Genomic DNA, 288358 nt, shown 5'->3' with positions numbered 1-288358 from the left:
TGTCATATTTACCCCCTTAATGTCTAGTATTTTATACTTATTTGGTGCCTAAATGTACTCATTATTATTTTATTTTGATTTATGATGCAGATGGAGGCGTTAAATGCAAAACGGAACTAAATAGGTCAATTCGGACAGTTTCGACATTGCTTCGTAATTTGGGAATAACTCTCTCATCCGAGCTCCTATTGAGATGATTTAAAATTGTGTGGAACTAGAAGCAATAGATCTACAACTTTCATGTTTTGAGTTTGGAGAGATACTCGCTGCATCAAGGTTTTAATCGGGCTTGAAATTGACGTATCTGCACTGGACGTTATGGAACATTCTACCTTGTCATGCAAGTCAAATAGGCAGTTTATTATTGGAAGTTTTGAAGGCCTGGTCCACGAGAGTTACAGCTGGAACACCACTTTCCTATTTTATATTAGGACTTTATTTTGTTTTCAATTACTCAGATTTGGATAAATGTTATTTTAGGATATTAGAATATTTTTAGGATAAATATTGTTTTAGGATATTAGAATATTTTTAGGAGATTTAGTGGATTTGAATTGGATATTTTAAATAGGGCAAAGAGATCAGATTAGGGAGAACACACACGCCTCTCTTTCTTCTCCTACAATTTTTCTCTTTTGAGTTTTGATTATGGCCATGAGCGACTAAAACTTTCATAACTTGGTCGAAGGAAACGGAGGCCTTGGAATCAATAAAAATGTGAGATCTATATGTTTTTAGTGTTCAATATATGCTTTGAGTATTGGATGTTCTTCTATAATTTTCATGATTGTTTTATTTAATTACTAGGAGGCCTACTAGTTTATTATTTGTTGCAATCTACTGCTAAGTTAGATATCAAATCCATAATTGTTTGATCCCTTTAACTTGTGAGTAATTAAGGTTTAAGAGTTTGCTGCGTTAGGAATTATTAAATCTTAAGAAGAACATTCAACTAAATTAAATACAACCACTTGTGTTTGTGTTGTTAAGCTTCACCGATCTCTCTAGTTCTTAAGGCTGCCACGAGATTAAACCTTTAGCGTTTGTCTAGGGTTGTTTAGTAGTAAGATTAATTGGATCACTTGTTTCCTAATTAACTACAACTAAGGAGAGATAGAAAATAGTTCCAACGGTGAATACTCAAAATATGAATTGATATATAGTTGCATTGATGATCAGTTGTAAAATTCCGATGGTGCATGTTGACTTAGACCAAGGTTTGTTTTGACTGATTTCGATAATTTAATTTGAATTGTCCCCCCCCCCCCCCCCCCCCCCCCCCCCCCCCCCCCCCCTTTCTTAATCCTTGTTCACATGACATAAAACTCGGCTAGACACTCTTCATGGGAACGATCATTACTCACACTACTACGTGTATGTTTAGGGCTTTAATTCTGGGTGCCTACGATAGCACACCACGTAGTAGATCATAACAGGCTTTTTATTCACCTGTTGGCCAAGGAATGCACCAATGGCATAGTCCGACGTGTCACACATCACTTCAAAAGGTAGGTTCCAATCAGGAGGTTGCATGATGGGTGTTGTGGTCAACGCTTCCTTCAAAATAGTAAAGGTAATCATATAATTTGTTAAAATTCTGGATGAAACACCTATAAAATCCTACATGGCCTAGGAAAGATCTAATTTGTTTGATCGATGAAGGTGGTGGCAGTTGAGAAATCAACTCCACCTTTGCCTTATCCACTGCTATCCCCTTCTTAGAAACTACATGACTTAAGACAATTCCCTCTTGAACCATGAAATGACTCTTTCCCCAACTAAGAACAAGATTTGTCTCTTTACATCGTTTCAACACCAACTCAAGTTTTTCGAGACAATCATCAAAAGATGTACCAAACACAGAAAAATCATCCATGAAGACTTCAAGGAATTGACCCACCATATCAGAAAATATCGATAACATGCACCTTTGAAACGGTGCCGACGCATTGCATAACCCAAACGGCATGCGACGAAAGGCAAACGTACCAAAAGGACATGTGAACGTGGTCTTTTCCTGGTCTTCAGGGGCAACTGGTACTTGGTTATATCCAGAATAGCCATCTTGAAAACAATAGAAAGCCTGTCTTGCAAGTTTTTCTAAGATTTGGTCAATAAATAGGAGCGAGAAATGATCCTTCCTAGTGGCTAGGTTGAGCTTCCTATAGTCAATGCAAACTCTCCATCTTGTGAGAGTATGGGTAGGAATTCGCTCACCTTTTTCATTTTCAACAACGGTGAGGCCACTCTTCTTAGGTACAACATGGGTCGAACTCACCCATTGGTTGTCGGATATAGGGTAGATGATACTCACATCAAGCCATTTGGTCACCTCTTTCTTACTACCTCCTTCATGTTTGGGTTTAACCTTCTTTGAGTTTCATGCATCGGTTTAGCATTCTCTTCACAAAATATACGATGCATGCACAAAGAAGGGCTAATCCCTCGTGAATCGGCTACCGACCAACCGATTGCTTTCTTATGTGCTGTCAAGACCGCTACTAATCTTTCCTCTTGCTCACTATCTAAGTTGGCAGCAATGATCATGGGTAAGGTCTTGTTGGGTCCTAGGAAAACATACTTTAGAGTATCAGGCAAGGCCTTCAACTCTAAGACTAGTGGAGACTCAATTGACCTCGGTTGTGTCATCTTAGGCAAATGTGGTAAGGGTTCATACTTGATGTTCCAAGGTCGATGCTCTAGAGTGGGCGACCTAGCCATATACGCACTAACCTCCTAAATCTCAAACACGACACTCAAGCTACATATCTCCTCAACAAACAGATTCATAAGAGTGTAAATTGCATCATCACATAACATTTGTGGGGCGTGAGCCTCCAGTGGACTATCAATAGCATCAACCATGAAACACTCGTTATCATCCTCACGCATCGGTCCTAAACCAGTATTAAACACATTAAGCCTTAGTTTCCTATTCCCAAAAGACACTTCCATCTTTCCTGATCTACAGTTAATGCAAACATTTGTCGTTGCTAGAAAAGGTCTTCCTAAAATAATCGGTGGCATACTTCCATTGCTCGTATACTCCATGTCTAAGACAAGAAAATCCACCGGAAAATATAGTTCCTCAACCTTAACTAACACGTCCTCAATTAGGCTCCTAGGCATTTTGACCGATTGGTCAGCTAACTGTAGGATGACTTCAGTAGACTTGAGTTCACCTAAGTTAAACTGTTCATACACAGAAGTGGGTAATAAGTTCACGCTCGCCCTTAAGTCTAAGAGTGCTCTATCAATCGTGACATTACCTATCACGCAAGAAATAATAGGAGCTTCAGGATCCTTTAACTTCGGGGGAAGGCGGTTTGAGATAACCGCACTTACATTTTTCGATAAATGTACAGTCTTGGATGTGTGAGATTTCATTCGTCTCTTTTGCGTGCACAAGTCTTTGAGGAATTTGGCATAAGCAGGTACTTGCTTAATGGCATCTAAGAGTGGAATGTTAATTTGCACCTGCTTAAACAACTCAATCATTTCCTCCATCCTAGCGCTTTTCCTAGTAGTGGGAACATTTAGAGACTCTAAGCATTGAGGAGAGGGTGTTCTCGATATGTACGATGTAGGGGATGGTTCATTCTCCCCAACTGTCTCCTTACTCGGTCTCTGAACACTTGACTCTACAAGTGGCTCACTCTCACTCTCTTTGGCTTGGTCCCTACCTAGACTTTCCTCTTCTCTACCTTGGACTTTTACTTCCCTCTCGAGCCTAATTAGCTCTCGACCGCACCAAAGAGTCATCACGACCTTAGCTTGTTCGAAAAACCCTCTTTGCTGAGAAGAACCACTAAGGTTACCTATGACTTGACTAGGTAATTAGCCTTGTTCCCTCCTAGTGACTGCTTTGGCTATTTGACCAATTTGGGTCTTTAGCTTACTAATAGATTGGGAATGAGAATGTAGAAGTTGGGTATTCTGCTCTAAATCTTGGAACCTAGCATTCATGTTGCCTTTTTGTTCCTGCATGGTTTGGAGCATTTGAGCCATCATTAATTCTAGGGAACTAGGCACTAGAGTGGGCTGCTGAACGGGAGATGGGATCCTGGGTTGGATGGGTGGTTGGATGGAAGGTTGCTCCCTATAATTACCTTGCTGATTGGAATGATTGTTCCTATATGGCATATTATTGGGAACATTTTGAGGTGGTTGTGGCTTCCATGAAAAATTAGGGTGGTTACGCCACCCAGGATTGCATGTGTTCGAGTACGGATCGTTCCGTCTCTGGAAGCCTTGTGCAACCTGCACTTGCTCCTCAAAAGGGTCAGGGGCAAGTTCCTCAATTGGATAGTCAAAAGTGGAGTGCATGGCAAAAATATCCTGGTTCGCCTTCTGAGATGATTGTGCGGAGGGTTGCCCTTGTATAGATACAAACTAGTCAAATCGGTGGGCCAACACCTCTAGCTTGGAACTAATGTCATCTAACTGTGACACCTTATACAAACCACGCTTATTGGATGGCTGCCCTGAGATAGGCATTCTAGACACAGAAATGTGGTGCATTGAATTTTCACTTAAGGTCTCGAAGAGTTTCCATAACTCATTCTCGTCCTTGTGCATAAATGTTCCTCCACAAGAGGCGTCTACCATATTCCTATGCCTCTCGGTCATTCCTTCATAAAAGTTACGAACTAGTTGCCACCTAGGGACTGCGTGATGGGGACACTTCCTAAACATTTCCTTCAAACATTCCTAACTCTCATAAAATTCCTCGCCATCAAGTTGAGCGAAACTAGTGATGGCTCGTCTTATGCTATTGGTTTTACCAATGGGATAATACTTTTTGAGGAATCCTTGTTGCATTTGGGCCCAAGAGATAATGGACCCTGCTGCCAAAGAATTGAGCCACTGTTTGGCTCGATCCTTAAGTGAGAATGGGAATAAAATTAAGAGCACGACATCTTCATTCACATTTTGAAGTCTAACTGTGGAGCAAACCTCTAAAAATTCATCTAAGTGTTTGTATGGCTCCTCATTTAAATTCCTATAATAAATTGGCAGCAATTGGATAACACTTGTTTTGATCTCATAGTGTTGTGTCTGGACATTGGGGATATAGATACATGAGGTTGAAGTGTAGGTGGTGGGTGCGAAATGTTGGCTAAGAGGCACATGTGCGGGTGCATCCTGGTCAGCCATCCTACATGCTTGTTTTCTATTCCTCTTACAAGTGCATTCAATTTCAAGATTCAAAGATAATAACTCTTCGTTACAAGACCTTCTATTTTGCATTCATCAATCAAACACACAAAAGGCTCAACAAGCAACTTAACAACAATCTCAAAGAAAATTAGCTAAATGCAAATCCTACGAAACAAATTTTAATAAGCACATGAAACAAATTTTAATAAGCACACAAAACAAAACCAAAACAAATCTAAAATCTAATAAAACTATACCCAACAAAATTTCACACAACAAATACGCTTAATCAAAACTAAAGCTATCAATGCAACCTAAAATAAATTAATACTAAGAACAAAAACCAAATCCTAGGAATAAAAACAAATTATGCAAAATAAGGCAAAAGCTATTACTAATTAATCAAAATGACTAAAAAATAAAAGGTCAAGAGAATTTCATAATCGGGTCATGCTAGATCTTTAATGCTCACGACACGCTGCAACGTTTTCCCAATTGCAATTTTCCTGCAAAACAAAAACAAACACAAATGAAACTATTCCAATGAAAATGAAATGAAACTGAAAAAAAACAGAGTAAAATGAAATTATGCAAACCTAAAAAGAAAATAATTAACCAAAAATGCAACGAGACAAACAAAAAGGAACACAAAAATTAAACAGTTCACCCACACAAATAATCACAAACAAAATAACACAAACAAAAACAACAACTAAAATAAACCTAGAATAAAAAACTAATGACTACCCAAACACACAAAGTTGAAAGCACGTTGCTCCCCGGCAACGGCGCCAAAATTTTGTCGAACCGGTCGTCACAGCCACAAAATTAAACCCAAATACCGTAGTTAGCGGTAAGCAGGGTTCAATCCACAAAGAACAAGACTAACAACTTAATGTATATTTAAGTAGCAGAAATGAAATTGGCAATTTGATTAATTAAACTAAACAAACTAAATGCAAATAATAAAAGCGTGAAATTAAAACTAATGAAGACTTTATAATAAAAACGTTGCTGTTACGATTTTGGTTCGACACGAGACCAACTCACACAATTCTCCTCCACCCTCTACGATCCCCTAAGCCTACAAGGCAGGGTAAATCAATGAAATAGCTTGCCGGCATTCTAGGTATAATCTATCATGTCTCACCCGATCACTCAAGTTTGATTGGTTAAAGACTATCATTGACGGCCACAAACACTGTAAGACAATACCACTAGTTGGTACGTGATTAACAAATACAATTTGTCAACACGTATCATCCAATCAACCCACTTCACAATAAACGCAACAAAAGTAGAAATGAAATTAAATCCGAACACAACTCAATTACAATCGATGCGAAGTAATGAAAAGAAATATTCATCATTTAATTATCTCAAACCAACGTTTATCATTCAGCCAGTTCTATGAAAACATTAAATCACAATGGACAACAATATTCATCACAAATTATGCTCAAACCATATTAAAGTATCGAAATCAAACATGAAACAAAAACAAATATAATTTGAAACACAATACTACCAAATGTCCTACAATCGGGCTCATCCAACTAGTCGAGAGCTGATGAGGAGAGCAGTGGAGTCAATCTTGATCTCGCCTACGTCATAACAGACAACCGAGAACTCAGCTGCCTATGGTGGTGTCGATGGAGGCTGAAGCGGTGGAAACGAAGCTGATCATGGTGGAGAGGAAGTAACAGACAGCGATATGATGCGAAGAAGGAGCAAAAACAACCAATGGATAGCCCAAAATACGAACAATCGCACTTGTCGGAATACATTAGTTTTCCAGCGGGTCTTCTAGCAAATGTTGGCAGAATGAGATCCGAAGGCACTAATGGAAAGCTCAGGTGATGGGGAGTTCAGATCAGGTCCTGGGGAGATGAAAGGTCGTCGAAAATGGGAGAGATCGTGGTTGGAAGTTGAAGAGGTGCGACGGCAATGATGGTGGATTCTGAAGTTTTTTGCGGCAGCTGAAGCTTGGAATGGATAGATCTGGTTGTGGGGAAGCTAGGTTGACCACTAGGGGAGTGCAACGTCATCGGAGGTCACCGAAAAATGGTAAAATCACGACTAGAATATGAAACATCGCTACGACGGAATGCGTGATCGCGGTGGTGATACAGGACGATGATGATCAGTGCAAAGGGAGCCCAACCGTCGTCGAAGGTCGCCAGAAATGGGAGAGGAAGAATCGCCATAAAAAACTATAGATGGGTGAACGGTGCTCCTGTTTTTTGACCCCTCGTGTTCTTTTTATACATAAAATGGAAAATATCACTTTGGTCCCTACATGATTGAAAAATGACAAAATCAACTCCTACAAATATGACAGTTTACCCCCTAAACAACATAAATAAGACAAAATCACCCCTAATCCATAAACCACAACCTAATATCAACTCATACAATTTCCAAACATGTTAAATACATAAGAAAAATATTATGATGTGATTTTCATGAATAAATTCATAAATTCTTTAATTATCTCAATATGATTTCATTTTAATCACACATAGGGTCTTTTTATCACCAAAATAGAGTACTTTCATGACTCTAACAGGCTGCTTCGTCGCTAAAGCAGCCAATGTCTTCTTGGCAATCATCAAAGTTGTTGCCTTATTTTTAAGGCCTTTGGGCTTTAAGGTCCACATTTATGCAAAAAAGAGAAGCAAACAGAAGCGACCTATCCACGCGAAAAAATAAGCACGAGCAAATGATAACTTGAACCTTTTTTAAGAATGGTGAGAAACCTGGTGTCGTCTTGACAGAAGTTGTATGCCCTCAATTAAGGAAGCGTGATGATCTTGTTAATGTTACACTGTCCGTCGGGAAAGTCACTAAAACGCTGGAGTCTTCGCAAGTTCGCGGCAAGGAGATAGTTTTACTCAATGTTAATTGCAAAGCAAAACAACTCAAAGTTTAGAAGTGGTCCTCGCACGTACGGGAAGTCGAAATCTTACTTGCTTCCAAAGCGAAAACACCGGTCTCCCGAGCTTTGTTGAAGAAAAATTGGGAGTCCCAATGCGGGACCTTCTTTGAGACATCGACCAACCCGTTGAAACGTACCTTTCTCGCCTTGGAAAGGTAGTATGTCTGGTCTTACCCTTTTTTGAGCCTATACAAATGGACAAGCTCCTTGACGGATGGCTCGCCCAATTCAGTGATCATGTACACTATGTACAAACCTATGATTATGGCATATGAGTTTGCTGACAATTGGAGAGGAATGATGTTGAACTGTTTCAAAACACTATCAATAAAATAATGAGGGGGAACAGATACCCTGCATCTCAAGAGGGTCTCAGAGATTGCCACCCATCTAGGCAGGGGATTCTTTCGAGAAAAGTCCCCCGAAACCATCAAATTAAGCTACGACGTATAAACCTCTCTTATGCACTTCAGATCCTCGACATTAATCTAGGATCGTGGTTCCCTTTGCAACCTATAAACTGGAGACCACTTGGATTGAGCCAACTGTACTAAGGCACGATTGGAGGAGCTCACCGCATCAGGGTCAGAGCTTCGCGCGACGATTTCCTTGGAGACCTCGAGGGTTATATCCCCAAGGACTGTCGAGCCCGCAGGTGAGTCAAACATGCGATCAATCGTGTGGCTGCTAGAAGAAGACATAATTATAGCTCACTTCTAAGTACTTGAAACAAAAGCAAACATGTGTCAGAGCTCGAAAAACTCGGTGACCTATTCATACTTGCATTCAGTTCAGGCACCCAAGATAGCTCATGCCACACGACGAGAGCACGCGACCTACCCAGATTTTCGACGGCCACCGCGATGAACCCTTCTTAAACCCAAGACCACCAAAGACACACCAAAAAACCATACTAAAGCCCTAGAAAACTCAATGTGGCCACAGCAATGGCCACCCTTGGACGCGAAAATTAGAAAAACAAATAAAGAGAAGGAAAAAAAGCCTTACCGGAACAAGAGAAGTACAAGAACTCATTATAAAGAGCACAGTAATGACAATGAAATAGCAACAGAGTGAACAAAGATGTCAAAAGATTTTCATAGGTTGAATGAGTTTTTGACAACTTTGCCAGCTTTTATAGTGGTTTACATGGGAGATGAATAGGCGGGGTTCAATTGTGACCGTTGATCTACACTGAATCTCGACCCTTCGTTCGTTGAGCAATCTCAGCCCTTGAACATGGCCATGCACGTGTCATCCATCTGTGAGGGGCGACAAACCATCAGACTGCTATAATCATAACCGTCGCCGCACGTCGCCTCGACTCTGCGCGTAGACAGCTATAGTGACCCATGCATGACGAAACGTGACTGCCAAAGGCTGCCGCATTTAATACGACATGACTGCATGGAATTTACATAACTACCCTAACTTTTTGTATTCTAAGTTTGTCAGGTATCACATAAGATAAAAATCCAAGTGTGAAGTATGTCAACCAGGCATGAGGTCGACCCTTAGAGCTCAACTGAACCTGCATCCAGTGACATGCTGATAGTGTCGAGCTTTATATGAAATCGAGCAATATTCTTCGAAGCCGGAAATGAGCATCGAACACTAGGGGGCAGATGTTGTGTGTGATTTTTCCATCAAGTTCGAGCTACCGCAAAGATGTAGCTCGACCCAGAATCGATCCGACTCTACTGATTGTCTGACCTAGCATAAGCTCGTCGATATATAGCTCGACCTAGCACAAGCTAGTCGTGAACAATCCGAATGATCATTCAACCAATTCCCAGATAACTTTAGATCCCAGATATCTCGAGATTGATCAGATTGACAACAATCTTTGCGCAATCACAGTACCTAATCGCGAGAATATCGGAGTTGCATTTCAAATCAATTGTAATCCCTTTATTTTCACTCTTTCCTTTGTACGAACATTGTATATAAACTCCTTCAAATGGTGAAAAATGGGTTAGAAAATTCTGATAGAACTTAGACTATAAGCTCTCACAACAAATACAAGAACAGTGGACATATGCTGAAGAGTTTATCTTGCTGAACCACTTTAAAAGTCTAATTGTCATTTACTTTTGACATTCATCACTTGCTCATCGCTGATTATCCGTAATCATGCACACATTAGTTTCGATCCCGCCAAGGTCGATCAGATCACTCTAGTTGATGCAGATTTATGTATTAACAAATTTATATAAAAGCTTATAAGTAAGTGTTGTTGTAATTTATTATGCGACTGTAATTAACATTACCAATCAAATAATATGATATATAATTTTAAATTTCTTAACATGTGACACAAATATGTCACTACTATATGGTATAATGAATTGATATAATTTTTAATTTAAACAATACATAAAATTTTATTTATATTTTTAAAATAATTTGATATAGTAACATGTGACCGGGGTAGTTTGTAGATTTTCTTTTTGTAACCAAACCAAGGTGTCCGGGGTTACGTGTGGACTTTATTCTAACTTTCTGAGTAAACGACATTACATGGATCATGGATACGGTGCTAGGGAGTTAAGTGGAGACTTTATCCTAAACATTTACAAAGCTAAGTGGAGACTTTATTCTTAATATTTACGGAGCCATGTGGAGACTTTATTCTTACTTTATGACATGGAGTGGTGTAGTTAAGTGTTAATGGTTAATATAAGTGTGGACTTTATGACATGGCGTGGTGTGAACCGCGTGATCAGCCAAACCAAACTCTTCTCTTATCCTTTAGTAAGTTTCCTTACTATAGTTTTTGTACATTAAACCTTCGTGTTTTCGTGATTAGTCAGTGTTTTGTTCAGTCTCCAGAACTAGAATTTGGAAGAAGATATGGCAGCACAGATTTCATTTATAAGAGAACGTTTTGCAAACTTCTGTAATGAAATCTTGGCGTCTAAAAACTTGCCTCCTCCTTTGAGGAATATATTTGACCCACTGGAGGGGACTCCCTACAACTGGACTTCAGTTTGGCTGTCCATAATATCAACCCTGTTGGATCCCATGTTCTTCTACATTTTTCAGGTCAATGATCACAAAAAAAGCCTTCGGTTGGACACGAACTTGATGATTGCAGTATGTCTTATTCGGCATCTTGTTGATTCGTGTCATATAATCTTCATCTTCTATCACGAAAGACGAAGGCCAATAATTTTTATTGTCTTAGATGTCCTCTGACGCAGCCAGTTAACGTGATAAACGAGATTAACATATAACTACACCTTTAGAACTGATAACACAAGTTTCAATCCAGAAACTTAAACCGCAAAATCTAAAATAAAAACGAAATAATTTATTGGATATTCTATATCCCCCAAAACAAATAATATGTTTATATAAAGTGGTTACAATCAATCCTAATAAAACTCTAATTAAATAAGGAAATAAAATCCTATTAAACACAAAAACTAATTAAAACAAGACTAATTATAAAATAAGAAAGTAAGATTTAACTAAATTAAAACTTCCTAAATCAACTAAATTCCTAATTAAAATAAAAAAACTACTTGAATTCCTAATATAAAACCATAAATAAATAAGAAAATCAAATAAAGAAAGGAAAACAAAATTAAATCCTAATTGAACACTATTTTCCCTACATCATCCTCTGCATTCTTCCTCTCCCACAGGTAATTAAGATGTAGTATAATTTATGAATTTATATTTGTATCTAGCAAATTTATATTACAATTTATGCCCATACTATTTTTCTCTCTGATCATTTTTTCTAAGCATTCATAATCATGAAAGTACAATATCTTCATTTATAAATATTAACATTGTCGCGTATATATTGAATTTAAACTTCGAAGTTCGATGCATGTGCTGTGTCCAGGTGGTGACTTTGATCATAAAAAGGGCAAGAGGCTGGGAATTTATTGATGCAGTGAAGTGGCTAAAATATACCATCATTGCGCAATACTTGCTAAAGCTTGTTCGTATCTGCAAGTTATATATAAAAGCTGAAAGAGCCATACTTGTTGAGATTATAAAACGGCTCAACGTTGCCTTCTGTTTCATTATTTACCTGCTTCCAGGTCATGTAAGTTCATGTTATAATACAAAATGTATCTAGATATATAGTATTTAGAAACATTTTAAGCTAATGTAGTATCATTGAGGCACTTGTATTGATATAATTTTAACAAAAAAAAGTCACTGATCTCTTTTTAGGTATTTGGAGGCTTATGGTATTTGATGGCTATAGAAAGAAGCCTGTTTATATGGTTTCGGGATATTCCAAGATGCTCTTGAATCTGGTATTGTGGAGGAGACAAAATTTATGCCCAAGCTCTTCTACTGTTTAAGACGGGGATTGCTAACTACAAGGTTTGTTATCTATGTATATAAATGTATAAAATCTCATTTGAAAATTAAAGAGATGGTTATCTGCATTATTAAACATCTGCATTAACACATATAAATGCTTTGCTTTGGTTTGAGTTCTGCTAGTTCTAACCAATTGAACTGTTTTTATCATCTAATTAATTGAATTGGCCGGAGTCTTTAGTGTTGGAAGTGGCTCATCAGTTGTCCACTAATTTGAATTTAATTCAAATGTTCGCAATTACTAATTGTTTTAAATTTGTGGGTTACATGTGTAATAATTTTTTATTAGTTACATGTGTAAACAAATTTGACTGGTACATGTGGTTATTGAATAAAGAATCTTAGCCATTAGATGGATACTTGATGGACGTATCAGATTAATTGTTGCTCTCTATATATAAACTAGTCCTCCCTCTACCCATAAGAGTTCACATATTTTTCCCATCAATTTTAGCGTTATTTGTAAAAGGGTTAAGAGAGAAAAAATCAATTTTTATCTCAAAAGTTTATTATCATCGCTTCAGGATCAGGTATGTTTTCTCACAATAATTGTTTAATTATTGTGTTTGCGAAAATCATGAAGCTCTAAAATCTATGTTTATTTGATTGTTTATGTTTACAATATTTAAGTAATTACTAACATATGGTATCAGAGCATGGTTTTGGAATTCATGATTTTCCTTTATGATTATTGTTTCTATGAATTTCTTATGCACCCTAGAATTTAAAATTGAAGATTTTGATATTTCACTGCACTTAACCTTGAACATTATAAGTTACCAAATCAAAGATTTTCTTTCATTAATGGGTATTACGTAAGGTATTTTGAATTGTTTGCTTTGGAAATTGTCTTTGTTTATATATGAATTATGTTTTAGCTTTATTAGTGGCCTTATTGTTAAAAGAATTAACTTCCACCATCTGTTATTCTTGTTGCACTTGGAAAGTGACAAATTGGTTGCAGATTTTTATTGTGAAATAAAATTCTGTATTTTATTGTACTGGCTTATGCTTGAATTCATGGGTAATTGAGATGTAATATCACATATTAGTTGTTGTTCTAATCATGTTAGGCTTGCTTTGGTATTTATTTATTTATTTTTATCAATGCATGTTCCTTGTATTATTTTAATTGCAATGAATTCATGAAGTTTGGATCCCGTGACACCTTAGCCTTTGATGGTTTAACTTAGGTTTTAGCCTTTAATGGGTTAATTTAGGTTTTACATGTTTATTACAGCTTTAAGTGAATTTATGTATTCTGTTAAATTCAAATGCTCTTTGGTCTAGAGAATTTTACTAAAGAATCCTATATGTATTTAAAGCATAATAGTGCAATTTCATATTGCAATAAAGGATGAATTTAATTTTCTCTATTTTGGTTTCATGGGTGTTATAAAATACTTATTAATATTTTATCACAACCATGAGTGAAAGAACAATGATGATTTATTAATAATATTTAACTCTACAGAATATTATAGATAATTTATTCTAATGTTTAATAAATTATTCAAGTAAATATTCTAATTATGAGAGTTGATATATATAAGCTTATGTTTGATATTATGATAGTTTGTAAGTCACCAAAGTGGCCAAACTAGTACGTTGTTAAATTTGAAATATGAAAATTTTCAAGTTGTCCTTTTGATGCCTAGAATTTTTAAGATTCCTTGTCCATAAGAATTTAGCCATACCCAAAGGTAAGTCAGTTTCTATGCATAAGGAATATAAAGAGGTGAGTTGATATTTTTCATTGATTTTATTTACATATCCACAAATAGTATATATAATTAATTAAAAATATATGTAATCACCTATAAAGAAAAATAGGCATGTTGAATGATGATATATCCTTACATCTACCCAAAGGAGAACTTGGATATATCTTACTATTATATTTTCTGGATCTGTTTTTATTTAAGCTAATGGTGAGTATTTAATTGCAGTTCCAGTTCCTTTTTCTTTAAATTCTCAAGCATCATCTGTGGTCATGTTTAATGGATTGAATTTCTTAGAATGGAAGGAGCAAGTTCATTTCAATTTGGGAGTTTTAGATTTGGACATGGCTCTCGATGAATAGAAACCTGCTGATATTACTGATACCAGCATTGATGAAGAGAAATTCTATCACAAATCATGGTATAAGGCAAATCAACTTTGTCTAAAGTTTATGCAGATGACAATAGCTGGCAACATTAAAGACAGTCTTCCTCAAACTGACAATGCTAAAAATGTCTTAGCTTTGTGGAAGATAGATTTCGTTCTGCAAATAAATCTTTGTCTACAACGCTGATGTCTTCTTTGACAGCCATGAAGTATGATGACTCTCGAAGTATGCACGATCATCTCATTGAAATAATGAACATAGCGACAAAATTAAGGAGGTTAGGTATGGCCGTTGATGATGATTTTTTAATTCACTTTATTCTTCTCTAGTTGCCTCTTGAGTATGGGATATTTCAAGTAAACTACAACACTATTAAAGATAAGTGAGTTTAAATGAATTGTCCAGTAAGTTAGTACATGAGGAATTAAGGTTGAAGAATCAAGGAGGTCATTCACTTAACCTTGTGAAGCATGAAGCTGGTAAAAAGAAGACAAAAAGAATCAGGAAGAAGGGATCGAAAAAGGACGAGTTTAAGGATGATTCTAAAAATCAAAAGAAGGAATGCAAGGCCGATAGATTCCATTTTTGCAAGAAACTTGGGCACTATCAGAAAGATTGCCATAAACGCAAGGCTTGGTTCGAAAAGAAAGGTAAGCCAAGTGCTTTAGTATGTTTCGAATCAAATTTGACTGAAATTCCTTATAAGTAATACTTGGTGGCTTGATTTTGGTGCTACCACTCATATTTGTAATACAATGTAGGGATTCCTTACTATCCAGACCACAAGTCCAAATGAGAACTTTGTGTTTATTGGGAATCGAATGAAGGCTTTGGTCGAAGGAATAGGGACTTATCGCTTGATCTTGGATACCGGCCATCACCTGGATCTATTAGAAATCCTTTATGTTCCTTCTATTTCTCATAATTTAGTTTCTCTTTCAAAATTGGACATTTCTGGTTTTATTGTTAGGTTTGGAGAACGTTGTTTTAGTTTGTATAAGAATACTATTTTTATTGGATCTAGTATTCTTAGTGATGGTTTATATAAACTAGATCTTGATCGTATTTTTATTGAATCCCTATTTATAGTACATCGTAATTGTGGAATTAAGCGTGGTAGGTTAAATGAAAATTCATCTTTCTTGTGGCATAGACGTTTGGGTCACATATCCAAAGAACGAATAGAAAGACTAGTAAAGAATGAGATTCTTCCAAATCTAGATTTTATTGATCTTGGAACGTGTGTGGATTGCATTAAGGGAAAGCAAACCAGACACAATAAGAAATGAGCCACAAGAAGTTCACAGCTTCTTGAAATTGTACACACCGATATATGTGGACCTTTTGAAGCTCCAACCTTTAGTGGAGAAAAGTATTTCATCACATTTATTGATGATTTTTCACGTTATTGTTATCTTTACTTGTTGCATGAAAAGTCTCAAGCAGTTAATGCCCTTGAGATATATATTAATAAGGTTGAAAGGCAACAAGATAGAAAGGTGAAAATCATACGTTCTGATAAAGGTGGTGAATACTATAGGAAGTATAATGAATTAGGACAATGTCCAGGACCATTTGCAAGATTTCTTGAAAAGCGGAGCATATGTGCACCATACACTATGCCAAATATGTAACGCCCACATCGCGGTACGTAGCTTTACGTATTCCCTAATACACTTAGTTGAATTTTGTTAAAGTTATCTTGAACAAGTGTGAAGAAAATGCCCTAAAATTTCATTAGGGGTAAAATGGTCTTTTCACTCATAATTAGTTGAAAAAGTGGGGAGTAAAAAGAGATAGAATTTCATGGAGAAGCTAATAAAAATGAGGATATTATTGTAATTGACTAAGAGACATAAATGGAACTTCATAGAAAGTGCAAGGGCAAAAGGGGAAAGTAGAAGTAATAAATGAGATACTTTGAGTTCATTCTTGAAAACCCTATCATTCTCTACTCCCTCACATGCCACTTTCATCTCCAAATTCTCTCATTTTCTTCATCAAATTTCCAAGGCAATTAGAGGATTTTTGGTTGGATTTTGGTAGATATTCAATCCTAAGCATCCAAAGGTAAGAGTTCTTGTAATATGATGTGAGATTAATTTTTAAAGTGTTGAATTCTTATAGTTATATGCTTAGGGTTTAAGAAGAAGAGGATATTTACCCAAAGAGAGAGTTTCTAGTGTGGAACTACCCAAGATCAAGGCAAGTAAATCCAACCCTAAGTTTGATTTGTGTAAGGTTGTAGAGATTTGTACATGTATGTATGTGCTTATGTTTTTGAGAAGTTTTAATGAGATTGATACTTGATGATAATTAAAATTCAGCCATGAGAATGTAGACTTTGCCTATATGGTGATTGATGGAAGTTTGGTTGAATTTAGAAAGAGTTTGAGTAGACTTTATGGAGTGTAGCTTCTTGGTCAGGTTTAGTGTTGATTTAATGGAGTTTTGCTCCAAATATTGGTGGCTTGAGAAAGAAGTAGAAGTGTAGCCAAATAGAGTTTGAGTATGCATGCAATTTGTTTGATGAAAATCCTACGAGAAAACATGTTACCATGGTTGCCATGTTATAGCTGTGACTTTCTAAGTTATTTTTGGGCATCGTACCGATTGAACTAGGTTAAGACCTAAACATAAAGGTTGTAGCCCTATCCCTAAGCTTTAAAACGAGACTAAGATCGTAGCAATCCAATATGTATAACTTGAGATATGCCTTCTTGAATATGACCTGTGCAGAATGACTACCTCAAAATATTTTTTAGTCTAATAATCTATGATTGATTTCAAGTATGAGAATGTTGTTAGTAGAAAATACTAGTTTTCTAATGATATTTTTATATGCCATAATGCATTCTCACATTCTCACATTTGCATTTAGAAAGAATAGCAAAGAATGAGCATAGTTCCATGCACATACACATGGATGAGAATAGTAAAGAATAAAGAAAAAGAAAGAAAAGAATTAATTGTAAAAAGATAAGAGAAGAGAAAGCTGTTGCGATGGGGAACTCATGAGTGACAGAGAAGAATAGTCCCACATACATGCCGCTTTCAGTGAACGGCCTCAGAATTAGAAAGAAGTAAGTGTACCGTTCGTTAGAAATGTATGTGGATGAGAACTGTACCAACAGAATTTACCTACATGCACGCCACCTTTAGTGAGTGGCCTCAGCATCAGAAAGAAGAGTTGTACAGTCCAATAGAAGTGCAAGTAGATGAGGACTGTACCCACTCACATGGCCAAGGTTCCAAATCCATGCCTCAACCGAATCCGATCGACATAGAAAGAAAGAAAAGAAAGAAAGAATAGAAAGAAAGAAAAGAAAAGAATAGAAAGAAAGAAAGAAAGAAAGAAAAGAAAGAAAGAAAGAAAGAAAGAATAGAAAGAAAGAAAAGAAAGAAAGAATAGAACACGGAAAGAATGAAAGAATAGAACACAGAGAGAAAGAGCAGAAAAAGAATAGAATAGAAAAGAACAGAGAAGAAGAGAGAAGTGTGATGTAAGGAAAGAATTCAGAATATGAGCAATGGAGATAGAAGGGTAGCATATCGGGTTTACTTACTAAGCAATTAGTGCTCACCCCGTTGTTTTCAATGTTTTTGCAGGTAGTAGATGAGATGCGGTTGCTTGGAATGTCAAGATGCGGAAGGGTCAGGCAACACTGTTGAGCTTCTTTAGAAATTTATTTACACTATGTATAGTTTTTTATATATAAAGAAAAATTGGGCCCATTACTCTATACTCATCTACATGTATATTTTTGTAATATATATATATATATATATATAGTGAGTTTTACTATTTATTTTACGAGTATACTAGCTAGAGAGAGAGTCATTACATTTTTGATATCAGAGCAAAGATTTTGGGATTTGACAGTGTGCCTTTCCCGCCGCATTGATGTTCCGTAGCTGACCACTATAAGTTATTTCTTTCCTTACACGTAGTAGATGAGTTAATTGAGTTGACTAAAAGTTTTAGAGAACTCGAGTAGGCAGTAAGAAGGCAATGAGTACGGGTGAACCTTCCCACCCGTCAGAATTTACTTCCCTTGTCCTCGATGAAGCAAGGATCCGTAATTATACAGTAAGTCTTGGTAGAGACTGGGGGAGGCTCGATACTGGAGAGAGTTGAGACCCCATTTATTGTACCGACCCCTAAAAAGGAAAGAGAGAGGCCGGTACCCCTGATAGTGCAGAATCATATTAAGTCGATATATGGGTTGCTTAGTCAACATCAGTCGTCAGCATTCAAGGGTACGATGGACTCTATAGTGGCAAAAAAATGGTTTAGGTCTGTGGAGTGTACTACATCACTGTTAAAGCTGATGCCCCCAATAATAGAGAGGTGAAAAATAAGAAAAGATTTCAATCCAAGAAGAACATATGGGTTTGGCAGAATAAAAGGTCGAGAACTATTCCATTAAGAAAGAGTTACTAGATGGTGTTAGTGTGGTAACTAAGGAGATGCTTTCAGGGGAGTCCGTGGTGATCCATGGAAGGGAGTTTCCAGTGGATTTGGTAGTGTTTGATATGCCTGATTTTGATGTTATTTTGGGCATGGATTTCCTGGGGAGATTTGGAGTAGATATTGATTGTCGAAATAAGAAAGAAAGATTTAATCTTGATGATGGTGATAAGTTTAATTTCGGCGTGGGCCACCAACTTAGTATGTTGATTAGCAGTGTAAAGGCTAGAAGGATGCTAAGAAAAAAGTGTTCAAGGTATATTGCTCATGTAGGGCACAGTAGTGATGTTCCATAACCAGAGATTCAAATTGTGCCAGTAGTCCGGGAGTTTTTAGATGTATTTTTGGAAGTTTTGCTGGGTTTACCTCTGGAAAGAGAAGTAGAATTCAGCATTGAACTGACACCAGGGACAACACCAATTTCTAAAACCCCTTACTAGATGGCCCCAGCTGAGCTTCAGGAATTGAAAAAGCAACTTCAAGAACTCTTTGACAAGGGTTTTATTTGCCCTAGTACCTACTCACATGGCCAGATTTTTGAATCCATGCCTCAACCGAGTCCGATCGGCATAGAAAGAAAGAAAAGAAAGAAAGAATAGAACACAGAATGAAAGAACATAACAGAAAGAAAGAAAGAATAGAACACAACGAGAAAGAATAGAGAAAGAACAGAAAAAGAATAGAGAGATAGAACAGAGAGATAGAACAGAAAAAGAATAGAGAAAGAATAGAAAAGAACAAAGAAGAAGAGAGAAGTGTGATGTAAGGAAAGAATTCAGAATATGAGCAACGGAGATAGAAGGGTAGCATAGCGGGTTTACTTACTGAGCAATTAGTGCTCACCTAGTTGTTTTCAATGTTTTTGCAGGTAGTAGATGAGATGTGGTCGCTTGGAATGTCAAGATGCGGAAGGGTCGAGTAACACTGTCGAGCTTCTTAAGAAATTTATTTACACTATGTATAGTTTTGTATATATAAAGAAAAATTGGGCCCATTATTTTATACTCATCTACATTTATATTTTCTTAATATATATACTTAGTGAGTTTTACTGTTTATTTTACAAGTATACTAGCTAGAGAGAGGGTCATTACAAAATACACCTCAACAAAATGGTGTAGCAGAAAGGCGTAATAGAACACTAATGGATATGGTTAGAAGTATGATGAGTAACTTCTCATTACCCTTATCATTGTGGATGCATGCTCTAAAAATTGTCGTGTACTTATTGAATAGGGTTCCTAGTAAAGTAGTTCCCAAAACTCATTTTGAGTTGTGGACTAGAAGGAAACCTAGTTTAAGGCACTTGCATGTTTGGGGTTGCCCAATGGAAGTAAGAATCTATAACCCACATGAAAAGAAATTGGATTCTTGAACAATTAGTGGATACTTTATTGGTTATCCAGAGAAATCCAAAGGCTATAGGTTTTACTGTCCTAACCATAGTTGTAGAATTGTGGAAACTAGCAATGCAAAACTTCTTGAAAATGATGAGATTAGTGGGAGTGATGAACAACGGAGGATAGATATCAAAGAGACAAGGGTGGAAACTCCCTTACCTAAATCTACTCTAGATGTTGTTCCTATTGTAGAATGTTTCAACAATAACAAACAACAATTGAATCAAGAATCATTCCATGAAGAACCTAATTCATTAAGGTCTAACGAAGAAGTATCACAAGAATCATCATTAAGAAGGTCTCAAAGACAAAGAAGACCTGCAATTTCAGATGATTATGTGATTTACTTACAAGATTCAGACTTTGACATTGGAATTAATAAGGATCCGGTTTCATTCTCACAAGCCATAAATTGTAATGAGCTGATAAGTGGATTGATGTTATGAATGAAGAGTTGAAATCCATGAAACAAAATAAAGTTTGGGATCTCGTTGAGTTGCCTGGAGGTTCAAAAAGTGTTGGTTGTAAATGGGTTTTTAAGACCAAACGTGATTCAAATGGCAACATAGAACGGTATAAAGGACTTTTTTCCCCAGTTTCTAAAAAGGACTCTTTAAGAATTATTATGGCGTTGGTGGCTCATTATGATTTAGAGTTACACCAAATGGATGTGAAAACAACCTTTCTTAATGGAAATCTTGAGGAGGAAGTTTAGATAGACCAACCTGAAGGCTTATCAGTTGAAGGAAAATGTCATATGGTGTGTAAGCTTAACAAGTCAATATCTGGACTTAAACAAGCTTCTTAACAATGGTATCTTAAGTTTAATGATACCATAACTTCTTTTGGATTTAAAGAAAACACAGTTGATAGGTGTATATACCATTAGTGGGAGCAAGTTTGTATTTTTAGTCTTATATGTTGACGATATTTTGCTCGCTGCGAATGATTTGGGCATATTATATGAAACCAAGAATTTTCTCTCAAAGAATTTTGAAATGAAAGACATGGGAGAGACATCCTATGTGATAGGAATTGAAATATTCTGAGATAGATCACAAGGATTGTTAGGGTTATCTCAAAAAGGATATATTGAGAGAATTTTAGAGAGATTTCACATGGAATCATGTTCAGCAAGCATTGTCCCTATACAAAAAAAGAATAAATTCAGTCTCATGCAATGCCCAAAGAACAATATAGAACAAAAGAAAATGGAATCAATTCCTTATGCTTTGGTTGTTGGCAGTTTGATGTATGCCCAAACCTGTACTAGACCAGACATCAGTTTTGTTGTTGGTATGTTAGGTAGGTATCAAAGTAATCCGGGAATTGATCATTGGAAAGTTGGGAAGAAAGTTTTGAGATGTCTGCAAGGAACGAAGGATTATATGCTCACATATAGAAGATCTGATTGTTTAGAAATAATCAGATATTCAGATTCGGATTTTGTTGAATGCCTTGACAGCAGAAAATCTACTTTTGGTTATCTGTTCCTATTAGTTGGAGGAGTAGTCTCATGCAAAAGTGCTAAGCAGATTGTCATCGCTTCATCAACTATGGAAGCAGAGTTTGTGGCATGTTTTGAGGCTACAATTCATGCATTATGGTTGAGTAATTTTATTTCAAGACTTAAGGTTGTCGACACCATTATCAAGCCATTGAAAATTTACTATGATAATTCCGCAACAGTTTTCTTCTCCAAGAACGACAAATACTCAAGAGGTGCTAAACATATGGAATTAAAGTATTTTTCCGTTAAGGAGGAGGTTCAGAAACAACAAGTGTCTATTGAACATATTAGGACAGATCTCATGATTACAGATCCCTTAACTAAAGGATTGCAACCAAAGACATTTAAAGAACATGTAGATAGAATGAGTCTTGGTTATAATAATTGATGCATTGACACTCTAAGCTCAATAATTTGTGTTTTTGAGATATATATATATATCCTATTTCTTGTATTGATATATACATAATTGACAAAGAAATGGATAGTTTTTTTAAGACATTTAAGACATAATCGTGGACCATTATGTTTATATAACTTATAGACCGAGTATGATGAACGACTATTTGTAGTGGTGCATGGAAGGAAATATGTTACATAAATAACATACAACCGCTATTACTCACATTTAGTAGTTTGTTGTGCCAAGGTGATTTTGATGGGCATAATGAAAGGTTTCATTGTTATTGCATGCTTGATGTTATATCATTAACCACTTATGTTGGTTTATCGGATGAGCCAAGTGGGAGACTATTGGAAGTGGCTCATCAGTTATCCACTAATTTGAATTTAATTCAAATGTTGGCAGTTTCTAATTGTTTTAAATTTGTCGATTACATGTGTAATAATTTTTTATCAGTTACATGTGGAAATAAATTTGACTAGTACATGTGCTTATTGAATAATGAATCCTAGCCATTGGATAGATACTTGATGAACATATCAGATTAATTGTTATTCTCTATATATAAACTGGTCCTCCCTCTACCTATAAGAGTTAATGTATTTTTTCCATCAATTTTAGCATTATTTGTAAAAGGGTTAAGAGATGAGAAATCAGTTTTTATTTCAAAAGTTTATTATCATGGCTTCAGGATCGGGTATGTTTTCTCACGATAATTATTTTATTATTGTGTTTGTGAAAATCATGACATTCTAAGAGCTATGTTTATTTGATTGTTTATATTTACAAGCTTTAAATAATTACTAACATTTAGCCGTGTGCATGTCATGTCCAATGCCCAAGTGGCTCTTGGTTATTTCTCTGACACCATTTATATAAACAGGGATTATTCACTCTGTCTCCATATCTAATTGCCACGTTCTTCCAACTCCAGAAAAGAGAGGCTGTCCAAAACAGAAAAGATATCATACATTATATTTATGGTTCCTATCCTGATATCCTTCAAATAAGATCAGCTTTTAATTTTAAAGCCCATAACAGAACCCCTATTCTAATGTTTAAACTAACAGGTTTACATTATTGGGCCCTTGCTGGTAACGGAGTAGCAACAAGCCCATAAGATTATAGCTTGTGAATACAAGATTTGCGGAGCTTTAGTACTTCACATATCTGTTTATGTCTTGGGTGGTTCCCCTTTCATTTTAGACTCACCTCGTTTGGGGAAGTCTTCTCTTGTTTCACATAATTAAGCAAAAATGGTTCCTTTTTTAGTGATATTAAAACTTATACCATGTTAACTCTCTTGGTGGACTCATTTTAACAAATTCAACATTTGCATTTTTATTGACTAAAATTTATCTATCAATTGCATGCAGTACAATGGCCCAAGACCTCCGTGTAAGTAGCGATGTTGAGGAAAACTTGTTCGTGATTTCGATTTTTCTAACTAGCCTTATGTTAATTTTTTCTTTGTCGTTGGAAGACTGCAGGTTGGTATATATTTTTCTAGTTCTAGTCTCTTATATAGTTGATTTATTATGCTACAGATTAGACGAATTACAAAAGAACAATGAGTTTAACTGTGTTTCATGTGTGAAACATATATATCTGCATTCTGAAACCCAAAGATTAGAGGAGAGGAGATTGAGGGCACGAGAGATAAGGCAATGGAGAGCCTTTAGAATGCTCCCTGAGAATCTTCAACGGGAGGTTTACACGAACTACCGACTATTTGGCGCAGAACATTATCTCAACGATTTCCCAGAGCACCTGCGTAACCAAATAAAAAGAGAACTTTGCCTCGAAGTGCTCAGGACGGTGAGTTCGTTTTCAAACCTTCTACTCATAATTTGATTATCTTTTCAATAATCAAGGTGAAAAAATACAGAATGGGGCTGCAGTGGAGGGAAAAAAAAAAGCTAGTGAATTACTAATCTTTAGGAAAGCTTTTGTAGTTTACATGCGATATTTCATCTGGAGCAATAACTTGAGAAGAAAGGGAGAGAAGGATATAGAGAGGCAAAGAAAGAAAACAGAATGGTGAAAAAGAGAGAGAGACAGAGACAGAGTGAATAAATGGTTAAGAATAGAAAAGTAAAATGTAATAGTTATAATGCCAACTCAAATATTAAAACAAAGACGATGGATGAATAATTATTAAATAATGTCAAAATTTTTACTGAAATGTCTATTAATCCTTGATCTGTTTAATTAGATGCCACAACAATTTGGACGAATGGAGGAACAATTTTTAAACCAATTGTGTTACCGTCTTCAGCCGATGCTATACAGGACAGGGTCTTCCATTGTAACTCAGGGTGAGCTAATTAGGCAGATGCTTTTCGTGATGCAAGGCAGTCTATCAACGAGTATGAACGGTGGAGGCATTGTCTTTAGGGCGAGTGACTATTGGGGTGAAGAGCTTCCCATATGGGCTTTTGATCCTAACCCCTTGTGCCCATTACCCCGCTCACCTGGAAATCTCTGTGCTTTTACAGAAGTTGAAGCATTTGCTTTAATGGCTGAAGACTTGAGGGAGGTTGTACACGAATCTTTGAATGCAGGGGTGGGTCAACACTTGAATGCAGGGGCGGGCAACCCTAGGCGACCAGAGTTCCAAATCAAGCGTGTTAATATTTCTTTTTGTAATAAGAGTAACGTGTGTTTTAAGGAAGTCTAGAGACCAAGGAGAAAACCATCCTTTTTTAAATTAGCTGACTTGCAAAAGCAATAGTAAATGCTAATAATCTTAGGTGCCTACGGAAAATATCAAAAAATTGGCTATATGGGTCTTATCATGCTCATCAGGGCATAGATACACGAGGAAGAGTGAAAATGAACCTCTATCAACAGAACTTGTCTGATCAATATAATGAAATTCCAAGGTAAATAACACTGTGAACACTTACCTCCTTCCATTGACAACATTGGTAATCTCAGCCCTGGTAGGGACACCAGACTTGACAAGTGACTCCAGGACCTGAGTTGCCCAAATGACTGGTACATGGGCAGCTCCACAAATAGACAGAATTGTATATCTGCCAACCTTTCCCACCCACACTCCACTGCAAGAGCCCCTCTCACAATCATAACCCCCAAAGGATTTGAAGATTTCATAGCTTCCAAAACCAAAAGAGGCAATTTCTCAAATCCCCTTTTTGTCTCAATCTTCAAAACATTACCCAGGTTCTGAAGTTTCCTTTTCTCCAATTCTTGACAGAGCACAACAATATCACTCATATCTCGAACAAATGAAACACCCACAACGTCAGCATGCGAGGCAACAAATTCCAGATCCATGAGATCCTTTGTAGTAAGACCCTCAAACCGGATATTGCTTTCCGATTTTTCTGATCCAAGTTTAGTACCTGTAAGACCAGCACGAGTGATAGACACAACAATCTCTGACTTGCTCCCTGGATTACTCCCCGAATCTTTCCATCATCAAAAGCTATAGGCCCTCCAGGTTTGACAGAATCCAATAGATAGCCAGAAGAACAAGTTATCCTATGAGCACCACTAGCTGGACCAGACAAATCTTCCTGTTCCAATGAACTATCTTGTGATATGGTTAGCAAGTCTCCAACTCTCAATCAGATAAATTTCCTTTTAGCAGGGACATCCACCACCTTTCCAGTTAAAAGCCTACCTTTCTTTCCTTTAGTATACAATTCTTTCCCAGACTTAACATAAGCAGTCCTTGTGCATTCAGCTACAAACCCTATACCAGAAAAAACATGAAACTGTCTAGTAATCTTGAGCATCCTTTTTTTCCTTCTAGCATCATAAAACTTCAAAGTATCACCTTCCTTGAGCTCACTAAGAAATCTTTGGTCATCTATGAATAGAGCTGCATCAGGGACAAGTGAGAAGGAGGAGGACCTGCTCCTTTGTAAGAAAGCCAAACTTGAGCTGGCAATATCACATTTCCAGTAGCATTTTTCTTGAGGGATATTTTAGTTACACATGGACCAGGCTTCAAGCTCCCTGTACGGATTTTTGGTCTAACTAAATCCATAAGAATTCGACATGGCATCTCCAGCATTTGAGAAGTTCTTTTTACTCTTCTGATTATTTTACTCCAGACACTAGGGTTTCCATGAGTATCCTAATTATGAAGGCATCAGCCTACGAATATCACTTATCACTCTCGGTAGCTTCTTGCCCAACTGTCACCATAACATGAGTAGCTCTGTTACCCCAAATTGTACCCAACAATAACTCTTTATTGAACAACAGTTTCTTCCTCATCGCTCTAGCTGTGAACTTCTCATTTTGCTGTTGGTCAATACTTCCTGAGTGCAACTTCGCACACTAATGTTCTCTTCTATATCTAGAGAAGTAGTATTCCGGTTCTTCAATAGTTGGATTCCGGCATTTAGACATGCAAGAACATATGAATTGATAGTCTTCAAATTTAGAAGAACAGTAGAAGAGAGATCTTCCCTCGGCTGCTCAATGTCAAGGCCTTTCAGAGCTAGATAATGAATTAAGCTTATTGCACTCTCCAAGTAATGTCTATCAGGACACAAATAAATAAAAAAAAATTATGTTTAGAAGGCAGAAAGTACCATACCATGGTCATTGGTAACCCAGATTACTTCCAAATAAACAGCAGTTTAGTAATTGAAACAAATTTATCATTCCATAAATTACCAGAGCTTGATGAGTGAGAGATGTGTAAAGATTGGTACAAGAACAAAGCAGCATATATAATTAAATATGGCCATGGAAGAATCATAGAATTTTATTCTTTTAAAGTCCATCAGATGGTTCAAGAAATACTGAGAGGTGAAATATTAGAGGCCAAGCTATTAGTGTCCCACTCCGCAAGCACTTAAGAATAAACCAAGCATCCAGCCGCTGCCTAATGGAACATAATATTATAATAACCATATAAATAACATAGCGTACCCGTGACATAATTGGAGTTGAGAAGTTTTCCATTGTTTAGACGCTAATACATGTAAGCGAATAGCCTTTAGTTTTTCACGAAGGCTTCCTAGCTTTCTCAATTTCTTGGCACCTGAGAACGGTCTTCTTCCAAAGATGAAACAGAGGCAACAACTTCTACATCTTGGTGCTCAGAACTTTTATTAGTCTCGGAACACAAAACCAGGACATCATCAGTGAAATCATGAGATGTTTCTCTTTCCGAAACCAGGCCTCATCAATGCAATCATGGGATGTTTCTCTTTTAGCCTCACCATTTTCATTTGGAACAGAAAAGGCTAATGTCTTCGGCGTAAGTTCCCTCCTCTTTACTGCTAATAATTGAACAACATTAACAGGCTGTCTCACTTGATGCCTGCATGACAAGTGTGAGAGCTTCCCCCTTGGATTGGACAATGCAAACTCTACATAATCAGCCTGAAAAATGAAAGATTTACCCCATTTGGACTGGTTTTCTAAGAAAAAGAAAGAAAAATTGATGCTCATAAATTCTTAATAGAAAGAAAAAAAAAATCGATGCTCATAGATGCTTAATAGAAAACAAACAACAATCCACCCTAAAATCACCTGCATTGCACTAAAAAAACTAATGTCATCATCAACATATAACATTTGTTTCCAAATTTATCAACAAAAGAACGAAAAGCATAACGAAAGCATCATTTTACAAATGCATAATGTATATAGAGGACAAATTACACGGTTTAAAGTGATTCTTTGAGTGGAAGCAACAGCGGCTGAAACCGCACACAATGTCATCTATTCACCTACATTCACCAACATATACACATAACCAATCAATGACCCGTAAAACCACCCATAACAATAATTAATAAATCCCAAGCCCAAACGTTTATATAACTAATAACCTAATTGACAAACAATTACCAAATAAGAAAAAAAAATGAAATTAAAAAAGCTATTTAAAAATTAAAACTCAAACTTTTGATACTCAACGACATGAATTGGATTTTTGTTTAGACAGAAAATGACCTGCACAAATTTTTCCCGGAAAAATGCAGTTTCTTTTCTGAGAGAGGGTGATAAAGCTTTTACCTTTAGCAGGTTTTAGAACATAAGAATGGTTTTCCAGAGCTTTCGAAAAGAAAATTTACATAATTTTTTTTTTTTTATTTTTGGTTAAGAGCAGAGTACTTTCTGACTTTTGTGTTTTCGTCGCTTGAAAGTGAGGGAAAATGTAGAAAGGATGAAGGGAGTGTGACGAGCACGTGCCAGATTCGGTCAAATACTTCCACGTGGCAGAATCTATGACGATGTTACTCTAGCTAGAGATACCTGACCGCTATTTATTCGGCCGCCACCAGAATTAGAATATTCAAATTTTTATTTTTATTTTTAAAATAAGAAGATAATAATATCCATAATTTTTCAAATTTATTTTCATGGTTTTATATGAGTTAATCTTTGGATTTTTTTTTTTTTTTAGTGGTGAGAAATAAAATAAGATGATTATTAATCATATTTTTTAATTTATAAACCTTTAAATTTAAATAATTTCCATAAATATCCGTATGCACATATGACATATTTAGCAACAAAACACCTTATTTTAGTTAATATTTGGTCCCCTAAATGAGAAGTATTTAGATTCATAAGAAACTGACTAGAACGCCTAATCATAGATTATGTTTCTCTTAGAGGTGGGCTTAGCCCTTTTAATGGGCTCAAATCTGAAGTAAGGCCCAGCCCATAAGTATTTTGGCTTCATCATTTCCCTTTTGAGTTCCTACATTGTTTCCTTTGTTGCTAATTCTTACTGCTTCAAGTTTAATGGATCATTATGGATGAAACAAAACTTGTGAATGGAGGATATCTAACAATTACACAGTAAAGAAATTCAAAGATTTAATCATGTTTTGGTTTAATTATTCTTCTTGTTTCAAATTTTCATCGGCATTTTACCTCGAGAATCAAAATCCTTTTCAAAGCTTTTGACAGCAGCAAGATTTCCTTTGGCTTCAGAACCTCAAGGTCAAGGAGCCAATGAGACAAATTTTCAAATCCACTTTATATCAATCTTCAATATAATTCCAAGGTCCTGAAGCTTCCATTAATTACTCTTGTTCTTGGTGAATATATCAGACAAAAGAAATGTCCATCATGTAAGGCTGATAGGCAACAAATTCTATATTCATCATGTCCATTGGGAAACCTACTTTCCTTCCTTCAGCAAACACTTGTTCTCAGACTGAACCACTAGCAGTCCTTGTACACCCGCTCTCACACCTAGTACAGAAAAAAAATAGATACATATTGTCAAGAAATCTGGGGCACGGAACTTCAAAGTATCACTTACCTGAGCGCAGAGAGAAATTTTTGGTCATCTGTGAGTATTTACCAGCGCTGCTCCGGGCATTTCATTCTCTGTGGCCACCATTAGTCTCCATCCTGCAGGGGGTTTCTAATACCTAAAAATAACCCTGGGTGCATTTATACTTTAACTATCCTTCAGGGGTAAATTAAGAAAGGCCTTGACTATATATTCAAAGTGGGAGAACGACATTTTTTTTTTTTTTTTTTTTTTTTTTTTTTTTTTGTTACCAAGGATGTTCAAGCCAGCTTACGCGCACTTCTACTAGTTCCCCGACCTCGAACAAGTCTTATGAAACAGAGCAAGTTCTGCGGACCATGGCCAACAATATTAGCAACCGTTCTTGCAATTCGAACCTGAGACAACAGGGGAGCAAACCCCTTGGCCCCAAGCCTTTACCACTCGAAAAACCCATTGTTGGTTGAGAACGACATTTTCCAACCCAAGGTTTGGCAAAACGACACTTTCCCACCAGTCAAGTTTCAAAATGACATTTTCCCACCATTCATCAGGTTCTGTTAGTGTTTTCTGTTAATATTTGACCGAAAAAATGAAAATATCTTTAAATAATTTATTTCTTATTAGTTTATTATAAATTAAAATTTAGTTAAGTTAAATTATTTACTCGATTATTTATTTGTTCAAGTGTAAAGATATATTTTTTTCTTTGTTTATTTAATTAACTAGACAATGGGCTCGCGCGTTGTGTGGGTATGTTTATTCAATGTTTTTAAAATAGATCGTAAATAAATTTATTTTGACAAAATAAACTAATTAAATTAAGAGATAATAATCGTTAAATTATACAAATTTTAGAGTAAAATTAAATTATATATATGTATAGAGTTGTGTTAAGATAAAATTAATAATTGTACCTCTATAATTATTAATATCAATTATAAGAAGATGTTATTAAATCATTCATGCAACTTGAGAAGACTGCCTAAATATTATATGGTCTAATTGTAAAATTGATATTATTTTTGTAGATATGTCTTTGATATTCGATGTCAGTATTTTATAGTAAATTGTGTATTGTATTTAATATCACGTGAATATTATCAAGATCAACTATTTAAACTTAAAATTTATACTGAGCTTTCGCAATTTCTGTAAGTTATATTCATTTTCAAATTTGACATTGACTGGTGAAATTTTTCTCATAGTATAAGATTCATATATTTCTTTAAAATCAATAATCTTCAGCCAAGTTTTGAAAACAAACGTCCGTTCACACAATTCATTCAAAGGCTTTGTTTGTTTAATAGTTGAGAACATAAATATGATAACTTGGTTAATTTATGAGTTAATAATTGTAGAGCTACAAAACAGAATATGAAGAGATTAACTTCCATCTTTATATGTTTTTTATTCAAAATGATTAGACTTTTGAAATGCCTATGTAATTTACCTATATAATTATTATTAATACTCATCCAACATGTGAAGATGGAGCAATTAAATCAAAACGAACGTGTCAAGATGGAGAAATTTTAGTAGATTCATTAAACAATAAATCCAATGCGTCAATTAAAGGAACAATTGTATATCCACAAAATGAGTACAAAATTTCAATAAATTAATGAGTAACATTGAAATCAAGATAAAGTTGAACATAGAGAATAATACTTTTATTATAAAAGAAATAAGCACATCGGTTTGTCATATTGTGAAGTGGGTTTGGATGATATAGATGGTGTTTATTTTCTATTTCTCTTACAGTTGTTTAGTTTTTCTAGTGCAAATGCTTACTCTCTTTTGTTTATGTTATAGATAATATCTATGGCAGATTGCATGATTTCTAATACCTGGTCAATGACTTATCTGAATTGCTCTCTAGCAGCATGTAGATCATCCAGATTGGTGTCAACTTTTTTTAGAATTTCCCTCAATTCTGGCATTCCCTAAAAAGTGTATTCCCTAAAAAATGTCTAAACCAATTGCAGAAATAAAATACAATCAAATTTTATAAATATATGGAAACGCTAACATGAATCTATAAATATAATTATGAAATGAACTCTTGACATATCAAAAAAGTTTTTTTTTTTTAATGGTTTTTATATTCCCGCAAATATGTATTATTGTTTTGTTTGACATTTTGCAATTTAGGATACAAAAGATGTGGAACATTCGTACCTTCTGGTTGTCTTGGTGGAGAATTGTTGCTATTGAGGTCGTTGCTGATATTCGTTGTAGATTCTTTTGATTGTGATGTTTTGTCAGCCATTTTCGAATTAAATTTGGGAGAAGAAATGAACAATGAAAGTATATAGTATTTGAAGAAAGCTAAATGGGTGATTGATGTCAAAGTAATATTTATAGGAGAATAGGATACGAAGAGGTAGAATCTGAACAGACAATTGGTAATAAATAAAAGTGTCGATCGAAAAAGTGTTAATAATTGTTTGGATAAGGTAATACGAAACGTTAGTAGACTATCTGTATAATATTAAAGAAAACCGTAATAAATATTTTGTTAAGTGTGCAAGTCAGAAACGTCATAATGATATTATAACATATTAGTTAGGTAGTTAATTATGGTTTGGCAAGATGTTGAGAATTATAATAAATAAACACGATGATTTACTAATAATAAAATCTTATTGATACAATCTTAAAGAAAGGGCAATAAATATTTTGTTAAGTATCCAAGTCAAAGATGAAATGATGATGTCATAATATATTTATTAATTTTTTTAATTGTGGTTTGGCAATATGGTTATGAAACATTCATATGGTTCGGCTTGAGTCTTGTTTAATCAATAATGCTACAAAAGTTTTTTTAAATTTGTAATAGAAATGGTTATTTATAGTTTTTTTTTTTTAATTAAGATTATAATATACTTAGATTGATGTTTGTTGATTTTAACATTTTCATAAACAGTTTTGTCTAACATTCTTATTAAATATCTATTAAAATATTGAATATTGTTTATGTTTTATCCAGTATTTTCATTTTGTAATGAAAATTTTGTTACTTCACATTAGAATATATCTTGATTTGTTTTATCTAAACAGAAATAGGAAACAAATAGATGGAATATGAATAGAGATGACATAATAAATAAACACTGAGATTTAAGAAGAATAAAATCTTTTTCACACAAGTTCAATAGAAAGGATGATAAGAATGAACTAATCTTTTATGCGAGAATTTTTGTCATAATATAAGATTCAGATGGTTCTTTCACATCCATAATCCTCATGTTGATTTTGAAAATGAATGTCTATCTCACTACAAGAAAAACTATATCCTGTAACCAATTTTTTAACAACTAACCAGAATTAGTTGCAAAAAGGCTACATTTACTAACTAAATTGTTATTGGTCGGGCAAAGAGGATTAAAATTTCAGGATCCACATGTTCTAACTTTTGGCATCTAAAGTTAATGTTCTGCTACTATTTTGTTAGTCGCAGAACATGTTGTTTTAGTGACTAATAAATTTAGTTGCCATTTTTAGCGGGCGATTTTTCCCTCCATAATTTGACAATTTGCATCTAAAATATTATATTTTGTATCTATATTATTCGTTACGAAAAACAATTTTTTGCAACTATCCTTTAGTAGCTAAATTAGTTGCGAATAATTAGGAATTTATTAGTAATTATTATGATTAGTTACAGAAAAATGAAATTACTAAAATATCCTATATTTGGACAATAATTACAAGGGCCCCAAGGTATTTTTAGCAACCAATATTTTTATTCATATTAACAATAGTTACAAAAAATTATATATAACAACTAAATTCGGTTTGATTGCCAATTTTAGTTGAAAAATTTGTGTTCCCCCCAAATTGGCGTGTTGCTGCCAGTAGACAACTATGATTGGTGCTTTCCTGACTATTTTGTTACAAATTGATTTAAATTGGTTTGTTTGTAAAATATAATTATATTTAAAAATTAAATAATTAATTAAAAGTCTTACCTTTTAAAGTTATTTATAAACAGTTTTCCCCAAAATCCCAATCTCTTCTCTACGTAAATCCCTAACTATTTCCCAAATTCCCAATCTCATAACCTTACCTAGATCTTGTCTTCTCCACGCAAATCCCCCACCAGCTAGCATTCGAAATCACAAGAATATCGAACTGGAGTGAGCCTATATAATGCAAAAAAAGCACATTGTAACCAACATCGTTCATCAGAGAAAGAGAGTAGCGGATGAGACAAGTTCCTGCGTCTGCAACAGATCTTGCAGTTTCAGCTTCGACACCAGCGGCTACTTAAACTGAGCTCCTGTTGAAGGGAAGGGTTCCAGACCAGCCTTAGAACCAACCTCAGACCATTCTCAAGAACCCAGAAGCAACAAGAAGAGAAAGTTGTCTCTGTGAGCTAGACAGCGAGTCACCATTCATCCAACTATTTAGGTAATTTTTTTTTTTTTTTGGGTTAAAAACCTTAGCTTTGAACTTAAAACTTCTTCTTCTCTCTATTTCTTCGTTTCACTGTTGGATTATTTTGCTAATTTCAGACAATTCAGAAAATTAGTAGTTGTGATTGATTGGAGTTGTGGAGCAAAGAGAACCAATCTGGTATTTTCTTTTTTACCATTTCAGAAAATTATTTCTTTGGTGATTTACTCTTCAAAACTTTACCAGTGTTTGCGTGTGTTTTCAGTTTATTTCAGCAGTAGGTTTTGTTTTTATGTCTTTTCATTTTGGGTACATTTTCCCGTAATCTCAAACAATGGTTAAATAAATGCTTCAGGTTATAAGTAATATGCTTGTTATGTGCCTGGTGCATCTTTCTTTTGGCTTCGGATTATAAGTAATATACACAACATTTTCGAGTTTGCATTTTCATGGTGGGTTTTGTTTATTTGCAAAACATTCTTCTTTGAGTTCTCAACCTCTCTTCCCTTGCGTTTATTGTGTAATTTTGAGATGATGGGTTCATGTCTGTTCTGGAGAAAGTTGGCCTTATAAAATTTTCCCTTTTGTTTATTATGACCTTTAAAATTGCTTAAAAGGAAAAATCGTATTTGATTAAATTTTCACAGAAACATAAAACAGATTTTTGATTGTTTAATGTTAATATTATATGTTCATCTATTTATGAAATACCCTGCTATTCAATTATTTATATTAAGGGGGTAGTTGAAAAAAAAAAATCATGGGTTGCTGTGGTGTCAAGGTAGAAGTGTTAGAATGCGTTTAAGGAGTGCCAATTTTGAGGTGGCATGTGAGATGGCGTTTAAGGAGTGCCGATTTTGAGGTGGCGTTTAAGGAATCATGGGTTGCTTCTCTTTGCTCCACAACTCAAATCAATCACATCTATTGTTTGGTTGGACTATTTATGTTGGATTGACCATTTGATATCAGTAATGCTAAACCTTAGATTACTTTGGCGTTCTGTTGGGTTTGTGTTAAACTTTTGCAGGTGTTTTCTGGTTAGGTTCCAGACCATTGATTGTCTAAAGATTGTTTTATGCCTTTCAAACCATAAAATACTTGTGCTATAGATTTTTTGTAGCCTGGCTGTGGAAAAATATGATAATGATATGCTGGCTTTGTAGAACCAATAACTTTGAGACCTGCTGAGTTAGAATCAATATGTGAAAAAAAAAAAAAAAAAAATCTGAAAATTTTATTATTCAACCATAGGCCAAACTTAATGGAGTTATATATTCAATGGCAAGATACCTTTCTTTTTCAGTTATAGTTTACATTCTCTTCTCCCTGTGTGTGTGTGTTTCTGTGCATGCCTTTCTATGGACTGATCTTTTTATTGAAGGTTGGAACTTGGGATCACTAGTTGTTTCATTAGCTTGTCTGGTTGTTGGTGCAAACCTCATCAATTCTTGAAACCACTTCACTTCACTGGCACCTATTTAAACTCATCATCGGTTTTATTTGCATTGCTTTTCTGTGTTTTTCACATACACTTTGGCAACTGATCTGTTTGAAACAACAATTTTATCCACCAGACCAGGTTCAAGTAGCTTGTTTTTAAACTCTTGGAAACTAATCTGAAGAACACATCAAGCAGCTTAAATTAAAATATTTAAAGAATATAAATTTGTAAAAGAAAACATGCCACCAGGAGATGTATGAAAAAGAAAATACGTTAAGATAGAAAAGAGAAAAGCACCATATTTTAGGCACAAAAAGCTGTTCTTTTTCATGTTTTAACTGCAAGATGAGCTGCCAACATTTTCTTCTATTCCAACTTTAGTGAACATTTTGGCATTACTGTTTGATTATTCAGGCTTAATATTACTGTCTCATTATGCTTAACTTTAGTGGATGATGCATTTTTTTGAACAGTGACGTTACTGAGTGTGTATGTGTAAATATAGTTAATGATCTAATTTCGTGAGATTAATTGTATAAAGTGACTTATATCTTACCTGGTATGATATGCTTGTATGATTATATGTACTCTTTACTATTTTTTGTATGTGTAAATATAGTTAATGATCTAATTTCGTGAGATTAATTGTATAAAGTGACTTATATCTTACCTGGTATGTTTTCTCTTATGTTGATGTTTGCAGATTCCGAAGATAGCTCCTGGTACAAGAAGGACCCTAGCTAGACGTGCAAATGTTGTTCGAATGAATCATAGTCCTGTACGGACTCCTGAAATTGCTGCAAACACTGGTTAAGTTATGATATTGGTTAATATAAGCATACTGAAATATATACTTGGATTTTAGATATTGTCTACAATGTTTGTTTAAAATTTAAGAATCCATTTTACTTTACCAACATGTAAACCGTCCTTGTGATAACATATTATTTACTAATGATGCATTATTTTGATTTTGTAGACAATATTGTGGCAAAGAACATGAGAGGGAAGACTAGAGGAGTTGGATGTGAAAGAGTCATACAAACAGCGAACTCGAAGTTGCATGTAGACTTTCAAAAAGAAGATGGAATACCTACTGGAGTAAATGCATCAAAGTTGAGTACTGAGGTAGGAATAGTTGCGAGGAACTATGCCCCGATTAGAGTGCTTACTTGGAAGAAAGTTCCCTATGATGTCGAAAAACAAATGATTGCTCGTATCACGGTAATGTAGTTTAATATCATTATCCATATTCTCATATTTCCTTATGAAAATAATATATAATACCCATATAAGTTTAATGCATGTACATTATTGATGAATTTATATCAATTTTGACATTTATTTCATTGAGCCCCATGTATTTAAATGGCTTAAGCACAAATTGTGTAAGAGATTCAACATCTTCCTGAGTGCCCTACACAAGAAATTCAAAGCATATGCTACTAAGGAGGAAGCATTACAGAATAGACCTTAATAAATTAAAGATCCCGATGATTGGATATATCTTTGTGACCTTTTTTCTAGTGAAAAGTTTCAGGTAAGGTCAACATGGTTTTTAATGTTATTATATATGTATTGTATTTTAATATTAAATTTTGTGGTGTTAGGCACGGTCAAAAACTTATTCTGAGAACCGGTCGAAGATGAGGTGTAACCACCGCAGTGGTTCCAAGAACTTTATCCAGCACAAAAAGAAAAAGTTATTTAATATTATTCACCCACACAAATATACAACTTTGTTTTCTTGTTTACTAATTTTATTTCAATTTATGGTCAATGACGATATGAACTGTTAAGGCAAACCAACTTGGGGAATCTGTCGGTCCTATACAATTATTTCATGACACTCGTTAGAGCGCCGAGAAAGGGTGGATTAATGAACAAGCAAGATAGCTATATGTAAGTTGATCATCTTTCAATTATCGATATAAGGTCTCTTCTGTTATATGTTATGTGTTGTGATCAAGAGTAGTGAAAAGGAGTAGCTTTTTCGTAAGCATAAAAGGAGTGGTGAATAAAATGTAGTAGGTATTTGTATGTTGTACTTTTCTTTTAATACCTTTTTGAGTTTGTAATTATATGCCTGTAGTTCTTGTTGAGTTTTCTGGAAATAGTTTCTTTATTCTTTTGAGTGGTGTATCAGCTTTTTCCGTGGAATTCCCTGTTATCATTATCAGCATGCAGTGTGGTTTGTTTTCTGAAATTTGGGCCTGATTTTATTTTCTCCTTAAGCCAAGAGTTGTGGTGTTTATATGTGGTAATTTGTTAATCCACATAGGGGACAAACTCTTATGTTCTTTAAATATTAGTTGACTGGTCATGGTCTTATGTTCTTTAAATAAAAAGTTCAATGAAATACGGTCTTATGTTCTGTATAAGTATATTGTTCATGGTTTTTCTTGTATAGTGTTAGCTTGTGACTCCTCCCAACAAGAAGAGGTCCATTAATTGTAGAATTTAGTGGTGCTACTGCATTTGGAATTCTAAGTTTTATGGAAATGGACTCTTGCCTTCTTGGATGTCATGTGATGTAGTTGGGCCTACTGTCAATTGTGTTGCGTTTTTCTGTTGGGAACACACCCTGCCACAAGTTGATTTTATGACATTTTAGAAGGTTTTCTTATATGATGATGTATACATTAATGGCTTTTGGAATGAAAATGGTCATTGTTGCCACGCCTATCTGTTGATGTAGTCAAAAACCAGCCTTTTGTTTTATTTATTTTGGGCAGTTCCACTGTAAAGATGTGATAAAAAGAGTGAAACTTTATCTCTTTGATGGAATTTAATTCTCATTAAGAGTTTATGTATGGAAATGTTAGTTTTTCATAACTGTTTAATTTATGTTAGCATGTTTTTAATTGATTAGTAAATATTTAACTTTAAAATTTAAAACTAGGGCATTGAAGTTTAGATTGATAATCTTTGAGATACTTGCTTCTCTACTCCATCAATTTTATTTTTGTTTGTTGCTGCAGTATTCTTTTATGTTGCTATTTAGTTTCTTGGTTGACTTATTGATTATGCATTGAATTGATGGTAAGAAAAAAATGATAGACCTGCAAGATGAAACACAAGCAGGGGAAAGTGAAAAAATAGAAGCTGAAATATGTGAGGAAGTTCTGGGTAAAGCTTCCGGATTTAACTAGAATTTTGCATTTTCACACACAGAGCATCGTGTTACTACAGCAGAAGCAGAGTTAAGGTGCATTGTGCAACAAGAAGAAAATAAGATTAAACAGTTGGAGGAGCAGCTTATCTTATTTGATCAACAAAAAGAGAAAATAAAAAGCCTTGAACAAGAACAATTTGTCCTGTTGGAGATGATGAAGCAACTAACTATAGCCCTTGAACTACAGCAATCTGATAAAGCTCCAACTCGACAACCATTGCCATCTCCAACTGATGAAGACTCGTCCTAATCAGCTACAGCTATTTCAAAAACCGCAATTGGTGACACTTGAGATGCTAACACTATTGATGGTTAGTTTTTTGTTGTATGGGGAGTACATATTTTGATATGGGGGTAGAACTATCTTTTTAGGACTGTTTGCATATATCTGTTAGATGGTGTACGTGGGGTGGGCATTTTTTTGTTAGTTATGCACAGATAGATAGCTAGTGGGGAAAATGTGGGTGCATGCTTATTTTTTGGTTATGCACATGTGATAGTGCATTTTGGATTTTTATTGCTCATCATGCATAAAAATCCATGTATGGACTATATATATTTGTATAAAAATATGATATTTGATGTTAGTGATCAGATTTTTATATTGTGTCAATTATTTTGTTGATGTTGAATGTACATCATGCATAAAAATCCATGTATGGACTATATATATATGTATAAAAATATGATATTTGATGTTAGTGATCAGATTTTTATATTGTGTCAATTATTTTGTTGATGTTGAATGTATAAACTATGTCAATACGAAATGCTTTGGTCACTAATTATTTTCTTAAAAAAAAAAAAAAAAAACACATTTTGTAATTAATATTTTAGTAGCAAAAAGTAATTTAGCATAATTGCATTCCACATTCAGCGTCTAAAGTGATTAGAATTAACTATCAAATTTTGGTCACCAAAAGATACATTCGTCCACTAATAAAATAGTCACGTAAACCTTTTGGATTTTACATTCAGCGTTTAAAATGATTAGAATTAACCACTAAATTTTGGTCATCAAAAGATATATTCATCCACTAATAAAATAGTTGCGAAAACCTTTTAGATTTCACATTCAGCGTCTAAAATGATTAGAATTAATCACTAAATATTAGTCACCAAAAGATACATTCGTCCACTAGTAAAATAGTCGCGAAAACCTTTTGGATTCTACATTCAGCGTTTAAAATGATTACAATTAACCATTAAATTTTGGTCATCAAAAGATACATTCGGGCACTAAAAAAATAGTCGCAAAAACCTTTTGGATTCCACATTCAGTGTTTAAAAGTATTACAATTAACCACCAAATTTTGGTCACCAAAAGATACATTCGTCTACTAGTAAAATAGTTATGAAAACATTTTATGAAATTACCCTTACACCTTCAGCGTCTAATTTTTGTGGCATTTGCGATAAATTATTAGACATTAAAAGGTATATTTTGCAACTAATTGATTAGTCGCGATACCATTTTACCAAATTACCCTTGAACAATTAGCGTCTAAGTGGGAGGACTATTTTAACCAGCAATTAGCGACTAGTAATTAGTCGCTAAAAAAAAAACTTTCCGCATCTAACAAAAAATTTAGACGCTCATAATTTCTACGACAGCGATTTCGCAACTACGTGACGACTACGAAATTTAGACGCGAAATAGATTTAGCGTCTAAATTTTACTTTCTAAGTCTAATTTTGCTAGACGCCGAAAGGCATTTTTCTTGTAGTGTCTATATAGTTCATTCAAAGCTTTTGGGATTATTTTATGATCGTTGCCTTGTTTGTTTAGCAGTTGAGAACATGACAACCCAATCAATTTCTGGGGTACTGTATCAAACAATATAAAAGTTGCTCTGAGAAAATGAACAGACATCTAGTAACAAATAAACACGTTGATTGAAAAAGTGTTAATAACTTTTTGGATAAGGGGATACAAAACGGTAGCAAACTATTTGTACTGCATTAAAGGAAAGCGTAATAAATAGTTTACAGTGGTTTGGCAGGCAAGTTTCCAAAATATGTTGTGGTTTGGCGTGGAATTTAATCTAATCTATAATGATATGGAATTTTTTTTTGATATATTATAGGAATGGTATTTAGATTGCTGTTTGTTGAACATGTTTAATTCTCTGAGATTCTCATAATCATTGTTCTTTAACATTCTTATTTAAACATTGTTTATGTTTTATTGATCACTATAAGTTATTAAATATTTGGATCAATTCGTAGATATCTAGTGAGTTTTAACATCTATTTTCATATTAAATTAAAAAACCTTTAAATTTTTACATGAGCAAGGAATTTCATAAGAAACTTACTAAAAATTAAATTTCATACAAACTATTTGTTAATCCACATCACATCTATGACATGTGATATTTTCTAGTGACGTTGATCTGTCTTAGTGTATACGATTTTGATTCTCCTTGTTGTAAGTCCCAAATATTCATCTTTTAATGAGAATTGTGGCAATTGGAGTCAAGGAATTGAATTCTTCCCTGCAATATTTTAGTTTGTAGAAATGATTAGGTAGTTTTACTAATTTCATTAGAATTTGTATACCTCTGTTGTGATGTATAGTAAATAGAGCAACAACAGTTTGATATATTGCTTGTATGTTATATTTTTTGCAAACTGCAACTAGTAGTTGTAATCCCATATATGTATCATGTTTGATGAAGAACAAATGTGTTCCAAGCAGTAGCAAAGCATGTTTATTTTCTACTTCTGCAAGTGTCTTCAGAATTGAAAGTCCTACTGTTGTTATTGTTGACAGTTTGTGTTGTTTTGAGATGTCTCTTCTTTGTAAGATTTGCTTTATGTTTGCTTGTTTGTTCAAAGATTTGCACCTATAAATTGTACGGTAAATAATGGTTTCGAATCACAATATTTGCAATAATTAAAAAAAATCAACAGTTGGGAATCACAATACCATTACTTGTATGATTAAGGAATTAAGAATAAAAAAGTGTACCAAATATAACTCAGTTAAATATGGATTCTAAAACACATTTTGGTTTTTATGTATTAGAAATCTGTTAACAACAAAAGATATACATGGTTTAGCTTAACCATTTGTATGGTTAACCATTATCCTAATAGGACATCTGCCCAACAAACCATTATCCTATTGTTATTAGTTGTATGATTAACCATTTTGTATAAATATCATTTTCTGTATGACCAAGAAAATAATGAAATCAACAAATTAGTGAAATATGATGATTTTAGTAAAACTTACATTAACTGTATTGCTTGTAAAGCGGTGTCGTCTTTGTTAGTTGCTTTTACGATGATTCGTTGTAGAATTTTTTATGGTAAATGTAACAGATTTGTGGGCTGTGTTTTCATTCTTTTGTAAGGAATCATGATGTTTTGGTGCTGCTTTTTGGGTGCAAGTATATGGAAATTATGTTGTCGATATGGTCTCTGTGGTTTATATAGTTCGCGTGTGGACAGCGAACGTTTTTTTTTTTTTTTTAATTATTAATGAGAGTCAGTATTGTTATCTGAATCTGGTTTTTAGTACTTTTGTAAATTAATGATGATATTTTTAGTTCATTGAACATTAATTATTTGATTTTTTTTATATCTATAAGATTAACGAATATAAAATATTTTGGTTTTAATCATTTAATGTTAAGTATTAATTAAATTTAAATGTAAACGGTTCTTATTTATCTAAATTTCTATATAGGTATATTAAGCATTTGATGCATTTGATAAATTTGATTAGTACGAATTTTTTTAAAGCAGTACGAAACAGATCCTGTTTAATTAATATAAATATTTGCTTTTATGAATTCCATTAATATCATATAAATATCTACATAAACAGTATCATTTATCTGATCAACACTTTAACAAAAGCACTACATTAAGAACGACATTAAATATCAGAATACCAAACATCATCAAAATATCGAACACATCAATCAAAAAGTAAATACATTAACCCATAATTAAACCAAAATTCTAATATCCTGACTTTTAACAGTAATCTCACATTAAAAATATCACATAATAATATAATGCACCGATCAATAATAAATAAACATGGTGATTTAATAATAATGATATCTTATTGGCACAATTTTAAAGAAAATGGCAATAAATATTTTGTTAAATATCCAAGTCAAAGATGTCATGATGATGTCATAATATATTAATTAAGTAGTTAACTGTAGTTTGACAGTATGGTTATAAAATGTTTATACGATTCGGCTTCGGTCTTGTTTAATTGTTTATGTTTTATTGAGTATCTTAGTTTTTTACTTAAAATTTTGTTAATTCACATCACAACATATTTTGATTTGTTTTATTTAATCAGGAAGACAAAAAAATAGACGGGATATGAATAAAGATGTTATAATAAATAAACATGGTCGTTTAAGAAGAATAAAATCTTATTGGCACATGAAAATAGTTTAGAAGAGTTCAAGAAAAACATAATTCTAGAATGTGTAGAAGAAAAATGCTGGAAGAATGACTGAATTTCATTAATTGAACTGATCAAGAAAACTTACAACCTTTCATAGTTGATGATACAAGCTAAAACATACTATATCAATTATTGTTAGAGTATGTGCCCTAAAGCTAATCAATTATTGTAAAATTGACTCTATAATAAATGTTTATTTATCAATAAAATGCATATTCTACTATATCACGTAAATCATATTATATATATTGATATATATCCTTAGGATGGCAGAACCGTGATGCGGGTATCAAGTGTTTCAAATCTTGATAGTGAGAACCCTATGATCACATATGGTGACCATTCTAGAAACGTCCGTAGCCCCAATATTATTCTGACCAAGGACACAAGTAATACGGTAAGACTATCATAGGTTGAACGACTCTGTCGAAAGGCAGTGACTGATCTCACTGGTGAAGGTTGTTTACCGACAACCTGGTGCAAAGCATGGGTTCTTGCTAAAGGCAAGTTCACTGGACAAACCCACGAGAGGATTCCATATGAATGGTAATCCTAGTATCTATGGAATAAATTCTCTAACGGATGGTGGTGCATGTGATCCTTAGACTTGAGATCACCAGGGCGTCTTGTGCAGCAATTGGTGTAGTTTGACACTAGCCCAACGTAGTTCTATTCAGAGCTATCAATACGGTAGTGATTGCCTACATTGAGAAGTGTATCGAGACTATGGTGGATCGACAAAGGATTCATCACTCCTGGGTACGGGAGAAGATATCTCACTGGGTAATTCAGTAAATGACAATGACACTAAATCTGTGGCCACAATGGGATTAAGTTGATGCTCAATCCAATTTAATATTCCTGTCATTGGTCCAGTAACTGAATACAAACATGTCGAGGATATCTGAGGTTGACACTATTTTTGTACCTCAGTCTCGATGAGATAATAGTTGATGAAAGGATTTAATTGCACGGTAACCAAACCGTTGACAGGCTGTGGTTTCGCTGAATTCGAATCTATCAGGTGGTCATGATGCCTTGCTAGGAGCCAATCTTGGCCTATGTGTAGTGAGATGATTAATTGGTGTTAATCGCGATACTACATACTGCCGATATGATGAAGAGCCTACAGGTCACACACTTAGAAGATAATTTAAGAATCAATTTGTGATAAAAGTATATCACTACAAGAAAAATGCCTTTCGGCTTCTAGCAAAATTAGACGTAGAAAGTAAAATTTAGACGCTAAATCATATTTCGCGTCTAAATTTCATAGTCGCCACGTAGTTGCAGAATTGCTGTCGTGGAAAGTATGCGCATCCAAATTTTTGGTTAGACGCGGAAAGTTTTTTTTTAGCGACTAGCAAATTAGTCGCTAATTGCTGGTTAAAATAGTCCTCTCGCTTAGACGCTAATTATTCAAGGGTAATTTGGTAAAATGGTATCCGACTAATCAATTAGTTGCAAAATGTACCTTTTAGTGTCTAATAATTTGTCACGAATGCCACAAAAATTAGACGCTAAAGGTGTAAGGGTAATTTTATAAAAGGTTTTCGCAACTATTTTATTAGTCGACGAATGTATCTTTTGGTGACCAAAATTTGGTGGTTAATTGTAATACTTTTAGACACTGAATATAGAATCCAAAAGGTTTTCGCGACTATTTTATTAGTGGCTAAATGTATCCTTTGGTGACCAAAATTTAGTGGTTAATTATAGTCATTTTAGACGCTGAATGTAGAATCTAAAAGGTTTTCGCGACTATTTTATTAGTGGACGAATGTATCTTTTAATGACCAAAATTTAATGGTTAATTCTAATCATTTTAGACAATAAATGTGAAATCCAAAAGATTTTTGCAACTATTTTATTAGTGGACGAATATATCTTTTAGTAACCAAAATTGAATGGTTAATTCTAAACATTTCAGACGCTGAATTTGAAATCCAAAAAGTTTTCGCGACTATTTTATTAGTGAATGAATGTATCTTTTGGTGACCAAAATTTGATGGTTAATTCTAATCACTTTAGACACTGAATGTGGAAGCAATTATGCTAAATTACTTTTTGCTACTAAAACATTAACTGCAGAATGTGTTTTTCTTTAGAGCATTTCGTATTGAACTTCAACAAAATGCAATTATGCTAAATTACTCTTTGTACAAAAAAATTAGTTGCAAAATGTGCTTTTTTTTTTTTTTAGAGCATTTCGTATTGACCTAGTTTATACATTCAACCTCAACAAAATAATTGACACAATATAAAAATCTGATCACTAACATCAAATATCATATTTTCATACATATATATATTTATATATATAGTCCATACATGGATTTTTATGCATGATGAGCAATAAAAATCCAAAATGCACTATCACATGTGCCATACCCAAAAAAAAAAAAAAAAAAAAAAAAAAAAAAAAAAAAAAAGGGCATGCACCACATTTCATAGTGGCTATCTATCCGTGCATAACTAAAAAACAAAATGCCCACCCATGTACATCATCTAAAAGGATATATGCAAGCAATCCTAAAAAGTCCAAAAGATGATCCTACCCCCATGTCAAAATATTTGCTGCCCATATAACAAAAAACTAACCATCAATATTGTTAGCATCTCTAGTGTCACTAGTTGAGGTTCATGAAATAGCACTAGCAGATGAGGAAGACATTTCATCAGTTGGAGATGGCGATGGCAGTCGAGTTGGAGCTCTAGCTCGTTGGAAATATGCAGCTGCTATAGTGATCTGCTTTAGCATCTCCAACATTTGAAAATGTTGTTCTTCAAGCATTTTTATTTTCTGTTTTTGTTGATCAAATAAGATGAACTGCTCCTCCAACTCTTTAATCTGAATTTGGCCCTCCTTACATAAGATATCAAGAAAATAAATCAAGAGTTCATGTCCTCAATAATGCAAACCAGTGATGCTTTCTCAATACACTAAAAATTTATGTGAATGACTATGGATTTTTACTGCTTTTTACAAACAGAATCGACATGCAAATGATGAAATTTGAACATTTAAATTCATAAATATCCCATTAATAATTTTGATAAATTAATTATACAATTAAACCTCACATATTGACATGCTAGCATATGGTGAAATATAAGATTGTAAGCTGAAAGGAAATTAGTGCATGAACTTAATGGCATTTTGTTTGAAAAAAGTTGATTTTATTTTATTTTTCTAATTTGTTTCTTTCAGCATGTCCTACTCATATACCCTAGAGGGGCTACAATAATGAACAAACTCATCCCTACAGGAAAGAGAGATGCTATTAAGTCAACTCTCTCTTTAACAGGTATGAGAAAGGAGAACATGTCATCAATAAAGTAAGTTGAGCACCTGAAAATCAACAAATGCAATTAGAGCTCCATGTGTGCTCTGCATCTTCAATTTCAGATATCTTGGGCATCTGATAGAAAAAATGTCAACCAAAAAAAAAATTAACAAAATAATATATTTCATAACAAAAGTTATGGTTCTTACCTAGAAAAGACTTGAATTAATCCTTGCTCTGTACAGGTTGGCCTGAGATTAGCCACAAAAAGTGTTGGACATGGGGTACCAATTTTGGGGACATTAGGGGGAACTGAAGAATGATTCTGCCATTACAACAAAGATCCTTGAAGTTATTGACAATGGAAAATAATTGTTCGAGTGTGCAAATGTAAAATTTATTATGGTCAAGATGATTGTCTTAACAAAAATGAGCTATTGATATGATTGAAAACAAGGCATGGTCCTATAATTGCCTGAGATTAGCCACAAAAAGTGTTGGACAGCCACAAAAAGTGTTGGACATGGGGTACCAATTTTGGGGACATTAGGGGGAACTGAAGAATTATTCTGCCATTACAACAAAGATCCTTGAAGTTATTGACAATGGAAAATAATTGTTCGAGCGTGCATATGTAAAATTTATTGTGGTCAAGATGATTGTCTTGACGAAAATGGGCTATTAATATGATTGAAAACAAGGCATGGTCCTATAATTGGGTGCATTGACAATAGCTTGAAATCCATCGTGCATCAGATTATAAAAACAATGCAATTTTACAACAAAAATTTAAGAAAACACGCAGACAGGACATGTTAGGAAGCATCTCAAAGGACTAATGATTTATGAAGACCATGTAATCTTAACTATATCTTTCAAAGTTAAAAGAAAAGGATATAATAGAGCATATAGCAATAGCAGAAATACACAATTGGGAGCGGGAGAGAACAATAGGTAAGTAACTGCCAGGAACTGGAATTGACTTAAAAAGAAAAGCAAGCTGAAATGTCGCCCGACCAATTTGGCAGCTGTTATCTCACTAGCAGCTCTTGCCTTGAGGTTTCCAAGACTGAATGATAGAAAAAGGGAAAAAAAAAAGAAAAAAAGAAAATGAGGATTAATAATCAGACAAGGTTTCATAGATACATGAAGAACTGAAAATCAAAAAGGTAGATACTACACTCCAACTTCTGCAAACAGGGCATGTAGTAACCGCTTTTACTAGGACCTTGACCTTTCTGCTAGAAGTAATCACTTGAAAGTAAAAGTATGTGCTAATTGATCTAGAAGTAATCACTTCTAAGTAATGAAAGTTGTGCTTAAGTAATGCAGACGACCTTTGTGTAGATGGATAACCAATCATGTTGTAAGCAGAATTACCCGTTCCAGGTATGTGAATGCTGCCAAAACCTGCTAGCGCCCAAGCATGCAAAACATGTGCAATGTGAGCATCTATCAGGATGTGTCCTTCGGGTGACTAAGTAATTAATTTGTAGTCCAAGTGAGAGATTAGACAAGCACCAACCTGCTCATATGAAACAAATGAATGAGAGCAAGAGAAAGATTACAAACATTATTAAAAGGTCTAAAGTGAGCCAAGAAAAGAAACTGTTTAAACAAGCAACCACAAGGTAATCTGACACAAACTAATTAAATCTAGGCAATCCACCCACCAGAGTCAGAAGAACCCCTTGAAAATGTGGAGGATGCTCTTGCCTTCTTATCTAAGCCACTTCATTCATCATCTAATAGTAATAACCAACGAGTACACATGACGTCACCGAGCAACCAAAATATATAACAGAAATCAAATCAAATTTTAAGGGAAGATATTCAACAAGCTACAGACCTGTTCTTGAGTGCTTAGGTCTGGAATTAGATTTTGCAAGATCAATATATAGGATTGATCCTTTCTCAAGATCAAACACCATTCCCTGCAAACAGAGGAATGCAAACTAAAATTAATATATCTCATGCTCTGAAGCACTGCAGAACAGCAGTGGGTATCCATGCACACGTTTTTGAGTACCAAGTGCCAAAGCCTTGTCAACAACATCAAGAATGAACAAAATAATTTGACCTACAGCAGATTCAAATCACACAATCTTCAAGTGTTTTGCCTAATGCTTTCTGTACTAGTTTCTCTGATATTTCTAAGGATCGGGCATAATGGTAAATCCTCTCTGTTACACTTCAGACAAAAATGAAAACACAAAAGAAAATAGATGGAATTGTGGCGGATAGTATATGGATTGGAAAAGTCCATAAATTTTACTGAACCATAACTGTAATCCATATTGCAGATTTATGTAACAGAACGACTTTTAAGAATAACTTAGGCACATGCATGAGTTTCATTTGATGCTTATTTTCCTGAAAATGACATCATTAGCAAAGACAAGTGCTCTAAGTCTAAACATAAAGACAAAGAAGCCTCCATCAACAGATTATATTTGCCCAATTTGATTAGTTTACTGGTTACATCCCTTAGAAATAACATAGCTTATAGATACTACTCACAAAATCTAAGGCATGATAGTGGCCAATAAACTAGTATCAATATGTTTCTATTTAGAAAAGATAATGAACTAGCAGATCCAAAATTTGGCACCAATTCACAAGTTATCAAAAAAAAATTCAAGTACCATTGAGAACTAATTATTATGTCAAAATGCAATGTCAATACATGAAAATTCATCAGCTTCGGGAAATTTTCCTGAACACTCAAAAGTTGATTATAAAGGAAGCCACATGTATCATGTTCTTCATTCACAACCAAAACAAGGAATAACAGTAAAACTCCATGATGGAATAACTAAATCGAACAATCCTCACATGTTTACTTTCGTCGGATTTTGATTTACAAAAGAGAAATGGCTTATTCTTACACGATGAAACAAAAATCAGTAACAAAACATAAAAATATTAACCAGACGACGTCAAATTGAAAAAGACAAGAAATGAATCCTTACCTAAATCGAAGAGCGTGTTATGGGTTTGAGTTTAGATGGTGTCGCCGTGGTCATGGCACGGCGGAGCTGCGTTTCCAGCCAGGAAACAAAGTTCCTGGAGACTGGAGGGTGTGATTGCATGATAGATTGTTTGGGTTTGGAGTCTTTAGGCGCTCGTGTGGGTGTAAGTGAGAGAGAGAGATCTAATCAGTGGAGAGATGTTGCAGTGGCAACTGGAGAAGTCTTGATTTCAGGGGGAAAATGGAGAAGAAAATGCGAACGGCGTGGAGAAGTAGAGAGTGTTTTGCGTGTTAGGGTAAAATTAGTTTGGGGATTGTGTATAACTGGGTTTACTATCTTTTTAATGTTTTTTAATTCTGAGTTTCAAAAATTTCTGTGCAAAATTGTTCACTTTTTTTTTTACCCTAAAACTGGGTTTGGGGTTTTGTTTTTCTTTAATTGTAAGGATTTAGGAACTTTTCAATTTGTTTACTTTTTAAATTTTAAGGAAAAATTGTTTACTTTTTATTTTTTTTTTAATATGGAAATTTATTTTTTTGTATTTTTGTGGACCACAATCGAACGGTTTCCTAGATAAATGAAAAACTGGTTCGGTTCCTGGTTTAGTTCGGTTTCTACATTTTTCTAAACACCCCTACATTTGGGTGTTCGGGATATGCCTCGCCAAAACTCACCGAAGTTAACAATTTCTATCGAAATAGGCACGGAATAAGCGCCAAAGTCAATAAGCGAGTTGTTGTCTACTGAACGAGAGTAGTAGAAACTAGAATTGTTGTTCCAATGCCGGAAGGAGGTCGACTATGAGGGTTTGTACAAATGAGTGAAATAGCGGTTAAGCAAAAGTTTTAGGGAAAAAGTGGTAATGTCAGATGAAAGAGAAGACAAAAATAAAATCTAACACCCTTCGTTTATTAGTAACAATAAACGAATTTAAAGCACTCATTACAATTATAATAGCCATTGTAATGTCAAATGAAAGAGAAGACAAACATAAAATCATCCATTATGAAGTTAAAGCCACCCATTTAGGAACGTCACTAACAACAGATGCTTAAACAAATTAAACAAATGTTGTGAAGAAACGGATTGAAAATCAAACAATAAAATTGAAATACCATTTGTAAAAGAATGAGATTTGACATAAAAATAAAAATAAAAAGTTACCTTCAATGGGGAAATGTAGGTGACAAAAGTAGAATCAAACAATAAAATTGATTTTGGTTACTAGTAGTAAATATTATTTTTAATAAATAATATTTAGTGGCTAACATTTTGGTTGCAAAAAAATCCTATTAACAACTATAACTTTAGTTGCCAAAACAACATACCCAAAATTTCAATTTATTTCAAGCGAGAACATAGGGAACATAGGGTGCTCAAAATTTACCATACATTTGGAAACTAAAATCTTAGTTGCCAAAAAAAGATAATTTGCAACTAACTAATTAGTTACGCAATAGTAATTTTAGTCACAAATTAAAATAATATTTTTTCATTTTACCGGGAAAGTTGGGTTTAAAAAAAATTATCAACTTTTAGCGACTAAATACATTTTAGTTGCTATACATGAGTTTTTGCAACTATTTGTAATATGCACAAAATAATTAGTTGCCAAATGTACCCTGGGCCCTTTGTAATTGTTGTCAGAAGCTTGGATATTTTGGTAATTGTATTATTTTGTAACTAAAACAATAGTTACAAATTAATTAATAAATATTTGCATCTAATTTAGCAACTATCCAGTAGTTGCAAATAATTGTTTTCTGTAACCATAATTTTAGTTGCAGAATCCCTTGTTGTAGTTGCCAATTGTGTTTGCGCAAAAATTGGCAACCAAATAAATTAGTCGCTGATGTGATATTTTGGGCAACAAATCAAATTAGTCGAAAAATATTAAATTTAGACGCCAAAGGCAAGAATAAATGGGCCCAAGAATTTTATTCCCTTTTGCTGATTGATTGGAATTTAGTTACTAAATGTAAGGTATCTGCAACTATTTTTGCCTAGTTGCAAAAAAATTAGTTGCAAAGTACTTTTTCTTGTAGTGTATTTTCGTCTTTTAGGAAGAAATGATATTTTGGTAATTTTACAGTGCAATTAATTTTAATATTAAAATTAAATTAGTGAGATTATATTTAAATATATCTCTATATATAGTTAAATAAATTATTATTATTAATTAAATGTTAATATATTATTATATATTAATTAATTTTAATTATAATGATAATGAATTAATTAAAATACCATAAAGGGTGTGTTTGGTTGCAAAGGTGAACTAGGGTTGGAGCTCATGGCTATTCCTAAGTGGAATAGGGTTTTAATTGTTGCACTATATAAGTGCAACTTAAAATTAAAACAATGAGAGAATTATTCATTCAATTAAAACCTATTAGAGTCATGGAAGTGACTCTATTTTGGTGATAAAAAGACCCTATTGGTGATTAAAATGAAATCATATTGAGATAATTAAAGAATTTATGAATTTATTCACGAAAATCGCTTCCTAATATTTTTCTTATGAATTTAACATGTTTGGAATGATTTTGGAAAGGGTATGAGTTGATATTAGGTTGTGGTTTATGGATTAGGGGTGATTTTATCTCATTTATGTTGTTTAGGGGGTAAACTGTCATATTTATAATGGTTGACTTTGTCACTTTTCAATCGTCCAGGGACCAAAGTGATATTTTTTACTTTGTGTATAAAAAGAACATGAAGGGTTGTGAAACAGTATCACCGTTCATCCATCCATAGTGCCATTTTCTGGCGACTCTTCGTCTCCCTTTTCCGATGACCTCTGGCGACCTTTCATCTTCCATTTGCACTGATCATCATCGTCCCAGATCACCACCGCGATCACGTGTTGCACCGCCGCGACGTTTCGCATTCTAGCCATGATTTTGCCATTTTCCGATGACCTCCGGCAACCCCTTTCCTTAGTGCTTAGAGCCCCCAAATGTTCTCACACTAGGAAAAGCGCTAGGATGGAGGAAATGATTGAGTTGTTTAAGCAGGTGCAGATTAACATTCCACTCTTAGATGCCATTAAGCAAGTACCTGCTTATGCCAAATTCCTCAAAGACTTGTGCACACAAAAGAGGCGAATGAAATCTCACACACCCAAGACTGTACATTTACTGAAAAATTTAAGTGCGGTTGTCTCAAACCACATTCCCCCGATATTAAAGTATCCTGGAGCTCCTATTATTTCTTTTGTGATAGGTAATGTCACAATTGATAGCGCACTCTTAGACTTAGGGGTGAGCATGAACTTATTACCCACTTCCGTGTATGAACAGTTTAACTTAGGTGAGCTCAAGTCTACTGAAGTCATCCTGCAGTTAGTTGACCGATCGATCAAAATGCCTAGGGGCCTAATTGAGGACGTGTTAGTTAAGGTTGAGGAACTATATTTTTTGATGGATTTTCTTGTCTTAGACATGGAGTATATGAGTAGTGGAAGTATGCCATCGATTATTTTAGGAAGACCTTTTGTAGCAACGGCAAATGCTTGCATTAACTGTAGATCAGGAGAGATGGAAGTGTCTTTTGGGAATAGGAAACTGAGACTTAATGTGTTTAATACTGGTTTAGGACCGATGCGTGAGGACGACAAAGAGTGTTTCATGGTTGATACTATTAACAGTCTAGTGGAGACTCACGCCCCACAGATGTTGTGATGATGCAATTTGCACTCTTATGAATCCGTTTGTTGAGGAGATATGTAGCTTGAGTGTCGTGTCTGAGATTCAAGAGGTTAGTGCGTATATGGCTAGGTTGCCCACTCTAGAGCGTCGACCTTGGAACATCATGTATGAACCCTTACCACCTTTGTCTAAGACGACACAACTGAGGTCAATTGAGTCTCCACCAGTCTTAGAGTTGAAGGCTTTTCCTGATACTCTAAAGTATGTTTTCCTAGGACCCAACAAGTGTTAGTGTATGCCCTAGGAACCAATCGTGTCATCGGTTCCGAGGCATTATGTTTTGTATATATATGTGAATGTATATAGTTTTTATATAAATTTTATCTTATCAATAGAAGAAAGTGTTCTTATTTCACATGTGGTTTATTGCTTCATTTATATATATGTATTACATGTGAAATGTCCGGATGATACAAATCTTTATAAGATTAAAATCATCAAAGTATTCCTACATAGGTAATATTAATTGTGGCACTATATTACTAGTAGGCATGCTGATGCCTCCGTAAAATATCATGTGATGGTATTGGTGTGGGTATTATAAAGTTATATCACTAGAGCATTAGCATGGATACGCAGTTAGTGAACTGTTTATCGAATATGGCCATTTATGATGAATCACATGGACATTTAAAATGTAGTCAATGATTTATCATAAGATCGTACTAGGGTATTATTAATCCTTAGACCTAAGATATCACGGTTGGATTCTGCATAAACGCATATGGTTCTATGTGTGTATAAACATGAGGCCATCATGCCATGTGTTAATAAGCCGATTTGGCCATGTGTTGTTTATGTGGGAGACAGTGATAGTCAAGATGGATCCGTTGACTTGGTATAGATTGATATCAAGTTCCTAGACAAATGTCAAGATACATTGGAAAAGGGAATCTCCGGCCGGGGTATACAAAAGTTACATGAAAGGTTGTTTCATAGTGACACGTTCCATATGTATTAAATTAAAATTAAGATAAGGATTTTGACATACCATGAATCCATTCTTATTGGGATTAGATAACGGAAGGATTTGATTATACAACGTGTATGATTGTAAAGGTTCGTTGGAGTATATCTTCATTATGACTTAGGGGTTTGGAGCATTGCTAGATGCCTACCATAATCATGGGAGTTTATTATAAAGTTATGACAAAACATATCGAAATAGACTGTGATATTGGGCCCACGGCTAGGCCACAGTGAACCTAGAGGTCACACATAAAACCAAAGGAATGGAGAAATACTAAAGAGAGTTGATTATCCAAGGTTGGCTAGCACCTACCAAGGGTAATAAAGTTTTTATATTAACATTTTCTTTATATTAAATTGGATTTTACAAGGGGTTGTATTGTAAACAATTAAGGTTAAATTGTTATGTAAACAATTTAAGAGTTAAATTGTTATATAACAATTTAAGGTTAAATTGTTAATTGTGATTAAATGTTAATCCAATGTTATCATTTAAAGAAGTTTAACAACTTCATAACAATTATGGAATGTTTAAGGAAGTCCAAAATAATTATTGAATGGTTTACAAAAATTCCTATATAACGAAAATGATATATCATTTTTTAGTAGAGAAAAAAAAAAATCTCTAGAACCCTAAATCTTCCTCTTGGTGAAATTTCTTCTTCCCTTGGTGTGGATACTCTTTTGCTTAATTCTCTTGAAATTAAGAGGCTCCAAGGTTGCTAAGGGCTTAAGGTAACATGTTCTACCTTACTATTTCAATTTGATTGAAATTTATTTTTAAACTATGACTATACTTGTTATAGTATGATAGCTTGATTCTCCAGGCATCTATCTTTCAAAGGGTATCAGAGCCAAGTTTGATCCTTATTTGTCTAAACTTGGCCAAAAATTTCATGTTCATATGTTGAAAATGTTGGGTAATTTTTCAAAGTTTGATTTGTGAAGTTATATGATAGCTTGCTTTGTAAGAATTGTATCATGCATATGTATGCTTAATATCCATAAATTTTTTTTTTTTTAATCATTTTAGTGGACTTGAATAAAATAGTGGGAGCTAATTAGATTAGCTTAAGCAAAGATATTATATAACAAAACACTCATAATTTGTTTTTAATTTTCTTGCAGCATCTCTCATAGATATAAAATAGTGAAATGAATAATTTACTGTTGAAAATCCTGGATGATAAGACAAGTTAGTGCCATAGTAATTTCATGATTGACTGAGGAAACTGACAATAATATTGAATTCAGAAAATGCAGCCTATGTTTTAGAAACACCCCTGCCTGAACCTCCTCCTTCTGATGCTCCTTCTGATGAGCATAATGAATATAAAAATGGAAGGAGATGAACTTAAAGCTCGCTCATATATGTTGGCATCGTAGTGACGAGCTTCAGAGAAATTGTGAAAAGATGAAAAGTGCTAATGAAATTACCTCACGTTACAAGAGTTGTATCGTGAGAATTCGAGGATAAGGCAATATGAATTAGTTCAACTTTATTCGAAATGAAGTTGAAAGAAGGCGTGTCACCAGAAGAACATGTCATGAAAATGATTAATATTCTGGGCAATTACATGCCATGAGAATTGTAATGCCGGATACCCTCAAGGAGATTTGGTTCTCCAATCTCTACCTCAAAGTTTCACACCTTTCATCAATAATTATCATCTCAATAGGATTGAGAGAAAACTTCCAGATTTGTTGAATGAGATTCAACAGTTTTATGATCATGAAAGTAAAGGCAAAGACAGGAGGTTGTATATGGCTTCTTCCAGTAAGACAAGAAGAAAAAGCCAATGAACTCAAAAGAATGGGAACAAAACCCAGGGAAAGGGATTTAAGAACAGCTGCTCTTGAAGCCAATAAATCTAATGAAAAGGGCATATGCTTTTGGTGTAAAGAAAGTGGGCACTGGAAGAGGAATTGTCCTCTTTATCATAAAGTCTTAAGAAGGCTAAAGCTCTTCGCATTGCGAAGACTGGATCAGGTATGTCTCAATGCTATGTCATTGAATTTGAATTATGTTAGTTCAAATAATTCAACCTGGATATTGGATTAGCTTCTACTTCACATATTTGTGTTTGTTTGCAGGATCTACAGAATAGTTCTGCTCTAGCAAAGATCAAGTCATGTTAAGAATGGAAAATGGAACAATGTTTGCTGCCGAAGCCATGGAACATGCAGTTTGAGGCTTCCATCAGGACACATTTGTATTTGTACAATGTCCTGTATTTTGCTAAAGCCACGAAATATAATTTCTGTTTCTGTATTATTAAATAGGTTACAGTATACAGTTTAATAGAAATGAATGTTATTTTATTTTGGAAATAAACTTGTTGGCAAAGCTATCAATACAAATGGTTTGTATGTGCTAGAATTAAATGGGCATAGCATAATGAATTCCATTTAATAAACGAACTCGGAATGAAACTAATCCTAAATTACTTTGGCATCATAGATTAGGTCATATAGAGACAGAAGAATAAACCATTAGGAGAAAGTGGACTTTTAAGTTCACTAGGTTTCAGAACCTTATCCGACCTGTGAATCTTGTCTTTAAGGAAAAATGACCAAGTCACCCTTTAAGAGTAAAGGGGAAAGGGCCAAAGATTGCCGGAATTAATACATACAGATGTATGTGGACCATTTAATGAAATGGCTAGAGGAGGTTTTCACTACTTCATTACCTTTGATGATTATTCAAGGTATGGGTACTTTGTATTTAATGAAATATAAATCAGAATCTTTGAAAAGTTCAAGGAATTCAAGAATGAAGTAGAGAAACAAACTGGAAAGAGTATTAAAATTCTACGATCAGATCGTGGAGGTGAATACTTAGTACGGAATTTCGAGATTTTCTAAAAGAAAATGGGATTATATCACAATTAACTCCTCCATTTACACCACAACACAAGGTATATCTGAAAGGAGAAATCGTACTTTATTGGATATGGTGGATCGTATGATGAATTTTACGGACTTGCCAATTTATTGTGGGGGTATGCCTTACAAACACAGTGCATATTTTAAATAAGCACCATCTAAATCAGTCCAGAAAACACCATATGAATGTGGTATGACAAACCACCTAGTCTTAACTATTAAAGGTCTGGGGTTGTCAGCTTATGTCAAGATTGTTAAAACAGACAAGTTGGACGTAAGATCTGAAAAAGGTCGATTTATAGGTTATCCTAAAGAAAATTTAGGATATTATTTTTACTTCCCTACTAATCAAAGAATTTCAATCAGTAGAAATGCACATTTCCTGAGAAAGAATTCTTAGAAGAGGAGTGCAGGAAGAAAAGTTGAACTCAAAGAATATTCCGAAGAGTCTCAAATCGATCATACTCAGATAGGTGAACCAGATCAAGAACCTTCAACGCATGACCACATGGGTTCCGCCCGTAAATCTCTAGAATATCTCGACCTCCAGAGAGATATTATGGCTTTCTCATGAAAAAGTTTTTGAATCTTTTTCAGTAGGAGAAGTTATCATGAAAAGATCCTAAAACTTTGAAGAGGTGATATTAGATATCGATTCTGGAAGATGGCTAGAAGCGATGAATTCTGAAATAGAATCCTGTACACTAATCAAGTTTGGACACTTGTTGATCCTCTAAGGAATAGTTCCTATTGGTTGTAAATGGGTCTTCAAAGAGAAGGTTGGCGCAATGGAAAGGTAGAGACCTATAAGCTAGACTGGTAGGGAAAGGTTATACTCAGAAACAAGGGTTGGATTATGAGAAACTTTCTCACCAGTTGCAATGCTTAAATCCATCAGAATTTGCTAGCCATAGCACACACTATGATTATGAATTTGGCAAATGGATGTCAAGACCGCGTTCCTCAATGGATTTATTGAGGAAAACATATATATGCAACAACCTGAAGGTTTTGTATCCAATGCTGAGAGACATAAAGTGTGCAAATTGCATAGATCATTTTGGATTGAAGCAAGCTTCCAAAAGCTGGAATATCCGATTTGATGAAAAATCAAAACTTTTGGCTTTCATAAAGAATCCGGATGAACTGTGTGTATACAAGTGGGTAAAAGATCATGTCATGATTTTCCTCATATTATATGTAGATGACATATTATTAATGGGAAATGATATTGGTATGATGACTGAAGTTAAGATGTGGTTGTCAAAAGCTTTCTCAATGAAAGATTTGGGAGAAGCAAATTACATCCTAGGAATTCGCATCTATAGAAATAGAGCGAAAGGATTGATAGGGTTATCTCAGAGCATGTATATAGAGAAAATGTTGAAAAAGTTCAACATTCAAATTGTATGATGATGGTTTGAAGTTTGGTGGAAATTGAAAGAGTTTGAGGAAACTTTTGGGAGTGTTTTTCCTTGATAGGGATTGTGATGATACAAGGGAGTGTTACTCCCATTTTGGATGGTTTAAGAGACAAGTAGAATTACAGTTAAAGTAGAGTTTATGTATGCATGCTTATTGTTTGATGAAATGCCTAAGAGAAGCATGAGTATGTAGAGAACCTTAATTTTATGCAGCATTGCGTATATTTATATATGTGTAATAACTTAAGAAAGAATCATGAATTGTGAGAGTAAAGCACTCTAAGAATAAAGAGAAAGAAAGAATAAGAACCAGAGAAAGAAAGAATAAGCACTAGAGAATAAAAGAAAGAAAAATGCTAAAGAAGAGGAAAGAATAGGTTGTGTGATGGGGAACCCGTGAGTGATGAGCAGAATATTCCCGCATGTACGCTACCTTCAGTGAGTGGCCTGAGAAAGTGAAGAAAGAAGTGGTATAGCCCGTGAGAGCGCATGCGGATGAGGACTATACCGGAGAGAGAGAATACACTCACATGGCCAAGGGTTCCGAATCCATGCATCAACCAAGTCCGATCGGCATAGAATAAGAAAGAATAAGAATGAGAAAGAATGAGAAAGCATAAGAAAGAAAAGAAAAGAAAAGAATAGAAAGAAAAGAAATGCATAAAAAGAAGAATAAAAAATAGCATAAGAAAATAGAAGAGAAGAAAGAAAATGCATTCCTATGCATTACTGCATGAGCATTGCATTTATGCATGTTATCATGATTTCTATCATGATAGGTGAGAATAAGAGAAAAAGAAAAAAAAGGAAAAGGGTAGAGTAAGGAAGGAATGAAAGAGTGATGCACAGGGATAGCAGTGTAGAGGATTTACTTATTGAGCATTTTTGTGCTCACCCAGTTGTTTTCTACGTTTTTGCAGGAAATAGGTGAGCATGCGGTCGGATGGACGTCGGCAAGCAGAGAGAAATGGTTACACTGTCCACCTTTTTGATAGTATTTGTACATGTTATTTTGTACTATGTAAAGAATGTATATATTACTTAAAGAAAAATTTGGGTCCAACTACTTTCTATTAATTATACATGTATTTTTATTAAGTATATTTTATGAGCATATTAGTAGAAAGAAATCATTACAGTTCGCCACAGTGAAGGTTTGAAATGGGCTAGATGAGATCTCAGTCCACTAGGAAAGCCAACGGGCTTTCCCAAGTTAATAGTGAGAGCTATTGGCTTGAGGAAAATAGTGGGAGTGTTTTTTAATAAAAGACCATATTAAGAAATAATAAACATTATATTGACTTTACTTTTCTGAATTGTAGATTCACTTAAAAAATGAGTATTATGAACCTGCGATCGATAATCGAGAAAGAAAATAGGTTGGATGAATCCAATTTCTCGGACTGGTATCGTAATCTTCAGATTATACTTAAGTCCGAAAAGAAAATGTATATCCTTGATAAGCCATACATGGTTGAGCCTAATCTTGATGCCACTCAGGAAATAAAGGATACTTATCAAAAGTTCCTCGATGATGCTGATGGCGTTCAATGCTTGATGTTATTATCGATGACACCAGTGCTGCAAAAGCAACATGACAATATGGACGCTTTTGCCATTATTCTACACCTTAAAGAGCTTTACAAAGGGAATGCTCGACATAAAAGGTGCAAAGTGTCAAAAGCACTATTTAGAAGTCACCTGACCGAAGGAGCCCAAGTTGGCCCTCATGTGCTCAAAATGATCGAGCACATGGAGAGGCTTGAGACTTTGGGGTTTGAGTTGGATGTAGAATTATAAGTGAATTTAATTCTACAATCCTTGCCTGACTCTTATGCACCGTTCATAATGAACTTCAATATGAACGCTATGGTGAAAACCCTGTCGAAGCTTTTGAACATGCTAAGGACTGCAGAGCAGGACTTGAAGAAGTCCAAGCTTGTTTTACTGGTAGCTGCCAGTAAAGGAAAGGGTAAGGGCAAGGGAAAGGCCAAGGCCAATCCCAAGCCTAGGCCTAAAGGACAGGATGCTCTCAAGCCTGCGGGTGGTGTTGAGAAAGGTGGGAAGGTAGTCTGCTTCTATTGTGGCAAGCCTAGCCACTGGAGGAAGCACTTCAAGGCTTTCCTTGCAAACAAGAAGAAGTCAGATGCTTCAACTTCAGGTATGTTTATGATTGAGATTAACTTCTCTTTTTCAACATCTTAGGTCATTGACACAAGATGTGGTACTCACATTTGTACTGATGTGCAGGGACTAAGGTAGAGTAAATTGCTCGCCAAGGGAGAAGTGGACCTACGAGTTAGAAATGGAACACATGTGGCTGCTTTAGCTGTAGGGACTTATTGTTTGTCTTTGCCTTCGGGCTTATTATTAGAACTCAAAAACTATTATTTTGTACCTGCGATTTCTAGAAACATTATTTCAGTATTTGTTTTGGATAATATAGGATATCGTTTCGAGATTTCTAATGGATTGTTGTCCTTTAGTTTGAATGGTATTCTATTTGGAATTGCAAGGTTATATAACGGATTATATGTTCTTGATTTGAACAATAAGGATATTCTCAACGTTGAAACTAAGAAAGCTAAACATAGAGAACAAAACCATACATACCTCTAGCATTGTAGATTGGGTCATGTTAATCAGACCCGCATTGCAAAACTTCAAAGGGATGGAGTTTTGGACTCTTTTGAATTCCAGTCATTTGAGGTTTGCGAGTCATGCCTTTTAGGCAAGATGAGCAAGTCACCTTTCACAGGACAAAGTGAAAAGGCTACTGAACTATTAGGCATCATCCATAGTGATGTATGTGGTCCACTAACAGTTGAAGCCAGAGGTGGATATTCCTACTTCATCACATTTACTGATGATTTCAGTAGATATGGTTATGTCTACCTCATGAGACATAAATCTGAAGTCTTTGATAAGTTCAAAGAATTATGGAATGAAGTACGAATATGTTAGGTAAAAGTATTAAAGCTCTTCGATCGGATCGAGGAGATGAATACTTAAGCTCAGGGTTTTCTAAATACCTGAAGGAATGTGGGATAGTATCACAACTCACCCCTCCGTATACACCCCAACACAATGGAGTGTCTAAAATGAGGAATAAGACCTTACTTGACATGGTTAGGTCCATGATGAGTTTTAGTGATTTACCTGCATCATTCTGGGGTTATGCCTTAGAGACTGTGACTCACATTATGAACCGTGTGCCGTTAAAGTCTATAAACAAGACTCCATGTAAACTATGGAATAGGCGAAGGCCCAATTTGTCTTATCTAAGGATTTGGGGTTGCGAAGCTTATGTCAAGAAATTGACTTCAAACAAGCTAGGCCCAAAATCATTCAAATGTATATTTATGGAGTATCCTAAAGAGACCAAAGGATACTATTTCTACCATGGTGTCTTCCTAGAATTTTTTTTTTCTAAGAAGTACTAGTAGGAGAAAAGTAGAACTCGATAAAGTTCTAGAGCCATAAGATATACTAGACGAAGGACGAGAAGATGTGCGACAAACAATGGTTGAACATTAGAAGGAGGTTACTCCACAACTTGTGGATCAAAGTGAACCACCTCAAGTAGCATAGGAGCTACGTAGATCAGGGATAGTACGCCATGAGCCTGAGAGATACGGTTATCTCGTGAATCAACATGGTGACGGACTTGTCTTCCAAGATGATGAACCCAGAACCTACGAAGATGCTATATCGGATCCAGATTCTGTTAAATGACTTAAAGCCATAAAATCTGAGATGGACTCCATGTACCAGAACCAAGCATGGTCTCTGGTGGAACCACCTGAAGGGGTAAAACCCATCAGGTGTAAATGGGTCTTCAAGAAGAAGACTGACATGGATGGCAAGGTGCACACTTATAAAGCACGACTAGTTGCCAAAGGTTTCAAACAAATTCATGGTATTGACTATGAGGAAACCTTTTCGTTAATTGTCATGATTAAATCCATCCGGATTATGCTTGCGATTGCTGCATATCATGATTATTAGATTTGGCAAATAGATGTCAAAACGGCTTTCCTGAATGGAAAACTTGAAAAGGATATGTATATGACACAACCCGATGATTTCACTTTTGATGGGCAAGTTGAGAAGGTATGCAAGTTGCAGAGATCCATTTATGGACTCAAGCAAGCTTCAAGGAGCTAGAACATTCATTTTGATAAAGCCGTAAAAGAATTTGGTTTTATCAAGAACGAAAATGAGCCATGTGTATACAAGAAAGTAAATGGGAGCGTAGTGGCATTCCTAGTGTTGTATGTCGATGACATACTTCTGATGAGGAATGATATACCGAACTTGCAGTTGGTAAAGACTTGGTTATCCAAGTGCTTCTCCATGAAAGACTTAGGAGAAGCGGCCTACATCCTCAGAATAAAGATCTACCGAGATAGATCACTTAGGTTGCTTGGCCTAAGTCAGAGTACATATATTGACAAGGTACTGAAGGGATTCAGTATGAAAGAATCCAAGAAGGGATTTCTTCTGATATCACATGGTGTCTATCTCTCTAAGGATATGTGTCCTAAAACACACGATGAGAGAAATAGAATGAAGAGGAACCCATATACGTCAACAATTGGATCTATCATGTATGTCATGTTATGTACTCGGATTGATGTCTTATGTGCGTTAAACACTTGTAGTAGATGTCAGTCAGATCCAGATGAGCATCACTGGATAGCTGTTAAGAACATCCTTAAGTATCTGAAGAGGACTAAAGAAATGTTCTTGGTTTATAGAGGGGAAGATGAGCTCACTATAAGAGGATACAGTGATGCTAGTTTCCAAATGGATAAAGATGATTATCAATCGCAATCAGGGTTTGTATTTTGTCTCAATAGGGATGCAGTGAGCTAGAAGAGCTCTAAGCAAAACACTATAACGGACTCTACAATGGAGGCTGAGTATATTGCATTATCTAATGCGGCCAAAGAGGCAGTCTGGATTAAGAAGTTCGTCACTGAACTTGGTGTGGTTTCCATGATTGGTGATCCGATAGATATCTATTGTGACAACAATGGAGCAATTGCTTAAGCAAAGGAACTACGGTCTCACCAGAAGTCCAGACACATACTTAGGCGTTTTCATCTTATTAGAGAAATGGTTGAGAGGAAAGATGTATAGATTAGTAAAGTGCATACTGATGACAATCTCGTTGATCCACTAATGAAGCCTTTGTTGTAGCAAAAGCATGAAAAACATTTAAGGTCATTCGGTATTAAATACCTGAATGATTGGCTATAATGCAAGTGGGAGATTGTTAGAGTAGGTGCCCTAGAGCTAATCAATTATTGTAAAATTAACTCTGTAATAAATGTTTATTTATCAATAAAAGGCATATTCTACTATATCATGTAAATCACATTATATGTATTGATATATGTCCTTAGGATGGTAGAACTATGACGAGAGGATCAAGTATTTCAAATCTTGATAGTGAGAACCCTATGATCACATATGGTGGCCATTCTAGAAACATCCGTAGCCCCAATATTATTTTGACCAAGGACACAAATAATACGATAAGGCTATCATAGTGTTGAACAACCCTGTCGAAAGGCAGTGACTGATCTCACTTGTGAAGGTTGTTTACCGACAACCTGGTGCAAAGCATGGGTTCTTGCTAAAGGCAAGTTCACTGGACAAACCCACCAGAGGATTCCATATGAATGGTAATCCTAGTATCTATGGAATAAATTCTCTAACGGATGGTGGTGCATGTGATCCTTAGACTTGAGATCACCAGTGCGTCTTGTGCATCAATTGGTGTAGTTTGACACTAGCCCAACGTAGTTCTATTCAGAGCTATCAATACGGTAGTGATTGTCTACATTGAGAAGTGTATCGAGACTATGGTGGATCGACAAAGGATTCATCACTCCTGGGTACGGGAGAAGATATCTCACTTGGTAATTCAGTAAATGACAATGACACTAAATCTGTGGCCACAATGGGATTAAGTTGATGCTCAATCCAATTTAATATTCCTGTCATTGGTCCAGTAACTAAATACAAACATGTCGAGGATATCTTAGGTTGACACTATTTTTGTACCTCAGTCTCGATGAGATAATAGTTGATGAAAGGATTTAATTGCACGGTAACCAAACCGTTGACAGGCTGCGGTTTCGCTGAATTCGAATCTATCAGGTGGTCATGATGCCTTGCTAGGAGCCAATCTTGGCCTATGTGTAGTAAGATGATTAATTGGTGTTAATCGCGATACTACATACTGCCGATATGATGATAAGCCCACGGGTCACACACTTAGAAGATAATTTAAGAATCAATTTGTGAGAATGGTATTTTTGTCTTTTAGGACGAAATGGTAGTTTGGTAATTTCATAGTGCAATTAAATTTACTGAGGTTATTGCATGTATTTAATTTTAATATTAAAATTAAATTAGTAAGATTATATTTAAATATATCTCTGTATATATTTAAATGAATTATTATTATTAATTAAATGTTAATATATTATTATATATTAATTGATTTTAATTATAATAATAATTAATTAATTAAAATACCATAAAGGGTGTGTTTGGTTGCAAGGGTGAACTAGGGTTACAGCCCATGGCTATTCCTAAGTGGAATAGGGTTTTAATTGTTGCACTATATAAGTGCAACTTAAAATTAAAACAATGAGAGAATTATTCATTCAATTAAAACCCTAGCCACCCTTTCTCTCTCTCTCTCTCTCAAGAAGAAAACTTTTCTTGTTCTTCTTTCTTGATTCTTGAAGCCCTTGATTGTTATAGCAAAATAATCAAGGGTTCTGCGGATTATCTTCGTGTGGACTTCCGTGATTGCGATCCTACTTTGAATCGATTGGCGAAAAATCACGTGAACAATAGATGGTGAACAGTAACCGTAAATAGTATATGGTGAACAGTATATTGTGAACAGTAACCGTGAACATGAGTGCTCCTATCCGAAATCAAAGATATTTGAAGGAACCTCCAAACGTACGTAAGTATTCTAATCCTTGAATGGATTTACTTTATACAGATTTTTGTTTATAAATATGTAAACAATATAATCTATACTCGGATCTAGGCAAAGAAAGGTAATTGATTTACCGATAGAATTTTTGTTTTCTACTGTGTATGGTAGATCAATTACTTACACTTACAACCTTTTATAGTTGATGATACAAGCTAAGATGGTGTATTTTATATACACACAAATATTACAATACAAAACGGTGCACTTTTCTAAACTTTCCAAACTTTACACTTAAACCCGAACCGAGTTTATGCAACCCATGAACTTTCTCACTTTGCATATGTCCCCAAGACTCCAATTATCAAACTCTGTCCAATATTCCCCCTTAAACTAAACTACCTCTTCATGTATCCAAAACTCTGTCCAATATTCCTTCGTAAACCAAACTAGCTCTTTAGCTATCCAAAACTTTGTTCAATAGCACAAGTTTAATAGAAAGGATAATAAGAATAGATTGGAAAAGACGGTAAAAATGTATATGACATTAATGCAAAATGGTTAATCATACAAATAATAATAATAAGAAAAAACTTGGATAAAAGGATACGAAACGGTAGTAGACCATTTGCACAACATTAAAAAAAAAAAAAAAAAAAAAAAAAAAAAAAAAAAAAAAAAAACGTAATAAATATTTTGTTAAGTATTCAAGTCAAAAACATCATGATGATATTATAATATATTGGTTGGATAGTGAATAATGGTTTGGCAAGCAAGGCCCAAAAAAATGTTATCGTTTGTTGTGGGATTTAATTTGGTTGATAATAAAATGGAAGTTTTTTCAGATGTGTAATAGGAATGGTTATTTATAGATTTTTTTAATTTATATTATAATATATTTAGATTGATGTTTGTTGAATATGTGTAGACAATCCAATGAGTTTTAATTTCTATTTTCAGATTACTAAAAATTATATTTCATACATACTATCTGGTAATCCACATTACATCTTCGACATATGATATTTTACGGCGACGTTGATCTGTCCCAATGTATATGCTTTTGATTCTCCTTGTCGCGAGTCCGAAATATTCTTCTTTTAATGAGAATTGTCGCAGTTGGAGTCATGGAGTTGAATACTTCCCTGCAATTTTTCAATTTGTGGAATTGATTGGTTAGTTTCACCAATTTCATCAGAATTTTTATACCTCTACTGTTGTGCATAATGATTAGAGCAATGACGGTTTGATACATTGCTTGCTGGTCATCTTGTTTGCAAGTTGCAATAAGTAGTTGTAATCCTCTATTTCTATCATGTTCCATGAAGAAAAAATGTGTTCCAAGTAGTAGGGAAGCATGTTTATTTTCTGCTTCTACAAGGATCTTCATAATTGAAAGTCATGTCATTGTTATTGTTGGCAGTTTGTGTCATTGTTTGAAGATGTTTCTTCTATGTAAGACTTCCTTTACATTTGTTTGTTCATTTAGAGATTTGTACCTGTAAATTGTAAGGTAAATAATGGTTTTGAAAACAAGATCCACAAAAATTAAAAAAAAAAGTGTAAATAATGGTTTCAACAGACGGTAATCATAATATCATTACCTGTATGATTAAGGAATTAACAATAAAAAAGTGGGCAAAATATGATTAAGTTAAATGTCAATTCTAACGTGTATTTTGATTTTTATGTATTAGAAAACCATTAAGAACTAAAGACACAAGTGATTCGGCATAACCCATTTCAATTGGTGGGAGTCGAAATACTTTTTTCTATATGATTAACAAAATAATGAAATCAACATATTAACGAAATATGATGATGTTAGTATAACTTACGTCAACTGTATTGCTTGAAGAGTGGTGTTGTTATTCTAAGTTGCTTTTGCAATGATTCATTACACAATTTGTGATGGTAATTGTAATATTTTGTGGGTTGTGTTTTTGTTCTTTTGTAAGGAATCATGATTTTTTGGAGGCCTTTTTTTGGTGTAAATATATGAAAATTATGATGTTATTACGGTCATTGTGGTTTATGTAATTTATGTGTGGATATTGGATAGCGAATAGTTTTTTATGTGTTTTGACTTGGTAGATAATATCGTGTTAATTAGTTATGAGAGTCAGTATTGTTATTTGAATCTGGTTTTTAGTATTTTTGTAAATTAATGATGGTATTTTTAGTTTGTTGAATATTAATTATTTGATTTTGTTATATATATATTGTTGTTTTTACCAGGAAAATTTGATTATTCTATTCAATGAATATAAACTTTTTTGGTCTTAATTATTTAATGTTAAGTATTAATTTACCTTAAATGTAAACGGTTCGAATTCATCTAAATTTCTACATAGGTATATTAAGTATTTGATACATTCAATTAGTACAAATCTTTTTAAATGCATATAAATTAATCTATTGAATTATATTTTATGCATTCTACATGGATTATGTGGACATCTTATGTAGGTATGTTGATGCTTTGAAACTTCTATGAGATAATTGGGCAATTGTTCAAATGGAAGAGGGTGCCTATGCTGTAAAGAGATGGGAGGACCTAGACACTGACATATTGGTGAACATCTCAACATTGACAAATCAAGCTTGATTCATTTAGACTACCAATATCTCTGCTTACTTTCTCGATAACCAAAACAAGCTCTTTGATTACTTCCCTTGTCAATAAACAACACTAAACAAGCTCTTAGGATTTAATCTATCAACAGCATTAATAATTAGAGAGACTACCAATTCTAGCCAACAAATATGCAAGCTCGATTCATTTAGACTAGATTATATATCTTCATAACATAAATCGAAAATCTCTCTATAATCAACTATGTTACTTTGCCACTAATATTAGAACATTTAAACAATTACGGATTTAAAGTTCTAAATGGCAATTTATTAACCTGATAATTGAACAACGGGCCCTTTGCATCAATCAATCAAGACAATAATTTTTAATAAATATAAAAGATATATAAATAGTGAAGAAATAAAAGAGCACTGAAAATTATTTAGATCTCACAATTCTTGAAGAACCAAAACTTCAATTATCCTTCAGCTGGAAGAAAAGTATTTAGCTACTCATAATTAAAAGAACGCCTAAAGAAAAGAGAAGAGAGAGAGGTAGAGATCGATGTCCTTTTTCTTGTGAATAATCTCCCTATTTATAACTCCTTCCAATAATAGTTACCATATCTAGATCAGGAAACTAATTAAAAGCAAATCCCACCTTAATAGGGAGTCTTGGCAAATCCTAGAGATTAAGAATGGGTAAATAAATCTTTCCAGCTGTCATGCATATCTTTTTCTCCAACAAATTCGTAACCCTAGGTAAAAAACCTCGGATCCAATAAGGCGCGCCCACGCTTTATCTGCTGACTACTTTTGTGAACATTCTGGGAAAACAGGACGTGCTCACTCTTTAAGCAAAATCCACTTCTGGAATGTATCTCTTTTTGAGCTCCCATTTTTTCTCTTCAAATCTCTTGATTTTGAATTCAATTTGATTTAACTCCTCAATCTACTCCACAAAATACGAAACATAATCAAAATCCAAGATTTAAGCATTTATAACCATTAAAACATGAGCAAGTATAACAAATATATAGATATTATGAATTCTTATCAAATTCCCCCACACTTAAACAATGCTTGTCCTCAAGCATACAATAGCTCAAGTTCGTCACCTTTTCCCATCATCGTTCCTTCCTCTACCTTTACTCATCCTCTATAATCCAAATTATCATGCCTTAAAAATTTAAATCTAAAGACAAATAAGAAACGATCAATTTTATAGAGTAGATTCTTATAAACCACACCCACGAACAATCACCTCAATGATCTTCTTGAAATCAAAATGCCATAGGATCTAACACTCTCTCATTGGATTCACTCAATACGCTCAAAGTGTTTAGGGTATCAATGAACTCTCAAGTCAAAACATAGAAGATCTTTACCATAAGCTTGCTAATATATCACATCTTTATCGTCAATGGATTGAATTGAATGCAAAAAATCTAAGGGTCTTAAATGGGTTGTAACGGGGCTTAGGTAAGGTGTGGTGAGAAGGAATTTTGAGGTACTTTTATCAAAGGAATTATACCAAGTTCTTCACATAAAGGGCAACTCAATAACTTCAAATGTTTTCTTCAATCAATTCTCTTCCAAACAATTGAAATTGCACAACTTTTCTTTCTTCCTGGCCCCCTATTTTTGTTTTTTTTGTTTTTTTTTAAACCAAGGCACTTGTAACTTGAATCACTTTATTCCCAGCATCTTTCAATCCTTTCAAAGATAATTTGAAGCTTCATGTGAACAAGCTAGTACGATCCTTCAATTCAAGGTTCAAAAGAGGGAAATCGACAAAAGAATGGGTTGACAGTGCTTATATAATGGTTAACTTCCAACAAAAGGGCCAAGGTTCAAAATTGGATTTCTAAGGTAAAAATCAAGGTAAGCTTTTTAATAAAGCTAAATGGCTCCACCTAGATGCCCTTATTAATTCAATGCATCCAATTCAACAATTTAGTCTCCTGACATGCATAACAAAGCAAGTTCTAGAAAAATCAACTATGTATGACAATCACTCAATCAAGAAAAATGGAGCCTGTTGTAATATGAGTGCTCATTGGCTCAAAAGCGCACAAAAAGGGTCATGTCCATTAGATCCCACACATTTTTCATTCAATCAATCATCAAGAGCAATTAATCACTGTGTAGTAAATAAGAATTCAACTATTCATGCTAATCCCTTATTACGCCTCAATTTATCTCAATAATTCACAATAATCCAGATCATTTGAGAGGAGCATCGACAGAATCTAGAATTTAGAAGAGACGGATTACAAACAAGAACTGAAGTATCACTTGGATTTTTGAAAGTTTTCTTGGGAAATGACGCAAAAATTGATCAAAACGAGCTAAAAGTGAAGTTCAAAGTAATATCAAATTCATATGTCAAAGACCCTCCCCCATTCTTAATCCATACATTGTTCGCAATGTATCAAAAATAGATACTCAAAAACTATAAAAGAACAAGAGTAAGTAGAAAACTCCCTTGAAAATGTTGAGCATCAACCAAGATATCAGTCACGTGCTTGGGAGTGAAGGTGGTGTGATGTTGAGCTGGGTGAAGGAGGAAGTCGTTCAACCAAGAGAACAATTGGAATAAGGCGTGGGCACGTTGTATTCAAAGATCTCGTCTGGTTTGTTGCCCAATTCCATGATTCAAGATTTTCCATAAGATGTGCCCACGGGTTACGAAAATCATCTTCTGCCAAAAAAAAAAATTGGAAAGAAAATCAAATGCACTCCGAAAAATGATAAAAAAAAACTAAAAATAATCTAAATAAAATAAAGAAAACAAGGAAAGTAAGACAAAAAGTTGGGTTGCCTCCTAAAAGCGCCGTTCTTTAACGTCTTTGGCTAGACGTTACCACCTCTTAATCGCCATAATTCAGACATTCCAAAATAATTTGATCAACATTGTACACTTGAAAACCTTCATAAAAAGGTTTCAAATGATGACCATTGACCTTAAAAGTTTTACCTGTATCCGAACTTTGTATTTCAACTGCACCATGAGGAAATACATTAGGAACAATAAAAGGACCTACCCATCTAGAACGCAATTTACCAGGAAATAACTTCAGTCTAGAGTGATAAAGTAAAACTTTCTGACCAATAGAAAATTTTTCCTAGAAATTACTTGATCATGAAAGGCTTTGGTCTTTTCTTTGTATATTCTCAAGCTTTCATAGGCATCATTGCGGATTTCCTCCAACTCTTGCAATTGTAATTTCCTTTGTAATTGTTCCTGCGCCAACGGGTCAATAACATCCATAACAAAAATAGACGACACATCATTAGGGTACCTCATGGCGTCATAAATATTGAATTTAATAATTTCACCATCAAATTCCATTGTGAGTGTACCATCATGCACATCAATTTTTGTCCTAGATGTTTTTAGAAATGGCCTTCCTAATAACATTAGTGTTGAATTAGAAGAGTCATCTCCTTCCATGTCAAGAACATAAAAATCAGTAGGACAGACCAACCCATTAACTTGTACTGTGACATCCTCCAAGACTCCTTCAGGATATACATTAGATCTATCAGCAAGTTGAATAATCACACCTGTTTCTTTTAATGGACCAATATTCAAAGATGAATAAATAGAGAGAGGCATGATATTTATTGAATCTCCTAGATCTAGAATTGCTTTCTCAATCCTAGCATCACCTATTTTGCAAGGGATAGTAAACATACTTGGGTCCTTGCATTTTGGAGGTAATTTTTTCTGGAGGACGGCTGAAACATTTTCCCCCATACTTATCTTTTCATTACCTTTCAACTTCCTCTTGTTGGTGCACAACTCCATGAGAAATTTAGCATATCGAGGCACTTGTTTAATTGCATCAAGTAAGGGAATATTTACCTCAACCTTGCGAAAAGTTTCAAGAATTTCGTTCTCTTCCTCTTATTTCTTCGATTTAGTCAATCTAGTAGGAAAGAGAGGATTTGTCACCAATGCCTTTGGTTGTTCACTATCGAGTCCTTTAGGTTGGTCAGTTTGAGGTTGAGGAGCAATTACTTCTTTTTCAATTTCTTCTCCACGTGCTGCCTTACTAGGTTCCTTCAACTCCTTCCCGCTTCTCAAGGTAACTGCACTAGCATTTTATTTTGGGTTAACAACAATTTGTGAGGGCAATTTACCTTGAGATTCCAATCTGGTCATAGAAGATGCCAGTTGACTCATTTGATTCTCCAATTATTGAATGCTTGTTCTTGTCTCCTGTTGAAATTGCTGCATGTTAGTTGCAAGTCATTTAACAATTTCTTCTAGAGACATACCTGAACTTGTGGAGGTTTGTTGTGGTGGAGCAGATGGTCTAGGCTGAAAGTGTTGGAATTGTGGTCTTGCTCCATAGTTGAAATTAGGATGATCCCTCCATCCTGGATTGTAGGTATTTGAATAGGGATCGTATTTCCTTTGTGGTCGGCCTAGAAATCCTCCAGCTGCATTGGCATGCTCATAGGAATCATCTCGAAGTGTAGGGCACATGTCAGTTGGATGACCGATGGTAGCACAAATTCCACAAGCTTTCACTTGTTGCATATTTCCTACAGCTAACTGTTGAACAATAGAAGTTAGATTGGATATTTGATTTTCAAGGGAAGATATACTTACCTCATTCACCCTTATTGGAGATGTATCCTACCTGAATCCAAATTGTTGTGAGTTAGCGGCCTTGATGGAGATCAAATCTCTAGTGTCACGAGGAGTTTTGTTCACTATGGCACCTCCACTCGCTGCATCCATCATCTTCCTTTCCATGGTTAGGAGCCTTTTGCAGAAATATTGAATGAGGAGCTGTTCAGAAATTCCATGTTGTGGATAGCTTGCACATAGTTGCTTAAATCTTTCCCAATACTCATGAAGGGTCTCTGTATCTTTCTGTTTTATTCCACATATCTCCCTTCTAATGCAAGCAATCCGTGACGTAGGGAAAAATTTATCAAGAAACAATCTCATCATCTCCATCCATGTGGTTATAGAGCCAGGGGGCAAATAAAATAACCAATCCTTTGCTTTTTCAGTCAGCGAGAATGGAAAAGCACGTAATTTGATTTGTTCTTCGGTCACTCCTTGCGGTTTCATGCTTGAACACACCACGTGGAATTCCTTCAGATGTTTATGAGGATCTTCATTCTCAAGACCATGAAAAGTTGGAAGCAAATGGATCAATCTAGATTTTAACTCAAACTCCACTTCCAAAGCTGGATATGTAATGCAGAGTGGTTGTTAATTTACATTTGGTGCAGCTAATTCCCTTAAAGTTCTCTCTTGTTCATCCATTGTTTTTTCTATTTCAGAGTCACTAGAAGAATCACTAGATGAATACACCAAGTCAGGTACTAAATTAAATCCTCGGGATGAGGATGAGGATGAAGATGCTTGTTTTTCACGCAATTTAGCTTCCTTCCTCAACTCTTGAGCCGTCTTCTCAATCTCAGGATTGTATTGGAGTTCACCTGCACGAGAAGAACGAAGCATTAAAACAAATCTAACTAACACTAATCCTCGGTAACGGCGCCAAAAATTTGGTGGGTGTCGAATCCAACAAATAATAAAATTCTCACTCTCAAAAAATACAAATTGTAATAGTGATGAGCAAGGTCGTATCCATAGAGATTGGGTAGATTTATTTTAATGAAAATTAAAGCAAAGAAAATGGGGGTTTTGAAATTTCAAAGCGAAATAAAAGAAAGCAATTATAATCAACTAAAAATTAAGGAGAAATCAATATCAAGCAAATATCCAACCAAAGGTATAATTTCATAATTGCTTCAGAGAATTGATCACAGATACAAGGATAAAATCTTCTATTCTTCACTAAATTGGTTATGGTTATTAACAAGCTCTAACAAACTATCTCTCCTTACTTTCTCGATAACCAAAACAAGCTCTTTGATTACTTTCCTTGTCAATAAACAACCCTAAACAAACTCTTAGGATTTAATCTATCAATAGCATTAATAATTAGAGAGACTACCAATTCTAGCCAACAAATACGCAAGCTCGATTCATTTAGACATATGTATTGATATATGTCCTTAGGATGGTAGAACTATGACGAGAGGATCAAGTATTTCAAATCTTGATAGTGAAACCCTATGATCCCATAGGGTGGCCATTCTAGAAACATCCGTAGCCCCAATATTATTTGACCAAGGACACAAATAACGATAAGGCTATCATAGTGTTGAACAACCCTGTCGAAAGGCGTGACTGATCTCACTTGTGAAGTTGTTTACCGACAACCTGGTGCAAAGCATGGGTTCTTGCTAAAGCCAGTTCACTGGACAAACCCACCAGAGGATTCCATATAATGGTAATCCTAGTATCTATGGAATAAATTCTCTAACGGATGGGTGGTGCATGTGATCCTTAGACTTGAGATCACCAGAGCGTCTTGTGCAGCAATTGGTGTAGTTTGACACTAGCCCAACGTAGTTCTATTCAGACTATCAATACGGTAGTGATTGCCTACATTGAGAAGTGTTCGAGACTATGGTGGATCGACAAAGGATTCATCACTCCTGGGTACGGAGAAATATCTCACTAGGTAATTCATGTAATGACAATGACACTAAATCTGTGGCCACAATGGGATTAGTTGATGCTCAATCCAATTTAATATTCCTGTCATTGGTCCATAACTAATACAAACATGTCGAGGATATCTTAGGTTGACACTATTTTGTACCTCATTCTCGATGAGATAATAGTTGATGAAAGATTTAATTGCACGGTAACCAAACCGTTGACAGGCTCGGTTTCGCTGAATTCGAATCTATCAGGTGGTCTGATGCCTTGCTAGGAGCAATCTTGGCCTATGTGTAGTAAGATGATTAATTGGTGTTAATCGCGATACTACATACTGCCGATATGATATAAGCCCACGGTCACACACTTAGAAGATAATTTAAGAATCAATTGTGTAGAATGGTTTTTTGTCTTTTAGGACGAAATGGTAGTTTGGTATTTCATAGTGAAATTAAATTTACTGAGGTTATTGCAGTATTTAATTTTAAATTAAAATTAAATTAGTAAGATTATATTTAAATATATCTCTGTATATATTAATGAATTATTATTATTAATTAATGTTATAATTATTATATATTAATTGATTTTAATTATATAATATTAATTAATTAAAATACCATAAAGGTGTGTTTGGTTGCAAGGGTGAACTAGGTTACAGCCCATGGCTATTCCTAGTGGAATAGGGTTTTAATTGTTGCACTATATAATGTGCAACTTAAAATTAAAACAATGAGAGAATTATTCATTCAATTAAAACCTAGCCACCCTTTCTCTCTCCTCCTCTCTCAAGAAGAAAACTTTTCTTGTTCTTCTTTCTTGATTCTTGAAGCCCTTGATTGTTATAGCAAAAATCAAGGTTCTGCGGATTATCTTCTGTGGACTTCCGTGATTGCGATCCTACTTTGAATCGTGTTGGCGAAAAATCACGTGAACAATAGATGGTGAACAGTACCGTAAATAGTATATGGTGAACAGTATATGTGAACAGTAACCGTGAACATGATGCTCCTATCCGAAATCAAAGATATTTGAGGAACCTCCAAACGTACGTAAGTATTCTAATCCTTGAATGGATTTACTTTATCAGATTTTTGTTTATAAATATGTAAACAATATAATCTATACTCGGATCTAGCAAAGAAAGGTAATTGATTTACCGATAGAATTTTTGTTTTCTACTGTGTATGGTAGATCAATTACTTACACTTACACACCTTTATAGTTGATGATACAAGCTAAGTGGTGTATTTATATACACACAAATATTACAATACAAACGGTGCACTTTTCTAAACTTTCCAAACTTTACACTTAAACCCGAACCGAGTTTATGCAACCCATGAACTTTCTCACTTTGCATATGTCCCCAAGACTCCAATTATCACACTCGTCCATATTCCCCCCCTTAAACTAAACTACCTCTTCATGTATCCAAACTCTGTCCAATTTTCCTTCGACCCAAACTAGCTCTTAGCTTCCAAACTTTGTTCAATAGCACAAGTTTAATAGAAAGGAAATAAGAATAGATTGGAAAAGACGGTAAAAATGTATATGACATTAATGCAATGGTTAATCATACAAATAAATATAAAAAAAACTTGGATAAAGGATACGAAACGGTAGTAGACCATTTGACAACATTAAAAAAAAAAAAAAAAAAAAAAAAAAAAAAAAAAAAAAAAAACGTAATAAATATTTGTTAAGTATTCAAGTCAAAACACATGATGATATTATAATATATTGGTTGGATAGTGATAATGGTTTGGCAAGCAAGGCCCAAAAAAATGTTATCGTTTGTTGTGGGATTTATTTGGTTATAATAAAATGGAAGTTTTTTCAGATGTGTAATGGAATGGTTATTTATAGATTTTTTAAATTTATATTATAATATATTTAGATTGATGTTTGTTGAATATGTGTAGACATCCAATGAGTTTTTAATTTCTATTTTCAGATTACTAAAAATTATATTTCATACATACTATCTGGTAATCCACATTACATCTTCACATATAATTTTACGGCGACGTTGATCTGTCCCAATTATATGCTTTTGATTCTCCTTGTCGCGAGTCCGAAATATTCTTCTTTTAATGAGAATTGTCGCAGTTGGAGTCATGGGTTGAATACTTCCCTGCAATTTTTCAATTTGTGAATTGATTGGTTAGTTTCACCAATTTCATCAGAATTTTTATACCTCTACTGTTGTGCATAATGATTAGAGCAATGACGGTTTGATACATTGCTTGCTGGTCATCTTTTTGCAAGTTGCAATAAGTAGTTGTAATCCTCTATTTCTATCATGTTCCATGAAGAAAAATGTGTTCCATAGTAGGGAAGCATGTTTATTTTCTGCTTCTACAAGGATCTTCATATTTGAAAGTCATGTCATGGTTATTGTTGGCAGTTTGTGTCATTGTTTGAAGATGTTTCTTCTATGTAAGACTTCCTTTACATTTGTTTGTTCATTTAAGATTTGTACCTGTAAATTGTAGGTAAATAATGGTTTTGAAAACAAGATCCACAAAATTAAAAAAAAAAGTGTAATAATGGTTTCAACAGACGGTAATCATAATATCATTACCTGTATGATTAAGGAATTAACAATAAAAAATGGGCAAAATAGATTAGTTAAATGTCAATTCAACGTGTATTTTGATTTTTATGTATTAGAAAACCATTAAGAACTAAAGCACAAGTGATTCGGCATAACCCATTTCAATTGGTGGGAGTCGAATACTTTTTTCTATATGATTAACAAAATAATGAAATCAACATATTAACGAAATTGATGATGTTAGTATAACTTACGTCAACTGTATTGCTTGAAGAGTGGTGTTGTTATTCTAGTTGCTTTTGCAATGATTCATTACACAATTTGTGATGGTATTGTAATTTTTGTGTTGTTTGTTTTTGTTCTTTTGTAAGGCATGATTTTTTGAGGCCTTTTTTTGGTGTAAATATATGAAATTATGATGTTATTACGGTCATTGTGGTTTATGTAATTTATGTGTGGATATTGGATAGCGAATAGTTTTTTATGTGTTTTGACTTGGTAGATAATATCGTGTTAATTATTATGAGAGTACAGTATTGTTATTTGAATCTGGTTTTTAGTATTTTTGTAAATTAATGATGGTATTTTTAGTTTGTTGAATTTAATTATTTGATTTTGTTATATATATATTGTTGTTTTTACCAGGAAAATTTGATTATTCTATTCAATGAATATAAACTTTTTTGGCTTAATTATTTATGTTAAGTATTAATTTACCTTAAATGTAAACGTTCGAATTCATCTAATTTCTACATAGGTATATTAAGTATTTGATACATTCAATTAGTACAAATCTTTTAAATGCTATTAATTAATCTATTGAATTATATTTTATGCATTCTACATGGATTATGTGGACATCTTATGTAGGTATGTTGATGCTTTGAAACTCCTATGAGATATTGGGCAATTGTTCAAATGAAGAGGGTGCCTATGCTGTAAAGAGATGGGAGGACCTAGACACTGACATATTGGTGAACATCTCAACATTACAAATAAGCTTGATTCATTTAGACTACCAATATCTCTGCTTACTTTCTCGATAACCAAAACACTCTTTGATTACTTCCCTTGTCATAAACAACACTAAACAAGCTCTTAGGATTTAATCTATCAACAGCATAATAATTAAGAGACTACCAATTCTAGCCAACAAATATGCAAGCTCGATTCATTTAGACTAGATTATATATCTTCATAACATAATCGAAAATCTCTCTTAATCAACTATTTATTTTTTCCACTAATATTAGAACATTTAAACAATTACGGATTTAAAGTTCTAAATGGCAATTTATTACCCTGATAATTGAACAACGGCCCTTTGCATCAATCAATCAAGACAATAATTTTTAATAAATATAAAAGATATATAATAGTGAAGAAATAAAAGAGCACTGAAAATTATTTAGATCTCACAATTCTTGAAGAACCAAACTTCAATTATCCTTCAGCTGGAAGAAAAGTATTTAGCTACTCATAATTAAAAGAACGCCTAAAGAAAAGAGAAAGAGAGAGGTGAGATCGATGTCCTTTTTCTTGATAATCTCCCTATTTTTAACTCCTTCCAATAATAGTTACCATATCAGATCAGGAAACTAATTAAAAGCAAATCCCACCTTAATAGGGAGTCTTGGCAAATCCTAGAGATTTAGAATGGGTAATAAATCTTTCCAGCTGTCATGCATATCTTTTTCTCCCAACAATTCGTAACCCTAGTTCAAAAACCTCAGATCCAGTAAGGCCGCCCATGCTTTATCTGCTGACTGCTTTTGTGAACATTCTGGGAAAACAGGACGTGCTCACGCTTTAAGCAAATCCACTTCTGGAATGTATCTCTTTGAGCTCCCTTTTTTCTCTTCAAATCTCTTGATTTTGAATTCAATTTGATTTAACTCCTCAATCTACTCCACAAAATACGAACATAATCAAAATCCAAGATTTAAGCATTTATAACCATTAAACATGAGCAAGTATAACAATATATAGATATTATGAATTCTTATCAAATTCCCCCACACTTAAACATGCTTGTCCTCAAGCATACAATAGCTCAAGTTCGTCACCTTTTCCCATCATCGTTCCTTCCTCTACCTTTACTCATCCTCTATAATCAAATTATCATGCCTTAAAAATTTAAATCTAAAGACAATAAGAACGATCAATTTTATAGAGTAGATTCTTTAAACCACACCCACGAACAATCACCTCAATGATCTTCTTGAATCAAAGGCCATAGGATCTAACACTCTCTCATTGGATTCACTCAATACGCTCAAAGTGTTTAGGGTATCAATGACTCTCAAGTCAAAACATAGAAGATCTTTACCATAGCTTGCTAATATATCACATCTTTATCGTCAATGGATTGAATTGAATGCAAAAAATCTAAGGGTCTTAATGGGTTGTAACGGGGCTTAGGTAAGTGTGGTGAGAAGGAATTTGAGGTACTTTATCAAAGGAATTATACCAAGTTCTTCACATAAAGGGCAACTCAATAACTTCAAATGTTTTCTTCAATCAATTCTCTTCCAACACAATTGAAATTGCACAACTTTTCTTCTTCCTGGCCCCCTATTTTTTGTTTTTTTTTGTTTTTTTTTAAACCAAGGCACTTGTAACTTGAATCACTTTATTCCCAGCATCTTTCAATCCTTTCAAAGATAATTTGAAGCTTCATGTGAACAAGCTAGTACGATCCTTCAATTCAGGTTCAAAAGAGGGAAATCGCAAAAAGAATGGGTTGACAGTGCTATATATGGTAACTTCAACAAAAGGGCCAAGGTTCAAAATTGGATTTCTAAGGTAAAAATCAAGGTAAGCTTTTAATAAAGCTAAATGGCTCCACCTAGATGCCCTTATTATCAATGCATCAATTCACAATTTAGTCTCCTGACATGCATAACAAAGCAAGTTCTAGAAAAATCAACTAGTATGACATCACTCAATCAAGAAAAATGGAGCCTGTTGTAATATGAGTGCTCATTGGCTCAAAAGCGCACAAAAAGGGTCATGTCCATTAGATCCCACACATTTTTCATTCAATCAATCATCAAGAGCATTAATCACTGTGTATGTAATAAGAATTCAACTATTCATGCTAATCCCTTATTACGCCTCAATTTATCTCAATAATTCACAATAATCCAATCATTTGAGAGGAGCATCGACAGAATCTAGAATTTAGAAGAGACGGATCTCAACAAGAACTGAAGTATCACTTGGATTTTTGAAATTTTCTTGGAATTGACGCAAAATTGATCAAAAACGACTAAAAGTGAAGTTCAAAGTAATATCAAATTCATATGTCAAAGACCCTCCCCATTCTTAATCCATACATTGTTCGCAATGTATCAAAATAGATACTCAAAAACTAAAGACAAGAGTAAGTAAAAACTCCCTTGAAAATGTTGAGCATCAACCAAGATATCAGTCACGTGCTTGAGTGAAGTGGGTGTGATGTTGAGCTGGTGAAGGAGGAAGTCGTTCAACCAAGAGAACAATTGGAATAAGGCGTGGGCACGTTGTATTCAAAGATCTCGTCTGGTTTGTTGCCCAATTCCAGATTCAAGTTTTCCATAAGATGTGCCCACGGGTTACGAAAATCATCTTCTGCCAAAAAAAAAATTGGAAAAAAATCAAATGCACTCCGAAAAATGATAAAAAAACTAAAATACTAAATAATAAAGAAAACAAGGAAAGTAGAACAAAAAGTTGGGTTGCCTCCTAAAGCGCCGTTCTTTAACGTCTTTGGCTAGACGTCCACCTCTTAATCGCCATAATTCAGACATTCCAAATAATTTGATCAACATTGTACACTTGAAAACCTTCATAAAAAGGTTTCAAATGATGACCATTGACCTTAAAATTTTTACCTGTATCCGAACTTTGTATTTCAACTGCACCATGAGGAAATACTTAGGAACAATAAAAGGACCTACCCATCTAGAACGCAATTTACCAGGAATAACTTCAGTCTAGGTGATAAAGTAAAACTTTCTGACCATAGAAATTTTTTCCTAGAAATTACTTGATCATGAAGGCTTTGGTCTTTTCTTTGTATATTCTCAAGCTTTCATAGGCATCATTGCGGATTTCCTCCAACTCTTGCAATTGTAATTTCCTTTGTAATTGTTTCTGCGCCAACGGTCATAACATCCATAACAAAATAGACGACACATCTTAGGGTACCTCATGGCGTCATAAATATTGAATTTAATAATTTCACCATCAAATTCCATTGTGAGTGTACCATCATGCACATCATTTTTTTGTCCTAGATGTTTTTAGAAATGGCCTTCCTAATAACTTAGTGTTGATTTAGAGAGTCATCTCCTTCCATGTCAGAACATAAAAATCAGTAGACAGACCAACCCATTACTTGTACTGTGACATCCTCCAAGACTCCTTCAGTGATATCCAAAGTCTTTGATAAGTTCAAAGAATTATGGAATGAAGTACGAATATGTTAGGTAAAAGTATTAAAGCTCTTCGATCGGATCGAGGAGATGAATACTTAAGCTCAGGGTTTTCTAAATACCTGAAGGAATGTGGGATAGTATCACAACTCACCCCTCCGTATACACCCCAACACAATGGAGTGTCTAAAATGAGGAATAAGACCTTACTTGACATGGTTAGGTCCATGATGAGTTTTAGTGATTTACCTGCATCATTCTGGGGTTATGCCTTAGAGACTGTGACTCACATTATGAACCGTGTGCCGTTAAAGTCTATAAACAAGACTCCATGTAAACTATGGAATAGGCGAAGGCCCAATTTGTCTTATCTAAGGATTTGGGGTTGCGAAGCTTATGTCAAGAAATTGACTTCAAACAAGCTAGGCCCAAAATCATTCAAATGTATATTTATGGAGTATCCTAAAGAGACCAAAGGATACTATTTCTACCATGGTGTCTTCCTAGAATTTTTTTTTTCTAAGAAGTACTAGTAGGAGAAAAGTAGAACTCGATAAAGTTCTAGAGCCATAAGATATACTAGACGAAGGACGAGAAGATGTGCGACAAACAATGGTTGAACATTAGAAGGAGGTTACTCCACAACTTGTGGATCAAAGTGAACCACCTCAAGTAGCATAGGAGCTACGTAGATCAGGGATAGTACGCCATGAGCCTGAGAGATACGGTTATCTCGTGAATCAACATGGTGACGGACTTGTCTTCCAAGATGATGAACCCAGAACCTACGAAGATGCTATATCGGATCCAGATTCTGTTAAATGACTTAAAGCCATAAAATCTGAGATGGACTCCATGTACCAGAACCAAGCATGGTCTCTGGTGGAACCACCTGAAGGGGTAAAACCCATCAGGTGTAAATGGGTCTTCAAGAAGAAGACTGACATGGATGGCAAGGTGCACACTTATAAAGCACGACTAGTTGCCAAAGGTTTCAAACAAATTCATGGTATTGACTATGAGGAAACCTTTTCGTTAATTGTCATGATTAAATCCATCCGGATTATGCTTGCGATTGCTGCATATCATGATTATTAGATTTGGCAAATAGATGTCAAAACGGCTTTCCTGAATGGAAAACTTGAAAAGGATATGTATATGACACAACCCGATGATTTCACTTTTGATGGGCAAGTTGAGAAGGTATGCAAGTTGCAGAGATCCATTTATGGACTCAAGCAAGCTTCAAGGAGCTAGAACATTCATTTTGATAAAGCCGTAAAAGAATTTGGTTTTATCAAGAACGAAAATGAGCCATGTGTATACAAGAAAGTAAATGGGAGCGTAGTGGCATTCCTAGTGTTGTATGTCGATGACATACTTCTGATGAGGAATGATATACCGAACTTGCAGTTGGTAAAGACTTGGTTATCCAAGTGCTTCTCCATGAAAGACTTAGGAGAAGCGGCCTACATCCTCAGAATAAAGATCTACCGAGATAGATCACTTAGGTTGCTTGGCCTAAGTCAGAGTACATATATTGACAAGGTACTGAAGGGATTCAGTATGAAAGAATCCAAGAAGGGATTTCTTCTGATATCACATGGTGTCTATCTCTCTAAGGATATGTGTCCTAAAACACACGATGAGAGAAATAGAATGAAGAGGAACCCATATACGTCAACAATTGGATCTATCATGTATGTCATGTTATGTACTCGGATTGATGTCTTATGTGCGTTAAACACTTGTAGTAGATGTCAGTCAGATCCAGATGAGCATCACTGGATAGCTGTTAAGAACATCCTTAAGTATCTGAAGAGGACTAAAGAAATGTTCTTGGTTTATAGAGGGGAAGATGAGCTCACTATAAGAGGATACAGTGATGCTAGTTTCCAAATGGATAAAGATGATTATCAATCGCAATCAGGGTTTGTATTTTGTCTCAATAGGGATGCAGTGAGCTAGAAGAGCTCTAAGCAAAACACTATAACGGACTCTACAATGGAGGCTGAGTATATTGCATTATCTAATGCGGCCAAAGAGGCAGTCTGGATTAAGAAGTTCGTCACTGAACTTGGTGTGGTTTCCATGATTGGTGATCCGATAGATATCTATTGTGACAACAATGGAGCAATTGCTTAAGCAAAGGAACTACGGTCTCACCAGAAGTCCAGACACATACTTAGGCGTTTTCATCTTATTAGAGAAATGGTTGAGAGGAAAGATGTATAGATTAGTAAAGTGCATACTGATGACAATCTCGTTGATCCACTAATGAAGCCTTTGTTGTAGCAAAAGCATGAAAAACATTTAAGGTCATTCGGTATTAAATACCTGAATGATTGGCTATAATGCAAGTGGGAGATTGTTAGAGTAGGTGCCCTAGAGCTAATCAATTATTGTAAAATTAACTCTGTAATAAATGTTTATTTATCAATAAAAGGCATATTCTACTATATCATGTAAATCACATTATATGTATTGATATATGTCCTTAGGATGGTAGAACTATGACGAGAGGATCAAGTATTTCAAATCTTGATAGTGAGAACCCTATGATCACATATGGTGGCCATTCTAGAAACATCCGTAGCCCCAATATTATTTTGACCAAGGACACAAATAATACGATAAGGCTATCATAGTGTTGAACAACCCTGTCGAAAGGCAGTGACTGATCTCACTTGTGAAGGTTGTTTACCGACAACCTGGTGCAAAGCATGGGTTCTTGCTAAAGGCAAGTTCACTGGACAAACCCACCAGAGGATTCCATATGAATGGTAATCCTAGTATCTATGGAATAAATTCTCTAACGGATGGTGGTGCATGTGATCCTTAGACTTGAGATCACCAGAGCGTCTTGTGCATCAATTGGTGTAGTTTGACACTAGCCCAACGTAGTTCTATTCAGAGCTATCAATACGGTAGTGATTGTCTACATTGAGAAGTGTATCGAGACTATGGTGGATCGACAAAGGATTCATCACTCCTGGGTACGGGAGAAGATATCTCACTTGGTAATTCAGTAAATGACAATGACACTAAATCTGTGGCCACAATGGGATTAAGTTGATGCTCAATCCAATTTAATATTCCTGTCATTGGTCCAGTAACTAAATACAAACATGTCGAGGATATCTTAGGTTGACACTATTTTTGTACCTCAGTCTCGATGAGATAATAGTTGATGAAAGGATTTAATTGCACGGTAACCAAACCGTTGACAGGCTGCGGTTTCGCTGAATTCGAATCTATCAGGTGGTCATGATGCCTTGCTAGGAGCCAATCTTGGCCTATGTGTAGTAAGATGATTAATTGGTGTTAATCGCGATACTACATACTGCCGATATGATGATAAGCCCACGGGTCACACACTTAGAAGATAATTTAAGAATCAATTTGTGAGAATGGTATTTTTGTCTTTTAGGACGAAATGGTAGTTTGGTAATTTCATAGTGCAATTAAATTTACTGAGGTTATTGCATGTATTTAATTTTAATATTAAAATTAAATTAGTAAGATTATATTTAAATATATCTCTGTATATATTTAAATGAATTATTATTATTAATTAAATGTTAATATATTATTATATATTAATTGATTTTAATTATAATAATAATTAATTAATTAAAATACCATAAAGGGTGTGTTTGGTTGCAAGGGTGAATTAGGGTTTTAGCCCATGGCTATTCCTAAGTGGAATAGGGTTTTAATTGTTGCACTATATAAGTGCAACTTAAAATTAAAACAATGAGAGAATTATTCATTCAATTAAAACCCTAGCCACCCTTTCTCTCTCTCTCTCTCTCAAGAAGAAAACTTTTCTTGTTCTTCTTTCTTGATTCTTGAAGCCCTTGATTGTTATAGCAAAATAATCAAGGGTTCTGCGGATTATCTTCGTGTGGACTTCCGTGATTGCGATCCTACTTTGAATCGATTGGCGAAAAATCACGTGAACAATAGATGGTGAACAGTAACCGTAAATAGTATATGGTGAACAGTATATTGTGAACAGTAACCGTGAACATGAGTGCTCCTATCCGAAATCAAAGATATTTGAAGGAACCTCCAAACGTACGTAAGTATTCTAATCCTTGAATGGATTTACTTTATACAGATTTTTGTTTATAAATATGTAAACAATATAATCTATACTCGGATCTAGGCAAAGAAAGGTAATTGATTTACCGATTGAATTTTTGTTTTCTACTGTGTATGGTAGATCAATTACTTACACTTACAACCTTTTATAGTTGATGATACAAGCTAAGATGGTGTATTTTATATACACACAAATATTACAATACAAAACGGTGCACTTTTCTAAACTTTCCAAACTTTACACTTAAACCCGAACCGAGTTTATGCAACCCATGAACTTTCTCACTTTGCATATGTCCCCAAGACTCCAATTATCAAACTCTGTCCAATATTCCCCCTTAAACTAAACTACCTCTTCATGTATCCAAAACTCTGTCCAATATTCCTTCGTAAACCAAACTAGCTCTTTAGCTATCCAAAACTTTGTTCAATAGCACAAGTTTAATAGAAAGGATAATAAGAATAGATTGGAAAAGACGGTAAAAATGTATATGACATTAATGCAAAATGGTTAATCATACAAATAATAATAATAAGAAAAAACTTGGATAAAAGGATACGAAACGGTAGTAGACCATTTGCACAACATTAAAAAAAAAAAAAAAAAAAAAAAAAAAAAAAAAAAAAAAAAAACGTAATAAATATTTTGTTAAGTATTCAAGTCAAAAACATCATGATGATATTATAATATATTGGTTGGATAGTGAATAATGGTTTGGCAAGCAAGGCCCAAAAAAATGTTATCGTTTGTTGTGGGATTTAATTTGGTTGATAATAAAATGGAAGTTTTTTCAGATGTGTAATAGGAATGGTTATTTATAGATTTTTTTAATTTATATTATAATATATTTAGATTGATGTTTGTTGAATATGTGTAGACAATCCAATGAGTTTTAATTTCTATTTTCAGATTACTAAAAATTATATTTCATACATACTATCTGGTAATCCACATTACATCTTCGACATATGATATTTTACGGCGACGTTGATCTGTCCCAATGTATATGCTTTTGATTCTCCTTGTCGCGAGTCCGAAATATTCTTCTTTTAATGAGAATTGTCGCAGTTGGAGTCATGGAGTTGAATACTTCCCTGCAATTTTTCAATTTGTGGAATTGATTGGTTAGTTTCACCAATTTCATCAGAATTTTTATACCTCTACTGTTGTGCATAATGATTAGAGCAATGACGGTTTGATACATTGCTTGCTGGTCATCTTGTTTGCAAGTTGCAATAAGTAGTTGTAATCCTCTATTTCTATCATGTTCCATGAAGAAAAAATGTGTTCCAAGTAGTAGGGAAGCATGTTTATTTTCTGCTTCTACAAGGATCTTCATAATTGAAAGTCATGTCATTGTTATTGTTGGCAGTTTGTGTCATTGTTTGAAGATGTTTCTTCTATGTAAGACTTCCTTTACATTTGTTTGTTCATTTAGAGATTTGTACCTGTAAATTGTAAGGTAAATAATGGTTTTGAAAACAAGATCCACAAAAATTAAAAAAAAAAGTGTAAATAATGGTTTCAACAGACGGTAATCATAATATCATTACCTGTATGATTAAGGAATTAACAATAAAAAAGTGGGCAAAATATGATTAAGTTAAATGTCAATTCTAACGTGTATTTTGATTTTTATGTATTAGAAAACCATTAAGAACTAAAGACACAAGTGATTCGGCATAACCCATTTCAATTGGTGGGAGTCGAAATACTTTTTTCTATATGATTAACAAAATAATGAAATCAACATATTAACGAAATATGATGATGTTAGTATAACTTACGTCAACTGTATTGCTTGAAGAGTGGTGTTGTTATTCTAAGTTGCTTTTGCAATGATTCATTACACAATTTGTGATGGTAATTGTAATATTTTGTGGGTTGTGTTTTTGTTCTTTTGTAAGGAATCATGATTTTTTGGAGGCCTTTTTTTGGTGTAAATATATGAAAATTATGATGTTATTACGGTCATTGTGGTTTATGTAATTTATGTGTGGATATTGGATAGCGAATAGTTTTTTATGTGTTTTGACTTGGTAGATAATATCGTGTTAATTAGTTATGAGAGTCAGTATTGTTATTTGAATCTGGTTTTTAGTATTTTTGTAAATTAATGATGGTATTTTTAGTTTGTTGAATATTAATTATTTGATTTTGTTATATATATATTGTTGTTTTTACCAGGAAAATTTGATTATTCTATTCAATGAATATAAACTTTTTTGGTCTTAATTATTTAATGTTAAGTATTAATTTACCTTAAATGTAAACGGTTCGAATTCATCTAAATTTCTACATAGGTATATTAAGTATTTGATACATTCAATTAGTACAAATCTTTTTAAATGCATATAAATTAATCTATTGAATTATATTTTATGCATTCTACATGGATTATGTGGACATCTTATGTAGGTATGTTGATGCTTTGAAACTTCTATGAGATAATTGGGCAATTGTTCAAATGGAAGAGGGTGCCTATGCTGTAAAGAGATGGGAGGACCTAGACACTGACATATTGGTGAACATCTCAACATTGACAAATCAAGCTTGATTCATTTAGACTACCAATATCTCTGCTTACTTTCTCGATAACCAAAACAAGCTCTTTGATTACTTCCCTTGTCAATAAACAACACTAAACAAGCTCTTAGGATTTAATCTATCAACAGCATTAATAATTAGAGAGACTACCAATTCTAGCCAACAAATATGCAAGCTCGATTCATTTAGACTAGATTATATATCTTCATAACATAAATCGAAAATCTCTCTATAATCAACTATGTTACTTTGCCACTAATATTAGAACATTTAAACAATTACGGATTTAAAGTTCTAAATGGCAATTTATTAACCTGATAATTGAACAACGGGCCCTTTGCATCAATCAATCAAGACAATAATTTTTAATAAATATAAAAGATATATAAATAGTGAAGAAATAAAAGAGCACTGAAAATTATTTAGATCTCACAATTCTTGAAGAACCAAAACTTCAATTATCCTTCAGCTGGAAGAAAAGTATTTAGCTACTCATAATTAAACGAACGCCTAAAGAAAAGAGAAGAGAGAGAGGTAGAGATCGATGTCCTTTTTCTTGTGAATAATCTCCCTATTTATAACTCCATCTAATAATAGTTACCCTATCTAGATCAAGAAACTAATTAAAAGCAAATCCCACCTTAATAGGGAGTCTTGGCAAATCCTAGAGATTAAGAATGGGTAAATAAATCTTTCCAGCTGTCATGCATATCTTTTTCTCCAACAAATTCGTAACCCTAGGTAAAAAACCTCGGATCCAATAAGGCGCGCCCACGCTTTATCTGCTGACTACTTTTGTGAACATTCTGGGAAAACAGGACGTGCTCACTCTTTAAGCAAAATCCACTTCTGGAATGTATCTCTTTTTGAGCTCCCATTTTTTCTCTTCAAATCTCTTGATTTTGAATTCAATTTGATTTAACTCCTCAATCTACTCCACAAAATACGAAACATAATCAAAAACCGAGATTTAAGCATTTATAACCATTAAAACATGAGCAAATATAACAAAATATAGATATTATGAATTCTTATCAAAGTTACACTTTGATTCTACATGTGGGATGTGGTAATTTGTCACTTCTATTAGACTGCATCAAAGATGAAAATATTTTCTGCATTATGTTGTTTGCTTGATTTGAATCAGATGTGTGTTTTATTTACTAAATGTAATGAGATGCAACATCATCGATAATTCATTTTGACTTGATTATACTACAATTAATTCGATCAATTTACATTTGGTTTTAACCTTTGGTTGCTCAGACATTTGTTGTCTAAAATGATTATTATAGAAGAATTAATGCTTGCATTCTCGAAGGTCTTTCTTTTTCCTTTTTACTCCCACTATTTATTGACCAAGTCTTTGGCATTGCCTTTGATACCAGTGATTATCATCTTTAATTTTCTTTTTCACATAGTGAATTGGGAAGTAACCCACTATATATCGTTGTCTGTAGATGCCCCCAACTGAGGCGACTTGTTATGCCAGCTTGGAACATAATAAAGAAGGCTGGAATTTGCAAGGCTATTCATACATGGAGATGTCTTGAAACCTTGACAATGCCTAGCATAGCAAATCCCCCTTATCTTATAAAGGAAATAGCCCTAAATTGCAAGAACTTCAGTGAACTCAAGGTCATGGGTCTTTTTGACATTCTCTTTGCTTCTACGATAGCCAAATTTCTTCCAAACTTGAAGGTTTTGAGCCTGAGATGCTCAATGATAATTAAGGATGCCCTAATGCTTATATTGGATGACCTACCAGACCTGGAAGTCCTCAACATATCACATTGCCTTCTTATATAAGGTCTACTGCTTCCTCCACCAACGCCCGAAAAAATTATTAAGAAGCTAGATAAGATTATCTTGTAGAAGGCTTCTCAATTACGTGAATTCTTAACATGTAATGAGGACTCGTCATCATTTGCCAGCGTACCCAAAATGATAAAGCGCTTCTAAGGTGGTACAAGTACAAGGAAGGCCTATAGAAAATGGATGAGGCAAGGTCTCTTGCTCTTTGATTAGAACACTGAAGAAACTGTAATTTAGTGGTAAAAAACTATAGTCTATGTATCTGTTCTTTAGGTATTGTTTTGCTTATATGAAATATCTACATAATATGTTGTTGAATAAGCACATATAGAATCGGTCCATTGTATTTTAGGTTGTCATCCTCCTAACGCTTGCGTTTTAGGTCGTCAACCTCATAAGACTTGCGTGATGATCTTCTCCCATGGGAAAAGTATCATTTGTCTGTATCATTATGTACATATGGTAAAATGTCAGATTCTATTGCTTCAAGCTGATCTTTTATTGTCAATTAATGTTATTTCAAAGTGAAATGGTTTCAAAGTAATATGTAATTGAGTATTTTATTTGTCATTTACATCGTTACAATTTAATCATAAGGATTTCTCTATTTTCAGTATATTATACGTATATATTTATGTTTTTGCACCTTGAATTGGAAATACTGTTTCCAATTCGTGTTATTTTATGTATGGAACTATTATTGCTTATATTATTGAATTTGAAATTCTATTGATTTTGTAATCGTTAGTCTCAAATTCATTTTTATTGTTAGATGAAGTATTTGATAGTGAGATTTCGAAGGAATCTTTAATTTCCCTTTCTTTTATACTTTTATGTTAAGTATGTACATGTTGAAATGGAAATATTATACTAACATTGTTCGACTGAAATGAAGATATTAAAGTTTTGCAGTGTGCTGCCATTTTGTCTTTGTAAAATTAGTAAGTGATGGAAAATGTAGTTGTTTAAAATGCTATTAATATTTAAAGTAAATAGGCGGATTTAATGTTCAGTATTTTACTTGAAGTAAATTTGGGGATTTAGGGTTTTCTCTGTTAGTTTCGACATTAAGGGCATTTGTCCCAGTTTGTTTGTCACGTTTTCCACATTCGTCTTACCTCGTTGACTGAAGTTGAGATAAGTAAAGTAAATTCTCCTTAGTTATAGTGACAATGTCGTTTTTTATTTTTTATTTTTTATTTTTTTTACATTGGTTTAATTAATTTGTCATCAATTTTAATTTTGATTAAAGTACATGTTATTCTTACAGAGTTCTCACATTTGTTATCATAGTTGTAAGAAGTTGTTGTTAGATGGTTGTGCTCATAATTTTTTGTGCTCAGGTTGTTTATTCATTTCTCTTGTAGTTGTGTTGTAGATTATTTTCTCGGTAAATCTACTGCTAAAATTGGTATCTTTTTCATTACGATTTTGTTTATTATCTTGTTGCATTTAGTAGACCTTGTAATACTGTCATTGTTTTTATGAATTGATGTTATAAAATGTCAGTGGTACAAATGCTTTAGAAGTTACCATCATTGTTATCATCTAATTATCTATTTATTTTTTGGAAAATTTGCCAAGGTTTTGGTGTTCTTTGTAGTACGTCTGAGATATTGTTGTTTTAATGAGAATTGTAGCAGTTGAAGTCATATATGGTGAGTATATTAATAGCAGTTTGATATAGTGCTTGCATGTTATTCTGTTTTCAAATCACAATCACCAGTTGCAATCTTGTGTCTCTATCATGTTTTATGAAGAATAAATGTCTCCAAAGTAATAACAAAGTCCTACAATTTCTATTAAGTTGATTGATGGTCTATTTTCTCTGTTATTTTTTTTATTTGATGACATTTTATTTTTTAATTGTAGTAATGGCTCCAAAAAACTTGATGAAATTTATTCAAAGACTTAATTCCGAAGTACTATATAAAAGAGGATCAAGTAGTGATTCCAAGTCGGAATTGTTTACACCTTTAAAGACTCATGTTTTACCTACATCAGTCTCCAATCCTATGAAACCTGATTCTGGGTCCTGCCATGTTGAATTAATTGAAGAAGAAGATAATAAATCAGAAGAAATTCCATTAAGTAAATTGGTGAAACAGCAGAAACCTTGTTAGCAAGAGGGTTCAAATACGAATTCTGAATGAAACTGGAAAATCTTTCTAAAGAAGATTAGATAGCAAAACATTTAGCCTAGGGAAAGAGGTAATGTTTTTTCACTTTATCATGTATGTAATTGAATATATACTTTATTTGCAATGGCGACATTAACGTGGTTTCATTGTTTTTGAAGTTGGCTTATGAAGGTTTGTTAGAAATCAGAGAACGTTGGCTTGTTTTAGAAGATGTGATCTCAGATTTGAAAAAAGAAAATGATGATGTGATTTCTGAGGTTCGCAGATTGGAAGAACGGTTGAAGATATCAAAGGAGGCATTTGAAAAGGTCAAAACCAAATTGAAACACTGTCAAGAATGATTTAGAAAGGCTAAACAGTCTTTTGCAAATGATTGGCAACAAAAGGTAGTCTTTAAAAAGAAAAGTAATGAATTGTTTGATGAAAATAATAACATCAAATCTTTACTTGCACAAATTGAGAAAGATAGAGAAGAGGCTTATGACTCGGTGTCAGAAATGTTTTTGGCCACCAAAAAAGCTTGTGTCAAAGAATTTAAGGTTAGATTTCCAAATGAAGATTCTAGTTTTTTAGAGACAATTGTGTTGAAGAATGAGAAGATGCTGGCTAATAGAGATTATATTGACTGCAATGCTGTTGTACCTTTTGCCACTTCTGTAAATATTTAAACCGTTTGATTGTAATATTAATGTTGAATATTTTGACAACTTTTGCCATGCAAGTGTTTCTAGTTGTGTTATTATTACGGACACGGATGTATTTAGTTGGCGCTAATTTTTGTGTATGTGAAAAAAAATCTCTAACCTATGTAATGTTACTTCTGTAAATATTTAAACTGTTTAATTGTAATATTAGTGTTAAATATCTTGACCATGTTTGTCGCACAAGAGTTTGTAGTTCGGTTATTATTACAGATGTGGATGTATTTAATTGAGCTTATTTTGCATATGTAAAAAAAAAAAAAAAAATGTATTTATAACACATGATACATATAATGTATCATTCATTGTATTTGATAATAATAATATCAAACATATAAATATCTTTGTATCAAGCAATTTATGTTTCTGTATATATTTAAACATTTAATGTGACCTTTTGATATTCATATAAATATCTTTAATTTTTCACATTGATCTCTCATAAACAATGTCTTATATTATATACAATATATCAATCCTTTTTGTTATAAACAATTATTTATATTATATACACCATATCAATCCCTTCAATTAAACACTTCTTTGAAAACAATATTTGTCAATGTCTCCGCCAGTTAATCTTGTTCTAGGGCTAGCAGAATCTTGATACCTTGTCTTGAAGTTACTTTTGATAGTGCGATGTACAATGGACCATGTGTAAAGACCTGATGTTTCATATTCAATCCTACCATTTTGAGTGATTGACCCTGCCTTTTGTTTATTGTCATACAGAAGCTAATTGTCACAGGTAACTGTCTTCTCTTCAACCTGAAACGCCACTTCATATCTGTATTCGACACTATTATTTAGGAAATTGTAACAATATCTCCAATATTTGACCTGGTAATAATCACTGCTTGTAGGACCACTTTCCTAAATGGGTATAATCAATCTGGTTCCATTGCAAAGACCATCAGATTGATTCAAATTACACAGTAACATAATTGGAATGCCAATTTTCAGATGCAATTCATGTTTGGGCATGCCGAAGCACATCAAAGAATTAAGAAATTTGGTCAAATAAAGAATGTCATCATCGTTTGAGATACCTGTTGGTAGACTCTAGGTGATATAGTCGTTCAATCTATGTACTGTCTCATTTTTGGGTGCCAATACTGCTCTCTCTGATGCAGTCAATAAATATGGAAAAACAGCATTCATAGTTGTTTCTTATGTTGATTGATTTTCAAGTCTTCAGGAATTTGGATATAACTCTCATCTTCTGAAACATCCTTTCCTTTCCAATATCAAGTAACCATTTGTCAAAAGCCATCAAGTTACCCAATTCTATTGGATTTACCAAGTTTGTCTTCAACCTCATGCTCTCTGTAAGTCTCAACACTATTACATGTTTCCAAAGGGAAGATGATGATAAACAGGCCTATATTTTGTCATGTTTTTTCCCTTTTGGTATAACTAGTAGAATCTGTTTGAAATCACTGCCCAGGGCAACAGTGAGGCCTCCAAATATTCTATCTGCATTTGATTGATCTTTTTCAGACAAAATATCTTTTAGAGTTCTATCAAGAGCATCTAAGCAATACCTATTTGCCATGGGTGCTTCATCCCAAATGATCAAAGTTGTTTGCTCAAGTAGTTTGCCAATTGTGTCCCTTTTTTATATCAAATGTATTTTCCTCAATGATATCTAAAGGTATTAAAAAACGTGAATGTGTCATTCTTCCACCGGATAGCAGCAATGCAATAATTCCTGATGTAGCTAAAGTTAGAACAATTTTACCCTTGGATCTTGATTTGGCCATGATTGTTGACCATAAGAAAGTTTTGTCTGTTCCACCATGTTCATAAACAAAATATGGTGTTCCTCTTTGATTGTTGACTGAATCAAGGATTGAATCATATATGCGTCTCTAGCCATTGTTGAGACCTTTGTATAAATCGCAGTGTAGTGTTTTGATGTTGTCGATATCATAATATAATCCCTCAGCAATTAATCTATTTAGCGAATTTTCAAAAACGGAACAGTTTGGACTTAGCATTTCAGTGAAATCAGCAAGGATTTTCCTCCCTTTTTAATCAAGTCTTCAACCTCAAACAATGCATGATTCTGAATATGTTCCTCAATGCATTTCAATCCCGTCATCTGCATTTTCTCTTTAAGAATGTAGGGAATATCTTCAGACAGGCGTTCTGCATTCACTCTCCACAAGTCTTTAGGACTCACCAACTCATTATATATAAGAATAGTTACAATTAAAGAGTTGTCTTAACTGCCTTCCGGTAGACAATGTTGATGCTTCATCCAAGCAATCATTCCACTCTTTATCATCATCCAACAATCCTAATGCATAACACCCATCTTTGAATGTACTGAATATTTCTCCATTGACAGTTCGAATATTTTCAAATGATGTTGCTCCTCTCACTAAGTTGAGAAGCATTCGCAAATAATATTTCTCACCACTACTTGGGACTATAAAATACACCTTGCCAATACACCTTGATTTTTTTCGTGGGGACCATTGTCTTTCTATATCGTTCCAAACCCATTTGCTTGGAAAATTAGAATAAGTCAATGATCTTGCGGAACGATATCATTGATTAAACTTCATCCATTCAGTCAATTTCGTTTGTGTAACAACCTTGCTTTCCAAAAGTTTAACTAAACACTTATTTGGATAAAAAAATAATTGTTCATTCATTTTCTAAGTGGAATGGTAATCTTTCAATAGCCAGTTCTCTATAATAAATGTCAAACTGAAATATCCTCTAGCAAGCTTCCATAGAAGAGATATATCTATAATGTTTTTGATTGAATTAATTAATATCATATTTATAACAAATATCAACAAACAATATAAAAACATTATATTTGATGTATTTTCTACATACCTGCAGTCCAGATATGCCTTTATTTCATCTTTCTTCTGTAAAATCTTGCATTGATTGTTCTGTTGACAATTGTTTTCAATTTCCATAGAAACCGTCATTCTGTCCGGCCCTTTGTTGACATACTTGAATAGATACTTGATTGATCTATGTTGATTACATATTTCAATATTCATGTGAGCATCAAACTTAACCAAAAGATTCCTATTATAAGGAGCAGCAAAATGGTTATCCAGTTGATACCCTTTTTCTCAACAAATGCTCCATATTTTCGTCTTCTATACATTGGGTATCCGGCATCATCCACAGATGTTTGATTGACAAATTTATTTGGAAAATGTTTTTTACATTTCCCTTTCTCCATGCATGGTGAATTCTTGTTAACATCACCACATCGACCGTGGATCATGTGATTCTCGACAGTTGCAAAGGCAACAGATCAGTTTCCTTATTCGGTATTTCAGCATAAACTATTTCATCTATTTTGGATGCCAAAGGATTATTATATTTAGGATATAGAAAAACCAATATATGAGCATGTGGAAGGCCTCTCTTGTGGAACTCGATAGTGTAGATAATTGACAAAAAAATTATAAAATGTTCAGCAATAGTTGGTATATTATAATTTCATATCATAAATTATCAATGAACCACAATTTTTAAAGAAAGTAGAAATATTATTCACTAGATTGCTTACTTGCCCCTGTTTCACCAAAATATTCTTCTTTTTTTTTTTATCTCTCGCATCAACTCAAGCAATTTGATCTCAAAAACTCTGCAAACTGCAATTACTCTACCTTCTTGATCAAATTGTCCAATACAATTTTGTACATATTGTATCTTTGGCCACTTGGGATTACAGGTGAAATTCAGAAAAATATCTAGATATCCAAAACATCTTTAAATTGCCGTTGCATCTTGATAATTCTGAACATGATATTGAGGACTACCAATGTGAGACGAAGGGAGCAATGTAGATTTTCCTAGATGTTGTGCATTAACATCATCTTTTGAAATGGCATCCATCAATCCGTTATACACATCACTCCTCAATTTTTTTCTGATTGTTTCTAATCCAACGAAATCTTTCTTCTTCAACAGCCATATATGCATCCACAGTATATTGCTGTAATAATCTACCAGATCTCATCAAAGTATGCCCTTCATACAATCTATACTGCAATCGAAATGCATAATATTCTCCCATGCTTAGCCTGTTTCTCTTTGAAGACTTTTTGTCAGGGAACTCCTTATGGTTAATGTCAATTCTGTTTCCATCTACTCCATGTGGGAATAATTTTGGATAACTTAATGCCATAAAGCTTGGATGCAATTAGAAATCCTTTGAAGACCCATTTTTGAATGATGAACGATGACATCTTTTCTAGTTTCTAAAATTCCAATTTCACCAACAATTAAACCCGCAATTTCAGATGCAGTTGGCAAATTGTATTGTCTTCCATCTTTTTCCCTTTTCATTTTTAACCGCAAATGCATATTTCTAATATCATTCCAATGCATATGATTCCTGAAAAAATGAAAACTTTTAACCAATTTATTGTTTGCATCAAACATCAATTGCAATTCCTACACTAATTCCCTGTCAACAATACCATCAGCTGTATTACCTCATATAGAATTTAATCTGTGACTAGTTTCATACTCTGTGTCATAAATATAAAGCTGTGCAAATTGAGGTTTCCTTCCTTCAGGTGGAAGCAACGATCCTATTCGATGGTAATTTTGCCTGCAAAGTTTGAAAATGTATGGGCCACCCCCTTGGTTAATCTCATGGTCAACATGCCCTCCCATCGATAAATTAGAACAATGAATTGTATATCCTTATCTTGCCTCTGAAACTAATCCCCTTGTTACCACTGGCCACATCCAATAAACCTTTTAATGGTTCTGGTGGTTCTTTCAATAATGGTAACTGAACTTTGCCATCCATACAACATAATGAAAACAAAAGGAATGATTGGCTGTTGGTTCTTAACAATTCGCTCTTCATACCATATAACTGATCTACAATTAATGCACTTGTAGGATGGTTCACCAAGTTCCAGGACTCTTTTTCCACTATGCAAAGAAATAACGTGACATTTTTAGAAAGTATTAAAGTTAATACTTAGGTGTGTTCTATTAATTTGGAAATTCACGATGACATTCTTTTATCTGAGTAACTTTAACATTTGAGTTAACATTTAAACATATCTAACTGACAATATGACATTTGTTACCTCTTTCTGTTGATAGAGATTTTGAACCTTTATTTGTCTTTGATAAAGTTTTCTTTTGTTTTTTTCAATGTGTGACCTGGAAATGAAAATAATAAAAAAATATCATCACGATATTCAACAACACTTGCAATGTTAAAAATGGTTCGGCAAAGTTCCACACCTTTATTTTCACGATGCAATGAAATAATATTATGTTTTTAAAATATAACAAACTGGATGTTTAGATGTATGTTGTCAAATTCAAAACTCACAATTGTATTGTTCTACATCAGTAACTGGAATGTTAGAATCGAGCTCTGCACATGGAGAAACACTTTAAAAACATACATTTAGTAAGCCAATTTAACTAATGATAATCTACAAAACATAGGTAACCACTAATATGATATTTTTTACCTCTCTTCCTTTTTAATTTAGACATTCTCTCAATTCTATTTTCCTCACATATCTCATTTACATTTACAAAAGCATTCGAAGAACTTGTTGAACCCTTCTCTGTCTTTGATACATATTGTTTCTGCTTTTTAGATTTCTCATATGGATTTCAAAATAATAATAATATGATTACGACTATATCATGCAACAAATTATATCATCAAAAAACTTAACCAAAAGGCAAAAACAGTAATTAAATGTCTCATTTATATTTATAGAAGCATTTAAAGAAATTATTGGATCTTTCTATCTTCGATACACATTGTTTTTGCTTTTCAAATGCCTCGCTTGGAATTCAAAATATAATAATATGATTGAGACTATATTACACAACAAATTATATCGTTAAAAAAAAAACATTAATTAATTCGCTTGACAACTATTTCATATCTATCAAAAAAGTATTGACAACCATGTAATATACAAAATAATTGTATGACTATACCAGGACAAAGAAGCTAGTAACTTTCGTGCAGAGCTTTATTATGGATCATTTTGCTATGAAGTTCTTATGTCAAAACACCAATTTATAGTTGACAGATAACTAAAACAAACTAGCACAACAAAGATATAAATTGAACTTGTTTACTCTCTAGATAATAATTATATGACGTTCTAAAATTAAATAGCTTTTTTTCCTTTTGGAGATCGACTTTCTAATTGGCTTTGGAAATTTAGGTCTTTTTTTGTTCCATATAAACATTCTCAATTTTCTATTCTCCTTGCATACTTTTGTTCTCAAATCATTGATAATTATTTTTCCAGAATCATATTCCAATCTGTAGTTTTCAGTCACTTGCAAGTATAATTCCTGAATATATGACTCTATAGCTGTTGCATCTTGATCTGTAAGAACCATCTTACAATCTTGTACCTGACCAAAACAAAAAATATATTTATTAATTCCATTCTTTTTTTCTACCTTTGCCGAGTCTAGATTATTATAATTGTATGCAAAAATTGATAACAAATGATTTACTACAGTTTTTTATATAAATTTATGGATCAACAAATGTTTTATTATAACTTTATAGCATAGAATATTATGGTTTTGCAGCAAGATTTGAACCAAAACATAGCTTCATATGTTACAGCCACGCATTAAAATGGTTCGGCAACAAAATATGAATAAATTGTTCGTTCGGCAATTGTCTATCAAAAGTATTTCATCCATTTGTTGGTTTGAAAACTGAGAATAAGTTCGACTCTAACACTATAACCAAAAAGATACCTGCATCTATTACAATTATACTTATGTTATGGTATTCTAATTGACTCGTCACAATTTTATAGGCCCATTATATATAAATAAATGGTTCATCAATTAAATTTTTATCTCATGGAAAACTTAACGGATTACAATTCTAATGCAAAATTATGATGAACCATGAAGTTTTCAATTTGTCCTTTATTGGTTTTCCAAGAATTTATATAAATATTTTCAAAAATTAGGATCGCCAAAGTCACTTATATTAAAAAACTTGAGTGATTTGAATTTGATATCACAATCAATATTCAATTTAACAATTATACAAAATAGTTCACAAAAAGAAAATATTTATTACCTTTAATAGGAACTATACTGTAACTATAGGGAGCAATTGTTTCATCCAACTGTATATATCTACATTAACGAACAATAAAATAAAGATGTAAGAGAAATACACTAGTAAGAAGTATATAAATATTATTATGCATAAATTATTTAAGAAACAAAAGCAGTACGATATAAAGAAAAAAGAAAATCTAAACCTTAAAGTAGATCAAATACACCATACATAAGATAATATCAGTCTAACATTCAGATAAATCTCTCTCTCTCTCTCTCTCTCTCTCTCTCTCTCTCTCTCTCTCTCTCTCTCTCTCTCTCTCTCTCTCTCTCTCTCTCTCTCTATATATATATATATATATATATATATATATAATATTTATTTTTGTCAAACATATGAATTGTGTGTGTGTACAACAGTTATGTGTGCACACTTGCTGCCAATCATTTTATTTGGCTTGTCTCATCTGTTGCGTGTGTGCACATCAATTCTTAGTGCACACAGTTTGCTAGACATATGTCTTGGCTTGTTTCATCTCGAGTGAGTGTTCACAATGGTCTGTGCTTACACTTTCGCTTCAGACTCTTTGCAACCCAACACGAGTTGCATGCTGATAAAGAGAAAAAGATTGTGTTTATCTTTGTCTCTTGATATTTAAGACCTTTTTACATGTGCCATTTTTTCCTTAAGTGGTCCTAGGGAATAAAGTTATCTTTCCCAATTTGTTTTGTGGTCCAAACCAAAAGAATGAATACTTTCTTCATTTGGACAAACATGGGTCAGCCCCTTGTTGGCTGACGTGGCACTGTTTTGTTGAGCAAGAAAACTTTCATTATATAATACTCGTTCTTGCATAAACGTATCTAACCTTTTGATCTTTTATTTCATCTTACTCTGAATTTCTTAGAGTATTCCTTCTCTTAAGGTTCAAGGTTCATTTTCCACTTTGTGTCAAAACCTCACCATATCAAACAAAGACTTGATGGCTCTTGGAACGTGGTTCCTTTGCTGATGCTGGTGCATGGCATTGGTGCTCGAAGCTTGGTGATTTACAAGCTGTTTTCAGGTGTGTTCCCAGCGTGAGGAAGCTCCAAGGAGTTGCTACACGTTAAGGATTCAGAGTGTGGTGCTAAGTGTAAAGTTGAACAAGGAGTTTTTTTTACTGTAACTTAGATCAGCTTTTGAACTATATCTTGTAATGTGTTTTTAACTTAGTGGATTGCTTCGATCTAGACAAGGTCCCATGGATGTAGGCTAAAAGAAGATTTAGCCGAACCATATATATGGCTGTGTTCTTTACTTTCTGCACTTATGTTTGTTGTGGTTAAAGTTGGAAATCTTTTAATCAACTTGGCAATATTTCGCTACACGTTAAAATGGGTAATCCAAAACCAATATATTAATGAGCAAATTAAATTTTACAAAATAAATCATCAGGAAATTATTAGTTCAATATATCTTTATATTTTTTTCTTAAACAATAATGAAACCATGAAGTTCATTATTAATTATAGTTGTTAAATTATTAAATATTTTATTACTGTTTTAAATGACTACAATAAGTTTTTTATCAGGTGTAATTATGTCCAGAGTTGGACATTTTTCGCTTGATTAAAACGTTGCCATTTAACATTTTCATCGTTTTTAGAAGCAAATCAGGGATTAAGGGCATTTTTTTCGTTGACTTTGTAATCAGAGTTGTACTTCAAAAGCTTTCGTATGTATCAACAACTGAATTACATTACTTTATTGACTAAATGGATTGTTTTTACCGGCTCACATTGTTGTTCAACTCTGTTTTTACCTGCATTACCAAACAATTTGTGGGTAAGTTCAGTTTTTCCCATTGGGTTTTATTTATATTTCATTTTTATGTCTAACCATGTCAATTATAGAAATTCCTAGCACGGTTACCTGTGAGGATCTTTTGGAATTCCGAAAAGATTACAATATCCCAAACGATTTTGATTTGTTGCCATGCAATGGTTTTAAATTTTTTATAAATTCGAAGCCCCTGCCTAGGTTTTTTACGTCTTTTGAAACATTTCTGCGGTGTGGTCTTGCTCCTCCTTTCTCTTCTTTTTTCAAAGAAGTTATGATTTCTTATAATGTTAAACCCAGCCAGCTCCATCCCAATGCCTGAAAAATAGTTTTGGATTTTGTAGCTCTATGTTTGATGCATGATATTCTACCCATATTTTATATTTTTAACTACTTTTATGTACTGAAAAAGAGGTCGAATAGTCCGTTTTATTTTATCAGGGTAGAAAGGGGCGAGTATTGTTAACAAGATTGTCCAGTAAAGTGCGAGGATGGAATGTTAGATATTTTTTATTGGATTGCAAACAAGGATGGGGTGGATTACCCACTAAATGGACAAAAGCTACAATACCCCACAACAATTTTGGTAAAATAGATGTGAATGAACCTGGCATCAAGACATTGGAGAATTTTATTCGTGATCAACAAACATTTGATGTTTTCAATATGTTGGAGAAATACTCAATTCCTCAATTCAAAAGAGGTATTGCAATTTTTTATATGATCGGTTTTCATTTATTTATTAACTGTTTCTTATATAGCCTTTTTTCTGGTTAAAGTGGATCTCGAGAAAGCTTCCCCAAATTCAACAGCTTCAATATCAACTTCTATGTCCAAATTGATAGGCCCTATTTCTCCAGGACCATCCGTATTTGAAATCAAGGATAAAGATGAAGATATAGAAGAGCTATCATTGATTAGGAGAATCAAGTGTAAAAAAGTGTGTGATGAAGAAGTTTGAGTTTCAATTCCTCCCAATAGTTTAAAGACAATGTCTAAAAAGATCTTGAAGAACTGATATCAGATGAGGTCAATTCTATGATTTAAAACTAATAAATTTGGTTTATTTTTAGTTTATTAAAATTTTTTATAGTATTGTTGTTGTTGTTGACATGTTTGTGGGGCAGGGTATGGCTTATTTGGAAATCAAGAGGTGATGGCTGGTCTTCAATACGGTCATTGCAAATTTGGAAACAAACAAAAATAGATTTGTTGTTCACTGGGCCAAAATCACAGTGGAAAAAATGGATTTAGAGAAACAATTAGCAAAAGCTTTGAATGAGTTGGAGATTAATAAGAAGAAATTATAAGTTATTGAACAATCATGTTCAAATACGAAGTTAGAAAACGATGTTCTTGAAAGAAAGGAGGAAGAATTGTTGGACTGCAATAGCAAGTTGAAATCTACCCTTGTTGCAATTGAAAAGGAAAGAGATAGAACTTCTAATGTTGTCTCACGGATGTTCTTGAACACTCGAGAAGCCTGTTGTGATGCATTTAAGTCGAGATTTCTAGATGAAGATTTTAGTTTCTTAGATAATTTGATTATGCAAGACGAAGAGACAGACCCTATTAGTACTACTGTTTCATATGATATTCCTCATCTCTGATGCATCGCATCTGATAAGACTGGTACAAACTAATTTTCATTATTTTTTATTGTGAATGTTTATATATTAGATATGTTTGTATTTGTAAAAATATTCCCATATATATTATTACTAAACTGTGTGTGGAGCTATTCTAACTGCTATATTTGGTTAATGACTAGGACGCCCTTAAGAACATTGATTTGGGTTGTATCAGCAAATATTGAAATACTGCTATTGCCATATTGCGAACCTATTGTTTGTAATGACTCTCTTTCTAGCTAGTATACTCGTAAATTAACAATAAAACTTACTAAATATATATAAGAGAATATATACATATAAACGAGTATAAAATTATGGGCCCATATTTAATTTTCTTTATACACAAAACTTTATATAATATAATAAAGTTTCAAAATAGTAACTCGATGGTTTTGCTCAACCCTTCCGCTGCGTGATGTTCCAAGTGACCGTATCTCACCTATTTCTTGAATTTATTTCCTTACTTCACATTTCCCCATTCTTCTCTCTTCTTTCTCTACTCTTACTCTGTTTTTCTCTCTGTTATTTCTCTATTCTAATTTCCCACTACTCAGATAATGGGCATGGTATTATGCATATATAATGCAAATGCACAAATGTATAAAATATGCATTTTCTTTTCTATTTTTCTTATTCTATTTTCTGTTTCGTTTCTCTGTATTTCTTCCTTTGCTTCCTTTTCTAGTCTTTCTTTCTTTCTATTCTTTCTCTTCTTATTCTTTCTTTTCTTTCTCATTCTTTTCTTTTCTTTCTTATTCTTTCTTATTCTTTCTCATTCTTTTCTTTTCTTTCTTATTCTTTTGTCGATCGAACTCGGTTGAGGCATGGATTTGGAACCTTGGCCGTGTGAGTGTATTCTTCTTTCTTGGATACAACCCTCATCTAGATGTACTCTTATGGACTGTACCAATTCTTCTTTCTTATTCTTAGGCTGCTCACTAAAGGCGACATGCATGTGGGGAAAATTCTTCTTGTCACTAACGGGTTCCCCATCGCAACAACCTTTTCTTATTTTTATCTTTTTACACTTCTTTAAATAAAATTCAGTTTTTAACTTCTTTAATATTCACAGTTCTTTCTATTTACTCTTTAACATTCTTTAGTACTTTTTCATGCTCTTATGAGTTTGTATGCATGTAGATGGTTTCATGCTTATTTTTCTTCGTAAATTCACATGTTTAGATGCAATAATGCAATATGGAATGCAAACATGTCATTCTCTACCATCTACAAACTCATCTCAATATAACACATAATCATACTCATACAAACACTTCTCTTTGACATTTCATCAAACAACTTATGTGCACAATGCAACTCTAATTTGGCTACGCTTCTATCTCTTTTCTAGGCCACCAAAAATTGGGAGTAAAACCCTCCATATGTAATGCCAAACCTGTCCAAAATATACACTCTAAAATTTCTAATCCAATTCTTCCAAACTTCATCCAAACATTCATCAAACATCAAATACACCAACACAACTTCTCATGGATAAGTTATAATCATCATTCAACACCAAATCCATTAACAATTCTTCATATAAAACATATATATGCATAAAAGAAAATTCTGTACACAATATTACTTAAATCATACTTAGGGTAGTATTTACTTACCTTATATGTGAGCAATCCAACACTTTAAAAATCTTCTTTGAACCAACTCTCTTTCTCTTAAATCCTACGAACACAAATCATCAAAATTCAATACTTTAAAAATTAAAACTCACTTCTTGGTGCAAGGATCTTATCTAAGGATGCTTGGGATTGAAAATCCACTAAAAAGTACCCCAAATCTATGAATTTCCCTTGAAGAATAATTGAAGAAATTGAGATTGAAGGTGAAGGTGAAGGTGGCGTGAAAATGGATGAAGAATGGCTAGGGTTTCATTCTTCAATTCTTGATATAACATATTATTATTTATGGTTTCCCATTTTGCTCTTGCACTTTCTATGAAAACATCTATGTCCCTTAGTTAATTACCAAAATGCCCTTATTTTATTAACTTCTCCATGTTATTCTATCTCTTTTCACTCCCCACTTTTTCAACTAATTTAGGGTATTCGCAAGTGTACGAAATCGTGCAAGTAATAAAGCTCAAGTAAACGAGTGTTGAATCCCAAGAGAACTACTTACCAAGGACCAAACTAGCCTATTTTATTGCTATTTGATGAAACAGAATTTTAAGAATGAATTTAATGAAAGAGATAACAAAATAAAAATTAAACAAAGGTAGAATTTTATTAATACTATGGTAAACAAATCAATATGACTAAACCTAGGGCACAAATTTCACACCAATTTAATCCTATGCATTGACAACTATTGCTAACCTAATTAAGCTTATTCTAAAGGTCAAATTCCCTGATAGTCCACTAACTTTCTCTCGAAAAATTAGCGAATTAACCCTTAAGCAACAACCTAAAATATCTCTAAGTTGGATTTAGGAGTTAAGAGATCGTTATGTTCTATAGAATTTACCAGAGCCTCATAGATCGCGGTAACCTATCTCTCGCGTTCGCTCAATCTATGGTTTTTTTACCTTAGACAAATCAGGTTTCATCTCTCGATCTCAACCAAACCCATGATATCATTCAACTCTCGGATCCTTAAGAATTGAAAGCATTACACACAATAATGAAACTTAGAATTAATGCTCGATAAGAATTAACAACAAATAAAGTCAACACATATTCATAAATTGGGCTACATCTTTAGCCCTAGAAAAGAGATTTAGTTCATAATTACAGTAATAAAAACAACCATTGTATTTAATAACATGAGTTCAAGAAAGAAAATAGAAAAACTTCTCTAATTGGTGAACGAGAATCGCAAGAATTCCGATCTCCAAAGTAGTAGCCGTCTTTCTCCTCCTTCAAATCTCCCTTAAAACTAATTAAAAATCCTTATTTATAGTGCTAGGGTTTTCAAGTTACTTAGGAAAAGAATTAAAATCCTTAACCCACTCAAATTCGGATTAGGAGAATGCAATTGGCCCATGACCCATCGCTGCGGCGATGAGAAATGATCGCTGTCGTGATCGTTCTTTCCATCCCCAGAGTCTACGAATTTCCAAATTTTGTGAAGTCATCAACATGAACTTTGTAGCTCTTTGAATAAGCTTTCCAAAGCCACCAGAATTGTCAAATTCAGATTACTACAGCTCAAGTTATGATCAAAACATCGAAGCATGCTCATCTTGAAGGATTTCCAGATTTTACATTGTATTTTCGACGCATCACAACTTTCTCGTTTCAACTCCGATTCTTGCACGTTTGTTCCTACTCGTCACGAATTCCATCGACATCATTCTTTTTCCTTCAAATATCAGTTTGAACCTGAAAATACTCAAAATACACCCGTGATCTCGTAAAAGGTATTTATGAAATAATCAATTCGAATTCCATAAATTAAACACATTTTTCCACAAATAATCCAATTAAATCACTAAAAAAATGTATACTTTCAAGCTCTTATCGCTTCTCCATGTTATTCTATCTCTTTTCACTCCCCACTTTTTCAACTAATTTTGAGTGAAAAGTCCATTTTACCCTTAATGAAATTTTATGGCATTTTCTTCACATTTTCTCAAAATAACTTTAACAAAAATTAACTAAGGGTATAAGGGCATAAGTTAAGTTACGTACCTCAATGTGGGCGTTACATTGTTTAACGAACACAAAATAATTTCAAAGAGTAAACAAAAAAAAAAAAAAATTTATATGAGAAGAGAGATTTATTTAATATATTTAATATATTTAATATCAAAATACATGTGTGCATTGCTTTATATATTTATCAAGGTTCAGCAAATGGTGTAGGTCCAGGTTTTGTACTCATCTGATCAAAACTTTCCGATTCTTCTTTTTTGAGATCGACCAAATACTCCTATGTATTAAGATCAGCAACAATAAACTTAACATCGTCCACAATTTCAAACAAAGCATCAATCATATCATTGCATTTTTCTCTTGTACCATTTAGATTTTCTATGTTGTTGCAAACATTAGGTAGTATCTGTTTGAACTCTTTTTGTTTGTCACCCATTGCCGCACCAACAGGTTTAAAAAAACAATGAATTTCAATAAATATTTAAACATGCTAGAAATACAAATTGCATTATAATTATAATATATAAAAATAATAGGATAATATAAAGTTGAATTCCAAATAAATAAGTCAACAAATGACAAAGAATTTATAATATTTTTCATTTAGTTTTATATTACACAAAATTTGTATTACCTTCTCTCTTGACGCCTTCCCATTCCAAGTCTCTCCTCATCTGTAGAAAGCAAAGTATCCTTTGCTTTGATATCCAAAGCAACAACAATTATAGAATTCATGACCTCGACCAACAAATGCATGCCTTCTCTAATTTTTGTTTTTGCAATATTTATATTGGTAACACTGTGGTCGACGTCGCTCAAAATCTGTTTCAAGTCTGCTTTTTCTTTAGCCATTATCGAACTAATTAAAGGTAAGTGATAAAGAAAGTCTACAAACGTATAAAAGTTATATGAATAGAAGTTGAGATTGATACTTATATATACATACAGTTTGGAGAACAACTTAAATAAGAAGAGAAAACGAACATATGGAAAACAAATAGACATGTCCTATTAAATGAATACAACGATTGAAGAACCCTAAAATATCAAAAACCCAACCGAGATGATATGTACTGACTTGAAATATTTCATTGATTTAACAAATGATTACATCTGGAAAACCAGCAGAGAAATACTAATAAATAAGTATATTGATTAAAAAAAATTGTTCGGATAATTTCAAAAGAAACAATAAAATATATTTAGTTAAATTTATAATAGTAAAGAAACAATTGTAATAATTGGATTGATCAATTAGTTGTTTCATACACAATTACAATTTGATATTAGCATAACAATTTACTCAACAATATTGTATTATAATAAAGTATTAATCCAATCAGTAGACCAATGGTAAGAATGTTATAGTTCAATGAATGATATAATGTTTATAAACATTACCAAAGTTAATTAATATGAAACCGTATATTAAAGTGATTTGTTATTTTAATTTGGTTGATGGTTTTATATTAATTAGGTAAATAATGTATTAAATTACTAATGACATTTTAGTTTTTCATTCAACTTATGTTTCGCCAGTTTACTTATTTGAATTAAATATATTTCACCTAATTTTTGCAATATCTAACAATAATGTTGTTCAGGGTATTCCTAAAAAAATTAATATTATTTTATTAAAAAGTACACATGCTATTTCAAAAACATTGGTCCAACCGATTTTCTATAGTCGGCGGATTAATAGTGATTTATATTTCATTAGTATATTCATTTATCTGCTGTTCATTTATTTAACGGATTTTCTATTTCTTTAAGTTGTGTTCACTCCCATTGTCTTTCGAACACACTATCAGTGTAATCGTTTCGGCTTTCTCTTTTGTCAGTGCCGATTTTCTTTCGAAGGGCTTGAAGCTTTCGTATCGACATCTTCTACATTGTCGATTCAGCTATTGTATATCTCATCCCTCTTTTTAATACTGTTCTTTGTTTTTGGTAACAGTTTCATTTGTTTTTTTGTGTAATTTATCGTTAAAATTTGTTTAATGTTATAGTATACAGTTGTATTTGATGGGCATTCTTATGAATCGAAGTTATTTCTATGCAATTATAACACCTGTAAAAAAAATTTGGATCAAGCATTATAAAAAATGAAAACCTAGGTTTTCCGTACATAAGAAATTAATATGTGAAGGGTCACAAAAAGGGAAGAAACAAAAAAAAAAAAAAAAAAAATTTGTCACATTTGCTTTTAGAGAGAAATTTATTGTTTCAGAATTTACATTTTTGAGATAATGATGTTTTTTTTTTTTTTTTTCCAACCATTTGTTTTTCTTCTTAATATATTTTAGTTTCATATTTGATCTGCTTTATTATGTAATCTTGGTAGAATGGAAAAAAGAATCAATCACCGAAGATGGTAGAATCACAAACTGAGGTGAAAGAAAATGCAAAGAATCGATCTTCGAAAATTAAATGGAAGAAAGTTGCTAGGGGTCCTGGTCGGCACTCTGCAAGAATTTTATTAGAGTTGGTGAACTCTATTCAATGTTAGATACCCATTTTTAAAGTGCAGTGGAAGATTTTACCAAGTTAATTAATGGTTAGCAAGTTAAGCATGAATCAACAACCACAAACGGTAAAGATAAAGCACACAAGCATATACATGGTTTGGCTAAAGCCACTCTTAGCCTACATCCATGGGACCTCGTCCAAATCGAAGTTAATCCACTATAACAACAAACATTGCAAGATATCACTCAAAGTTGATTTTAACTACAGCAAAGAAAACTCCCTATTCTACATTACATTAAACAGCACCCTCTGAATCTCTAATGCTTCGTCGCTTCTAGGATCACTTCACACCAAGAACACTCCCGGACAACACTTGAGCTCCACCCAAGCTTCACTCGCCGAAGAACAGCTCCAGTTCCCACAGCTTGAACTCCTTTCAAGCTCTTAGCGTAGGAACCAAGTTCCAGCACAAACAAACAATAAACAAAGATCAACAAAATGATTTAAGCATTAAACCATACATGGAACCTGTCAAGGAATAAACTATCTGAAAATTTCAGAGCACAAATGAAATAATATCCAGGTTCAAAAAGAAAACAAACAAGGAAGAAGATGAACTTCGTTTTATCTTACAATAAAGGAACTGTGTTCCAAATAAATACTCATTAACAAGCTAAGATATGATCATCAAAGAATGAACAAAAACCCATAAACAAAGAAGGGAACCTAACTGAAATGCTCTCTAAAATATCAGAGAACTAAACAATGAAAAAAACCAGGTTCGAAGATGCAAGGAAGAAAAAGATGGGTTTAAATAATCCTTGCTTGACCAATCTCTTTTATCTTTTGTTGGGACCACAAACAAAAGCTAACCAACTTTGCAGGACCACAAGAGGAGAGGTGGACACCTATAAAGAGAAAACTCACACAAAAACCATGAAAGAGATAAAACTTAATGGGCAAGATAATATAAGAAAGACGTTACTTGTGCAAAAGGAATTAGAGTACAAGCAAATACAATATCAAAGGTTGGCTTTACAAATGAGCAAGAATGAAGATGATAAAGGCCAATTTCATGCTCCCCAATTCTTGCCAAGTCAGCAAACATGGGCTGACATATGTTGGTCTAAAAATGGAAAAGATTCCACCAATCTTTTGGGACCACAACCAAAAAGGGAAAAAGCTTATTTCCCTAGACCACAAGAGGATATTGGGACACCTGTAGATGGCCCTCATGACAGCACAACAGATAGATAAAAAAATATCTCAGTTGATGAAGATAGAAACGTAACTTGTGCAAAGTGAGTCAGACATGCAATGTTAGCACATAAGAAGAGTGTGCTCACACACGAAGTAAAATGCGAGATGAAATGCAACATGCATATTTCTGACTTCAGTGTGCACACACACAATGGCTATGCACACATACAACATAAGTTTGACAAAAATATTCAACAATTTCAAGGAAAAGTTGTGGATAGTCACAATGACGATGTTCAACGTTTGATATAATCGGTGGTTTTTACTGACAGTGACCAAGATGTCGAACTGCAATCACCTTAGCAGTGGAACAGGTTGAACCAAGTAACACAATTGAAAGATTGAAAGGAAAGATTGACCATTTAATACAACTAATCAAAAATCAGCAAACCAGATATAGAGATTTGTACTTCGAATCCCAAAAGAAGGTATAGAGAGTGCGGTAGAATATCATTCGCTTTTTTCGATAATTTCAAATGTTATATCTATTTAAGTACTGTTAATGATTATTATGATTTTGTTTTCACTCAAATCCAAGTTGAAACCTTAACAGAAGAAAATCATCAATTGGCTTTGAAGCTACAAAATGCATCTGGAAAACTTGAAGCAAGATGACTTCTACACATTATTAATCAGATATGATGTTGTATCACTTTTATAATCTTACAATATTCTTATAGAAAAATAATATATCTTTTTACAAACTATATTTTATATATGAAATTGGTGAAATGAATTTGAACACTTGTGAAGATAAAAAAAAAATGTGTTTATTTTGTTTGCTTGCAGACAAAGTAGAACATTGGATTATGTTTGGAATTGATAAACAAATACAACGACACGATCTTGCCAACAAATTCAATAGAAGTTCAAGATGTAGTCAATGTATCCTCTCAACCAGCACATGAGTAACAACCTCATTGCAGAGGTAAACCTCCATTAGGCAAGAGAAAGAATATTCACAAATGAAGACCCAATTAATTCACTCGTGTATTTAATCTATTGAATATGAAATGAATACTTTACCAAAATTTCAATGTTGTTTCTTTTGGATTGCTTCTATAGTTTTTATGTCAACTTAAAAAACGCTCGTAGTCACTTTTTTGCTATTCATTTCCTCTTTTCCTCTCTTGTGATGCCCCTAATATGTTTGTGTAAAAATAGTCTAATTATATTTTCAGCATCATCCCCTTGTACAATTGATATTATTTTTGCAGACAGGCTTTTGATATTCGATGTCAGTATTTTGTAGTGAATTGTGCATGATATTTAATATCACTTGAATATTATCAAGATCAACTATTTAAACTTAAAATTTATACCGACCTTCCGTAATTTCTATAACTTATAATAATTTTCAAGTTTGACATTGACTACTAAGACTTTTCTCACAATATAGGATTCATATATTTCTTTAAAATGAGTAACCCTCAGTCCGGTTTTCAAAACAAACGTCTGTTCACACAGTTCATTCAAAATCTTTTTTTGTTTAATAGTTGAGAACATGATAATCCAATTAATTTCTGGATTACTATATCAAACAACATAAAAGTTACTTCGGCAATTCCGTCAGACATACTCATATCTACCTTTTACCTGTTATAACATTAATGAAACATCATTATAAATCATCGTAAACTTAATAAACATTGATATAACTTAGTTGAGGAGGTTTTGATTCCTTGTTAGATTTTTAAACAATAATGAAACTATGAATTAACTTTTGCTGATTTCTTTTGCAATTAACAGTTATTATTTATTCATCTCCGTTTTCAAGGAAATATTCATGTATTTTACTACAATTAAATCGAGAATGGTCCCATTGCCCGACCAACCATAAAATATGTTATACTTATTTTATTCATTTAAAATAGTAACAAAAAACTTAATAATTTGAAAACTATAATTGATTAGAAATTTCATAGTTTCATTATTATTATTATTATTTTAAAATAAAGATTTTCAGATATAAAAGTATATCGAACTATTAATGTCATGATAATTTATCTTAAAAAATTGTATTTCCTCAATAATGTATTACTGTCAATAAACTATAATTCAAACAAATTTGCTCTCTTAAATAAATATTGACATAGAATTCATCGCATTTATAAATATGCAGATAAATACTCACATGAATTTCAAGGGACAACATGCATTTAATTCTTTCACAGTAACATCTATGAAGTAATTCACTGTCTGCTTTGACTAAAAATATTAAAACTAAACCATAACGTTTTATACTAATTGTATTAAACAATATGCCGAACCTAGAATTATACCTGATTATTAATGACATTTTTGTATTTCTTTTGTTGCTATGCCTTATATAATTTGATCATGTTTCATTTTCCAACCATATAACTTTATTGTTCATAGAGTCAAAGGTTCAATTTTGTTATTCCTGAGTGAAGGGTGCGATATTTTTTTTTTTTTTTTTTTTTTTACACAAAATAATTTGTTCACTATTTTATTGAAATATATGAATGTACATGGATTGTGGTTTAATGTTATATTTATTTATGTTGGCATCCATCAACCAAGACAAAGCATTTTCACAAATGAAGTCTCAATTACATTATATACTTAATCTATCAAATGTGACATGATCACTTTATCAAGACCTCAATTTTTTATTTTTTATTTTTGGGTTGCTTTTGTAACCCTTATTGCTGCTTTCAACATTCTCATCCTTACTTTTTTTCTGCTCATTTCCTCATTCCCTCTCTTTTGATGTGTCTAACATGTTTGTACAAGAATTGTCTATTCTGTTTTCAGCATCATCAACTTGTACTCTTGCTACCATTTTTCCAGACACATCTTTGATTTTTGGTGTCAGTATTTCGTATTTAGTCGTGTCTGACATCGAGGATTGTGATCCATATTCTCCATTATTTGCCTATTGTTTTTTACAAAATATTGATATCACTTCAATATTATGAAAATTAACTATTTAAGATTAAAAATTATACTAGCCCTTTGCAATTCTCGCAACTTATATTAATCCTCAAGTTTCTCATCAATCGCAAAAAGTTTTATGATAGTGTAAGATTCATATCCTTCCTTCAGATCCATAATTCTAAACTTGATTTTGAAAATGAACATCTATCTAGACAACTCATTTAAAGCTTTTGGGATATTCTTCTGATCATTACCTTGTTTGTTGAACAATTGAGAACATGATAACCTAACCAATCTCTGGGTCACTGTATCAAACAATATAAAAGTTACTTCGGCAGTTCCATCTGACACTCTCATCTCTACCTTGTACATGTTATAACATTAACTAAACATTGTTACAAATAAATGTCTGAAATTGAATGTACTCGTCATTGCATTAACAATACATAATTATAAACAGTAAAAAATTAACAATGATATACCTCATCTGAGGAGATTTGGATTCCTTGTTGCATTTGTCACAATATGAATAGGTATTAATACCAGGAATTTTCTTCTTGCAATAGGTGCAGGAATGGTAACACCAACCATATCTATCATCAACTTTGGTTATCTTGGCTTTAATTGTATACTCCATCACCTATCCAATTGTATTTTTTGTTCAAAAACTATGTTATAATAATTAGTTTAACGTTTTAGTAAATACTGTACCTCATCAACATCATGCCACACAAGATTGGTAACATGTTTCAGTGAAGTTCTATTCTCAAACATTTCCTTCTCAATCGGAACTTGATTTAGAATCTTCTTGTGTAATTGAATTACGGGCAGAATTCCCTTTCTAAAATAACAAAGAGTATATAAAATGTTAAATATGAATCTACATGTGAAATTACTTTAAAAAACTTTTTTCCAAACACATACTCTTTCTGTAAAGAATGCACCTCCTCAATATCTAAATTTATATAAATTCTAAATGCCGAAGTTGTTTTGATATATAATCTTCCTATATGGAAAAAAAAAAAAAAAAGTTACTTATCGAAAATATATTAATTTCATATAATATATTTTTTTACCTTGGAAATCTTTAACATTTATTAAAGTAACAATTATGACAATTGGGTTGGTATTTGCTGATTGCAAATCTTCACCTATCTATTCAGAAAATTTTCCCCATAACGTAATGTCAATTGTTTCTCTGAAATTAATATTAGTGTAAGTTATTTATAGTGGAAGAAGAATGTAAAAACATTAAAAAAAGAACTTACTGTGCCATCTACAATCTGATGTCTCTTTTTTTAATCTTTGTTGATTTGATCTCTTTAATTTATGCTATTGCATTCAAAACTCCAATGATATTTGCATATAATTTATCATATTTGATGTAAAAAGATATTTCTCTTGTATTTAAAATGCAAATATTCAAATTAACTATACCTGATAATAACCTTGTATCATTTGTTCTAGTCTAAAGATCGCGAAGACCAACAAAATCAAATTTATATCTCGGAATAACAATTCTCGATTCTTTTATTTCTTCCATAGCCATGATCATGAGAAATTGTATACGGTATATACCGTCAACAGGTCTGTAAGAGGGAGCAAATGGTATGACTTTTATATGTATGATCAAATATATTGACCCTTCATGAAGCTAATTTTTAAACTTCGAAATGCTATTTGATAAGAGCTTGAAAATACGCATTTAGTTGGTGGTTTATGGGGATTAATTGTGGGAAATTAGACTTAATTTGGTAAAATTGCTTAATATTTTCATAATTATTTTTTACAGGATCACAGGTGTTTCTGAGTGCTTTTTCAGGCTACTAGTGCTTAAATATTATGCTCGAATGAAGAATCATGTTGGAAACAGAATAAGTGATGAGTGGAAACAAACGAATCAAGAATTGGAGTTGAATTGAAGAAGTTATGGAAGTTGAAGTAAAGAGAAGATTCTAGATTACATTCCAGCTTGAGCATGCCTCAGTATTTTGATAATATCTTGAGCTGTAGAACTCTTATTAAGACTATTCTTAAACTTTTGGAAAGCTGATTCAAAGGGCTACATTTCATATTTTGACCACTTTTCCAAATTTCATCGTTATCAAGTTCAAAAATCACAATCTCTGAAGAATAATGGAATGATGTGGGAAGAAGAAGAAATTACTGTGCCGCAGCACAGTGCCACAGCACATTTTTCCAATAGCTACTGTGCCATAGCACAGTGTCGAGGCATAGTCACAGAAGTTAAAAACTGGTTATCCATTTTTAGGGAGGAGAATAGGGCTAAGAGTCCTAAACCAAATAGAATTAAGAAAAATAAAACCCTAACCCTTGTGGGATATAAATAGAAGTCTTTTAGCATTATTTGAGGGATTCTTTGGTGAGAAGAAGAGGAGAAAAATCTGCAGAGAAGAGAAGTAACAGAAGTTCTGGAGCTTTGATTCACAATATAGAGAAGTTTTCCTTGTTCTTTTCTTATAAACTCATGATGATTGTTTTAATAAAGATGATTGTTTCTTTCATATTTATTATGAACTAAATTTATTCTCAAGGGCTAACATGTAGCCCAATCTCTTGATTATGTATTGATCTTTGATTGTTAATTTTTATTAAGAATTCTTTCTAAGTTTTACTATTACACCTAATGCTTTTGATTCTTAAGGGCCCAAGAATTGAATGAACTAATGGACTAGGTTGAGATCGAGAGATGATACTTAGTTGGTCTACGGTAGTAAAACCATAGGTTGAGAGAACACTAGAGATAAGTTACCGCGACTTGTGAGGTTCTGGTAAACTCCATAGAGCGTAATGATCTTCAATTGTTTAAATCTGATTAGAGATAATTTGGGTTAGTAATTAGGAATTAATTTGATAATTGTTCGAGAGAAATTTATTGGAAAATAAGGGAGTTTGACCTGTAGGAAGAGCTTAATCAAATTAGCATGAGAGATCGATACATATGAATAAGAATTGGTGTGAAGTCTATGCCCTAGGTTTAGTCATCTTGTTTTTACCAAAGGTTTATTTTAATTGTTCTCTTTTTAATTGCAATTGTTAATTTTATTTAATTTAGGTTTTCCTTGATAAAATTTGGATTGATTATATAATAATAGGATAGTTTAATTGGTAATTGATAATAGTAATTCCCTTGGGTTCGATATCCGTATTTATACACTTTATTACTTGCATGATTTCGTACACTTGCGAAAATCTACAACACTATTCTTTGATATCGAGGCATGAATAACTTGATTCTAAAAAACCAATGAAAATCACAAATTTAAACAAACCTGTATAAATCGGAAATAAAAGTCTTAACATTATTTTTAGACTATATTTTATACTTGTTGATCAATCAAAATCATGTCAAATCTCATAAGTTCATCACCCATTCTGAAATTCCTACATTCCCACAATCTAGATACTCTGACAGTGACTATCCAATCATCTCTTGATTCATCAATATCTTTAAGCAAATTATTAGACATTGTTATAACTTGCCTGTAAAAAGAAATCCATCTTTAGTACAATTCAATAAAAGCAATAACAATTCCCAACGGAGATTTTACAACTAAAGCAGATGTTGGTGTATCACAATTATAAATATTTTCAATTTTATAATCTAATTCATAGTATAAATATTTCTTATCACAATTTAATAGTGTGCGGAATTTTTTGTTTGGTAATGAAATTTTAAACTCTAAGAAGAACTTACTGATTTACAATTGTCACTACAATATTGTTCGTTAGTTTCTTTATTACAATTCTATAATATAACTATACGCAAATTAATAGCTTTTCTAAATGAATTCATAGTCCAACTTATACAGTATTACAATAGAAAGATAAAAACAATTGAAGGTATCACATTACCTATAACTATATTGCAACTATGCCAGCAATTTTTTTTTTTTTTTTTGGGGGGGGGGGGGGGGGGGGGGGGGGGGTGGGAACAATGATCTAATATGTACTTTCAAGTACCTTTACTTATTTCTACAACGTGTATGACAACATAAACAACTACATATATAACAAACACATTAATTTCAAGAGTTATGTATAAAACCTTTCACATTCAGATAAATACTCCTCACAATTCACATTAATTTCGCATTAACAATAATACATAGCAAATACAACGTATCGATCTCTTTCAAATAAATATCTATCCACAAAATTGCGTCAAATTCAATAGCACTTAATAAACAACATAACAATAATAACAAAATTAAATAACGACAGACCAAATGCCACGAAAATATCCAAAAAGGTGAAGCAAAAACATATATATAACAATCCCGTTACATTAAAATAAATATCTATTTAGTCTTTAGCAGAAAGCTGGGATTTTTTTATGTGGGCAGCTGTAATTCTTATTTAAGTTGTATTTGATACAACTTATATTATAAAGTGAAATAAACAATACCATTTATTTCATTAACACTTTAACAAAAACACTACATCAAGAACGACATTAAATATCATAATACCAAACATCATCAAAATACTGAATACATCAATAAAAAAGGAAGTACATTAACCCATAATTAAATCGAAATATGATATCCTGAGCATTAATAGTAATCTCACATTGAAAGTATCACATAACAATACAATGCACCAATCAATTTTAGATAAATGTATATCTATAAATATTTGCAGCATCAACACAATACACCTATATAATTATTAATAGTACAAATCTAATGCATCAAAAAGGACCAATTGTAAAGCTACAAAATAGGATATCAAGAGACTAACACCATTAAGAACGACATTAAATATCAAAATACCTAACATCATCTAAATACCAAACACATCAATGAAAAAGTAAGTACATTAACCCATTATTAAACCAAAATTCTAATATCATGACCATTAATAGTAATCTAACTTTAAAAATATCACAAAACAGTACAATGCACCGATCAATTTTAGATAAATATATATCTATAAGCATGTGCAATGTCAACACAGTGCACCTATATAATTATTAATAGCAATCATATGTAGATGTCATTAAACTACAAATCCAACATATAAAAAAGGAGCAATTGTAAAGCTACAAAATAAGAAATGAAGAGCTAACTCCAATCTTTATATCGTTTTATTTAGATTTTTGCAATACCATTGCAATGCACCTATATAATTGTTATTAATACACATCCAACGTGTTAAAATGTTTAGACCATTGGAATGCCAATGCAATGCACCCATAGTAACAAAAAAAATAGCGAATCATCATTTATGATCTGATAGAATGATTGGTTCGGTTGTCTATTAATTACAATTCATTAGTATAAATATTATTGTTAACCATTGAGTTTTTGAAATAAAACACACCTTTGATATATTGAATAAGTTATGACTCTATAGATGGTTTATTACAATCAAAAGCGTCAAATTTATCATATTACGAAGAAGCTAACTCCAATCTTTATATCTCTTTATTTAGACCTTTGAAATGAATTTGCAATACATTTATAAAATTGTTATTAATACACATCCGACGTGTTAAAATGGTTAGACCTTCGGGATGCCAATGCAATGCAGCCATACTAACAAAAGAAGTAAAAAATCATCATCTATAATCGGGCTGCATGATTAGTTTGGCAGTTTGATTATTACAATTCATTCGCATAAAATACCATGATTTAGAAACCACACCTTTGATATATTGAATAAATTATAGCACAGCAAATGGTTTATTACAATGCAAATCATAAACTTTATCGTTTATAGATTGATACTGAAATTTTCAACTGAAAGAGACATTGAGCCGCTTCAATTTTTTTATTAATATTATAGTTCGGTAGCTTGGCTGATATCAACTCAAAGAGACATTAAGCCACTTCATTGTTTATTAATATTATAGTTCGGCATCTTTAAAAAATTGTCTAACGAATTGTATGGAATCTGTTGCCTAACCATTGTCTATAATTATGATTGTTCAAAGTCTGCTGTGGTCGATAACTTCACAACCAAACCATCAATTTTGTTATAGAATGGTAATAGGGCAAATACCTACCCATAATTTATCCATGATTTAAGAATGGTCGGAATTTGGATAGATCAAGGTATCATTGAGGTCTACATTCCATTGCCGAACCATAAGCAGGATGTAATTAGTTGCATTTATAATTTGTTATAACTTTTCTAGGAACACTGTTAAACCATGAATTTGAATACTTATCCATGATTTAAGGATGGTCGGAATTTGGATACCTTGATCTATTAGAATTCCATAGTACAATAATGATCAAACCTAACAATTCCATCTGTTCCTATATTAGTCAGTCCTAGGTTATCTTTTATAGTCAGATTAAGTATTAGGCAGCTTGCCTGATACCAACTCAGAGAGACATTAAGCCACTTCATTTTTTATTAATATTATAGTTCGGCATCTTTAAAAAATTGTCTAACGAATTGTATGGAATCTGTTGCCTAACTATTGTCCATAATTATGATTGTTCAAAGTTTACTATGGTCGATAACTTCACTATCAAACCATCAATTTGGCTATAGAATGGTAATTGGGCAAATACCGATCCATAATTTATCCATGATTTAAGGATGGTTGGAATTTGGATAAATTAAGGTATCACTGAGGTCTACATTCCCTTGCCGAACCATTATCAGGATATAATTAGTTGCGTTTATAATTTTTTATAACTTTTCTAGGAACACTACTAAACCATGAATTTGAATACTTATCCATGATTTAAGGATGGTCAGAATTTGGATACCTTGATCTATCAGAATTCCATAGTACAATAATGATCGAACCTAACAATTCCATTTCTTCTTATATTGGTCACTCTCAGGTTATTTTTTATAGTTAGATTAAGTATTAGGCAATGAGATTTTGAAATAAATAACAAGTCGGATAGTAAATATTTTGTTAAACTTGCAAGTTAGAAAACATTATAAGGATCTCAAAATGGTTAGATCTTCGGGATGCCAATACAATGCAGATATACCAACAAAAGAAGTAAAAAATCGTCATCCATAATCGAGTGGCAAGATTTGTTTGGCAGTTTGTTTGTCAGAATTCATTGGCATAAAATATAATGATCCAGAAAGCACACCTTTGATATATTGCCTGAATATTAATAAATACATAGATGACTGGGATACATACAGTTGAATATGTTAAAATCACCGTTTATTGACTATAACCAGCAAATCCTCTAAACACACAAATTTACATCATCAAACCGCAAATGTTCATACATCTAAAATCACTTGTATGATAGCAACCATCACAACCCAACAACATTGAACCCGAAATAATCAAATCTCTGAATCACCATCACCATCAAGCCGGGATACTAACCATGACACTCTTGCAACACAAATCATTGACATCCACAATAACCAAATCAGATACAGTAACATACCATAACACTCCATCTATAAATCACAAAATCGAACCTCAACTACTATCGGATTATGCTACTCTATGACAACAATTCATCGAGCAGTACGATTCGATAATATTTGAGGGCCGATCGTGTCACCTAAAAACAGAGTTAACAAAATCAATATTCATATGAACATTGTTAACATGAAACGATCCATAAATGTTTCATGTAGCTCAGTCTCAAAACAAATACTTACATATCGACTGAAACAAATAGATAGTATGGTCGTAAAAACATTGCTTAATCTTCAGAGAAAATACAATCCATGAACATTTAATGTTACTCAGCATCAACAATACAGAGAAAAACTAATTGCCCCTCATATGAACATACCAACAACAAATACTCACTGTTAGGCCGAAACTGTAACCTGAAAATAAAATAAGCAAACATCAATGAATATATAATTCACACTGATCAATTGCAACCACAAACATACTGAATCAATGACCTTACTGTTAGAGCCAAAAATCAACTTGGGCTTGACGAGGCCCAATAACGAAATAAACACGTCACGGCCCAAGGCCTCAACCCAATCCCGATTAGGCCTACGATTAAAATCACCTTGTGAACTACCCACTCTACTAGTTTGGCTATCTAAACTGGGTTTCAGCCCATTAGCCTAAAACAGTCTATAAATAGGAAATCAGAATCCCATTCTATTTCCTCTTCTACTAAGATTCCAAATCTTACTCAAACTATTAAGCTTGATCTGATAAGGTCAAGAAATCATATCTCTTTTAGGATAGGGATTATCTCCCATTACTAAGAATCCAAATCTTATACAAACTATTAAACTTAATCTGATAAGGGCAAGAAATCATGATAGGGATTATCTCCCAAAATAGGACTCAATGTCCTACCAGGATTCCAACCCCTTGGGTTCACTATAAAAACAAAGGCTTACCCTCTCATTAGGCATGCAATCTCCGATAGTCAATCTACTCTACTCAAAACCATCTATTTGCTCTTGAAGTTCTTGCTCCCAAGAACCCGACGCTTTCGTCGTAGTCCTAGCCTCCGACAAGACTCTTGGTCTAACGAATTGTCAGTGGCCTCAACCTTACGGGATCGGACCCTATTTTCATGACGGTAGATTTTTTGTATCTACAGTTTGGCGAACACCATGGGACCCCGACAATCATCTGCCAACGATGACTTGTAACATGAAAAGAGGCGTGGAATTCCTTTTCACCAACTTCATCTACCTCTTAGACTGTCTCCACTCAACCTGACTGATAGACCACTGTCAATGTCTCGAAACCAGGTAAGAGTGCCCTAAGCTCGTAGCACCACACACACCAATGTGTTTTCACATTCTTCACCTTTATCCATCTTCCTCTAGCTTTGTCAACACGTTTGGATTGCATTCAAATAATTTATTGAGAACTCCCACACTCTTCTCGCTCGACTCCACTCATCTCCGTGGGTCTAATGGCTTCCGAAATACCACATCCTGGTCGACTCAGCTCATCCCCATAACCTTCGTTAATGGAAGGGGCCCCCACATTGTGATCCTTCGCATCGCACTCTCCACTCAACCCGTCCCTGGAAGATACATCGCTGGGCTCTCCACTCTAGTCACCACTCGGCTTGATCATCCTGACCGAGTGTTGGCACCCCATTGCATCTAGGAAAATGAGAGTTTCATTTTGTCCAACTTTGGTTTGTTCAAACGCCACCTAACATGATGCATCATGCGAATAAACCGAGAACTTGGAAACAAAAATCCACTTACCCAGTCATCTATCCCGTCGTCCTTTTGCAATCCCATCCAAATTTTCGTCTACATTATTTCTCTCCCTTTCTTTATTATTATCATTATTCACTCCCTCTATCTCTCCTCCTTTGCTCTCTTTTTCTTTCGAACCAGTCTGAACCCAACACCTCTTCCCACACCTCTTCACCAAAAGATACTTTGCTTTTTTTTTTCCCCACTTCATGAACCATTGCATTCCCTTCTTCTCTCTCTTACGATAAGAGCTGGTGGCTGGCGTTGAGTTACTCAATGGAGTCACTTGCTAATGGAACCATTCCTTCATTAAAGACTCAATAGGAACAACCAAGTGATCCCTTAGACCATTAGATTCAAACTTCTGAAGCAAACAACACCCACTTTTTCCATGCCTCACTCAAACTCATTCATCCAAAAAATCCACCCTCTGAAACGTACGATCTCTCCAAACACTGCTCAAAGAAAAGAAATAAAACTCTTTCCCCCGATTTCTCTCCTCTTTCTCTTTTACTCGTGCTCACTTCTTCGCCTAAATTTTAAACTCTCAACTTTCATTATTGAAACATGGGATACCTACCGAAGCAACCTCAAGATACCAAGCTTTTCAAGGGCTCGGACATATCGGGACAACTAGAACGAGTTTACCAATTATGAACTTTATATCACCTCTCTCATTTTTCTCTTGTCTCTCCTCAAGAGTTCAATCCCCTCTAATTGCTTGCACCATCTTCAGCCCATCACTAAAAACAACCAACCAGCCAAACCTCCACAACACTAGGAATGATCACTCGGCTTTGACTGTCTTCACTGAGTTGAGTGGTGTAAAATATGGTAAGAGATATGTCAAGGGTCCTTTATTTCTTGTTCCCAACCCAGCAGCATTTACTTGGCTCAAGCAAGTATTTATCCAAACCACTAATCCCTCACACACTTGCCTAAAAGCACCACGTACCACTCGACTTAGTTTTATTACTCTTTGACTACCTGTTCAGCATGAGTTGCCACTTAATCTTAGAACTTGAAACACTACGGCTCAACTCGTTCAAAACATCTTCACATAAAGTACAAGACTTAAAAAAGGCTTTTCCATCGATTGACACGAGTCTTTCCCAATATTTGTAACAGGCATTTTTAAACTCTTTTTTCATATCTCCTTCACTTTCAACTCTCCACTCTCTTTTGCTCAACATGAATGCATTTTCCCTTTTCCCTTTTCTACGTCTTCGGATTAACAAAGCTTTTGCCGGAGCCGATCATGGCACTTCATATGCCATGGCACAGACCAATTTCTTCCACCCTCTCCTTATCAACATATAACGCTGACCACTTCTTCTCGCCATCTCCGTCACCATCAACATTGATTTCTGCTCCAATTTACTAAGAATTTCAGTCCAAATCCATTCACCATCACTTCTTCTCGCCGTCCCCTTCACCATCGACAACAGCTTCAGCTATAGTTTGTAGAACATTCTAGTCAAAACCTGTTCACAACTGCTGGCCATTTTCTCATGACACTCTACCAATCACGGATCCAAATCTCGCACGACTTCGCTCGGCAAACATGAAGCTAACCGACTCAGCCACAAACAAGCTGCCTCAAGCTCGCTTGGCTACTCTCAAGCCAGTCATTAGTATGCTAAGACCTTTTATTAAAGCCTCACGACATGGCTTTTCACTCGTCTTGGCAAAAGTGCACTCTTGTATTTGGAAGACCACCAGTTTTCACAACCAAATAAAAGACTCCTACCTGCTTCCAACCAACTTCACTCGGCTAAATGAAATGTCAAATTCATCAGTCGGTAGGCATCCTCCATTCGATATCCCGAGAAAAGTCAAGTAAAAGGTATGTCTCATTACAACTTAGCATATGTCAAGCACCACAACATGACAAGTACCGTAGACACTCCCATTCGACTAACATCTCTCACTCGGCAACGTGAGCCAACCCAACTTGTATGGAGCATTCAACATGCAATGCAATTGCTTGCCTAAGTTTCTTACATTTCTTAGCATGGGGGACATTACTCGCTCCAATATGATGGGCGAATGGTTTTCATTCGGTTGGAATTCCCCATTCGGTTCAATCATCTTCATTTGGCTCATCCACTTCATTGGTATTTTTCTCTCTCTTTAACCTATTATTCATTTGCTTTATTATATATGCACACCATGCTGCCATGCATATTACTTTCTCCCTATGACTTATTCGATTGACTCGGTTTACTATTGATAAATACGCTTCACGCATGCCATTCTTCCATTTAAGTTTTATTTTTCATTTGGTTTATTACACATGAACACCATGCATATTGACTCTCCATTCGGCTCTTTGCTTAAACATGCATGCCATGCATGTCACTGCTCCAGCTTCAATCAAATGTTTTCAACTACAAAGTCGATCATGCTGACGAGGCCACACAACCCTCAAAGGTTTCAGCTACAAGTCGGTCACACCGACTCAACCACATGCTCCATACAAGCTCCACTTGGCGTACACTTTCGAATCGACCCTGCTTGATTCACAAATTTACACATTCGGATCGGCATTGTCCGATCCAAGGATTTACACCTTTGGATCGGCCCTGCCCGATCCACGAATTTACACCTTTGGATCGACCCTGCTCGATTCACAGATTTTCACCTTTGGATTGTCCCTGCCTGATCCACAGATTTACACCTTCAGATCAACCCCGCTCGATCCATGGATTTACACCTTTGGATCGGCCCTGCCCAATCTACGGATTCACACCTTCGAATCGACCATGCTCGATCCACGAATTTACACCTTCGAATCAGCCCTACCTGATCCACGAATTTACACCTTCAGATCGACCCTGCTCGATCCATGGATTACACCTTTGGATCGGCCTTACTCAATCCATAGTTTTACACCTTCGAATCGGCCTTGCCCGATCCACGGATTTACACCTTCGGATCGGCCTACCCGATTCACAAGTTTACCCCTTCGGATCGACCTTGCCCGATTCACGAGTTTATACCTTCGAATCAGCCCTGCTCGATTCACGACTCTACACCTTCGAATTGGCCCTACCCGATTCACGAGTTCCACCTTCGAATCGGCCCTGCCCGATTCATGAGTTTACACATTCGAATCGGTCCTACCTGATTCACGACTCTACACCTTCGATTGGCCTTGCCCAATTCATGAGTTTACACCTTTGATCGGCCTGGCCTGATTCATGAGTTTACACCTTCGATCGGCCCAGCCTGATTCATAAGTTTACTCATTCGATTAAATCTACTCTCTAAGCTAAATACTCTTTAACTTAGAAAGTGGGGGGCTAACTGTTAGGGTCAAAAATCGTCTTGGGCTTGACGAGGCCCAATAACGAAATAAACATGTCACGGCCCAAGGCCTCAACCCAATCTCGATCGGGCCTACGATTAAAATTACCTTGTGAACTACCCACTCTACTAGTTTGGCTATCTAAACTGGGTTTCAGCCCATTAGCCTACATCAGTCTATAAATAGGAAATTAGAATCTCATTCTATTTCCTCTTCTACTAAGATTCCAAATCTTACTCAAACTATTAAGCTTGATCTGATAAGGTCAAGAAATCATATCTCTTTCAGGATATAGATTATCTCCCATTACTAAGATTCCAAATCTTATATAAACTATTAAACTTAATCTGATAAGGTCAAGAAATCATGATAGGGATTATCTCCCAAAATAGGACTCAATGTCCTACTAGGATTCCAACCCCTTGGGTTCACTATAAAAACAGAGGCTTACCCTCTCATTAGGCATGCAATTTCCGATAGTCAATCTACTCTACTCAAAACCATCTATTTGCTCTTGAAGTTCTTGCTCCCAAGAACCCGACGCTTTTGCCGTAGTCCTAGACTCCGACAAGACTCCTGGTCTAACTGATTGTCAATGGCCTCTACCTCACGGGATCAGACCTATTTTCATGACGGTAGATTTTTTACATCTACACTTACCAACGACACAATAAACACAAGTTGGTACGGAGCATGCTTACCATTGTATGAGCACGTCAACTTTTGTCCCTATAACTTGAAAATGAAATCAACAAAATCAAAGAATTCATATTTTTTGGTTATCGATCGGCAGGAGAGACATACCGAATCAATGACTCTACCAAAGACAAAATAAACACAAATCCTCATTTCCTTGCAAACAAACATAACAAAATTTAATCGATCTTCATGTTAAGATTGTTAAGGAACAATTATCCATTCGTATAAAAATTGGTACCTAAAAACGAAAACAACAAAAGTTAATTAATCTTTATATTAAAATTGTCAAGGAACACACTTATCGTTCGGAAGGACTAACACAAATAATCATTCAAATAAATTGACCGAACAAACACAATCATTCAATCAAACAATAACCGTGAAAATAGTTAGGAGACATAATTATAGTTTTGCATTAAAAGAGTTAGAAGATATAATTACAGTTCAGAAGAACGAATCAAAATAACAACCCATTTGACAATGTCAATCGGACATCCTACCTTTATTCCATGCCAATTCATGAATCTTTAACCTATAAACAACAACAAAAACATAAATAAATAAAAAATCATCGATTAACAAAATCATGAAGAACAGACAAATTATTGACACAAACTAAAATGATCTATAAACAATTAATAAAAGACCAGACATATTGTTGACACCAACTAACAAATTGTGATTATACACAACTGAACATACGCCCCTTTTATAACCCCTTATTTAGACCTTTTGAATGCCAACGCAATTAAATACGAAGAAAGGTTTCCAATGTCAATGCAATGCACCTATATAATTAGTAATAACAATCCTAGACAAATGTCATTAAACCACAATTATTAATAGCAATTCAATGCACCTGTTCCAACGCGTCAAAATGGTGGCAAACACATCAATCTTCTCTATAAGATGTCCACGCATGACATATTCCGGTGCAAGATATCCACTATGTCAGTTCAACAAAAACAATTCAATACAGTATATTCCATGAACATAAAACATAAAGATCTTAACAGATTTAGGAAGACAATAAAAATATGAATCTTCAAATCTCTTACATTGTCCATGTAACACAGGTGCTTATGTGGGTCTTCTTATCATCCTAAAGTTTGGTCAAATCAAAATCTGATATTTTGGAGATGAGATTACCATCAAGTAGAATATTACTAGCCTTTACGTCTTTGTGTATGATTCAAAGCCTCCACTCTTCATGAAGATAAGCTAGACCTCTTGCTACTCCTAAACATATATCAAACGCGTTGACTAGTCAAGGTTCAAACTTCCTTTTCCCGCTTCACAAAAGTCATATAAAAGTTTGAATATTGATTTCCATACCGAATAATGCTAGGACTCCCAATAAAAACATAGTACTGACATGCTATTCACATACCAAAGAATGCTTGATCAAGACTTTTATTTTCCAGATATTCATAAACAAGAATTTGTTTTGCTCCCTCGTAACAGCATCCATGAAGCTTTACTAGGTTATGATGCTACATAGCAGATACAATAGCAATTTCTGCAATAAACTGGCTCTTCCCGTGGTGGGATGCTACAGACAATTGCTTCTCAACAATGACCCTTCCATCACAGAGTGTTCCCTATTGAGTAAAGAGAAAGAAATCAGTAAAAACTTGATCAACCTTTTGTATTTATTATTTACTTTTTTTTCAATGCTCTAATTATTAGAAGGCTCACTTGATGAACCAAATACAATATTTTATGGACCAAAGAGAACATAAATCAAAAGTTTCTTAGCTAAATAAAGCGAAAAGATTTGCAGGTTAGGCCTTTGGCTTCTGTTTTGGGCTGTAGCAGGCCAAGGTTTGACTGTGGTGGGTGTGGAAGGAATTGCAGAATCCCAGGAAGCTGTTGCAGAAAATTCTGCAGTAGCCCACCTGCAGATTTGCTTGACTCTTCTGGAGGTTTGTTGTGGTTGGCCATGGAGTATTTGTGTGGTTCATTTGGAATTATTTCCTTGTAATATATGTAGAAGCACTGGGATTATGATTTTCTTTGTTAAATTTACACGTTAATCAGCTTCGTAATTGGTTGGCACAATGGAATGAACAATTTCTTGGTAGTGAAACTAAAGTAGCTTGGGATGTCTTTTTGGTCTTGTGGGTTTTGCTTTTTGATCTTTGAAGGGTCAAGAAGCTCCAGCCTTGTTTTTTTCTTAGCTTGTGCAGGCTTTTTTGTATAGACTATAGGGTCTTGGGTAGTTTATTTCTCTTTTGAGTCCAAGGAGTTTTTTTTTTCGGCTCCTTTTGGTATTTTGTATGGCCTTGTGTCTTGGCCTTGGGTATGCCCAAGGTCTTGTCTCTAAAGAGGTGATCCTTTTATAGGTTCTTATTCTTTATTCTTTCTTTTATTACAATTACCGGGTTTTAAAAAAAAAAAAATAGTGAAAAGATTGTGTTTCCCATTGAATCTATGACAAAAAGTAATGCTGCAACCTGATTTTGTTCTGGAAAAACAATTAATCATATAAGGCAATAAAATGTGCTCAGCACCCTGTTTGGCATTGATTAGAACAACGACTTTCCTTATAAACAGGTCCAAATCCTCCCTCTCCAAGCTTATTTGCAGGAATGAAGCCTTCTGTAGCAGTCTTTAGTTCAGCATAAGTGCATAACTGAAAGTGTATGGTCTAACATCAATCCCTAGAAGCTCTAAAAATTCAACAATTAACATAGCTTACTGTTGTGACTTTTTAGTCTAATCAAATACTTTTGGGAATATTTTATCATATTAAAGCTGAGAAAAGGAAACCAATTAACATTTGCAATTGTCTAACCGAGGCAGAGTAAGATTTTGTGTGACATGAAAGCGCCATAAAGCAATTCGGTAAAAAGTAATGGCAATTAAGCAAAACCTAGTCAGCTGGTGCCTGGTTGGGAGCATTTGGAGACTTTCTGATAACAGTAGGGGTCACTGTAATTAAACAATCTCTCAAGGGGGAATAAAATTTACCCAATGGAACGGATGGAACGTTTTTTTTTTTTTTTTAATCTTTTTATATATTTCTGTCAAATCCCGTCCCGGGTCACTGGATTGCAAAAGATTGTTTTGAGTTCTATTAGACAAGTATTATTCCCTTAAGCCAAATCTTAAATATATAAAGAGTAAACGACTTTTTCCCACTAAGGTTTCCCTTAATCATACTTTTTTACTCAAAAAGTTTTAAAATATCACTTTTCTAACTAAAGTTAATATTCCGTTATTACCTAAAGTCGATTATAATAGTAAAAATTTTCTTCGTCATCACTATTTGAACCTCTGGTCTCCTCTCTATAAAACCCCTCTCACTTTGCCACCTGATTTTTTGTTGATTGTTAACCACCACAAAGCTAAGGTTTTCTGTTTTGAGTTGATTTCCGACTTATTTCGGCAGTGAATTTTCAATTGATCACTACCATTCAATCCAACGGTCTCCACTTTACAAAAACCCTCTTACTCTGGCTCTTGGTATATATTTTAGGTATTAACGAAATATAAACATTGAGTAGGAAAGTGATATTTTGAAACTTTTTGGATGAAAAATTGTCATTAAGGCAAACCTTGAGTGGAAAAAAGTATTTACTCAAATATAAATTCCGAAGTCCAAGAACCTATATAAAGAGCGATACCCATGTGAATGGGCAATGAAATATATTAATATACAAGGGGTGGATAGTGAAGCTTTAGCTCCTTTACTTGAAGAAGTGTAATGGCCGGGAGAATCGCTTGCTTTAGTTGCATAAACAAATGTGGTTACATCATCAAATTTCTAGGTAGTCAAGTATCCTGACATTTAAGTTTCTGCAATTTTTTTTTATATTCCTCAAAATAAACTAAAAGACCAACCAAAGTTTTCAACATTGATAGTGCCAATCAGAATAGTTCTGACAGAGGTTCACAAGTAATTAAAAATCAATGCCCTATGTATATGTATATATATTTGACTTGAGTTTATTTGTGTTACATTTTTAAGCATCATCTTGTGGGGAACTAATAAGAAACAGAAATGGAATCTAAACTGAAAGCCAATCAAGGGAGAATGGCTTTAGTAGTACTTCTTTGGGGAGTTTTATCCAGTGTACTTAAGCTTGTTGAGGAGATGTAATTGCTAGTATCATCACGTTCTTCACCTGTATCATCAAATTCCTCAGTTGTATCATCAATAACATAGGTGGCCACGTCATCAAATGTCCATTCAGTCAAGTATCCTGGCTTGGAATTCACTGTACTCACTTCAATATCTCCACAAAGCATTGCAATCACAAGGGACATCGATGGCCTCAATGAGGGCAATGTCTGAGTACACAGAAGAGCTACCCCTATTAGGCGTATTACTTCTTCCTCATTAAATATTGATAATTTGGAGTCCATTAGTTCGAGTTGGCGATTGTTCTCGTATAGGTGCCAAGCCTGGGAAGTAGGAAAGATACGAATTATGATATGAGTGATTGGATCAAAAGGAAAAAAAGGCGTTAGCATACATATCAAGTTTGACTCGTATCTTAGAAAAGTGACAAACTATACTCATCTAGACTGTTGGAATTCTTCTATTTTCTTTCCTGGGACTTTAGAATTCACAGTTAATATATACTTGAGCTTTCATGAACTGGCAATAATAAAATATTCATTGGTGCTGTTATCATGATGATGCAAACCAAAACACAAGGCTAGAAATCATTTTGGACTTCGATAAAAGAAGAGAACTGATGTGTAATGTAGTAGAAATGTCATTCATACCCAATCAAGAAGATACATCTTCTCTTCTTCCAAGCTTGAATCTGAGTTTGGCCTCCCACTAACAACCTCAAGAGCCATAACTCCAAAGGCAAACACATCAGTCTTCTCTGTTAGATGTCCACGCATGGCATATTCTGGTGCAAGATATCCACTATGTCAATGCAACAAAAGCATTATTCATTACCATATACTCAATGAATGAAAAAAAAAATGGTGGTATTAACAAATGTAAGAAGACTGACTATATGAATCTTCAGAAAAAACTTACATTGTCCCTGCAACACGAGTGGTTATATGGGTCTTCTTATCATCATAAAGTTTGGCCAAACCAAAATCTGATATTTTCGGGATGAGATTGCCATCAAGCAAAATATTACTAGCCTTCACATCTCTGTGTATGATTCGAAGCCTTGACTCTTCATGAAGATAAGCTAGACCTTTTGCTACTCCCAAACAAATATCATAACGCATCGACCAATTAAGATCCAAACTTCCTTTTCCTGTTCACAAATGGCATATATAGTTTGAACTGTGATTTACATACCCAATAATGCTAGGACTCCCATGAAAAACATAGTACTGACGTATATGCTATTCACATACCAAATAGTGCTTGATCAAGACTGTTGTTTTCAAGATATTCATAAACAAGGATTCGTTGTGTTCCCTCATAACAACATCCATGAAGTTTACTAGGTTACGGTGCTGTACAGCAGATATGGTAGCAATTTCTGCAGCAAATTGGCTCTTCCCCTGGTTGGATGCTACAGACAATTGCTTCACAGCAATGACCCTTCCATCACAGAGTGTTCCCTATCGAGTAAATAGTTTAAGTTAATTGGTCAAAGAAATCAATAAAAACTTGATCAACTTTTTGTATTTATTATTTATTTTTTTCAATGCTCTAATGCTCTAATTATTAGAAGGCTCACTTCATGAACCAAATACAACATTATATGCACCAAAGAGAACATAAATCAAAAGTTTCCTATCTAGATAAAGCGAAAAGATTGTGTTTTACATTGATCTATGACAAAAAGTAATGCTGCAACCTGTATTTTGTTCTGGAAAAACAATTAATCATAAGACACAAAAATGTGCATAGCACCCTGTTTGGCATTTGATTAGAACAATGACTTACCTTATAAACTGATCCAAATCCTCCCTCTCCAAGCTTATTTGCAGGAATGAAGCCTTCTGTAGCAGTCCTTAGTTCAGCATAACTGAAAGTGTATGGTCTAACATTTATCCCTAGAAGCTCTGAAAATTCAACAATTAACATAGCTTACTGTTGTGACTCGTTAGTCTAATCAAATACTTCTGGGAATATTTTGTCATATTAAAGCTGAGAAAAAGCTGGAAAGAACATTTGAAATTGTCTAATCGAGGGTAAGATTTTTGTGTGACATGAAAGGGCCAATAAGCAATTCGGTAAAAAGTAATGGCAATTAAGCAAAACGTAGTTGACCAAACTGCTTATGGATATAAATTGATGTATATTGGTTTCTTTTAAGATGCTATTGAAATAAAATAGCTGAGATTTAATTTCTAATCCATGTTAAATCATATTAACTTGTACTGCATTTCAGAACTCACTAATGGACCTTTGCTTTATAAATTGAACAAGCATTTGTTAAGTCCATTGTTCCCTTTTTCTTTAGGAAATGTGATAGATAGATAAGACGTTAGTGATAGCGAAGATCTTTTTTGATTTACCTTTATCATCAATCTGTGGCCTTCTTCTTCTTCTTCTTCTTCTTCGGACAATAAAGAAAATTGAAAGAATTGAAACAAGTAACAAAAATACAACCACAACACCAACACCAACAGTAAAGCCTGTTCTATTCTTCTTAGTGATAGGACTTCGTCCACTTAGAGGTCTTACTGTAGGTTCGAAATCTGTATCAAAGCTTAGTAGTTAAATCAATATCTTATCTAATGCTAGGAAATCAACCAAAAGAGGATAAAGGGAAAAAAACAAAAGAAGTTGCTATTTCTTTAACCTGGAGCAGCACTGATAGCAGAAATTAAAGGTCCATATGAACCATTGTTGGGAATAAAGCAAGTCCCTTTCCCAGCCCAAAAAAAAGTGGATTTCCATGTAGTTTTCAGATACCCGAGCCGTATATTTTCTCTGAACTGCTCTTCTAGGGACTCCGTCTGCTACCCTTGTTATGTCAAAGTCCTTTTCAACGTGAACTCCCTGGAATAAACAGATTCATTTTGAAAGAAAACTAGTAACATTTGAAAGCAGTATATTCTGAAACATAATACATTTAAGGTTGTTTGATCATGCTTTAATGTCAGTATAAACCTTTGTGATGCATGGGTGAGGCTTTTCTGGCTAAAGTAATCTGAAGATGTAAGAAATACCTGAACATAAATATCGAAAACATGCCTCCCAAGACTTCTCCTCCCCGTAGTATCCAAATCAGCTATTTTTGCAAACTAGAGAGTCATAGTATAGTTTCCATTTTCAAGGCCTAAACCATAGTATCTTAGAGATGAAGCAGAAACCCGTGCTGACTGGAAAAGTTTTGAGTCAAGAGTATTTGTGAATTGAGACTGAGAAGAAATTGCAGACCACGGATTATTGGTCCCAGTAAAATATCCGACATTACTAATTCCCCATCTGTTTTTGTCAGTCACATAGTATGTAGCTGGACTAAGAGTCTCATTATCCATCTCATACACAATATTATTAGAAGATGTAATTTGGGGACCACCACAGTTAACCGCAAAGCTAGAATCTGAACACCAATATAGCCACTTATCAAGGCAAGTCCAGAAAAGGTATCCCAATCTACAAAAGCAAGAATATGTCCAAAAGTTTGATTTATAATATTTATGGTACATCTCCCAGATCAAGCTTATCCCAAAATAGATCCTTCTTTTCTCTTTTGACCTTAGTTACTGTTACTACATTTAACTCTTAAACCACAGAATAGAGTTGCACTTACAGACTGGAGGACCCTGATTGCAAGGAAAATTGCGCTGGAGACAGTTCAGACCATGTGGCAAAACGTTGAGGGGAAAAGAAGAATACACTTATACGAGGAACTTAATTAATTATGACAGCACAAAAACTTGCCACTAAATCACCCATTTCTACTAGTTTATTCATTGGATTTTGATATTCAATTGATATAATTATTAAAGAATCATAGTTTAAAAGCAAAAACAAAAGTATATGAAGGCCAAAGAAAATATTGCCTGAAGGCATGCAACCAGGATAAAAAAACAAATTACTGCTCTCTCGAAGAAAACGTTTTTTTAACAACCTTGAAAACATTTCTTTTAACCCCTCGTTATTAAAAGATAACCTGATTTCATTAACCCTTTTCTTCAGAGTATGGCTACTTTTTTATACATAAAACTTATTTCTAAAAAATTGAGAGTACAGGTTAACATGCTAAAAGAATCCTCAACTGAACCATCAACAACTTAAGTAGACAACAATGCTTTCTAACATTTGCTATAGAGAGTTTCATGCATTTGAATGAAACATAGAAATCAGATAATCACCTGCGGCTACTTTCAAGAGTGAAGTTATTGGCGACTAAATTTCTGCAGATTGCACTCATAAAATCGCAATGTTAGTTTCATCCCAATATATAGAATACAATTCTTTGCTAGAAATGGAAGTTTTCAATGAAATGTTACCTAGGAGCTAACAGAATATATTTCTTTGTAAAGCACATAGAATATTAAACTAGAAAAAAAGAAAGAATTTAACAAAAAGGAAGTGAAACATAGTTAAAAAATCTAAATTTAAAAGAATTTCAGGACTTAACAGTTGTAAATTTTGTCTGTTTATCCAAGAAGGAAGGCTGCCTGATAAATAATTGTATGAAAGATCTCTGCAAGCACAAGCAAAGAAAAAATTTAGCTACACACTACAGCTACTATTTAGTATTCAGGCATTATCCAAGTCACATTGATTTTTACTGTAATCTTTTTACACCATCCTAAAGTTAAACTTCCCCATTTTTCACGAGAACCCCACAAGTCTACTTAACAAGCCTAGATAGAATTGTTAGTCCAGATTTAGCAAAGAGAAACAATGCAATATAACAAAAAAGCAAAATTCAGGATTATGGATCCATATGTTTTCTGGAAAAGAAAGAAAATTGACAAGTACCAATCTGGATGTTAGTCATTATTTTTCTATTAATATCCATATATAAAATTTGGATGGATCAAAACAATATACAGATGATTGATGGTAGGAATATGTTTTACATCTTTGATTTCATAATGGGAAAGCACTAAACAGAGAAACTGCAATGCAAGTTTAGCATTTTGATTGAATGGCTTGCTCCCATTAAAATTATCTGTAAAATTGATATATTAATAAGTACGGAGATCAAAGCAAATCTTTTAAAATTACTTACATGTTGACAAGATTCTCATCTTTATAGGCAGGCAGGGGTCCAGTTAACCTATTATTTCCTAGAAACCTGAGTACAAAAGCAGCAATACATGTTTCAATATAATGAGATTATTCTGGGATGTAAATGACACAACAAAGTGGAAATGATAGATTACACGTGAGTCAATACAGTTGACCCGAAAAGCGAACCGGGAATCTGTCCACTTATATTGTTGAAACTCAGATCCTTGAAGAAAAATATAAGGATTACAAAATTATAAGATGAAGAAACTAACTACCAACCAAAAAGTAATGGGGGGAAAATAAAAAAGAGAATAGGGAATAATTAACTAACAGATATTGAGAAATCCAATAGTGGTTAACATCAGATGGAATTGAATCGGAAATTTTGTTATTCCTTAGTTCTCTGCAATATATGAAACCAACAGTCGAGATCAAAGAAAGAACAAGAAGAAAAACACAAAAAGTAGAGGTAATTCAACATAAGAGATTAGAACTTTGACAGCGTTGCCTTACAAGTAAGTTAATTTTTTCATATTCGTTAGAAATGCCAACGATGATGAACTCCCATTGGATAAATAGCTTATTCTCCTACATTTTCATTTCCAAGGGATTGTTAGCATTGATTATTGTGAAATTCTAACATGATCAATGAAATGCTGCAAGTAAACACTCACAACTCTGTCAAATTTCTCAGCTTGGAAAAGGATGATGGTATTGGCCCATCAAAAGAGTTTCCTTGAAACCTCCTATAATAACATGTATGACAACAAAAAATTTAAATTCTCAGTGAAGAAGCTTGAAGTTAAAATAATTGAAGGAAATTTCAGCAGAAAAGAGAGAAACAAAAGTAGAATAGTTTACTCACAAGACTTGAAGTTTTGACCAATTTCCTATAAAGTCAGGGATCCTTCCTTTAAGTTCAACGTCAAAAGCCCACCTGAGTACAGGAAAAGAAATTGCTTAGTTAAGATCTGTTACAAGCCATTTTTTATCAGCAGGATGTATATCCACATTAGAAAACTTCCAATTAGCGAACTAACATAATCAAAAAGTCCTTACAGTGACTCCAGGATCCTTAGATTAGCAAAGCTTGAAGGAATCTCACCACACACTCCAGAACTATCCATATATCTGCCAAGGCGAAAAATATCTATAAATTTGATCACAATTCAGTAACTTGTTTCCTACAAAAGCCATTACCTAGTAAACGAACACATCATATATTATAATCTTACGTGAAGTAACTGAGAATTTTGGTTTATGTTAAAGCTAAGACCAAAGCCAGCCGAGGTTTTCACCTTCTGCATCCATGTGCAGAACATTATAGAGTAGGATGGATATAAGCTCGATATAAGTAAAATTTTCATTGAAAATGAAACCGAGAAGTCTATAACAACTTACAATAGCTTTAATTTCATCAAATTACCAAGCTCAGATGGTAGAGGACCAAAGAGTCTCAATGTTCCCATATACAGTTGCTCTAAATTTGACAAATTACCAAGCTCAGGTGGCACAGAACCAGAGAAATTGTTCGTTCCAATACCTCTACATCCCCAAGAATTTAGTTCTTCAATTATAAATTGTAACGTAATTACACAACAGAGTTCATTTAGATAAATTATAGGTTTTAAGGTTAAGAAGGGGATAAACTTTTAACTTACAATACTATTAACTTAGGAAGCATGCCAAGCTCTTTTGGAAGCGGCCCAGATAATGTATTAATGCCAAAGTTCCTAATCAGAATGAGAATTAACTAGCATCAGAAAAGGAGAGAATATTATGAGTTTCAAAATCAAAATTTATATCAGCTGTATTTAATTGCAGTTAGATTGCTGACAGATGGAGACAGTGGCCCTGACAAGAGATTTATTCCCACGTTCCTATTAGAAACAGAGAACAGGTAAGAAGTATTTAAGAGCACCAAGTCCAAATATTTTATGATGTGGATACAATGTTTATGATACTGCCATAGTATTACTTACATGAAAACAGAAACTAATCCATACATGTCAAGTTATTGCATTTAATAACAACTAATCACAATTAAAGCAAATATAGATTATAAAGAAAAAAACTCAAATGGTAGTATAAATGATATGATACTCTATGTTATTCTAAATTTTTACTTTTTTTTTGGTCTTTTCATTATGGAGAGAGTTAAAGATCATTAAATAAGAATAAAATAAAATATTTTATTACTCGATAAAATAATACAGAATTGAAATAAGTTTTAATCAAATATACAAAATCATACAGATTGGTCAGGAAATTCAAACTCCATAGTTCATCTGGGATCACATCATCAACTTGCAGTGCGTAAACTTGCCTGTATTTTAAGAAAATGTAAAAGTAAGCAGTAATAAAAGGTTTAAAATTAAAGAAAGGTCCTTTTGTGTACAGTAAAAAGAGAAACATGTAGTACTTACATCTCGACAATGTGGCAAAGAGTTTTTTTTCCTGTAAGAACAATTACATTTAATAAAAGGGTTGTAACCATCGGTACCAATGGCTATCGAGGAGTTAATGGCGGCTCCACTGCATGGCTATCCACTTATATTCCATTGACTTTGATTTGTAGATATCCCCCATTTCTCATATAATGCATTCAATGCTTTCACTGTTTTCAGAAGAACAATGATAACATGTAGATATTAGCTAGAAAATCAGTATCTTTTAGCATTAACAGGTGATAGTAAACGTAAAAAAGACTGATGAAAGAAGTCTATAGGAAAGCAGCAGAAAAAGAGGAAATCAAGAACGAATTCAGTATGAAGAGCTATTTTAGAATATTTTTCTCAGTTCTTTTATCAACCATAAGCATAGTTTGCCTGCATAGTTTTCTATTTTAACTGTTCCTATGGCAAGCTCATTGGATCTTTCTTTCAGAGCTAAAATTATAAAAAGAAAAGATAGAACTTAGAGGCGGACCTTCATGAGGAGCTGTAGTAGCTTGAGAGTTGAGATTGAGTTTGATTATTCTTCTGAGCTTGAGCTACATGAAGCACAAGAAGGTTCAAGAAAATCCAACTCACGTACAACCAAACTACTACTGAAACTGAAGCTGATGCTGATGATTTCATCACCATTATCATATTCATACCAGCATCAACCAAGATATTATTATTATTATTTATATTGATTCAATTACAACTGCTCTTAGTCAAGTCCAATAAATCAAGCCCAAGTAGTTGTGACTTGTGAAGACTTGTTCTGGGTCCCAGTGGACTTGACTGAGTTCTTTTTCTCCTCCTTTCTGTGGTTTATAATTATTCCGCATTAAATATAAATTGGGATATTTCAGTATACCCCCAAAATTTTGCTGACTTTTAAGCTACCACCATTATGGAAAATAAAAGGTAGCCCCCATTTTTGACAAAATTGTCAGAACAATTACACCCTCTGATGATATCATAATGTTTTAAAATTTATGTTAATATAAAGAAAAATGTTACCCTTACAAAGACCATACAAAGAGGGTTACAAAGTAACAATATTAAGAAGAAAAAAACAAAGAAAAACAGAAAAAGAGAGAGAGAAATCATAAAAATCAAGGGTGAGGATTGTCTTTATCTATCCCTTTGTATGTGTCTTTGTGAAACTAGCATTACTTTAATATAAAATAAAGGAAATTACCCATTGTGCTATGTTATGCTATTTGATAGGGGTGTGCAAATTTTTAGGTAGAACCTGAACCAACAGGTACCCAAGGTGTCAGTTTCGGTTCCAAATTTGGTGGAACTAACACTATACGGTTTCGGTTCTGGTTCCACTACTTTAGGAATCGAAACCGAGGTCTAGGTACCCAGGATGAAACCAACAGATACTTAAAATATATTTATAATTTATGTACATAGTTGGGGCTGTATTGTAATTTTCATAAGATATATTTGTTGAAAGACTTTTGACAGGCTCTAAATGAGCTTTCCAACGGTATTTTACAGGCCCCATAACTCTTCCCGGATCAAAAGTTATGGCCGTCTGAATGGGACTTGCTCATTTAAGCCCTTTANTTCAAACTCCATAGTCCATCTGGGATCACAGCATCAACTTGCAGTGCGTAAACTTGCCTGTATTTTAAGAAAATGTAAAAGTAAGCAGTAATAAAAGGGTTTAAAATTAAAGAAAGGTCCTTTTGTGTACAGTAAAAAAAGAAACATGTAGTACCAAAATTACAAAATTTTGCAAAATTACGATACTTACATCTCGACAATGTGGCAAAGAGTTTTTTGCCTGTAAGAACAATTACATTTAATAAAAGGGCTGTAACCATCGGTACCAATGGCTATCGAGGAGTTAATGGCGGCTCCACTGCATGGCTCTCCACTTACATTCCATTGACTTTGATTTGCAGATATCCCCCATTTCTCATATAATGCATTCAATGCTCTCACTGTTATCAGAAGAACAATGATAACATGTAGATATTCGCTAGAAAATCAGTATCTTTTAGCATTAACAGGTGATAGTAAACGTAAAAAAGACTGATGAAAGAAGTCTATAGGAAAGCAGCAGAAAAATATGAAATCAAGAACGAATTCAGTATGAAGAACTATCTTAGAATATTTTCTCAGTTCTTTTATCAACCATAAGCATAGTTTGCCTGCATAGTTTTCTATTTTAACTTTTTCTATGGCAAGCTCATTGGATGTTTCTTTCAGAGCTAAAATTATAAAAAGAAAAGATAGAACTTAGAGGCAGACCTTCATGAGGAGCTGTAGTAGCTTTAGATTGAGTTTGATTATTCTTCTGAGCTTGAGCTACATGAAGCACAAGAAGGTTCAAGAAAATCCAACTCGCTTACAACCAAACTACTACTGAAACTGAAGCTGATGCTGATGATTTTATCACCATTATCATATATTATTATTATTATTTATATTGATTAGTAAGTCCAATAAATCAAGCCCAAGACTTGTTCTGGGTCCCAGTGGACTTGACTGAGTTCTTTTTCTCCTCGTTTCTGTGGTTTATAATTATTCCGCATTAAATATAAATTGGGATATTTCAGTATACCCCCAAAATTTTGCTGACTTTTAAGCTACCACGATTATGGAAAATAAAAGGCAACCCCCATTTTTGACAGGAGCATTGCTATCTGCGCTAATGAGATTGTACAACCCTAAGTACTAACTGATGTGGCAAATGACACCTCACTTGCCACATCACTTAATTGTCACATCAGTTTTCCTAAAAATTATATATATATATTTTTTTCAAATTTCACTTCCTGAATCAGACCTGCTAAATCAAATTCATTCTGCAATGCAAATCCCCTCATTCTCTACCTCTCATCTCACAGTCAATGTCTCAAAATTTCCCAAAAATTTCTCAGATCCCATCCCAAATTCATTACACGCTGTGACGTTGACAAACCAAAGCCGAATCTTCTTTTCCATGTCTCGCCAAACGCTGCCGCGCCATGCCTCGCCAGATGTTGCGATGCCTCACCAGATGCCGAAAACCAGAGACTTCCCGTCGTTTCCACGCCTCGCCGGAAGCCGTCGCGTCTCACCAAACCAACTGCGATCGTTGTTTCCACGCCTCACCAGATGCCGCCAGGACTCGCCTCGCCTCGCCAATTGCCGCCACGCCATGCCTCGCCTCAGTCAGATTTGATGTACTCATAGTAATTGAAGCACCACCTCAGTCAGATTTGGTGGTGGAGCTTATAAAGAAGCTGAAGCCCCGGGTGGTAGTTTCTAGAATTGCTAATTTTGAGGCTGTTACCAGTTCAGCTTTTGTGCACCTCTTGAATTTTCATTGTTTTTATTCTTAAAAACGTGTTTTCAAAATCTACAACCCAGCACAATCTCAAATTTTGATAATAAAATTTTTAATTTCTGATTTCCTATTACGAAACGGGCTCTTACTATTGTTATTTTTTTTTTATATGTATGTTACTAACTAAAGTTTCTTTCTTAGAAAAAGGATCCATAAGTCAATGTTCTGCCATGTTATTCATGATGGAAATATCTCTTTTGGAACTTGTTTCTTTTGTCGATAGAAAGACTTATAGGGTCTATTATTTTTTGCTTCAATTTAATCTTCTTCAGTTTTAGGATTTTATTCTAAAAAGTTAACAAAATTCTTCAAGTCCTCCCTCTATAACAATTGTGATATGAAGAGAAAGTTGACCTCTAGGAGTACTTGAAAATTTGGTCTAGAAATATATCTCGAAGTTTTCATATGTTCAATTAAATGCTTTATATTTTTTCCTTTGTTGTTCAAAAAGAAACTTGTCGCAGCTCCAGCCTTCCCAAAATATGTTAAAGTTTCAATCATAAAATGTTATTCAGAGCCCACAATGTTGTTTATATAACCACTTTGCAGGTGCTGAAAAGTAAAAGGTTTGTGGATGTGAGACAGGGTGATGCCTATGGTGACATTCTTGTCTGGAAGGTTCCTCAATGGGACCAAAGTTATGAAGCTTTCTGTCTGTAAATCTGTGAAGTATCTGAGTTTTTAATGTACAGAGAGAATTCTTGTAGATGAGAGATCCTTGACCATTTTAGATTAGGTTTCCATTGCAAATTTGGGTAATGTAGTGGAAATGTTTGACTGTTGACAAGAAGTTGTAATCTTGTAGATTAGTTTTATAATAATTCCTGTAAACATTAAAACTCCTTAGTTAAATTAAAGGGAATACTGCACTGATAAGTCAATACTATTATGGTTGTATTTTCCATGAGCTTCTGACTTGTCAGCTCGCTGATTATTTTTATTTGTTGATTCTGTTATTACAAGCCAATATTAATATATGATTTGCTTGTTTGATTGGTTGTTGTCTAAACTCCAGCTCTAGCTAAACTGCATGTTTGCGATTTTTGCAGGTTCTAGGAGATTGCTGCATTTCAAGTAGTTTGTCCAGGTTTGAGAGATGTTGCTTTTTGCAATGTGTGTAATTTTTAGAAGGTTGTTGCACTTTGTATAGGCTGTCCAATGTGTGTTTGCTGATGGGAGTTTTCTGCAGTTTGTGGGGCTTTTGGTTGTTGGTTACAGGATTTGTGGTGGGTAATATAGTGTGTGCAATTTGTAGAAGGTTGTTGCAGTTTGTATAGGTTGTCCAGTTTGTGTTTGCTGTTGGGAGTTTTCTACAGTTTGTGCAGCTTTTGGTTGTTGGTTACAGGATTTGTGGCAGGTAATGCAGTATTTTGGAGGATTATGCTGTAATTGTGTTGTTGCCGAGGAAGTGTTATAGCTTGGTCGAAGATGCAGCGGTTTTTGCAGTTTCTGTTTGCTCTTTCCGGGAGATTTTGCAACTGGTGTAGCTTGTGCGTGTGTGCAGTTTTTGAAGCTACTGCAATTGTTCTCTGCCTTTGGTGCTGTATGCAGTCTTCGGGTGTCTGTTACAGCTTGTGTGGTCCATGTTGTTTGTGCGTTTTTTGTTTTTGAGATTTCCTTCCAGCTTGTACAGCTTTTGTAGTTTTGCCCTTTGGGAATGGCCAAGGTTCTTGGTTCTAAAGGGGAGTCCCCTTTCCCAGGTTGTAATTCTTTCATTCTTGTATAAAATTATTGGGTTTACCCAAAAAAAAAAAAAAAAGGTAACTTACTATGAATATAATTCTGTGTGTGTATACATATATTGAATTTTTTGTTGTTTCTTCCAAATATGGATTAGTATTTACATATCACAAAAAGATTGCAAGATCATCTATACAAAGATTATGCCCCCAAAACACTGCACTAATAGCCAGCAAAATGTAGCATTGAAGTTGCAACTCCAGAACACACTGCACAAATAGCCAATCTTCTTAACAAAACATTGCACTGCACAGCTCCAAACTTACTTTTGGGAACTGCAAAAATGCAGTTTTCTGCTGTTGCATCTCCAAACAAAGCTCTCCAGAATCCTTTGTTTGGCCATGCACCAACGCCACTCACCACACAACAACCAACATACCCAAATATTGCAAAGAACAAAAACAAAGTTGTAGCACCAGAACACCTCAAGAGCAAATCCAACACACAAAAAACTACAATAACTCCAAAAATCTGTAAATTTCCAATACTGCAAAGAACAAGAATGAAGCTGTAGCACCATAAAATCCTGCACCAACCCAATAGTCTCCCTTGAAATTAATGTTGAATGTTGGAGACCTGCTACAAAAAAAAAAAAAAAAAAAAAATACAGCTAATAAACATCTTAATACAATATTAGAAAGTTAATTCTAGTGTTCCTGAACCAAGACATACATCATTTATCAATGCACCATCTATGAGCAACTCATTCACATCACTAGCATATGCAGGCACCAATCTTAACCTACCACATTAAGGGAGCAAAAATATGGCAAGCAACAATGAAACCACACACAAGCAGTTAAATACATACACAATCATTTTGATACATGATTTTTATAAGAAAACTAAAGAATCATAAGCACCTGGAGCTGCTGCCCTTCAGTTGATGGACATGAGCGTCCAACTTCCTGAAACTCAAGTTCGTTTAATCCCTGTGCAACATACAACAAGAACTCAACCACATGTTATTCTAAAATAACAATCTTGGGCTACATACATTTCTACAATTCACATGTAAACATCAACTTAGACAAAGAAACATAAATGAATTACATACCTGAGTTGCTTGATTAAATCCAACTGTGAGACCAAGACTCAAACTCATAGCAACTTCTTGTTGTCGCAATTTCTTCCCTTTTACTTTACGAACAATTTTTTCAACATTCGATTGTTTTCTTTTGAATGGGGGACGACCTTTGCTACGAACAGCCCATGGAGTAAGAATATTACTACTCCCTTCTTTCAAAGTATCATCACCACCTTCGTAAATCATTCTACTATTACCTGACATGTTTGGTCTTTTATCAATCCCGACACTTTTATTTGATATCAATTTGTTCTTCATATCATTGATTATTTCTTTCACCATATTACAATCATCCTCATTGCTTGATGCCAAATCTGCTACAACACTGAATAAATTAGACAACTCATCAAATCGTTGTCTGTCAAGATTGGTGCTCCAACTATTATAACTTATCTTCACTTTGGTATGGTGTCTGTTTATATTTTTCCTCCACTGTCTTAAAACGTACTTTTCTGGTACATGAGAAATTTGCTTGCAATCATAACCACAATGCATGTTGACATAAAATTCCTCTAAACTCAAACAATCGACAATTGCAACGAACATCACAAGTTGCTTCATCAAAGCAACCACAAAAGGAACACGAAGGTGAGTCTCTACAACCAAAACATCTTCTTCCATTATAGATTCCTATGAACCAATCTCTTTGAAAGAGATAAATCACAATAGACCTTGGCAGCTAGCTCTTTTGAAACTCTTTGAATTTTGCAGTGGTATATGCATCTTGGAATTGTTTCTCCATAGCATAAGTGGTTATGCAAGGGATCCATGATTTGAAAATTTAAAATCAGCCTCCTTTTCTTTTTCCACTTTATCACGCAATGCATTCTCATATTGTTCCACAAACTATTTTAAAGTGGTTTTTGAATTAACATCCATCAAAGAATGCATGCATACTTTCACTGCGTCGAGTAGTCGACATACCTGCCCAAAAAGTACCTTTTACAAAAGTTGACACCCAACATCGTCTTTCATTGTACACCAAGCAACCAATCATTGTCGTGAAGGTTGTATTTATCAATGTACCTATTCCAACGTTCTTCAAACTCCTCACATGTCAATGAATCATACACGGCATTTTGCAAAGAAAACTTAATCTGTTCATATTGACTATAACCTCTAAGTTTTTCAGGCAATTTCTTCATTATATGCCACAAACACCATCTATGTCGTGTACCAGGGAACACAATCTCAATTGCATTTTGCATTGCCTTATCTTGATCAGTGATTATTGCTTTAGGAGCGCAATTCAACATACATGCAAGCCAAGATTGAAAAAGCCATACAAATGTCTTTGTGTCCTCGTTGGAGATTAACCCACAACCTAACAGTATCGAATGACCATGATGATCAACACCAACAAAAGCACCAAACGGCATATCATACTTGTTGGTCAAATATGTAGTGTCGAATGTCACAACATCACCGAACTCTTTAAATGCAGCCCTACTTCTTGCATCCACCCATAAAACATTCTTTAATCGACCTTCTTCATCTAAATCCATTATGTAGAAGAAATTAGAATTCTCATTTTGCATTTTCAAAAAATATTTTTGGATTGCAGAAGCATCCCCAACACCAAGTCGTAACCTCCTAACTTTTTCAATGTAGTTCCTACAATCTTTCTGTAGGAAAGGCAAATTCTCAGCACCGCCTGCTTCAACTAACATGGAATTGAAATTTTTATTTGGCCTAATCCCAGCCCTATCATTCACTTCAAGCTTTCTTTTTACATATGGTTGTATAATTCGATTGCTTCTGAAATATCTACTTTTGGTAGGACTACTGAGTTCATGGTTATGATCAAACACAACTGAACATATTTTCCATTTGCCATCAGAACGTACAGCTGCACCAATTCGAGCCTTACAATCAGTTTTTGTTACTGGATGCATTTTAAAAGCATTTACGGGGTTACTGCGTGACTTCCCAATACAAGAACAAGCTAGTGTCGCGTTTGTCACCTCTCCATCATATCCTTTCTTTGAAGATCGTATAATAACTTCGAAACCCATTTTATTCCCATAGCTTTTGTAGTGTTGGACAAGATTATCAAGCGAATCAAAAATCATTCCAGGCTTAGGCTCCCATTCCTCCTCTGCACTTCTTGTATCTTCCATTTCTTCAAAATGATTATCCTAATTTATTGATATTATAATAGTCATAATTAAAATATAATAATACAACAAAAAGGATAGGAACAATACCATAAAAAATTTAAAATCATATTAATGAATAAAAAGAGATTACCAACAAAATATTACCTCCACAACATTGAAATGAGAAGAAGAGTTGTCTGGATTTTTTTCACTACACTCTTCCATCTTTGGAACTTTGATACAACACCAAGACCAAGTTCAAAAAAGCACAACCTGCAATAAAAAGAAATAAATTGACAAATAAACTATTATGCAATGAAATAGTCCAACAATTGTCAAACCACAACATAAGCAACGGATGTTAACAAGTACAGCATTTTATTTATAGCATTTTATCATGACTCTCAATCTCCTATATTGTTCTTAGATGATGTTTTAAAGCTATATAAATAATACCATGAAGCAAAAGATGGTTCAATCTTATGGGTTTCTATTTTGAGAGCAATTTTTTTTATAAATCCAATAGATGAAAATGATGGGTGCTAGCGGAAGATGATGGTCGGTGCTGGTGGTGGACGACGGTGGCCGACGCTAGTGGTGGAAGACGGCAGGCCACGGTGCTGGTGGTAGAGGATACACTACTGGTCAGTGGCGGGTCTCTGTTTTTAGTTTCAAGTGGCGGGTTTCTGTTTTTAGTTTGAAAGAGTTTATTCATTTTGAAATTGTTTTTTTTTTTTTTTTTTTTTTAAGGCTTTGGAAGGAACTGGCGTGGCTATTAGTACTGAATTTGTACACTCTCATTAGTGCAGGTAGCTCTATTGTTTTGACAGACAGCTATTTGTTATAAAATTGTCAGAACAATTAAAGAATAATTAGACCCTTTGATTATATTATAATTTTTTAACATTTATGTTAATATAAAATAACGGAAATTACCCATTGTGCTATGTTATGCTATTTGATAGGGGTGTGCAAATTTGTAGGGTAGAACCCGAACCGACAGGTACTCAAAGTGTCATTTTCGGTTCCAAATTTATTATTTAATTGATTAAGGGAATGATTTAATTAATTTACTATCCCCATTTCTATGAGAATACATTAATTTTATTTGAGTTGACAAGATTAACCAAATTAAGCTCATAAACCTATATATCTCACTAACCTTTCAGGGGCGTTTAATTTAGGGAATGTTAGATTACTGGAAAGTTAGGATTACTGGAAAGTTAGATTACCTTGAAGATTACTGAGAATCTTTAGGAAAATGTGTTTGGTTAATTGGTGGATATGTTATATTAATATGTTTGGTTGGGAGGAATAAATTGGTAGGTATGTTATTTAAATTACTGACTTGTCCTCTAATTAAATGTTATTATTATATTATTTTTTAATATTGATTATTATTTGGATTATTGTAACCCCCTGCATTTAAAAACTTAGCAAAAACAACCCCATAATAAAAGTTTGGAAAATCAACGAAGTACCCCCACCAACCCAACCACTGCCGACCGTTGGCAACCACTGCAGGCCGTCGACAACCAGCAACATAATGGCGTACGAAAGGTAGGAAATAGCCTCCGTGCGCCATATGGCCATTTTTTGCCAGAGATCTAGCCGTTGACGGCCACAGAAGTGGCCGTTAATGGCTATCAATCTAGCCGTTGATGGCCAGATCAACGAATCTGGCCTTTGACAGCCAGATCTGGCACGATCTGGCCATTTCCGGCTAGATATCTAGCCGAAAATGGCCATATCTGCTCACGATGGCAATTTCCAGCCTTTCATGCACCATTCTGGCAGTGGCCGTGGCAATTGTTGTCGGCGGCCGTGGCGATTGTTGCCGGCGGCAGATGGCGGCAAGTGGGTGGGGGTGGTGCCTTGGGTGGGTTGCAATTTGTTTTGAATTCAAGGGTAATTTTGTCCAAAAAGTTAATTAATTGGGGTGAAATAGTAAAAATCATATTCATGGAAATAAATATAAAAATAAAGGCATCATTGTCCTAAAATTTTATTAATAAGGGATAGAATTGTAACAATAAAAGATAACCCTGGTAATCTTAGAATACCTAAGAAAATTGAGGTGATCAAATTACCTCCAATATTACCAATAGTAACCACTATTGGTATTTGAAGATTATCAGTATGTTATATTACTTGACAATCAAACATGATAATTAAATAATATAAGATGACTTAACCCTAGTAATCCCACGTAACCCCCAACCAAACAACCCTTCATGTTATGTTTTTCAATTCTAAATTCCATCTGCAAAATCTCCAAATTATGAATGAAGTTACTTAGTTTCCAATTTACTATACAAACTTAGGCATGTTTTATTCTGTATCCCCAAACAAAAACTTTGAATCTCCCACTAGGAGGGAGGCTAAATATTAACTAGAGCTTTTCGAGGTATTTTCGAAGAGAATGACATCTCAGCTCTCGCTCGAGTTCACATTATTAACATAAAGTCAAAGCTTAGAGAATGATCTTTCCTTCATTTAACAAATAGTTAAAAGCGCATTTCTGACTTGTTTATAGGGGTGAGCATGGGTAGCGGGTAGAACCGGAACCTGCAGGTAGAATCGGAACCTGCAGGTAGAACCAGAACCGGAACCTACCCGGAACCGGTACTGTGCGGGTAGGTTCCGGTTCCAATTCTTTGGAACTGATACTGTGCGGTTCCAGTTCTGGTTCCGGTTCTTGTGTGTGGAGGAACTGGAACCGAAACCTATAAAAAGGGTACCCTGTTTGGAACCTATAGGGGGTACCTGGTTTGGAATCGATTTTTGGAACCTGTTTTGAACCTGTTTGGAACCTGTTTTGGAACCTATTTGGAACCTGTTTTGGAACCTGGACTACAATGAAATATTTGTTAAATGTGAATAATGGAGGGTTTCTATTATTTAACATATAAAAAAATTTAAAATAGAAAAAGTTAAATTTTTAGAATAACCTAATTAAATAAATATANCATTATTTAAATGGAAAAAGGCTGTTTACCCTATATTTAAAATTCAAGTAATAGTAGTACCCAAAAAATAAATAAAGTAATAAAGTAATGGGGCCACGTTTATTTGTAAAAGTCTCTGGTTTGGCTACGGAAATTAAAGAAATCCTGATGGTTGGATTGGCCCGGTCCTATAGTTTATGGATGCACCTTATATTTGATATACTCAAACAATGATGGTAGGGAGTCAAAACAATATTGACAAGAACTTGACAAATCGGTGATCTCAAATTCTCCATATGATTCTAATTTCCAACTGTAACTTTTCAAATTTTGTCTATTTCTCAAACTAAACCACCATCACCATGCTTTGTTTGGAGTCAAATCTGTTTTAAATGCAGCAAATGGTAGGCAAAGGCCTTAACAGATAAAAAAAAAATTATTAACTTTTCGATATATTGATTAATATTTATATATACATCATTTCAAGCTCCTCCCCTTCTTGGACCGAGCCCATCCACTTCTTCATGCAAGCCAAATTTCATCGCTTGCAACTGCACCCGCCTCCATCTCATCTAACATCAAAATTCTTTGTGAATTGTGATGCCAATTTGAGACACAATACTGTAGCTTCTATATCCTCTGTAAGCAGTTCACACTGATGGCTGAATTGAATATGAAACTACATCTCCATGGTCCCTTCCTCCAAGATCTGATCAGTTTTATCTTGTTCAGGAATCTCAACACCGGATAGTTTGATGAGCAAGGCCACAGAAACTTAACTAATTAATGGCACCCAACTATGTAGATGTTTCAGGTTGCCTTGTGATAGTCTGAGAAAGTTCAGTGAAAAAATTAATGCATTTGAGATTTAAGAAAACGATCAAATAATAAGATTCAGATTGGTAATTGCGGATGATTAATTGAGTCCCCCATTCTTTGAACTTGAAATACGCCTAACCACAAAACCTGTGAGCCCAAAACCTGCATTACTGGCCGAAACATAACTAAAAACTATCCATTTTATATCCAGGCCTGAATCCACCTGTGGCAGTGTTGGATTCCAACTCTGATGCAATGGCCAAGGACATTCACTTCTCAACTTATGCAAAACCGATTACATTGTCCACCAAATCTTATATAACAACCAATCTCTTCTTCTCTCAAACCCCCTGGTTTCTGACTTGTAAAACCCCTGCAGTTATATGGACCATAAATTCTTTGAAAAGTTGCAGACCGAAGACCAGAGAAACGTGAGATTGTGGGAATTACTTTCAAGCCTATACCCGTAATTTGAACCACAGGTTGAAGAAAAATTCAGAGACTGGATGGCACTGTTGGCATGCTAAACCTCCTCCGAAAGATTGATATCTGTACGACTGAGTCGAGTGGGCAATGTTTCTTACTGGTAACTTACCAACATAAGAAGAGGGGGGGAAGACAATACCCTCATCACTAATTTGCATTATTATCAACTGGAAGTGGGGTTTGCATTTCAAGAGCTTTCACCCTCACATCATCTCTTTTGAAGAAAGATGATAAGTTCTCTTGGAGATTAAAGTCAGATAATTCCCTCTTAATAGATAAGTTCTCTTCATGCTCATCTGCCCCTTCATATGCTATTATCTTTGCCTGTTCAGCCCTCACTGGAGGCTCACCACTCATCACCTTGGCATTGCCAAAAGAATCTCAACTTCCTTACAGTACCAGCAAGGCGACAGAACACCAAGCATTGGAAATTAAACCAACTAACAATATAGATAGACAAAAGAATGCAAATAAAAGAAATGCACACCAGATTTTTAACGTGGTTCGGCTTTAAAGCCTACATCCACGGAAAGGACCGTCCAATTGTTTTCACTATATCAACCAATAAAAGGTGATACAAAGTTTCTCCAGTGAAGAAATAATTTGAAGAAAACGGTACATTTGTGAAGAACTCTGCTACAGTTTTGGTGGCAGTTTTCTTCTATCCTTTTAAAGCACTTCTTCAAGTTTGCCTCCTCCAATCTCCTCTTTATCAAGCATTTAACACCAGGACCCCATCAACAATACCAAAACCAAATTGAGATCTTACAAGTGTTCAGTGATGTCAAGTGATTTGTGATAGTTTTCAGCATACACTTGAGCCCATATCTTCTTCCTTTTTGATTTCAATCCAAAAACCTCATTTACCTTTTGCACTAAACGGTTTAATATAATTGGTAATGCAACCAGTGGTTCCTTCTGCAATTTCTCTAAAATCTGATCACTCTGGCCTTGTTTATTGTACACCCTCTCAATACACCTTACATTCAGAATACTGAAATGATCTAAAATCTTAAAAGAACTCTCCAAGTTTAATTTATCTTCTTTCACATTGTTCAACAGCTTCTCTATATTCTCTTTTGTTGATTGTAAAGAGTTCAACAGCATGTCAACTTCATATTGATCATCTTCGCATTCAAAAAGGACTCGTTGGTACTTGTTCTTATGTCCATGTCTGAATGACTCATTTCCTGGACGCACACATACCATTTGATTGTTCAACACTTGATCTGCCTTCTCTGATCTTTTCTCTTCTGGTAAAAACCGATAACTAGGAGTAACAAGTTGTCCATAAGATAAGTCTATCTCTTGAATGGGCTTGTCCATCATTTTTCTTTTCTTTATTTTATCTTCTTTCTGAGTCTCCATTACTGTTTTTTCAGTTTCTTGGTAAGCATAACAACCACCGAGATTATCACAATTCTCCAAGAGATCAAGAAACATATGGATAAGATCAGGATATTGAGAGATCGTGTGAACAACTAGACTCCCCATTTGACGAATGTCAATCTTTCGATTACTGTAATCATGCAAAAGTTTTAGAAAGCACATACGATAATCGGAATTACTCAACTTACTCCTCACTTTCTCACAAAACCCAATTGCTTCCTCATGAACCCTCTCTATCGATAACTCTGTCTGATCCATGACCTAAAAACAAAAAAAAAAAATTGATTATAAGAACGAATATTATTTTTATTAAGAGGCAACAAAGTAAAATTCCTCTCTGTGTTCATCCTATTACTCTTTAAATTTCAGGTAACATAGCAAAATTCATGTAAACACAATTATAGTCAAGTTTTTTAATCATCAAAACAACGAAAACTTCACCTTTTCAATCAAAAAACCAAAACCAAAGATTCATAAAACTCACATTTATTTGGCTCTGAAGCTTTCTTGGCCGCTTCTTGGGCTTCCTCGGAGTTCTGTGTCCCACCGACTCCATTAAATCTTCTTCAATCTCCTTCCTCGTCAAACTCACAGCAAATTTCGCTCTCTCTTTGTTGATCTCCTTCAGCTTCTCCATCGACAACTCTCTATCGCGCGTTCTGTTTCTCATGGTGTTTAATTTAAATTAGGATTAGTAAGCAAACCCATATGATTAGGATTTCGTCAACCCGTCCTTGTGGAAACATTTCAACTAACCCCCCAAGAAAATTACTGAGAAGCCCTTAAAAATCTTGAGATACTCCGAAAACTCCTCCATAATTTAGGCCTGCAAACGAGCCAAGCCGTTCGTGAGCTGTTCAGGCTTGACTCGAGCTCGATATATTATATAATATTTTAATTTTTATATTAATATTTTATAATATTAATTAAAATAATTAAGTAATATTATATTTAATCGAATCAAGCTCGAGCTTATCATATATCTATCAAGCTTAAGCTTTTCAATACTTGACTTGGCTCGATTGCAACCCTGTCTCGTACGCCTTCTATGAAGTAAAAGTTTAGAAAAATTCTTTCAAAATTACTTTAACTCTTATAAAATTACATTGAGCATACAAAGATCAGTAAAATTTTAAAAATTCTCTATTTCAACGGAACTTGGGCTTGGACCTAGGCTTTTTTTTTTCCGTGCCCAAGTTTGCATTTTAAAAGACACCCTATGCCAATCTCGGCCAAACCCAACCTGACTAAGGGTATTTAGTATTTACATCTCCAAAAAAATTCTAAGAGAAAACCTAAACATTATTTTTTCAGTATATACGAAAAACATTTAGGTAAAGTCAAAAGGATAGATCAGGAAGGTGAATGAGATTTGTATTAAGTTTAAAAGTAGAATATTTACTTGATTGGTTTTAGATAAGATATTCTCTTAATAAATAAAGTGTATTAAATATAGTGATGTTGGTCGAATGGTTAGACGCTCTTCCTTGCCCTAAATGTTAACACAAACATGAAGCTTTTGGTGGGTCGTTGGGAGCCAAATTTGAGTACTTTTGGGGCTTTAATTATTAATTAATTTGGGAAGGCTCCGAGTCACGCCTCTCATTATTTCTTGCTCATTAAACCCGTTTAGGAATCTTCTTTGTCTTTCATTATTACCTCCACGTTAATTTCGATGCATTTTTCTATTTAATTAATCCTACTTTACATCGAATTTCCCAAGAAAAATAAATAAATTTACCAATAGAACCCTAAAAATCTGTAGTCAAAAGCCAATTTGAGTGTTTTACCATATGGAAAAATCTTTTTTGGCCTTTTCATAATCACAAATCATCCTGAAAAATTTATTAAATAAAATGAAAATTATACAAACACAAAAACAATGTGACCGTTTCCAAATTTTGCCTTGCTGAGTGGTTTTGTTTTGTTCAGACTCTTCTAGCCTTGATGTCTATCCTCAAAGGAATAAGACAAGTCAAAGTGATAAACTAATCCGTTCACCCTTTTGTCTTCGGAGTTCGAGTCTATTACAAGGTGTTGTATAAGAAATCCGGTTGTGCAAGAAATCCAAAGTAGATAAGTCCCCTTTTTTACATGTACATATCTCCGCGACATGGATCAAAGCCGAAGATAATGCTACTCTCGAATTTGAATTTATCTTTAACTCAATCGTACAATTGGTGTTATATAAACTCAATCGTACAATTGGTATTATATAAACTCAATTGTAATCTCTTTTCAAAGAGAGAGAGGAAAAAATGGTAAAAAACCAATTAAAAACTTTATATATTCAATAGCATAACAGTAGAGTAGAACTTACGTTATAAGTGGCCGAACCACTTGAAAAAAGGTTTTTTGGTTCTTTATGTTTTGTGTTAATTCCTGCACATTAATTCATCATCATATAGTTCTATTATTGATCCATACGAATTACGTACACATTCAACATGATTCTAACGTTGTTAATTACGTACTTCTAACATTATAGAAAAGAAAGATATATACAAACTCGCGCGTTTAAAACGATTTAATACATACATACTCACGTATGTGTCAAATAATTGATTGGTTTCCATTCAAAATAGTATACAAAATAGTATAAAAGCATATAAGTGATTGGTTTCCATTCAAAAGGGGGGAAAAAAAAAAGCAAAAGCCAAAAGCCAAAAGCAAAAGTTGATCTATCACTAACAACAACTTCGAGAAATTAACAAAGAACAACGCTTTAATTAATTAATCCAGCCAGCCGTATAAATAATCACTTTTTTTACGACCAAATCACCAGACAATCCCGCTCTTTCATCACTTTTCAATAATTAATTCTCTCTTAAATTAAATTTAATTAATTAATATATTTAGTGGTGCACGCGCGCGTGTGAAAGTACGAAAGTCCGATTTAAAGACAAAATCAAAATCAGGGCCTTTCTTTCTTTGGCTTCATTATGATTTACTCCTCCAAAGGATGTCTTCATCACAAAAAGATCTTTCCCATCTGCTTGCCACGTTTCACTACCTCGTTTGTTGCATGTCCTGTGAGTGTGTTGTATAATTATAGCAATTTTTTTAAAATTTTTTTTTCAACAATTTAATTCATCCATTTAATGTTTCTTCTTTGCTTCACTTCTCAATCAAACTTCCAAGTTTAGGTTAATTAATTTTTTTTTTTTTTTTTTTTTGGGTAAACTCATAATTACCTCTTTCACAACTTACCATCAATGTTTTAAAAATCGGACGAGACCATCCGATCAGATCGATTCAACCGGTAGCTGATGGCATATCCGGTCAGATATCCTTTGAAAACCGTTATTTTCAATCAAATTGGATTGAGCCACGATTGGACCACCGGAATAGTACTAAATCGTGGTCCAATCACAACTTAATCCCGTCGGATTCCGACATCGTTCGAGGGAGAACACCACCATTAGACTTGAAGACGTCTTCACGACAAACCCAGCCATTTTCAGTGGCCGTCGTCCAGCCTTCATCACTTGGCATCCACTTAAAATTCACGTGACCGTTAGACTTCTTTCTTGATTCCGGTGAGTTCCGGCACCGATGGAACTCCCTAACACCACCATCAGATTAGCCGGCACCTATACATCAAAAGCCCCATGATTCAAACTTCGATTGGTCGTCGATCGTCACTGTTGCCACCATCACCAGTCTCTTCGCGCGACAGGGGTATTTTGGATAGATTTCAAACCCTAAGAAAATATTATAAGGGTGTTTTGATGAATTTCAAACATTTACGGACTAAAAAAATTATACATAATACGGTCCAACTGATCGATCCAAGACCCTTGAACGGGTTTTAGTCCGATCCGATTTTCGGAACATTGCTTACCATCCAATAAGGTAGAGAAGTTAACTAAATTTGTAAAATATTATATTAAATTCGAAAGCTTGTAATATATAAGAAATATAAAATGAATATAAAATTTTGAGTTTCTTTTATATATACATAAAATAAATTCTCTTAAATTTTGTGGTTCGATGATAAGATTTTAGTTATCTGGATAGATTACCTATAATTTTTGTGTTTGAGTCTCATTAAGTGATCATCTATCATATTTATAACTTACCTTACTCATTTAGTTTGTAGAGTGTTTAGTAGATCCCAATGATTAGTTGAGATATGTAAACACTGACCTAAATATCTTGGTTATAAAAAAAAAATATCAGATGGATCTTATACATACATTTCAAATGTAACCAATAACTTAAAACTTTTCATATATCATTATAATTTAAAATTAGTTTATTTAGTTAGTAAATAAATCCAACTAAATAAGCTTTTAAATATATTAGGTTAAAAAAAACTGGGTAAAATAGTTTCTACAATATCAAATACACATTTATGTATGCTCTAAATTTCCGAATAGAGTATTTAATTGTCCATTTGTCAACAATAATCAAATATTCAATCAAACAAGTCAAGATTAGTAACTTTTTATGACAGCAGTAATTAACAAAATTACGGCTGTACATAAAGTACACGTTACAGTCTTTTCACCACTCCCATAACCTCTCATTTATTACTGCAGAACGCCTCCATCTTCTCATAATTACATTTATAACCTCTCCCTCACTTTTCTCCTCTACTATCACACTTCCTCACTCTCACTCACATAGTCACATAGGCACTCTTCATTTCTCTCTCTGTCTGCAACAATGTTGGTCCCCAAGACGCTGCGTTTCACTCTCTCTTTCTTAGCTCTCCATTTCTTCCTCCTCGAAGCCGTAACGAACCCAGATTTGAAACCACTTCTAGACTTCAAAGCTTCTTCGGACAAAGCCGGCCAGCTCACCACTTGGAACGGGACGTCGGAGCCGTGTGGCGGTTGGACTGGAGTCTCTTGTCTTCAGAACAGAGTCTCTCGACTCGTTCTGGAAAACCTCGAACTCAGCGGCTCGTTTGAGTCACTCACCTCTTTGACTAAGCTCCGTGTCTTGAGCCTTAAAAACAACCGCTTCACAGGGTCAGTCCCAGACTTGTCTAACTTCACAGCGTTGAAGCTTCTGTTTCTCTCTCACAATGACTTTTCCGGCGAGTTTCCGGCATCAGTTCAGTCGCTGTTTAGACTCTACCGTCTCGATCTGTCGTATAATAACTTCACTGGGCAGATTCCGTCGACGGTCAACCGTTTGACCCATCTTTTGACTCTTCGACTTGAAGAAAACGGGTTTTCGGGTCAAATCACGGGCTTGAATCTCCAGAATCTGCAAGACTTAAACGTTTCCGGTAACAATCTCTCGGGTAAAATTCCCGCCTCTCTATCGAGTTTCCCTTTGTCTTCATTCACTCAAAACGCAGCTCTCTGTGGATCCCCATTGCAAGCATGCAAAACAGTAGTATCTGACCCGACAAAACCCGGATCCGATGGCGCCATAGCTTCGCCACTCAACCCAGGAAACAACCCATCAAGTGTAGTAACCTCGTCACCAAGCTCAATCCCCACGAACACAAACCCAAACCCAAACCCAAACACGCCACAAAACCCTCACAAAACACGTGCCAAAATAAGCTCAATCGCCGTAATAGCTATAATTGTCGGGGACTTCTTAGTTCTGGCCATCATTTCTCTCTTACTTTATTGTTACTTCTGGAGAAATTACGTGCGTGACAGAAAGAGGTCAAAGCTTATGGAGAGTGAGAAAATCGTTTACTCTTCGAGCCCGTACCCGGCCCAGTCCGCGTACGAGCGTGGGAGCATGGTGTTTTTCGAAGGAGTGAAGAGGTTTGAGCTCGAAGACTTGCTTAGAGCCTCGGCAGAAATGCTAGGGAAAGGCGGGTTTGGGACGGCGTACAAGGCGGTGCTCGACGACGGGAGTGTGGTCGCTGTGAAGAGGTTGAAAGATGCGAGTGTTGGTGGGAAGAGAGAGTTTGAACAACACATGGAGGTTCTCGGGAGATTAAGGCATCCCAATTTGGTTGGTTTAAAGGCTTATTATTTCGCAAGAGAAGAGAAATTGCTCGTTTCTGATTTCATGCCCAACGGTAGCTTGTTTTGGCTCCTTCATGGTACGTTATAAGTTCATTTACAATCAATTTTACTATTCTTTTTTCCATTACTATGACTTTGTTGTTCTTTCGCGGAGATGCGACGGTGCGGTGGCCGCCGGGCGGGGCTCAGGTGGTCACGTTGTTTTGCTTGTTTTGATTTTCGTGATGAAAAATGTGTTCGATATTTTTTATTTTACAAAACGTTGTGCATGAAATAAACCAGTGTTCTGCTTTTATTAGCTGGTCACTACACCACACCTCACCTGAGTTTTGTTTTGTTTGGTAACTTGGGTTGGCTCCACCAATCCTCGGTTTATGGGTATCCATCAATCAATTTACTGTAAAGGGCTACACTTATACACAGTGACAGAACAAAGCCAGACACCAGTTTAATTACAATTCGGGAACAGGGATTAGTGTTGTTGCAGTCGCAGCTCTGTTCTCTTCTGCAGATAATGGTCTTCTTTTCTCTTTATCAGCTTTTCCTTTTTGTTCTTTTCCTGAGTTCTGGTTTTGGATTTTCTTTTTCTGGGATGAGATTATGTATTTTCAAATATTAGGGGGACTACGTCATATTTGTCTTATTATTTTATTATGTTAGACCCCACCATCTAACAATAAAATAATTATCATCCCCTTGTCTTTGATTGACCAATCTAGTGTTGTTGTCTTGATTGGGACATGAGTACACCAATCGTAAATTAATTCGAAGGGGTAATAAAGTAATTTTGTGGTGAATTACTTTCCGACAGGGAATCGAGGACCGGGGCGCACGCCGCTAGACTGGACCACCAGACTGAAGATCGCAGCGGGGGCGGCGCGTGGCCTGGCATTCATTCACAACACATGCAAATCACTCAAACTCACCCACGGTAACATCAAGTCTACGAACATCCTCCTGGACAGGACAGGCAACGCACGTGTCTCCGACTTTGGTCTCTCAGTCTTTGCTCCTCCGAACACTGTCCAAAGATCCAACGGCTACCGTGCGCCCGAACTCTCATCATCTGACGGTCGGAAACAGTCCCAGAAATCTGATGTCTACTCGTTCGGGGTACTTCTGTTGGAGATATTGACTGGCAAGTGCCCATCCGTGATTGATGGCTCCAGTGGCACCGGTGTAGGGTACGGCGGGGTGGTGGACTTGCCACGGTGGGTGCAGTCGGTGGTGAGGGAGGAGTGGACGGCGGAGGTTTTTGATCTGGAGCTGATGAGGTACAAGGACATAGAGGAGGAGATGGTGGGGTTGCTGCAAGTTGCAATGTCTTGTACAGCGGCGTCGCCTGATCAACGGCCGAGCATAGGTCAAGTGGTGAAAATGATAGAGGAGATACGTGGGGTGGAGGTGTCGCCGTGTCATGAGAACTTTGACTCTGTTTCTGACTCACCTTGTTTGTCTGAGGACACGGTGGGGGGAGTGAGTCAGTGAGTGAGTTCAGTTGGTTAATTATTGTAATTAATCGGGTTTTTGTTTTGCTTTATTTAAATGCATATTAGGATTATTTATCTTCCACGGATGCTTAGTTTAAGTAATTTATTAGCAATGGGAAACAGTTTTTACAGAGGAATTGGAGATGATTTTTGGAGAATTTTGTGAGTTTCTGAGCAGACCACTCTTCATTTCTTATTTGCGGTTAAGGAGCTAACTCAAGGTGGAGCGATTCAAATCTCATATATACACCATAACTGTTCATCGGCATAACGATATAATCATATAAGACAAATTCGGCTTCTATCAAACGAGAATTGAGATTTGGATATACTATAAGATTTTTAGTTGAGATAATTGGAGTGAGCATGTGCATAAACAACATGGTGATTAGATAACTTGATGTGTCAGCTAATCTCGTGGAGACCAAACTAATTTTATATGATTATAGAATGTTTACTCAAACTAAATTAATCCATTTTTTTGTCTGTTTTGTTTGGATTTAACCAATTCAATTTGTGAGTGTCAATGCTTAGAACATTAATATATGATTAACCACTGCATTTTAGATCTAACTTTATTGCTAAAGTTCTGAGTAGAATCGGTATCCGATCCTGTACATTGAGGACAGCCGGAACAGGTCAGTTTCTTGTTCATATGTGACAGGTTTCTGCCCAAAATATATTGGTTGGCCGAAGGCCAGAAGTATTAAATTCTGACTCTGGTTAAACTCCATGTGAGTCTCCAGGTCGAAATCCTGAAACCCCATTTAGCCTCAATCATGTTTGGCCCATTCAACTGAAGGTTCAAAGGGTTGAGCTGTGTAATAGCCCACAATGGCTTCTTCTGGGTTTGACTTAAATTCTTGTTTTTTGGGCTTAACGTGTATCAAGTTTTTGGAACGTTTCCCTCTGACAGCCCCAAATAGAGTTTCGGTTATTAAATATGATAAATATTTTAATAATAGTAACCCACCTTTTTACACCCAAGGTAAGGCATTTCCCAACCCAAAAATTTTCAAAATACCACTTTTGCACCCAAAGTCAGCATTTCGTTATCTGTCATCACTATTTGAATTTCTAGTCTTCTCTACAGAACTCATTTCACCGTGACACCTAATTTCTCGTTAATTATCAACCACCACAAAGCTAAGGCTTTCTGTTCTTAGCTAAATTCTGACTAATTCCAACGACGATAACTCGTTGAACATTAACTGAGAAAGTGAAGTGTGTTTTGGGTATTAACGAAATCAATAATACTAGACGTACAAAGAAATCTTACAAAAATTTCTATATAAAATGATGAGACCAAAAATAAATGGAGAAATTTATACAAAAAGTCAAACTTATCCATTTATTTTCTGTCACGTCACTTTGTATAAAATTTTTTGTATATATAATATTACTTTTTTGTTTAAAACTTCTACTCGATATTCCAAAACTACTAGCTGTTTGACAAAATTGTCCGCGGTTTATTCCAAATTTCCATCCCTTGAGCCGATACATTAAAATTGTTAGAAACGCCATTCAAAGGTGGTAACATTAGTTTCCCAAGATTAAGGGAAGCATTTCCAAACCTCAGGGCTGACACACTGGCACGATAATGAACCTCAGGTTTCATCTTGTTCTGATGTTGAATTCTTACCAACTTGAATTTGCAAATCCTGAAATGATTGAAACCTACATTCTGATTTGCAGGTTGTGGCCTTGTGGGGTAAATTTCGTACACTGCATTGCATTAAATTAAACAAATTCTTACCAAACAATTCTTATCTTCCTGTATGGTGGGGTTGCTGTACTGATATACGTTAAACAACACAGTGGCAGCCATGGTCCTAAACCTCCTCCTCATAGCCATGGTCCCAAACCATTACCAAAGAAAAATCTTGATTCTATCAAGAAACAACAAATATGTAAAACGTACATTTATCAAAAAGGAAAAAAAAAATGATATCTATATTAAAAAAAAAAAAAATCATACAATCGATGTAACTTATATCGATATAAAATATTTCTGACTCCGCACTTGACTCAATTAACAACATTGTTTAAATTTTGTACGAAAAATTTCTTACAAGTAAAATAAAGAATGATGATTACAATAATTTGTCTCTTTATGCTAGCTGATGTGCAGAACTGTTGGTGCAGATCTCAACAGTCTGTCCAAAGTGTTAGGCAAGAACTTCCTTGCAAACAAGTAACAAATATTGGTGGAATTTCCATTGTATTCACAAGAGTATCCACTTCTCAATTTCTTCAGAAACTCAACTGTGACTCCTGATCTTATAAATCTCCTGGGATGAGGGCCGCCATACGACCAATCAACCCAAGTTAAAGTTCTGTTTGCATTCTTCTCCGCAAATTTCATGTACACAAAAGTTGGCAAGTAATGCTCATCCGCATAGCAGTTGCCCTTGCAGTAATTCTGAAACAGTGGGAAATATGTTTTGTCCGAGACTATTTCAATGGCAAGATCCCTGTCAATTTGGAACCACTGTGAGCCTTTTCTCCATTGATCAATGGAGATCTTTGGACCCATTTCCGGACTGTATCGGCCTCGGCCAACTGGACCTTCTAAGTCATAGAGCTCCACAAAGTTTTGAGTTGAGTTCATGAGGTAAGAGTAAATGGTGGTGAAGTTGAATAGAGGAATGCAGGATTCTGAGAGGAGAACAAAACGTTCGTTTGAGAAATCCAAAAGTGCATTGGCTAGCAGGCGACGCTCAGCTTCAACCATGTTCACATCTCCCCATCCAACGTTCTACATTAACTTAAAGTGATGTGGGTTAGAAGTCATAATGGTTAGCAAATGTGAAATCTAATATGTAAATCAACCGACACTCTTTTTGGTTGTTATGCTTCAACCGACATTTGAGGAGATTGAATGAAAGTTAATGGCAAATTAAAGCATAGTGACCCACAACAATGATAATTAAAGAAAGTTCCTTTAACATGGAATTTGCAAACAAGCTTTGAGGCCTCATATAGAGCTTACCCATTTCCAAGTTTGAAATGCTAGAATTTTTTTTTTTTTTTTCAGTGACTAGGAGTGTCTGTATCAGCTTGCACGCACCTCAATTAATTCTCCAGAGCTTGAAGTTAACAATTGGATAAATCCTCTTAGTGGTCACCCCTAAATAGTAACGTAGGAGAATCGAACTCAGAATTTCTTGAATAATATACTCAAGAATCTTAGTTGATCGTTAATCCACCTAGTGGCGGTTAAATGCTAGAATTTTGATTGAAGAAATGCCAGAAGAAGTGTCACATGGGTTTGTTTGAGCAATTACAATCAGGAAATTGGAAGTACACAACTACACATCACATGGGTTCCACATCTTTTTATGAAATTTAAGCCTCTTTCTTTTTGTAATAATCTTTTAAAGTACCAATTAGAAGGCTAAATAACATCGCAAAAGCGTGTGATATTGAAATACTTTTTTTGACTTTCAAAAGATTTGACACGCCTTTAAATACTATTACCAATAATTTCATTTTGTCCACATCTATTGCAAAATTGCTACAGAAAATTAATCAAGAATGAATCAAATTAATAAACTGACCTTGCTGGGAATTCTTCTGCCGTGAAACACAGAACCTGGAGGCTCTCCTTCTGATTCATTGAAAGATGGACTTGAATGCACATAAATTGAGTATAATTCTTCATATCCTTTGAAGAATTTCTCCCACAATGGAGCCAATAACACAGGACCTCTCGCCAAGAACAAAAATGCAACCTTTGGAACTCTCTCAAATGGATACTCTTGAATCTTAGGACTCATTGAAGCTCTCCATAAAAGCTCCTGATCTTCCATGTCATGCGTTACATTCGGAGGCTTTAAGTACTCTCTCAGCCCCACGCGGCTGAAACCACCATCACCACTACTGGAAACACTTTCTGATTCTAAAGACGGCGAAGATGAAGAAGAAAGCTGAGAGAATTGTGTGATGTGAAGATTGAAAGAAAAGTCTTTAAGCGAAAAACTGAGAATTATTCCAAGAATCAGGCCGCAGCCAAAGAAGAGAAATAATGAGAGAAGATTGAGGATATGCAATTGGACATTGAAGAGCTTTGTGAATGAGCTAACTATGGCGTTCTGGGATTGGCTCTGTGGGCTCTTCATCATTTTGAGAAAAAAGTTATAGACTTTCAGAAGAGGGTTTAACCTTTTGAATAGTTTTCTGCAATAAAATATACCAAAAGAAGAGAAAGTGCTATATTTATTCTGAAGAAAGCTTTAAAAAAAAAAAAAAATGAATAATGATTCTATACGTGAAAGAGGGAAGAGGATGAACACTTCTTTTCTTTGGTGAGAAGAGATGTCAGTTGACAACTACGTATACACACAAGAATCTAAAACCAATAGTGCGAGGATTTAATATTAAATTATAACAACACATAACAGATTTAAAACACTGTTGAATCCGATTATGGAAACAATTAAAAAATGTTTGACAAGGGCTTGAAGAAATGATGCGAAAGAGGCTGCCTAACTGATGGCTTTCCTTTCTAGACAACGAGGTAGAAGACGACTTCTATCTAACAACTAATTTATATATGTGTCATGTTGACATTTATAAAGACATTTTTTCTATTTTTATTTAAGAATTTCACGTGGGAAGGTTCGTATTTATTTATTCTGACGGCAATAACAGTGAGATATTGTATTAATCACTTATAAGGATTAGTTAATGTGTGCGTAAACTGGTCCAGACACCCTGTTTCAGAGAAAAAAGGTTTGTATTTATTGTTTATGAATTTTTTATTTTTTATTTTTGAAAATGTTGCGGGATGAATTTTTGAACTTGATTTTTGATACAAAATAAGGGACTTTCTATATATGGTATTATAAGATATGAACTTCTTTTTTACTATTATAAAGAATTTATTACTATTTTTTTAGGATCATATTATAAATAAATACATAAAAATTCTTACGTCAGAAATATATGTTCAGATTTAAAACAAAAATTTATCGAATACACATATATTTTGAAATATTTAATTTTAGAATAATTTCCTCATTAAAAAAAAAAAAAAAAAGGAAAGCTATTTTAGAACCCTAACAAGTCTAATAATCTTTATTTGAGAAGAGTGTTAACGACAATTGCTAACGAGTATGCGACGGTCGAAACGGATACAGAAACGGTTACAAAAATAATAATGTTTTCGATAAAATATTAAACATAAATATCTATCATATACAATACATTTATAATATTTAAAATAATATGAAAATGTGAAATTCACTATTCCTATTAGGGTTCTTGAGTCGTAAAAAATGGACTTTTGAATTTTGATAAAAGAAATGAAGAAGCATTCTCGGCCGCCAATTATTAATAGATGATTCTTGTGATCAAAGAAAAGTCGGTTGCGTGTGTAAATTTTCAAAGAGTTTTGAACCGTTGGATGGATTTTGATTTTGGTTTGCAGGAAATGTCCGGCACGACAAGCGGAAAGGTCCCTAGAAAAAGTCCTTAAATGAAGCCATACGACAAGTAGTTCATGAATATTCCATGAGTTTAGATAAGAGAAATAGTTGAAATTAGGAAACTCAACTGAAGGTCACACATTTAATCACGCATGGACTGTGTTGTGTCGTTTTGCTAATTCAATGGGAGAATTATCAAAAGACTTTAAAAATATATATATATATAATTTGATGAGTCACTACAATTAATTTATTTAATTGAATAGTTAATAGTATAATTAAATTAATTAAGCATGTTTAATCTAGTAACGCAGCCACTAAGGGCCCAGTAGGGGCTCATGCCCTCCCAACTTTTAATTATATTTTAAATAACGAACACCCTTTATTTTTTATTTTTATAAAATAAAAGTAGTCTTGTGGTCTATTGTGACCACTGACCACTATTTTTTAAATGTTTTCTTTTCTTTTCTTTACTTCCCTTTTTTTTTTAAAAAAAAAATTGAATATGGAGTCCTTTTTTTTATTGAATCAAACCGGACGGCTCGACTTCACCCTAATGAGGAAGTTATAACTTAATAGAAGTATAGTTGCAAAAATTATTATTTTGACTTAATTATCTTTAGTGCAAGTGATATAAAGATAAAATATATATTTTATTAATGTAACATAATATATTTTTTTTATAATATATAGATAATTATTACTATGAGGAGACAAGTTCTTTAAGACGGGATTTTAAAAAATTATAATTTATTATAACATGAAGTTTATTCTGATTTACAACTAGGCCAAATTGAAACCTAAACTTCTTATAACTATATGAAAATTATTCTTATATAAAGTATCACTATAAAAAGGTCTTATTGTAACAGTATTTTTCATGTTTTTAATCTAATAAAACTTTAATTTTCAATTTTTTTTTCTTGTCCCTACTAAAACAAAGTTCTCACTCCATCATTTAACTTTATTGTATACTTTTTTTTTGCCTTTTAAGTTTTAACGGTTTTCTCATGAAAACCCATTCGTGGATAGTCCATATGGTTACGACGAACTAGAGATAATGTAAATAGATGTATGGTCTCAGGTTTGACTCTCCATCTAAACCTTTACGATTTACATGGGAGAAGTAAGCTAACAAGGGATTAATTAAAGCGTCCTTAAGTTGGTCCGAACACCTTGGTTACAAAAAAAAAAAAAAAAAAAAAAAAAAGATTTTCTCACGTTAGAAAAACTAATTCGATGAAACTCCTATGTAATATAAGGATATAGATATGAATTAGATGTACAATATATGTGTCAATAGAAAATAATAATAATAAAAAAAAATTATATATATAGTTAAAGTGCACCATGCATATGATTGATGGAACGATACATATTATGTGTGACGATGAAATGGATAAATCTCGTAAATTAATCAATTAACTAATGCCTTTCATTTTCATTGATAAGATGAGGACAATACAACACCCATAAGATCCCTCTTTGTTTTCCAATTTTATTGTTACATTACATGCATAAGTGATTAAGACCCTTTTCATGCCAATCTCTTTCTTAAACACACTTATTTTAGACATCATTATTTTTAGGTTTAGTATTTTAATCAAGTTTTGTATACCCACCTAAACAGCTTTATTTACAAGCACTCTTTTATTCATTCTTACGAGCTTGCAAATTAATTGTGTAATTAATTACAGTAATGCTAAACTTACCGACTCAACTACCGATTTGACATACTGACTCATGTAAATTGAGTTAAATTTTGAGATTTGGGTAATTGGGTAGGTGAGTCGGTATGTCAAAATCGGTCATTGGGTCGATAAGTCTAGCATTACTGAATTAATTAAGACTAAACCCAAATTTTAAATAATTAATCATATCGGAATTAGAGAAAGTCTTTTGTGTATTTGTTACACATATAGTCAACGGATAAGAATATGTTACATTAATATTAGTGAACCACTCTCGTTCTTTATGATTTTATGATTAATTATAAAGGTGTTTGTCTAATCTTATAAGTTGGCAAGCTCTAAAATTAAACTGATCTATCTGTTTATAATTTTTTTGGGCTTATACTTAGGGAGTGTTTGTTTAAGCTTATAAGCTGGTCAAACTAGCTTATAAGTTCTAAAATTAAGCTGACCTGTTTATTTATTTGTTTATAACTTTTTTGAGCTTATAAGCAAAAAAAAAAAAAAAAAAAAAAGTAGTTGGGGGGAGGTACTTTTTAGTTTGACCAAGTATATTACCACATTATCCTTGTTTAATTTTAAAATTTCATAGTATACCCTTGTTTAATGTAATACCATTTTTAGTTATTTTATAATAAAATTTACTTATAAGCCATATTTTACTAAATACGGCAACTACTTATCAGTCACTTATAAGTACTTTAACCAAACACGTAATTGCTTAAAATTTATAAGCACTCTACTTATAATCTATTTTGACTAGGTATATTACCACGTTACCCCTATTTAATTCATTATATTTGTTCATTAGTTTATTTTGTATAAAGAATCTAAAAATTATTCATATAATTTTTAATAAAATGTTTGTCTATAAAATATTGTTTATTTGATTCTAAAATTAAATTATATTGTAACATGATTGAGATATATTTTTATAATATTATACTAAAAAATTGAGTTAATGTAATTTATTATTTGATAAAATAATGTAATACTATTTTTAGTCATTTTAATAATAAAATGTACTTATCAACCATATTTTATCAAACGTATCAACTGCTTATCGATCACTTATAAATATTTTAACCAAATACGTAGTTATTTAAATTTCAAATGCTTATAAGCTCGGCCAAACAGGCTTAATGTACGCAGCGGATGCACAAAATTTTTTTTTTGTAACATGAGCAAATTACTACTTTCATAGTCTGGAATATAAGAGTTCAATAACATTACCCGACGAGTACTATGAATCTGTAATAATAATTTCACATGTTGAATTGTAATGTATGTAACTAGCTAAGGATCAAATCCAAGTAATCCTGGAGCAATCCTGAGCAATGGTTGAAGAGTATTCGGATGAAACTTTCTGGCAAAAAGGAAGCACATTGTGGTCAAGAAACCATTGTATGTACAGTTAAATCCATGCCTAATTTGATTCAGAAACGCTTCTGAAACGTCATTTCTCACAAATGTTGCAGGGTGCGAGCCACCTCTGGACCAATCAACCCAAGTAATGCTCCTATTTGAGTTCAATTCGGGACAATTTTTTGTCACTAGTGTTGCAAAATAGTGCTCATCCGTGTAACATGGGGGCCTGCAGTGGTCTCTAAAGACAGGATAGTATGTCATATCGGAGACGATCTCAACGGCGATTTTTCGATGGATTTCGAACCATTGCGAGCCCTTGCGCCAGTCGGATAGTGAAATGGTTGGATGCATTAACTTGTTGTACCGCCCACGACCCATGTATCTAGGGTCATCGAACGAGCCCTGGAAACTTTGGTTAGAGTTGATGAGGTAGTTGTAGATAGTGGTGAAGTTGAATAGAGGAATGCATGTTTCGGATAATAGAACAAATCTTTCATTGGAGAAGTCTAGTAAAGCATTTGCTAAGAGGCGTCTCTCTGCATCAATCATTGTTGATCTTCCCCATTGTGTAGGCTGTAACAACAGAAATCAAACAAAAAGAAGATATCTGTTAATACTAAAAGACAGAATTTTATAATTTTTGATACGAGAAAGTTTTACTGATTTTTTGTTTTTTAATGTTATGAATACTGATAAACCACGATTAATTTGACCTTGCTAGGTATTCGGCGCTTGTAAAACACAGAGGATTGTGGTGCTTCTTGAGTGAATTCAGGGGATGTATGGTGGTAGATTGAGTAAAGGCCTTCATATCCCTTAAAGAATTTCTCCCAAAGAGGTGCCAATGGCAATCTTCCTTTGCTCAAGAACATGAAAGCCACCTTTGGAGTCCTATTGTAAGGATACTCCTCGATACGTGGCAACATCGAGGCACGTCACATCAGCTCGTCATCGCTCATTGAATGCCACAGCTCCTTGGGAGCCACCCAATCTTTCAAGCTCAAGGTTACACTAGAATTTGAGAATTGGGATGAGGGTGGCAATAATGAAGAAGAGTTGCATGGAAGAAACTGAGGGATGTAATAGATTTCCTCTGAAACTAAGAATTTTCTAACGTGTTCATTCATGTACATTGCCAGGAACACAACGAGAGATGCAATTGAAAAGCAAATTATAATGGTGGATGTGATATGGAAGCCACGCAGAGAGAGTTCTTTTACAAACACAGTTATTTTACACTTCTTCATCATTGTTTCTGTCGAGCTCTTCAGTTCATCTAAGTTTACAGGCTTAATTAATGGGTTATAATTAGAAAAGGGTATGGCCTAAAACGTTTTGAATCAAGCAAGAACACACATGCAAAGTGCCAGGATTATGATCAGAAGTGTGATTATAAGCCATACTTGATTTTTTAATTTACCTAGAAATGAATAAAGTTAATAAAGAGGCTAACTGCTATATTTTTGCGGGGCGTTACAGGATTCATATGAACTCAGTACATGTAGAAGATGCAATGCAATGAATATCATGTGTTAGGTGCCAAAATTTAAGCAGTTAATTAGGAATGGCCTCTTGCAGAGTGGCCCCATATTTGGCCTGGTGGGCTATTGTAATTCTTGCTTGTGAAGTTTCATCAACCCTTTAAGTTGGGATAAAAATTAACTGAGTTTAAGCTGAATAGCTTCCACTTTTTGGCAAACTCGATTCAAATGTAAATACAAACACTTTGATAGTTTACTGGTCACTTGAATAAATGTCTTGTATTATGTCTATCATTTTCATGGAGTTCCAAATTGTACACCTCTACCTGACTTTATTTGGAAATGAGCTTGTTTTTCACTGAGTAGAATACGGCAAATCCAGCCACTGCCCCAGAAATAAGTAACTTGGACATGCTTAGCTTCTGGTGCTTTAACTGAATCCTGCTACCAAGGTATGCCAACCCCCACCTGACGATGAAACGGAGTCGACATGTCTTTTGAAACTTCTGAATTGAGAATTCCTATAAAGAACACAATGACATTTGAAACTTCTGTATTTGGAAATTCCTATAAAGAAGACAATGTTGATTGGAACTTTTGAATCGAAAATTCCTATAAAAAAACCCAACATCAAGTAATCAGTGCAACCGGAAACTAACAACAGCCAATATCATAAAAAACCCTCAGGCTCGGAAGACAGATTAATTTGAAGGTGAAAGAGATTAAATGGAAACTATAGTTTCCGAGGTCTACATAGTTTAGTGGTTCTGCATAAAATTGCCAAAAAAAAAAAAAAAGAAAAGCTATATATAGTTAATGGTGAAAATCATGTAAAGTGGTCCAACCTAATTGAAAAATATCAGGTGGGTAGGCTACCGAGTGCCACTTTCTTCATTTGGTTCATACTTCCCAAACTTCTCAGCAAATTCAACCAAACTGCCACTGAAAGATTCTAAAGAGAAGCCCTGCAAATTCTCATAGGAAGGTAGGAACTTGACTAATCAATATGTAGTGTGTTTGTATGCATGTAATTTACATTTCTATGCTCGCAGAATACTTAATATTTGTTCAAACATTCAGATTTTAAAAGTTAAGGGCAATGCCTATAATGTCATACGTTAAAGGAAATAAGAACTTCTCAAATACATGTATGAATAATATGCACCGACATGTAGCCTTGGAACTATTCTAATATGACGTGGGTAACATTTACCTTCGGTAACTTGTTTTGCTGGGCAAGATGATCCACATGAAGCCTAACATTTGAACCTGCGGCAATCCAGAAACTCCGATCAACCTCAGCATATACCTTTGAAACTATGTCATATAATGTTTCTGCTCCACTTTCTATGGCTTTCAGGATGGAAGCTTCTCTACTTCTTCGGTTCCTGAAAATAAAAGGAATACCATATAAGAATCTTGTTGATTATCATGTGTTACATGATGTACAAATCCATAATGCTAGAGGATCAAGTTGGCCATGAAAATCTCCATAAACCCATTAATTCAATTGGGTATGAACAAAAGAAAAGACGGATGTTGATACCATTCTGATTTGAGCTTAAAAAGTTACAGACATGACAAAGAGTTCCAAAGGTTCTAAACCAAGGATAAGGCAAGAAAGAAAATATTTGACATGGTTCTATAACATTCCATGACAGAGGAATTCCCTTCAGAAAATTAACCAAATGTTTGACACATCGGGAGATAATGATTTATGATAAAGAACAAAATGATTTATGCTTCGTACTTGAGATATCCACAAAGCATGTGCTTTGGCCACAAGTTGACTCTTCCATGCATGGGGATTAAAACATGGGGAGAAAGATCTAAAAACTTGTAAGTTGAGTGGAAGTATTCCTGCAAGTATCCACAAACTCCACAATGTTAAAAAAAATAAACACAGTAATCACATTTACAATTAATGTTGGACTCAAGAAGCAGAGGGGAGGAGAGAATAAACAAGGAGGGGACAAGAGGATGAGAGAAGAGAAGAGCTAAACTAAGGTATTCATAAATAGTCCAATGTGACAGTCTATATGCCTTATTTAAACACTAGTTAATCATTTTTCTCTGTATGACATCCTGTTAACTAGATTACGCAAATTTGTGGGAGATCAATAATTATTACATCTACATAAAAATATCATGCATTAGGAGTTTGGAGTTGGACATGCCCAGCAGCCAACAGATATGAAGAATCAGAGCCTCTTCCGTATATTCTCAATTCTTCAAGTAACTCTGAGGTAGACATGGAGGCTGCACCACAGTCACAGGCCTGCTAGATTCATTTAATTGAAGCACTATAATTACTTTCAAGTCATGACTATAAGTTTTACCAAAATCCAACTGTGAAAGGCAAATCTCTGGCAGCGGTCTGGCCAAATTCCATTCAAATTAGAAACAAAAATGGAAATTTTGTACCAACAAAAAACTGTAGAGTCAATAGTCTTTATCTACTTACAGTCATATTTCCACCAGAAGTGATGTCCAATACTGCACTTCCCTGACTGAAATAACCAAAGATGCATCAGCAGAATAGTTTCTGGAAGAGAAAAGGAAAAACTAAGAACAAAACATAAATTGATGAAAATGATTTAAAATGTGTTTTTTAAATCAAACCATTACTCAGGATGCCCTTAATAGAACATGATAGCTGCAGAATCTTACCCCACACAATGATCACCAACAATCAATGAGTGAGTATTGACATGAAGCAGTGCCACATGACCATCAGTATGCCCCTGAATTAAGAAGAAATTCTCATTTCAGGGTCACATATTATAAGTCTACATTATAGACACAGCATGTAATTATTCAAGCAAAATGGAAGAGAAAACAATAACTAAGCCCAGTAGCAATTCATATGTTCCACAAGTCAATTGAGTTTAGCCTATCAATATGCTTAACTAAAGGAACTCTTAAGCAATGACGATAAGCATGGCAAGATGACATGCAAGTCAGAATCAGAAATTACTGTTATTAAATCCTTAGAACAAGTCCAAGGCACGTGTTCCAAAAGGAAGTGCTTGAATGCAAGTCTTTATGGCACACCATATGATCATGCAGTCATCTCTATACCCCTACATAGATTGTGACATGCAGGGAATGGCATCTCTTTTCTGGGTTTCAACAATAATCAACTTAATCTGAACTTTTCTACTATATAAGGACAAACAATCATCTATTCAACACAATCCAGAAAAGCTAGACCCAGGTTTAAGTCAATTCAAGAATCCAAAGTCTTCTGCTAATTTTAAATTAATTCTTCTGAGCTGTATATTAAGTCTTCTACTAATTGATACAGCATGAGCTCATCAAACTGATCTTATATTGAATTTGACAATAAAATGTGGAACCTTATGATGTCTCAACTAAATAACGATTCCCTATCATAACAATCATTTCAAAAGGAGGCAAGTTTTTTAAATGAGAAATACCGGAGCAAAAACAACATTCAATCTCTGACCACCAACACAAATGTCTTCTCCTCCAGAAACTGATGTATAGCCCAGAGACCAGTCATCTGTCATCATATAACTTCAGTTAAAAGTTCCATGAACCTGATGAGGTTGATGATAAAATATGTGGTTCTTTCAAATATTCAAAATAAAAAACTGAAGTTGATGAAGCTGATTTCTGTTTAATTCCGAATGCCACTGACTCATGGACAAAAACCTAAATCTTAATGTTTATATACAAAACTAAACAAAGATGAAACAGTAAATCCTGCATGAATTGTTAGCTGGTAAGGTCAGTATGTAAATCATGAAGTAAGAAAACTTATTTGCTAATGAAGTCAGAGAAGGTTAATTGCAAATCTCTGATACAATAGTATGTAAAAACTGGCCCAATCCTTTGTGTTATTGCTGCATAAAAGAGATGCTCAGATGGAATCCTACTTAGATGTAACTATTCCATGAACCATTATTCATGGACATGGGTAATTACCCATTTTTGTCGAAGACTACCATGTGAGAAATATAATTGTGCCTCAAACATGCTTTTACTGACAATTACTGGTCATAAGATGGTATAGTTTCAACCATTGAATGCAAAATTTATCTTTGTTCATGACAATCATAACCTTTTCTAATGCGGCGCATAGTGTTTTCATGGGCTAATAAGGTAGCATCAGGATTGCACTTTTGGATAATAGAGAGACCTGAAACAAAATCAAAAAACCAGGATTATATGCAGTTTAGACCTTTTAAAAGTAGAATGGCCATAAAAAGAAAGAAAGAAAAAAGAAACTTCAAAAGTAGATATGATCACAGTATACTACCTCAATGGTAATGATATTAGTTATAGCAAGATACAGAGTGATAGGTCAATGCTGCAGCATTTAATCAGTCAAATACCTAGCAAGCTCACTAGTTCATTTAAAGCACCCCACTAGTTCCCAAGAAATCTAGGTTTCTCTACTCAATATCTTTCTAATAGCATTACTTTTTTTTTTTTCACTTTGTCCAGAAATGAAAATGGTATAGAAGTAATCATAATCTTCTCTTTACTTTATTCATCCCAATTGTAAATAACAAAATGGTTTTGAATTATCCTCTCTTTTCAGAAGATCTTTCATTATATAGCAAGACTGCCAGTTATACAAGGAAACTAAATCTGTACATGCTAATTACATAGAGTGATTTTAGGAAGCTAAACATGGTAAGCTAATCTCCTCTCCTATTAATGATATATACAGCCTAGATTAATAGCTATTAACAATGCAGAATTTATGGCATAATTTATGGCCTTCTATTGACATCCCCCCTCAATTGATGCGGGTTATCCATAAGCATCATTGTTTTTGTAAGAAAATTATGCCGTTGCCGTGTGAGAGCCTTGGGTGAAAATACTGCCAATTGAAGGTTGCTAGACACATGAGGAAGAGAGATAGTCTGAGCTTCAAATGCCTCACATGAAGTGGCAATCAACCTCGATATGTTTATTGCGTTCGTAAGAGTGGGATTGGCTGAAATGTAAATGGCCTAGTTTATCTGCATGAAGAGAAGTAGGACCACCTGGAGAGAAGCCAAGTTCAGCCAATAGCCCTCAGCCAAAGTATCTCGCACAAGCTTGGGATGGCCTATATATTCTGACTCAGTAGAGGACTTAGAAACACGGTCCTGTTTCTTGCTTTTCCAAGAAATAAGAGCTGGACCAAGAAAATACACCAACCCGTAATAGAACTCGAGTGTCCCTACACCCGGCATAATCAGCATCACTATATGCTACAAGATCAAGTGAAGTACCAGGAGATAGGAAAGTCCCCGCAAAGCTGTGCCATGGACATAGCGAATGATTCGTCGACTGCAGCCATATGAAGGTGTCGTGGAGAAGCCATGAACTGACTAACTTGTTGGACTGCATAGGAAATATCAGGTCTATTAATTGTAAGATAGACCAAGCGGCCAACCCGTACGATAGGCTACAGTCGATAACAAGTTACCCTCTTCTTTGCGCAACTTGGATTAAGTTCCATGGGAGTATCAGAGGGGTAGAGTCCTGGAGACCAGAGCAGCCACAAAATCCTGGGCATACTTGTGCTGTGACAGGAAAATACCATGTGAACCAGCAGTAATTTCTAAACCAAGAAAAAACGTAAGAGATCCCAGATCCTTCATGTGAAAAGAGTCCTGTAAATACTGCTTTAATTGGAGATCAGAACCGAATCAGTACCCGTGATGATTATGTCGTCAACATACACCAAGAGAATGACAACACCAATCTCAGTTTTGCGAAGAAACAAAGATGCATCATACTTGCTTTTGAAAAAGCAAACTTGAGTAGGTAGAAGTAAATTTCTCATACCATGCACGAGGGGCCTGTTTGAGACCATACAAGAGCGACGCAACTTGCACACTGCTGATAGGGGTGGAAAGTAAACCTGCAGGAGGACGCATATAAACATCTTCCTTGAGATCCCCGTGAAGAAAGGCGTTCTTCACATCCATTTGGTGCAAACCCCAATTTTGGAAGCGGCAATAGCCAAAATTGTGCGAATGGTGGTCATTTTGGCCACCGGAGCAAAAGTTCCTCGTAATTTACTCCGTTTTCTTGATTATTTCCAAGAGCTACTAAGCGGGCTTTGTACCTTTCCAAACTACCATCAGTACAACCTTAATAGAATAGACCCACTTACATCCAAGTGGAGTCACACCTGCAGGACAATCCACCACTTCCAAGTCTTATTAGCCTCAAAGCACATAGTTCCTCCTGCATGGCCTGCTGCCAGCATTTCTCTTTAACTGCCTGTGAGTAACCAGTAGGAAGCAATAGAAGATGAGTGGCAGACAGTGCAGAAGTAGTATACCTGTTATAAGTGACGGGAATCCATAACGGTCAGGAGGACCCGACTCTAGAGGAGGCGCGCAAAGGAGCAGATGGCAAGACAGAGCAGAAGGGGGCAGCACTGGAGGTCTCCGCTGGTATACCATGCCTGGCTGGAACCTTTCAATCTGAGTACTAGGAGCACTAAAAGTGTCATCAAAAGAAGGCAAGAAAGCAATGGAAGACTCTAGTGAGGAAGACATAGGAAAAAACCATTGATTTTCAAAGAAAATCACATTCCTTGAAACACGAACCCGATTAAGTTTGGTCGTAGCATAAATAACCCTTTTGTGTGACACTATATCCCAAGAAGGCACAACGGATGGATTGGGCAGAAAGTTTGTTTCTGTCCGGTGGAGGAAGATGCATAAAGCATACACACCACAAATGTGAAGATTTGTATAGTAGGATTTTGATGATAAAGCCTGAAATATGGAGACTCGAAATCCAAAACTTGGGAAGGAAGTCTATTTATAAGAAGGTTGCTGTGGTAAGTGCTTCTACCCAAAAGGTAGGAGGAACCGAAGACTCAATGAGCATTGTCCGGACAACATCTAAAAGATGACGATTCTTTCGTTCAGCTACTCCATTTTGTTGTGGGTATATGGACAAGAACGTTGAGAGATAATACCTTTAGATTGCAAGAAAGATTGGAACTCATGTGACATATATTCCCCACCCGAGTCGGACCGAAGAATTTTAACAGCAGCTGAAAACTGAGTGTCAACAAGAGCTAAGACAATTTGAACATGTGAAAACTTCTGATTTGTGCCGCAAGAAATACACCCATGTATATCTGCTGTAGTCATCGACAAATGTCACAAATATTTGTGTTGGGCATGAGAAATAATGGACTAATACCCCAGACATCACTATGAATGATCTCAAAACTGTGGGGCTCTACTTCCTTCAGAAGGAAGGGTAAAATCTTACTTTTGCCAAGTTTACAAGTTGCACAATCTGGAAACACAGTGGAAGATGAGTGCTCTTTATTATTCAATAAACCAGATTTCAACAAATAAGATAGAATCCTAGAATTAGGATGACCAAGCCGCTTATGCCAGACTTCATTTGACACTCTAGACTTATTACAAAGCAAAGATAGTACAGAGAAAGAAGGTAGCTTTGTGGAACAGGTATTTGCAGAGAAAAGAGACGTCCATGCTTAGGCCCCTTCGCTATCAACTGCCCTGACATCTGATCCTGCACAACACAACCACCATGAGTAAAATGTACATCATAATTTTGGTCCACAAGCTGGCCACAGAAACTAAATTCACAGAGAGATTAGGTGATACAAACATCCTTAAAGGAAGAAGATACATCACCAACTGCCACAATGGGTAGAGCAGTACCATTGGCTGTTTGAATATGTGAAGAGCCACAATATTCTCTGATATTACTTAAACCATGGAGAGAATTAGTCATATGATTAGAAGCACCTGAGTCTAAGATCCAAGAGGGAGAGAAACCAGTACCTTGAAGACCCAATGCTGAAAATGCACTCACATCATTTCTTGCACTGTTTCTCTGTTAGAAAAGGTGCTGGAGGCTGTAAAGCAACAGCAGACGTGGCAGCAGTACAGCAGGCAGAGCTGGCTGTAAGTCACCAGTAACAACAGCATGATAGACCTTGTTGGAGCGTGAAGGACGAATAGTACAGTCCTTAATAATGTGCCCTGGCTGCTTGCAGTAATTACAAAATTTCTGAGGACAGTTAGGAGCAATATGGCCATATTTCTTGCAACTATAGCACTGTGTGGTGCTCATGTCACGACCCTTCCCCTTGCCATGAGCACATAGGCAACAGAGACAGTATTAGAAGCAACACGAGACTGCTCCATAATATCTGAGTATTGAGGGTTGTTCCTCACGCAAAGTTCTCCAAAACAGGCCTCCAAAGTTGGAACAGGATCTCTATAACTAGAGAGGCACGAATAGATTCAAAATCAGGCCTTAATTTCATTAGAAATTGGTCTTTTTGGCTGGTTTTGTGTACAAGTTGTACTGCCTCCAATCCTTCTGCAGAGACCTTGGCTGTAACAAGGTCGGAATAGTCATTCCACAACGTCAGAAAACCAGAGTAGTAGTCTTGAACTGATAGATCCCCTTGAGTATAGTTAGCAATGGCCAACTCAAGCTGGAAGCGCCTAGCATTGTTGTCTTGTTTATAGACTTGCTTGAGATAATTCCACATAGCCTTTGCAGACCTATGAGGACGCAGAGAAAGAATCAGATGTGCTCCATAGACCCAAGAATCCAGGACATGATTTGATTATCTTTGGCATCCCAAGCTGCCTTGTCAGCCACAGACATTTCTGCAGTAGATCCCCCGTTGCTGCTGTCATCTATATGTCCCCACAGCGTTTTACCCTTGAGAAGGTCTCCAATTGAACTCCCAAGCACATAATTTTTGCCAGTGAATCTGACACAAACTTATCTGACTTCTCCATAAATACTAAGGCTATGGCTGAGAAACTAGGACTGAGATTTCTTAGAGAATGGCTCTGATACCATAACAAAATGGTTTGAATTATCCTCTCTTTTCAGAAGATCTTTCATTATATAGGCAGACTGCCAGTTATACAAGGAAACTTAAATCTGTACATGCTATTACATAGAGTGATTTTAGGAAGCTAAACATGGTAAGCTAAATCTCCTCTCCTATTAATGAGAGTATATACAGCCTAGATTAATAGCTATTAACAATGCAGAATTTATGGCATAATTTATGGCCTTCTATTGACAGTAAAGGTTTCTAGGGTAAAATATAAATTAGCTCTATTTTATGAGGGATGATTACTCCCTGCAAGCTTGTACATAAATCTGTTCTCATCCTGGTTTTTTTTTTTATTTTTTTTTAATCTTTGTGGACACACTACTTTTCGTAGCATTTGACATATACACCTTAAATCTTTAGAATCTAGAACCTGTGTCCATTTCAAAGTTCTCATAGATTCATAACCTGAACAGTTTCTTATCAGTATAAATTCACAAGCACGATAAACAAATAATTAAGCACTCACCAAAAATTGGATGAGTACAAAGGGTAAACAAAGGAAAATCCCAGAATGAGTGATAATAAATATATACACCTCTATATATTCTTACCATCTACATGATCTCGGTGATGATGTGTAACAAAGACAATTAATTTTCTGGGCAAAGAAGAAACAACTTCCAAGAGCTGATCAAGCAAATAATAATTTGATCAATATCAGTTCACAATATTGAAGCCAAATATATATATATATATATAAGCCACGATCTGCAGTCTAAAGAACGTTATAGAATTGCGGCCCATTAATTATCTCTTTGTTTTCCATGGATTTCCTCACTTGAGTTCATTTGACAAGAATTTACTTTCCTGCAGTTCTTAGACCTCTCAAAGAAAAAATGTCTCCCAATAAAGTAAAGCTCAAAGTTGGTGATACACTTTTTTCTTCTCAGAATGTTTGTATATGGTCACAGCAAGCAAAGCTGTTGCAACAAGGAAATGCCTCCATACGCTAAGCTAAAAGAAAGTGATAATTTTTTTTTTTCTTTTCATACCTCATCATGGTATTCACGACGACATCCAGGATCAACTATCAATGCCTCTCCATGAGCAATAAATCTAGAGTCCCCCTGGTCATCTGAAATACTTTCAGGCGCAAATAGGATCAAGTTTGTTGTGTGAAAAGGACTTTTGGTTCTACTTTTCATGGGTACAAGGATAACACCAGGAGGGTACTCCTGAAAATAAGAAGTCACCACCTTAGCTCTGCAGAAATGCATGGAGATGATACATGCAAAAAAATTGAAATACTCAAAGTATAGGGTCAGACGACTGCATGAATATAGATCAAATACCAGTGAAAAACATAAATCAGATAGCACAGTTAAAAGTTAGTAGCATCATACTCTGGCTTAGAATCCTCAAGAATAATTGCTCAGTGAAAAGAGCTAGCTATGAGAACAAAGAAAATTCTGAAGCTTCTACAAAAAGTATAGAACTATAGCAACCGCATCGTATATCACATAGCTTACATTTAAAAGAAAAGACTTAAGCAACTTCAAACCATTTTTTCCCTATGTTTGGCACTGTTCAGATCAAGACTAAAATATTTTATATTACCCAAAATTAAAAGGGGTCTTTTAGAGACTAGAAACTTAATTGTGTCAAGCCATAGAATAAAAAGTATAGAAAGTAAACGTGGGTCCCTACTAGTTTAGTTGATAAATTATTATTTTATTTTATTTTATTTATTTATTTATTTTATTTTTTTGTACAAGAGGGCCTTTGAGGGGTTCCCATTGACAAGCAAGGACTAAGGACAAAAGTATCAAAAAATTAAAAAGGTGAAGAAATAAATTAAGAATATCTCAAGAAACTATAGAGAATCAATTTAGTGACTCTTGAAGATATCTTTTGCCATAACAGCCTTCATCTAAATCCTAGCATTCTTAATGCTTAAATTTGACAATACATCAATGATTCTGTTTAAGATAGTACTTCAGCTTCATCTTGTGAAAAGATAGCAAACCTGGTACTGCAGCTTTGGCAGGACTTTCAACTCTCTAGATTGTAGCAAGTCATTCAAAAGACCAAGAATAACCAAAGGTCCCACACGATCAGTACTTGGTTTCACCTCCACAAGCCAATTTAAACAACTTTGAGAGGACATCCATTTACATCCTTCTGCAAAAAAATTAAGCATTTCCAACATCATACAAATCAGTAAAAAAAAGAATATGGTATTAAAATTAAAACAGTTTCCAGTCTCTTAATTTGCTGAACCTAAGGACCCAATAAAGACATTCGCTACATTCAGCATAGATATCTAATGGCCCAATTTTTTTTAAATTAGAGCCATATGATGCCATGCAAAGTTGATTCAGTCCTAAAGTTTATCATATGCGCTATTTAACATACTATAAATATAGTTCTTGGCCTGATTCTATCCCATTAGGATGGACAAATCGAATCCTAATTAAACTTTCCAGCAAGCAAGTCAACATTAACACCAAAAACCAAGACATGTCATATCACTTACTTGACTTAGTTGTACAAAAAAATTAAAGTCAATTAAATTAAAGAAAACTTTAACCATTTTATCTATTTTAGGGGTTAACATGTAGGAATGAGATGAGTTTTGTCATTGTTGATCGCTTCCCACATGGCCACAGACCAATTATTAGCACAAAATTTTACGAAGTTCAAATGTTTTGTAACCTATAAACTGAAATCTTAAACAAGTAAAACCAAACCTTGCAAATGTCGATTTCCATCCACCAATGTGCCCATAATGTATACCGTATGAACCGGCAATCCTGGTCCAAACTCAGCTTCCTCCACACACTTCCACAATCTCCATTCTCCCCCATCTCTCACCCCAAACCCCATTTTCCCAAGCACCTATCCCGAAACAAAACAAAAAAATAAAAATTTAATCACAATTTCATTGCTTTTGTATATTTCACACAGAGCCCACAAACTTCTCAATAACAATTACATAGCCATTACCATAATTGGTGATCTTTAAAATGATCAATGTCAACAATAACAAAACCCTAAAAAAAAGCCAACTAAAATTATCTCCAAAAGCGTCCTAATTTAGAAAATTACCTGTATAAGAGCTGATTCAACATCAAATTTACTAAAATTGATCGTCTCTGAACTCGACTCTAAACCTTGAATGGCCACAGTAAGTTCAGAGTTTTTTCCTTCTACGATGTTCAATTTCGTAAACGGCAAGTCCCAGAGATCAGAATCCACGTACGAATCGTACTCTTCATCGTTGAATTTCGGAGGTGGGGTTTGCTTCAAGAGCACAACCTCGGCATCGTTTAACGGGTTTTTGAGAATCAAAGAAAAATTGTATGTGGAAGTAGCCATGAAGAAATGGGATTCAAATCTCAAAGGTTCAAGAACTCTAGGGTTTATTGGATTTTCGGACAAGTGAAGTGCTGTCAGGATCAGTTGTCTGAAGCATTGAGTTCGAAGTGAAGTGGCTCAGTGGTAATAACAACAGTAATTGTGGCGGGTTTAATGGCGGTTTTAAAATCCGGTACTGGGAGTAGTTGACAGTTGAGTTAGGTAGTTGCTTACTGGGCCCGTGGGCCGGGTTACCAAAAATAATGTTTGGTCAATTTTATAGGCCCATGAACTTGATCCATTCAACCTGGGCTTATATTCACAAGGCCCAGTGCAATGTTGAGAATTTTTCTAGCGAATAATACTAAACTTACCAAGATTTTGTACAAAGTCTTTTATACAAAATGACATGTCAAAATATGATTGAATAAATTAATATAAAAATTAATTTGATAATCATCCAATCATATTTTGACTCGTCACTTTGTATAGAGTTTTTGTAAGTATAATATTACTTTTTTCTAGTATGTTGTTATTATATGTAGGGGTGTTTAAAAACGGATAACTGAACTAGTTAACCGCTTTTCTAAACCAAACCAGATTTTTGGTTTGGAAAAATTCCCAAACCAAAACCGACGGTTTTCCTTTTCCTTTTTTTTTTTTATAAAACATTTTTTTTTTAATTTTGTCTTAAATTAAATTATAAATATAGACAATACATTGGGAACTAAGAAAAAAAATTTGGGTTGGGATTTTAGATTGAGTGAATTAGGGATTTAATTTAGTTTAAGTTATTATTTATTTATTTAATATAATTAATATATATATATATATAAAACCGGTTTAGAAAACCGGTTTTCGGTTAACCGTTTCTAATTTGTCTCGAACCGAAAATTTAGTTTTTAGAATTTTTTAAATTGTAACCGAACTATTTTTTTGGTTAACCGGTTTTTCGGTTCGGTTCCGTTTTTGCATTTTTTTTAACACCTCTAATTATATGTACATGCAAATTCTCAAGTGTGGATTTTTAATAATTTTAACATGCAAAACAAAATAAAAACATTACATCTATATTTATCATAACAAAAATAAATAAATAAATAAAATACCAATAAGAAAAGTTGTAGGTGTGATGGGCATATCATTAAGATAAAGTCTTGGTAGCTAGAAATGGTTGAAGATTTCAAAGTCAAGCACTCTAAATTTGGATAGAGTCATGGTGGCATGAGTGTTTGTTGCACCAGGAAGACGATAATATTCACAGACGCAGCCAACAACATAATGCTACTAATAATTATCAACAAATTTCAACAAGAAAGGTCCTCCACTTCACCATTTTGTAGCATGCAAATCGATGATGAATTGATGATTGTATTCCCAAAGTCCCGACTGACGGAATATATATAAGGGTTAAGGTATGGTATTCGCAATGTTAGAGTCTCACACTGATTAGACACATTTAAGTCTATTGATTTATAAGAGGGAGTAATCATTTCATTCAAAAATATCTTATTGGGTGAAGAGTCAGACCCACCTCAAATTCTATCATGATATCAAAGCTAGACCTAGTTGAATTGAGTGTTTGACCAGCGGATGAAGAGTTAGAACCAACAACTATCTCTATCAACAGGCCTGACCCTTGATAAAGTCAGATTCACCTCAAATTCTATCACGCAAAATATAGACTTTGATTATATAATGAAAGTGCGTGGAATGGCAGAAAACATCATATGCACCCACAGCAAGTGAAAAGAGAGATCATGTTTAGCCGAATTTGGGTATCCCATTTGAGCTGCAAGCAAGAGCCAATTGCTCTAAGTGACAAATAATTGGATTCATTATGCATTATCTAGTCAACCCACATACGTAAGTTGTCCACAATTTCCACCAGTAGAAGACCATGCATGTCCATTGTAATCTCAAAATGTTTGAACCAGTAATGGAAGTGGTTCCCTCCCTCACTCCATTTCCCACAATTTTTCCATATATAACCAAAAATAGTAAAATACCTTTACAATAGGACTATACATATACAATATACGTAGATAAAAAGTCATACGCGTTAACGTGATTCCTGCTTCATATCTATCTTACTAAGGATTTTTTCTGGGTAATTTGTTATTGTTGACAGTATGAGACTGTTCACTGAAAATGTGCATGCAGTATCGCTCACCAATGGACCTGGTTTTGTCGTTTATAATTGTTATGCCTATAAACAAGGGCCGACATGCGCTTACGTCATCTCTAACAATCAGGATTCAACAGATCTCTCTACCCACTAGAATTCGATATGCACCCAAAAACAATAAAAATTTTAGCTATCAAAACACAAACCACCTCAAAAATTAACAATAAAAATTTTAGCTATCAAAACACAAACCACCTCAAAAATTGACATGAGTGAATTTGGTTCGCACACCTCTCCAAGCCCTATTTAATTTAAGGATATATATATATACATACTTGGGAGTTTTCAACAAATGGGAAGGCATGAAAAATCCATATAACATTAGACTATTTGCAAAAATCACTAATTACCTTGAGCAAAACAGGTATAAATAGGTAACTCCCTCTAAAAAAAAAATAGAGGTTAAAGACACGAATTTTACAAAGCAAATAGTAAAGACATACTATTAAAAAGAGACTGACTTAACATTCTCTTACAATACAAACACTTATAATCGTAGATCGCAGATCACGACCCTTGTAAACGATAATTAATAAGGAAGAAATGTTGAGTTAATTAACACCATGATTTCCTGGTGAAGTTTGTTCCTTGTTCTTTATGACTACTGAACCTAACTGAAGCAGGGTTTTTTGGGTTAAGAATTGAATACAATACAAGCATGCAATTAATTGGCTTTTCATATGACAGAAGAGATGCTTAAAATTAAAGTTACCTTCTGTCGCCACTAACCCTATACAGTATTTGACCTAAAAACAGACGTGGATGCCATTGATTATATCATGGATTTTTGTTAGTGGACTTTATTGCCCTAATATGTATCCATCCAAATCATTCTCAAACGGGGGAACAACTTACACATACCTAAAGTTTGTTGTATAAACAAAGTGATACTTACAAAATTTGAAAATGACAAACACCCACTTTCTGTCATGTTTCGTTATGAATTTCCATCTGCTAAAAGACAAAAATGATAAAAAGACTGGAATACCCACAGATCTCCATTCCCAACGCAAGCCAGCAAGGGGCGTGCCACTGTTTATCACCAAACTTCGCAGAAAAATGCTAAATCCGGTCAAAAAATCGATCGATGACACTAGAGGGCTGTACAAATGGGCTTAGGGTGAGAATGGATTAGGAGAGAAAGATTTAAATTTAAAAATTTTGTGACTGTAGATGAAATTACTATACTGTCTTTTAGCAGACAGAAATCCCTAACAGAATATGACAGAAATTATTTGTTTGTCATTTCCAAACCTTTTGGATATCAATCTGTCTTTATACCAAACTTTGAGTAGGTGAAAGTCGTTCAGCCTTATCAAACCAGCAATTGATGCTAAAAATTTGGTTAACATTAATAATCAATCCCTTTTTCCATTGAAAATTGTATGTTTATCAAGTGTTGGATTATGCGATTTATTTTAGTGATATCGTAATATGTCAGAATAATTATATTGTCGGAAAACAACAATTTTCTTGTGATAATAATTACATAATTATGTATGAGACTTTAAACTTATCCCAAACACAAAATCACGGTTCGTGGAGCTGATCGAAACTAATGGGAATTAATGTGGTCTAATATAATTATTATATCGATAATGTTTGATTAAGACTAATGGCAATTAGTAAAAAGCAAAGAAAATGAAACATGACCTGATCTTATTGACAAAGTTAGTGGCAATTAACTTTTAATCCATGTGGATTGTCCATTAGATTTTTTAAGATATAATTAAAGAATGTGTGCCAAACATATGGATAACACACTCACCCTATTTAATTTAATCTTAAGTGCACGCTCACCCACTTAAAAGTAGACTCTTTGCTTGTGGATTAGTTTCTTAATTATTGTGGATATATATATATCTTAAGAATTGTGTTCAATTTTCTTCTCTTTTTTAATAATTTATGAGTTACAAAATTATTGGACGACTTTACCCTCTGGGTCCATTACGTCATCATATTTAGGCTAGTGATTTTTGGGAGAAAAAAAAAAGAGAGAGAACGCTATTTTCCCATCCAAGGTTTGGCGAATGACACTTTTCATCTGCCATCAGTTAACTTTAACGGAAGAAAGACAAAATGATGAATTTAAAGACAACAAAAGGGTAATTATGGGTGCGTTTGGTATAGTATTTTGGATAGGATTTTGAGGATAATATTGGATTGTTGGATAGGGGAGTATTACGAGGTAAAATTAAAAATTTATGAAAAAGCCCATAGGTTACTAATTTAATTAAAGACCCTACTATATAAAATGACAAAAACACCCACCACCTACAGTGTCAGATTCCGGCCGCCACAGCCGGAATCTGGCCGGAAAATTTCGTTACGACACAGACCGATCGGATCTGTGCCGTAACGCATCATTATGGCCTTTTCCGGCCATATCCACCACGGATCTGGCTGTAAAAGGCCAGATCTAAGGGCCTGTTATGGCCGTTGACGGCCGGAAAGGCCAAAACGACGGCCATCTTTGGCCGTCAGCGACGGCCAAAGATGTGGCCGTCGTTTTCGGTCAACGACGGCCATTTCTTTGGCCGTCGCTGACGGCCAGATCCGTGGTGGATCTTGCCGGAAAAGGCCAGATCGGTGTAATTCCGGCCATTTATGGTCAGAATTTAGGCTGTTGTACAGATTCCGGCTATCACCGGCGGTGGTTGCCGGAATCTGACAAATTGGGTTGATGGGGGGGTTTTTGTTAATTTTTAAAAAATAAATTTCAGGGGGCATTTAGTGAAATTAATAACCTTATGGGGTCTAAAAGTAATTAAAAAAATAGGGTAATATTTCTGGAATAGTGTGCCAAACATTATTTGGAGAATAGAATTGGGAATATGGATAAAAACAGGGAGCCAAACGCACCCTATGTCATTTTATACCTTATATATAAATGTCGGGTTGAAAAATGTTGTTCTTCCCTCCAAAAAAAAAAAAAAAATTATATATATATATTAATTAAGAGTCAAATTTAATTTACAATTTGAATGACAATAACCTAAATGCATGTACCAAAATGGCAAAATCCCATTGAAAAATATATATTCTAATTAAGTAATATAGTAATTTATGAGCTCAAATATTCCTTTTGAATATTAATTAATAAAAATCTTCCAAATTATATAATGATATTATCGAGTTCATACTAGAAACGTCTTAGAATATTCTTGATGGGTCAAAAGATCATCTTACAGCATGAGTGACTTATGCAATTTTGTTTTTTGATAAGAAAAATAAAAACATAATAATAATAATCAATTAACGTAACTAATGATTGATTATTTCTCATGATAGAAAAATTAATCATTTATAATTATTTTAAAATTATTTAGGTTGACTCATTTTGTCTACATTTAGTATTTATATTCTCTTCTTATAAATTTATTATGACTTAGTTGACTTAATGTAATTATCAATTAATTAGATGATTAATTAAATCAAATCAATTAATTAATAGAATATAAGCAGAATGGAAAACGTTGTAATCCTAATTAACTCAGGTTAATTGGGGAAGAAGCTTAATAGGGCATGTCTGTAATATGCAATGAACCAAGTTCATAATTATAAATTTATAATTAATATAATTAATCTTTATTAAAAATAGATTAATTATATTAGTTATTGATTATTTAATTGTCCATTAATATTTAAAAATCTTAAATTCAATTTAATTGGGCGGCGGCTTATAGTCAATGTTGCAATATGAATTTGAATCCAAATTATCCAACCAACACTAATGATAATTAGATTATTGAATTTGAACAATTCAGACGGCCCTACACGCCACCGTTTTGTCTCTTAATAACAACCTGCGTATCATTGTGTCATTACGGTGGTATTAAAACACACCGTTTCATGATGCATCTAATAAAAGCGAAAGCGGATTCTCGAATCGAACAGCCATGACAGTGTCAAGATCAAAATAAATCAAGGGGGCGTTTGGTCCCATGACTAGTAATCACATCTCCAAAGGTCAGGGAGAAATTTAACTTGTGACGCCACGAGCATGTCACGTGCCACCTAACGATTTGCACACCTTGGATGTTCCTCCCTTGTGCTCCCCTTCATGCCCTTCTATTTTCCTTTTTCTATTTTTCTTTGCAGTTATTTTTATTTCATGCTTAAGAAAAACTGAAAAAAAAAAAAAAAAAAAATCTCCTTTACTCAAATCAATGCCCTCATATGATACAACAAAATTTACCATATTACCAATATGCATGTAAAATATATGTCACGTCGATTGTTGAAGATTAATTACTGATATTTTTTTGAAGATTAATTGCTGATACTCTTTTAAAGATTAATCGAAATACACGTAAACTGGTCTAAACACACATATGAAGACAAATGGTTAATAATTTCTTTTTTATTCCTACATAATCGTATCCATATATTGAGTTTACATATTTTCCTTTAACTTTTTTGGATCATCTTGTATCATATTAACTCGTATGCAAAAATTGGTATATAAAATTTATAAATGTAGAGACATTATCATCTTTTATTTTACATGATAATGACAAGAAATAAATTATGATTTGACATTGGACTTCTAATTAAAAATAATTACCAAAGTTTACTCAAATCACATTAAGCCAAGGGAAATACTAGGTTGTCCAAACTGACGTCATATAAATTTCTATTATTATTTCTTTTGATCATCACCAAGTCACTTCATGTATTTTGTCTAATTTTGACCATGGAAAATGACGAAATTGGCCTCACATTTGTCGCTCTTGTAATAGTTTTGCTCAACTTTGCTTTGTCTTAGCACACCTCACCACCTGAATCTAATCCATCCACAACAGGTGGATGCCTACGTGGCTTTCTCGACACGTGTGCGGGAGGCTTCATAGCCTGATGCTTCAGAATTATTCGTGGGGGGGCCTCTCTCTCACGTGCCAAACACACGTGTCCTTGGAATCGCCTCACTGTTGTACGGGGGCTACGGCTCTGTCAACGTTTCACATTTCTTACGTGGCAACTCCCAGGCAGTTCTTTATCGCCACGCGTTAAAGAATTAAGAATATCATAATAAAAAGATAATTAGGTATGTAATGTATTCAAGAATCAAGATAATAAATATTAATAATTCGCTTTATTATTATTAATCATCAATTAATAATTAACTAAACTTAATTATAATTACATTCAAAATAATTGAAAAATCACGGTTGGAGAACAGGGTGTGATGACTGCCACGTGGACCAGTATAAAATGGCATTTATTTATTTATCTGCCCGTGTTGAACCTCCTCTCTAGTTTGTACTTTTGTCTGCTCTCTCTCTTTTATCTATCTCCGTTCTCCTTTACTAGCGAGACAAATAGGAAGAAAAAACTAAATTAAACAAGAAACACAAAAACGAAAAAAAAAAAGTAAAATTGAAAAAAAAAAAAGGAAAAAATTTATAGTCAAGATAATGAAAATCAAAGCTTCAGAGGAATAGGTGAACCTAAAGCTGTGAATCACAATCAACAGATCTTCAACTGACTCCCTCAAATGGCGGCGCCATTTACGGACGGAGGTGGCGGAGGAGGGGGCGTGGCGGTAATGGCAGGACCGGTGAATCCAATCGACGCTTCTACACAATCCAAAACTTGTTTGAAGAACTCGGCCTTGAAATCGCCGATTCTTATCTTTTTGTTCTTCCACAAGGCGATTAAGTTAGAGCTCGATGGGCTCCACCGTGCCGCCATGGCCTTCGCCACCAATTTAGACACCGGTGGTGATATTAGTAGCTTGTTGGAGCGCTATCACTTCCTTCGCGAGATTTACAAGCACCACTGCAATGCGGAGGACGAGGTAATTCGTCGTCGTTTTTGGTTTATCTTCGAATAGCTTCGAATTTTTCATTTCTAGTTGTGAAATTCATTTTTTTATTCTTGTGTTTTATGTTGCTAAGTTGAAGTGATTATTTTATTAATTGATTATGCTTGTTAATTTTTTTTAAGCTGAGTAAAAATCTGTAGGTCGAACTTGAAGTTGCTGAATAAGTAGGAGGATAATGGAGTATACAAAGCTAGAATTAGAAACTATGTTATTGTTTGGATAAGTGCTGATAATCGATTGAACTTACGAACACTGAGGTGGTAATACATTGTTCTTTTGAAGGACATGGTTTGGTGGAGATGTTCATATATCATTATGCTGCTTTGTCTTGGGGTTGCATTTATGTGTTGTTGTGATTGATGGTGTATTTTTTTCAAAACCTTAACTTAGCACGTGTGGTGGGCAGTTTGGAAGGACATGAGCTACCGGTTAGGGATAATTTATGGTTGTTGGATCTTGCACTGCATATCATTTTGAACGTCATTAACAGGCCATAAATATAGATTTAAAAAATTATGGTTTGTTGGATGGTACTGTTTATTATTTATTAGAATCAGCAAACCTGGTATACAATCTGGCATCTATATAAATTGTCTTGCTAGGATATGTTCTTTTGGAATGACTTAAGTATATTTTCCTTTATAGTTTGTGTTTATCTATGTTACAGTTGGGTTACTGATAAAGAAAGTCAACCAAGAAAAAAGTAGGAAAAATATTGGACGTTACAAAACTTGTGACGATGAACAGGATTTTGAATATACAATTCTGACTGAAATTCAAATATGTTTGGTATTGACATTAATCACTCATATGAAGAAGAAGAAGAAGAAGAAGAAAGGGCATATAGTGGAACCACTGATCCCTAGGGATTGTTTGCAATTCCATGATTCTGTATTAATTTATAATTATAGTTCAAGTCAACCAAAGAGAAAAATAGAAAAAGAAAAGATAAACACGTTTTTCCTTGAGAAAGTGCATAATCCAAGTAATACCGTGAAATTCCAAAAAACTAAGATTTTTAATAAACCCTGGAAAATATGAGCTCTTTTTGTTTTTCCTGATGTTCTAACCCATACATGTACAGATTTACTGCAGACAGCTTTTCATTGCTTTTTAGAGTCTTCTTGCATTGTAAGGTTTTTTCTTTTGGGAAAACATTAATCCGATGGCCTTGGTGATGGTAAAATGCAGATGGATTAGATAAAATTCTTTTTGTTGTTTTATTGCAACTCCTGTTTCAGCATTCAATTAAATAAAATACCTTCTCAAGTTTCCACCTTTATCTGGCAGTAAGGCATTATACATGGTGCTTTTTAATTCAATGAAACAATTGGTGGAATTACTCTTTGTTTTGCGTTTTGACCTTTCATTCCCTCTGCTCAAATAAAGTTCCTTAAAAGTGTGTGCTGCTTCACTATTATACCTTCTACATTAGACTAATAAATCATGTGACTGAATTTTTCAAAAATTTGTATTTTCGTTTTTGATTGCTATTTGTACCTAATTGAATGGCTAAATTTCAGAATTGGAAGTTAAATGTGTTTGAATAATTTCCTAAAGAAGGATGTATTGTTGTCATGCTCTTTCTGCGCTGGTAGTTTTTACCGTGCTCGGATATTATGTGCTATATTAGGTGCTTCTAGTGTGGTTCATAAAAGGATAACAGAACGAAATGATCACACTCCATAACATTAAAGGTTTGGCTATCAGCAAAATGGAGATGAAATATGAAAAGAAAAATGTATTTTTTTTATTTACATCCTTAAATTTGACATTAGAAGTTGTTTTATTCCCCTTATTCTGTCCTTACAATTAATAAAACTCATCACCATATGCTACTTTAAAATTGTAGGTTATCTTTCCAGCTCTTGATATACGTGTGAAGAATGTGGCACGGACTTACTCCCTTGAGCATGAGGGGGAGAGTTTTCTTTTTGATCAATTATTTCAGTTGCTGAATTCTAGTATGAGAAATGAGGAAAGTTACCGGAGGGAGTTAGCCTCTTGTACAGGAGCCCTTCAGACATCCATTAGCCAGCATATGTCCAAGGAAGAGGAACAGGTATCTATTTATTTTTTATTCAGTAATAACTTGGCGTCTCTCTCCGTTTCTCTCTTTTGCAGAACATTGTGACTATTAACCTAAATGCAGATGTAGGAATTTATATGCATAACATTCTTCTTTTTGGTTTTGTACTAAACCTCTTGAAGTGCTTTAATTGTATATATTTCAATCTCAGCTCTTATAATTGAATTTTGCAGGTCTTTCCGTTGCTTATTGAGAAATTTTCATTCGAAGAGCAGGCATCATTGGTTTGGCAGTTTCTGTGCAGTATTCCTGTCAATATGATGGCTGAGTTTCTTCCATGGCTCTCCTCCTCTATATCATCTGATGAACATCAGGATATGGACAAGTGCTTGTGCAAGATAATTCCTAAGGAAAAACTTCTTCAGCAAGTTATATTTGCCTGGATGAAAGGAGGAAAAGCATCTCATAATAGTTGTGAAGATAATTTGAAGGCTACATGTCAAAACACTGGGTCTGGTGCCTTGGTCTGTGAAACTGACATGGGACCTTGTGCTTGGGAATCTACCAAAACTGGTAAAAGGAGATATGTGGAGATGAGTTGTGATGCTACCAATTCTTCTTTGTCCTGTCCTATAGATGAAATCTTGCTTTGGCATAATGCTATAAAAAGTGAGTTAAATGATATAGCTAAGGCCGCTAGGAAGATTCAACTTTCTGGAGATTTTTCTGACCTGTCTGCATTCAACAAGAGGCTGCAGTTTATTGCAGAAGTCTGTATATTTCATAGGTTTGTTTTTGTTTCCTTTACGATTCTGATCTTGTGATCGTCACATTGTCAATTGCATTTAGTTTAACAGTTCAGAAGTGACATATCAAATTATTTTTCTCACAAACCATGACTACCGACTGTGGAATGACTCTCTCTATCTCAAGCTAGGGATTGAGATTAGTCCTCAATTAACTCTCTGAAGTATGGGAGGCATGGAGTAAAATGTCACTTTAGTTTCTTAACCGTTTTGAACTTCTTTGGTTCTTTGTTCTCTCTCTTACTTCTCCCCTTCTATAATGGCTTTAAATAAACTTATTATTTAAAAAGAAACAGATAAAGAAGAATATTTTTTTATTATGGGAGAGCATATGATAATTATGTATTTGTTGTTGATACCTTTTAACTGCTTAGATTTTATGAAATAAACTTCTCTTTTTCTCTGACTGCAGTATTGCTGAGGATAAAGTCATATTCCCTGCTGTAGATGCAGAACTCTCATTTGCTCAGGAGCATGCAGAAGAAGAAATTCAATTTGACAAGCTGAGGTGCCTGATAGAAAGTATTCAAAGTACTGGAGCCAACTCATCTTCTGCTGAATTCTATACAAAATTGTGCTCACAGGCTGATCTAATAATGGCCAGCATACAGAAGCACTTCCACAATGAGGAAGTTCAGGTGAGCATTTTGTTGTTGCTTTATGACAAGTAGTCCACAATGAGGGGATTTTGATTACTATTTTCTTTATTCCTCATGTTAGTAATGCTTGGATGCTTCCTTAATGTTGTCTTGCTTTTCATCACTTGTATAACTTAAAAACTTCAATCAAGCATATTTGTTTTCTGTCAAATCGATCTAATATCAGCACTGAATTTGCAGGTTCTTCCACTTGCTCGGAAACATTTTAGCTCCAAAAGACAGAGAGAACTTCTATATCAGAGCTTATGTGTGATGCCATTGAAATTGATTGAATGTGTCTTACCATGGTTGGTAGGATCACTGAGTGAAGAAGCAGCTAGATCTTTTCTTCAAAATATGTATATGGCAGGTTCAGTGCTGATTGTTACTCTTAATTTTTTATTAGTATTTATTATAATTTTTTTTTTTGTGCTGTGTGCTACTTGTTTCATCTTGTCAGTTGCTAACCACCATAGTCATCTGTTGCAGCTCCAGCATCAGATTTGGCCTTAGTTACACTTTTTTCTGGTTGGGCATGCAAAGGTCATTCTAGGAATGTGTGCTTATCTTCAAATGCGATTGGTTGTTGTCCTGCAAGAATGGCAGGAAGCAAAGAAGATATCAAACAAACATCCTGCTCGTGCTCCCATAATTTTTCTGCTGATGAAAAGCTTGCATCTGTTCAAGAAGATGAAACAGATGATGATAGAAGGCCAGTCAAACGTGGAAATTTGATGCCATTGGGGGATTGTGATGCCTGCTCTCCTACACGATCTGTAAATAATCATAAATCATCTTGTAGTAATCAGTCTTGCTGTGTCCCTGGCTTAGGAGTGAATGGCAGTAATCTTGGCACTTCTCTAGCTGCTGCCAAATCTCTTCGTTCCTTGTCTATTGGTCCTTCTGCACCTTCTCTTAACTCCAGTCTTTTTAACTGGGAAACAGATTTAAGCTCAGCAGACATTGGATGCACATCACGACCTATTGATAATATATTTAAATTTCATAAGGCCATTCGGAAAGACTTGGAATATTTGGATGTCGAATCTGGAAAACTTAATGATTGCAATGAGAGTTTCCTTAGACAGTTTACTGGTAGATTTCGTCTGTTGTGGGGTTTGTATAGAGCTCATAGTAATGCAGAGGATGACATAGTATTTCCAGAATTAGAATCTAAAGAGACTCTTCATAATGTCAGTCATTCTTACACTCTAGATCACAAGCAGGAAGAGAAATTATTTGGAGATATTTCATCTGCGCTTTCTGACCTTACACAACTACATGAATGTTTGAATATCAATCTCTCTGATGATATTACCAGAAGTGAAGCTGTGAGAAAGTACAATGAGAAAGCCACTGAGCTTCAGGGCATGTGCAAATCTATAAGAGTGTCACTAGATCAACATGTTTTCCGAGAAGAACTTGAGCTGTGGCCCTTATTTGACAGACATTTTTCTGTGGAGGAACAGGATAAAATTGTTGGTCGTATAATAGGTACTACTGGTGCAGAAGTACTTCAGTCAATGCTCCCATGGGTGACTTCTGCTCTTACTCAGGAGGAGCAGAATATAATGATGGACACATGGAAGCAGGCTACCAGAAACACAATGTTCAGTGAGTGGCTTAATGAGTGGTGGGAAGGATCTGCAGCAGCTTCACCCGCGGCAACATCAGAGGGTTGTACGCCACTTGGTTTGTGAATTGCTCTCTAAGTTGTTGTCAATTTTTTTTTTTTCTTTGGCTGCTTACTTTTATTGCTTATAATGTCTTAATTTGATGTAAATTTGGAACATGTTCTGTATTGTTGCATCTTGAGATTTGCAACATAATAGAATTATGAACATTGCACATGTGATGATCTCTTGCTAATATATCTTGAATTTGCTCTCTGTAGGCTCTGATGTCCATGAAAGCCTGGATCACAGTGATCATACTTTTAAACCTGGGTGGAATGATATTTTCCGAATGAATCAAAATGAGCTGGAAGCAGAGATAAGAAAAGTTTCTCGAGATTCAACTCTTGACCCTAGAAGAAAAGCTTATCTTATTCAAAATCTTATGACCAGGTCTGTTTCTGCTGTTATCATCCTGTGGTCTCTGCGTGTGCATATATGCATAGTTATGCTTCTATTTACTCTTGTCTATTCATGAAACTATGTCAGTCGCTGGATTGCTTCTCAACAGAAGTCACTCCAAGCAAGAGATAATGAAAGTTCAAATGGTGAAGAGATCTTTGGCTGTTCTCCATCATTTCGGGATCCAGAGAAACAAATTTTTGGGTGTGAGCATTACAAAAGGAATTGCAAACTTCGTGCTGCCTGCTGTGGCAAGTTGTTTACATGCAGGTTTTGCCATGACAAAGTCAGCGACCATTCAATGGATAGGTAATTTTGTGCATTTTATTGCATTCTTAATTCTGGGTGACTTCTGCATGCGTGATGATGTATTTTATTTAACTGCAGGAAGGCTACTACTGAAATGATGTGCATGTGTTGCATGAAAATTCAACCTGTTGGGCCATTTTGCACAACACCCTCCTGTGGTGGTTTCTCTATGGCAAAGTATTATTGTCCCATCTGCAAATTTTTCGATGATGAAAGGTAGAAGTGCTTAGAACCCTTTTTTTTTTTTTTGGTGAACCCTATAATGCTTGATGGTTTACCAAACTTCAGAGTTAACAGAATATAGCATACCAAGATATGGTTGAATAAATTAGAAATCTGTTGGTTGCCTACTGTGGTATCAAGTTTAAGAGATGATACATAATCTCATTATTTATATATACAATCTGAGACCTAATCTTTATAGTATATAAATCCAGTTCCCTTTTATTCGTGGTGGTCTTAGAATGTATGTTGAAGCTGCTATGAAGTTCATTCTTCACTGGTCCTTTTGCTAATCACTTTAAGTTTGTTTCAGGGTTGTTTATCATTGCCCTTTCTGCAATTTATGCCGTGTTGGGAGGGGCCTTGGTGTTGATTTTTTTCATTGCATGACATGCAATTGCTGCCTGGCGATGAAGTTAGTGGATCACAAGTGCCGAGAGAAAGGTCTGGAAACGAATTGCCCCATTTGCTGTGATTTTTTGTTTACATCAAGTGCGACTGTTAGAGCACTTCCTTGTGGCCACTTCATGCATTCTGCTTGCTTTCAGGTCTATTGATTTCTATGTTCTGGTTTCTTTCTGGATATTTGTTGCTTTATATATGGAGAAAAATCTTAAAAAATTCATACTAAATTCTGCTCACACTTCATATTTCAGGCATACACATGCAGTCACTACATCTGTCCGATTTGTAGCAAATCCTTGGGAGATATGGCGGTATGAAAATTCTTCTTTTAAATTGAATTATCGTTTCAGCAAATTATCCTTTGGTTATTAAAAGCCTATGCTCCCTCTTCACAGGTTTACTTTGGCATGCTTGACGCACTTTTGGCTTCTGAGGAGCTTCCAGAAGAATACAGGGATCGCTGTCAGGTACCCATTCTGCATTTTTTCAAACTCCTCACCTCTACTATCGTTTAATTTATTTTTCCAGAATTTGACATTGGTTGATGGTATAATCCAGGATATCTTGTGTAATGACTGTGATAAGAAGGGGAATGCACGCTTCCACTGGCTGTATCACAAGTGTGGGTTCTGTGGATCGTATAATACCAGGGTAATCAAGGTCGATATGATGACAAATACCAACTGCTCAACCTCAAATCAATGAGTTTCCTTTGGTTGATATAGGTGTGTAAATACCACAGAGCCACTGCCAATTTACATGGCTTTGTAAGTCACATACCAGCACATTAGGCAATTCGATTTTCCAATATATATATTTTTTAAATTTTTAAATCAGTACCATAGCTTAAAACTAGTCATCTAGCCCGCCTAGTTGTGGCTGTTGCCGGTACATATTTTACTTCCCAAATAGTTATTCTTCATATCATGGTAGTGCTTTACAAAATAATAATTCCATGGAAGAAATATATAGTGAAATCGAAATTTTGTTCACTTTTCTCTGTCATGTCATGTTTATTTTAGGTTTTGTTCTTGGAAATGTCCTCTTACCTATCTTGAGGTTTGGGTATATCTCATTGGTGATTAGTAAATTGAAATTATGCGTGATGTATGTATTAATTTGTAAATGTGATACCACTTTCTAGATTTTCTCTTATCTATCTACTAACAGATCCGTCCGAAAATATTTTCATGCTTCATGTTTCAGCATGAGGCTTCCCCATTCGTTTACAGAAAGCAATATTATTAGTACTAGCCAAACTGAACCAAATTTTCTGAACCTCCAAATGAAATCAACAAAGGTGTCTCTAGAGTCTAGACCACGTCAACGCCTGGTTTTTTAGATGAGTGGTTCAAAGCACTTTACACAAATGACAAAACAGTTTGATGGCTGCTTTATATTGACTATTTCTAAATAGTAATAACTCTGAATGATGATTGATGAATGTTGTCCATACAAACCTGAAATGTAGTCTGCAATGGTGAGAAGCTCTATGCTTCTACTCTTCATCATCGTCGTCTGTACTTTTCTCCCCATCTTTATCCTTTCGACAAGCGACACCTCGTACGACGATTGCTTCCCTTTCAAGTGCGGTAACATCAATTTCTCCTTCCCCTTCTACTCCCGTCTCAACTCCATTTGTGGTCTTCCTGGCTTCGAGATCAGCTGTGAAAACTCTTCTTCGGATCCCAAGCTTTTACTCTCCGGCCGACTCTACCATGTCAAAAACTTGGAAATGACACTATCCAATCCCATTTCTGATTCCAGCCTTATGAACACTTTGATCACAGTCGTTGACCCCCAACTCATCAAAGATCTCACTGCTGGCTCATGTGAATCTTTCTACAATCTCTCTATAGCTAATACTTCAACAGGTTCTCTTAATCTTCCTCCAGGGAGTGCTAACTTGACGCTTTTTAAGTGTCCGAAGAAGCTATCTCTTTCTAAAGAGTTCACTGATAAGGTTGTCAATAACGTTAGTTGTAACGATGGTGATCAGCTTTATGTATGGAGAAATAGAACCCAATTCGATCCACCTTTATTCAATTCTGTAGTGTTGGCGCCAAGTGGGTGTCTTGCGGTATTCCTGCCTGTTTCCGGCTTCGGCTATCTCCTTCTGAACGCCAGCGATGCTGATCAGAGGACCAAGCTGATTCAGGTGTTGGATGCTGGGTTTTTATTGGGATGGAAATGGAGTAATATAGAGGCTCAGGAAGCCTGTGAGGAATGTCATAAACGTCGCGGACGGTGTGGCTATGACGGAAGCTTGAAGAAAGTCGTCTGCTTTTGCAAGGGCGGCTGTGAAAAGTAAGTTTCTTCTTCGAACCCTGCAGCCTGTTTCATTTGGTGGTTTTTGCATAATTGTTCTTTCATCTTTTGACCTTGCAGGGGCAAACGGAAAAAGCAACTGTTCATCACAGGTAATTAAGAGCTGATTAATGATTAAACAAATTTGATTGAATCTTACTTTCAAACTTCACTTTTGATTAATTTAAGCTTCTCTGAAGGTGGGGCAATAATTGGAAGCTGTTCAATTCTGCTCATTGTAGTACTGTTGGCTTTTAGAAAAAGAATTCCATCATTGTTCAGGAAATTCAATTCTGGAAAGAACCAACCAAAACCTGGAGATGGACTAAATGTCAAGCAATTCATTAAAACCTATCAATCATCTTTGCTGGCAAATCACTCGTACAACGATGTAAAGAAGATGACTAATGGCTTCAAAGAGAAACTAGGAGCAGGAGGCTATGGTAATGTCTACAAGGGAAAGTTCCCAGATGGTCGTTTCGTTGCTGTCAAAATGATTGACAAATCTAATGACACTGGCCGCAACTTCATTAATGAAGTTGCCACCATCGGTAGAATCCACCATGTTAATATCATCAATTTACTAGGTTTCTGCTGTGACGGTTCCACGAGAGCTCTTATTTATGAGTACATGCCCAATGGATCGTTGGGAGACTTGTTATCTCAAGAAGAAGCTAATCTTTCAGTAGGGTTGGTAAAGCTCTTTGAAATTGCATTGGCAGTTGCTTATGCAATTGAGTATCTGCACAACGGTTGCGAATCTCGAATCCTGCATCTTGACATAAAGCCGCAAAATGTTCTACTAGACCAGGATTTCAATCCCAAGATTTCGGATTTCGGATTGGCAAAAGTTCATTCGCGAAACAGAAGTGTTGTCACGATGACAGGTGCGCAAGGAACCATTGGTTACATTGCTCCTGAAATTTTCCTAAGAAGTCTTGGAAATACATCTCATAAATCCGATGTTTACAGTTATGGAATGTTACTATTAGAGATGGTTGGTGGAAGAAAACATCTCGAGCCGACAACAAATACTTCCAGTTCTGAATCATACTTTCCTGACAGGATTTATAACAATCTCCTTGAGGATTATAATAACCTGAAGCATGATTCAGAAATTTCCCTGGTAGAAGAAGAAACTGGCATAGCAAAAAAGATGACTATGGTGGGATTGTGGTGCATTCAGATAAATCCTAGAGATCGTCCTTCAATGACAAAAGTATTGGAAATGTTTTCAGGAAATACGGAAACAATTCCAATGCCTCCAAAACCTTTCTTTTTATCTCCTTCTATAAAGAGTGATCAGATTGAAATGACCACTTCCACTGATGGTGATACCAGTGAGTTACCTCTCACATATTATAGTCATGAAGTTTACAATTCAGAAATTTGAAAATATTTTATTTGGTAGATTATTTGAAAAATGATATTCTAAAAAACTATTTTAAGTTGAGTTGAGTTGAATTACATCGAATAGGATAAGATTATGAGAATGTGTTTAGTATAATATCTGAAAATTATATCAGAATAGGATCCACCGTGGATTTGGTCGGAAACGGCTAGATCTCTGGTTGTTGTCAACGGTCAGATCTGACTATAGATCTAGCCATTTCCAAGCATATCCACAGTGGATCTGGTTGAAAATAACGAGATCTGATCGGTCGTGCATTGTTGCGGTTGGCAGTGGTTTCTAGCAGGCGGTGGTGTTCTTGGGTGGGTTAATTTTCATATTAGAAGGAGTGAAAGGTAATTGTTTTTAGTTGAATAGGGTTGGAAAAATGTTTTTAGTTGAATAGAATATGATAATAAAAAACAAGTCTCCCGTCTTTTCATTTTCAATAGAAAAAAATTTATTTGATTTGGATTAATTTTCAGAATAATGATCCCAATAAATAAAAAAACACATATTTTGTTTTTTAATCTAAATAGGATAACAAAAAAATGATTCAAAATAGTGAAACAAACATGAGCTTAAGTATGGTCTACTTTCATATAAATTATATTTGAATCCGATTGGTGGACATTTTATATATATATATATAACAAGATGTTCGAGTCAGATTATGCACACCTTAATTAACAAAGAGTGATCAAATTAAAATAACCACTTCCATTGATGGTGATACCAGAGTTACCTCTCACATATTATAGTCATGAAGTTCACAATTTAGAAATATGAAAAATACTAGGGTCTATTTAGTAGATTATTTGAAAAATGATATTATGAAAAACTATTTTAAGTTGAGTTGAGTTGAATTAAATCGAATATGATAGGATTATGAGAATGTGTTTCGTATAATATCTGAAAATTATATCAGAGTTGGATAAAATGCTGAAAAGTTGTTTGGTATATTTTTGGAAAACATTTTCTGAAAATATTTAGATTACTTTCTAATCCCTTACATTTGTTAATTTAGCTAAACAGACCTCATAATAAGAGTTTAAAAATTAACAAATGCTCCCACCCACTTAAGTGACCGCCGGCTGCACGACTAGTTAGATCTAGCAGGTTGTGCGCTAATCTGGCTTTTTCCAACTAGATCCACTGTGGATTTGGTCAGAAATGACCAGATCTACGGCTAGATCTCTAGTTGTCGTCAATGGCCAAATCTCTAGCCGTAGATTTAACCGTTTTCGAGCATATCCATAGTGGATATGGCCAAAAATGGCCAAATCAATGCACGATCGGTCAAGTCCGGCTGACCGTGTGTCGTACCGGTGCTGGTGATCGCCGTCGACGATAGCGATGACGGTCGACAATGGTTGCTGGCAGGCGTTGGTGGTCTTGGGTGGGTTAATTTTCAAATTAGAAGGAGTGAAAGGTAATTGTTTTTAGTTGAATAGCTTTGAAAAAATGCTTTAAGTTGAATAGAAAATGATGATAGAAAACAAGTTCCCCTTCTTTTCATTTTTGATAGAAAAAATCTCATTTAATTCAGATTAATTTTTAGAATAATAATCTCAATAAGTAAAAAAACACATATTCTGTTTTTAATTCAAATAAAATAACAGAAAAATGATTCAAAAGAGAGAAAAAAACATGGGTTTAAGTATTGTCCACTTTCATATTAATTATATTGGAATCCGATTGGGTATCCGGATTACTTTGTGCGCACCTCAACTAATCTCCAGAGTATATTGAACACGAGTCTTGCCATCTGACTATAAGGCTAATGGTTTATATATTATATTTGAACAAATCGTAATTCTAGTATTACATGTTGTCATGTTTGTTGGTGAAGAATGAAGGCATGTAATATTACCAACAAAAACAAAACAAAGGCTACCTCTGTGAATCTAATTATACTAATTTAAAGTAGGCCGAACGACATGCACCACCCATAGTTTGTCATAAAGATAATTTGGTACTCGAAAGGTTTGAAAATGACAATTACTCACTTACTGTCCAAATATGTTGGTAAAATCCGCTTAACTAAGGACAATGTAATAATTTTATATCCAACAAAAAAATAAACTTTAATATTCATCATTAATTTTAAATTAATCCATAAACCTCTAATTTATTTTTTTTATCCTATTTCTTTATTTCCTTTTTCTCCTCTCCCCTCACTTTCTTTCCTTTCTTCTCCGTCTTTTCCTCCTCCCCTTCTCTTTTTTCCTTTTCTTCTCCCTCTTTTCCCAAATTCATCCAGATTCGCCAGAAAAAATCACCTCCCATAAATACAAAAACAAGTGAAAGTGTGGTTATGTTAAGCAGATGAACTGGTTTCTTGATTCTACTTAGCACATCTTGTAGCGCGTATGATGCTGCTGGCAAACCACTCGGATAAGTTGTTCCCAATATTGGTTGCTTCTCCATTGAGCAGTTTTTTACTCCTGGTTCTTTCCAGTTCTTGCCACTGATCATCAAGCAGACATCATGAAGTCAATAAAACATCTTAATTGCTTCAAAAATTAGAAAAAGAAACACAGTAAGGTGTCTAACCTGTAATGATTAGGAGAAATTCCTTGAAAAATGACTCTAGTTTTAGTGGTATCTACATCTGAATCAACCCATTTGCCCCAAGTAGTCAATGCTTCCCGAAAAGCAACCATATGATCCATGTCCTTGAGAATCTTGTTACCAGTTTGAATATAATCCCATCTGGGTTCAATAGGCGCAAATACCACTAACTCGTTAAAATTTTAGGTCATATATTTTTACTAATTAGCTTGAGTTAATAGAGCTCTTACGGTTGTTTAGCTACATTGCGAATCCACCAATGCCAGGAGTTAAAAACCAAAATATCAACATTCTTCCAGACATTGCCATTTTTTATAGATTCAAGTTTCAGAACTCGACCAATTTTCTCCACTTCTGTATCCACCAAGTATTCTGAAGGAAACAGCATCACTGAAACACCATAGTCCTGCAAAATTAGGGGTTTAAAATTAATGGAAAAGAGGGTGAAGAAAAGGACAAAAGAGAAGGGGAGGAGGGAAAAGACGGAGAAGAAAGGAAAGAAAGAGAAGGGAAAGACGAAGAAGAAGGATAAGAGAGAGAAGAGAAAAAGGAAATAAATAAATAGGATAAAATAAATAAATTAGGGGTTTATGGATTAATTTAAAATTAATGATGAATATTAAAGTTTATTTTTTGGTTAGATATAAAATTACTATATTGTAGTTAATTTATGGGATTTTACTAACAATTTGGACAGAAAGTGGGTAATGGTCATTTTCAAATATTTCGGGTACCAAATTGTGTTTGTGACAAACTATGGGTGGGTCTAAGTGTTAGGCCTTTAAAGTATTGAAATCTTTTTCAAGCTAAACATTTTGATTATTAAATTTAACATATTTCATCCTTTATCTAATGACTCAAGCATATGTAATTTTATCTTGTAAAATAAAATATTTTTTTTTAAAAAAAATTGATTAACTTCTAATTCTTTTTCCTTATTTAATTATATTCATAATCCCAATATTACATTTCATAAGTTTTATGTTGTAAACTTCATCGACTTGTTTTGAAATTCGGCGACTCTCTTAGGGTTCACTTATCTCAGACGACCTTTTCATTTTTCTTTTGTTTTCATATTACAAATGATTTTTCCCCAATAACCAGATACTTTTATTTGGATTTCCCTTGATTATTGACAGTTCCATTAGGTTTTTAGTCTAATTATAAGTACACCAACATGGTCTTAAAAATAGGCAATAACCTAAATTTTATGATGATTTTCGAATCTCACATTAGATTTTTGCCGCTGAGCCAAAATTTCAAGAAAATAATATAATTTTAGAATTTTTTTTTTCTCCTGAATATATAAGTTTTACTTTAAAGAGGTGATACCTCTTTTTCAAATGATTGAATTAGCTGCAATAAGACCAAATCTTATTCAAATTTAATAAAATTAGGATAATTTCTTTGCCGATAATATTTTTAAAAAGAAAGTAATGCTACATATGTTTGTATATTGTATATATTTTTTTATAATCAAATTAATTTTTTTTTATTGAAAACTTTTATATTTAGAGGATTTTTAATGATTTTTGAAAATATTAAATAATAATAAAAATGGTTAAAAAATTATTAAAAATGTGAAAATATTGACATCATGAAACATGCAACATGTTTGGATTTAACTGACGTGTATACTTCACTTTAAACACCAGTTTACGAGCATTTTTTTTAATTTAATTTTAGATTTAATAATAAAAAAGAAGCCTAAAGTATGATTGGTAAGTAAAATTCAAAAACCCAATTAATAAAAATAAAATAAAATAAAATCACGTAGACGAAGCGCAGAGCCCAGACGACACGAGACGGGACGACGAAGAAAATTTGCGTAAGTCTCAAAACCCTAGCTGTCATTTCAATTTCATTTTAATTCTTGGCTTAATCTGTGTTTTAAGCTCTTTTTAGAGATGGGTTTCTTTAGATCTCAGCTTTTATGATGTCAAATTGTGTTTTTATCGTTTCAATTCATAAAGTTTTTGTCTTTCCCAAGGTTGGGAAAAAAAAAAGATTTGTGGAGCGATCCAATAACGTTTTGAATTGTGTGTATTTTGACCCTTTGATTAGTTTAAATAGAGGGTTCAAGATAAAGTGAAGATCTTTGAAGATAAATTAGCGAGGTTTTGTTAGAGGAGGACAGAGCTCATGAGTTCGAAGAAGGTGGAGGGGTCATCTGCCCCCACAGTTCGAAGGGACCCATATGAGGTATTGTGTGTTTCAAGGGATTCTTCTGATCAGGAAATTAAAACGGCTTATAGAAAGCTTGCTCTCAAGTAAGTTTATTCTTTCTTTTTCTTTTTCTTTTTTTGTTTCATTTTTGTTGATAATTTTGCTTCTTGTATGTTGAACAGGTCTTTTTGAGAAATGGATGGTGTTAAATTTGTTTTGTTGGCTTTATGATTGACGAATTTGATAAATTTAGTTGAGTTTCTAGCTTAATTCTTGCGCAATAGGTTGTTAGGGTGGAGAAGAGAATGTGTTGTGAATTATGAAATGGGCTGAAGATTTGCAATGGGCAAGGTTTAATGATTTGATAGACTGTTTGATTTACTTAAAAAGTAACACACCTGAATTTGGATTTTGTTGGTGTGATGAGAATTAGATTTTGTTGGTTTAACGGCTTAATATGACATGGTCTACACTGTGTAAGGTTGGTTTAGTTATTCTTAAACTAAACCATCAGTTTTGTTGATTGATCCACATATTTCTTGATCGATGATTCAAGATTATGAGTTTGAAGCTGAAAATATTACATAATTTCAAATGGGACTATTTAATTTTCATATGGTAAGTAGATGTTTCATTGTTTGTCGCTTCATTTCTGGATAAAAGGCTTTCTTTGAAAAAGAAAACCAAAAGCATTTTGTGAATTTGTGAGTCATTGACTTAATATATTTGATCATTTGTACTATTTTATCTTTCTGTTGTGTTACAAGATTTTATCCATCCTTGACGAAGTTTGCTTTATCAGTTTGTCTTCTTAATCTTGTACAGGTATCATCCGGACAAGAATGTTAACAATCCTGAAGCCTCTGAACTATTTAAGGAGGTTGCATATTCGTATAGTATTTTATCTGATCCAGAGAAGAGAAGACAATACGACAATGCAGGATTTGAGGTGCTTTTCTCTTTCTCTTTCTTTGACATGATGTTTACTTTGGTGAAGTTTAAGCTGTTCATGTAGCCATGTTTGTGGTTGTGCACTTTATATAAAAAACTGGACAAATCTATAGTTTGAGGTGCATTTTCTTTTTTGAATTGCAGAAATGCTGAAAACAAATTTATTCTATAATACGAGTTTTTAATTAAAAGATAACAAATTAGAAGTAATTTATCAGTACATGGAGTTTGAGACTTGTCACTCTAACATGCAACAATAATTTTTTTCAGATTGATGATAAACAAAACAAATATCGGGGCTTAGGTTATAATATAAGGTCGATGACCATGAAATATGTGTTCAAACAGAATAACAGTGTAGCCCTATGGTCCTACCCTTGATTTTGGCTTTAAAAAAGGGGTCTGCAGGTTTCATGAGTTTATGTAAGGTTGATAGGGTTGGTCTTTGGAAAGCGACGAAGACAGTTGGAAACTCTGTTTCTGATTTTATCACTTTTGATGTCAAGTATGGCATTAAGGGATGCTTTTGGCATGACATATATTGCATTTAAGCAGCTTTGAAGTCCACTTTACTGGCATTCTTTGTTATTGCTCAAAACAGAATAGTGCAACATTAGATTATTCGGTAAGATTAGATGACATCATGCTATGGGTTCTGAGTTTCTTGAGAGTGCTGCTGTGCTGGGAGCTGTACTTCATAGTCTATTTTTGGACATATTGTATTTGTATGAAGTTTATTATGTGGAGAGAATAGAATTTGTTGAAAATGGTCCACTTTAGAGTTTAGTCCATGTGCTCTTATAATGTAGTCTTGATCATTGATTCCTCTGTAAGGGATCTTGTTTCCTTGGAAGTATATACGGAAAGTTGAAAATCTCCACTACTAGCTTTTTTTCATTTGGAAGGCAGCTTTAAGAAAAATAATGGCTGTAATAATCCCATTAAATGAAATTATTATTAATTACTGCTGTATTTGTAAGGATAGTGGTGAGACAATGGAACATCTCTTCAGCATGGGATTTATGGAAGCCGATTTTTTCCTTGTCTGGAGTTTATTTTTTAGTTCCAGGTACGGTTCTGATTATGATTGCATGGATAGATGTAGTAAGGATGAAATCATGGAGTTGGCTCCTATTGCCATTATGCCTTGTGATGTATTTGGAGAGAAAGGAATGGTGGTACTTTTGAAGGGTTGCAGCTCGATAATCATTGACCAGAAAGTTCTTTTTCAAACCCTGTTTCTGAATCATTAATATACATCTCTTTCTTTCCTATCATTTATTTTAAGGAATTTAATTTTTGAGATCTCTCAACTGTTCAATGAATACTTAATCTTTCCGTTTGCAACAGTTCATTTCACAACTTTAGTTTGTTCATCTTCTTTCTGCATGTTCAAGCTTCCAATGATTCAGTTTTAATGATCTGATAATTTTAAAATCTCAATCTTTTTTCCAATTTGTCATGCAAATTCTTATTATTAATTTCACTTATGCTTAATACACGGGTTTGACGATAAATCTACACAGGCTATTGACTCTGAAGGCATGGATATGGAAATAGACTTGTCGAATCTGGGAACCGTCAATACAATGTTTGCAGCACTATTCAGGTAATGCTATCATTGAAGTATTTGGAGCTTTTAGTACCATAAAGCTATTTTTAAAACTCTTGTTCTATTTGTTTATAGCAAGCTTGGTGTACCTATCAAGACTACAATTTCCGCCAATGTTCTTGAAGAAGCTCTGAATGGAACTGTCACAGTTAGACCCCTTCCAATTGGAACATCAGTTAGTGGGAAGGTGCTTCCATCCCTTCTATCTAGTATAGCCCTGCTCATTACGGCATATCCTTTTTCTTACTTTTCATTATTTACAGGTAGAAAAGCAATGTGCCCACTTTTTTGGTGTAACAATAAATGAACAACAAGCCGAGTCAGGAATTGTTGTGAGAGTGACTTCATCTTCACAAAGCAAATTTAAGGTATATTTGCATGCAGAATCTTGTTCAAAAGGTGTCCTGTGTATTTTGCAATTTCTCTGAGGTGGTTTTGCCTTCTTACTCTCTTCTGCATCTAATTTCTAAGTTTTGTTGACTAAATTTTTCAGTTACTTTATTTTGAGCAAGATACGAACGGTGGCTACGGTTTGGCCTTACAGGTAAAATGCATTCTTCTCTGATGATTTTCCTCATAGTTTTCTGTAATTTTCTTGAACATGAAGTGAATTTCTGTTTGTTATTTGTTGAAGAGATTTTTTTTTTTTTTTGATAGAAAACAAATTATATGTATTGATGATAAAAATAGTTACAAAAGTAGACCAGATGTCCACAAGAGACTCTCAAAAGGACATAAGCTGTACAATATAATTGTTCAACAGATTATAGTTTATGCTTTTCATTTATGTCCTGACTTTTGCTGCTGTGTGTTTCTATCAGTGTATCAATGTGAACATAACATTGTAATTTAATATAGAGATCAATAGTATAAAAGATTCCAACTACTTCCTTGATGCAACATTGTTCTTATATTTTTCTGGGAAGTAGGAATATGATAATGACAAGCAAATGTTCTAGCAATTTCCATGGAGATACGCAGCCTTTGCCTAATTTCAATGTTGCTGTTTTTAACTTTATTTTCAGCTGAAACCCTTTTTTCTTCTTTATGTATAACTGTTTCTCAGCCTTCAACACATGATCTAGCCAGGAAGTTTCCAGATTCTAGCAGTTAATTATTTGCTTTGTAAACCATACAATAGTGCATCTACTATGTGGTATAAGTCTTGATCATCTTTGTGGAGCTTCTATAGGAGTTTTCTTTCTTTCTTTTTTTTTTTTTTTTTCAGATTTGACTGGAAATATGAATTGGAGGTTGCGTAAGGCAATATTGTTAACAGTGTGCTTTCTTTATATTAAGTAATCTCTTTGTTGCCCCTAAAGTTTAAAAAAATTAGTAAACCATCACCTTTTTTGTTTCACATATTAATGTGCGAGGAATGTGGTTTAATTGTAAAGATGACGGAGATTGGAAAATGATTAAAATTACATTTATATAGCATTGATTGCATAGGCTATCATATATGTAGTCTTCATTTGTGAGTGAGAATGGTTATCACTGTAAGTTGGGAAAAGAACCTGCAAAGTCAGAGGTCTTTTATTCTATAAATATCCTGACTCATTCTTAAAGATATCAAATTTTCATTTGCAACTGTCTTGCCATGTTCCTTTTAAGTGAATTGGAGCTTGGTCACAGTTGCACCATATTTTATAAAATATCATATTGAATATCTATTCCTCTTCTGTTGATCTTTGTGCTCTGTATTTTTCAAGATTTACCTAAATAAGCTAGCATTCAATTGTTTTACATAGGTAAATGTGAGCCATGCTCTGGGATAGTTTTGCTTTGAGCATACCCAAACGTGTAGCTTGAACATTAAAAATACTCCCTAATTCTTTAACTCTTGAGGCCTGTACTTTGCTTTCTGAATGCTAACTTTTACTTGCTTCTGTATTATGCTTTACAATGTTGAATACCTTTGGTTTTAATCATGATTGTGTGAAATGTGAGACATATAGAGTTGACCTTGTTAGTTTGAAATGAGAATCTTCAAGATGGACATGGGCATAAGAAACCATCTTTCTGTAGTAAATATAATTATATTCTAATTGCATTCTGATTTGTCTTATTTTAGGGAATTAGTGATTGTAAAGTGAAGCTTTTGAAGATATTGTGACAATCCAATTTTCCACTTTGTTTTTTGTAACTGCTTAAAGAAGTTTTTATGATTTGAACTTTTACTTTGAGCCACTGAAGTTCCTTTATTAGTGCCTCTGAAATTGACGTATGTTCAACGAATGCACTAAACACTGTAGATATCTTATGCATACAGGAGGATAGCGAGAAGACAGGCAAGGTGACATCAGCAGGGATGTACTTTTTACATTTTCAAGTATACAGAATGGATTCAACTGTAAATGCGGTATGCAAGTTTTGTTACCTCATTATTCCTCTGTTCCTTTTTCTCTTGGTGCATGTTTTGCATTCTATAATGTTCTAAGAAGTGATGATCAAATAACATGGTTGTGCTGCAGTTAGCGATGGCGAAGGACCCTGAGGCTGCTTTCTTTAAACGATTGGAAGGTCTTCAACCTTGTGAGGTTTCAGAACTAAAAGCTGGCACTCACATATTTGCCGTTTATGGTCTGCAACTGTTAATTTTGTACCTTCATCTTGGTTAGTTGTCTTATGTAAACTATTTGCAATTATTTTTATTGATGTCTGCTGAACTATTTTCAGGAGATAATTTTTTTAAGACTGCTGCCTATACAATTGAGGCAGTTTGTGCAAAAACATACGAGGATACTTCACACAAGCTTAAGGATATAGAGGCTCAGATTTTGAGAAAGAGAACTGAGTTACGTGAATTTGAGACAGAATACAGAAAGGTATTTTTACCATTTTCTGGCACGGTTTGTTATTTTTTGATAGTCAGTTGTTCACACTCTTATAATGCTCTTGCTATGTTTTGTAGGCATTGGCACGCTTTCAAGAAGTGACTAATCGATATACCCAGGAGAAGCAATCTGTATGTTTTGAAACCTTAAATGTCTCTCATTGAGAATCATTTATCTGCATTTATGAAAGCTTTTCAGCTGAATTGCAAATATGCTTAATTAATTGTAAACGTTTATCACCATGAGCATGAACAAGCATATATACCTTGAGACATAAATAAACTGCCTGCACACGAAGAAGATAATGAACTCAACTTGTTTAATGGAATTGTGTTATCATGTTAAATGTTTAGTTGACCTGACCATTTTTGCTTCTGCAACACAGGTTGATGAGCTACTGAAGCAAAGAGACACTATCCACTCCTCATTCACGGTAACCAGGACAGTCATTACTAGTAATCCAAGTTCTAACAATTTAAGTAATGGAAGTAGTAGCAGAGTTCCTGGAGAAGATATGAAAGCCGAGAGCCCAGCAGAAGACGGAAGCTCAGATGGAAAGGATAAATCAGCCAAAAAGAAATGGTTCAACTTGAACCTTAAAGGATCTGATAAAAAGCTAGGTTGATTGAAAACATAATTTTTTCTAAATTTTTTTTTGGATATTTTTGTATTAAAATTGAGATGTTTGAATATCCACTTCTTGCTTGCAGCAGATATTAGGGCCATATTAGGGTCACCAAGCTTGCTGGCCGCAAAAATAGCTTGTCTTTGTATTATTTGTTTTATTTTTTCCCCCTCTTTGGTCAACTGGGTTTCTTATTTTTGTTATGGCATTTTACATTAGGTTAAAGACAATCCCCTGTTTGAAGTTAAATATATGTACATCTTCGTATTCTTATTTTCATCAAGTGTGTTCCACCCTTTTTGTCTTCTTGCAGCAACATTTGTATTTGTATTCTTGTAATAAAAACTTCATTGCTCTCCCTCTCTTTTTCATGTTGTTTCCCCTCCAATTTCATGTTTTGGTGATCCATTGTTGATTTGATCTTGCAAAGAAGAGAATGTTAAAAAGGGTATTTTAAAAACAACAAAACGACGATTTCTTGTTTGAGTATTCGTCATTTAAGTGGGGAGTCGTGACGATGGAAAGAATGAAAATTTGTCAAATAGAAGAAAAGAATTCTTTTTATTTTTATTCTTGAATGTAATTTTTAAAATAAAAACACTAAAAAACTTTGTGATATAAAACATCTTGTCTTTTCTTAAAAAGGCTTGAATTTTATAAATGATCAATGACTAGATGTTCAACTACCTCAGTCATGTCTAAGTTTTAAACAATTGTATAATCCGCCATCACCAATTATTGCAATTTCTCCTATGAATTTACAGACAACTGGACCATATAATGAAAACTTAAAATTGATAAAGACAACTCAGTAAGAACAAAACAACTTACTATTTACACCACTATTATTATAAAATTAATTAATTAATTTGCACCAAATTCCTTGAACAATCTTGGACTAGATTAAGGTCTCTCCCCACATGCTTACTACTTTGGCTTTGATGAACTAAAATGGGGTTTTATTAATTGAATTAACTAACTCCAAGTAGACCTGAAAAACAGTCTTAGGTTATCTGTTTGATGACCAATTTAAGCCAAGCCAAGATTGATTAATTTTATAATGGTAAGAAGCCTGATATCTGTTTGGATTTTTGCAAGGGACAAATTCCTCCATAACTTATGGCATGGGGGTATCTAAGGCTCATGTAGTAGAATAATAATTAAGCCAAAGTTTAATCTAGGTCAAGTACCACATGCTTTCATAAATATATACAAATGTATGAAAACTTTATTATTATATTAACTTGTAGCAAGCTAGAACCAGATTCCCATCTTCTTTTTTTTTTTTTTTTTTTTGACCGGCGGTGTTCGGACAGCATCAAAAATTATATGAAATCTATTGTCACATTTTCCCTTCATATGCAACTGATTAATGCTTATTTAAATTAATTAACTTCAAAATTGAAAAGGGTGGTTTTTATATAATGAAAACGTTTTTGATGTTTTCAAAGTCATGAAAAATGTTGTAATTAAGATTGTATTACAGAAGAAAAGAAATAGTTAACCCATGCTTAAATTAATAATCTTTTGTGTGAGTCAGGGAAAAGATTTATAAAATATGAAGTGGGTTAATTTATTAAAAGATTTAATCAATAAAAAATAATAATAATTAATGTCAAATCATGTGCACATGTTGTTTGGGTTAAATGTTATCCGATGTGTTTTAATGTTTTTAAGTAGTCGTCTATAAGTCTAAGTATGTCTCACTTTATTAGCAAACAAACCACATTTAATTTGTCTTATTGATTGACCTAAGACCTTGATTAGGGTTTATTAATTTAATTTAATCATAATAAAAAAGATTGTGGAATTCATACCAATGCATACATTTTTATATATAATTTAGAGTAAACGGCTTTCCCCACCCAAATAATAGTTTAATGATATTTTTCACCCACAAACTTTTAAAATATTATTTTATTATCCAAATTTATATTCCGTTTCTGATTTCAGCATCATTGTGACCCCACACAAGCATTATTTTTTTTTTCGATCATTACTTACTAAAACCCCTCAACCTTACTCCCGCTGACCCCACTAATGATGAGCAATCTAGTGATTAGGGTTTGTATATAATCGCTCATTCTAAGTCAAATTTTGATCAATCACGACTACCAAAATCCAATTTTTCATCAACAAAAGACTCATCGGTCTCCCCTCTTCAAAAACCCCAGTAGCCTAAACCGAGTTTGCTCTATGTTCGTCGTCAAAATATAAATTTGGGTAGTAAAGTGGTATTTTAAAAGTCTGTATGTGAGAAAATGTTATTAAACTTTTATTTGTGTGGAAAAAAGTAGTAAACTCTATATATTTATTAATAAATAACATTCTAGAGTAAACAAAATAATGATATAAATTGTAATACAGACACAACCCCATGTTAGATAATTATTAATTATAATTGATTAATTAATAAGTCACTTCACATGACTTAAAGCTAACTCCACCCAACTTCCAACTTTAGTTAAAATTTAATTAAATTAACCTAAAAAAAGGAGAAGTAGGTAGTGTCACTTGGAATACATAGAGAGGCTTATTGATTGAGTCACTCACACACACCCACATTGTTTGGATTGCTTGAAATTAAATTAAAATTAATTATTTAAGTGCTTTGAACATATCTATAAAAGGGATTTCAACTTAGAAAAAAAAAAAAAAACTATGGTTTATCTTTTTATCCATTTTGGATGCTTCCAAAGTAATGGTTGCAAAATGAAACAAAAGATGATTAGAAAGTTAATGGAGTTTTAAATATGACTATAGACTATATAATATAATATAAGCTTAATTATTATTACTATATATATATATATTATTATATAGTTTTGATTGGTTAATTTTTCCTTGATAAGCACAACTTGGTGGGTCATCTTAAGGATTTGGGGGATCTTAAGATGATAATATTGGCATCACTTCAATCAACATTTAAGAAAGAAAAGCATGATTATGGGGCTTAAAAATATGTTTTATATTACATGGTGGAAACCATTACAACAAACAAAATTATAAATTATAAACATTTAATTATTAATTAACCATTCTTTAGAGGACAGTTGTTTTGCTATAATCAAACAAGATTCAGAGCTTTGATTGGACAATTCCTTTCTTTCACCTTCTTAATTACTAATTAAAATTTAATTTATGAGGGTTTGGTTCATATGGGGCCAAATCCAAATTGCCCACAAAAATTTGCCCCCCCATGTGGCCCCCTCATGCCCCAACGTGGGCGGGTCCTACCCTTTTAATTTTCATTTGTTCAAACACCAAGATTCACCAATTAGATCCACCTTCACATGTGTAATCCTCCATTAGTGGAGAAACTCTTGTAACTATGTCTCTTCCCACCCACCCTCTATTACTTCTCTACCAATCCATATACGTCTTCTGTACGTTAATCAAATAAAATTGTGATTTATACGTTTATATAATTTTTTGTCTTATCTTTTTTTTTTTTTTTTTGGGTAACTGGGGGTGTCTGGACCAACTTGCACGTACCTCAAATAATCTTTCAGGGTCCTGAAATTAATGACTGGATAAACCCTCCAGTGACCGCCCCTATTAGTGACTGTGAGAAATCAAACTCAAGACTTATTGAGTAATACACTTAAGAGTTCTTATCGCCTCACTCGGCCACCCACATGTAGTTTTTCGTCTCATCTTTTAATCATGATAATTTAGAATTCATCTTTCTGATATATTACTTGAGAGTTTAAGACTAATGTTTGCTAACTAAACTAGAACCATCGAGCATATGGTAAACTTTTGGACTCATCTTTTAATCATGATACGTATCTTAGAACTCATCATTTTGGTAGAACACTAGAAGATTTAAGATTAAGGTTTGCCGTGTAGACTAGATATCATGATATTTTAGAGCACATCATTCTGGTGGAATGTTAATTCAAAGGTTTAAGACTAGGGTTTGGTAGTTAGGTTATATTACGTATGAGAAATGATGTAGATGTAACGTATATGATAGTTATTACAAAGTGATAATGAAAACCCTAGTGAGATATAAATGGTATTCAAAGTAAGCAATTAGGTTGGTTTCTTGTAGCATTGATGAAAGACAGGATAATTCAGGAAGAGGAGAAGCCAAGAAATTGTACAAGGTGGTAGCTTTATTGGGCACCAATGGTCCCAACAACCCTTATGGTAACTCTTTAACATTTTATGAGTATGACTACTCACATCACATTTATTTGAGAAACTCTCTTATCATCACTTGAATATATATTTTATCTTTTTGAGTGAAACCAACTCCCCTTTGAGCCCCATCCCTGCCTCATGGTGGCCCAACCCCCTTGCAGGTTTTTCTTCTTCTAAACCTGTCAACAAAGAGTGAGAGAAAGAAAGATAAAATCATTGGATCCACATAATAAAGCAAAAAGGTTGATTAGGTATAATAAAAACATTACTTTTTTGAAGTAATTAATCGAGATTAAGATTCTAATCTAAGTCCAAGTCCCCCCCAAATCTATGTGCACAATTATTTCATATTTTCCTATGAGTATAACCCCATGTTAGGGGATATGGGTCACCTTATTTTAATCATTCTTCAATGCTTCATAATAACAAAAATAACCTTAAATCTTGTTTTAAAATTGGATTAAAAAGAAGAGCTAGCTGCCCTAAGAATCCATTTGTGTATTATATATAAATAAACTTATTTGAACCCCGTCGGCCATGACTATAGCTTGACTTCTGATTTGTCATATACATGCTTAGAATTAGTATAGTTTAAAATTTTGTCAGATGCATGATGTTTATCCTCCTACTAATTAATCATGATTAAAAAGTATCCAATATATCCAACGGTGGATGATCGATAAGATTATGATTTTGTAGCTTGAATGGGAAAATTTGACTAAGTGAAAGAGGGGGTTTGAATAGAAGACAGACAAGGTGGGTCATATATGGAGTTGTGATGAAGACTTTGTTTTGTTTAAGTGGGATTAGAAAAAGCTTATTTACTGATTAATAATCTCTTCTTGTAGTTAGTAAGATTCGGAGAGATCTCTCACGATGAAAGAAAGTATATAGTAATCTAAATTTCAACGTCAATCACGCAAACATCCTCAACAATTCTTCATCATCTACACGTAATGGTGGGTCCTTTACTCATACTTGTAATCACCTGAACATTCATTTCGTCTTTTTCAATATTTTCAGTTCATATTATTTACTTTTAAGTTTTTAACTCATCTCCATATACATGTATATATATACTCACATATGTATCGCATGTATGTTTGACTTCACGAAGTAAAGTTTTGTAATATGAAACATGCGTATCTAATGCCAGATTTGGAAGATAATTGTGATGTTGACACGTGGGCCAAGACACGGAGAGTGTTTGTGTTTCTTGTTGGATGTCTGAAATCTGTGTACTGTCTCTCTCTCTTTCTCTCTAGTTTTATTAGGTTCATGTGTTTCAATTTGATGATACTAAGAGCACCAAGAACAAGAACATGTTTGCATGGATTCATGTTTTGACTTTTTCATATACGGTGGGTGCGATTGCTCTCTCTTCCATGTTATTAATCCCCCCAAAGTTTGAAGTGCAAGAGAGAGACATGAGATTCCCCAAAATGGGAAAAAATATTTTATAAAATAAATATTCTAAAGAGAAATGGGCGCACAGTTGGATTGGATCAGTCAGCTCAGCTGGAACATCAGAGACAAATATAGATAGATCAACAAAAGCTTGATCAGAGCGTGACTCATTGGGGGTCGTTCCATTTCAACTTATTTTATAATATGATGATGATGGTGATGATGATTACGTGTAATGAAAATATTTAACTGGTGAATTGGGTTGGGAGCTAGGCATGAAATTAGGGTTACGTGTTGAGAATGCAGTGGTTAAGACTGTTGCATAATGGGAGTTTTGAGTTTGAGTTTTTGTAAAGATGTGATTGGGTGGGTTTGAATTAAGTATGTGAATCAAACTCGATCTTGTTCTTGATCATGATCATCATCATAACAAGTACTGAAAGGCCAGTGGCCCAGACAGTACCCCCATGATATTATAGTTTTTTTTAATTTTCTAACCTAATTACATCAATTTGTCAAGTTTTTGCAAAAGATTATTGTACTATACTATTGATTCACCCATCCATCAGTCAAATCTCTGTATATATAGTCTTCTTCTTCATTAATCAACTACTTGTATATCAGAATAATTTTCAACCCACCGAAAATCAATATCTTGTGATATAATTAAGAAATTAAGAAACCAACAAAGAACAGCTATCTTCTCTTTTCTTAAATTCAATCATTTAATTATACTAGAACACTCCCATCACATGCATCACATTCTTCATTTCATCCCCATTTTCATATCCTTATTAAACAAATGGTCATAATAAAAACAAGAAACACATAAACTAAACTAAACTAATCCATCCCCCTTTAATCATGCATTCATTCACCATTATTTTAATCAATAAAAGAAGAAAAAAAAAAAATCCTAAAGGAAAGGAGGGCATTCTTGCAAAATAGATAGATGGATAGTAATTAGCCGAGACAAGTGCAATCCTTTGGGTCCCCAAATGTTCTTGGGTCGTGTTCCTAATTTTAACACACTTTCTTCTTCTTGGGATGTCCGCAACCATCTCTCTCTTTCTCTCTCTCCCTTTTTACTGTTCATATTTTACAAACACTTTTTATTCTGTATATATACCCCCCACTCATGCAACACTTTCTTTCCCATAACAATTCCTTCTTTCATCTCTCTCTCTTTTTCCTTCATTTTCTTTCTAATCAAACACAAACCAACACTACTCAACGTTTGGTCTTTTTTTTTTTGTTTTTTTTAACTTCTCTATGGCTGACCTTGACTGTCAAACTAAGCCACCCCCACCAACCACCTCCGCCACTCCCGCCACCACACGTTTGAAACTCTTCGGCTTTGATGTTTCTGAAGACAACGATGACATATCATCAGACCCCACCACTCCCACACCAAAAACTCCATCCGGGTCCCCTGATTCCTCGGGCTTTCCTCCATCTAATGACCGCAAGTACGAGTGCCAGTACTGTTGCCGCGAATTCGCCAACTCGCAGGCGCTCGGCGGCCACCAGAACGCACATAAGAAGGAAAGGCAGCAGCTCAAACGGGCTCAGTTACAGGCCACGAGAAACGCTGCTATTTCATTTGCGAGGAACCCTATGATCTCGGCGTTTGCTCCTCCGCCGCATCTCCTGGCGCCGGCTGGGCCAGTGGTGGTTCCCGCGGCGAGTGCAGCGGCGGCGGGGCAGTCGTGGGTGTACCTTCCACGCGCGGCGGCTCCTGCTTTCCAGGTGTCGCACGGGTGTGTGATAGCGAGTACGCATGAGAGAGGTGCAGGGGGGTTAGCGTATGGCGGGCGTGTAGGGGATTTGGGTGTGAATATGATGGGGGCCCAAGTACAGAGTAGGGCCCATGGACGGGTGGTGGATGGGCCCTCATTGAGTAGGTTTTCAAAAGGAGATGGTGGGCCCAGTTTTGATGATGTATTGGGCTTGGATTTACATCTGAGTCTTGCTCCAGCTGGGTCTTGATTTGGGCTTGGTTCGGATCCGGGTGGGTCAATTCTAAAATCTAATCAAATTAATGTAATCTTGTGTACATTTTCCCAAATTTTATTTAATTTATTTTTTCCTCATTATCACTCACATTACTTACCACTAACCACAATTAATCTGGGTTTTTCAGATTTTCTCTTCTTAATAAAAATATTTTTGTCTATATAATTGTATTATTCTTATAAAAATAACCATAAAAATATATGCATATTTTTTATTATAAGGTATATAGCTACGTCAATTAATTGAATAAAATTTGAAGTACAGAATTGGTTATCATTAAACTAATAGATAATGATGAGGCAAAAGCTTAGAAACCAAGTTAATTAAATTTGTATATTATATATAGACTCTCTTGCTTAAGTTACTTAATGATGGGGGGTAATTAATATATTTATACATGAAGGTATAATCTTTTTCATTGATAGGTTTTCAGCAATCTTGTATATGAAACGAAGATAAATAATATTTTATAAATGGCCATGTACAGTCTGGTATCGATCATAGAATCAATTCTGGCTGGAAAGTAAATTGTAGAAGCCAAAAGGGATGATTTTTAACCTTTTTATGCACAAGTGAAAATGGGAAAAAGAAGCCATATCTCTTCTTTTTACAAACTTTATGAACCATGCAGTGATAGTTACTTGCAAATGATCCTTCATGTCGGTGCTATATCTTCATACAACACTGGGATTAATCCTTTAACCTAACTGGTTAATGGTGTTAAGTATTACGTGCCACCCTAACATTGTTTTTTTTCTTATTCTTCCCCTATACGTTTTGACAATTTGGTTATACGGTAATCTATTCTATGGAAGGCAGTCAAATGATCAGGTTTGTGGTTTGGTTTTACAGAACTTGAGAATTAAATCTCTTTTTGAGTATTTTCTTCATCAAAGACTAATGTTTTTTCTTTTATTTTGAGAAGATTATAAGGTTGGATAGATTGAGGGGTTACTTCAGTTTGAATTAAGGATTTATTGATTATAAAAAAAAAAAAAAAAAAAATAAAGAGCAGACAAGATGGAGAAAGTATTTGGAAAAGGTTAAATAATAATAATAATATTAGGGTTTCTGGAAGGTGAGATGATTGCATGAATTTGTAGTCCCCAAAACTCCAACTAATGGGTTAACTTTTGATTGATGGTTTGTTGGTGGTTCTTGTCACCTTGTCATCTTGACTTGGGTTTAGAGATGATGGAATGTGGGTCCAATCACATGCAGACCAAACCTAGATTTCATTGGTGGAGAAGATGAATGCATGATACCCTCAATTCCTCTAGTCAAATTCAGTGTCAATTACACTAATAAAACTGAGTTTGATAGTGGTTAATTAGTCTTAATCTCAAATATGGGTTGGTTGCTATCAAAACCTGAATCCCAGAGAGAGATTGTCGAGAAAATTCTTCCTCGTTTTTTTTTTTTTTTCTTGGGGATGTGGGTGTTGTTACAAATCAGCAAACTATTATAAAAGCTAACGTGTAACTACACTTGTATAAATTAAACAAGATAAGTTATGGCAAAGCTATCTAAGCACTTTGAGCAATTATTATTAATTTGAGGCTTGAAAATTGGTCAAAAGGGCAGGTGGCATATCTTCAAAATTTGTTTCTCTCTTTTCGGTGCAAAGTGAAGTCCATGTATAGAATCCAAAAAGTGTTAAACAAAATCACAACGTCGGTATCTATCTCACCTTTGCTTTGTATTATTAAAGGACACCTTTACATAATCTAATCTAATATAATATAACTTGTATTTGAACAAATGTTGTCATTAGTTTACATTATATAGATCATATAGTATTATTTATATATATTATATTATGTTACGATACAAGCAGTCAATGAGAGTATAATACTTCAATACGCGTTATTACAGGAGGAGAAGGTGATAGTTGGTATGATTATTGAAGGTGTGGCAGCATAATGATAGGTTTGAAAAACTTGTGCTTGTTGAAAAAGGTTTCTTCTTCTTTAAACCCTTTTGACATATGCGTACATTAAACAAGATACAAACACATAGTGGTTGGTGAGACAAAATGAGAAAAAAATCAAAACTCATTCCCACAACTTTGCCTCAAAACATAATAATCCTAGTTGGGGATTGGGGCCCTTTCTTTTGCTTCATCGATCAATACCAGTAAATTGATGCTGACCTCCACTACTTGAATTCAATTCTCTCTCAAAGCTTGGGTTAATTTCTAAACTTTTTATGACATTAATTAAAGACAAAGTGAGCTAGAGTTTAAGTATAAGTTTCCTTTCATTCTCCTAGTCACCATGATCCAATCAAATTTATTATGCAATACTTTAAGTAAACTAGCTATAGCAAGCTATAGGGCAGGGACCATAGAAGCATAAATGTTAACTTATTAGTAAGTGCTTGCTATCATTAACTTGTTGCCAAATGGTTAAGGATTTGATGGAGGAAATTAAAAGATGGTGAGAATTATTTGTTGAATGAAGTGTGTTCCAATCTCATTCCAGCCAGTGGCCTTTTGGATAAATATAGAGAGATTTGGTGGATACATTAACATCATAACCAATTACATCTTTCATCTCTGCATTTATATGTAATGAGTGATGTAATACCAAGCAATTCTTCTTCTTCCTTTTCTCCAACAAATATAAGATTTCATTGGTGGATTGTTTCCTGCCACATGGATAATAATTATTAATTAATACACATATTAGTTTACCGGAAAAAGAAAACTTATAATTCATTACAATTACATGCGAATCAGAATGAAAAACCAGATTGTAAGGTTTGACGTAAATCCTGTTTAGTATTCAAATTCAAAAGATTTCTAGATGTTAGAAATTGAATTTATTCCAACATCGTCAACATGTGGTTAATAATTATTAATTAGTACACATATTAGTTTACTAGAAAAAGAAAACTTATAATTCATTACAAGTACATGCAAATCAGAATGAAAAACTAGATTGTAAGGTTTGACACAGATCATGTTTAGTATTCAAATTTAAAAGATTTCTGGATGCTAGAAATTGAATTTATTCAACATCGTCAACATCATCAATAATTATTAATCAGTACACATATTATTAGTTTACTGGAAAAAGAAAACTTATAATTCATTACAATTACATGCAAATCAGAATGAAAAACTATTCCAACATCGTCAACATGGTTAATAATTATTAATCAGTTTGTTTGTTTGGACTCTAACTCTACATGTCGAGAGTGAGTGAGTGTATTAGAAGTTGTATTTATTATACATCACTAAGTTGGTGAATTGTTATAATATATATATGTAATTAGATTCTCTCATTTTTTGAATTAGTTTTTGAGAGGGAGTTTTACCAAAACCTATTGTTAATGTTCTTATGAAAAACTAGACGATCTAGTATAGCTAGGAGAGGCACTGTTCAAGTCTCCTGCAGATATAATGAAGATTTCATTAATCTTCTTTTGTGTGGATATCATTATTACCATATCAATCCGATAATATTAAAATTAAGATTGGAATCTGAAAATAATTTTGTCAATCTTTTTAATTTTCATGAAAGGATAATGAAAGCATGCAGAGATATTATATGTTGTTAGCTATAGCTAGTTAGGCAACTCCTTGGCCCCTCCCCTACATGAATAAAAACTTTCAAGAAATAATGGAATCAGGATTAAATCTCCTGCTCTTTCTTGCCTCAACAAAACCGGCATGATATTCATCAAAATCTAACCAAACAATTTACTAAAAATTTTTATTGTAGATGACATGACTTAAAGCCTCAAATGGGCCACCCATTTTTTGAGTCAAGTCATAACTCATAATACATTAAAAAAATGACCCACCTGGACCCAACCTTCAAAATAATTTATTTCCTTTAGATTAAAGCATCTCTAGCTTCTAGTACTTTTAGAAAAGAGTTTAAACCCAATTCATCTTTTACTTGTTTTAGTATGAGGACTCCTGCTAAAATTTATCGAACATTTCAGAGTTTTTAACGTGCAGATTAAAGATAAACTGGCTTTTAGTCACTTTTATAGTTTACACGTTTATAATTTACATGTTCAAGCTTTAGAATATTTGTATTAGAAATCTGATGTTTTACTTCATATCTTGTAACTGGGTTTTCTCTTCGCCACAAGGTTTTATAAAATTTTCTAAGGTAGTTGTATATTAATTGGATTTTTTTTTTTTTTTTTTTTTTAATGAATTGAGTGTTTGGGCCAACTTACGCACACCTCAACTAATCATCGGGACCCTAGAACTACCGATCGGATACAAACTCTAGTGATCATCCCTATTAACAATCATGGAGACTCGAATTCGAAATACTATATTAGATCCACCTCTTGCTCTTTTACCCTTAAAGAGACTTGAAAAGCTTGGGAGACCATGTTAAATTCTCTTTTTAGAAGACCATGTTAGATTCTTCTATTGCTCTTTTATCATTAAAAAAAAACTCAAACTTAAGAAATTATGTTAGATTCTCTTTTGTTCTTTTATTACCAAACCGGTTAATTAGTTAGAATTATGGATTGTTGAATTGTTAACAAAAACAATCTTGTACTTCGATGGGGCATTATCTTTTCTCTGACAAGTTATAGGGGATAGAAACACTTTCCAAATCCTTTTATAGTTGAACGCAAATTTTAATGTGATCTTCTTTCAAGGACACGTCTCAGGCTTAGCTCTTTTCAAGCAAGGTCAAATCCCCACAGATCAAGCATCTTTTTAGCTTGTGGGTGCAGGTGCAGCAGCCATGCATGTGCAGGGCGAACTCTCTAGGTAGATACATTTTACAAGTACATTTATGATTTATACAAACACATGCAGACAGTTTAGGCAGGTCCTGCTCCATTGTAGCCATGTGAATGAGTGGTTCAGTGGCAGTGTACCTGATTAGACCCACCTATTTCTAGTACCATATGGCTGTGTTTATCTTGTTACTGTTGAGAGTGCATGAATGTCTTACAAACTGTAGTATGTACCATTAACTATTAGAATAATACTTTGGGTACTAATGAATGGGTACTAATCTGTGTACTAACTAAAACATAGTATGGATACTATACGCATAATACGGGTACTATACTTTAGTTAGTACACAAATTAGTACCCATCCGTTAGTACCCATAGCATCACTCTAACTATTAATGGTACAAATGGGAAATCAAGGATATAATAACGTATAATGATGTTTATGTATACCAAGCCCAAATGGCTTTCAAGAGGAAGAAGCTAGAAAGCCCAAACCCACCTTTGGGTTTTACTTCAATCACATTTGGAAGGCTAACAATAAAGAGAAACTTGTTGGGCATATTTGATTCACGAGCAAGGGGAATAGCATTACAAAGGGAGTTAAATCAAATTTCTGTATTTCTATAAATGAAACCCTGTATAATAAAAATAATTTGACATGTATAAATATAAAGTTTCTGCTCACAGGCTGTTTGGTGATGCCAGTACCAGTAAAAGTAAGGCCCAGTACGCTTACTTGTAGCTTCACGGGGTCATAAGTCATAACAAGGGAAAATCATCAAAATGTTACAACATAACTTGACATGTGAATTAAATATTGTACGTATTTTCTTAAATTAGTCGGTAATTTTAACTGTACCAGTCACCGCTTGAAAAATTAACTGGGGCCATGTGTAAAAGCTGTCCAAGGTTCATCATCAAGCCTTTGTTCTTCTCCAGTTGCTGCTGTTGTGGCGGCCTTCTGCTCTTTCTCAGCTGGGGGTGCTTCTGGCTCTGGTTCAACTGGGACACAAGGTCTCCAAATTGTTTCCTTACCAATATCCATGAGTGCAATGCCTTTTGTAGTCAAATCAGCCCTGATCTGATCACTCTTAGAGAACTCTTTATTTTTCCTAGCAGTCACTCTTTCCTCAATCAGACGTAAGACATCATCTTCCACTAATCCCGCTCTCTTCAATGCCTTCTCTTTTAACTGCTCTAAAACCTACTAAGTAGAACCATCTTTGTTGTCAAAAATCTTAACCAAAATAAAATTTATGCATCATCAAGGAAATTATAAAAAACATCACAAAGGACTCTTCACCTCAGAGTAAGTTCCTGGCGGCAGCAATCCCAGAATACCAAGGACATCCTTGACCTCTCTCTCCACTTCAACAAGGGACTGAAACATGGATAACTGTTGTTTTTTGGGTTGCTTCTTCTGGAAATTATCAACCAAAAATTGGGTCAAAAGAACATTTTCTTGTTATTCCACAGACCAAGCAAATTGATTGATTTCTGAAAAAAGAGGCATGTCAAAACAGGTTTCAGACAAGTACCTTCAACAAGTTCAAAGAACTATTTATGAATTTCAAGGCATCTTGGAAGGCACCAGTCAATATAGGTGATGTATTCAAGTCATCCGACATTCTAGTCTGGAATTCACTACGTAGCTTACTGATGCAGTCTTCAGCAGATTTAGTAATCGGGGCTACTTTGCCACCTTTCTTTTCTATTTCATCTTTGAGGCTTCCTTCTTGAGCTGATGATAAAGCAACTTCACAATCTAGCAATGTCTAATACAGAACATTTGAACATATTAAATTATTACCAAGCACGCACAACCCACTCTAGTTAAACAAAGAAATAAAATAAGAAATTTGCTTGCAAGATATAAGATAGAAAATAAAAATGTCTTCAACTCTCAGGATCTCTAACGAGTGCAATCACTTTGACAAGCCAGCAGAACTGGACAAATCATCCATAAAAGTTTTTGAAAAGTCAGATAAGTTTCCAACCTGATATATATAAAAAACCGCATCAGATGAACTTTCCAACTGCAAGACTGTGTAATTGAGAGGAGATCGATAGTGTGCACTTATTAAGAAGTGTCTCAATGCCAGTGGATGGTATCGCTCAGTGATCTACAAGAATTCGATGGGTTATTTTCAAACACAAATACTAGCATTAAACTGTGGCTACTTAAGAAGAAACAGCTATGCAGACTTCAATTCAACCCCATTTCACCTGGCGAATTGTGAAAAAATTGCCCAATGATTTTGACATTTTCTCATTGTTATTAGTTACATGCCCATTATGCATCCAGTAGCCCACACTACTCTCTTGGCATGCAGCACAACTCTGGGCAATCTCATTTTCATGATGCGGAAAAATCAAATCGATTCCACCACCATGTATATCAAACTTGAAGGTCAGATAATGAGCACTCATGGCACTGCATTCTATGTGCCACCCTGGTCTTCCAGGACCCCAAGGGCTGTCCCAACTTGGTTCACCAGGCTTTGCAGCCTGCAAAGATATAAACAAAAAGTTTATGAGTGCTGATGACAAGATTACAAAAGTGAAGTTAGCTCGAGAAGGTTTCCCACCTTCCAAAGTGCAAAGTCGGCAGGATTACGCTTTCTAGAGTCAACAGCTACACGCTCACCAGCTCTATTGTGTTCAAGCTTTTGTCCAGATAACTGACCATAATTTGTAGATTTATCAACAGCAAAGAACACATCTCCCTCAACCACATATGCGCAGTCATTGTTGATAATCTGCAAAATACAAGTGAATTACATGTCAAGAAATCAAAAAATCGTAAAAGACGGACCGGCATGACCCATTACCACAAACAACAATATCATCCAGAAGAAGCAAAAGGTTCCATTAAAGGAATAAAGACCTTCATGCAAGCAACAGCATGTGCTTGACTTAACACAGTTAAGGAAATTATGCCACATCTGAATTAACTAAATACATTGTATATAGTTCTACGAAAAGAAGGAAAAATCACACACACAAAGAGACTGATGTAGGAGATACTAGGTGTACATGTAATGCTTAGAGCCTATTTACCTTATGTTCATATTGTAAATTAAACAAATATATAAGTAGGATTTAATTAGTTAAATAATTTTAACTATAAAAATTACTAGACATTTAAGATGAAATAAATTTATTTAATGAATAAGAAAGCAAGAACTATAAACTTTAATCACAGATCCACGAAGAATCAAATTATAACTTAAAATTAATTATTAAATACATGTTTCATCAGTCCATAATCTTAGAATTCATAGAGACATACTTTAAATAAAAGCTAATAATGAAATATAAATCTGAACCAAAAGTATGTTGAGAAGTCTCCCTATTCAAACTTGTAGCCTCCCTATTTCCAATATGCAGCTTTCCTAATTTATGTGAAAAGTAGGCTTTGTACAGGTTCAAGGTAAAACAAAACCCTTTCCAACTTAAGTTAAGAAAACAAAGCCATGTGAATAAATCTTTCCAATTGTAAAATTTGTCTTATGTAATATGATTCATATCATTAAATGCCAAAAAAAAAAACCTCAATTTATTTGTGGCTCCTTGTAAACCAGGCACAATTTACATGATTAACCCCTCTGTTTTACTCTTCTTCATTTTCGCCATATGTGAATTGAGAGAAATGTTTCTTTTGTAACTAATGATTTAGACCCCAAATTACACGAGAATCTCCCTATAAAAATAGAATAAATAAACAGCAGCCGATATTATCTATGCGATAACCATTATGTTGGTCTAAGAAGAGGGGAGGGTGCATCTGAATTGCATTGTACAACCATAATTAACACAACACGAAGAACACCGATTAAACAAATGTTATATAGCAATTATCCAAATATGTATGATAGAGAAAAGACAATTATGTAAAGAGCAAAACCTGAGTTATCATATCCTTGATCTGTTCCATATGATCGGACACTCGTGGCTGATGGGTAGGAGGGAGGCACTGTAGATCAGCCATGTCAACAAGATATTCTTGGCAATATCGATCACTTAAACTTAGAGGATTTTCTCCAAGCTCATTTGCACGACGAATTATCTGAAAGAATCCACAGACTATTATAGCCAAAAGAACATCATTATAGCCTGCTCCTTTCTAAAATTAAAGCAGCAAAAATGTAAAAGTACCCACTAGGGCGGCATCAAAATTATAACAAAAAAGGATCTCAATTAATTGTTGAAATGGGTGACTGGTAGACTAACAAAACCATCACATCTCCCATCTAAGAATTTCATTATTTCTTTTTAGGAAATTCATAAAAATTAAATAATCAATGCAGATTACCATGACTGGTTTTTAAGTTTACTAAATAACAGAACTGATTTTTTCACGTGTAATATAATTTCCTCGTTCTCACAAAAATACCAACAAAAATTCCACAAGCTATTAACATAAAAATTACTTTTCAACCACAAATCAATTGAAAATCTAATGGAATATTTCCATGCAATGTCTATTAAAGTAGAATTATTGCAATTTGAAATCACAGTTTAAAACCATAGTAAACTACCAACTCATCCATTCCTTGATAGAAAATGGAAATTCTTACCTTGTCATCTACGTCTGTGAAGTTCCGAACATAAGTAACTTCATAGCCTAAGTGTTGTAGGTATCTACAGAGTTTCAACACAAATCAATCAAGATGACATATCTCATAACAATGCTAAATCCTTATGAAAAGTTCAAATATGTGGGAGAAGAGAAGAAAGAAAAAAGAAAAAGAGGCATCATAAGGTTTAGACACATTGAGCTCCTTTAGAGAAATCAATTACATAATAAACTAAATAAAACGCAAATGAATGACCCAAAAGGTGGTATTGCAATAAATATAACTTAATTCAGTATTCAATTGCAGTCAAGGCTGCTCAGACCTTTTTCATGATAAAATCGACCAGAATTTTTCTTCTCTCAGTCCAGCTAAAAAAATGCAAAATTTAAAATAACGTGATCGACAATTTATTTAATGAAGCAATACCTGTAGAGAATGTCGAAGGAGACGGCGGCACGAGCGTGGCCCAGGTGACTCAGGTCGTACGCCGTGACCCCACAGACATACATGCCCACTTTTCCGGGGGTTTTCGGCTCGAAGACCTCCTTCTGTTGCGTCATCGAATTGTATACTTTCAGCTCCATTGTTGAAACGACGCGGCTTCCTCCCTCTCCCTTATCGCCGTCTGGATTTGGAGGAACCCTAAACCTAAGAAACTTCTCTTTTAGAGATTCAGAGTGGAGTTAATGACTCTTTCATCCCTGCAATTTGAGAAAACTCTTGTGAGTCCTGTAAAATCAGAAAATGTCACTATAGTCCCTCTCAGACGAGGGCCCGTTTACCTATATGTTAGTATTACTCCGCTTTTGTCATTAAAAGACAGTAATATCCTCCTATTTATTGCAATTTTCTTTTTAAACTTATTTAATCTAATATTTATTTTCAAGATAAAATTATAATTATTAAACATGAAATAAAATCTAAAAATACTGAACATGTAGAGTATCACCAAAAACTCTACAATGACAATAATCCAACAAAGAAATAGAAAAATTCCAAATCAACAAAACCAATTTGCCGAAACAAAGACAAAGAAACCCGTAAACACAAACATATAAATCCAAATTCTATAGAAACAAAAAAAAAAAAAAAAAAAAAAAACCACCTGTTGATAATCTAAGAAAAATGCTAGTCTTACTCACTCCTTTTACTCATTTTTTTTTCACCTTTATTAAAATGAATATGGTACCCGTACTATACTTAAGGTATTCTTACTATGCTTTATATTTACAAAGGTGAGTAAGAGAGTGAGTAAGGCTAGCATTACTCATAATCTAATCGTTAGTCCATTGGAGTGGGGTTGGGCAACGAAGATGGTAGGTGGCTTACAAGACGCCGGTGGGTGTAGCGAGAGTGAGCAGGCGTGGGAGGTTGTGGGGGTTTGTACCTTGTACATGTTTAGAGTTTTTTAAAGAGTAAACGACATATTCTCACCCAAGGTTTAATGAAATCCTAAATTGGTACCCCTGATTCCATTTATTCTAGATTTCCATCCTTAAAGTGACGAAAAATTGTTGGATACAACGATTAAGGGGTAAATTGGTTATTTTGCAGGAGAAGGCACATATTAGCAGATCGTCGCCCCTAACAGTGCTTCGGTGCACGTTAGCCGACGTCGCCCCAATGTTTTTTGCCCTTTTCTGATGATTCTTCCACCAAAAATCACCCTTGTCACCACCATTTGAATCTTCACCTCCCCTTTACAAAACCTTACCATTCACAACCCCTCATCACATGTCGATCGCCAACCACGACAGCCGCGACATGCGATTGGTTTTTGTCGGTCTCGACCGGCAAATGACAACTAAACGGTTGCTGGGGACATAGGGGTTTTGTAGAGTTGGAGATGTTAGTTGTAGTGGTGATGTCCAATTGGATTTTTGTCGTCGGAATCGACTGGAATCCAATGAAGAATAGTGAAACCCTAAGCCTTACGGCACCAGTGATCGGAAGGGCCAATGAGTCGGGAGCAGTGGAGTTTTGAACGACAAATGATGGGGAAGGTGATGGAGGTAACCAGGGGGTTCAACGCTGTCGAAAACAGCCCAAATCTAACAAAAACCGAGAGGATGCGCAATCACCAAGGGTGTTATTGAAGTAATTTGAAAATAAGATAATTCATTTTATAATTTTAGTAATTCAAGGGTTAAAATGTAATTGATTAATTTATTTGTTAAGAGCATTACGGTAATAGCACCCTCTTTAATCTAAAATTGCTAACAGTGTTATTTTAAGGGTGGAAATTTAGAATAAATAAAACCAGATGTACCAACTTAGGCTTTCGTCAAACCTTGGGTGGGAATACGTCGTTTACTCTTTTTTAAATTTTATTTCAGTATTTTCAATTTTACTTCTATATAAATTTTTAAAAATTATAAGCTACCACTTGGAATTTGGAAAGACAAAAGTGCTCTTAAGCCGTTTAANTCATGGAAATTCCATCCATATCCTTTGATTCCTTACTAACACACCCCCATACTAACATATTCTGCTTGAAATTTCCTTACATTTTACTCCCCACTTTTCCTGCTAATTAGGGGTAGAATGGTCAAATTGCCCTTAGGGAAGAGAATATCTAAAACTTAACAAACTTTTTGGTCGGACTGTCGCCGCGGCGAGGAAGCTTCTGTCGCCGCGGCGAAACTGTCCAAAACATTTCCCCGTGGATTCAACACCTCTTCGCCGCGGCGAAGATTCTTCTTCGCCCCGGCGAAGCTTGGCACACTAAACTTCTTCTATTTTCAACCAATTTCAGGGCAAGCATTCAACACAACACTCAACAAAGGTCAACCAAATAATATTACCAAGAGACCAACTCAAATAAGAGCAAAAGAAGGAACAATAACTACGTACCTCAAGTGGGGCGTTACAGTAGGTGGCTTACAAGACGCCGGTGGTTGTAACGGGAGTGAGGAGGTGCGGGAGGTTGTGGGGGTTTGTACTTTGTACATGTTTAGGGTTTTTAAAAGAGTAAATGACACATTCCCACCCGAGATTTAATGAAATCCTAAGTTGGTATCCCTTTTTCTATTTATTCCAGATTTCCACCCTTAAAGTGATGAAAAATTATTGGATATAACGGTTAAGGGGTAAATTGGTCATTTTGTACGAGGAGGCACACATTAGCAGATTGCTGCCCCTAACAGTGCTCCGGCACACATTTGCCGACGTCTCCCCAATGTTTTTCGCCCGTTTCAAGCGATTCTTCCACAAAAAATCACCTTTGTCACCACTATTTAATATTCACCTCCCCTTTACAAAACCTTACCATTCACAACCCCTCATCACACGCCGATCGCTAGCCACGACAGCCGCTACATGCGACTGGTTTTGTCGGTCTTGACCGACAAACGGCAACTAAACAGCTGCTAGGGACATAGGAGTTTTGTAGAGTTGGAGACGCTAGTTGTAGTGGTGATGTCCAATTGAATTTTCGTCATCGGAATCCAGGGAAGAACAATGAAACCCTAAGCCTTACGGCGCCAGCGATCGGAGGGGCCAATGAGTCGGGAACCAAAGGGGTTTTGAACGACGAACGATGGGAAAGGTGATGGAGGTAATCAGGGGGTTCAATGCTGTCGCAAACAGCCCAGATTCGACAAAAACCAATACGGTGCACAATCACCGAAGGTTTTATTGAAGTAATTTGAAAATAAGATGATTAATTTATAATTTTAGTAATTTAAGGGTTAAAATGTAATTTATAATTTATTTGTTAAGGGTATTATGATAATAGCATCCTCTTTAAGCTAAAAATTGCTAATAGTGTTATTTTATGGGTGAGAATCTAGAATAATGAAACCAGATGTATCAACTAGGCTTTCGTCAAACCTTGGGTGGGAATATGTCGTTTACTCTTTTTTAAATTTTATTTCAGTATTTTCAATTTTACTGCTATATAAATTTTTAAAAATTATAAGCTACCACTTGGAATTTGGAAAGACAAAAGTGCTCTTAAGCCGTTTAATGAGATTTAACGGCTCTCTTCTGACAGAGACTACACTCTCATTTTCGGATTTTACTAGACTCGGTTAAAACTTTTTTCAAACCTCAGGGACAACGATGTCATTAACTCATTCAAAGAGCGTCACAACAACGCGTACAAAGGATACTCTGCTACCGAGTCTATGGTAAATAGGAAATCTCGACCGTTCGCGTTCAATAGTCAGACCGATTTGGGTCTAGATGGCTCATGAACAAAAGATGGGCCATAGAGTAGCGGATCACGCTAGCCCATAGACGTGCATCTAAACCTTTTTCAATACCTATATTTTTTTATTTTTAATTGTTTTTAAAAAAAAAAAGTCAATAAATTAACAAACAAAGACTATTTACATCAAAAGAAAAAACTAATCAAGACACTCATTTCACTAAAATTATACTTTATAATCAATGAAACGTTAATTGAATAATCAAACCTGTTTGCGTTCACATATTCGGAGATTTGAACCCATTGAAGTTATGATGTCACTGTTGAAGAAATGACCTTCAAAACCATTCAAGAGTGTAGATACCACACAAATAAATATAAGATAAAATTTAATGTCAAGTCAAGATATTGAGCAATGTTTTCATAACTAACCCCACCACTGACCCAGTCAGGTGACCGGATCCCAGGTTGACCAGTCCAATCGATAGTTGGATCGGTGACAGCATAATGACGTCAGAATGCATAAAAATTCCAGCTTTTTTCGAATTTCGTTAACAGAGAGATAACAACTTATAATTAGTCTGGTGAAGAACATCAACATCTCTCTCTTCATTTAAATATTTTATCTTTTTGCATTACCATTTCTATTTGTAAAAGAAAAAACAAATCAAAAACCCCTCTTTATCAACCCATCAACTACTAAACAAACGAAACTCTTTACCCTCCAAATGCCAAAACAATTTGCACACAAATCCAATCTGCTTCTTCCAAACTTCAAAACCACCAAACATACACCATAAACACAATGAAAGCAGCCTCTCTTTGCCTGACATAAGAACCATGCCTTCTTCTTTAGATAATCTTAAATATATTCAGTGTAGATTCCCTTATAATTAAGTTGAGACATTGTAATATTGTACGGCTTCAAGCCCAAAAATTCAGATTTGCAGTGACAGAGAATAAAACAGTAAACACAGAAGCAGAAAAAGTCTAAGAAGTTATAAAGTCTGCAGCTGTAGGGCAAACCTCAGCGGACGGATTCAGCACAACGTAGCTTCGATCGAAGAAATGAGTGAGGAACTGAAGATGCCGAAGACCGAAGTGAAGACGAAATGAAACGCAAACGACAAACCTCGGCGGACCGAAGTGAACATAAAACCTTCAGATGAATTATCCAAATAGGTGAAGTTTTGTCACCCGACCACAGGCCTAATTTGCCCTAAATTTTAGGGCGAGTTTTTAAGCACCAATGTTACTATAATTTTAAGCATAACTGTCGTCCTTTCAAATTATATGGATATTTGTACTTTTTTGGATCACGATGAACTCCAAAAATGTAATTTTATACTTTCATCTAAATTTCATCCAACTTTCTCTACTTTGGTCTACCTAACCTGATCACTCCCTGAACCGATAGTTAATAGTGGAAGGATTGTCAACGAACTTAGCACAATGCTTTCTTTTCAGGGTTGATATTAATTCAGATATTATAAGTGATGAATCTTTTATTTTCATCGATTTAGCTCGATCATTTCTTTTGATAATAGATATCCCCTTGCTTTAAGCGAATCATGCTTTTATTATGGTAGCTTCTTCCTCCACAAAGGGATCCTTAAAACACTTGCTGTGAATTGAGAGAGTCCTCCATTTTTGCCTTGCCAATGCAGCTTCTTCCTGCGCAAGATCTACGAGGACTTCCATGAAATATGATTAATCCCACTTGAATTCCTCACAATTCTAATATCAAAATTAAACCAAGAAATATAATTGAATGTTTCATTGAAATAACACAAATTCAAACAACAACAATTGCTCACAGGTCACACACTTAACAAATGAAAATACCAAAAAAATTATAACTTCTCCACCATCTCTAAAAATCCTGTGGAGAAGTAGAACCAAATAATTAATAAATGAATAAGAGGTAATTAAGCTGCATCATGTCTCTGCATTCTCATCTCTTGATAGAACCATTGAATGAACCGCTCGGCTCTCTGATCGACTGAGTCTTCTTCTTCTTTTACATTGTCATCCAACTCCATTACTCTTACTGCAGGCTCCACAAACTGATCCCTTGTAATTGCAGGCAGAGTTTCCATTGCCAAGGAGTAATCAACACCTTCACTTTTCAAGCCTCCAATTCCAAAACATCTACACAGAGACAACATGGAGTATACATCTGCAAGGCGGCCGCCGCCGTTGCTTGAGTTCTTCAAGAAGTGTTTCTTCTGGTAATGAATAAGAGGCGTGCTTGAAGCTGATGAGAACTCGTACTCTTCAAGAAAGTGATTGTTGTAATGCCTGAGAAGCTTAAACCTCTTAAGCTTTCTCGTCTTCTTGAGGAAAACAAGCTTTGCGGTGATGGGCTTCCTCATTTTGGCAACGAAAATGGAGGTTTTGAGAAGATTTGAGACCTTCTTCAAAATGGTTAGTCTCTTTCTCTGCATTTTTTTTTTTTTTTGAGGCAGTGAAAAGAAGAAGTTAGTTAAGTAGTTTGGGCTTCGATTGAAGTGAAGGTTTTAAAGGAAATGAAAAGGTGAGTGAAAGAGATGAAGTATGCGATTGGTGGTGGACAGCCATGGAGGAGCCAAGCTGTAAAAGGCGTATGGTCGGTTGCCTTTTGTACTTACTATGAAGGAATCGGCAAGTAGCCGTTGAAACCCTAACTTTCCCTCTACCTTTTCAAGTTTGAACTTTTTACTTTGACTCATTTCTTTTATTTATCTATTTAATTTAAATAGGTTTCAATAAATTTACGTGTTTACATATCTGAAATAATAATTTATCTGCTCTTGAAATAATCTTTATTATATTCCTTTCTATTACAAGCTGATATCGAAATGGATCTAATTATTATTAGCAAAACTTTCGGATTCTGAAGTTAACAGTAAGGTAAACCTCCCGTAGTTACTCTTTATTAATAATTATAGGGATTCGAACTCAGGACATCTTGAGTAATATATCGAAAAACCCTAATCGAATCGTCAAACTACTTAAAAGTGGTTAATTTTTATTAACCATTCATTACTATTGTTACTACTTTGTTATTTAGTTTAATAGATGCAATAGACCAAGACTAGTTTATTAAATTACGCAAACACGATTCAATATGAATGTGATATTAAACTATACTGTATGTGGTCGATACAATATGATTTGATCTATATTGTATTTGATCGAATTTGAAAGTAAATAAAAAAAAGTGTAATATATAAAAGAATAGACCTAAAGACCTCATGGCCACCACGTATCAATTTGAGATGAATATTTTATTTCTATAAGATCGGATCAACGCACAGAAGCTTTTCCGTTTTCAGTTTTCAATTTTTTTTTTTTTTTTTTTTTAATTTAGTTTATTATAAAATAATTGGTAGCTTTGAAAATGATTGAACTTGAAGAATAAAAAATGATTGAACTTCAAGAACTAATAAAATCCGTTTGAAATCAAATTAAAACTAATCACATAAATAACGCAACTAGTAAAGAGAAAGAAACACACGTGATTTATCTTAATTTCCTAAAACTCGGTGATATCTAGCAGAATCAATATTATTGCAATATTTAATCATCTCTCTCATTATAATGAATATATTTATTATATTTTTCTATATCATTTATTCAAAAGAATAATGTGTTTATATATTATGTTTTAGGAGAGAAACCTAAAATCATTATGATTCATATACCTAAACCAAACCTTATTATTTGTCATATTCTTTAGAGAATTCTACTATGGTTATTCATGGTATTAACCGTAAACTGCTTACGATTTCCTGCCCATTCACTAGGGAGCGAGACCTCGTGTGCGTTGTCCCTTATAAGCGAACCCCTTATTATTGAAGTGGTCACCAGTTTTAACATGAACAATCTAGTTATGTTGAGAAATATCTTGAATTAGCCATGGTCATATATACAATTATAGAGTCAATTTTACATAATATCCCATTAATCATTTAATTATAGTCTTATTTTATGAATTACATAGATTTTTAATTATCTATAAATGGCAATGTTAATTAGGATATAAGCTATTATAATACAGATTTTTTACGTAAAATTTTCATACAAATTCTTGATTATTGATCTAGTGTAATATATTCATATTTATATTGATGTGGGGTTTAATTTATTTTGCTTTATCTTTACACATTCTCTAAATCATCTATATTTTGTGTGGCTCTTTCAATTAATTAGCATTTATAAGATGCCTTGACGGGTTGTTGAAGATATCGCTCAATCAATTAATTAATTAAATAACTAAAGAGTTAATTAATGAACTAAGTTGATCTGTTGATGATAATTCCTCCCAACACACACATATTCCCAAGGTTTTAAAACTCGACCCGGGGAGGCAACCTGACAAGAGAAAAGTTGAAAATGGTTACTTTTAATTTTATTATTTTTTAAATATTTTACTGTAGTAACCTGGGTTATACCGGTTGGACTGATGGTTCATTGGAAAAAAACTTGTTCAAACCACCGGTCCAACCGCAGGTGGAAGTGGGTCCATTCCTATTTTCGATTTTTAACATTAACCGACCCAGTCTAGCCACTGATTCCCGGTTGAATCGGTTCAATTGACCAGGCCAGAACGAGTTTTAAAACATGCATATTCCATACTTTTGTTTGTCTTCGTTCATATTACATGAGATCAAAAAAAATGCTTTCACTCAAGGGTTTCCGAATTAGGTAGGATTACTATTTTATCTTTTTTCGATCCATATGTTACTATTGTTGGGATATTTGTGGCTCGTTTTGTTATTTGCTCTCATGTGAAATTGTATGTCTTTAGGAAAACTATTTAATAAAGAATAAAATTGTAAATAGGAATATAATTTATGAGTCCTATTAAGAAAAGAATATCTCATATTCTACCTATAAATATAAGGTTGAGAATCAATTCAAGGTTATGAGAGAATGAAAGAATGTGAGAACACATGGCATTTGATGTAAGAGTTATTAAACACAATGGAGAGAGTGTCTTAGAAACTATAATTGTTTCCACTCTAGGTATTATGTTGAGCGTGGTTTGAAACTATGATGTTTCTGCTCTGTTTTATATACTGGGTTTATGGTATTGTGTACTCTTATATATCATGTCCATGAAATTATAGTGAATTTCTCTCATCCGTGGATGTAAGCAAGCTATGCTGAACCATGTAAATATCGTGTCTCTTTATATGGTATGATTTTATTTCTATGTTATTTATCTTAAAAGTATGTTTTCCGTTGCGCGATCTCCTAACAACTATATCTTTTAAAAACTTGTTAAAATTTATTATAAAAACTCTCTCGTTAAGGAATATTTTTCATTTAAGGGTTTAGGTCGATAATCTCCATGATAGAAATAAATCCCATAGATAGATAAATTTTACCTTTTTCCTTTTTCCTTTTTCTTCTAACTTATATAAAGAGCCAAACATGGCATCTGTTATACGTAGGAGTCTTTTGGCCATACCGACAGGTGACTTGTTCAATAAACCAAACTTCATTGACTAGAAGCCAAGCCATCACCCATTGTCAATTTGCTTCAAGTAAACGCCACCGTTAAAGTGGACATGACCCCATCCTATAACCTCTCCTTAAAAAATGACAAATAATAATTTATGGAAACAAACACACCCAAAAATGATGAGAATAATGATTTATTATAATTAAAGAAACCCAAAAAATAATAATTTATTTTATTAAAAATACTTTAAAAATTTTTTTAATTACATTGCTATGTTACACTCACAATCTCTTCTCACAAACTTCCTTTCAAAATCTCCACATAGCAGTTCGTAATTACTCAACTTGTAATAGGTTCCACTTGATAAATTACGGTTGACTAATTACGAGTTGTCACATCGAGATTATAAAAGAAAGTTTATGAGAAGAGGTTGTGGGTGTAGTATTACTCTAAATTTGATTGTTTTAAACAACATTTCAATGATATAATTATAAAATAACTATACCATTTTTATTCATTTGGAGCAAAAATGGAAATTAATTAATAAAAAATTATGAAATTAACCATTAGGCTATTAACCATTAGGGTTGGATCAAGACTATAGCCATTATGATGAGTTATTTAGACTGGCCTAGACACATTTCAATGGAGAATTAAATTTGCAATTCAAAGTTCTTAATTTCTAAATTTAATCTTAATTAAACAACATCAATATTTATTTAAAATTTTTGGATAAATTTCAACATTTACTTTTAGAAATTAGGATTTAATTCAAATTCTTGGGTTTTATTTTTTATCTAATATTTAAATACCTATTTGGTCCATATCAATTTACAGAAGAATTTTCAATTGAAAACATTTACAAATATCATTCTCAAACCCGAATTCAAAGTCTTTGATGTGTATATATATATACTTTTTAAATTATTTATTCTGAAAGTTTTAGAAATTAAAAATCTCAACTACTCTTGGGTGATTGAGTAGTTGGACAATGACTCTTGTGTGTATTATGCAAGAGGTTTTGAGTTCGAGTTACCTCAATTTTTAATAGGGATGACCATTGGAGCTTGAATGATATACATGATCATTAACTTCAGGGTCCTGGGGGATTAATGGTCGTTAACTTCACATGAGATTTCAGAGAATTAGTTGAGGCGTGAAAAACTGGACTCGGACATTCAGGTCAAAAAAAAAAAAAAAAAAAATCTCCCACTTTAATTATAAAATTTATATGATTATGCGAAAAAAAACAAAAAAAGATTTTGAATATAATTTTGTATAGAAAGTTTAGGTTATAAACTTATAAGACTTTATTAATTTTATGTTTTTTGTTTTATTTTATTAATGATGACTTGTTCAACTCTTCTAATCCACATTTCTCCCCTCAATTGTCATCACTTTCATACATCAATTAAAGAACAAGATTTTAAATCAAAACCGTCAGAAGAAAAGATTCCAAACGGGACCCACCCTTCCTCTTGATCAGACGGTAGATTCATGAACATTAATCGAAAACGACGTATCACCCGGGAAACCCCATTTCCTTGTTCAAACGCAACACCCACGGCGCACATTAGTCTTGATCCTAATACAAACTGGCCAAAATTACCAAAGCGCCCATCCGAACGTTAAAACCGCTCTCTTTCCCTCACGCAGAGTCATGTTTCTCATTCATTCATATATAAACCTTGGCTTCCCGGCGATTCCACAAAACAAAAACAAAAAAGAAAACACTTTGAGAAAACGATTTTAAAAGACGCGAAATTTGGATGGTGTTTTGCGTGAGAGAGAGGGCGAGAGAGAACACGAAAGAGGAGGAGTTGTCGATGTCGATGGCGATGAGCAGTCACGAGAGATCATCATCAAAACCACTTCATAACTTCACGTTACCATACCTCAAGTGGGGTCACCAGCGGCATCTTAGATGCATGAAACTCGAGGATTCGTCGACTACCACAACGACGTTGTTAAATGAACGACCGCGTAGGCGATCGCCGCCGTCCTCCAAGTTGAGGAAGGAATCGGAAGAGGAAGGGATCGATGCGGTGAGGGAGAAGATTATCAACGATCTCAAAACGGCGGCGGATAAGATGAAAGATAAGATATTGAGAGAGGAGGTGGAGTTGGAGGATGAGGAGGAAGAATCGTCTCCTGCTGCGGCTGCTGTTGTGGTGGCGGCTCCGTGGAATCTTCGCACTCGGCGTGCTGCGTGTAAAGCGCCGCCGATTGGTGGAGCGGCAGCGGGTAAGGGATTTAGAATCGAGGAGAAAAAGTCTAATTCATCGCCGATTGGAAGTGACGCTGTTGGCGCCAAGTCGCCGAGGTTGAAGGAGGTCAAGAAAGAGAGAGTGAAATTCGCAGTGAATTTGACGAGGAAGGAGATCGAAGAAGATTTTATGGAGTTGGTTGGTCATCGGCCGCCGAGGAGGCCCAAGAAGCGGCCCAGGAATGTGCAGAAGCAATTGGATGTAAGTGTGTTTATTCTAATTTTTTGAAACTCTGGCCTTTTTTATTTTCAATAAAAACGTGAACTTTTTGTTCTGTTGATTATAAGAAGTTAACTTTGATTGTGTTTACAGAATTTGTTTCCGGGATTATGGTTGACAGAAGTGACGGTTGATTCGTATAAGGTGCCGGAGTTAGCTGATAACGGAAAGGTAAATGCTTGATTGTTTGCTGAGAAAATGTGTGAAAATGAGGGAAAGTTTAAATTTTGGGCCGCTAAGGAAGTTAATCTTTTGAATTTTTAAACTTTAAAAAGTGATTTTCAAAAAGGGCTTTTTGTTCAATCTGTTAATGTTCAAATCTTAATTCTTTATGCAGAGTTAGCAATGGGAAAAGGGGATCCATATGGTAGTTTCGAGGCTTCTGATTGGTGAATACTGATGATTTGTGACCTTAATTTAGTGGTATACAACAACAGTACCACACCATCTTTGTGAGGGAATTTCATACAAGTGTTGAATTTCCTGGTAACTTTGTGGTGCAAGTTCAGTTGCTCTGAAATGCTAATTTTGTTTATTAATTCGTCATTCATTGTTTCTTTCTAATTAGCGAAATAATAATTGTGTATAAAGAAAGGGGATGGTTGGATGTTGTTAGATGGAAGAGAATGGCATTGTACGAGCTTCATTTTTTAAATACACTTGCTTAGTTGCCTTTGATGTCAAGAATCAAATCTTCATCAACTTTGTGGTTTTATTCATTGTGTTTGAGTTAGTGAAAGCATTAATCTTGAACCACATTCTCAGCTACATAAATCTTCTAAGGTAACTTGTTTCTGCTATGAATGAGTAAAATTTGGGAACTAATGTATGCTCAGGTTCATACGGAATCAGCTTTTGCTTGTTGATAAACCATTGTCCAAGTCTTTGTTTAACTTACTCGGCTAACCATTAGCTAGTCTCAGTGCTGTGGGGATGATGACTTATACCTACTTGTTGTTTTCTTGGTTTTGATGATTATGATTACTCTGAGAACTAATGAGCATCACATTATTATTAACTATTGATCCATGCCGACTCACAAATTGCTTACATGCTCAGCTGCTAGTTCTGCATAAAACTGGAGTTTCACGTTTTAAACACCTCTCTGCCTGGAATTTTTACTGAAATGTACTCTGATTTTTCGGCCATCACATTTACAGGAAACTACAGGCTGCTCTACATTGCAGCTACTTCTCTTGTTCTTTGATCAGTAGTACTGAAATCATTAGAATCCTATATGGTAAGTATTCATTGAACTTATATGGAAAAGTGGATAGAGCATTGCTAGTGTTTTCTATCTTTCACATCAATTGTGGAAATTGCGACTTTTTGTAAAGCTTTACTCTATTTTTTCCACAGTTTTAGGTGCTTTTTTTTCCTTTCCACAGTTCTACTCTTGATAAATCTAGTAGTAGAAGGCGTTTGTCACAAACTGCCTCTCCAGTTGCCAAAGTTTTGTGCAAGGCGTGTAAATTGGGATGGACAGACTCGATTTCATTTGTCAGGCCTGGCACAGCCTGTGATCCTCTCGTCTGGCTCAGGCTGGGCCACTCGGTTCCTGTACTTTTTTTGGGTTTTTCGTATTTCAGCTGAATCCAGCTTGTTGGTTCAATGAGCCTATGTGGTCATTCCCAGCCCTGAGTTGGGTCCAAGTTCAGGTTGTCCCAGCCTATGACTTATCTTTTCATTTCATCGTCTCTAAACTTACATGAAGCGTGCTAGGAATCATGCATGCTTGAAATTCTTACATCATAATTTTCTTGTTTATTCTGTTTTTGCTGTGCTGGACCACTGAAGAAATAGAAAGGTAACGTTGAAACTTATAATTGGTTGGCGTTGAAGTTGGAGTCGGTCGAGCTGCAATCATGATGTATAGCCTTGGAATTGGATGGCTTGGTAATACCTGGAAGACTGTATTAGTTGGATGTTTCTTTCTGGGAAGTGATTGAAACCTTTGTTGGAATTGGATGGCTTGGTATTGAGGCCCTCAAATGTTGACATAAGCAGCCGCCAAGGCTGCTGTTTGAGTTTGACTGTTCAAGCTGATGTCTTTGAATTCGTCTACACACTCTTGTTTCCACATTTCTGCGTACCATACCATTTATTAAGAAGATCCTTTTAGTTGATTCCTGAGGTGGTTCTGTAGCCCCAATTAATAGAAGTAAAATAAAATAACATAAAAATTATGGTCGACATTTGTTAACATGAAATTTCTACCTTTTTCAACTAGTTTTTCATAAAAGATGTAACTTGAATTAAGGAAAAAAAACTGAGAAGCAATTAAAAACTTACCCAGTTATTGGTAGTCCAACGTTAAGGATGAACCAAGGAGATTATGTATAGTTTCAACTCATAGTCTTAGGTTCTGTTGGATGTAAATATAATACATTCCTCTATGATTTACTTGGGAGACCGTAATAGTGGATTATTGTTGGATAACTCTTATTGAAAATTAGTCGATGTGTGCGTAAATTGGTTTTGATGGAAAAAAAAAAAAAAAACTAATCTTTTGCCAATCTTCTTCCTTTATAAAATTATCTTTTAATTCTAAGTATGATTTGAATAAGATATAAGAATTAGAGTTTGTAAGATAAATATGGAATGTCGAAAGTATTAGTAAAGAAAAAAAAAATGAAGTTAATTTTAATAATAAATTATTAAAAGAATGGGGTTTCAATAACAAGAGTGATTTCAATGCAGAACTCTAAATTAGGCCGGGCAAAGCTGTGGTAGGCCAATATGGGGAAATGGGTCAAGTCGAATATGAAGATTTGAACCCGAACACAATAAAATAATTGAGAAAAAATTCCGACCTGCCGGATTCGAACCAGCGACCTAAGGATAACAGCTTAACCACTACAGTCCTCCGCTCTACCAACTGAGCTAAGGTCGGTTGTGTTACCTTAACAACATATAAATTTAAATATTTATCATTTATACCCATAAAACAAAGTGAAATTTTGAAACGCACTCACAATCGGACAGGATTATATACCTATGAGGGAGGGTAAATGATACTCTCAAATAGGTATATCATAGTTGCAAGGGTTAATGATAATCCACGTGGTATATAATACTTTAAAAAAACTGTGATTATGTTTTATATTTCATTCTCTCTCAAAAGGTTGGATAACAAGTCATTATTATTATTATTTTTTTTTTTTGGGTATCTATGGGTGCGTTTGGTTTATTATTTTGGGTAGGATTTTGAGAATAATATTGGATTGATGGATAGGGGAATATTATGAGGTAAACTTTAAAAATTTATGAAAAAGCCCTTAGGTTTACTAATTTAATTAAAGACCCTAATATATAAAATGAAAAAAACACCCTCACCACCTACAGTGCCAGATTCCGGCCACCACCATCGGAATCTGACCGGAAAATTTCGTTACGACACAGACCGGTCGGATCTGTGCCGTAACGCGTTGTTATGGCCTTTTCCGGCCAGATCCACCACGGATCTGGCCGAAAAAGGCCAGATCTACGAACTACTTCGGCTGCGACGACCGAAAAAGGCTGAAACGACGGCCATGTTTGGCCATCAGCGACTGCCAAAGATATGGCCGTCGTTGACGGCAGATCTGGCCTTTTCTAGCCAGATCCATTGTGGATATGGCCGGAAAATGCCAGATTTGGCCATTACCGGCTATTTCCGGTGGCTTTGTGACTATTGTGATAGATTTCGGCTATCACCGGCAGTGGTTGCAGGAATCTGGCAGGTATTGGTGGGTGGGGGTGTTTTTGTTAGTTTTTAAACTTTTTTTTCTGGGGGGTATTTAATGAAATTAATAAACTTATAAGGTCTCAACATAATTAAAAAAAATAGACTAATATTTTGGGAATAACGTGCCAAGATAATAATACTAATGGTTAAGGGTCCGTTTGGTTCATTATTCGGATAGTTTTTAGAATAATATTTTGAAAAAAGTTAAATTGGACGGGTATTACGATGAATGATTTGGAAATTAACAAAAATACCCTCTATATTTGTTTATTTACTAAACACCCCTATAATAAAATATTAAAAGTTAATAAAAATACCCCCAACCCACCCATTAAATACAGACAGCCGGAATCTAGTAAATGTGGGTTGCTGGGGTGTTTTGTAATTTAAAAAAAAAATATTTGGGGGTATTTAATTAAATTAATAAATTTATAGGGGATTTAAAAGAAATTAAATAATATAGAATAATATTTTGAGAATAAATGATGGAGAAAGCAACTTCTTGTGTAATAGTATTATATGTGGAAACAAGGAATCAAATTTTGGATGTTTTATTCAAAGTCATATCAGAATAACCAAGTCTTGATAGTACTAAAGCAATTAAAGAAGTGTTTGAAAGCACTTCCATTACAAGTGAATATTTGCTTTTGTCACAATATCTTATGTGGGTGTGTGTTTTTATTTTTTATTTTACTAGATTTTTAAGTAGTTCAAATATGATATTCTTTTCAGTAAAGAATCTGCAGATCTATGAGTGTGAGATGGGGCCATGTTTTGCTGCTAGAATGGTTGTGAAAGCCAAGCCAAGCCAATAGAATTATCAGATTAATTATCAAACTAAAAAGTTAACAGAACCTTTTGATCATTGAATTTCTTTTTCTAAAACACAATAACAACTTGCAGCAACTAGTCAAGATACAACAAAAAGACCAAAATCAATGGACCCCAATTCCCCAAATCAAAGTTTTTTATATAAAATTATTCTCTTTACTATGTTCATTCTTGAAAAAAGCAGTTCAAATATACCAAAAATTGTAATACCAATAAGATAAAAAACATATAAAAGCAAGCATGGGATCTCCATTAAAGATGGATGCTCTTGTTTACCTGTCTCCTATCACCTTAACATCTTGATATGCTCAAATTATGACCATTCATTCATCTCTATATCCACTGTAGTTTTCACTCTTAAAATGAAGTTATTAAATATAAGATCTAATCGGGTTTTTGTTTTAGTAAATAATTTCTTCATTAATTTACATAAACTTATCACATGTGACAACCAAATCCATCTGTACTGTAAAACGACTGAAGGGTAATAATAAAAGCTTTGCATATAATGGAGAAGAATCTATCTCTTCTTCTTTTTAATCTTGCCATTACAGAAGAGTGAACCGAGGCCAAAGAGATTTACGGTGGCATTTGAAATGTAAGGAGGAGGGATGTTTAAAACTGGACTAATTCTGACACCATTGTTGCCATTGTTATAGGATCCACAGTTCTTCTTCAAAGGAGGCTTCTGGGTTGAAGAAGAATTGTTGTAATAAGAATAGTAAGAACCAGAGCTTGAAACTTTTGATTTCCTTGAAACAGATGGTTGTCTTTGTAAATTCTGCTTCTGGGATTCCTTTGAAATGGATGAATGTTTTGGATTTGGAGCAGAACCAGTGGAATTACTTCGCGAAAGGAACTGTAAAGACTTGATTAAACTCTTGCTTCGAGTGCTATCGCAGTTGAGACTACTGCTTCGTTTGAATTGCCAGAAAGATTTATACAGAGGCTTGTCGTATTCATCATCATCCGCATCATCTAGACTCATTGACAAGAACTCTTTTAATCTCTTCTTTTCTGTGCAACTTTCATTGGCCATTATTTGCTGAGGATGAGGAGAGGGTGACGAAGATGGTGGTGGTGGTGGTTGATGGATTTGTTTTGTAGAAAGAATGATTTGTTTCTTCTTCTTGATTTCAACAGGAAGAATCTTGCCATTGGAGAAAAGCTCATCAGCTGAAGAAAGCTCCTGGTATAACCTACTATTGCCAATGCAGAAATCGAAATCAGAGCTCGAATCAAGAAGCGATGAATCCAATCTTCTCTCAAACTGTGACACTCCATGATCTTTCTGGTTTAGATCATATGAAAATGAGATACGAGGACTAGAAATCTCCGAACAAACATCAATAGCCATAGCCAAAGAACCTGAAGCCGGGAAAGAAAATTCGAAAAAACAAAGAGGTTGGCCCTGGAAAAGGGCAATATATAAAGAAAGAAGGAAATGATGAGAAAGAAGGAATTGTCAGAAATAGCTGCAGGTTTAGGTTTAAGTATAGCTTTATTGTCGAGTAAGGAGAGAGCAAGAGGCAACAAAAATGGGAAGAATATTGAAGTATGGTGTGGAGATTGAGGATGAGATAGATTCCATTAATTGCTGGAAGATAACAGAAAAGAAAAAAAAAAAAAAAAAAAAAAAAAAAAAAAAGAGAATGAAAGTAGTTGAAATTAAGCACCGAAAGGCTATAAAAGGATCTTCTCTAACTCTAGGTGGGTTTCCAAGGAAACTTTCTTTCTTTTACTTTAACAATGGAACCAAAGAGTGAGTGAGAGTGAGAGTGAGAGTGAGTGATTGAGACCTTAATCTTCTAATTATATTAAATTTTTTAGATTTATAGTACTCATATAAATATTTATTAAAAAACGAGATAAAAAACATGAAAACTCATAAAAAAGTGATTTTTTTATGTTCTCTAAATATTTTTCATTGATTTATATAAAGATCTATGACAAGAGAGGAAAGAGAGTTTTGTTATTGAAAACCTATACTTATAAGGATGGAAAATAGAGTCATTTACGGGGATTAGTTAAGGTATGTACAAATTGGTTTGAATAATTTTTTCCAAAAAAAATTGTGTTTTTTTTACTTGTGCACGGCTTCAATCTACAATCCCAGTTTTTTTGGACTCACAGATAGTATTTTTGTCTATGATTTACTTGGAGGGTTGCAACAGTAGATTGCTGTCAATAATTTTCCCTGAAAGATTAGTCGAGTGCGTGTAAGATCTAAAGAATTAGAAGTTGAGTAGTTTAATTTATTTTCAATTGTTAGACCATGTCAACAATTAATATAAATTATATATCAATTAGCGTCTAATTAGGAAGATGCAACGTTAATTATTGATAATATGGTGAAATAATTATGTGGTACGAGAGGTAGGGTCCATATAGTGATAAGAACAATTGCCTTAGCTAAAAATCATATCTATTTTGCATAGAGATATAATCATATCATGGTTCTTACTGTTGACATAATAAATGGGGGAAGATTAGAGAGTAATTAAACACTAATCTGGAAGTAATTAAAAGGAAACATTGAGATATAAAATGGTGATAATGGAGATGACAGATGGGGGAACGTGGAGAAATATAATAAAATAAAAATGAATGATGGAGGGGATCCAGTAGAGAACAGAAGAGAGACATGACACAACCCTCTGTCTTGGTGCTTTCATTCCTTGTCACATGTTCTATGTCTCTAATTCATTTGGCATCTCATCTCATCTCATCTCTTCATCTCAATATTAATCTTTTGAGATTCAGAATGGAGCTTCTTCCATGTGCCTCCCTTTTCCATTTTCTCCATGTCCTTTTGCCTCCGTCCACTCTCTCTNTAGACCATGTCAACAATTAATATAAATTATATATCAATTAGCGTCTAATTAGGAAGATGAAACGTTAATTATTGATAATATGGTGAAATAATTATGTGGTACGAGAGGTAGGGTCCATATAGTGATAAGAACAATTGCCTTAGCTAAAAATCATATCTATTTTGCATAGAGATATAATCATATCATGGTTCTTACTGTTGACATAATAAATGGGGGAAGATTAGAGAGTAATTAAACACTAATCTGGAAGTAATTAAAAGGAAACATTGAGATATAAAATGGTGATAATGGAGATGACAGATGGGGGAACGTGGAGAAATATAATAAAATAAAAATGAATGATGGAGGGGATCCAGTAGAGAACAGAAGAGAGACATGACACAACCCTCTGTCTTGGTGCTTTCATTCCTTGTCACATGTTCTATGTCTCTAATTTATTTGGCATCTCATCTCATCTCTTCATCTCAATATGAATCTTTTGAGATTCAGAATGGAGCTTCTTCCATGTGCCTCTCCTTTCCATTTTCTCCATGTCCTTTTGCCTCCGTCCACTCTCTCTTTCTCATGATCTTCCTGCCAGGTGTTCCATTTTATACTATTTTAGGGTCTCCTTGGAAGTTTTTTTTTTTTCACTGATTTTGAGGGATTTTTAATTAGACTGGTTTTAAAGTATTCTAAAACCATTACTTATCAGGTTTTTTATGCACTGGTTTTGATTGGCTAAAAAACCCTCCAGAACCAGTGTATTGTATTTTTGAGGGGTTTATAAAACACCTCAAATCGGAGTGTTTTGGTTGGTTTTAAAATTTTATTCTACAAATACCCTATACACTACAAAACTATCCCAATTATATCCAAAAAAAAATTTAATCATATTATGCGCGTCTCCTACCATATTAAATATAAAATAATTTGAAGTAATCATAAAAAAAAAATTATTAAAATCTCATTTCTAGATGCTTTCTTGTAGAAGTAAAGCTACAATTTTTCAATCATTTTAGATGCTGCAAAGAATGGCGAAGAAGGATAAGAAGACTTTATAAAATATTAATAAGTAGAAAACAAATAAAGAATTCTTATCTTATAATTGAAAAAACAAAACTCCCAAGTATTGGTTGAAGTTGAAGTATTTTTATGACCATATATGTAAATTTATCATTTTAAAAAACTATCAGAATCGTTAGAAAATAAACTCTCAAGCACAGGTTGAGTGTTTTAAAAACTGCTATTAAAAACCCCTCAAAACCGCTAAGGTGGTCTACCCTCAAAACTGCTACGATAGTTTACCCTTACAACCGCTACCATGAAACTCTCAAGCGAACCCTTAGGCTTCATCCATAAGACGACTGTGATATCAATCCGATAACATTATAATGATTTATGTTATATAAGGAAGATAATAATATCAATATGAAAACATTATAAGTTCGATATATAATTTAAAGGGAGCACGTTTGATTAAAATGAGTTGCATTCGTATATTGCCATCCTTCAAACGCAATGGGCTTAGGACTAATTTTTGAACTCGACCCAATGGGCTTAAGATTAATTTGTGGGCGGGCGTGTACTATGATAAATGAGTTTAGATAGACTTACCTTCAAAAGCTAACTCAAGAAGGGAGCTTAACCATATATATCTACCATAACAATCCACTAAATTGACGATGTGAGACAAATACAACTTATAATATAAAATTTATGTGTAAATTTTTTGTTTTTGAAGATTAAAGATCTAAATTATTTTATGAAAACACGTATGATTGAAATGTGTTATATCCTTATGTAATAATAGAGAGTTCTTAAGGGGGTGCTTATGACATAAATAAATTATATCGACTATATTATTTAACTTTTAATGGAAATTTTAATTGACTTTATTGAACTAATATATAAATAATGTTATATAAGATTAATTAAATATGTAAGATAAATCAATACCATCTACCCTTTAATTTGAGGTTATTAATTTTAATTAATCTCTTTTAACAAGTGATTAGTTCGATTAAGAGGGTTTATAATAACCAATTTGTTAACTAAAATCAGTTGCTAAATATAGGGATCCAATATTATAAATCCCCAGGAATTAGTATCAATCAAATCCAATTGAAACTTGAAATTAATAATATCATTATTATATTAAATCTCAAATTATTCAAGAGAATTTCTTGGAGAGGTGACATATAAGACATTGTTTACAGCTCAGTTTTGCCTTGTGTCCACCTTCTACTTTAATTTACAATTAAATCAATCAATTAATTAATTCATTAAACTTCTCTTCCCATTTGATTACCATACTTTTTTTTTTTTTTTTTTAAATTCTAAGAAGAATCTAAGTATTGTTCTTGGTATCTTCCAAGTGCACCCCCTGTGGCCTCATTTAGATCAAGATTTCAAGATCTAAACCTATAGTATTAGCACACTTGTCAGGAATTTATTTGATAAATAAAAAATTAATTAACGTTTAATGATATGATGATGCATGAATCACAAATCTTTGCACAAGCATTAGAATTTGAGGAAAAAAAATCAATTAAAATAATGTATGTGACCAACCAAAAATCTGCTTTTGATGTAGCGATTTATACCAACGAGAAGTACATAAATTTGTGATGGAATTTACTATGATTCATGATTTCGAGATTATAGATGATGAACAATAATTAAACAAATAACACACACACAAAAAAAAAAAAAAAAAAATTTAAAGTAGTTTGGCTGCTCGTAATGCAAGGCTTATGTCCATTGTTATATTATTGAATATGTTGAAACAATCGTTTGATTTACCGAGAGTTTGTAATTGGTTTTCTACGACTTATTCTTCTTTATCCCCATGAACAAATTACAATGAGGGTTTGTATAGTGCTAATTGCATGGTTTAGTTGGAGATTAACTTTAATTCGATAAAAAGGGGAGTTGCCTGATCTTTGGCTTTAATTAGGGGATCCATATCGTGAGATATCTACATGTTAAAAGGGATCTATTCGCTCCAGATTTCCTGCACAACACCGCTAAAGTAACATAAAAATAAAACAAAATCATATATACAAAATTTAAAATGATAAATCTGGCGCCATTATCTGCTTTTGCTTCAATTTTTAGATTCTATGAAACTTATTCACTACTCTTTGTGGGCATCTTACTTTTACTTTTCAAAAAAAAAAAAAAAAATATTAATTATTCTACTCAAGATTAATTAATTATTTAATTAAAAATTAATAAAAAATATTTTGTTAATCAAACAAAAAATAAAAGGAATTTAGTTATTCGGAATATAAAAAAATTAGGGAAAAAAAGAAAATAGGTAGTTACTAGAGGAACCTTTACTAAGGTACAACTGTTGAAGCCTAATATAGTCCAGGTGCCGTATGGTGTGCAGTAAGCAGTTGTACGTAACCGGAAAAACAGATTTCTTTGTTCAACAGATAAACAACTTTCAAACCCAAAATCTCTCCAAGATTTCTCTTAATGTTGTTCTTTACGTAACAACCTCAAAACAAACCCTTGTTTCTGTTTGTGTTTTGAATCGTTATATCCTTCTCTTTGAACCCGTACGTGTAACTATGCAGACATGGAGCAAAGCCAAATCCAAAACCATAACTTGGAGAAGAAGAGAAGAAGAGTGTTGAACAAGCCCCTGAGACTGAGATGTTCAGTTCAGAATTACAACTGGGGAATTCTCGGTAACAAATCGTACGTCGCTCGCTTGTTCTCTCTCAATTCCGGATCGCACATTGACCCGGACGAGAGTTATGCCGAGTTGTGGATCGGGACTCATGAATCCGGACCCTCGTTTGTGGACGATCAGTTTGGTTGTTTGAATAGTCTCAAGGAGTGGATCTCGAAGAACCCTGATGTGTTGGGCGATCAGGTGTTGAAGAAATGGGGCGGTGAGCTTCCGTTTTTGTTCAAGGTGAGTTTGGTTAGAGTTAGGCTCTGAATTATGAAAGGATTTGGTATTGTTTGATCTTGATTTGGTTGAGTTTTTTAGGTGCTTTCGATCAATCAGGCACTGTCGATACAGGCGCATCCCGATAAGGAATTGGCGAGGGCGCTTCATAAGTCTCAGCCGAGTTTGTATAAGGATGATAATCACAAGCCCGAATTGGCATTGGCCTTGACTGAGTTTGAGGCATTGTGTGGCTTTATTAGCCTCAAGGTAACATAGTCTTGTTCCCTATTTGATCTTAGATTGATTGATCATCATCATGAGTATTTATTTAGTTTCTTCAATTCAGATCAATGTGTTGAATTTAGTATAAAATTTTTCGGAGCTTCGGTGGAAAATCTATGAATCTGCATTTTTCCTTATTGCATAGTGTGGACATATGAATTTGGATCATACTCAGTTTTTGTGCATTTCCTTGTTGTATTTGTTATCGTGTGATTGATTGTGGAGTTGAAGCTGAGTGATAATGATTATTGTTGTAAAAACTTGTCCAAAAATAACCAAAAAAGAAGGGGATTAACGGCGTTTAGATAAAGAACTGAAAGGCTGCAGAAGGGATCATCTTTATGTACTTAAATAATCTGATGCTCTGTGTGATTAAGCTGATTATTCTGTATTTACTGCTTCATTGTTTGCAGGATCTTAGGAATGTCTTGTTTACAGTTCCTGAGATTATAGAATTGGTTGGGGGAGCAGATGCAGAACAATGGTTACCTGTCAATGAAATGGACAAAAATCATGAACTGGAAGCAGTTCTCGAATCCATTTTCAGTCAAATTCTGCTGTCAAGTAAAGATAAAATCTGTCAGAGTCTGTCTAAACTGAAATGGAGACTGAATTTGGAGAAGAAGGTACCTTCAAATCATGTCTCTACTCTATAATTTTCAATTCAAATTTTGTTGTTGAAATCTGATAGGAACCCACTCCCAAATTGATAGGAATTGGGCTGGGAGAGGGTCTTTGATAGGAATTAGGTTGGGTAATGTTCCTTTTGTGGGTTTGGATAGAACTCTTCTTGGAAAATCAGCTTGCTAGGGGAGAGTACTCAAGCCCTTATAAATCACATGTTCACCCCTTTTCCTCTCAATGTGGGATCCTAACACAATCTTAATTCGGCTTGACAAACATTCCTGCATATGTAGTCTATCAAATTTAGGTTGTGTGAATGGTAGCTTCTCACACTGTTGGCCGCCAGAAATTTCACCTGCTGATTCTTTTACAATGTTCTAATGTGCTTCACAGAATCAGAAAAGGCAGTTGACAGATAAAGAGAAGTTGGTGCTGAGACTAGAGGGTCAATATCCTGCTGATGCAGGAGTCATAGCAGCATTTTTACTGAACTATGTGAAGCTGAATCGTGGCGAAGCATTGTGCATAGGGGCAAATGAGCCTCATGCTTATATCTATGGTGAATGCATAGAATGTATGGCAACTTCTGACAACGTTGTTCGCGCTGGCCTTACTTCTAAACACCGGGATATCCAAACACTTCTCTCAATGCTAAAACGTCGACAAGTAATACCTTCTTCAACTTAACCAAAATTTGCCTTGGCTCCTCAAGAGTATAATTTGCTTAGTATTTGTATTGCAGGGTTTTCCAGAAATTCTGCAGGGACTCTCATTGAATCAATACACAACAAGGTATCTCCCACCGTTCGAAGAATTCGAAGTGGATCGTTGCATTCTTCCTGAGGCAGCATCAGTGGTGTTTCCCTCAGTGCCAGGGCCATCTCTATTGCTGTTCATAAGTGGGAATGGCACAATTGGTGCAAGTGTACCAGAAGAACAAATGGTTGAAGAGGGAGATATTCTGTTCTTGCCCGCATACATGGAGTTCACCATAACATCAGAATCAAAAGAGTTACATTTGTACAGAGCTGGAGTTAACAGCAGCTTTTTTCAGGCTTATTGATAATTACCTTTTATTAGAATGAATAATCAACATAGAATATGTTTTAACACCACAATAATCCCAAGTTATAGATGCACAAATTAAATTTTGCTTAGTTTCAATTTATTCTTTCATTTGTTTGCATGGTTTTTTTGAAGAGTGTAATGAGTGGATCATGTGATTTTCTAAGGAGTGAGTTTTATTTATAGGCTGTTGTATTTATTATTGATTAACTTTGCAGAATATGACATGGAATGTAAATCCCAGTAACAAGTGTGTCAAGAGTTAAACAAACATGAAATTTGATCTATAAAATAACTAGCACACTAACCACCACTGGGTGGCACAATGGTCAACTATGACTTTTAGGTGTGTTATTCAAGAAGTCTTGATTTCGTTCTATTTAGGTTGCTAATAGGGGTGGCCATTGGGATTTACCCGACTGTCAACTTCAGGGTCTTAGAGGATTAATTGAGGTGCACGCAAGCTGACCTGGACACCTTCGATTACCCAAAAAAAAAAAAACTAGCAGACTCTTTGAAATGCTAAACATAACAAGAAAATCATTTAAAAAAATTGGTTTGATTGTTAAAAAAATAAGTACCGATTAACAAGTTCTTTTGCAATGAGAAGCTGATAATTTCAAGTTGATATGTTGTTGAACACTTTACCATCAGAAAAGAAGAACGTGAGAGAAGCTGTTGAACAATATCAGAGAAAATAAAATAAGTTTAGAGACTCCTTTTAATAGTTTAGATCATTTGAGTATTCTGAACGTAAAATGTAGTGAGAGGGTGTGCAATATACAAGGCTAGTGCAATCAGATATTAAAGAAATTGCAGAAGGAACAATTAGGTGCTTTACCGAATCTTAAACCATTTAAAGCAAAAGGTAAGGAAAAATACTAGTCTTGCTCACTCACCTTACTCACTTCTCTTACTCACCTTTGTTAAAATGACATATAGTATCCGTACTATGTTTATGGTACCTTTACTATGCTTTATATTTACAAAGGTGAGTAAGAGAAATGAGTAGAGGAGTGAGTAAGGCTAGCATTACTCAAAGGTAAGACGATGTTTTAGGAATCAAATTAAAAGTGTGAAGATATGGGCTGAAGTGTATGCTGAAAACTATCACAAATCACTTGACAGATTATGATATTAGTAATAAAGTGGCTTGGGTAGAACTAAGCCCAAAAGCTAGCTCAAAGAAGGAGAGAGTCCAACCATAACAGCCTACCAACTTGACGACGTGAGACAAATTCTCGTGCTCAGGGTGCAAGGCCAGGTCCAAACCCATCATCACCTCAAACATATATAGCATGACAGCCCACAAATTCAACTTCAATTCCCTCTCTCACGCTCGACGTGCAAGGCTGGGTCCAAACCCAAACCTATCATTGCCTCAAACAAATGTATGATAAAATGACTTGGGTAGAACTCACTCTGAAAAACTAGTTCAAGGGAGGAGGAAGTCTAACCACATATATACATCATAATAGCTCGCCAACTCCACGATGCGGGACAAATTCAACTTCAATAATTAGCATCACTGGAGACTAGTAAGATCTCAAGTTGGTATAGCATCCACGATTGGAGAAAATATTTTTGATGGGTTTATGGTGTTAAAGGCTTCGAAAATGAGGAGATTGGATAAATGTACTGGCTTTCTTCATATTATTTCTTCAGAAGATAAACTTTGCATCCCGTTTACTGGTTGATATAGTGAAAACGATTGGACGGTCCTTTCCGTGAATGTAAGCTTTGTTAGCTGTTTTTTCTAATGCTTGGTGTTCTGTGGCCTTGCTGGGACTGTACGGAAGTTGAGATTCCTTTTGCAATGTGAAGGGGATGAGTCATGATCTGTTGGGTTTGAACAGGCGAAGATAATTGCCTCAAATCTTTATAATTAAGCTTTGTTTAGTGCATTCATCTTGAAACCTGGCATTTTCATCTGTTGCTTTGAGTTAATGCTAATCCATAAAACAAATTGATCGCAGTTAAATTATCATATTGTTGGATTTTCCTCTTAAGAACTTTTCCTTTCTTTGAGAAGATCAAGTTCTATGCTCTTTCCGTTTCTCCCTTTATCTCACATGGAACAGATGATTTATTATCCAGCCCTTGGATTCCAGTGCTGGCCATATTTTTGAAGAAAATTTGACAATATCAATGGCATTACAATGTAAGAAAATTAAATCCCAATGCCTACTTCTAGAATAGAGATGAACACATATTCATTAATGTTCAATCAAAACATGAAATTGGTTGGTGTAGACATGCATTTGGATGGGAAAACAGGGTAATTTGATTACAATGCTAGCATATTAGCTTATAAATGGAGCTGAAGAATCTCTTGCTGGCGATGATATAAGAGGAGTTAAAGGCTTGGGGGGAATTTGCAGGGAACTAAGACTTCCTTCCAACATTTCCACTACTCTACTCATTGCTGGCCTGTCTGAGGGGTAAGTTTGTATGCACCACAAGCTCACTATTATCATCTTCCTTGTACATTCTTTATCCTCTTCACTTGCAAGCCCTTTCAATAGAAGTTCTTCATCTAATTCAAGATGGTTGTTAATCCAATGTGGGAAATATATTTCGCTGGTATTCTCAACCATGACATTATCATTTTCCCTTCCTCCAACAATTTCTAAAACCATCATTCCATAGCTGTAAACGTCTGACTTGTGAGAGACTTCCCCAAAATATCTACTAAACACTTCTGGTGCAATATAACCTATAGTTCCTTGTGCACCCGTCATAGATATGACACTTTCTTTCTTGGGACAAGTTTTAGCAAGGCCGAAATCAGAGATTTTTGGACAAAAGTCTTCATCAAGGAGAATGTTTTGAGGCTTAATGTCCAAGTGCAAAATTCGCGTGTTGCAGCCACGGTGTAAATATTCTAATCCTCTAGCTATGCCGACGACAATTTTGTATAACGTTTCCCACTTCAACTTATGATTTGTGTTGGATTGAGTTTTTTCATATATGAATTTCTCAAGTGATCCATTGGGCATATACTCGTAGATAAGAGCTCTTCTATGACCCTCAAAACAGAAGCCTAAAAGAGTCACAATGTTAACATGAGAAGTCTGACTAATGGTAGCCACCTCATTAATAAATTCTTCCCCATTTCCTTCTGGTTTGTTTAAGACCTTCACTGCCACGTTATGACCATCGAACAGACTACCTTTGTAAACATCTCCATAGCCTCCCTGACCTAGTTTATGCTTGAATGAATTGGTCATTTTCTTAACATGAAAATAGCTATATCTTTTAGGAGCTAAGGCTCCATAGCTCCTCAAAAAGATCTCAATGTTCTGATAATTCTTAGTTTTCTTCTTCCAGAAGACTATGCAATTATTGGATGATAATTTTCTCCGGAAGTAAAAAGCTAGAAAGATCAACATGCCAATTGCAGTGGCTGTTATCGCTGTTGTCAAAGAAAAGAGTCATCAATTTTAATGCCACCAAAAAAGAGAGCTAACAGGAGACAATTGTGCTACTTTTAGGAGTTGAAGATTGTATTACCTAGCGCAACTTTTTTGATAAGACCATTAACTTTGCCTGCAGAACAAACCGTAAGAATTAAAGTAAAGTTCACAGAGAAAAACAAAAATTAGAGCTGTCAATCTGCTGATCCTAATCCTTAAATCTCCAGAATGTTACAGATTCTAAAGTGGTTATGCTTAACATTGAAAATAATTATTTCCAATGGAATCAAGTTTGTCAATTAAGATTTCCATTGAAATTTCAGTGAAAAGGGGCTTACCAGGACGTTTACAATGCACAGCATGAGGCCTATCAGGGCAAAAACACTTGAACTGGTAGGTAGATGCAACAAACCCACACTTGCCACCACTTTCTTCACATACGCTGCAGTTAGTTGCTGTCCACTTTAGTAAAAACCCTCTTTTTATCACCTCTTCAATTCCAAGACCACCGCTGTCTCCGCCGTGCATATCCACCGGCGTAGCCACTTGACCGCTGCCACATTCCTTGGACGCATTTCCCAGATTAGGATCATCTTTAAACAGTGCCAAAACTGTCCTAGTTTTGTTGTTATCTTCACACTTGCCAGCTTTATACTGTAAAAGTTTTCCAGGCAATGAAGAGCTGCAATCGTACAGCAAAAGGAGTTCAGTTTGGTTAGAAACAAGCGCAAAGCGGTCGTCAGGAAGAGAAAGTCTTTGGTTTCGAGGATGAGGGGGATTTATACAAAAAGAGTTAACATTAATGGTTTCAGAAACCGCAGCGTTTGATACACGAAGAGAATGGTTGCTGTAAAAGATTTGGAGGATAATGTAGTCGATATTGTGCAAGTTTAGAACTGGGTTTCCTTTGTTATTGCATGAGAGGTTAAATCCAGGTTAGCCACAGAACGGTTTTTGTTGGCCCTGGATATAAAATGGGAAGCTTATGTTTCGTCCATCTCCACAAGTTTTGGGCTCACAGGCTACATAGTGAGGGTCCACAGCTGCTAACACTGTTCTTGAAAGCAGAAAAAGAATGGAAGTACAGACGCTTGGAGATGGAAACAAATGAAATATGAAGGTAAACATGAAGTTTTTTGTCATTGCTTGAGGGTAGAGAGGATATGAATGAATTTGTAATTGAAGAGTCTTTGCCTATGAAAGTTTAGCAGAAAGGGAACTGTGCAGGTGACTTGACAAACAATCAACTACAAAGAAGAGAAATTAACTGCAGAGGCTCAATCCATTGTCGACTAATGAAATGAGACCAGCTTTATGAAGAATTTGGGCGATTTCCACAGAGAATACTTTGCATTTCTTCTTTCTATGTCGTGTGATTTCTATATATTATTTCTTATCAATATTTCCAAAACTGTTCATTGAAAAACACCCCAGTTGACTTGAAAAGTGGATATAGCGAAGACTTGTAAGATCAAGTTGTGATATGCATGGTTCTAGAATTATGAAAATTAAATACCCCTTTGTGCTTAATAATGAGATCATAGTGAGATAATTAAAGAATTTATAAGATTATGCATAAAAAATCACAATTTAATTTTTTCTTACAGTTTTTGCATGTTTAGAATGAATTTTGTGATTGTGTAAGTTGATATTAGGGTCTGATTCATTAATTAGAGTTGATTTTGTCTCATTTATGCTATTCTGGGGTTAAATTGTCATAAACACTTGGGGTGGATTCTGTCACTTTTGAATCATCCAGGGACCAAATAGTACCTTCACTATTAAAGGAAAGTAAAGAGTCGTAAAATGGCCGGCCACCAATAGTCAACACCAAATCCCAACCCCATTTTGGAGAAGCTATTCAATTGGTTGTCGGTTACTTGCTCTTTGCCCGTCCAAGAAGCTAAGAATTGCCCACTAATGTTAAATATAAAAAAGAGGAAAAGAAAAATTGAAAGAATTGGTGCATTAGTTAAGAGGGCGGTTGGGGTTGATGTTAATTTTTAAGGGACAATATAAAAAATGTTTGTTAAACATTTTTTTTTCAATAATTAAATTGTTAAAACCAACTTACGTATACTTCGACTAATCTTTAGACGAAGCTATATACATTATTCATACGTAATTATAAACCATTTTTAAAATTGATTAACTTTGAAATTGATTTATAAAAGAATTTGGAAAACTACCTTTAGTATTTTTTTAAAATCAGATTATTCTTTAAAATGATTTTGTGATATTAAATGACAAGTATACCCTTATATCGTTTATCTAATTACAAAATAAACTTAAATATATATGTATCTAAATTTAGAGGTGGGCAAGGCCTGGGCCTAGGCAGTCTTGGGCCTAGGCCTTCAAGGTCCGGTCCCAAATTAGGACCAATCACTGTACCCAAATCCTTAAGGACCGGTTCTAAAAAAATTATTTTATTTTATTTTATTTTATTTTTGTAAAATTACATATTAATTCCTAAATTTATTATGCATTTCATATATTATAGATGGTGTTGTATATTTGTTAGGAGGGTTTATGTAATTGGGTAAGGGGTTTTAAAAATTAATGGGCCTAGGCTGGGACTGGTCTCGAGCCCGGGCCTCTCCTCCCTTGGGCCTAGTCCGATCCCAAGCACCAGTGTTGGGATCGGGTTTTGAGCTTGGGCTTTTTTCCTACTTCTATTAATTTGATTAAATAAGAATTTTATAATATATATTTTTTTAAATTAAAAAAACTGGATTGACAGCCTACTGTGACCACCGGACGTGGTGGCCGGGTGTTGGATTCCGACAAAAGTCAATGAAGCGTGTTGGCATTACTACCATTACCCTAAGGACCGATGTGAGCTAATCTGTTAGAATCTAGAGGAGGATTCTTATCTGTCCCTGAATATAAAATGGGTAGCTTAGGGCATCTCCAACCCACGCCAAAGCGCCACGCCATTTTGGTGTGGTGCTACAGTGCTGCGCCACACCAAAATGGCGTGGCACTATAGCGCCCAATAATTTTTTTTTTTTAATTTTGCTTTTTTTTTTTCTTTTGTTTTGTTAAGTTAATTTGAGTATTAAATTTTACACCAAAAATCACACCAAATTTGATTATTTGTATTTAATTTAATTTAATTATTATTTATAATAATAAATTTATAATAATGATATAATTCAAAAAATGATGAAAAATTAAAAATAGAACTTTATTCAATGCAAATATTAAACTACAATAACTTAAAATAAAAATTAACACCAAATTTGAGAATGTCGGATTTCGAAATTTTCTTGCTCGACATAAACAAATCAAGGATACAGAGGCTCACCATGCTCTTCGAAATGCATTAATTGATCATTTGTGGGAAGGACATACTAATTCGGAAAATTAAATTACTATCAATATGGAATTTTACCTTTGTGTTGTTGTTGTTGTTGTTTTTTTTTTTTTGTATCATTTTATATTAGATGTAATGTTTTTCTATATTAAATGTAATGCTTATTTGATTAAATAAATGTTTAATTTTATTAAATTAGTATAATTTTCAAAATAATTATTATTTAATAAAAATATCATTCTCAATATTTAATTAATATATACAAAAATAATGAGTGAAATAGATTAATTGTTGATTATTACAATAAAAGAAGAAAAAAAAGAATATTCTTGTTGGTGTAATATTTGGAGATGGAATAGTGTTTTGCACCAAAATTTATATCAATTTGGTGCAATTTTGCACCAAAATTTATACCAATTTGGTGCAATTTTGCACCAAATTGGTGCAATGGGTTGGAGATGGTCTCATGGTCATCTTTTGGCCACTGCTATAGGCTTTGGGCTCACACGCTTGGTTGTTCTACTCTACAGAACCGAAGGCTGTTCCTGCAAGAAGAAAGATTTGCAGTGAAGATACAGAGGCTTGTTAATGGAGAAGCTAAGTTTTGATCCATTAGTTTTGAAGGGTAGAGAGGATAATGAACTGATAACCGTGGAGTCTTTGTATGAGTTTTAAGGCAAAAACCCTAAGATGGGTCCTAGAAACCTGTCAAGAAGTTGTCAAAGTTATCAGTTAGCTGGAAACCTGAAACTTCTACTTCTCGCATTACAGCTTTGTAAAATTTTGTCTAACATATTCTTTATGAAGAGACTAAACTACAGATTTTAAAACAGTCAAGATGTCTGCAAGAGAAAAGGACTGTCTAATCAAACCAAATCAAGCATATGCAGCCAAATATAAAAATAATAGAGCTTGATAATGGAAGATTATTTGCCTCCTTCAAAATCTGAGTCTTATGATGATTTAAAAGAAAAAGGTTAGGCAGAATTTTGATCCTGGCAGTCCTGGTTCAGTGAAGAAACGTTCTTCGAGCCAAATTCTTCCTTCCAGGAGTAGAAAGTTGTGGTGGAAATTGTTCCTCTGGAGCCATAGGAATCTTCGGATACACTTGAACCAAATAGAGCTATAAATTTGGGCAAAATGGAACCCCCTTGGATCAATTAATAGAGAATTCTTGAGCAAAGACTGGAGTGGCAATCACAAAAAGGCAACCGCAACAGGGATGGTTTTGATGATGGAGTTTCAGCTTTGTGATGGCGCTTTGGAAAAAAAAAAAAAACACAAAACTTCGATCGTGATGTAGAATCCAAAATCCAAAATTCTTTCTGGAATTGAAATATATCACAGAGAAATTAATACTGGCAAGACATAGGGACAGAGTCTCAGAATGCTGCCAATGGCACTGATATACACATATTACTCTTACAGAAATATTTTGTTAAATAAACAACAGACATATATTACAAGATTGAAAGCTTTCCGATCATCAGTGAACCAATAGTATTCAGTGAAATTCATTGGAGAGGAAGCAGGCGATCTTGGGAAGTTAAGGCTTGGGCGGAATTTCCAGGGGACCAAGCTTTCCTTCTAACATATCCACCACTTCACTCATTGTTGGCCGGTCAGAGGGATTACTCTGAATGCACTTCAAGCCCACTATTAGCATCTGCCTTGCATATTCTTTATCCTCATCATTTGCAATGCCTTGTAGTTCAAGTTCTTGTTCTAATTCAAGACGTTTGTGAACCCAATCTGGAAAATATATTTTACTGATTTGATCAGCTCCGATATCAAGATTCTTTCTTCCTCCAACCATTTCTAAGGCCATCATTCCATAGCTATAAACATCCGATTTCTGAGACCCTCCAATTTTTTGACCTGGTGTTGTTAATTCTGGAGCAATGTAGCCACGAGTTCCTCGTCCGTTTGTCATCTCTATGATACTTTGTTTCTCAGGACATATTCTAGAGAGGCCAAAATCAGATATCTTAGGCTTGAAGTCTTCATCTAAGAGAATATTATGTGGCTTTATGTCAAAGTGCAAAATTTGTGTCTTGCAGCCGCTATGTAAGTAGCACAAGCCTTTAGCTATGCCAACTGCAATTTTATGCAATGTTTTCCACTTCAGCTTATCATCTATCATCAATGGATTTTCTCCATAAATGAACTTCTCAAGAGATCCATTAGGCATAAACTCATAGATAAGAGCTCTTTTGCCATTCTCTTCAGAACAATAACCGATAAGATTGACTATATTAACATGAGAAGTGCTACTAATGCTTTTAACCTCATTACTAAATTCTTCTCCATTACCTTTGGATTCGTTCAAGACCTTCACTGCCACATCAACACCATCGAGGTTACCTTTGTAAACACATCCAAAGGCTCCTGTCCCAAGTTCTTCACTCAATGAACTCTCAACTTTTGCAAAACTGTATCTTTTAGGATATAAATTGAACTCAATGTCATCTTGACTTCTCTTAGTTTTCTTCTTCCAGAGGGGCATATACATATTCCATGATGATTTTCTCCAGATCAAGCAAAAAACTAGAATTATGGTCAATATTGCAATTCCAGTGACTACTACAGCTGCAATCAAACAAATGGTTGAAGAAGATTATGAACAGTTAGGCCATAAAGGATAAACAGTTGTAATAATCGAAGACAATCATGTACAACTTTTAGGAGAAGGGAGTTTACTAGATTACCTACTGCAACCTTTTTTATTAGACCTTTGCCATTACCTGCAAAACAGACCATAACATTTGTTTGAAGTAAATTTTATGGAGAATAAAAAAAAAGAAAAACCCAAAAGAATGGTGAAAAAATTGTAGATTTACTTACTTGAGCCAGGTTCTGGAAGATCTCCAGCTGTTACATCTTACAACAACAAAATTAAGAAAAAGATCAATCCCAATTTAGAAATAAGAGATACCAATTTGGTTGCAGGAAATGAGCTAAGAATTTTCAACATATATTAGACTGAATAGTACATCTTAATTTAACGAAGTGATAAAAATGTAGATTTACTTACTTGAGTCAGATTTAGGAAGATCTTCAGTTGTTACATCTTGGAACAACAAAATTTAACGGAAAAAAAAAAAAAAAAATCAATCCCAATTAAGTAATAATAGGTAAATGGTAAGAATAATTTTTTTTAGCTCTTATCCGTGTAGTTTAGGGGACTTACTTGGAANGAAATAAGAGATACCAATTTGGTTGCAGGAAATGAGCTAAGAATTTTCAACATATATTAGACTGAATAGTACATCTTAATTTAACGAAGTGATAAAAATGTAGATTTACTTACTTGAGTCAGATTTAGGAAGATCTTCAGTTGTTACATCTTGGAACAACAAAATTTAACGGAAAAAAAAAAAAAAAATCAATCCCAATTAAGTAATAATAGGTAAATGGTAAGAATAATTTTTTTAAAAAAAAAAAAAAAAAAATCAATCCCAATTAAGTAATAATAGGTAAATGGTAAGAATAATTTTTTTTAGCTCTTATCCGTGTAGTTCAGGGGACTTACTTGGAACTGTCCATTTAAGTAAAAACCCTCTTTTAAGTCTTTCTTGAATCCCCATAAGATTGTCTTCTTCATTTATATCCACAGGTGCCACCACTACATCATTACATTTATCCAACGCGTTACCCAAATTAGCATCGTTCTTATACACCGCCAACAATGAACTATTTTCGCCGTCACAGGAAGAATTCACCTTGAAAAAGTTGACATTATCAGGTAATTTTGAGTACTCACAATTATATATCAAAACAGTTTCTTTTTGAAGAGGAACGAGCTCGAAGTATTCATCAGGAAATGACAGGTTTTGGATTCGGGGAAGTCTATTGATACATGAAGTATTTAGTGTTGCAGAAATCAGTGGGTTTGAGAGAAGAAAAGACTGGTTTGTATAGAAGATTTGGTGGATAGTGTAGTCGGTACTGTTTATGTTGAGAATTGGATTCCCTTGGTTATTGCATGACAGTTGGAATTCAGGATGCCCGCAGGAGGATTCTTGCTTGTCATGGATATAAAATGGGTAGCTTATGTTTAGGCCATCGCCACAGGATTTCGGCACACAGGCTTCATTGTTATGCTGCACAGTGCCTAAGGCTGTTCTTGCCAGAAAAAAGAAAGTCGTGAAGATACAACAGCTTATCAATGGAGACAAATTTTGATCCATTTGTGAAGAACCTTCCTCAGATTCTGAATTTAAGGCAATAAAAACTACCTGGATTTGAGTAGTTGTGAAACTTCAATAATCCGAATTTCCTTGGAACTTTGTTGATCATTTAGTAAAGTTCCGGCACAATTTCACTGATCTTTCTAGCCTCAGAAGTACCACAATACTTTATGTTTTCCTCTGTTATTTATCCAGGAGATTCGCAAATAATTGTACTCAATCCAAATCAGTTTCCAAGTCAATTGACTTGCTTTTAAAACAGGGAATTAAGTCGGTTTATTGGGAACCTTCAGCCCCACTGACCCACTTAAAGTTCAATTATTGCCTTCATTTTTCCGCTGAACTTTGTCTCTTTCTATGAAAGTTTACTAAAGCAATAAGAGAGCAAATTATTCTATGAAGATTCCTCTTTCCGAGTAGCCGCCAGCCTTGACATAAATAGTTGATACAATCGGATTGCTAAACCTTCCACGGCTTTACTGTTGATGGGGTATAACCCGTTATGTTTCACGTGAGCATGCTTTACCCAAACGACATTTACGGGGTGAACCCAAAACTTATAAATTTATCTGTACTCTTATTCGTGATACGTGACAATTGTATAGTCATATGAAACAGTTCTCTTAAATCAAGGAAAATCTTCAAGAATGTTGACTGAATTTGCTATAGTGGCCCCAAGTGGTCAACTAGTTTCATGACTTTAAAGCAAAATGTTGACTGAATTTATGGTTTATAAATGACTGAGAAGACTTCTATATTTCCAGGAAACTAGGTTACTGTTTGTCTTCATCCTGTTTCAAATATTATACCCAAGTGCCGATTACAGTAGAAATCTCTCTGAAAATCTGGCTTATGTATTCTTTATTTTCAGAGTTAGAGATGGTTTATATGTTAATTTTTTTTATCCTTTCTTTTAGAAGATCAAGCTCCCTTTTTTCTGTGTCTTCCTCTGTTTCTCACAGAACGGAGGATTTATTATCTTGCCTTTGGAGAGTTGGAGTTCAGTGCTGGCCATATTTTTTAAGCAAATATTCATTAATCTTCAATGGATTTATATTTATTAGTAGCGTAATATGAAAGCAATACAATATTATTGAATTAATATATATATTTCATAACAACCTAACAACTTTGACTTTGACTTTGTAGGACAAATAAAACTTTAACACTCCCTCTCATGCTGGATGTACGGGGCAGAATATATATATAACAACTCAACAGTTTGATTATGTATGACAAATAAAACTTCTAACACTCCCTGTCATGCTTAGAGGTGGAAAAAATGGGCCGGGTTAGGCAGGCCAACCCTAACCCGGCTCGTAAAAAAGAGGGCTCAAACCGACCCGCCTTAATGGCGGGCCAGGTTGAGCCCAACCCGCCAGCAACCCCCGGGCGGGCCGGGTTACACAATGGTAACCCGGCGGCCCGTCGGGTTGCTAATTTGTCCTCTTTGCAAGAGGCCCGCAACCCGGCGGGTTGCTGGCGGGTTAGCATAGCCAACCCGCGGGTTCGCTGTTGCCAACGGCCAACCCGCCGGGTTGGCCCAAAAAAAATAAAATAAAATTGTAAATCTTTTTTATTTTTTTCAATTACACTTTTACCCTTGAAATATAGCCGTTTTATAGCCGTTGGAGGGGTCTTTTTCGTCATTTTCTTTCCCTATTTTTTTCTATAAATTGGCCCTAAACTCTCATATTTTTCTCACAACTCAAATTCTCTCATTTTCTCATATTCTCTATTCTCGCACTCTCTCTCATTATTCATTTATTCTCTTAATATTTTGTTATCAATTTGCTCTTATTTTAATTTTTATTAGGTTTTGCAATTTTAATTCAATTCCATTTCCATATTTCCAAATCTCTTTCTTTAATTTTATTTCTTCTACATCATTTTTTTTTTCAACTACAATTCTACAATGATAGATATTTCTCTCCATCAATTTCAATGAGGAAGAAACTATTATCCTAGTCCTGTCCCGCTGTTTTACTATGATGCAGGAGATTCAAATAGTCCCGCTGTCCCAATCCCAGTCTCAAAATCCGATACACCTCAAAATATGCCGTCGATTCCAACAGCGCCCGGTGGTTCTGAAGTCGTCCTCGTAATCGTCGTCCTCGTCCACTTCATCTCAGCTGAGGCGGGATCATCAACTGCCGTCGAAAGCGAAACCACACACTCAGACGTTTGGGCGCATTTCGACAGTTTTACGAGACAGAAAATGGCGTTCAAGTCAGAAAGCAAGATGCAAATATTATGCAAATGTTTATAAAGCTATCAGGTAATGATCTAGTACTTTAAAAAGCATGCTAATAACATATTAATCAACATGGAAATAGAGAAAGCAATCAAACTCAAATCTAATATGGTGTACTACTGGGCATTATAATTCTGATGTATATAGGAACGGTTAGCTTATATATTGCTGCATCTGATCAACCTATTAATATGCAGAAGATAAATATTTGAAAGATTTGTTCAAAATCTTTTTTTCCAGGATTTAAAATTTCTAAAACTGCAACTAGAAATGATTTAATAAAATTGTTAAAAAAAATTAGAATAAAAATAATATTTCATACTTGTCATATTAGTGTGGCTTAACTTGCTGATATTTGGAGTGGTAAGCTAAACAAGATTATATTTGTGTGACTAGTCATTATTTTGATAATAATTTAAATTATAAATCTTTATTAGGATTTAGATTATATGTGGATCATAGTGTTTTAAATCTATAATAAATTTTGAAGTTTTAGAAATTATGATATTATTGATAAAGTGTAAGTTTAACTTTAGATAATGCAAGTTCTAATAGTAAAGCTATAGAATTTTTTCAAAATAATATCTTTTATATAATATTTGAAGTTTTTTCACACAGCTTGTGCATGTCATGTTATTATTAATGTGAAAAGTGGTATGAAAACATTAAAAAAAATATTGATAGAATTAGGGAATCTTTAGCTTGGTTTACTAGTAGTAAATAAAGAAATGCTGAATTTCAAGAAGTTTGTATAAATCAAATATGTCTCCTAAACTTTTGCATTAGATATGCCTGTTAGATGGAATAGTACTTATTTAATGCTTGATTTATGTTTACCTTAGTATTTTGTAGCAAATAATGAGGTCCTCATCATTTGGAAGAAATGATGTAAGATAGCTAAAGTTTTCATTCTTTTCTCAAATGTTTTTACCAAGCCACTTTACAACTTTCTGTTTGTATTATCCTACTAGTCCATTGGTAATACATGCAATTAAAAAATTTCCGAGTTATTTACAAAAAAAAAAAAAAGATGAAATTTTACATGCACCAATAAAGGCAATGGAAATTTTTTTTTTGAAATATTAGAAACCCGTTCCTTTTCTTTATTGTTTAGGTGCTATTTTGATCCTAGAATTAAATTAGCACGTTTAGAAAATGTCTTGACAATTTAAGTGAAAATTTACAAAACGAATCAATGTCAATCAATAGGAGAGGTAAAAAATAGTCTTTCGAAGTATATTTCCAATATGAAAACAGTTATGGGAACCCGCAGTCGCAAAGAGGCGAAATATCCAGAGAAGCTGTAGCAGAAGAAACAAATGAAGACTTATTCTCTTGGAATGCACTGAATAGGCCGAAGAGGACCCAGTCCGAAGCACAGCCTCCTCTTCAAAGCCCACACCACCACAACAACAACAAACAACTAATATGCTGTCCTCCATGAGTCGCAGAGTAATGAACTTCAACAATATTTGGCAACCCGAAATGTTTCAACAGGTCACTTTGATCTCTTGAGTATTGGAAGCCAAAAATGTATTTTTCCGTATTATCAAGACTTGCCTTGGATGTTTTCGCTGTTCCTGTCTCAACCTTCTCATCCGCAAAACATTTGTGCAAGTGGAAGGATTTTAAATGAAAGAGGACTAAACTTGCTCCAAGATTGAAGTCCTCACATGTCTTCGAGATTGGGAACGTCGCGCCATCAAGATCAATACAGGTTTCGACATGCTTTATAGAACATTTCAATTTTGTAATATAGATGATACAATGAGAGGTCCTAGTGAACCACCACTACAACAATATACACATATAGTATGAAAATTAGCTACGAAAAGAAAAACTATATCAAATACATATTTCCAGCTATAAAATTCATATTTTATAGCTAATTGAATATTTTAGTCATAGAATTTCTCCCTCGAAGCTAATATTCATTTATTGCTTTAACTTATTAAATTGTGGCAATAGCTATTCATTTAGCTACATGTATTAGCTATGGTAAAACATTGTAGCTAATTAATGTATTTAGCTATAAATATTTCATTTACATGGCATATAGTATCATTATTGCTATGAGTTTTAACTATATAGCTATTATTTGTGCATTAGCTATAAAATATTAGATTTGTAGCCAATTTGTATTTAGCTATAAACATTTTATGTACTGGCATTAGTATCATTATTAGCTACAATTTACTTATATAGCTATTATTTATACATTAGCTATAAATATTAAAATTTGTATCTCTTAGGTATTTAGCTATACAAATTTATTTTCATGGTAGTGACAACATTTGTATCATTGTTAGCTACTAGTCTCAATATATATTTAATATGTGGGTATTAGCTATAATTATTTGAATTTGTAACAAATAAAGAATGTGAAAATTAATTTGCTACAATCCTTATAGTATGCAGCTAGTATTCTAATTTATCTTGTAAGTAATTATCTTTATTACTTATGAATTAAATATTTATAGTCAAATATATGTGATACCACACCACTAAGATCATAATAAGGGAACCTTAACCAATAGCTAACTTAAAAAAGACCTCTTCAGCGAGCTAAGAGTGTGAGCTTTTGTAAAATAAAAATTGTATTTTAAAGGATCTCTAAGGTTTTTGTCTTTTCTATGATGATTTAAAACTAACACTTTATAAAAGTAAGTGATTTTAGGTATGAGATTGAGATATTATAAAATTGATAATGTTACATATTTTTATATATGAACTTGTATGTATATTTTAGATGACTGATGATGACAGCGTAATGAAACTATTTAAATTATTTACATTTAATAAAAGAATATTTGGTTGTATGGAAGATAAGTTTTATTAAAACTTGGTGTATATATCAAAATAACCAAAACCACCATTAATATATTTATCAAAACCTGTCTCACTTCACAAATTATTAATATGAAAAGCAAATTAATGAATTGTATAACCATAAAACTTTATAAAATTGAAAACATAATTTGTAAAATAAGATTGAACTCAATCGTACAATCATTTAAACAATAAAAACTGTATCAAAAAACAAATCAGACACATTTCCGTTATTAAATTTTTTTCTAGTGAATGACCGTTTACAAATATGAACGACTGTTCACTTACATGGACTCCCGTCCATATTATATGGTGGGGTTCCATTTATTAATGTGAACGATCATCCATATTTGATGAACGGCTGTTCACTAGAAAAATTTAATAACGTGAAACTGTCTGATTTGCTGGTGTAAATTACGGGATACGTAGGCAGATATAAGATTTCGGTGTAAATATCAGTTATCTTAGCATTGTTGCTCATTAAACCACTATTTATATATATATATATATATATATATATATATATATATTATATAATATAATTATTATATATATATTATATATATATAATGCTCAATTAAATCACTATATTTGATATATATATACGGACACTGGTATTTTTATACCGAAATCTTATACTGGCCTACGTGTCCTGTAATTTATACAACAAATCAACACTTTCACGTTATTAAATTTTTTCTAGTGAATAACCGTTTATCAAATATGGACGACTGTTCACTTACATGGACTCCGTCCATATTATATGGACGGGTTCCATTTATTAAGTGAACGATCATCCATATTTGTGAACCCGTTCACTAAAAAATTTAATACGTGAATGTGTTTGGTTTGTTGGTGTGAATCACGGACACGTAGGCTGGTAATAAATTTTCGATATAAAAATACTTGTGTCCGTAGCATTATTGTTTAATTGAGATTATAACCAGTTTAGAGTGGCTATTTAAGAATTTAATTAAATAAATCAAGCTTTTATTATATTTATTTGATACAGTTATATAAAATAATTAAAATAAATAAAATATATTTACATTAAATAGGATAAAGAGTAAAATTTTCCCAAATTGTAAAAGTAAAACTGGGCGGGCACTTTTATCCCTTCAATGGCGCTTTTTTTTAGGGTTTTATTTGAAGTTTTTATTTTTTCATAAACATGGGGCAGTCAAGAAAAAAGGGCGGCAAACGATTTCAACAATCAGAAGATTTACAGACAATATTCAAGCTTAAAAGGTTAGTTTCTTTTGGAGCTAATACAACATCATTGAGGTTTTTATTTTCTAGTGTTCTGTGCTATTTTTTCTTTTGCAAATTATTTTACTTGCAGTTTTCTTTCGAGAATCAGTTTTCTTTGAAGGTAGTTTTCTTTTACAACTTACTTTTTTCTTCCGTATATTAAGTGTTTATATTGATGAAATCTCATAATTTTTTAGGGTTTTTAAAAAATACACTTATTTGATATTTATTAAATTTTTTTTAATGACACATTATTAATAAAACACATAATCAAACACACCCAAACACATAAAATCAAATTTTGTGAAAAAATAATATTATACTATCATATTAAATAGGCCATGGCTTCACACATGAACCACATAATGCCAAAATTTAAGAAAAATTGTATTTATAATATAATATAATTACCCTGCGTCAAACAATAAAAGAAGAAGAAGTAAAAAAGTCATAAAAAGTCATGACAATTTACTTTGTTACATGTTTAATACCTGTACAGCACCTCTGCTTTTTATACTTGATACTTGCTACTTAGCTTTCAAGGCTTTTATGTTCTCATATATAATATGGTGTCATCAGAGTTTGCTAATATATATATATAATATATATATATATATATATATATATATTTGGACATTATGTCTTACATTATTTATTAGCATTTTGCAACCAAGAAACCAATCTTAAGGTAGTTCTCTGAGGCACTCACTCTGCTAAAATACCATTACATAAATATATTCACAATGTATTCTTTTCATGACCCACTACTTTTTTATGTGCAGTTTGTCTTCATTCATAACTTAAGATTTTAGAAAATGGATGATGATTAATTGACATTGCGGTTTAAGAAAATTTTCCGTTTTATGGTCATAGCTCAATAATGTTTTTTCTTTCATTTATTTATTTATAATTTGATGATTTATTTTATTGTAAATATACTTTTTTTAGAATACCAACACCATGAGTAGGCGTGGAGGTTTAGTAAAGGCAAGAAAAAACTAAGCCCACTGATAAAAAGAGTGATCCTGCGGATAGTATCTCTCAAGATATACAAAAAACTCATCATGAAGACAAACTCAATAAGGTGCAATCTACTACAATAGCATTGAAAAGTCATGTCTTAATCACCATTCTCGTATACAGCCAGAAAAACAACTCATTCTATTGGTAAACATCATTTAGTCATTTATTTTTTAATATTTTCTGATCACCAAGTCAATTCATTGTTATGTCTATCATGTACACTCATTTTATTTGTTTGTTAGTTTTTTAATATTCATCTAACTTGAATCTACTTTTTTTATAATAAAGAATGGGCATACCGGACATGAACAATAAGATTTCATTATGGAGGATATTTTGTCTTTTCACCTACACGAACATATGTCATGGTTAGAGTGATTGAGAAGTACTATGATTTTGATTTGGAGTTGTTTTCTCCAACTTTGCTTTGTTGGATTACATAAAGAAGAACTGTGACTTTGATAACTTCGCGGAGACAAATTGTTTTACCTGAAGCCAACGAGTATCCCTCAGTGATCTTATGGGCTAGTCCAAATTGTTGATGATGATGACGTGAGAAACATGCTTGCAAGTTACGAATACTAAGGGAATGCATGTTAACATTTTTACTCTCTTAGAAAAGGATGATATAGTGTCTTGCTATCCTGAAAAACATAATCTTGGAAATGTTTCGAGAGAATCAACCAGACATTTTTGGAGGAACCACATCAAATGTTGGAATGTGAGGCATGGACATCAGGTTTTAATTTTAATTTTTTCCGTTTTACTTTCATGCATTTCATTTTCTAAATGTCATACAGTTCATTTGCTAATAATAATTATTCATATGATTTTTAGGTCTAAACCGAAAAAGGAAAACAAGAGGCCCTACGTGCTGCATAAAAATCATTACATTAGAAAAGGAGAAAAATTGCCCATAAATTTGATGAGGATCATCAGGCTGTTGATGAAACTCACAGATTTTTTTTGGTTTTTAGGACAACAGTTGCGAATAAGTCATGTTGTCCTTTACAAATAAGGAGTGGAAAAGAACTTAAAGACATGAAATTGACCATATGTGGACCATTATCAAGGTAAGATGGATAAGAAATAAATATTTATAATATTTTGTATTTTGTTTAATATATTAAAGTGTAGAATTTGAAACTTTTTTATCTTATATGCTTTTCAGGAGATTTGTATTGAAAGAAGTAGAAGAAGGAAAAGCCATTTTTGGTCACATGAATGCCTTATTAGCCATTTTTGGAAGTAGACCAACTAAGCACAACTTATGAAACAAGTACAAACAACTAGGAAGGAAGCAAATGAGGGTGGAGAGGCAAAGAGGGAACAATGAGAAATTAGAAGATTGTGAAAAGCAAATGGAGGAGATGAATAGACGATGGAAGAGAAGTTCATGACGATGCTTACAACTCAAGTCAACAATCTTCAATAATAACCAAATCTCTTTGGATGAAATTGAATTATTTTGAAAATTGCATATATACTATGAAAACCATTTGGCTTTTACATTAATCATAAAGTGATATTCAATGATTACATTAATCTATATGATTAATCTAAGTTCTTTTTCAAATTTAGTATTGCAGGTTGGTGGAAATTCTTAAATGGTCAGGAAAGATTTGTATGACTTGAAGATTCATATTTTGTAAAAGAAAATTAGTTGATAACATTAAATGACTAGGATGAAGGATTTTAGGAGTAGACAATTATGGTTGGAAATGACTTTGCTAATGTAACTTTTTATGTTAGAATTTTTTCGTATGAGTCTATATCATTTAATATAAATTCCTATAAATTTGTAATTATATTAAATTTGTTAATTATAGCAACATTTGTACATTAATTAATTGAAGCAATAAATTATAAATTTTTTAATAAATTATTTGTTCCAAGCAAATAATTATAATATTTAGCTACAAATTAAAAGTATTATACAAGTTATTTCAATATTTAGCTAGAACAACTATGTCCTAGCAACTGAATTTCACATATAGATATGACTTCAATATTTCCATAGCAAAAATTATAATATTTAGCTACAAATCGAAAATATTCATAGCAAGTATTCAATATTTACTATTAACAACCACTCTATAGCAATATTTTTCATATACAGATAGATCTTTCATATGTTTGTAGCAAAAAAATTAAATTTAGCTATAAATTCACTATATATGTGGCAAATGATATTTTTATTAGTTACGATTTAGCTGTCCGTAGCCAAAAAGTTAATATATTTGCTATGGATATTATTTTTGTAGCAGAAATTTTCAAGTTTAGGTATAAATTTATATTTTGTAGCTAAATGCTACATAGCTACACAGACTATTTTCCGTGGCTAAAAAGGCAAAGTTTTTGCTACAACTTATTATTGTTATGGCAAAACATTTAAGTTTTTAGTTACATTATATCATTTAAGCAAAAAAATATAAATTGTTAGCTACGTAAGCAAAAGTTACATGGCTAAATCTTAGCTAGCCACTTCTAGCTACGATAAGCTACAAAAGATTGCAGTTGTAGCTAAACCATTTAGCTACGTAATGCATACTTTTAGCTACAATGAACGCCATCTAGAAATGCATAATGTTGTAGTGCACCCCCAATTTAGTTGTTTTGTAAAATGTAATTTGTAAATTAATTGTCAATTATTGCACTCTTTTTTCTTTACCAAGTTTTTCTCCCATTGGATTTTTCTGGTGAGGTTTTTAACGAGGCAATAATTGTTGTAATTTTTATTTTATTTTTGATAAATGAATAAGTCTAATTTTTCTTATATACAATTTTATTGTATTAATGAATTAATATTGAAATGTTAACAAAAAAAAAAAAATTGAATTGAATTGATTATTGATATTTGAAAAGTTAACTAAAACAATTATATTTATAATTATTTATTTGAAAAGTTAAATTAAAAAAACAAAAAAATAAAACACAAAAAAAAAAAAAAATCGGGCTAACCCGCCCGGACCGTGCCTAACCCGGCGGTTAGGGCTAGCGGGCCGGGCTGGGCCAGCCACCTCCCTAAATTGGCGGGCCTAACCCGGCCCGCCTTGTTGGCGGGCGGGTTAGCCCAGCCCGCCTTTGTTGGCGGGCGGGTTGAGCCCAGCCCGCCAAGCATGTAACCCCCGCGGGCCGGGCTGGACCGGGCCGGGTGTTACTTTTGCACCTTTAGTCATGCTCGACATGTAGAGTGGATCCAAAGTCTAAACCCATAAGGGTTAGGATCTACACCTATCATCATCTCAAACAAATTGTCTTTAATACTATAACAACAAAAGCCTAAAAGCTAACCACATATGTACCTATAACAACTCACTAACTTGATGATGAGAACAAATACATTTTCTACAGCAATATCCGAAAAATCTTCAATGATTCATTGTTACTTGGTATAACTTGTGCTTTTCGAAAACTTTGATTGTTGAGCATATATCACTAAAAATTAAAGTTGAGAAGACATAAACAAAGTCTCAAAGTTCCGCTGGGGCCTTAATAGGGGTTGACCCCTCATTTTTCTTTTTTTTTTTTTTTTTTTGTAATTTTTTAGATTAAGGATGAGTTTAAATGTAAATTGAATTTTAATTCAAGATAAACTCTTAATATTTTTCTTTTTATAACCAATTAGTCATATTTAATGTGGATTAAAACAAAATTGATGTAATAATATTTAAAGAGAAATAAAAACATATTTATTTATTAATATTAATTTAGAAATAATTAATATTTATTTATTAATATAAATAAGTCATGTGGGTATTAAAACATGAAAACACGTGTATTATTAATCAACCACCAAGCAACGGAGGAGGCTAGCCGTCGAGAGGTTGTTACGCCAGGAAATGTTAAATTTTCTCCAACATTTTGATTATTTTTACATCCGAAAGATTGACAGAACTGAAATGGAGGAGAATGTTTTTCACACGATTGGTCAATATCCTGATCTTTTGAAAATGTTTGGGGACATCCTGAAGCAGTTTGAAGAGGAAGGTCTTGGGGAATCTTGGCCACGAAGAAACAAAATACATATTAGGAAGAAGAAATATAAAGTGTTTGTGTGTGACTGGGAGCTTTTTGAGGTACTGTTATTCTTCAAGTTGTTTCTTTCGTCGCGGTCGATTTGATGGATGATGTTGGCTTGTGCTTTATAGACTTTAAATCTTGATGATTTTTTTTGTGAATTGTATGTTCTATTCTCTTTGTGATTCCTGAAAATTCTACATTGTGGCCTTGCTGAGACTATCCAGGAGTTGAGATTCCTTACCGTCATAAAACTGAGCAGGGTCTCTAAAGAAATGAATGATGGAGATTTTCTGTTCTAATGATTGTTTTCTTATTATTTTCTAAACTTTTCCCAAAATTCCTAAACATTTTACTGGCAACCACAAGAGGCACCCAAGCATCATTCAATAAGCCATTCAATCATTAAGAGAAGTACTCCGAGGGAATTGGATGATTATCCTTTGCGAAATCATTGAAATTCAATAGTGATCAAAGAAAGGAGTCATTAGATTACAGAGATAGAAGTGGCTGAAGAAAATTCAGTAGAATGGTCAGAAGGGTGAAGGGTCATCAGTACTGCAGCTACTCAAAACCGAGCTAACAAGAGATAATGAGCAATTTTTAGAAGGGATTTGATCATTTGATTAAGATTTCCTAGTGCAGCTTTTGTGACTGGAGCTCAAACTTTTCCTGCAATACAGACCATAAAATTATAGTGAATTTCATGGAGAAAAAGAAAAATTACATCTCTTATTCAACTCATCCTGGTCCTTCCAAAACCTGGAAGTTTTTAAAGTAAAGAAGCTTTTGACAGAGAATACAAATTAAGATATAATTAGCTGGATCGATACATTTGCCGGAGTTGTTTTGCCACTTGAATCATGGTTGGCATGTCTTCTGCAGAATTTGAGAGACATTTGAAGGCTAATTCTACCAAAGCTTGCAAGTGTTGGTCTTCCCTGGGAGATGACCCAGCTCCAACAATTACAATATTTATGATCTCATTGAACTTGTTATTTTCAATACGTATATTCATTTGATCCCTTAAAGAGTATAGATCACAATTCATAAGACGAAGAAGATCAATTGCTTTTTGCCCTGTCAAAACCTCAAATAACAATACACCAAAACTATAAACATCACACTTCTCATTGAATTAGCCTGTGTGAAGGCTCTCAGGTGCAACATGTCCTGATGTTCCTCTTACTCCGTTTGTTATGTGAGTTTCACCTTCTGGAATAAACTCGGATACTGAAAAATTGAACAATTTCGGAACATAATTTTCATCGAATAGTATATGAGATGAATTGATATCTTTAAAGAGAATAGGCCTGGAGAATCCTAGATGAAGGTATGCAACTGCATTAGCTATCTCCATTGCAATATTTAGCCGATGTGTCAACTGTAAAGGCTCAATAGGAGGTAGTTGAAAGCTGCTGTCACTCTGATCACGAAACGTCCCATGCTTCACATACTCGAAAACTAGGATGGGCAAATGAGTCTCTAAGCAGGATCCGATTAACTTCAAAATATTTTTATGATTCATCTGAGATGGAAACACAATGTTATTCAACCAAGAGTTGAAATCAGTTCATTTGCCCAATAATCATTAAACTTCAAGACAGAAATTAGACGATCCTGATAGTGAAAATCACCCCTGTACAATTCATAACCACCTCCTTTTGTTATCATTTTCTGTCTGTCATAGTCGTTGATTGCTTGCTTTAGCTCTTTGATCGAGAAGCTACGAATAGGATTACATTTTCCGTTACAAGAGGCAATCAACTTTTCGAGTACAAATTTTCCATTCTCCACCATAAATGCTTCTCTTTGTTTTCTATCTGCCTTCTCCTGATTCTCTTTTATCTTCAAACACAAACCCATCTAAACCTGTCCACAAACCCTGTAAAATTAATGCTTCCACTTCTATATACAGATAAACTATGACACATATAGCACCAAAAAGAGATATCATATAGACATGCTAACAGAAATTGAGGCTTTTTGGTGCGAAATGTACCTGTGGCTTGGCGAATTCAGGAGTCAAGATGAAGGATATGTGAGCCTGGTTTTGAGAGAGATCTCTACTGCAATTGGCACTTGGGTGTAAAATATGAAGCAGAATGAAGATAGATAGTAATGTGGCTTCCTGGAAGTCTTCCCCATCATCTATAAATTTAGTCAACATTTAACTTTTGTTTCAAAGTCATGATCTGAAATGTTGGCCACTTGGGGACATTATTATTCACTAAATAGTTTCCTTGATTTACGACAATTGCACTTAACTTGAAGTTTACATGAGGAATCGTGTAGCTACTGAGAAAATGTATTGACTATGAAATTGTTATGCCTAGGAAAATAGGGTTAACGTGGCGCCCAGTTAAGTGCGAAAGGTTAGACCTCGGGAAGAGTCCGCTGACATTTTGGCGCAGCCGCATCACATAATGATGTAAGTAGCACACTCCTATCGGTACAGTGGGTGCGCGCCAGACTGAAGAAAGGCTAGAGGATGTCCACGTGTCCAATCCTTGTAGCAAATCGCGTGAATTACTCTAGAAGGTGGGCAATGTGACATAAAGAAGGATTTGCACAGATAATCCCACTAACTCACAGATTCAGTAATGATAACCTTAATCCATCCCACTATAAATTGGGAGCTCTCCTCTCGTTTGAGGGATGATCTATCCTCTCTCTAGTATATACAACATTTGATACATTGTATTATCATTGTAAAGTCAGTCGGCTGAAGCGACCTGACCTTTATCATTAATACAAACATCAGTGGACGTAGGACTTGCTTCCTTAGCATCCAAACCACTTTAAAACTCCTTTCATACTGCATTTGCTCTTGATTCTCTTGCTTTCATGTGTGTTTTCTGGGCCAGCTCAGCATCTCACACGTGCGTTTCGTTGGTGTCAAAATCACGCATCAACAGTTTGGCGCTAGAAGGAATGCTGCTTTGGCATTCGTCCTTCATCAGAAGAATCTCTAACCTGTCGGCCCTACAACAGCAAATGGCTCACCGATTTGAACCTGAGAAAACCAACCAGAATACTGAGGGGATCCCTCAAATACAGGAGGATACCTCCCCTAAGGTACCCTCGGCCCCGCAGACTACCGCAGGGAACATCTTGTCAAGTTCATAACTTGACCCTGCCGTTCTAAGCTACCTGGAGAGGTTCAATAATGCTCTCCAAACGGTCACGCGGAGATTGGATCATTTGGACCAGAATGTACTGCCTAAGTCGAATGAGGATGTGCAACCGCCCAAAATGCCTGTAGGTCGTGCAAAAGCGCGACAAAGGGCGATAGCCCATGCCGCGAGCACTGCAGCGCGCCGAAGAAAGGGTAAGCAAGTGGCAAATGGGCCTAAAAGCTCGAAAGGCCTGGCGAACGCCTACCACGCCCCTAGTAGAATACCTGTGGCGTTGAGACTCGGTGAAAGGGTGCAGCCCGAGCCATCCCACGCCACGTCGCATGAAAAATCCCACAAAAGTGCTGGGCGGGGCAATTCTCATTACCGCCAGGACGATCCTGATCGTCACGCGGGAAGCTACCACACTCCACGGGTCGGTTCGCACCACTGTGTAGGTCGTGAAAGTTCCCTGAATAATGCAATGCCATCACACGACTCTAGCCAGCGTGTCTCAAGATTGGCCAGGACTGTCGGCAGAGGCGAGGGGGAATCTGACCTATGGTTATTCCTCAACAGTAACCGTGAGGGTCGCACCCACGTTGCGGAAAGTAATCCCCAGGTAGCGCCGCTACCTCAAATCGAAAAGCTGCAGCAAGCTCTTGATCAACTGAAAGCTCAGCAAAACGAGCAAGGGCAGGTCACATTGGCGTCTCCCTTTTCTCCGGCAGTATTAGCCGCCCCATTACCATCGGGGTTTAGAATGCTCGACATACGAGCGTTTGATGAAAATTCTGATCCGCAGGATCACTTATATGAATTCAACGACCTGATGGAGCTTCACCAGGTCTTAGATTTGGCAAAATATCGGTGTTTAGCAGTGACCTTAACCTCTCATGCCAAATGGTGGCTCAAAGCTGGATCGATCAGCTCGTGGCCTCAGCAACATAAGGCAAGAGAGGGATGAATCCTCCCAATCATATATAGACAGATTCCACAGAGAACTCAACAAAGTGGCTCACACTCCCGAGGAGTCTATTTGGACTCTCATCATTACAGGATTTCGCCCACAAACCGACCTGTGGAAAGAGCTACAGGCTGAGGATGATATTTCCCTCACCCATTTTTACAATCTTGTGGAGAAGTATCTCCGTATTGAAAGTTCTATAGCAGCACTCCACCGCCGCGATGGCGGCACCTCAGGCGGTGCGCCTGGTCGGGAAGAAAGAATGAGAGTTGATCGCAGATGGGTCCCTAACGATCAGCGAAAAGGGAAGAAGCCACGTTATGAGCCCAAAAAGTCTTATGCCTTAGTTCCTCGTCGCGATTGCGATTGAAACCAATATACCCCCTTGAATGCATCTGTATCGGCTATTCTTGACAAATCAGAAGAGGCCAGCCTACTTGGAGAACCTGAGCCCATGAAAAATCCCCCATCGGCCAGGAACAGTAAAAAATATTGTCGCTATCATCGGGACAATGGGCACCATACCGATGAATGCCGAGCTCTCAAGCAGGCGATCGAAAACCTCATCAAACAGGGACATTTCAAGGAGTATATTGATGACTTTGCTCCCTCACAAGAGAAAAATCAGGGGGAGCCAAGTAAGAAGTGCCGTGATCAGAAAGGAGTGTGCACCCTTAATTTAATCTTCGGGGGACCGCACTTCGCGGGGAACTCGCGAGGTGCCCAAGAAAGGTATGCTCGCGAGGTATATCACGACCCTATCAAAACGATGAGCGTGGCACAGTGACCACAAAAGGTTCACCAGGAGGAGGAAATTTCTTTCTCCGAAAAAGATGCGGCCCAACTGCATCATCCTCACGATGATGCCCTTGTGATCACGCCCCTCATAAGGCGCCATAATGTCCAAAGAATGTTAGTGGATAACGGAAGTGCTATGAACATCCTGTTCGCTTCAACTTTTGATAGAATGAATTTGGATGAGGCCGACCTGAAGCCTGCGTCGTTCCCTTTATATGGCTTCACAAGGGACCACCTGCTCCCCAAGGGAACGATCTCACTCCCAGTCACGCTGGGTGACTTAGATGAGGTGACCAAGGTAATTGAGTTCTTGGTAGTGGATTGCCCATCCGCCTTTAATGGAATCCTGGGGCGACCTCTGCTGAGACACTTCAAGGCAATCACTTCAAGGCAGTCACTTCAATATACCATCTGAAGATGAAGTTTCCCACCTCGACGGGGATTGGGGAAGTTAGCGGGTCTCAGCGCACATCTCGCGATTACTATGTGAAAGCAGTGTAGATGGCGTGCAAAGGCAAAGGCACCTCGCGTGGCAATCACAACCAGGCAATGGCGATTAGCTGGATCGAGCCACAGCTTGGTTCAGCCGAGGATAATATAGATCCTCGCATTTAGGACTGCCCTTCCAATGGGCCAGTTGAGGACCTGACTGAAGTACTGGTCGACCAGAATGAGCTAAGCAGGGTGTTAAGGATCGGTAAAAATCTCAATCCCCAGCTCGCTACCGAACTGACCAACTTCCTCAGGGAAAACATCGATGTGTTCGCGTGGTCGCACGCAGATATGGTTGGGGTTAGCCCGAATGTTATTTGCCATGCATTAAACATCGACAAAGAAGCCAAGCTAGTTCGTCAAAAGAGGAAAGCGATGGATCCGGAGCGGTATGCTGCCTTGAAGCTTGAGGTGGATAACCTCCTCTGAAATGGATCCATCCGAGAAGCACTCTATCTGACCTGGGTTGCCAACCCAGTTCTAGTAAAGAAGCCTAACAGCAAATGACGGACCTACGTCGACTTCATCGACCTCAACAAGGCATGTCCGAAAGATAGTTTTCCCCTGCCAAGGATCGACCAGCTCGTGGATGCCACCTCAGGGCACGAGCTGCTGAGTTTCATGGACGTGTACTCGGGATACAATTAAATTCTGATGTGCGCGTCAGACGAAGAGCATACATTTTTTGTTACAGACCGGGGACTGTACTGTTGCAAAGTTATGCCCTTCGGCCTAAAAAATACTGGTGCAACTTACCAGCGACTGGTTAACCGGATGTTCTCTGAACAGATAGGCAGATCGATAGAGGTCTACGTAGACGACATGCTGGTCAAGTCGCATGTCGCTTCAGATCACGTAGCACATCTCGCTGAGATGTTTGACATCCTCCAGCAATACCGAATGAAACAGAACCCCCTCAAATGTTCATCCGGAGTATCCTCGAGAAATTTCCTAGGGTACATGGTTAACTAGCAGGGAATTGAGATTAACCCCGAAAAAATCCAAGCTCTCCTCGATATGAAGAGCCCGACCAACAAAAAACAAGTCATGAGCCTGAACGGGCGTATAGCTGCGCTAAGTCGCTTCATATCAAGGCTAACAGATCGCTGCTTGCCATTCTTCAATGTACTTAGGGCCAATAAGAAGTTCGAATGGACTCCCGAGTGTGAACAGGCCTTCCAGAGAATAAAGGAACACCTCGAGAAGCCATCACTTCTGTCCAAACCTCTCCTACAAGAGATTATTCTTTTGTACCTGTCCGTCTCGTAGTTCGCGGTTAGTGCAGCTTTAGTTCAAGAAGAGAACAGAGTGCAATAGCCAGTATATTACACGAGCAAGCGTCTGTTGGATGTCGAGATGCGGTATCCAAAAATGGAGCGATTAGCCTATGCCCGGCTAATCGCTTCCCGAAAGTTTCAACCTTACTTCCATGCCCATACAATTCATGTATTGACTAATTACCTGCTCAGACAGGTCTTCCAAAAACCAGAGGCGTTGGGTAAATTGCTCAAATGGGCCATGGAACTCAGCCAGTTCGATCTCCATTACAAACCGAGAGCAACTATTAAAGGGCAGGTTGTTGCCGACTTCATATCAGAGTTCTCACATCATCCAGCGAACGAGTCGGAACAGCCCAACGAAGTCATCCAAGAAGCTGTTCAAAACTTCTCGACCTGGACACTCTACATCGATGGATCATCTAACAGAAAGAGGGCCAGTGCGGGTCTTCTCTTGTTGAGTCCTGAAGGGGCTCGCATTCATGGCATTCTCCGGTTTGGCTTCAAAGCAACCAATAATGAGACCGAGTATGAAGCTCTGTTTGCTGGACTAAGGTTGGCCCGAGAAATAGGCACAACTGCGATCAGCGTCCACAGTGACTCCATGCTGGTCGTTAACCAGATTTTGGGAGAGTACCAAGCCAAGGAAGATAACATGATCAATTATCTGAAGAAAGCTAAGACCACACTCGAGCCGTTCAAGCGCTTCACGATCACTCAGATTCCCAGAGATAGCAATTCTGTGGCGGACGCCTTGGCAAGAATAGCCTCATCATTGGACTCAGATGCACAGAGAACATTCCTATTCGATTCATCGAGATCCCCAGTATCAGTCCAAACGAACAGGCCGTGAATGTAACGGATTCAGATTCATGGATGACCCCGATTATTCGGTATCTCAAAGATGGGACCTTGCCTGACGACAAGGTCGAGGCAATGATTCTACGAACAAGATCTGCCAGTTACACCCTCATCGGAGATCAGTTGTACAGGCGAGGGTTCAGCGCCCCTCTCCTCTAATGTGTAAATAACAAAGAGGCAGATTATATCATAAGGGAGATACATGAAGGGATCTGCGGTAATCACACCGCCGCACGATCTCTTGTCAACAAAGTTGTTTGCCAAGGGTACTACTAGCCCCTGATCCAGGAAGACACCTACAACTTTGTCAAAATGTGTGATAAGTGCCAGCGGTATGTGAACATACCGCGAGCTCCCTCTCACCAACTGACGATTATGACCAGCCCCTGGCCGTTCTCTATATGGGGGATCGATCTCATCGGCCCCATGCTGGCTGGTAAAGGAGGAGTGAAATATGCCATGGTCGTGGTAGATTACTTCACCAAATGGGTCGAGGCCGAGCCATTAGCCTCGATCACGACCAGAAAGCTTAAAGACTTCGTCTTCAAGAACATCGTGTGCCGCTACGGGATTCCTTATACCCTCATCTCAGATAATGGTAAACAGTTTGACAACGAGGAGTTCAAGCAGTTTTGCAACAAGCTGGGTATCCATAAAAAATTTGCCTTTGTCACGAGACCGCAAGTAAATGGTCAAGTTGAAGCCGTCAACAAAACCATCAAGCACATTCTTAAGGCCAAACTTGGCGCAGCCAAGGGAAACTGGGCTGACAACCTTCCCAAAGTCCTGTGGGCGTACAGAACAACCCCAAGAACCTCTACCTCGAAAACTCCCTTTTCGCTAGGATATGGCTGCGAAGCAATGATCCTTGTGGAGGTAGGAACCGGTTCACTTCGGAGGGACCTTTACAATGAAGTAGACAACGAAGGGCTTATGCACGCAAGTCTGGACCTTGTTGAAGAAAGTTGCAGCAAGGCTTCGCTAAGAATAGCAGCCCATCAGCAAGCCGCGAAAAGGTTTTTCGATTCTAAGGTCAGATGAAAAGACTTCCAGGTCAGTGACCTTGTATTAAAGGAAGTTCTTCTTGGTACTAGAGAACCAAGTACCGGAGTTTTGGGACCAAACTGGGAAGGCCCATACCGCATTGCCAAAGTGATAAAACCGCGAACTTACCACCTCAAAAGGCTGAATGGTTCTGTGGTACTGCGAACTTGGAATGCTGAGCATCTACAACCTTACTATCAGTAATTCCGAACTCAGTTTCCTTGTGTAAACTTTTATTTTTCGCAAGCTTTTGTGAATAGCGAATGTAATTCAGTTCTTTTTGTAATCGCTTTGTATATCCAATTCTGCTCGCATAGAATGTATAATTATGTTTGCATAGATTTATTCTAATGTAATTGTAAGCAACTACTATGCGATCTCATATGTAATAAAGGGTACTCAAAATTCCTATGCATGCTGAAAATTTACTCAAAGTGACTTTTATTCATCATAAAGGGGGGGGGGGGGGGGGGTACATAAAGTAGGATAAGGGCTACAAGGACGAATCATTGATCCTCGTTCCCAGGCCCCGGAGGAGCGACCTCTATGATCCCAAGCCCGTCGCCGACTTCCTGTTCCTCTTGTTCGAGCGAAACCGCCTCGGGGACATACTCTGGATGATCTTTCAGATCAGGCCTCTGAGCTGTCTCCTCAGCCTCAGCCTGGGCTAAAGCAGCCAGTTCATCCCGGTACTTGCCGGGAAGACCAGATAGATCCATCTCAGGGTTCTTCACCTGAAGAGCGGAGATGGACCTAATCGTCCAGTTCGTAGCCCTGTTCTCCGTTTCTGCCTCCTGCCTTTCCATCTCCGCGGTCAGTAAGGCAACGCGACCTTGAGCGAAGTGAGGTGCGGTCTTGAGCTCTGTTCGCTGCCTTTCAGTATCCTCCTATAGGTTGCCCTTTCCTGTTAAGCCCGCATGGCTCGTTCAGAGGAATTCTATAGCGCTTGATCCTTCTCTCCAACCTCCCTGGAAAGCCTAGCTAGAGTCCTCCGGAGCTCCTTCACCTCCTTGCCACGCTTGTCCAGTTCGGTCTTCTGGAAGTCCACGGTGTGGCGAGTAGCGTCCCTTTCAAACACGAATTGGTCTGCTTGAGCAATGGATGAATCTCTGTCAGCTCGTGTGGCCTCCAAGTCTTGCATGAGCCAGGCATTCTCCCCCCGCAGCTCGACCAATTGGTCAGCAGACCCCAGCTGGGTCTTCTGCTGAGACATGTGTAGGGAAAGCAAAGCCTACATGATAAGATAAAGAGTTAACATATTTCCTTTTAAGGAATAAAAGTCCCCGACCAGGACAACTCGTTTACCTGGCTAAACAGTTGGAATGATGTGGACAGAAGTTTGGCAAAACTGGATGTCAGAAATTGCTCGAACGACTCTGCGAGCCCACATTCTAGGAGTGTTAGGACCACCGGCTGCAGATGGTCCGGGAGATGGGCCATTAACTCTAGCACGGGCGTGCTGATGCCCTCGGTGGGTGGAGCCTGACCTGCAGGTTCTTTGCCTGGCCTCCTCCCGAGGATTGCGATCGCAGGTCGCGGCAGCTGACCGATGGAAATACCGATCGCGCCCCTAGGCGGTCCTCCCGAGCCGAACGCTCGGTAAGGTTGCGACCTCTCGGGTTGAATGCCCACGCTTTCCCTCTCGGACTCTGTCTCCTCGGTCCGGATTTGTCACCTCTTCTTGGGCCTCGAAGTCGTCGTCTTGTGCTTCGGGCAAGCAGTGGACGGAGGAACTTCAGTAGGTCGGGCTGGAGCACCTGCATGTGCTCTGACTGGGGGACCGTTGGGATCAGCTTCAGCGAGTCCGGTGGTTCACCTCTGGGGAAAAGAAAACTGTCCTGCTCGCGGCGACTTGGACACTCGAGGAGGCATGGTCGCTGCATGTGAACGTTAATAAAACAGTTCGCTATTCAAAAAAAAAAAAATAATAATAAAAGACAGTCGGAACTTACTCGGTGGAGGCTCTAACGCTGCGGACTTGTTGAAAAAGCCGTACCTCTATAAGTTCTCGGTTGTCACGAGCAACCTTGCGTTGCATCTCTCCCTTAGCAGAAAGCCAAATGCTACGATCCTGTTCAGGTCCGCGAGCAGGTTTAGATTGGTCGTTCTGTTAACTGTCAAGGAAAGCAAACGGCTCGTTGGCAAAAAGTAAAAATCGAACTGAGCTTAAAAGGAAATAGAACCTACTCGGATCCTGGAAATGGCTGATGCCATCATAACGAAAAAAGAAAAACTTTGTGTCGTATGCCCTTGCATTGCTTGGATAGCTATGTATCCCAGCCTGTATTGTGTTTCGTCTGGATAAGTAACAAGAATCCCTATCCTTGCTCCTTTTCAAGACATACGAGCAGCTGCGCTCAACCGCAGTTAACTCGCCCAGTCCATTCTCCCGACACACGATGTACATGGCGATGACAATCATGTACGTGTTCGGGGTGAGCTGCATCAGTGCAATCCCGAAATGATTGAGGACTGACCTGGTGAAAGGGTAGAAAGGAATCAATCCCCCACCCTTAAAGATATCTTTGGAGATCGCAGCGAACCCACGTGGTGGATCCCGGGCAGTATATGCCACCTCGTGGAAGACATCTACCCTGACGGCGAACTGGCTAACTACCCTTCGCAGCTCGTCAACAGTAAGCGCCGAGTAAATATCTCGAGGGGGGGCCGCGAAAGCACCTTCTACGAGCAAGTTTACCCCTTCCTCGGCTCTGGTCGTTGGGGGGTCCATTTTGCAATTTGCAGAAGTGACAAAAAGGTACCATTCAGTCTTCGTACATTTTCGTACGATGACATGGGTGAAAAGTTTTCCTCCTTGAACCCATAAAAACCCTAACAAGTATACTTAAGAGCCTTCAGCAGCTCCAACCTGACAGAGAACATTTCGTCTCCGATGAGCTATCGACAAACAGCCATCACACAGTGACTGTCAAAAGTTAAAAGACATTAAAGATAAAAAGGAAGTCATCTTTACCTCTGAAAATGAGAAGGATTGACTCTTTTGTTCCAGATATAAAACGAACGCCGCTCTGAAAAGCAAGGAATCAAGACCAGCAAAGGTTTCTTGTTCTCTAAAAATGGAAATGTTGTGGCTTCACCTGAAGAAGGTTTGAGGTTTTTATAATGGAGGAAGTGGCGCTTTGGTTTCCCGAAATCAAACGACGTTTGAACGAAACGTGCATCTGACCATTGATCGCGACCACGTGTCACGAATCAACAAGGAAGAGTGACTGTCATGCCTCAGGAGACCAGACCGTCACCCCCTCTTGTTGTAACACTCGAGCGACGACACGATTTCCCTTTTCCGCATTTAATGCGCCCACTGCCGCATTCAATGCCTTGGTAAGGAATGTCGTTTCAACATGTTCCGCATTTAATGCGCATAGCTGGTACTTATGGCGCAAAGGACACGTCTGTCAGAACAAAGAGCATTTCATTTAATGCGCTCACAGCTAAAGGTGCAACGGATATCTGAAGAAGTCGTTACCAGCTACATTTTTCGTCGCCAGTCGCGAGGCGATGCGACTCTTCGAACCTTATTGGCCACAAAGCAACCCTATTGTTATACCATCTCGCAATGATCGCGAGGCAACCTTATTGTTCGGGTCGCTACAATCTCGAAGCGATGTGACACCTGCTGTGAAGCAGCATGGCCATTCTTCCTAAAAAGTTATCAAGTGAGAACAGGTCGAGAATCTCCTCAGGTCGGGGTCACCACTAACATTGAGTACCCGATGCCAGATCGTTGGCCATGAGATCGTAGATCCTCAGCTACCTGAGAGTGTCCCGATCTCCTTTACAAACAGATCGTAGCGACCAGCATCTATTCGGACATCAAATCGAGGCATTTATAGTTTCCAAGGTTCGATTCTCAAACCTTAAAAACTAGGAGACTTCTGTTATGCCTAGGAAAATAGGGCTGACATGGCGCCCAGTTAAGTGCGAAAGGTCAGACTTCGGGAAGAGTCCGCTGACATTCTAGCATAGCCGCGTCGCGTAATGATGCAAGCAGCACACTCTGTTGATACAGTGGGTGCGCGCCAGACTGAAGAAAGGCTAGAGGATGTTCACATGTCCAATCCCTGCAGCAAATCACGTGAATTACTCTAGAAGGTGGGCAATGTGACATAAAAAAGGATTTGCACGGATAATCTCACCAACTCACAGATTCAGTAATGATAACCTTAATCCATCCCACTATAAATTGGGAGCTCTCCTCTAGTTTGAGGGATGAGCTACCGTCTCTCTAGTATATACAACATTTGATACCTTGTATTATCATTGTAAAGTTAGTCGGCTGAAGCGACCTGACCTTTATCATTAATACAAACATCAGTGGACGTAGGACTTGCTTCCTTAGCATCCGAACCACTTTAAAACTCCTTTCATACTGCATTTGCTCTCGATTCTCTTGCTTTCACGTGTGTTTTCTGGGCCAGCTCAGCATCTCACACGTGCGTTTCGTTGGTGTCAAAATCACACATCAACAGAGATGTTGTCTTTTGTCAGATCAATGCCTAGATAATTACATCATTTGCAAAAATAGGACTATTGAATTGACTGGTAATGTTAGGATACTAGTTAAAATACGTAAATGATAGAATAAATTACGACTCCTTTACATTGTTGATCCCAGTAAAT

General features: G+C 34.8%; 21 protein-coding genes, 3 long non-coding RNA genes, 1 other non-coding gene and 2 pseudogenes across 44 annotated transcripts; 11 read left to right on the top strand and 16 right to left on the bottom strand.

The window, feature by feature from the left end:
- Nucleotides 1–25247: 25247 nt before the first annotated feature.
- On the bottom strand, nucleotides 25248–27868 carry LOC116105916 (annotated as a pseudogene).
- Nucleotides 27869–33595: 5727 nt separating this feature from the next.
- LOC116105991 lies at nucleotides 33596–36772 on the top strand. 2 transcript variants are annotated; one of them, XR_004124190.1, is made up of 5 exons: nucleotides 33596–34001; nucleotides 34106–34166; nucleotides 36131–36236; nucleotides 36407–36651; nucleotides 36724–36772. It is a non-coding gene; the product is annotated as an uncharacterized LOC116105991 (long non-coding RNA). The 2 variants fall into 2 exon arrangements; XR_004124189.1 differs by having other exon boundaries at nucleotides 36407–36767.
- A 36-nt stretch (nucleotides 36773–36808) lies between these two features.
- LOC116105971 lies at nucleotides 36809–39067 on the top strand. Its single transcript, XR_004124183.1, has 3 exons — nucleotides 36809–36967; nucleotides 37038–37329; nucleotides 38602–39067. It is a non-coding gene; the product is annotated as an uncharacterized LOC116105971 (long non-coding RNA).
- A 6413-nt stretch (nucleotides 39068–45480) lies between these two features.
- On the bottom strand, nucleotides 45481–49608 carry LOC116105964. 13 transcript variants are annotated; one of them, XM_031392332.1, is made up of 8 exons: nucleotides 49303–49608; nucleotides 48180–48264; nucleotides 48004–48075; nucleotides 47668–47855; nucleotides 47258–47399; nucleotides 46540–46655; nucleotides 46396–46465; nucleotides 45481–45909 (listed from the first exon to the last, which is right to left on the bottom strand). In XM_031392332.1, the coding sequence occupies exons 4-8, from the start codon at nucleotides 47691–47693 to the stop codon at nucleotides 45685–45687; spliced, it is 579 nt and encodes a 192-aa protein (XP_031248192.1). In that variant the 5' UTR covers nucleotides 47694–47855; nucleotides 48004–48075; nucleotides 48180–48264; nucleotides 49303–49608; the 3' UTR covers nucleotides 45481–45684. The 13 variants fall into 13 exon arrangements, 6 of the variants coding, with proteins under 6 accessions (XP_031248192.1, XP_031248187.1, XP_031248188.1 ...); XR_004124179.1 differs by having other exon boundaries at nucleotides 45856–45909; nucleotides 46540–46899; nucleotides 47348–47399; XR_004124177.1 differs by having other exon boundaries at nucleotides 45856–45909; nucleotides 46540–46899; nucleotides 47711–47855.
- Nucleotides 49609–130411: 80803 nt separating this feature from the next.
- On the bottom strand, nucleotides 130412–138241 carry LOC116105915 (probable LRR receptor-like serine/threonine-protein kinase At1g56140). Its single transcript, XM_031392287.1, is given in 23 exon segments — nucleotides 130412–131021; nucleotides 131349–131499; nucleotides 131617–131848; nucleotides 131952–132041; nucleotides 132044–132161; nucleotides 132490–132608; nucleotides 133065–133247; nucleotides 133352–133436; nucleotides 133438–133551; nucleotides 133722–134098; nucleotides 134309–134379; nucleotides 134877–134915; nucleotides 135143–135208; nucleotides 135743–135808; nucleotides 135897–135967; nucleotides 136072–136147; nucleotides 136258–136332; nucleotides 136419–136490; nucleotides 136610–136681; nucleotides 136804–136875; nucleotides 137406–137477; nucleotides 137999–138070; nucleotides 138171–138241. Coding segments are annotated over 23 exon segments (2745 nt in total). The 3' UTR covers nucleotides 130412–130640.
- Nucleotides 138242–139754: 1513 nt separating this feature from the next.
- Nucleotides 139755–140575, bottom strand: LOC116105877. Its single transcript, XR_004124173.1, has 3 exons — nucleotides 140445–140575; nucleotides 139945–140134; nucleotides 139755–139811 (listed from the first exon to the last, which is right to left on the bottom strand). It is a non-coding gene; the product is annotated as an uncharacterized LOC116105877 (long non-coding RNA).
- Nucleotides 140576–140989: 414 nt separating this feature from the next.
- Nucleotides 140990–143278, top strand: LOC116105959. Its single transcript, XM_031392322.1, has 2 exons — nucleotides 140990–141436; nucleotides 142575–143278. Exons 1-2 carry the CDS (start codon nucleotides 141164–141166, stop codon nucleotides 142644–142646), a joined length of 345 nt encoding a protein of 114 aa, XP_031248182.1. The 5' UTR covers nucleotides 140990–141163; the 3' UTR covers nucleotides 142647–143278.
- Nucleotides 143279–145323: 2045 nt separating this feature from the next.
- On the bottom strand, nucleotides 145324–146472 carry LOC116105914 (protein FAR1-RELATED SEQUENCE 5-like). Its single transcript, XM_031392286.1, has 2 exons — nucleotides 145932–146472; nucleotides 145324–145847 (listed from the first exon to the last, which is right to left on the bottom strand). The coding sequence occupies exons 1-2, from the start codon at nucleotides 146470–146472 to the stop codon at nucleotides 145324–145326; spliced, it is 1065 nt and encodes a 354-aa protein (XP_031248146.1).
- Nucleotides 146473–150306: 3834 nt separating this feature from the next.
- LOC116105975 (paired amphipathic helix protein Sin3-like 1) lies at nucleotides 150307–152754 on the bottom strand. Its single transcript, XM_031392343.1, has 2 exons — nucleotides 152578–152754; nucleotides 150307–152354 (listed from the first exon to the last, which is right to left on the bottom strand). Exons 1-2 carry the CDS (start codon nucleotides 152728–152730, stop codon nucleotides 151470–151472), a joined length of 1038 nt encoding a protein of 345 aa, XP_031248203.1. The 5' UTR covers nucleotides 152731–152754; the 3' UTR covers nucleotides 150307–151469.
- Nucleotides 152755–156697: 3943 nt separating this feature from the next.
- On the top strand, nucleotides 156698–159614 carry LOC116105976 (probable leucine-rich repeat receptor-like protein kinase At1g68400). The gene is made up of 2 exons (XM_031392344.1): nucleotides 156698–158115; nucleotides 158850–159614. Exons 1-2 carry the CDS (start codon nucleotides 156765–156767, stop codon nucleotides 159524–159526), a joined length of 2028 nt encoding a protein of 675 aa, XP_031248204.1. The 5' UTR covers nucleotides 156698–156764; the 3' UTR covers nucleotides 159527–159614.
- A 1869-nt stretch (nucleotides 159615–161483) lies between these two features.
- LOC116105879 (glycosyltransferase BC10) lies at nucleotides 161484–164033 on the bottom strand. The gene is made up of 2 exons (XM_031392270.1): nucleotides 163089–164033; nucleotides 161484–162286 (listed from the first exon to the last, which is right to left on the bottom strand). Exons 1-2 carry the CDS (start codon nucleotides 163650–163652, stop codon nucleotides 161645–161647), a joined length of 1206 nt encoding a protein of 401 aa, XP_031248130.1. The 5' UTR covers nucleotides 163653–164033; the 3' UTR covers nucleotides 161484–161644.
- Nucleotides 164034–167859: 3826 nt separating this feature from the next.
- On the bottom strand, nucleotides 167860–169149 carry LOC116105913 (annotated as a pseudogene).
- Nucleotides 169150–169651: 502 nt separating this feature from the next.
- LOC116105951 lies at nucleotides 169652–181854 on the bottom strand. Of its 4 annotated transcripts, none has more exons than XM_031392312.1 (13): nucleotides 181436–181854; nucleotides 181078–181225; nucleotides 180354–180508; nucleotides 179380–179562; nucleotides 178939–179014; nucleotides 173585–173662; nucleotides 172938–173023; nucleotides 172168–172241; nucleotides 171962–172007; nucleotides 171248–171357; nucleotides 170711–170885; nucleotides 170343–170462; nucleotides 169887–170018 (listed from the first exon to the last, which is right to left on the bottom strand). In XM_031392312.1, the coding sequence occupies exons 1-12, from the start codon at nucleotides 181703–181705 to the stop codon at nucleotides 170370–170372; spliced, it is 1494 nt and encodes a 497-aa protein (XP_031248172.1). In that variant the 5' UTR covers nucleotides 181706–181854; the 3' UTR covers nucleotides 169887–170018; nucleotides 170343–170369. The 4 variants fall into 4 exon arrangements, with proteins under 4 accessions (XP_031248170.1, XP_031248168.1, XP_031248172.1 ...); XM_031392311.1 differs by having other exon boundaries at nucleotides 169927–170109; XM_031392310.1 differs by lacking the exon at nucleotides 170343–170462 and having other exon boundaries at nucleotides 169652–170064.
- Nucleotides 181855–189158: 7304 nt separating this feature from the next.
- Nucleotides 189159–197019, top strand: LOC116105946 (zinc finger protein BRUTUS-like). The gene is made up of 13 exons (XM_031392304.1): nucleotides 189159–189672; nucleotides 191552–191761; nucleotides 191962–192515; nucleotides 192947–193172; nucleotides 193374–193542; nucleotides 193662–194864; nucleotides 195067–195238; nucleotides 195335–195556; nucleotides 195635–195772; nucleotides 196092–196326; nucleotides 196435–196494; nucleotides 196579–196650; nucleotides 196742–197019. Exons 1-13 carry the CDS (start codon nucleotides 189370–189372, stop codon nucleotides 196886–196888), a joined length of 3711 nt encoding a protein of 1236 aa, XP_031248164.1. The 5' UTR covers nucleotides 189159–189369; the 3' UTR covers nucleotides 196889–197019.
- A 348-nt stretch (nucleotides 197020–197367) lies between these two features.
- LOC116105874 (rust resistance kinase Lr10-like) lies at nucleotides 197368–199625 on the top strand. The gene is made up of 4 exons (XM_031392268.1): nucleotides 197368–198490; nucleotides 198572–198603; nucleotides 198691–199377; nucleotides 199463–199625. Exons 1-4 carry the CDS (start codon nucleotides 197661–197663, stop codon nucleotides 199480–199482), a joined length of 1569 nt encoding a protein of 522 aa, XP_031248128.1. The 5' UTR covers nucleotides 197368–197660; the 3' UTR covers nucleotides 199483–199625.
- On the top strand, nucleotides 199485–199883 carry LOC116105912 (LEAF RUST 10 DISEASE-RESISTANCE LOCUS RECEPTOR-LIKE PROTEIN KINASE-like 2.1). Its single transcript, XM_031392285.1, has one exon. The coding sequence runs from the start codon at nucleotides 199485–199487 to the stop codon at nucleotides 199881–199883; it is 399 nt and encodes a 132-aa protein (XP_031248145.1).
- Nucleotides 199884–204486: 4603 nt separating this feature from the next.
- On the top strand, nucleotides 204487–210805 carry LOC116105950 (chaperone protein dnaJ 15). Its single transcript, XM_031392307.1, has 11 exons — nucleotides 204487–204724; nucleotides 205446–205569; nucleotides 207098–207180; nucleotides 207259–207370; nucleotides 207447–207551; nucleotides 207677–207727; nucleotides 209456–209545; nucleotides 209658–209766; nucleotides 209863–210011; nucleotides 210098–210151; nucleotides 210406–210805. The coding sequence occupies exons 1-11, from the start codon at nucleotides 204597–204599 to the stop codon at nucleotides 210643–210645; spliced, it is 1245 nt and encodes a 414-aa protein (XP_031248167.1). The 5' UTR covers nucleotides 204487–204596; the 3' UTR covers nucleotides 210646–210805.
- A 6461-nt stretch (nucleotides 210806–217266) lies between these two features.
- Nucleotides 217267–218294, top strand: LOC116105977 (zinc finger protein GIS3). The gene has a single exon (XM_031392345.1). The coding sequence runs from the start codon at nucleotides 217474–217476 to the stop codon at nucleotides 218188–218190; it is 717 nt and encodes a 238-aa protein (XP_031248205.1). The 5' UTR covers nucleotides 217267–217473; the 3' UTR covers nucleotides 218191–218294.
- A 5286-nt stretch (nucleotides 218295–223580) lies between these two features.
- Nucleotides 223581–228204, bottom strand: LOC116105984 (cysteine--tRNA ligase 2, cytoplasmic). The gene is made up of 9 exons (XM_031392353.1): nucleotides 227947–228204; nucleotides 227521–227584; nucleotides 226848–227009; nucleotides 225529–225699; nucleotides 225167–225448; nucleotides 224938–225063; nucleotides 224479–224715; nucleotides 224244–224360; nucleotides 223581–224144 (listed from the first exon to the last, which is right to left on the bottom strand). Exons 1-9 carry the CDS (start codon nucleotides 228102–228104, stop codon nucleotides 223818–223820), a joined length of 1644 nt encoding a protein of 547 aa, XP_031248213.1. The 5' UTR covers nucleotides 228105–228204; the 3' UTR covers nucleotides 223581–223817.
- A 5280-nt stretch (nucleotides 228205–233484) lies between these two features.
- LOC116105876 lies at nucleotides 233485–234125 on the bottom strand. Its single transcript, XM_031392269.1, has one exon. It carries the CDS (start codon nucleotides 234115–234117, stop codon nucleotides 233599–233601), a length of 519 nt encoding a protein of 172 aa, XP_031248129.1. The 5' UTR covers nucleotides 234118–234125; the 3' UTR covers nucleotides 233485–233598.
- Nucleotides 234126–238772: 4647 nt separating this feature from the next.
- LOC116105962 lies at nucleotides 238773–240292 on the top strand. The gene is made up of 3 exons (XM_031392325.1): nucleotides 238773–239590; nucleotides 239702–239779; nucleotides 239946–240292. Exons 1-3 carry the CDS (start codon nucleotides 238892–238894, stop codon nucleotides 239949–239951), a joined length of 783 nt encoding a protein of 260 aa, XP_031248185.1. The 5' UTR covers nucleotides 238773–238891; the 3' UTR covers nucleotides 239952–240292.
- Nucleotides 240293–242415: 2123 nt separating this feature from the next.
- Nucleotides 242416–242501, bottom strand: TRNAY-GUA. The gene is given in 2 exon segments: nucleotides 242416–242451; nucleotides 242465–242501. It is a non-coding gene; the product is annotated as a tRNA-Tyr (tRNA).
- A 2089-nt stretch (nucleotides 242502–244590) lies between these two features.
- LOC116106000 lies at nucleotides 244591–245734 on the bottom strand. The gene has a single exon (XM_031392368.1). The coding sequence runs from the start codon at nucleotides 245521–245523 to the stop codon at nucleotides 244687–244689; it is 837 nt and encodes a 278-aa protein (XP_031248228.1). The 5' UTR covers nucleotides 245524–245734; the 3' UTR covers nucleotides 244591–244686.
- Nucleotides 245735–250406: 4672 nt separating this feature from the next.
- LOC116105985 (mannose-6-phosphate isomerase 1-like) lies at nucleotides 250407–253042 on the top strand. Of its 2 annotated transcripts, none has more exons than XM_031392355.1 (5): nucleotides 250407–250910; nucleotides 251007–251156; nucleotides 251585–251797; nucleotides 252195–252461; nucleotides 252538–253042. In XM_031392355.1, exons 1-5 carry the CDS (start codon nucleotides 250569–250571, stop codon nucleotides 252856–252858), a joined length of 1293 nt encoding a protein of 430 aa, XP_031248215.1. In that variant the 5' UTR covers nucleotides 250407–250568; the 3' UTR covers nucleotides 252859–253042. The 2 variants fall into 2 exon arrangements, with proteins under 2 accessions (XP_031248215.1, XP_031248214.1); XM_031392354.1 differs by having other exon boundaries at nucleotides 250989–251156.
- Nucleotides 253043–255109: 2067 nt separating this feature from the next.
- Nucleotides 255110–256939, bottom strand: LOC116105998 (LEAF RUST 10 DISEASE-RESISTANCE LOCUS RECEPTOR-LIKE PROTEIN KINASE-like 2.1). Its single transcript, XM_031392365.1, has 3 exons — nucleotides 256615–256939; nucleotides 256374–256409; nucleotides 255110–256275 (listed from the first exon to the last, which is right to left on the bottom strand). Exons 1-3 carry the CDS (start codon nucleotides 256802–256804, stop codon nucleotides 255164–255166), a joined length of 1338 nt encoding a protein of 445 aa, XP_031248225.1. The 5' UTR covers nucleotides 256805–256939; the 3' UTR covers nucleotides 255110–255163.
- A 3926-nt stretch (nucleotides 256940–260865) lies between these two features.
- Nucleotides 260866–263995, bottom strand: LOC116106002 (LEAF RUST 10 DISEASE-RESISTANCE LOCUS RECEPTOR-LIKE PROTEIN KINASE-like 2.5). 3 transcript variants are annotated; one of them, XM_031392370.1, is made up of 5 exons: nucleotides 263128–263995; nucleotides 262906–262941; nucleotides 262440–262475; nucleotides 262304–262339; nucleotides 260866–262184 (listed from the first exon to the last, which is right to left on the bottom strand). In XM_031392370.1, exons 1-5 carry the CDS (start codon nucleotides 263783–263785, stop codon nucleotides 261142–261144), a joined length of 1809 nt encoding a protein of 602 aa, XP_031248230.1. In that variant the 5' UTR covers nucleotides 263786–263995; the 3' UTR covers nucleotides 260866–261141. The 3 variants fall into 3 exon arrangements, with proteins under 3 accessions (XP_031248230.1, XP_031248231.1, XP_031248232.1); XM_031392371.1 differs by lacking the exon at nucleotides 262906–262941 and adding an exon at nucleotides 262630–262665; XM_031392372.1 differs by lacking the exon at nucleotides 262906–262941.
- A 12305-nt stretch (nucleotides 263996–276300) lies between these two features.
- LOC116105911 (non-functional pseudokinase ZED1-like) lies at nucleotides 276301–278769 on the bottom strand. The gene is made up of 5 exons (XM_031392284.1): nucleotides 278566–278769; nucleotides 278139–278178; nucleotides 277165–277313; nucleotides 276744–277010; nucleotides 276301–276690 (listed from the first exon to the last, which is right to left on the bottom strand). The coding sequence occupies exons 1-5, from the start codon at nucleotides 278767–278769 to the stop codon at nucleotides 276301–276303; spliced, it is 1050 nt and encodes a 349-aa protein (XP_031248144.1).
- Nucleotides 278770–288358: the final 9589 nt, after the last annotated feature.

Source organism: Pistacia vera, unplaced genomic scaffold (assembly GCF_008641045.1).
Source record: "Pistacia vera cultivar Batoury unplaced genomic scaffold, PisVer_v2 Contig507, whole genome shotgun sequence".
Taxonomy (NCBI): domain Eukaryota; kingdom Viridiplantae; phylum Streptophyta; class Magnoliopsida; order Sapindales; family Anacardiaceae; genus Pistacia; species Pistacia vera.
Note: the sequence above shows the minus strand (reverse complement) of the source record. Positions and strands in the feature narration are given on the sequence as shown.

Coding starts and splice junctions, on each gene's coding strand:
- LOC116105998 (XM_031392365.1), bottom strand. CDS start 256,804: ATGCACGGCGGAGACAGCGGTGGTCTTGGAATTGAAGAGGTGATAAAA. Junction 256,410..256,614: donor TGTGCATTGTAAACGTCCTG/GTAAGCCCCTTT, acceptor TTTGTTCTGCAG/GCAAAGTTAATGGTCTTATC. Junction 256,276..256,373: donor TATCAAAAAAGTTGCGCTAG/GTAATACAATCT, acceptor CTTTGACAACAG/CGATAACAGCCACTGCAATT.
- LOC116105912 (XM_031392285.1), top strand. CDS start 199,485: ATGGTTGGTGGAAGAAAACATCTCGAGCCGACAACAAATACTTCCAGT.
- LOC116105977 (XM_031392345.1), top strand. CDS start 217,474: ATGGCTGACCTTGACTGTCAAACTAAGCCACCCCCACCAACCACCTCC.
- LOC116105879 (XM_031392270.1), bottom strand. CDS start 163,652: ATGATGAAGAGCCCACAGAGCCAATCCCAGAACGCCATAGTTAGCTCA. Junction 162,287..163,088: donor GCAGAAGAATTCCCAGCAAG/GTCAGTTTATTA, acceptor AAGTTAATGTAG/AACGTTGGATGGGGAGATGT.
- LOC116105962 (XM_031392325.1), top strand. CDS start 238,892: ATGGTGTTTTGCGTGAGAGAGAGGGCGAGAGAGAACACGAAAGAGGAG. Junction 239,591..239,701: donor ATGTGCAGAAGCAATTGGAT/GTAAGTGTGTTT, acceptor TTGTGTTTACAG/AATTTGTTTCCGGGATTATG.
- LOC116105946 (XM_031392304.1), top strand. CDS start 189,370: ATGGCGGCGCCATTTACGGACGGAGGTGGCGGAGGAGGGGGCGTGGCG. Junction 193,543..193,661: donor TCAAAATATGTATATGGCAG/GTTCAGTGCTGA, acceptor CATCTGTTGCAG/CTCCAGCATCAGATTTGGCC. Junction 196,651..196,741: donor AATACAGGGATCGCTGTCAG/GTACCCATTCTG, acceptor GGTATAATCCAG/GATATCTTGTGTAATGACTG.
- LOC116105984 (XM_031392353.1), bottom strand. CDS start 228,104: ATGGAGCTGAAAGTATACAATTCGATGACGCAACAGAAGGAGGTCTTC. Junction 225,064..225,166: donor ATTTTTTCACAATTCGCCAG/GTGAAATGGGGT, acceptor GAATTCTTGTAG/ATCACTGAGCGATACCATCC. Junction 224,716..224,937: donor CGGTTTTTTATATATATCAG/GTTGGAAACTTA, acceptor GTTCTGTATTAG/ACATTGCTAGATTGTGAAGT.
- LOC116106000 (XM_031392368.1), bottom strand. CDS start 245,523: ATGGCTATTGATGTTTGTTCGGAGATTTCTAGTCCTCGTATCTCATTT.
- LOC116105975 (XM_031392343.1), bottom strand. CDS start 152,730: ATGGAGAAGCTGAAGGAGATCAACAAAGAGAGAGCGAAATTTGCTGTG. Junction 152,355..152,577: donor AGCTTCAGAGCCAAATAAAT/GTGAGTTTTATG, acceptor TTTTGTTTTTAG/GTCATGGATCAGACAGAGTT.
- LOC116105959 (XM_031392322.1), top strand. CDS start 141,164: ATGCCTCGCCAGATGTTGCGATGCCTCACCAGATGCCGAAAACCAGAG. Junction 141,437..142,574: donor AGAAGCTGAAGCCCCGGGTG/GTAGTTTCTAGA, acceptor CGATTTTTGCAG/GTTCTAGGAGATTGCTGCAT.
- LOC116105911 (XM_031392284.1), bottom strand. CDS start 278,769: ATGGCATTGCATTATTCAGGGAACTTTCACGACCTACACAGTGGTGCG. Junction 278,179..278,565: donor ACCGAGTCTCAACGCCACAG/GTATTCTACTAG, acceptor TGGTTTTCTCAG/GTTCAAATCGGTGAGCCATT. Junction 277,314..278,138: donor TGCTGTTGTAGGGCCGACAG/GTTAGAGATTCT, acceptor CTAAATTTATAG/ATGATGGGGAAGACTTCCAG.
- LOC116105874 (XM_031392268.1), top strand. CDS start 197,661: ATGGTGAGAAGCTCTATGCTTCTACTCTTCATCATCGTCGTCTGTACT. Junction 198,491..198,571: donor TGCAAGGGCGGCTGTGAAAA/GTAAGTTTCTTC, acceptor TTGACCTTGCAG/GGGCAAACGGAAAAAGCAAC. Junction 199,378..199,462: donor AAGTGTTGTCACGATGACAG/GTGCGCAAGGAA, acceptor CGATGTTTACAG/TTATGGAATGTTACTATTAG.
- LOC116105876 (XM_031392269.1), bottom strand. CDS start 234,117: ATGCAGAGAAAGAGACTAACCATTTTGAAGAAGGTCTCAAATCTTCTC.
- LOC116105950 (XM_031392307.1), top strand. CDS start 204,597: ATGAGTTCGAAGAAGGTGGAGGGGTCATCTGCCCCCACAGTTCGAAGG. Junction 207,181..207,258: donor ATGTTTGCAGCACTATTCAG/GTAATGCTATCA, acceptor ATTTGTTTATAG/CAAGCTTGGTGTACCTATCA. Junction 207,371..207,446: donor GAACATCAGTTAGTGGGAAG/GTGCTTCCATCC, acceptor CATTATTTACAG/GTAGAAAAGCAATGTGCCCA.
- LOC116106002 (XM_031392370.1), bottom strand. CDS start 263,785: ATGGATCAAAATTTGTCTCCATTGATAAGCTGTTGTATCTTCACGACT. Junction 262,340..262,439: donor TCTTCCAGAACCTGGCTCAA/GTAAGTAAATCT, acceptor TCTGTTTTGCAG/GTAATGGCAAAGGTCTAATA. Junction 262,185..262,303: donor AATAAAAAAGGTTGCAGTAG/GTAATCTAGTAA, acceptor GTTTGATTGCAG/CTGTAGTAGTCACTGGAATT.
- LOC116105951 (XM_031392308.1), bottom strand. CDS start 181,705: ATGGCTACTTCCACATACAATTTTTCTTTGATTCTCAAAAACCCGTTA. Junction 179,563..180,353: donor TGCCAAAGCTGCAGTACCAG/GTTTGCTATCTT, acceptor TCTTATTTTCAG/GAGTACCCTCCTGGTGTTAT. Junction 170,886..171,247: donor ATGCTTTGTGGATATCTCAA/GTACGAAGCATA, acceptor TTTTATTTTCAG/GAACCGAAGAAGTAGAGAAG.
- LOC116105976 (XM_031392344.1), top strand. CDS start 156,765: ATGTTGGTCCCCAAGACGCTGCGTTTCACTCTCTCTTTCTTAGCTCTC. Junction 158,116..158,849: donor CTTGTTTTGGCTCCTTCATG/GTACGTTATAAG, acceptor ACTTTCCGACAG/GGAATCGAGGACCGGGGCGC.
- LOC116105985 (XM_031392354.1), top strand. CDS start 250,569: ATGGAGCAAAGCCAAATCCAAAACCATAACTTGGAGAAGAAGAGAAGA. Junction 251,157..251,584: donor GTGGCTTTATTAGCCTCAAG/GTAACATAGTCT, acceptor CATTGTTTGCAG/GATCTTAGGAATGTCTTGTT. Junction 251,798..252,194: donor GACTGAATTTGGAGAAGAAG/GTACCTTCAAAT, acceptor TCACAGAATCAG/AAAAGGCAGTTGACAGATAA.
- LOC116105964 (XM_031392327.1), bottom strand. CDS start 48,261: ATGGTGTTTGATCTTGAGAAAGGATCAATCCTATATATTGATCTTGCA. Junction 47,856..48,179: donor ACCTAAGCACTCAAGAACAG/GTCTGTAGCTTG, acceptor TCATATGAGCAG/GTTGGTGCTTGTCTAATCTC. Junction 46,656..47,257: donor TCTCTCCCGCTCCCAATTGT/GTATTTCTGCTA, acceptor TTGTAATGGCAG/AATCATTCTTCAGTTCCCCC.
- LOC116105914 (XM_031392286.1), bottom strand. CDS start 146,472: ATGGAAGATACAAGAAGTGCAGAGGAGGAATGGGAGCCTAAGCCTGGA. Junction 145,848..145,931: donor AGTTAGGAGGTTACGACTTG/GTGTTGGGGATG, acceptor TAATGGATTTAG/ATGAAGAAGGTCGATTAAAG.